Source organism: Callionymus lyra, chromosome 9, assembly GCF_982586985.1.
Source record: "Callionymus lyra chromosome 9, fCalLyr1.hap1.1, whole genome shotgun sequence".
NCBI lineage: Eukaryota > Metazoa > Chordata > Actinopteri > Syngnathiformes > Callionymidae > Callionymus > Callionymus lyra.
In genome coordinates, this window is record NC_141826.1 from 11316495 (window position 1) to 11604852 (window position 288358).

The window sequence follows — 288358 nt, forward strand, 5'->3', positions numbered from 1 at the left end:
AGGCTAGTGTTATCGCTAGGGTAAGCATTAGGGCTAGGGCTACTGTCAGGGCTATCACTGGGTTAAGGTCAGGGCTAGTGATAGGGTTTTGGTATGATTTAGGGCTACGGTTCTAGTCACAGTCCTGGCTAGGGTTACGCTAGTTTTATTGCTAGGGTTAGCATTAGGGCTGGATCTACTGTCAGGGTTATGGTTTGATTTTGGGTCCAGGCAAAGTCTCTGGCTTTGGTTGGGTTTAAGGCTAGGTTCAGAGTCCGGGTTAGGGTTACGCTAGTGTTATCGCTAGGTTTAGGTTAGGGTTTACGATGGAGTCCGGGCTGGGGTTACACAAGTGCTATTGTAAGGGTTAGCGTTAGGGCTACGTTAAGGGTCAGGTCTATGGCTATGGAATTATTAGCATTGCAACATAAAATAATTTACATTTAAATCTGGATATTGTCAGAGATAATTAGTTCACGTTTTAATAAGCGACGCAAAAATAAACCGAGTTCATAAAAAACAAAAAAAAGAATGAACTAACCTTTAAAAAAATGGGCGTCATTAATATCTGTCAACTAGGTCCTGGGAGAAAAACAACACAGCAGCTGCACTTTAAATCATATTTGTGCACAGCATCAACTCATATAATTAGCTGACTCATGAGGCCAGCAAAAGGAACATTTTGGGGCCTCATGCGAGGAACAATGCTGTCAGAACATAGCTACTTGCTGCAGGGATGCTTTGAATCACTCCATATTAAATATGTAAGGAAGTTGTAACCTGTGGGGGACAACACATAAATACTGCAAAAAGAAAGAGTCCTGGCCCATGAATTTAACAATATATAATTTATTTACAACAATTTCAGGTTGAATTACTATACATACCTTTCTGAAATGTCATAGATATATATTTATATATATATACATAAGGCCAAGTAAATACTTGAAAGCACTTAGAAACGAATTTCCAAAATTCTACCCACAAATCCATATCATTGTCCAAAAAGAGTACAGAAAATCTCCCTCAGCAGAAGTTTCTCCATCGCCACGAAAGGTCTTGACAACAATTTACATCGACGATAAGGAACACAGGAGGTAAGAAAAACAGACAGAAAGTAAAGAAAACAGGATTATACAATTGCATAAGCGCTGTGGCATGTAATAAATACAGCATTTTTGACTTGCAGAAAGGCAAGAAACATTGACTGAAGGAACTGAACCACACACACAAGTACAGAAGTCTCGAACAATAGGTCAATCGGTGACACTTGCACACACACACACACACACACACGCTCAACAACTAAACACAAAACACACGTCTGTGAAATGCCTACACATTTTTACAAAAGTTAATCTGAATCATTTGTTCATTCAAAAAATTCACGAGTATAATCATAATAAAAATATAAATGAAGGACTGAAAAAGACTGGTTTAAACTGGTTCGTTAATTTCTGTTAATGAATAATTATGGACTATATTAGAAACTCGATTGTGTTCTTGATCGACCACTTAATGTCTCGTGAAAAATTATGATTCATGTTTGATAGTCAAATGTCGCATGATTAAACCTTCGTGTTTCAAGGTCACTGACTACAGCGGGAAATTAAATGCATAATTGATGGATCTGAAACAAACAACAGCTCCTGCACTTGAATAACATTTAACCCCGATTTCAAACCACAGGCTCAACTTTCACTTGAGGGCTAGGTTTAGGGTAAAGGCTAGGTTTAGTTAAGGGTTCGGCTCAGAGTCCAGGCTAGGGTTACGCCAGTTTTATTGCAAGGTTAAGCATTAGGGCTGGAGCTACTGTCAGGGCTACAGCTAGGTATAGGGTCAGGGTTTGGGTTTTGGTAAGGTATAGGGGTTAGGGTAAGAGTACAGGCTAGGGTTACGGTAGTGTTATCACTAGGGTTAGCAATAGGGCTAGGGCTACTGTCTGGGCTATGGCTAGGATAAGGGTCAGGGCTAGGGCTAGGATTTTGGGGTTCGGGTCAGAGTCCAAGCTAGGGTTACGCTAGTGTTATCGCTAGGGTTAGCATTAGGGCTAGGGCTACTGTCAGGGCTATCACTGGGTTAAGGTCAGGGCTAGGGATAGGGTTTTGGTATGATTTAGGGCTAGGGTTCTAGTCACAGTCCTGGCTACGGTTACGCTAGTTTTATCGCTAGGGTTAGCATTAGGGCTGGAGCTACTGTCAGGGCTACAGCTAGGTTAAGGGTCAGGGTCAGGGTCAGGGTTATGGTTTTGGGAAGTTATAGGGGTAAGGGTAAGAGTAAAGGCTAGGGTTACGCTAGTGTTATCGCTAGGGTTAGCATTAGAGTTGGGTCTACTGTCAGGGTTATGGTTTGATTTTGGGTCCAGGCAAAGTCTCGGGCTTTGGTTAGGTTTAAGGCTAGGTTCAGGGTCCGGGTTAGGGTCACGCTAGTGTTATCGCTAGGTTTATGGACAAGGTTTTGGCTAGGGTTTACGTTGGAGTCCGGGCTGGGGTTACACAAGTGTTATTGTAAGGGTTAGCGTTAGGGCTACGTTAAGGGTCAGGTATATGGCTATGGTTTTGGTTACATTAAGGGGGTAAGGGTAAAATCCCAGCTTGGGTTAGGTCTAGACTAGAGCTACGGCTAGTTTAGGGTCAAGGCTAGCACTAGGTTCAGTGCTAGAGTTAGAGTTATGGCTTGAATCAGAATTAGGGTCTTTTCTTATTTACGTGTTTAATTAAAAAAATGATTAAAACATTTTTTTTAAATTGTATTATGGTCAGATTTTAGCTTTTTAGAGATAAAGAAATCAAATACTCAACTTTCAATTTTAATTTAAATTAATTTTAAACATAACAATTAAAATGATAAAAAAAATAATGTAAAAGATCTTATTGACTATGAAACGGTGTCTGTTGGTCCTTGTATTCAACTTTTCAAAGAAATAAAATGCCAAATGTTTTTTTTTTCCCCACGTTTGATCCGTCAAGTGAAGATGAATGAACAAATGATTCGTGGAAACAAAGCAGGTACGTGACAAAAATCATCAGCCCGGATGTGATCTCGGAGCGAAACTGCAGACACCGAGTCAGGGCTGATTATGATGGACAGTTCTGACGTTAAACATCCTGGCAGCTGGTGAGTTACCGAAATGCGCTCCGACACCACATCCAAGAACGCCGACAGGGTGTTAAAACCTCACACAGTCCGACTGTACAAGTGCCACGACTCATCCGAACACGCCGCGTCAACACCGGCCTGTCAGTGTCCGACATCTCACGCTACCCCTCCTTTTGTCTCTGTGCAGTGCTTTATAATGCATTAGTGACTGACGTTTCAATGCGTACGAATACAGTAAAAAAAACATGTGCAGGACAAATAAAATATGTATAGAAATATCCTATAAAACTGTCTCTAAACCCATAACACTGCAAAAAAGTCTTCACCGCTATCGCCAAAGAACAGTATATAGGCAAACACATCACCATTTAGACTTGACAAATGTTGCGCTAGTTAGGTGTCTTCTTTTTTTTTTTGGCTTCATATTAAAATATAATTTACATTTCTTTACAAAGTGAGACAACTGACGGCATGGAAATGCACCACGGACGGAAAAAAAAAAAAGCGAAAGTGACGACTCGCCAGAGAGACGACGAGGCCGCCGTGCCGACGGACGAGCGAGTGGCCTTGAAACCATATCCATAAAACTTTGGTTACCAATTTTTCGCAGATATACAATATGTAAAGTGTCAGCACATGGCTCGGGTAGAAAAAGTATTTACACTAGAAGATTTTTTAAGGTGACGTCACCGTTTAAGTTTTGAAAGGGGCGTTATCAGAAGGCTACTTCAAAAGTGGTTTGAAACCATCGAGAAGCATCTCTACGTAGAACGGCACAGATGCTTTTAAAAAAATTGTAAAAAAAAAAACAAAAGGAGTTTCACACCTCAAAAACAAAAGAGATTACATTCTAACTATCCGACAATCGTAAAAGGTCATATTCCAGTGAAAATAAAAGGGGGGTTGTTGACACACACAACTGAACATGCAACCCTGAGGAGGACAGAGAACTATGGCTAACTAGGGATCGGACCAGTGGACTTTTTAGGCGTATCGTGACGGTAATTATTCTAACTCTGCTCTGGACCATCCCCGCATCCCGAACAACACAAACAGCAGAAGTGTAATCATGAACAAAGCCACTGAACTGTAACAGAACAAACTAAAGTCCCACCAACATTAATTATACAAGGCAGCGGCACCACACTTGAACACGTCTTTAAATCCTACATTATTCATCTGTTTAATAACATTTTCAGCGCGTCTTTATGCATCTGCCGTCGGATCGATCAAACAGGAATTTAACTCGACAACAACCTTCGTCATCGACTGTGTGGTTTAAGGTTAGGCAACATCTCAGGATTTTCGAAATCGATTCCGGGCCTCCGTTTTTCAGTCGAGATGTTACTCCCTCTTGTCAAAAGTACAAAAAAGATTTCAAACCCACGTCGATTGATTTTTTTTTTAGAGCTGTGAAGAGTCTCGCTGGATCAGGATGTCAAGACGTTACATTCACAGTGTTGATGCCAGTTGGACCGACGAAAAGAGGATAAGAGGAGTATTCTTAGGAGGGCGAGGAGCTTTTTAAAGAAAAGATATGACAAATCTGAGATGGTGGACCTTTAGAGCTAAACCTGGTTTGGTGGTGGGTGTGACGGGGCGTTCACTGACTGTGTTTTTAAGGAATCCAACGTCGATTATTTATTCATCTTTAAGCTTCAGAAATGTCGTTTTGCTCTTCTAAATATTCCATTTTTTTCTCAAAAGAAGAGTAAATGAAGCTTCTGCTCTTGTCGATATCGTCTTCACCAGTCACTCCTCTTCCTCTCTGTTAGCACTCGCCGTCCGACACCAGGAAGATCATGGCTTCCTGTTTGCCGATGTCGGCCATGACCGTGGCCAGCTGGTTGATGTTGCCGCTGTGGAAATGTTGAGCCTCCCAAAGGTCCAGGATCACGGAGGTGGGGCTCGGCTTGGACGCAAAGAAACTCATGTGTCTGAGGAGGAAAGGAGAGAGAAAGAAGAAATGAGTGAGGTGCATACTTCATAGCACTTCAGTTTTCACAACCCAGAGGTGTTTCAGCATCTTACTTACATACTTACTACCTCCCTAATAAAACAAAATGAAATAAAAATATAATCAAGTTATTTGTATAAAACTTGTATAAAAATTACGAGGAAAGTAATAATATTTTGTGGTTCGACAAAGTACTTTCTCAGTTATTCTTCTTATATTATTTAATAAAATGTTTACTTTGAATTTTATCACTTTTTGTTGTTAATATTTTACTGTAAGATTTGATGTATTTAATTATAAATAGTTCACAAATGTTTTTTATCCTAAATATTAAGAATGAATAGTTTTTTCGTAGTAATGTCTTTGTCTAATGGTTACTTTTATACAGTAGTTGTATTGAAAATATATGTTTAATTTCACTTCAACTAATAAATTGTTTTTTAATGGTTATAACCCTGACTCTAACCCCACAATTTTCAGAATTCCCTTATTCCAAAAATAATAAAAGTAAAAACTCTCTAAAAAAAAATAAAAAAATAAAGTTAAATCACCCTTGCACCCCAAGTAGCTGGGATGACCTCCACCAATCATAAATCAGTTCAAAATATATTTTCCCCATTATTGAATCACTTTTTGCATTAGGTACATTAATTATTTGGCAGTTTACAAACATCTAACCCTCTAAAAGTAAGTCTTTCATTTATTTAATGATACATCCTACTTTAGTCATCGGATGTCTTGCATAATGAAACATAAAACCACTGTTATGAGAACATTATAACACAGTCATTCATCAGGAAACCTTCAGTGTGATCACTAGAAAACAGGCCGCGGTGAGTTCAGGTCGCTTCAGTTACGGGAGCGTGCACCACGATGGTTCATGGACTCGACCACTTAAACGCCCTGGCAGCTTCCTCGTCCACACAGTACAAGGTCGAACCGGGACGGTCTCTTGAGGCGCTTGATCCGTGACACGCCAACTAACCTCATTCCGAGTCAACCAACTGTGCCTTTGACTGCTGCACAATCATTACAGTTCGAACAATGTTCATGAACATGACATAAACCCGTTTTATACTTCTGTGCTACTGGCTACTTGTTTACACTTAATTATCTAAACACTGCTGCATTAGCTTGACAAAAGTGCTCTATGTTGCTAGAAAAGTTCATTTCCTTCTACTGCTCACCAGTCAACTCAGGCCCAGGGGCCAAATTTGGCCCGCCAAGTCATTTTATGTGGCCGGACAGAGAAACTATTTGTTGTGATGATGTTTGTGCTTAAAGTGCAAAACACTGTAATTGTACAGTAATTCATTTCACATTTGTGCGTATCAATTAGAGTCTAATCAAGCCTATAATAAAATAAATTAAGACATTCAATTTGAACTGGCCCAAGCCTTGGACTGAGATTAACATTTCAACCACTTCCTTGATCGAGTTTAACCCACCTGTTCTCCTGATATAATTCCTAAACATCTTCCTATTTAAAATAGATTTTCTTTTCAATTTATTGGAAAAATAGATCATATTTACTATGTATTTTTAAGAAGAGAACTTGATTCATTCAGAAGATAAATTTGAAATAATTTTATTCCAAAATGTTAAAAGAATGATTGTTACAAATATACATTTTTTATTTTTAAATGATACAAATAATTTGAATTGTATTTAAAGTGTCAAATCATAACGCATTCATCTCAAGACTCAAAGAAATAAACTGATACCAGAGAATCTCAATGATAGGCAGTGGCTTTTTAACAAAAACCTCGAGTAGAACCAGACTCATTGTGCTTCTAGATGCGCCGAAATAAACGGTACCTAGCTAGTTCTGATGTTCTTACTTAACATAATGTTGAATATTTTTGTAAACAACAGCATATTCAGTATTTGTTTATCAAACTAAATTTGGAAAAACTAATTAAAACAGTAAACAGTAACATAACATAACAGTCCAAAAATCGGGATGAACAATATTTTGCTTTAGATCCTGAATTAAAAGTGGGAAATGTACATTTAACTTTGATGTAAGGGGAAATGACCTTATTGTTGCAATCTGTGTGTGCGAGTCTATAATTAGTTTCTTGTAAACCATGTGTTTTTGTGTCATTGCCAATGGCAGTTTCAGCAAACACGTTAGTTCCTTTTACAGCTCATTTAGCTGCTCAACTCGGACAAGAACTGGCTATAGTCGTAGATGAAAAATGTAGAACTCACCAACATGACAAACTCAATCACACAATTTAAACAGGTTAAGCTGAACAAAATGTGATTTTTCCAAACTGTCTTAAAAAGAAAGTCTGATTTTGATATTGTGTTTTCAGTCCATGCATCGGTAGATTATCTTGATGTTTTTCCTCTTTTTACAAACATTACCATCTTTACTCTTATAGGACGTCTTTACACCGAGTTTCTTATTTATCTTAAACACTGACATCTCGATAAGTCACCAATTCAACATGAACATCTTCATGATCTACTTCTGGAAGGCGATTTATTTTGAAATATGATCGTATTTTCTCTGAAGTAAGGTTAACGTGTACAGTATGTTCAGAATACGACACAGGAACACATCAACACACACTAGTGGATCGTATAGAAAAGCCATTTGAACACAGTACAACCATAGAAAGCGCCACAACCACCAGGTTGCTACAAGATGACCTTCTCGCCGTTCGCCCGCGACAATAATCTCCTCCGCACAGCGCCGTCGTCCCCTTCAATCGGTTTTGATGATTAAAAAAAAACATCCGACCCTAAATCTTATCGACTACTTCACGCCGTAGGAAATGACCTTTAACCATTTTTAGGTGCGGAACCTTTGGCCATCAAACCCAATCAATGACAACAAAGCCCCGGCTTCACAGCCAGCTTGATATTTGATGTTGCGTGGGGACTTAAGTCCTCCTGGTATCCAAACATGCTTGTTTGATTTAATGGCCTTTTTCTGTTCTCCAAATGTCTGGGGTCCACACTGTCACGGCAACATGAAAAAAAAAAGCCTGAACCCACACTGGCAGACTGGAGAGTGCGAGTTTAACATGAAGCCCCGGAAGTCTATTTCACCTTGAGCGAGGTCAGACCGAGTGCTTTCTTGCATCTTGTCCACTGAAGCGTCGTGTTGTTGTCTATGAACGTGCCAGAGAAGCGGAGGCAACACTTTTTCCTTTTGAGGCTGAGAACTTGTCTGAATAAAGCGCTTTGTCATTATACAGATTAAAAAAAAAAAAAAAAGACAGACGGAGCTTAGTGTCCGAGGCGTCAGTCGCATTCATCCACCTCATTGTGTGGAAGCCTGGCTTATCTTGTAGCGCTCCGTCGCTGACGTTTTGCGGGAGAAAAAGATCAAATAAAAAGGTTCTTGGCATTTTAAGTTTTATTGATCGGCCCCTGTTCGGCTCAGTCTGAGCACTTCACACACCGAGAAACAAACACGGAGAGACACCGCGACAGAATGCCAAAGAGCAACCGAGGAGGAGGGGAAGCGGCTTTTTTTTTTCAGGAAAACATGTTGTTAAGGGCAAATCAAACACGGGGAGCAGGCGTCGCTTCTCGAGGCCCTAAATGAGAATTGATTATGTCGAGCAAAACAATGCTAATTGAAACGGCGGCGCATCAATTCTCTTTGTGATGAATTAGGGTAAATACAGTTGATTGGACAAATTAAGTGTACCTATTTGATTTCATTACGCTCCTGAAATTAAATTGAGGGATGTGGGATCAATGCCGAGCTCCTGGGATGAAGTACAGTAACCATGAGATTAAACACGTCTGATTCCAATCTCCATCGATCTTCCCGTTACCATGGAATTGGAAATTCACGACTCCAGGTTTATATATGAGAGTCCAACATAAACTCAGGCCTGTGGGCCAATTACAGCCCGCCAAGACATTTTTTGTGGCCCACGAGAGCGTTAAACAACTTTAATTCTAGTTAGTTAAACAGTCATTAAAGCTAGTTCAGCTAACCATGATATCCTGACTTGTGATGAAATGTTGCTTTCAAACAAGTGCTATCCATGTCCATTAGGGATTTTGGGTTCAAAATTACCGCCATGATTTTTTTTATACATTTCTTTGTATCATTCCAATAAAAGTTTTTGAGCTCTTTAGCTCAAATATTAAGCAAGTTACAGCGTTTTAAAAGTAACAAGTTATTCTAAATTTTGTCCTCCTTTCAGCCCGTATTAGCCTCCGCTCATTTTTGGAATGTCAGAAGACTCCATCAAGCGCAAAGAGAGAGGAAGATTGTTACAAAGCTTAGGAGGAACATAAATGTCCAGTACTCCCCCAATTGTTCACCAAAGTAACATTTTCTTCATTTAGCAATTTCTTAATACCTTACAATTATTGTTTCATCCATAAAAACTTGACTCAGCAGTCCTAGATAACAACGTCCAAGCCTAAACTAGAACTAAAGAGTTAAAAGAAGACTTGACAAACATGGTTTAAATGTTGCTGCTTTCAGGAAAACAATAAGAGCAGATCAAGAAGATGACAGGTGTGACTAAAGGAGGAAGAATTGAGATGAGAAGATGGAGAAGAAAAGGAGGAGGAGTGCAAAAAGTAGCAAAAACAAGAATAAAACAACAACAAGACTGTAGTGCAAGAAGAGAATGAGGTCAAGGGAATTAAAAAACAAAAAGAAGAACAAAATCAAAATGTTTTTGCATATTAGCATAATGAAGCTTGTGTAATCCACTCATGCTCATTAAAGTTAAATTTAAACGTGGCGCAGATGTGACCAGAACAGTCTCAGGTTTTCATGTTGGCCTCATGGGTGAATTAGTTGCCCACCGCTGACTCAGACCAAGTCCCTTTCTTTTATGAGTGCGGCCTCTTCGTTTTCCCAAAACAAGCCATTCCAGTCATGCACACATTCTAACGGCATTCTCGAGGGTTCTGAAAGGATGAGGTTCCGCGTCTTAAGAGGCTTTATGTAAGCCGCCTGCATCGTTGTGTTTCAATGATCAGTGATCAGACGAGGCTCTGCAGTCTGAGTTTACCTTTCAAGCTTAAGTCTTTGTGCCAGCATCCTCCAGTCGGCTCCGTTGGGACACGGGGCGTCCAGGCTGCTGCAGATCTTCTGCCGTATGAGGTATGGAATCTGAAAAGCGCTGGGCCCGGCTAGAGCTGTGGCGTTATTGTCCATGAGCAGAAACTCAGAGTCCACTGCACGGGTGTCCTGGAAGAGATGCGGAGATGTCATCTTTGGGAATAAAGTAACAACTATAAAGTAATATTTGTCAAGATATTTCTTCCTTTTTTTAACCAAATCTTTTTGTTCTGGTTTTCAGAAGTTTTTTCCCCCTTCAGTTTTTAATTTTTATGAATAAACAAGTTTGAAATTTTGTTTCAAATTAAAAAACTGTGTGATAAGACTCCATTTGAAGTCACATTCACCTTCCTTCAAGATATAAAAATACACCTTTTTGTTTCCATCCGAGAGGTTTTTAATAGAAGAAACCTCACGGGTGAGAGGTGAAACATCTTCCTCGAGCTCTACACAGTCCAGTTCACTCGCTTTCAAACCACTTGGATAACCATGACCTGGATGAATGAGAACCATCACAGACTTTCGTGACTAGTAGTTAGACAAAATTCTAAGGAAAATATTTCTTACCCAATTGGCAGATTAAAAAAAGCTAAAAAGAAGTAATTCAGTCTTGAAATAAGACCCTTCTCTGGGCTTGTCAGATGAATCTAGAAGGGGTTTTTATTGGCAAGAAACTGGTAACAAAATACGTATCATGATATAATATATAGTGATACTGTAGGAACGAAAATATATTTGTAATATTGCCCGAGTACTGAACTTGCAGAATTTACAGAGATCATTTACAGACTGCATGACTCTTGACAAAGTTAATTTATTTATTTTGAAACTATAAACATGTCCAAACATCAGCTTTAAAAGCTGCTGTATCCTCTCGTCCTCAGCAATCATTGAAGATGTTATGTCTGCTGCCATCTGGCACAAGGAAATTTTGAATGCAAAACAAAAAGGATGTGATTAATTGCGTGTTAATTGTAAATAAAAAATAAAAAAGCCAAATAAAAAAGCCAAACAGCGACAAAAACAAGGTACCAGGGCTTATCACCTTTTTTTGTATAACATGAAACCCATAAAAATAAGCTCATCTTTAAGTTCAAACAAAATATTCTTCAATAAAAAAAGAAAAAAAAGATTTCTTTCGATTCCAGTTTCGACAGTGCATAAAATACATCCGTTTCTTAAATCTTAGCAGGTGTATTTCCTACATTGTACAGCACCGAGAGGTCGACTCAAGTATCAGTTACCAGAGGGCGGAGTCAGAAAATCAAACAATGTTGATAAATTATACAGAATCAAAGAGGGAAACTGAACTGCAAAAACTAAAATCTAATAAGGTTTTATGTCTTATTTTGATTTAAAAAAAGCATTTTCTTGGAGTTAATGATTAGACACATTTCCATTTCAAGCCTTATTTTAAGATATTAAGACAACAGTTAAGTCTGAAAAATGGTTTATAGATAAAATACATCTGTCATCAAGAAACATTTTCGAGTCCCTAAAACAAGAATAATGTGGATTTTCTCACCCTATTGGCAGGTATTATTGACTCTTAACAAGGAATTCATGTTTCATTTTCCCCTTCAATATCTTAATAACTTGAAAGTACTTCAAATATTGATATACATACTGTATATATATATATTTTTTGAATATATTAGTTAATTCAATTTTATTTAAACTGTATCATTATCCCATATCACTTAGACACAGTATTCCCATTTTTTTTGCAGTGTAAACATCTTAAAATATCATTTAAAAAAAGGATTCCTCTAATGGAATGCCAGGATTCTCAGTTATTTCCTGGTTTCTGACAGCTTCCACCGTAAGTGGCGAGGTTGTTACCTTGGCGATGTTGAAGTCCAGGCTGATGCTCTGACCCTCCCCCTCCACCTGCCACACACACAGCTGGCAGGTGAGCCCACAGGTGCTGAGGCTGAGCCGCTCCAGAGTGAACGTGCAGTGAAGGTACCGCTGGGAGCCGTTCCAGATGTGGTAGAACGGGATCTCCTGCACAGACATGAGCGTCACAATTAGGACCGCGGAAGCTTGTGTGGTCGAACCCAAGAGCTTCACGCGTGTTTTTGTAGAGTCGTTCAATCAGGGCAGACTGGAGATGTTGTTGTTGCCAACAGGCACAAGAACCATAACTGCTCAAAAGATCCGAATTCTTAGCACAACATACTTTAAACAGATACCGAAAGCAGAAAAGCTATTTCACTGAGTTCACTGAGAGGGAGTGACACATTCATCATTTTGATGTTAGAGTTTGAAGAGCTATTTTTGTAGTTTGAAAATTAGTTGGAAAGTGACTCTATTTTCACGAGACGACTCTCTCATCAGTGTAAGTTGGAAAACCACAAAAAAAAACACAAGCTAAAAACACTCCAAAAAAAGGGAAGCATAAAAAACAAGGAGTGAAAGCGTGTTGTTGTAAGCATATATAAAATAATTCCAAATTTATGGCATTTTGATGGAATGGATTTGTGACGACAATATTGTGACTTTATAGATGAATATCATATATAAACAAGACAAAAAAATGGAAAGACAAGTTTACCGTAGATTTTGTTTCAAAATAATACTACTAATAATACTACACAAATAATACATTACATTCATAGTACTAGTAAAAAAACACAATTGTGAGTATGCACAGGTGGATTTTGTGGTATTTGAGTATTGCGTAACACATAAATAACATTAAAACAGTAAAATATATATATTTACTATACTATACTGTTTAGAAAGCAAATTCGAAAAGTTCTGCAGATTTGCACACCGCAGTTGTGGTTAAGATAAATATTTCATCTTGTTTATTCATGTCATTGTCAAGTTTTTAGGTTATTATTAAACTGATAAATTCACTTGTGTTTGCTGTCTTTTTAAAAAAATAAAAACTGTTAAATAATTTAAATTAAAAATGTTCAAGCACTGGCAAAAGCACTCACTCATTAACCCCTTTTTAACAACTCTAGAGACTAATTTAAAATGCTGGCCACCTGGAGGAGAGGAAATAAAGTGATCACAAAAATGATACCTGAGTGAACGATTTCTTCTTTCACCCAGATGAAAAACATCATGCAGCGGTGGAACTTATTTATAGCTGAAGATCAGCTCCATATTCATGCCTCTTCCTCATATCCCAGAAGAGCTGAGAAACAGCTCTGGAAGAATATAATAACAGGACACGCCAACTCTCCACAAGCTCACTGAGGAACATGAAGTACAGACTGGTGGCCAGAGAGGGGCACTGTTACCCAGTCGGACGGAAGAAGGAGGGGGGAGTGAGTAAAGTCCCATCATGGCCCCCGGGGAGACCCGAGGCCTTTTTGACCGTGTTGCTGAGAAGGGAATAACACTTCCAAATGAACAGGCACAGTCCAGATGAATAAGACTCTGTTCTGGATGCATTGTTGTTGCTGCCTGGCTCAGACTATGTCTTTTACTTCTGGGACCTGCAGCTTCGGTGCTCACATAGTTACAGCCAGGACCTTTTCCTTTGAACGCCTCTCGTGCTGGACCGCAGTGCAGCGACGGGAAAGATGCAGAGGTGCCGGAGAGGTGAAGCCATTCCAAGACGCAGGTTGTGAGCTTCCTGATAACTCCATGCTGTTCCACGTTTTCCTCTTAGTTGCGTTTTCAGTGAAGATAATCGATCGACTGAGGTTCAAAGTGAAACAGCTCCCATGACAAATAAATCCTGACACAAGCACACATGGGCTACAGCTTACTTCACTTAGTCACTTCATGCTAATACAGACCTGGGCAATGTGTGGCCCTCACGCAGTTCACCATTTATGTGGCGATCTTGAACCATGAACATTTTATTTGGTTCTCATTCCAATTGTTTGAATCTGTTTTTCTTTCCCTCCTGACTGAAACATTCATGTGGCATATTTTCACGATATTTTAGTAAATATATAATGGGGGTATATCAGTGCCATCAAAATATTGATATAGAATAATGTTGTAACAGTGTCGCCATGATTCGCTAAAAGTTTCAAAGTAGCTTGGTACTATTACTATTTTCTGGTGGCACTATTATAACAACATTTCAATATTTAATTAAAAAAGGCACAAATAAACCAAACATATATAATTAAGGAACATTATTTTTGAATCATTGGAATTTGAATCTCAAACTCTGTGAAAATAAACCTGGTTATTTTGAAAATATAAACCTTTTTTTATTTTAATTTTTTTTTCTTTTTTCTAAATTCAACCTTGCAATGTTGACCTTATTAAATTCAATGATTAAATAAAAAGTTATTTTAAATATAGAAATTATAGAATTCAATAATTGTAAAAGAATAATACAATGCTTCTAAAATAAAACCATTTCTAATAATTATTTGTTACAACAATTGAATGTTAAATTCAAACGTTCAACATGGCACTGATATACTTCTATAAATATTTCCTGTTTCTAGGTTTTCAAAATGTGTCACCAGTTTTTTTTTTTTTCATACACGAGTTTCTCCAAACAAAATATCTAAGGTCATTCCAAAATTAAGTATATCAGTACGTTTTCCAACCATATTTGACCTTTTTTTTTTCATTCCGTCTGTCATACACGTTTCCATTTTAAATTATCTTCAAGTTGTGACCGTGGACAATAGAAAAAACAATGGTAAGATGCTCCTAATTCAATGAGAATCTTAGTACCTGCTCTACACTTCTGATAGATTCACGAAGACACTTCTATTAAATCTCCACGCTCCGGCTGTGATCCGGAGTGACTCCCCACCCGTGCTGACCCTCGGGGTCCCCCCCCCGCCACCCCCCACACACACACCTGGTAGCCGGCTAGCAGCTTGCTCCTCCAGTGTGCCTGAGGCATGTCATGAATGGACAGGCGCAGGTTGTGGTAGCTGTCTTTGAAAAGGAGGACGTGAGGCTCATCGATCAGCCGCCCCCCGAGCTGCCTCTCCATCTGCATCACCTCCTGATGAGAGAAAGAGAGTGGACATCAGAGCAAGAACATAGCTGAGGAGAAGCACAGGTAAGGAAAATCTTCTTCTCACTCAAGAAAAAACAACATTTGGTTAAAGCCACACGGACTAGGAGAAGTTGTTCAAACTGTCCCACTTCTTTTCAGTGGCCTACTTCAGGGACTGTTCCAGGCTGGACACTGTTGGATAACTAGCCCATGACACACACACTCTCCTCCAATTGTCTTCACACACCCTTGAAACTTTTCTTCAAAACAACACAATTCACAACATTGCAAACAAACAAACATTCCTCAGGGTCTTAAAGAAATCGTGAAATAAACGAGACTGAAAACAGGAAGTGCGCTTCATGATACTAGAAAGTTCCCCTCCTGGGCAGCAGGGGGTGGTCTAGTGAGAATTGGTTGACTATACAAGTGACATATTTCTTGTTTTGGACACTTATTTGTTTTAACAAATGTTGTAACTCTGAGCCGCCCCTGTTTGAGTCCGAAAAAAGCTCCATGTTTATATCGTAGTATCATGATACAGTGTCATCATTTCGAAAGGCCACTAGATGTCACTCTTTGCTTTGTAATTTTGGACTGTAACCTAAAAATTCAATGAACCCTGGTATTGTTTTCAAACTTAGAGTGCCATCTAGTGGTTTTTTAAAATTGAGACACTGTATTATGATTCAGTGTCTTTACTACATAGTTGTTTCATGAAGCTTTATAAACCCATCTCTAGTAAAAGTCTGACGTGAGGGCTACATGTGGACCTTTAATTGCATCTCTGTGGCCCTCATGAATCAACCTACAGTATATGACAACATAACTATGTTTAGTTCTTTGTTTTTCAGGAATCATATATATTTTTTGTCCGTTAAAATAAGAAGAAAGAAAATCAATTTAGCATTTTTTCATAAATGGTTATACCAATATATTAATTTTCACCATTTGTTAATGCAAACACATTTTATTAACTAGTTTCATTATAACTTCAATGTTCATTTTTCATTCACATACCATTTTAAGGTGATGTCTCTTTTTTATTATTTTTTAATTATGCTGTTTTATTTTATTAATCTCTTTTATTTAATTTTATTTTTTTGTAATGCCACCACAACACTGGCAATACAATATTCTGTAATATCTGACTCTGATTTATCATTATCTTTGAACAATTTTAGCCAAAATACAGTCCATATTAAACAAATTAAATATTCTCTCTGGATTGTACCATCACCCCTATCATTATGATTCTAATCACCATCATCATTAATGACAAAAGAATCAATAATATCAATAAGTGTTTCACTGTAGAGGCAGGACATCTTTGACAAGCAAGTTAAAAAAAGAAAAAAGAAAAAAAAACAACTGACTGTAACACAACTCTGTCTGCGGTTTACATTTGAGCCGCTTCACTAATTAACTCCGGCACCTCTGCCTCAGTCCGTCACTCACGGTCCACCGCTGTGTCACAACAAACTACCGTCACACTGGAGCCAACTATTCTTGTATCACCCATCAAGCTGGTGATTGAAGAGAGCCGGACCGAACCCGAGTGCGCGCCATGGAGGGAGACTCTGGTGTAATCCAATAAAAAAAAAAAAAGCATCTTAGAATAATGAATATGTTGAGTTGTTTATTACAATCTCTAAATGTCATCAAAAGGTTGATCTCATCCTTCTTGTGTTTGTGTGTGTGTGTGTTTGTGTGTGTGTGCGTGTCTCCATTACGACTGGAGCGTCTACCTGGGCCGGGCCTGATGAAGTGAACGAGCCATTAGTCAACGGCTCACTCTTCCCGCATGGTGAATCTCCCTAATTTCATTTTTGTTTCTCTGCCAGGAGAAATTTGTAAACGCATGCCTAATATTTTAATCTCTGTGGAACTTGCTCGGCGGACCATTTGTCGCCATCCAAATGACCATCTGGAATGGCATGATAATATTCACAACATTCCCCGGCTCTGATCTGTCTATTCATTTGCAGATCCAATGTTTTATTTTTTCGTTTCTTTCTTTTCTTATTTATTTATTTTTATTTGCGCCGTGGGTTCTGAGGATTCCACTTCAAAAACACATTAAGATGGCGTTTTAGGAAGGAGTAAACAGACTTCAAAAACCTGTAGCGTGAAAAGACCTCAGAAATGAGAGGCGTTTGTTTAATCGGCCTCGCGATGGGACGGAAAATTCGGCGATAACAAAAGCAGCAAACGGAGAGATCCGTGTGTGGATAAGGAACATATGTTAGGTGCTGCGTGCCAGCGTGATCGCCTATTGTACAATTTTAGCAAAGACATCTAATTAAGGCGGGGAACGGGAGTCGTTTTTTTTATCTGCACAACATTGATTTAATTTTCTGCCCCCTTTCCTCTGGAATGGGATTCAGATTTTAATGAAAAGGAAGCTCTTAATTATGCTCTTCCTACCTGCAATTGCTATTAGTTTTGCTCTCGACTTCACTGAACGAGCACTTTTTTCCCTTTTTTACAGTGAGGATTTCTGTGTTTGCATTGTGATTTTCCTAAGTCAGCATTTGCTTTTGTGCTTTTCCAAGGATGTGGGCCTCGCTCTCTCTCTCCTTCATCTACCTTTACTCATCCAAACCAACATTTATTTTTTCTCATGCGACTTTTCTCCATTTGACACACCTTAATGGACGCCAGCTGCATTTTTATCCAGCACATTTTAGGATGTCTGGACAGGAAATCAATGATGAGGAAGTGGCCGGCGGAATCAAACCTACTCACTCTCGGATTAGGCCCTATTAGAGTAATCAAGTCGGTGTAAGTTCCAACTGAATCTGGTCATCATAAGGAGGTGAAGGTTTAAAACAAGGCAATTTCGAGCAATTAGAGCTCGAGTCAAACTCTAGTCGGATTGATTAAAACATCTCAGAACGTAAGAGAAGATGAACAAAAAAAAAGACACTGAAGCAAATGAGATACTGGCGCAGCATAATTCCAATGAATACTGAGGTTTTTTGAAAAAGATATTACATCATTTTTATATTATTTTTGATGTTATTTTAAGTCAATACAGTAATTAAGTCTCGATATCAGTTTAAATATAGTATTGTAGATATATAGTAGACTAAACAATGCTGGTACTTTAACAAACAGTAAAGGTACATGAATTCCAACATAATAGAAATAAATAAACAAACAGACAAAGACATTTTCCATGCTGCTTATTTCCACCAATAATGTTATTTATTTAATTTTTTTATCATTGAACCAAACTTCTTTCATTGTTGTAAATGCATAATATTATACACTAGTATTCATTCAATCTTGGATGGCTTCTCAGTGGGGTCTTAAACACCGTGGTGGGGTAGCTAAAAATCCTGGTATGGCTGGTTCAGTATTAGTGGAGTTTGTATGTTCTCCCTGTGCCGTGTGCATTTACTCCGGGCACTCCGGTTTCCTCCCACAGTCCAAAAATATACAGATGTTGATTGGGAACTTGTTGTAGAAATTGTTCATAAGTAAGAATATGTGTGAGAATGGTTGTATGTCTGTGTGACTCGCGACAGACTGGCGTCCATTTCAGGGTATCCCCCCTCACCTGAGGAGGCTAGGTTAGGCATCAGCCTCCTCTGTGACCCCCATAAGGTAAGTGGAAAATAATTAATGAATAAATACAATTATTGCACTATGAACATTAAAAAAAAGTGATATTTAAGACATATATTCTAAATATTGGTGTAGATATATTTACTCTGTGAGTAAAGACAAAAATGTCTATTTTAAACCTTGTGTTATCTCAGGATCAAGGTGACCAGAAGGTCCCAAAACAAATGTGTTAATACAGTCTCTTTATTGTGAAAGTCCACTTGATGGCACTCTCTGCTTTATAATTACTGCAGTCTACTGAAAAACATTTGTTTTTGGGTCACCTTGACCCAGCTCTGACACAAGAGTTAAGGGAAATAATGCATTTAAATATTTTAGAGAAATCACATTTCTGAGTCTTACAGCCAGAATAAAAGGCACCATTTGACATTCAACAAGTTAACACCCAGACAAAACAACCCACACATCAATCTGATGTCAAACAACTCTACATACATCATCGTGATATCAGATCAGTTTCTGAAAGGTACAAAATATATTGTCATAAACTGACAACTTCGTACACATTGAATGAACACAATAATGCCTTGGTTTTATTTCAAGAGGGTCTTGCTCTCTTCCTCTGGAATGGAAGTCACTCTGAAATAAACCGCGGTTGTCTAATGAGTTAATAACAGAGGCCAGCGTTTCCTTCTTTGCTATTAGTCTGTTAGTCAGACAAACCCCTTTCTAAGCCTCATTGAACACACTTATAGGATTAATTCTTGACTCGATTAGCAATGCAAATGCAAAGTGGACTTTGATCAGGTATTTGACCTATTGCTGGAAATCAATAGACCTGCTGCTGAGAGAAAGATTGCAGAATGCCAATTATCCCGTCGTCAAGATCTAGCTAGCAGATGAATGCTAACTGTGGCGTCCAGCAGTTTGTCAGGTTTCAGGCTGACGCGGCAGGATTAGAAACCAAAGGGGGTCTAGGACATGGCTGACAGGGACGGAGCTGATGGATGAGACTCAACATCTGGGTATTTAAAGTGTGGAAAAATGTCCTCCGTTTCAAATACACAACAATGCGGGTTCGTCGTCGGTGATACGCGTGTGTTGTCACCGCGTGTGCACGAGACTCGCTGGCATATGCTGCGAACGGAGAGAATAATGGCCCTCTTTACGGCCCATTATCCAGTTTACAAATGACAGTGTGACTGAACTAATGGATGACAAGTCAACTTTTCCAATATTATTTACTCTCTCTCTGTGAGCTGACATTCCATCATCTCGGATTTCAACATGAATCATTGACTTTTTGACCATAACAGGTGACAAAACTTGTGGCCACGGACACCCACATTTACACACAATTGCAAATTAAAACAAAAGATATTTGCAAGTGCAGAAGCACGTGTTACTGTTTTTTCAAGATCTACGGAGAAGTACGTGAGGGTGAGAAAGATCGGGACACTTAACCACTTCCTGCCTGCTAGGTTGAAGGACAGTCAGGCATTTGAAGTAAGAGAAAGATTATTTGTGGACCATGATGTTTACTGATGACATAGTGTTTAGTTCTGAGACAAATATTGGCGGGATTGGGCAGTTCAATTTCCTCAGGGCCCACATCATATACTGGGAATGTTACAATGATGGACGTGATGGAAGTACAAGAAAAAACTCATAGCGTCGACATATTAAAATGAATAAATAAAATACAACTATGCCAAAAAACTATTTATAAACCTTGAACAATACATTTTTCAATACCAATTGTATTAGATTAATTCTAACTAAAATAAAATGAACACATAGTACAAATCCTAAGTTTTACGTTTCAGTTTTGGCAAATTTCTAATGCAACCTTATTTTTTACGCAATAAATAATTAACCAAATATGTCCAGTGAAAAAAAGTTACAAATGAATCTGATGTTCACTGTCATTTATACGTTTTTCTCGAGATAAAACCACACATCATTTATCATTTATTCAATCAGACGTTGGGACTGAAACTTGGTGTTGAAAGATGAAGCATGTTTTGCTAATGGGTTCTACCAACACATATCAGTCCGCGCCACAAAAGTACTGAAGTTCGATACCAAAACCTACTTATTAGTCACTTATTTTGAGGAGCAAGAAATATTTACCAAAAGGAAAAAGAAACAGATGAAAATTCGGTGAAAAATATTTAAGCAAGTTGTATTTAGAGTTAATACAATTGTTATCTATCACTATTGGAAACATGATCTTTGTGGATCAGTTATACTTGAATACGGTCAAAGAACGTGTAGTTTAGCCAATGTTGGAAAGGAGATGTTTACTACTGTAGATGACGGTTAAATCCATGAACTTCCTTTAGGTATTGAAATCTTATATACATCTTATATTACTTAAATACATACAGTATATGGTTTTCTACTTCCTATCAAAGAGAGTTTTCCAACATAACATCCACAATATTGAAATATTGAATCCCAAACTGAATATACTTGAACAGGGTTACAGAGTTTAACGCTGGATTGAACAGAGCGTCATTGAAGGGTTCAGCCAACCGGCGTCCCGATTCTCTAAAATGTGAGGTTGATGAGCTGTAAAAACAGTCCAGCCCGGGGAGAACAGAGGAAAGATTAAGATGCATGAGACGGGAATCGGGTTCGGGTACCATGAGAGAGAAAAAGACCTTTTGTTCTGACGGAATTCGAGATAGCCTCCCGGTTGATGTGTGCGGGGACTGTGAATTTTGAGATCTGGTCGGAGCCGAGACCACCCCTGACATTCAATGAGGCCGGCCAAAGAGAGCGGGATTGAGTGAAAAGAGCAGGAGAGTAGCGAGACAGAGGGAGCTTAACATTGGTGTCTCCAGGTCACTGGAGTGGCCAGCTTTAGCAGGAGAGATAACAGGATTACTGCAATCATGGCCACAGTTTTATATGACTTCAACCCTCTTTTTTTTCCCACCATTGCTCGTCTCCCATACCTCTCCTCACCCCCTCCCTCCTCCGGGCTCGGAGCAGAGACGGTGATGGACTGGAGGCCGGGGCTCCGTTGGGGAAACGACAGACACTCAGACAGCTAATCTCTCTGGGCTGATGCTGACAGAAAGAGGTTAGTGGCTGCAGCAGATTCGCTCTGGAATCAAACACAGCCTGCCGCCGGACACAGGAACACACTCTAAACAAACAAGTGTTATCAGAGGCTTTTAGCTGAATATGTTTCGCAGCACATTTAAAAAAAAAAAGAAAAAGGTTCTATTCAGCGGCTTGCTTTCAGATGCTACCATCCTTGTAGCTTTTCTAATATACTGATGAACCTAACCAAGTCCGACACGGATTATAAGCACCGCCTGATTGGCTTATTAGTCGAGGTACACGGGATCCACACAGAACCATCAAGGCTTCCGTACTCTCGGCAAACATCCCCGACGACCCCCTCATCTCCCGCCGCCGACTCGTCATGTGCATTCAGAGCCACGATCCATTTCCAGGGGCTTCTCAAGCATTTGTTTATAGAGAGCAGCCGGCTATGTGGGCTTCATAAATCCATGTATTTGTCAGCAGGATGTGACAGCCTTTTCCTCTCCGACGGAAAGTCTATCAGTCTGTGCTCCAGTGGCCGTGCCCGCTACAGTCAACTCTGATTAATAACTACAAATAGAAGGGACTTGTCTGCGCAGTTATAAATGGCGGCCATGTTTACTTGGGAAAAGATGCATTTTCGGTCTGATAAATGACCCAGCCAGCCGGAAGAAAACAGCATACAGGAACACAGAAATATAATATGGAAACCATTTCTCAGCTGGGCGCAGTGATAAAGCTGACTGTCGTGGTTAACTTAATGCCAGCAATTACTGGGCCGTGCTTCTTCTTTTCTTTTCTTTTTTTTTTCGCCAAAGAAAGCCTCTAAAGTCGGTTTTGCTGGTGGAGGGTTCAGAAAGTTTGTGCAACAAATTTTTCAATGAAAAAAAAAGATGAGTTCTGTAAAATAATGTATACGCATTGATCTATCCCGACATTATAAAACAACAAGTGCTTAACCGTGACCTCAAGATGGCTGCCTCACACCTAAAGTAAATTGACGGTTGATAAGTGCATAAGTGCACTTATTTGACAAGCGAGATTACGAAGTGCCAGGTCCCTGTTATCACAGCCTGAACGTGAGAGCAGTCAGTTCAAGTGAAATCTTCACTTTTAAGCATTTTATAAAAGAGTAAAAAGATCAATATGTGAAGCTTCCTGCACGACATAGTCAGGTTGAAGAAAAGTAAAAACAAAGTATTGTAACTAACAAACAAGATCTTAATGATCGATCAGGTAATGAAATGACATATTAGGGAAATTCATGTTTAAGAAATTAAAGCTAGTTAAAATGATAGTAAATCCGACATAACATTATAACCACTGATTTACTGCTGCGGTCGTCTTCTAGAGTAAACTCATGTTTTATTTATTTATTCAAATCTCAACTTTTCAACGTCCCTTGCGCCAGGTAACAGTACATTTTAACCATTTATACAGACGAACACTTTGAATCATACACCATTTCTGTTTAGCATACACCATACACGCACAATTGTAGGATTTAAATCAAACTTTTGCTACTGTAATCAATAAATCATGAACTGTAATCCAACAACTTGCAACTGTTATCAAATGATTTTCAATTGTTATCGAACAATTTTCCACTATAATCAAATTATTTTCAACTGTAATCGAAAATTTTTCAACTGTAATCGAACAATTTTCAACTGTAATCAAACAAATGTTCAACTGTATTGACCAATGTTTAACTGTAATAAAACCATATTCAACTGTAATCAAACCATTTTAAATTGTAATCGTACATGTTTCAACTGTAATTGAACAATAATCAACTGTAATCGAACCATTTCTAATAATAATCCAATAATTCTGTCATTAAACAATTTGCAACTGTAATTCAACAACCTTAAACTGTATTCCTTCAATTTCCGACTGTAATCAAACAATTTTGATTCAACAAAGTTAACCTAACCTATAACCTAATAAAACTTTAATGACATTTAATTAGGAATAAAAACAACAACAAAAATACATGAACAAAACAAAATTCTTTATTGCTCTCATAACATCCAGATAGAGTTGTTGGCGTATTAAAAGCAAAGCCGCATAATTAAGTCGTGCCTCTTTGGTCTATTTCACACAATTGTGAAGTCATTTAATACATGGAAAAACGAAAGGGCATAGAGAAGTCTATTATTCCCTCCACATCAAGGCAAAGGCATCAAACACAACAAGAAAATATTTTGTGCCTGTCCCGGTTTTTCAAAAATGGATTAACATGAGTCGGATATACACCGAGCATTAGATCATTCCCACTTAAAAAGCTGGCAGATTCTAAATATCACAGCTAAATATAAAAAAAGTGCCGTCACCTTTTGTCGGCTGGCTGCCAGTTTAATTAGGAGTTTTGGCGTGTCGATGCGCCCAGACGGAAGCGAGCGCCGTTGCAGGTGTGTGCGTCGGTTGTTAGATGGCGGAACATCAGTGATGCTCCCTCACAGCTCTAGCTGGGATCAACCCCGGCGCACAGCGAGGCCACGGCAAACACCGATCATGTCCATCTCTGCTGCCGTGCCAGCGCTGACCAAGGCCAAAAAAAAATCGTGAGCGGGGGACGCACATTAAATATTAGCTTAATTGGTCCCGGCAGAACCCTGCTAACATACGGCGAGAATTAGATGGAAATGTCACCGCGTCCCAAGAGCCTCAGCACACTTAGGATCAAAGACAATAGCGTGGACACTAATCTGCTTTAATTGGGAGATGAAGGCTCGCGTTGTGCTTCATGAAGTGCTCACGTGAGTCGCTGTTGTGTCTACATGCACGTCTGACCCTCTTGGATGAGACGTGAAACTCATGGCCCATGGCCAAATCCGGCCCAGAATATGATTGGCTAGATACATTTTCAGGTTGATATTGTGACAGATGCCAGTTATTCAAGATAAAATAAGGGTTATAGGTCATCAATGTCAACAATTATACAGGGACTTCCAGGAAGGATTTCTCTCCTCTGGTCTGGAAGCTTGTTCTGGAACCATCAGTAGATTATGATCCACAGACCTAAGAATATACACCAGCTCGGGTTGGTGTATAAGGCTGGATCAGATCACTGATGTAAGGAGGAGCCTGACCATGAATATCTCTGAAAGTAAGAACCAGAATTTTAAAATTGATCCTGAAGGAAACTGGCAGCCAGTGAAGAGTTTTAAGGATCGGGGAAATGTGAGTTCTTCTACTAGGGCGGGTCAGAATTCTCGCTGCAGAGTTTTGTATTAACTGCAGGTGAGACAGCTCTTTCTAAGTTTAGAGATTTTTCTCAGTTAAAGGAAACTGTTTCTGGTCAGTTTTCTGCTGTGTTTTATGAACAATTTACAAAATAGCACCCAAAAAAGATTCAACCGACTATGAAATGTCAAGATTTGCAAAAAGTATTTCGAAGGGATGCAGCAATATTGAAATAGCTCAAATATTGGGGCGTGTTATCAGAAACATAAAGCGTTTTGTTGGAACTGTTGAATTTTAAAATTGATCCTGAAAGAAACTGGCAGCCAGTGAAGAGTTTTAAAGATTGGGGAAATGTGAGTTCTTCTACTAGAGCGATTCAGAATTCTCGCTGCAGAGTTTTGTATTAGTTGCAGTTGAGAGAGCTCCTTCTTGTTCAGACATGGAAAAAAAAGTACAATCATTTAAAACTTGGGCTCGGCAACGTTTTTTTGGACCACAGACCGGTTTTATGTCAGCGTTATATTCACGGAACGACCTCCAAATAAAAACAGCTAAAATAAATAGTATAGAGTCTATACTATAGACGTTGTGTTTCACTCATTTTAACTAGTTTACAGGTCGGGGACCACAGGTTAAAACAATTTTCTGAAAACTTGCTTTTGTGATTGTTTACGCAGGAGGTATTTAGTATTTTTTGATGAGGTCTCATGAAATCAGCTTTGTAGACTAGACACTGTATCCGGATAGAGAGACTTTCTGTATAACGATACAATGTCTTTCCCCTAATCTATTGTTTCAATGAAACGTTGGCTTGGTTTACAGAATTACGACTCCATATCCTGATACAGTATCTTCATAACACAACTGTCCTTCAGTAGTCTAGTCTTTAGCAATGTAACACGTGATAGCGTCAGTAATATCTTGCCTTGTTGACATTGATTGATAGAGTGTACGCCTGCGGAATGAATCAGCACTAAAACTTTGCTTGGGCTTTACCAGGGATGACGTAGAACTTTCCGCCCTCTCCCTTATAGCAACACACTCTCCAAGAGTGTGTGGGGGTGTTGTTGTTTCAGGGGATGGAACAAGACAGTTGAGCTGCGATTTTTGCGAAAGACAATATCATAATCAGACTCATACTTCCTGGTTAATGTATCTATTTTGGCTCACAAATTAGACGGCTAAAGGATTTTGGCCCCTGGCGTGATTGAGTTTGACAACTGAGCTCTACACTATCCAGTTCCCTCGGTTTGGAACCTTCAGACTAACCATGACCTGGATGGAGGAGAATCAACTTGGACATGATGACAGCTCAGACTGACAGCTCGTGATTGGAATGAAATGACTTGGATCTTCTAAGCTTATGCAGGGATTCTACAGCTTCAGGCATGTTAAATTCAAGACTTTTTTTTAGACAAAAATTAACAATAAAACAAACGTTTAAAATAGACAAAAATGTTTTTTTTAGATTTATTAATTTAACAACTATTAAGACTTTTTAAGGATCTGCCGAAACCCTGTTATGATAGAAATTAATGTGTTTCCATTGTTGTGAGAAATTCATTTTGCTTAATGTTTAAAAAATAGCCTTTCAAGAAAAAAAAACAACACTTCATTGAACCCCCAACCACGCATCCATCCCTGTTCTCCCACTGGCTGCCATAGTGAAGTTCTTTTATAAATGGTGATTTATTTTTTTCCTGCTTCTTAAAGATGGTTATTAGTGATTAGGTCGAACCTCTGCAGGGAGGTTTAATCTCCACTCAAAGTGGCTAACGCACTTGTTAAATGAGCTGCTTCTTCCTTAATAGCGACGAGAGCAGTGTGAAGTCAAGATTACCCAAAACAGTATGGGCCACACTTTAAATCACTCGCTAAAATACGACAACACCCCGGAGAGGCGCGGTGGCTCACCACAAGCACCAGGTTGTGTGAGAGTGGTGCGGCTAATGCACTCAAAGGCGTCATGGGAGCTGCAGCGCGAGCGAGTGCTGGAGTCAACAAGCTCAGATGTCCCCTCTTTCACTGCCTAAGAGAGGAGCAACGACGAGAGCACGCCCGGAAGGGGAGAGAAAGTTTTTCTTTTTTTTTTGTGCAGCAGCAGCCGCCGCCTTGTATCCATCACAGGACACGCAAGGTCATTCTAGCAGTCAGGCTGCAGCAGAAACACCGGTGGGTCACCCAACCGTCAGTAAACATTGAAACAGCCTTGACAGGAAGTAAACAAAGCTCCTTCAAATCCAGCGGGATAAATACAAGTTGACAATTATTTTTCCTTGTCCTGGCAGGGGGGGCGAGCAACTAATTTCCTCAGGTAAATAGATCATTTAACTTAATTTTCATTATCATCTTCACGATTTTAAATGTACTTTTATTTTCTTCATCGGTAAACAAAAGTAAGGAGTTCGTCTCACTGTGCAGAAGCCGATGGAATGCAAAATACTCAATGGTTGCTGATTAAATATTAAAATAGAGGATACAATTCTGCGAAGACGCCGAAGAGAAGCCATTTTCTTTGTGGCTAAGAGCCTTATCGAAGGGCTTCTGGGTGATGGATGGAGACATAATAGTGGTTTCCTGCTTTGTCGTGTGAATAGAAATGCTCCTAAATAACCACTTGATCCAGCTCTAAATATCAAAGTCACGCAAAAATATATTTTGTGTATCTTTCCAAACCAGATGGAAAAAAATATGTCTTATTATTCTCTCGACAATATCCGTCTAGAGCAAAACGGCTGGAACTGAAATATGCCGCTATTGAATAGCTTTGAAAAGAACAACGATTGGCTTCATGTGACTCCATTTCCCCAACAGTACCTGATGGATAAACCTTTTAGTCGAGAGAACATGTGGCGCGACATGATGGCGGTAAAACAAAAAGTATTCATCAACTTTGGCAGATGGGTGGCGGAGTACAATGCAAACAGAGGAAGATCATACACACTTGAAACATAAAAGGCTGTAGGTTGCCTTAAGCTGGAAGCGAACCCGCAACCCTCTTACTCCATCGGTCGCCTTGTTAGAAAACTTGACTTTAAAAAACAACTGGGAATTTAATTTTTTTTTTTTAGGTAATTCTTCATTGGCCCTTGGCAGAGGTGTGTACAATCTCAGTGCTTGTCTAGCCGTCTTTGTAGATAATAAAAAACAAAAATATTTATATACTTAAATATCACAACTGTTTTCCATGATCCATTCAACAACACTGTATCGAACTTGATTTTTCCGCTAGATGGCAGCAGTCATTATGCTCGCCGCAGCTAGAGGAACTATGAAATTTCGCAATACCCTGCCAATGACTGAGGACGAGAGGATACAGCCGACTCCAACAGCTTTTAATGTGGATGTTTTGACACATTTTGGTTTCAGAGAAGAAGAGTGATGCGATATATCACATTGTCGCCCCTGTTTGGTGATACCTATCGTATCACGAGATTCATGCCAATACACAACCCTAGTTCAGAGTATTCTCTAATAAATAATTGTTGTTGAATGTCTGCACCATAATTATATAAGAGGCTATGAAGACAGCTCCATCACAAACCAACACCTCTGCTCTGCAAAGTGAATAGTAAAGAGGAAGGAGTTGTATTTTCCAATGTTAAATGACTAATGTTTGAAAAGAAAAATGAATAAATCATGAAGAGTAGTATCAATTTTACATCCTCGGTCCTGGATTGTATAGTACTGCTTAAAACACAAGGGAAAAAAAAGAACAAAAAGTACAAAGATTGATTTTCACATCAGGATTCAGTGATTTTCTTCCGCCTTCGCATCGTTTCCCACCTCATCTGGTGGTTCCGGAGCACGAGAATGCGGCGACCATTTATGTCACACCTTGGCTTAAATGATGGTGCTGATGGTAAACCTCCGCGCGAAGAGGTCAGCCACAACAGCCAGTGAAAGTGGACTTGAGTGGGAAGTGGTACTTGTGGCTGCGGGTGGTGTCAGAACCAAGAGCATCAGCGTCGAGGAGGAATGAAAAAAAAAAGAAAAAGACAGGGAGGGGGCGCCGAGGTTGCTGGGAAAAGACTGGGACAGACTTTCCTTTTAATTTACTAATTAACCATGCAAATGAAATCTTAACAGGCTACTCAAAGGCTTCCCCCTGGGGGAGGAGGAAGGCATTAGTGCCTGATTATAGTCTGTCTGTGCAGGGAGCAAGAATGAGAAGCAAAATATGGTGTTGAACAAAGCGATGGGAAACTTCTTGGCCCCCCCCTCCACCCCCTAGCAGTCACGCAGAACGACCGCTGGCAAGAATGGAATGAAATGTCTTGGCTGGCTCGGACACAAACACACAAACAGTAATTGGAAGGATGCATTGTTTCCATAAACCTGGGGGAAGGAAAACAACCTCTCGCACCTCTGAACTACACATGGTGTAATCAGACTCCTGATATTGTTCAATTTACCCGCGACCATTCCCCGCTCACCTTCTGATGCGTCAAGACGCCGCAATCGGGCGCAAATAGCTCGGGCTTGCAGGAAAATGACTCTGGGACGAGAGAGCAGCATTTGTCACAATTTACCTTGAAGACGTCCTGGGTGTCGTCCATGCAGTACACTCGGATGTTGTACTCCAGCGTGGAGCAGTACGCGTCGGAGAAGAGCACCAGCCTGAGGCGCTTGGCGGCACCCATGTGCAGAGACTCGCCCACCAAGGCAAAGGTGCCCAGTTGTTCGGCGAACAGCTGGCACGTCTCAGCCTCGAGCTGGCAGTAATAGGGCTCTGACACCAGCTCCTCCCCCATCAGCAGGACATCCTTGGGAAGAAACAACAAGCATGAACAAAAGGTCAGACAACCAATTTATGTAGGAGGGAAAGGTAATGTGTTTGCCTGAATACCTGATGCATCCATGTGGGTGTTTGTTTTTATGAAAGGTTGTTAGGGAAAACAGTCTGGCTCAGTGTTTCCACGCTAGCTGTCCGATTCCACTCAGACCACAATAAAAAAGGAAATAGGCCTTGATTTCATTTTATCATTGTATCCGTTTTATAAACCGTTTCCCAATTTCAGAACGATCTGAACTGTTGATTAAATCAGGGGTTCCCTAAATTTCAGCCCCCCCATTCACCTTTAGCCTATGGCCAGAAACTCCATTGCAAAATACAGCAAAGGCTTCAAAATATATAAAGAAACCTCAAATTGTAGTTGTTTATTTAATTACTACCTTTTTATTTGTGCAGGCTTTTTTATAGTCTTCTGTGTTTGTCTTCTGTTGTCTTGGCCTTATAGAGTTTTTAAATTTGTAGGTATTTTTAAAATGTGTAAAAACTCCTCTCTCGTAACCTCTTGTTCGCCGAGATTTCAGACGGGGGAGAATTTTATAAAGTAATAACTTCAAACTGTAACTTGGAGAGGAAGACTCAACATTTGAAGGGAAAGTTAGGGTTGGAAATTGGTTGCCCCTGGAAATAATAAAGATGGACTTGAGATCTTAGCTCTTTTAGCATCAGAATCATCCCTGGCTGGGATGTTTGTCTGCGGTTTTGTTCTCTTTCCTGCCAGAAACCTTTCCATTCTCTGCTTACTAGTTCGCTACTTGGTAATGATGCAAACAGCTACGTTGACACAGAGGTCAGGTCCTATTGGAAACTTGAGAACAAAAAATACACATTATATAAAATTACATTTCCCCCCTAAAAAAACAAACAAACAAACGTTCCCTTTCACTTTATAATGGCAGAAACTCGGAGATTGTTAAAAAGGTGCAACTGCATTGTCCTGAAGACTCCAGCAATGTAGCAACAGTAGATATTAATTTAGAAAAGACAAAAATCCCTCTAATTGTGCTGATTTCCAGTTAAACAATCCTATTTTTATTTTGGCTAAAATGGAAATTAATGCAAACCCTGTCTCAAACCCACTGCCCTAAAAAAATTGGTGGTCACTTGGTTGACCAGGTGGGAAGATCACCATTAAAATAATAACTCGAGAATTATACAGTTCAAAACTTCTATTCAAAATGGGGAAAAATATATAATATATATACTGTGTATTGAAACTTCTTTGGATCTATTTTTATATGATTTATTTCTGCTATTGGATCTTCTCGTCTTATAACTCAAGGTAAAATGCACTAGTAAGCTTTCTTTCTTTCTTATTCCATGATGACGCTACACAAATGTGTATATGTAGTGGAATCAGAAAAGTAACATCCGACAGAAAAGCATCAATTTACTTAATAATGCATGAATGAGGTGCTCAATCGACATGAAAGGGGACTCGAATAGATTCCTGGCAGGGACAGACACTTAAAAAGAAAAGAGCGTGGAGGTGAAGCAAATATCGGATTATTGGAATTCACCGAGTTAAGCCCCTGGATATTTGTTAAGAATAGTGGAAACAAGCTGCCAATTAATCCATCCAATAATACAAATGCTGGCTGTTCGAAAGGCTTCAAGGCAGCAGGGAATTAAATGGCACGTACATTTGTCAACGAGATAAATGGTTTATCGAGAGTGAAGATGACAGCCTCGCAAAAATAACCCTCCTCTCACATAACGACCTCATTGTACGAGATAATTCCGCTGCTCCGTGGGCTAATTCGACGGGGACAAACTGGACCCAAGGTGACAACATTTTCTCTAAAATTCCATCATCCCACTTGACCGACTCTTCCCATTAGCCAATCAAGCGGAGAAGAGCATTACGCTCACCAAACGCCCCGGCGAGCGCCTTCGGAAATCGATGGAACCCGACACCATCGACATCAATGGAATTAGTATTGACATGACTCATCGGCTATAAAACCACACAATGCAGTCTCACTTTTGAACCGTCTTAATAATTCTCGGAGGTAAAGCAGCGAAGCTCCATTACAGAGTTCTCGCACAACGATTCATTCATTTCCTTTTGTCGCTCATTCGTTTGAATTCTCCTCGTTTTCCCTCAAACCATCGGTCTTGGAGTTTAAAAAGGGGACCAGGCTTTCGTTTCACTTTACAACAGCGACATTTCTTTTTTTGTCCACCTGGCACTTTTTTCCTCCGACCAAGGAGTCAGAGCCGCGGGGCTATATTTGGTCCGCTGGATGATTAAAAGCGTTGGTCTAACCTCTGCCTTAGACAAGCCAATCTATCCCACTGACACCCCGTCGCCGCCACACACGGGGACGCTGAATAATTTATGCACAATATTGAACATGAAAGAAGAGCCACTAACACTCCGAGTCCATCCAACCTTCCCAATTTCCCCCGGATCATTTCAGAGCAGACCACATTTATTGAACGTGTAACAAAAACGATGAAAGGAGAACGTGACAAGAAACATTTACTGAAATACTTAGAAGGAAACTCTCATGGTGAAAACACAAGTATAGAAATATTAACAAGAAGATCAAATAAGTGAATTTTATAAATACAGATGAGTGTGAATGTATAACTGTGGGAAAAAAAACAACAAGACTTATATGTATATCATATCATAAAAGCTTGCTTTACTAATCAAGTTTTTTACTCAGAAGGTAAATATTTTTACACGATAGAACGAATTGTTTCCTTTTACAGATACTATAAGTTCACAACACAAATAGAAAAAAAACAAAAAACTCAATAGCTTTTTAAGTATTAACATAATTGATTATGCTAATGTTATAGTGTTTAAATATCTGGTTTGTAAAATGTTTTACCTTACATTTAATGGGAAATATTTTAATTGTGTAGATGAGTAATTGGGGAGCAAAAAGAGTATTCTTATAAGTTAAGTATTTTATTCACCCTTAGTATTGAGTGAACGCAAGGTTACTTTTATCATAGTTTTAGTTTTAGTTTGAATAAATTACCCATTACCTTGGTTGTAATATAAAAAACATATGTTCAATTTACAGGTTGAGCCGATGGTTTAAATACTCACAGAACAATATTTGAAATGAATAATCAGTACTGTTGTATTTCAGCAGTTCTGCCCGTGAATATTTTATCCAGGGTTATTTTTAACATTTATATAAATAATAAATATGTTTGTAGCATTTTCCATCTTACAATATGAGATCCAAGGTGGCAATATTGTACTAATATATCCCTTTAAAACATTTTCCATGAAGTGAGTTTGGTTGTTCTTCTTGTAAAACAAATACTATTAATAATAATTGTGTATATATAGCACCTTCCAGACGTTCAATGATGCATTTGATGATGCCTTAAAAAAAACGGCACATTACGGTACAGTAAAACAAAAGGATAAAAGACAAGATACGTTTTGTTTAGGAATACAATATCACCTTAGAGTTAAAGGGCAGTAAAATTATTTACGGAAAGTTAAACCCATTAGTTAATCCTGGTGAGTTAAAGGGCGACATCAGATAAAAGCCGTGCACGGACCGTGCACTAGAAGTCCACTACAATTCTACCCTGTGTTATTTAGATACTCCCCAGTATCGGGTCGCTGAAGGAAAGCTCTCTTCTTACTGGCAAAATAGGTCTTTCTCAAAGAGTTCATTGAGAATTCCACAAATCCACTGGACGGACACTCGGTCTTTCTATTAAGGATTTACTCTGGAGTAACGGCGGCGTCTCACCTCCCAGGCGCCCTCGTAGCTCTGCTTCTTGAGGCGGATGGCCCAGTTATCGAGGCATGCGTCAGAGCATTGGTCCATGCTGAGGATAACTGGCCGGCTCAGGACCACCCCTGGAGGGCCGCAACTTACGACGGGGCTGAGCAGGGTCTGGCAGCCGGCCAGCGGTAACCTAAACCGGAGCGAGAAAAGAGAGGGAGAGAGAGATTCATAATAAAGTGCTTTTACTCGTGGAGGATATGAGCGGGGATTTACTGCTGTTTGATAAGAAGGATATGACACCACCACCTCTGAATTATTTAGCTGCTGTAACTGAAAATAATAAAGGTCTGTTGGGCAAGCGGAGGGAAAATACAATGGCTGACAAGTGGAGATTCGTTTGGAGGCGGCACGCAGATAAACAGAGACAATTTATTTAAGGGTGAAAACAGCTCCGTTATCTATTCACATCGCCCTACAAGTGCATCTAATGGAACATCAAGGCGTCTTCCAGGGAAGCCTATCAGTGTGTGCCGAGGAGACCTACCTTAAGTCTTCTTTTCGCTGAACAGTGAGATAAATTTCATAGATCTTTCCTCTGGGGATGGCCTCTGGAGGGATGAGCATGCTGATTCCTAATGAAAAGAATGGAAGAAAAAAAAACAGCAGTGAGAGAAAGGGAAAGACAAGCTAATTTGCTCCGTCACAAAAGTGACTCCATAAAAAAGGTAGAAAAAGAAATACGCGAAGGTCAAAATCATCTCGCATCAAGCCACGGTGGTTTGCGAAATCTGAGCGCCGGCAGACGTGGTGGCACACGTCCCAGTGGTCTACAATTAGCCCAGACAAAAGCGCACGCTGCATCACAGTTAAAATGTTCTCCGTCTGCCATAAAGTAGATAATTGAGAGCATGGAACCGGCGACGGAGCCGAGGCTTCCCCAGGAGAGCGCTAGAAGGCACCTTGGAGAATAGGCACAGCGAGCGTGGTAGTTAGAGTGTGGTGGCATTTGTGCTGCGATTCTGCTGCCAAAATCAACCACTTAAGAGTCTAATTGAAAAACACAGCACACTGAGACGTGATGACAGGATCGTCACTGTCTGTTTACGACAACAAAAGAAAGTCTCAACCACCTCGACGTTTTTGCTTTCCGCGACCCTGAAGTCAGAGCTGAGACGTTTGAGTCTGGCTGGTCTTTCATGTCAGCTCAACCCGTCCAAAATAGAAGGCCGTCCAACAAGTCCGAGGTCAAGAGAAACAGATCAATCACGGCGTTCCACACATGTGAACAAACCCCAAGACACACAAATGCTCCCACTCGAGATTAGGCCTTGATCTCGGCTACACACTTTTCCATCGGATTCCTGCTGAGCATCCCCGATGAAAGACAAGGCACTTCATTCCTAATTCCTGGCGCTCGATACATATATGTATATTTTAGCGAACATGTGGCTGAGCTGATGCTCCACTTGCTCCAGTGAAGAAATCAGTGTGAGGTCCGTATGGATTTGTGGTCTTTCATGCATAAAACGAGGGAGAGAAGTAAGGAAAGAAATAAAAGTATACTGCGATTCCTTTAGTACTGTAGTAGTTGGTTGATGATGATTAACAATGATTTGAAGGCCAGGATAGGATCTTTTAAAAATGCATTTTCAATTTTGTAAGGCCTTTGATACATTTAAGTACAGAGTTTTTGCTCTTTTTCTTGATGTTATATGATGAGCAGAAATATTTCAACACCTACAATGACTAGGGAGGTTTTCTAAAAGTCCATTTGTTTAAATAAACACCAAAAAGTTACAATTTCAATATAATTTTGCCAAAATGTTGATAATGGGTCATGGAAGACATGGGAATAATATCCAGATCCTGGAAGATTTGAAGTATTTTTTAGGCTGTTGAACATATATTTCTAAGATGCATTGAACTGATATTTTAAAGGAAATGTCTTTTGCTTTGTTTAGCTGTTTATTGTGATTGGTGGTGAAGCTTCATGAAGCAGTGTTATGATGTTTAGAGGTCAGTAGGTGGCGCCATCAGTTTAAAAATGGTGTGATGTTTATTAGAACAGTTGTTCAAAACCAAGGAAAATAGTGCAGATACCGCCATCAAGTGGACTCTGAAAATAATGACACTGCTTCATGAAGCTTCATTAGAACATCACAAGCTGTTTATGCTTAATATAGTCGACTGACTTATTCATTTTTTTTGTTTTAAAATTGTCCCACTCATTTTCTCATTGTTTGACGCTCTTCTAGGAAGTTTTTTAATTCTTAATTAATTTTTTTAAGATACTAAAGTGCTGATGAAGGATGCTGCAATTTAGTGGGCTCTTAACATGAGGTGTCAAGAAGCTTCATCTTCAAGACTAAGGATGGCTAGACAAGTATGAAAAGGCTTTAAATTTCACACTGAAGTCACTGGTGAAATAAAGTTTAGGACGCGCTTTAAGTTAGAATCCACACTCTGAGTACTTTCCTTTCTGGCATTAACCAACAAGTTTCAAGGATTTTTATTGTTATTCTATTCACTAAGAGCAGAGCAAAGTTAGTTACTGACGCCAAGTGAAACAGTTTAAGGGGAAAATACATACTGAAATGATCAATAATAATAATAATAATAAAAATAAGTAACGGTAAAGTAACATTAAATATTGGCATTACATGCATGAGGAACAATACATTAAAAAATATACTAAAAATATAATACAAATTGACTATTGAATCATTCAAATTGTTGTTGTTTCTTTTTAAATGTTATTTTGCTTTTGATAAAGTCAAACTGTCATTACGAGTGCTTTTCCGATTAGAAAAAATCGATAAAGAAAAATCAAAAACTGTAGAATCTTTACACATCGTTGTGGAAAAATATTTATCTGAAGGCATACAATATTTGATATCGTCATTCAAAATAAAAAATGTATAACAAGAAACAAAGTTCAAAATACATAGATTATTTTCAACTATATCTGATGATGAGTACGATAAATAAAATAAAGATATTAAGCGAAGAAGCGGCTTGACAAGCGACGTATCTTCAACATAAATTACAGCCTCGCTAAGATCCTTTAAAAGGCCAGAACTGGCCTCTGGTCTATTCTTGTAAATCACTGTAAGAGTTATATATGCATGGACATGATGTACAGCAGCCACTGCCCTGCTTTTCTTCCACCACAATAAAGGTGCATTTTACTTGTGCATTTTACTTGCTCGAACATTGAATCCTTTGAGATAAAATCACTTTCCTATTCCTCGGAGTGGCTTCTCGCACGAGCGTAAAAGAGTTCATAGTTGAATGAGTTAGTACATAAAGCTGACAAATTGACGCGTGTCGCTTCTGGGAGCTGTTGTGACTGTTGTAGTGGATGCTACAATGTTAGATTTCCTCTAACAAAACAGCATTTACACAGAGGCGAAGGATAAGGGGGAACATCGTGACTGCAGCGTTTGTCCGCTCAGTCTAAAAACGTCCCTTCTTTTCACAGCCTCGGAAGAAAGGAATTGTTTGTGACGTGTCAGGGAAGCATGTGACCGAGATATGATCCTGGCTATGACTGCGGATGTCAGCCTTACATGTGGCCGAGAAGAATACAAGAGCAGAAACCGTTTCTTTTTAAATCGGGAGACTTCACGGTGACTAACCAAGAGACAAACAAATGTAATGACTTCACACACACTGAGCTGCTCTTGTGTGATAATTTATTCATTTATGATAGAAAAGATGTTTTTCTTTCTCTATGGATGAATTGATTTTCTCTCTCGGCCTGTCTGAATGAATGCATGTGGACATGATGTCCCTGGTGCATTTGTTGTTGATGTGTAAGTGAATAATAAAACCTAAAATGTCAATGGAAAAAACAAGCTCTCAGTGTCGCCAGATCAAAGGGAAATGCTAACTGAAGTCAAGCTATAGAGGGCATGACGAATCAAAAATCTTTCATTTCTGTGTCGACACCACATATCGTGAGGATGTGTAGAAGCATGAAGACATTCTTGAAAGTGTTTGTTTCTTCCTGAGATTTGTCTTCATTGTAAAATGTAACAAGCACTTCATACAGCTCTTTTGTCTTGAAGTATCTTTAATTAGTCTGTCATTGTTTTGTGGAGGGGAACGCAAGATTAAATGTGTATGTTTTCCATTCAGAAGCAGATGTTACATTTGAAGCAGATGGGAGGCCCACACAATATTCAAATCACCTTATTTATATCTTTTGAATGCATTCGAGAGCATTTCCAAGTTAAGTCAAAATGTAAAATGCAATCTGGAAACTGTAAATTGACGATGTTAATGGGTTATAAATTGATCCTGGTGAGTTGAAAAAGAGTATTTGGTTCTCGGTTTTTGATGAGATAAAACCCCAAATGTTTTTTTTTTTCCCAAGCTGTGAAGTCACAGTTACTGATGTTACATGGATGAGGTGAAGGACGAAGTAATGGTTAAACAATATAGGATAACTTGTAGTGGTTAATGACTAAGAGGGAAGGAAATTAGATCAGTAAAATTACACTTGGGAACTGGACAAGCCGGCTGTCATTGAAGCAGACATTAGGCTTGAGTGTCTGCGGAGTAGTGATTGTAGGCTCGAGAAAAAGATGGATAGAAAATAATAATAATAACAATAATATTAAAAAGGTTAGTAAATAATCATGATCATTTAGTGAAATATCATCTTGGCAAAAAAAAAAAAATGTATATCTCTAAATATACTCACTAGATGTAATGCTTGAAAATGAATGCATACTGTATGTTAAATTATAGAAAACAAATACACAAAACCAAATAAAGGAGAAAAGAACAAAATAATTAAGTAAAACATTTTTTTGTATTTATTTGCTATTTTGAATTTGCATTTCTTACACTCCACTTTGTAGGTTAACTAAAAAAAGGGCTCTAATTTAACTTTTCTTTAACATTATTGTAATATAAATTGATTTTCAGTGCAACAATCGAAGGTAAACAATTCGATGTAATTCAAATGAGCTGGTAAAATACATTAATGCATTTGGCAAATTAATCTAACTAATTTTAACATTATTAACCTAATTTCGCAACTTACAAACATTTTTTGCAGTGCATTATGGGACTATAAATCAGCTTTTATAACATGCATTATGTAGTTTAAATGGGCCAAATCTAAATGATTATATATTGTTGTGACATTAATGTTGGTTTGACTTGTCAGCTGCGTTGGCGTTTGTGTATTTCTGTTCAGAATTCTGGTTCAATAGGCAGACGAAAATGATAAGAAACATAAATCCCAAATCAACACAACTAATCTGAGCAAATATCAAAACTTGCAAAAACTGCGGGAAAAAACTAATCTGAGGTGGTTAAAAAAAACATGTCGAACTCTTATGAACTCAGCTGCAAAATGTAAGCAAAGCAGTGGCGCGTTAACTTTGAATCATTAAAGAGTGATTGAAACTAATGGAATGTTTTTTAGGAGTAACTAATCCCCAGATAATAATTGCTGGAATACTGGAGAACATCACGTCTCTTCATGCCTCTCATCCTGTTTTAACCTGATTAATATTTATAACATGACACTGGCTAACAGCCGAACAAAATAAACAAAATAGGAAAATTTACTGGGAGGAATAAAAATACACGTTGAATTAGACAGTCAGTTAAAAATGTTTAATGTTTGCAAAGGAACTTCTTTGCCTTCAAACCAAGTCGCACAAAAACAGGGCGACTAAGAATAGATTATTTTAATTACTCCAATATATTGATTATCTACAACTGCCTTCTGAAGAAAAAACAACATCAATACAAGCTCTGAAGAATGTATCATTTTATCCTCTGTGGTTTCCTCTCGACTAGATTTTGTCTGGCAAACCTCCATCAAAAGAAAGTATGTTGGAAAATGATTGAACTCTCTTCTGTTGAAGAAAGTGATGGCATTTTTCCAGCTAAAGATCTACACTCAGTAGCTTTGCATCAAAACATGATTTTAAACGTTTGTATTTATTGAGTTACATATTGTAAAACCAGCTGCCTTGTTAAAAAAAAACAAAAAAACAGGACAAACAAATCTAAATCACACATAGTTCGGTTGAACTTGATTTCCGATGCCTGACTTTAGTCCAGAGCCTCTTAGAAGGAACATGAATAGTTACGCTTTAAATTGTGATCTCACCATTTGTAATAGTCATGTTTTAAGATAGCAGATTCAATATCTTTTTTAAATATTTATTTTATATGGTGAGGCTTCATGAAACAGCTGATGAGGTATCACGATACAGTGTCTTCCTTTTGAAAGGCCACTAGATGGCACTTTCTGCTTTATAAACGTTAGCACTAATCTACTAATTCAATGAAACCCGGTATCGATTTAAAATGTACAGTACCATCTAGTGACCTTTAGAAATGAAGGCACTGTATCATGTGGGGGTGTCAACTTCTACACATGTAAATGGTTACACCGATAACAAATCATAACTGTTCAAAAAAATCAATACGTTTTTCTCTCTTGCTCCTCCACGTTCATTTCTCAACAATAAAGACGTGCCTTTTCGTTTTGGTCATAGGATGTGAGACTATTGTAGATAAGTAAGTAAGTAATGGTTATTTCTAAAGCGCCTTCCTAGACCAGGGTCACAAAACGACAATAAAGTTTTGAGACTCACGAACAAATGTTCAAAGATACGACGAGTACATCATTTTTTTTTTATTTATTCAAGTGTTTTTTTTTTTACTGATACAGGGTTTAAACGTCTGTTTACTAACTAAATATAGTGCGGCTTCTTGGTATTACTCCTCAAGTCATGTTAATGTGGAGCCTCACAGATAAATACTATGGACCTTTGTGGAGTAATGCTGAGGTGACAGTTTACCAACATTCTTTACGGATCTTTGAGCACTATGTACTACATTAAATCAGTTTGAGAAGTAAAACATAAGTTAAAGGCCTTAATTAAGTATATATTTGGTCTATAAGAAAAATAATAAAGAATGTTTATCTGATAACGAGTGGAAGGGCTTTGTTGTAATGGGATTAATAGGTGTTTGAATGGAGACAGAACCCTCAAGTGGTTATATAGCACAACTGTGTGTAATTGGTTACACGAAGGTTACCAACCTTAACTGCAATCGTAAAATAATTGTAAACTTCGACAACCTTAGTGTCATCACTAGGCAGTGGCTGGAACTCACTTGCACAGTCACAGTACACAACAGTGGGAATAGTTTGAATTCAGATGATACATTCAAAAATCTTTGAAGCTAAAACTCGACGGGCAACGACGCATAACTTTCGGCGAGGAGTCAAACTTCTCACTGATGTTTTAGGCCATTTTTAAAATAATGTTAACAAAGGAAATGCATCTACCTGTGTTGGGTATGGTCAGTCTCCCGCCAAGGAAATTGAAAGTTCCGTAGGACGAGTTGGCAACATCGCGAGGAAGTGTTTTAAAGTAGCTTTGAGTGGACAGTCTGGTCATGAAGTCGGACGGGTCGGGGTTGAGCTTCCCGTTGTGAAGCGTGTGGGAGCCGTTGGGAAGTGGATCCAGCAAAGGCCCGTTGGTCAGCGTGAACTTCCCGGTGCCGTCGTGCCGCGAGCGCAGCGTGCCTTGGTAGCTGGTGGTGGTGGTGGTAAGATCTGGCTGGATGGTGAGCAAATGAGAATTCTCTGGTTGAATAAAAAGAAACAAAACAGAGAAAACAATGAGTGGCTGTTCAAATATGCATCATTCACGAAACCTCACACGTTTGAAAGCTGTCACAACACACAGGCGAGTGACGAAAACGCCGGAAAAAGACATATGGCGTCGAACACATTCTTGACAATACACAAACACATATTCAGCCCAAAGCCAGTCACTTCTCCTCCTCGCACTCGCTCTGTCTGTCTCTTTAGCAACCAAACAATCAGTCCCAAACAGAATGAGCTCAGCACTCAGAATATATAAAAGCCTTTTTTTTTTTTCCTCCGCGGTGAATCACAGGCACCACAACACAGTTCCATCTCATCCAACAGAGTTGAATTTTCATAACTGGCTGTCGGACCTCCAGACACTTTCTTTTGACACTATGGTGGCAGCGGCACTGTAGTGTGTGTCAGACAAGCTAATGAAAAGCCGCCCTGATACACACATAATTTCTTTACAACAAACCACCTCCTTAACCCCCCGAGAGTCGGCTGTACACACAGATGAGCGCTCATAGGGGCAGACGGACAGACCACACGGGAGGGTTTAACAAAGAACAGTGTCCTACTGCTGTGGGTGGGGGGCCTGCGTGGCCGCGGTGCCCACACACCTGGCTTGCTGGGCTTGATGCCCATGGGCTGGAAGCCAGTGGTGAGGATAGATGAGTCGGCCACGTCGGCGTCCAAGCCTTCTTTCTTGCGTCGGTAGACCAGCACCACGATGATGAGCAGCAGAGTGAGACACAGAGCGACGGCCACCATGCCCACGTAGAGCGCCACGTCTTCGGCGCCGCTCACCACTGAAACAGAAGTTTAGATCATTTAACACAAGTGGAACTTAAATCAATATCCTTAATGGTTTCTGAATGTATTTATAAGTAACAACCTTTTAATTCTCCAAATTCATTTGATTGATAATCAACAATGTCATTTAACTGATTTATTTTAGGTTAATTTGAATTTAATTGTATTTTAGTCTCGGAGTGATTTTAAAATAGAGGAAAAAATATAGATTTTTCAACGCAGGGGTGTCAAACTTAATCACACAAGGAATCAACATATTTGTGAAATTTAAAATGTACTTTATATTAACCTTAAACAGGAAGTTTGATTCAGATATAATCCTCAATTTCTTTCCTTCACCAACCATTTACATCAAATTAATTTCCTTTTTCCTGACCTTTATTGGATGTGATTGTATAATCTGTTTCTTAGATGATCTAAAACACTGTTAAATGTATTCTTTACCATATCAACATGAACATTAATGTCCCTTGATTTTGAGCCAACCATCCAGCAGGCCAGACATGGCCCCCAGGCCTTGAGTTTGGCAGATATTTTGTAATTTTTCCTTTTATTGACTCTAGAGACTGAATATGAGCCCATTTCTTCAAAGTCTATTTTTTATAAATCTTATATCAAAGGTCCAGACATGCAGTGAAACCTCCTAGTAGATCAACTCATGTACAAATTTGGGGAATCATTCAGGACATTTTGATAAAAAAGAGAACGTTAAGAGTTGGAAAAAATAACAATGCTTAATCTATATGAGTTCAAAACCCTTTAATGTTACCTTAACAAATACTTTTACATATTTAATTTCTAGCATCTGGGACCACTGATGACACAATAATACACACTGATGACACAATAATAAACACAATTTTTATGTTCAAGATATATTCTATAATCAGCATCTTCTCCAAAATAGTTTGTGAGTCAGTTTTAGTTAAAGGTTTTGTTTTTAAAGTACTGGATGTTAAAAATTATACAAAGAGCTCTTAAAAAGAGTTCAACTGGTGACACTGAGGAGAGTAATGATGATAATAAACACTTTAAACATGTATTTTATATCATCTTCACATCAAGAATCAATGTTTCTTTCTCCTTCTATTGTTTTGTTGTTGAAAAAACTAGTTGTTGTTAGTCCTCTGTCAACTCACAACAAGTACGACAAAAGACAACACAAGGACACACACATGTCTTATCGGGACTTGAGTTGTAGTCGGTGTTGAGAATTAGCAGAATAATTGCCGTAAATGATCCGATAAAAGATTGTCTTTGATTCAGCTGGACAAATTATTAAACAACCACAACCCTATCAATCATTCAAATCGTGAACACGGATGATTTAAGCAACAATTGCCCTCATCATTTATCATAGAGCTCTATACCTACAGAAAAAAGAAGAGATCTTTTCTGAAGATTTTTAACTTAAACTATGGCTCCTAACAAATGAAAGTGAATCACCTGAACGAGCATGAAATGGTCTGAATAAAACTTCTGGAACACTTAGTATTCAGTGCTCATTGTCATCAATCAACTCTATGTGTAGGTGGCACCAACTAATCTTCCTTTCAGATGAAATTAGTTTTCTAAGGTTATGAGAAAGAATACATCGTCAAGTACAATATGAAAGTGCAGCATCAGCAGTATCTGGCACTCCATTTTTACCATGCGATTCAAACTTTACAACAATGTTGGAAAAAAAAGGCACATTAGTTGTAGTTTTGATGCCTTTGAAGAAATCCCTATTCTTTCCTTTTACTTTAAACTCGATTCTATATCCTTCCTGCTGTCAGTTTCGCTCTCCCTAAGCTCCCAACAAACCCAGGAGAGACAGCGGCAAAATGAGGGATTTGCTTTAGAAATTCAAGCAGCTTTTATTCTCCGTGTTCCTTTCTCAACATGGCAGCATCTTCCTCCCCCCCTAAAAAAAAGTACAGTAGGCAGATGACAGCACAGGCAGGCAAACATCGTTGCACTCTTGAATGTGTGTGTGTGAGTCAGGAAGCGACTGGGCTTGGATGTCTCCCGGAGGCAGGAGGAATTTGGTGGCGGAGGTGGAGGACACTCCTGGGGCCTTTGTGGAGGGTATTGTCCTGGCGAGCCACGGGGGCGTAGTGCTGTCAAGTGAACGCAGCTAAGAGGAAGCGTGCCGCTTTGAAGGATGGAGAACAACAGTAAAGGTTAAAGTGCTGCAGGCTGCCGTGTGAAAAGTTGACACACACAGGAATGGGACGGAATTAAGGGGTGGAAAGGGGACAACAAATCAAACGATTCGGAGAGTGAAATACAGCTGAAAAAAAATGTTATGTTATTATAAAATTGACAAAAACAATTTGATAAAAAACAGTAAACTTGTTTACAGTAAGAGTCAGAAAAACACAAAACCTGAAGTGTATTTATTTGTGTTTCTGTTACTCAACTGTTGATTTTTTTATATATATATATATTTCTTAATGTCTTATTCAATGTCCTTTTGACTGTCTACTTAATGTTTTGCATCGTGGATCTTAGAGGACTACAATTTCATCTATCTTGTATGTCTTGATACATGTATATTTGACAATAATAGAACTTGAACATGAACTCAAGTTATAGCAGGACTTGATGGACAATGACACGCGTGTCAAACTCATTCAAAAAAAGGGAGTAAAATAGGACAGGACAAAGAATGTCTGATTGTGACATTGTCCCTTCATTCTATGAAGCCCAATCTATCTTATCTATGTTTGTCCATCAATTTCCCTCTAATTCAAAATCAGTTTTACCGTTACTGTGTTACTGTCAAGTCAAGTTTAAATTGTTGACATTAACTTTCTCTGTTCCTAATCTCTGTCATCTCTAAAGGTCACCATGTCAACATGAACAATAATCTACTTTAAATTTGATCCAAGCATCCGAGGGGCCACGTAAAAAATGACTTGTTGGACCTGATTTGGCTTATGTAAAAAAACAACAAAAAAAAAACGAAGATCAGACGACAAAACTGTCACTCTTGGCCTTCTATATTCCAGTTTTTATAACAACAGATAAGCAGAGTGTGCTATTGTTTTGAGCTACTTTGGTAGGACTTGAAAGCCAGAACTGAAACTAGGAGCTTTATTCATGATTTTAAGCGAGTTAAAGTCATCTAACTTAAATCAAACGGACACAGTTTCCAATTCAATGGATTAATTACCATCTAACTTGCGCAGAATCGATGTGCACTTTCTTTTGTCTCACTCCCTCTCAGTGAACGCTTCAGCTGTGCTGCAGCTCCGCAATCATTTCATTTTAATTCATAAGCAGCTCAACAGTTCAAATTTGATATGCTTTGAGGAACCATTTAAATTAAAAAATATTAACCTTATGAAGTATATATTGCATTACTGTTCTATTGTATTTATTAGAAATAATAATGCATTTATAAGGCTTTGTGAAATCATTATGACAGTCTATAATCACACATGCATTATAAGCATCATGAAGTATTATAGATGGTGCATGGTTAGAACTTTAAGTGAAGTAAGAAGACTCGACTCCTTTTCAGAATGTATTTGTAATTACATTGTAATTACAAGACTTCGTTAAGAAATCTTCAACCACTTATAATGATTAGTAAGATTTGTTCTAAGTTGCCATACTTTGGGGGGGATGGGGTAATAGAGGGAAGAGAGGGTTGTACTTACTTCAACATTGGTGAAAAAAAAGCCATTTATTAAAGTAAATTTACAAACATGTCATCTTTGACAAAGTCGTATGACCGAGAGGTTTAAAATATGATGATTTAATGAAATATTTCTCTAAAAGTCTATATAGAATTGTTATGACATTTGTGGAATATAGTCTTCATCTAGATGAGAACTGAATCAGTCATCGATTGGATCTTGCGATAGTTATTGATTAATAGCATCATCTTTGATTATGACATACAGTATTACGCAACATAGCTGTAATATTATTTTTTAACTTTCACTTTCTTTCAAATTCTACATTAAAAAGTTATGATATGTTGTGCGATAATAGTCAATATCATGTATAAGAGATATACAATAGTCATTGATTGTAACTTGGGATAGATATTGATTTATAGCATCAACAACCTTCCATCTTTGTATATTGGATAAACGCGACATAGGTAAATTATTGTGTTTTAATTGTAATCAGTTAGTAGTGATTCCTGGCAGTCAATGATTGTTTTTATCACATATTAAACTTGCCATTGTCTGCAACCTATTCGATTAAAATATACATCAGTCGAAATGGGACAAAACAATGATAATAACTAAACAAATTAGTGGATTTTAAACCTAAGTGAACCTTTAGTTTGTTGCATTATTATTGTGGTGGAAGTCAAAAGGGACTTAAACTATAGTTGTGACTTGGGCTGCACGATATAGCGAAAAAATATCGATATTGCGATATTGGCACGTGCGAAATGCATATCGAAAACATGTGCAATAATTTATAATAGTATAAATCGAGTATTTCTTAAATGCGCACTTTGACCAATCAGTGTCACGTTCTGTGAAGTTGTCAATTTGTACTTCTATGTCTCGTTGTTGTTTACGTCTCCGTCTGTCTGTGAACTGTGCGGCGCAGCTTGCTAAGCTCGGTTGCTATGGCGACGCAGCTTTCCGGCGCGCTGACTTAGCGCAGCTCAGTACATACACGGAAGTAAGACTAACCTATGAGCTCTACTCAAACACGAGTGATTCTAGCAGCCGCTCGTCTCTTTGCAAAAGCAACATATTGTAAGAAGTTTTCATCTCGACTCAGTTCTTTTCAGAGTTAATATTAGATCGCGGAACTTCCAAAAAAATGAAAAACTATCGGTCTTCGCCGTATGCTAATGAGCTAAGTTGCTAGCGTCAGGTAATTTATAAACTGTTATATGTGCGTGTACAAGGAGGTGGAATTTATTATTGATTTGGTGATATCGCGACACGCCGGCTCCTCTCTGATGAAACAACGGTTTCCCGAGCGTTATAATTGATATTTTTCTCCGATCATGTCAGCACCGAAAAATAAGCGAAAAATCGTTTTCCTTACCCCCGGACTTTCCTGACAGTACTCGCACCTGCGCGCCACAGCGTGCACGCGGCTACATTTTTAGTAAAAAAAAAAATCTGATTAATATTGATATCGTAAATAAAAGACCCAATATAGAATATCGCACATTTTTCCATTATCATGCAGCCCTAGTTGTGACTAAATAGACTAGAATGCATGTTTAGACAAAAGGATCAAATGTCTTTCGCTGTGAGGCGTCTGGAGACTTCCATACTGTATATTCTCTCTACAAGTTAAATGCCGTTTGAAGTCCATTTGCAGAAAATGTCTCGGTGATTTAAAGGGGGACTCAAGCAGAATCTGATACTTTAACTGGAGTGATTAGATGCAGGCACGGTCGGTCCCGGCCTGTCATCATTCAACGGCCGTCCTGACATGTAATCAATAGCCAATGGCCATCTAAAGATGAAAACCAGATCATTTGCTTCTCCTCGTGACATGATGCAGCCATCTGGACGGAGGTTACAAACACAATAGCTCATGCTGTACAAAAAGCATGTTGCTCACAAATTGATGAATACATCACGTTTTACGGACAGTTATAGAAATATAGGATTATTTAGAGTTAAGGGCTCACCAGATTCACAATTTAGCTCAGTTTAATTCAGGAAAAGGAGGCGAATAATGTCATAAAAATGACTTTATAAAGATATAAACCTACAACAAACAGAATTATACATCAGGACCATATTTTATCTTTATCTTTACAGATAGATTTTAAAGTGAATTTGGATAAAAAAGGAAAGTTTCAACGATCAAAACAATAAAACCTTATGTTTAATGACTCATCAGAAATTCGGGCCGACCTACCGAAGCCTTTGAGTGAAATGGCTGTGTGGTGTAATGGACGTATCTAAGTAGAATCTGATACTTTAAGTACCATGATTACAAAGAGGCACGGCCTTTCGTGTCCCATCATAATTCAGGAGCCGCCTTGACATGTAATCGATAGTCAGTGACCGACTGTAGATGAAAACAAGATTGCATGTGGCTCCTCCATCCTCTGATTAAATGTACACTACATTATATCAAAGCAAACTAGTGCCAATAATAGTTAGATAGGATATACACAGAACTGTTTTTACAAAATAAATAAACTGGTGTATAAAGTAAATGTAAAAGTGTATTTCCTGACAGATGGAGCGCGTAACCTGATAATTTGATGCTTGTAGGAGCTTAAAAATGGCTTAAAGACACGTGAGAGTGCCGTCTTTTTATTTACTGACCTTTTATGTCTACTAATGTCATTTGACAGGTAGCCATTGTTTTTTTGTTTATGCTATTGGGCTTTTTTAAGTGTCAAGTTGAGGAAATCACTTACGATTCACTGTAAAAAGGTCAAAATATGCTTGTTTAATTTTGACATGTCGGACACCGACTGATTCATCTACAAGGACAACCTGCAAAAAAACAACATTCAAACCTGTAACCACAGCAAAACACCTTTGTAATTAAAGCTCCTTCGACTGAACCAGCAATTCAAATGACAAATCGGACTCCAATTACACTTTAAAGGTTCAAGAGGGGTCTCCAGGGATGATGATGTTGGCTGATGATATAGATTTCTTTTTAAGAGAAGATTAAGTATTTTATGTATAGTAATTACATTGAAATGCAAGAGAAGCTAGAGAGATGTATTTATTATTTTAATGCTATGTCTTTCTGTGTTTTTTTGTCTTAACACTCATTTGAATCTCACACGGGTTTATACAAATGTTTGTGTTTGAGTTAAGGGTTTATTTGTTGGGCAGAAAAAAATGTGAACTCCCATAATGCCTTTCTACACATTGCTCCATTTGATCACAACTGATTGGTCGCTACAATACTGTATCAAAATTCTATGTCCATGTTGTTATGTCGAAATTAATCGACAGCTGTGATTGGCTGACTGGGCGGCAAAGCATCTCAGGAGCTGTTGAGGTCACCGTAACCGAATGGGATTGTCCCTAGTGTGCGATTTTGAGTATATAAGTTAAAAAAAAGTGTGGTTAATTTAAAGCAGTGACACATGTATTGGTCACTACTTTGCAGATTTTTATAATGCAGGGGTTTTCAGAATGTAACCAGGCCGATAAAAGCAATTAAATACACATTAAATTAGGAAAAAGGTCAATCATTTCTGCTTATTCTACAATTTTAAGGCCAATTGTTTGATGATTTTTGGCTTTGAAATACATTTTTTAAACCTGGGCAACGCCATTTTTTTCTCTCCAGCTAATAGAGTATACAGTACATTATATAATATCGTCCTCAAGGGAAGGACTAATGACACAATGGTCCTCCAGCTCTTGTGTTCTCTATTCAGCTGCCGGCGTGTCCTCTCATGACCTCTTGCTTAGTCATCTTTTCTACGTCCCTCAGGGATGTGTGGCGCTACGATCAGCCCAACACGAGCGTTATATCATTAAAAACCTCCCCAAACTCAATGGTCCAGGTGAGTCAAAGGCCAGAGCGAGCTGTGATATTTTGACTCCCCTCTCTTCAGTCTACAGAGAAAGACGCCCCGGCCACTGCCAAAAAAAACCATCCGTCAGCAAAGAGACGAGGAGAGTGCTGATTGGATAAACACACCTCGGAGTTCGGCCAATTGCTGTTTACTTTTGCGAGGGCAAAGCAAAGGCACCTCTCGCTCCTGCCAGACGCAGAGATCCAGTATCTGCTCTTCCGTCAGCTTACGTGCACAAAACACTCGAACGCCCCGGACAATAAAGTCAGTCAATCAGACGAGACTCTTTCTTCTGCCGCGTCTCTTCCATCAGTGATCTGTGGCGGCTTATCGGCGCATCGCTGACTGAAGTTTTATCTGACCCGCCAGATGTCACGGCTACAAACGTCCCCGAGCCACAATCCTGCAGGAAGTGCTCTCCTTGTTGCTCCGCTCATTGATTTCCAGCATGTCAGCCAATAATTGAGGGACATTCATTACACTCTAATTGACCCGGCTAATCAGGCTTTATAATTGGACGCCCCCCCAGCCCCCCCTTCAATTTCATCATCATGCTGAGCTGCTCATGCCTCTTTTCTCACATTATTGCTGGTTTAGAAAGTTTTTGATTCAGTTTGACCTCTCGCTTCATGATTGACAGCCATCTGGGATCTGATAATCTCGAACATTTGATTGACAGTTTTTTAAAGCCCAAAAGGCTGAATATGTTTCTCCTTGAGCCCAAAGGTCATCTTCAGACCTGCTCCCGGGCCTTCAGAATAAGAGAAAACATGAGGATTTTAGCGACGCTGTGAAGTCGGCTGAAAGCGTATGGAAGTGTATCAGTGCGACCTTGATTTTGAACGGCTGAATTGAACAGTTAAAATGTTTGAAATCTTTGTTGAAATGTATTTATTTATTTGAGCATTTATTTATTTACATTTTTTTTAAATAATTGAAATCGATAACTTCTATATCGAAAAGTTGAATTTGATTTATTAAATAATTTAATTCAATTATTTGTAGATGGAAATGTTGGATTGTGAAATGTATTTATGATATTTAATTTAAAAAAATTGAATATTTTTTTTTAACGTTTTTTACTTTACACAATTAAAATACTAATTACAATAATTAAAATAACATTTCTTTATTCATTTTTTTTAAAAATGCATAGCCTTTTAAATTCTGGACTGTGTTATGTGTTATTATACCACTATTTTTTACATTGAATTTAAAATACTACAAATAGGATTTCTTTATCGGAATAAATAAAGTCTAGATTTTGAGCTCACTCAGATTCACTCACTGAATTTGAATGAAAATATTGAAGATATTATATTATTGAAGATAAGCATAGCATGGCATGGCATGGCATAGCACAATATAATATACATGATACTGGTTCTTCAGTTTTACATTAGAAAGCCTGTAGCTAGCAATGCAATCTATATACTTGCAAGCAAAAAAGACTTGTTTGCTTGAGACCTTGGCTCCTGCAAAAGGGGTTTTAGTGGTATCATTTACCCTCACCTCACTTAAAGAAAGAGTATCTCAGTAATAGCCAAAACAGCATTAAAGATGTGATGCAAACTGAAAGATTCTGGTATTAAAATTCTACCTTTATTTCTCATAAGAATAAGGACTTGTTTTAATTAATAAATGAATGTATGACATAACTACTGTGTTAGGTAAAAATCCTACGGGGCATTGCGACCCTAATTTATATCTTTTCAAACACATCTTTACAGAGCTGCAAGAAGGACAGACGCACAATCACTTCTTTTCGCATTGATAATGTATCACACCACTCTGTATTCCACCACCAATCTTTCCCCGCATGTATCTGCTGCTGCTGAAGTCTCTCAAGCTCTGTGTCCTCTATGTGCTCTACTCTTCTCTCTACTGCATCGATAAGCGAAAGCCTCTGTAGCCCCCCCTGCACCCTTTTTTTTCCTCCTGGTATTTATCACAAGTCCTGGGAATATATTTCATCCCATGGCCGATCCCTGTGACTGGTCTGAAGATGAATAACTCAGGCGATCTTAAGGTCAGGGATAAATGGCTACTAAAACTCTCAAAGTGAACGTGACCATTACTATCTCCACAATACAGTCATACCATCGCTCCGCCTGCGCCGGTGAAATACGACCTCAAATAAATCTGCAGCCATTCTTCACGCAGCCTTTTGACCGCATATGAGGGAAAACAAAACCCTGACATCCGCAGCAAAAACAGAATTAAACATTCTCTGGACTTTTACTCACAAGTTCAAAAAGTTCTGAAGCCTTTTGTAAACACATAGACACACACACACACAAAAATAATAAAATATAATATATATATATATATATATATATATATATATATACATTTTTTGTATGTTATCCCGTATTTTTTACTTAAAAAAAAAATAAAGTAATTGTAAAAAAAGAAATTACTTATAAAACTATACACTCATTTTCTCAGGTATATGTTTTTTCATTTTATTTTTTAAATATTTCTAAATTAAATAACACAAACAAAAATAAAAAATAAAAAATTCTAATAGTTTTAATTAAACATGAATTAACAACTTGAACTTAACAAGATAGATTAACAAGACGCTTTTTTTTTTTAACCCAACAATATTTTTTATCAAATATAAAATATTTATAAAATATATGTTTAAAATGTAATAATGATGGTCTCATGGCTTTATCTCCAAATATTTTTGGGTTAAAAAAAACTTTTCTCAGGTTGACTTTTATTTATTTAATTACTTACCAAAAACATTAAAAATAAAAGAATTACAGACAACATTTCAAATAGTATTAATACATAAATTCAACTTTAAAAATTGATGTAAGACGATTATCTAGATTAATTAATTACTAGTTGGTGTATGTCTCTCACTATGTTACAATAGCACTTGTACACAATTGTTTTTATTAGGATTAGGATTACTTTTGTACATTTTAATAAAGCTAAAAAAAAAAAAGAAAATGTATAAATTAATAAATTAACTAAAAAAGTACACATGTGACCTTTGTCTAGATTGATCAATACTATTTTTTATTTTTAACCAACATTATAGGCCTACTTATACACGTTATATTTAATGATACTGAACCTTTAAATACAACTTTTGAACGAACAGGAAAATAAATGTTTTCATTATTTTCGGGCAACTCGACGATGGAGATTTTGATTCCGCTTCTCCTGCACAACATCACACTGTAGAGTTGCACCGGCAGAGGACATCCTTTGTCGCCGAGTGTCTACAGCTCACTTTGCACTTCTATTGTTCCAGCGCTCTGACGGAGAAGGATGCCTTGTCTTTCAGGAGGAAGTTTTCCATTTCAGCTAAAAGCCTGCAGCGTGGTCGTTGAGAGAGAGTTGCTGACGATCCCAAAACCCTCTCCTGCTGGTTTGCTTATCATCCCACTTCTGGTAGCAAGTGTCTATGGAAAACACATCTGCCGGGGAACAGATTGGGACACAAGATTCTTAAGAGGGTGGAAGGCGTCGACGCACCCCTCGGAAGTGACACGCACATGTGTGCGCGAACAATGACTGGCATCTTTGTGTATACATTCTCCGGGTGTCTCCGGAGAAGCTGCTGACCTTTTGACGACGAGGGGACTCTGGTTTACTGAACGAGCCAAAGTCGGCTATCGGCCGCAGCAGGCGAACACAGCGGATGGTAATCCACGGGAATATATTTTCCCTCCGGTTTTTCCGCACACTTTGTCTGATCTGATCACGATGTATATTCGACACAGGGTGTCATATTTGCTGACCCGTGTCGAGCATGTGTTTACCATCGCAGATTAAGCCATTGGAACACATTATTTATACCATGTTTGTTCTCGGAGACGGCACACTGAGACTCATCATTTCTGGATGGTGCGCCGCAATCTCTTCCTGTCTTTGATATCTGTAGGGAGCGACGGAGCGCTCCCTTCGTGTCCATCTGGTTGGCAGTGGACCCTGCGGTGCCACTTTGGACTCAGCTGTCAGGCCCGGCCAAAACCGGCTTTAGAAGGTTCCTAATCCTGACAGTATGTTCACCGCCTATTAATGATACGACGGGTGCAAAGATTTCTTTTTTTTTAACTCGGCTTTCACAGGTTTCTGCAGCTATCCAAACACACAACACGAGCACGGACGCATGTCGTGATCAAACAAAAAAACAAGGAGAATCTCACACTTTGCACACGTGTGTTTGAATTAATTTTTGATCAGGCTTAAGCTTGTCGCGATCAGAGACGATGTTTAATTCTTCTATTAATATCTCCGAAAAGGTGCGGGTGAAAGGATTGTGTGTTATCGTATTGTCGAGCCGGAGCTAATTACAGCACTTAATTTAATCTGTGGATCTGTTTGAGGCCAGTTAGTGGTGGCCCTACCATTTCCCTGAAGCTTTTTACTTATTACCTCATGGCTTTTACTGGAAAAACAGGGCACTTTAGACCTGAAATCCTTTTCGGGCACACATGCGTACGGTATACATAATTCAACCTCGATAAAGCCTACACAACTTCTGTCTATTATCCTTTGAATCTACATTCATCACATTCAGCCGTTTTTTTTTCTCGGCCAATCGGCATAAAGATCGTAACTTACATTAAGTATTAATGTGTATTTATTATATCAGTCATAAGCAGGAAGTTAGTACATTGTGGTTTGACATGAGACCAATTGACAATTGTTGTTGTTGTATTTCCCTGATGTCACATCCTCATGTGTGTGCTTACACACTTGAGACGGTTCAAGGGTTTTGTCACAGCTTGTTACACACTTGAACCTGGTAAGACCAATTAATTTAACAGGGAGGAAGAAAGGTGGGCTTTGGCTGAAGCTGTGAGCGAAAAATGTGATTTTCCTTAAGATTTTAAGAACTCTTTGAATTAACTCAAAATGGCGACTTAAGGTTTGAGCCTCGTTCCCCGTTTGCACCCTATTTTTTGCACATTTGTTGCAATTTTATTGAGTCCTAAAGTGAGTCAAAAAGTGACTGTACTTTTATTAAAAAAGGCCTGTTTGTTCTGCTAAACATTTGTTATAAAATTGACCCTTGACCTCTATTGTACTCATGTGTCTTAAAACTCTCTTTTAATTTAAATATTTACTTTAGAAAATGTGCTTAAGCCGCACTCATTGAAAACACTTTTTCAGGAGATAACATTTTAACCATAACTACGCCCACCCTGCTGGGATTGGTCAAGCATCAGGGTTTGTCACCACGGGTCATCAATCCCGGAAGTCATCCCCTCCAAGGGACTTGTTGTGTAAACAAAGTGAGCATGATTACAGTTGGCTGGAGGAGGAGTGAAGCCATTTTTGCTTGATAAAGGACTTCGCTCTCGTAACCTATTGTTCGCCAAGAATTTAGACGGGGGAGAACTTTATCAAGTACAAAGTTCATAATTCATGATGAGAGATTTACTGCATCTTGGAGAGGTAAGACTTCAACATTTGAAAGATGTGAGTAAGAGTTTGACCTTTAAGCTTCTAGTCACATTACACTCTCTACGTTTGTTATAGTAAATAAGTAAAATAGATTCATTTTTATCATCTCAGTTTTCCTATTTATGTCATTTCATGTTAAGTTGATCGCAATCACACTAGAGGCCAACATTTTCTAGTCGTCTACTTCGCAGCCCAAACATTTATCTACTTTTAATTGAGCCAAATAAATGGAGGGCCACACACTTGTGATTTAAACTCTTGGTGAAAAAGTACATGAATTTTGAAAAAACAGATACTTAAATGTATGTAAAACAATTATCAAGTAACTTTACTAAATTAAAATCAGCTATCATTTATTGATTATAGTACTTGAAGGTTTAGGGAGGTATCACTCCAGGACTGTGCGACCATAATGAGGAACCTCACTGATCCTCTTCGCTGTATAAATCATTATCTTAAGGTGAAATAGGGTACGACAAAGCAACGGTTCACTCACTCTGTGGACATTGTTCGCTGGTGCAGTTGAGCGACTGAAGGTCGAGTCCTTGGCAATCTTTGCCCCCGGTGCCAGGTGAAGGCTGAGTGCACTCCCGGCTCCTCCACATGGAACAGTCAGCGCCACACGGCGACCACTTACTCCATTCAGTCCAGCCTCCATCCACTGTGAGCACAAGAAAAATAAACAACATTACATTCTGAAGGTTTTTTCCTTGTTAATTATTCATAAAGGTTTTTTTCTCTGGGTCAACTGGGTTTAGATTTTGTTGTAGATGTTTGTTTTTTGGCAAAAAAGAAAAAACAGTAGCTTTAATCAGACCCTCCATGAAAACTCATGCGTGTGCACAAACCACAGCAACACTGGAGATTTATCCCTTTCAAATACATCTTTTCTATCTCCACGAAAACATTATTGATCTGGAAAACATGCTGAGCAACCGCAATGGAACAGGCCATAACTCACTTTTTACAGAGTAAAATATCACAGTGTAGTTGAGATGTCGTACATGCCGCAGCATTAGCGTGCCGAGTCACGCGCATCCGAAAGAAAACCCCGGTTTGTGAAAATCTACCCACTCTGTGATGTAAACGTGCTCTGGAGAAGAATTGCAAATAGATGCAAATCCATTTGTACACAGGCAAATCCACCAGATGTGTGCGTGAAAGTGTCAAGAAAAGTCTTTTTGTTTCCATTTTGCATGTTTTTGTTTATTTTTGGACATGGGAACAGATGTAACAAAGCGAAGCCGCGCTGCGTAGGTGAGGACCTGACGAAACGTAATCCGTGGCAGGCAGGCAAATGAGGCCCCCGTGGAAATTGACCTTCTAAATTTACTGTGTGACAAAACCAGCTCGGAATTTGTATGAGTGGAAACATTGTGGTCATAGATTGAATGGACTGTCATGATTGATTTCCAACACGGGCGTGCTTCTGCAGCGTAATATTAGTGGTTCAGACAAGCATATACAAACAATCCTTCGTATCAAATCCACCTGGTCGGCTTTTTGTTTCATCGCAACCTAGTTTGCAACAATCAATGCATCATTACACACATATGTGGTCCAATAAAACAAACTGTATTGTATGTAGGTGCTTGATGTGGCTTTGGTCAACTTCCAGTAAAGACAAAAATCAAAGTATTTTAGGAAGACTAAAGTAGGTTTAATTGTGCTGGATACTATTTAACCAACTATCAAACCTTAACGTCAAACATAATGTATGAGGGACAAAATCTGGTCCACCATTATTACTTTTTAGTTACTTATTTAATCAACGAAAAACTACATAGCCCACCATGAATAATGTGTCATGACCGGTGAAGATACAAAAGGCTCAAATAGCTGTTTACATTAGACAACCATCCATTCATTTTCCACTGTATATCAAAAGTTGTGTCACAGCGAAACAGAGTAAAGAGTCCCAGACCTCCCTCTTTAGAGAAACCACTTAGCCTACCAAGAGACAATGTGTGTCTCCTGCCAAAGAGAAACCTCGCGGCCTAAAGACCCTCAACAGGCTTCTCTTTTGAGTTATTTCGCTAATGATAAACCGATAGATAAACAACGTTGAGCACATTTCCTTGTGGCTGGAGGCAAATATCAAAGAGAAAAATTGATGCAATATCCGTGGTGAGGCGGACAAAAAGGTTTGTCAGGTGATAAATTTACTAAGACACTTAACATGGATGTGCGTTTGAAAAATTAAGCCTCCAGGAGAAAAAAAATATATAAAACCCCTCCCCATAGAAAATATAAAAAAGTGATGGCTTTGTATTAATCAGTAACAAAAAGTGCAATTGCAAGTGATCACTTAATCCTTATTGGTAAAAAAGTAATTCACCTTCTTATCATTTAAGGATGTAGAATCGTATTTTTCAGACTACAAGGCGCAACGGATTAAATGGTGCATTAAGCACAGTGTAAATTCGTAGCTTGCCAAAGTCATACTAAAACGTTTTAAACGGAATTTTGAGAGCCACATAAAATCGTTTTGAGGTCAGTTTGTGATCATTAATAATGATAATGAATTAATACAGTTCACCGTAGGAGGTGCACTCAGTTGCAAAGATATTTAAATGTCGACAGTGTAGATTAAACCAGTAAGACCTCGCGTCCTTGGAGTTTAAGAATGGTGCGCGCTAAGTTAACTTAACAAGCTAGTAACATAGGAAGAACGTATACCTCATGTATTTCAACTATCATGGTTGATTCTACCAGCAGCCCAAAGCGCCGTAAGAAAATCCTCACTGTTGATGATTATTTTCAATGATAATATTAATAAAATAACAAAATAAAAGATAAAAGGCCAAAGCCAAGGATGGTGGTGACCCAGTGCCCTCTATGGGTCAGCTGCCACTGAGGGCACTATTTTTCAGAAAATCATAGGATTTTTAGTGCGTCTTATAGTTCGAACAATATGGTAGTTGAGGCTGTGTTGTTGAACACTAGATGGCGTAACAAAGACTATTTGTTTTAGGATCCTCTTGATTAATTTAAAATAGAGACATGATGTGTTAGTGTTGCTGACGCCGGGAGGGAAGGTTCCAAGAACACAAACGGAAAAAGGCTGGTCATTGTTCTGAACTCTTTTAACAGCACCGAACATTTTCCACGAGAGACGCAGGTCATTCGATGCTGTGGAAGTGGGGGCGGTGGGCGGGTCGGAGTTGGGAATGAAACCCAGAGTGACACAGCACCAGACCTGGAGAAGGTTACTATGGGGCTAATGGGGGGAAAAAGGAGCAGTAATGAGCTCTCGAGGGGGTAACGCCAACTGTCTTGCTCTTTCGCTATCCCAAATGCAACAGTGAAAGCGACCAGGCCAGACTTGCCACACACACACACACAAACACACAAACAGCACCACCCCCCCCCCCCCCGACTGACCCGAGGGCGCCGAAACCTTAGTGCTCATTAATCCTAGAAACGAATAGTGCAAAAGGCCTGACCCCGAGAGAGCCGGACTGACCCGCAGCAGGTCAAAAGATTTAGTTAATAAAAGGTAAGTAGGGAGGTGGGATGTTATTGGGGGGTGGGATCGCCGTTATTGCACACTATTCCCTAGCGATAATGTTATACCATTATGAGGTCTGTACACAACGGTGCGATTGCTGTGAGCGGATCGCTCCGAGTCAGAGGTCGACGCTTTATACCTCTGTTTACACGACCCTTCATGTTTGTCAGTAGTTCCCAGAGGAGGGGAATGCTATCGGATGCTGACACGACTAGTGCAACCCATTTGGCAGACATAGCACAACTGATCGGCTTTGTTTGGCATGGCGTGGACCCATCTAGGGGGCCTGAGGGGTGATTAGCCAGACTTGGAAAGCGAGCGTTTGAATAGTGAAGCCCATCCTAATGAATTTTTAACATGACCCTTCATGGTATCTCCACCACTGTTCAGAGGGAGGTGGTCAGCATTTGACACAATTGAATTCTCTGTCACGAAGAAAGACTAATTGGTGGATCTTAAACATGGTGATTGGAGGAATAATCACCAAATTATAAATGAGGCAAAATAATTGTGACTAAGGAAAGCCAGAGAACAGTCACGATTTACACCAAACAGATCTTTCTTTCCCTGGAAACTCAATACATCTTCAAGACTTGATGCCTCTTCTTTTTGAAGTAGTCTTAGATTGCTCAAGTATATAAAGGTAGTTCATTAAAGCATTTATTTTTCAAGGAACATTTACTTACATAAGACATAAATCTATTGTAACCGAGGCGTCGGTTCCGGCAAATACATCTTTTCTTTATCTCTCCGTTTCAGGTCTACCGGGTCACCTTGACCCAAAAGGCAACAAAATGATTAAATTTAAATTGATATGAACAGGATATAGACTCTAACTTTTTAACAGAAGGAAACATTGCACTGTTTTATCTGTTATCAGTTAGGTAAGGTTAAATTCATTCATCCATGATGTCACTTAAAGAAACAGTGACTTTGTAATAGCCAAAACAGGTTTGGCAAAATTGCAGTCAGTCATAAATCAAGATTTTATATATAAAAATAATATTTTTACCTGTCCTTGTTCTTGGTAAATATATTGAAAACTAAATAATTTTCTGAATTATGTTTATCAAAACACAACAAATTATTAATGTTAAGTTATTTTAACATTCTGATAAAATGTGCACAAAGGTTTCAAAGATTAATTTCATGTACAATATAATGTTTTTGCTTCCTTTTTGAAAGCACAAATGTGAGCGACAAAAAGCAAGAAGCATGAAATAAAGCAGATCAGACCTTGTTCGGAACCCCTACAAAGTTAAAAATGAACTATATTATTTGCAGGCACAGTTTCTTATCAAATCCCCTGAAAATGAAGGTGTGAGCGCAGTTGCAAAAGGCTTAGCAGCATATTTTCAATCATGCTGCACCACAGGTTTGGGTCAGTCGGGTCTCTAGGGAAGGACAGTCGTACAATAGCGCAGTTGCAAGTCCCCGATTGGACACGTTGTTAAAGGGGGCCAAACAGGACCCCCGCCATTCTTTACAGGTCAGTAGGAGGGCTTTTTTTTTCTGTGGCTTTGTGGTTCGATTTGACAATGGTAGATAACAGACCCAGACATGGGACACCTATAGCTTCTGTGTCCTTGAGGAAATCATGAGGAGGTAAAAGGATGCTGCTGAGACCGACAGGCGGCCCCTAACAGACCATAGTGTGCACAGTTACTTCCTTTTATTTCATTATTAAAATGTTTAGGGAAGTCAAAAAACACTAGGCTTGTGTTGCACAGGCGCCTTTATCTCATCCACTAAAAGAGAATCCTTGAGTTAAACGACCTACTTTACAGTAGTGTCCAGTTCTACCGCACACATTCAGTTTAACGGCGCAGCCTTCCATCAGTCAGGTCAACAATATGGCACTAAAAATCAACGTTAAACTGTCTTTGAACGCTGTAAAATCTCCCAGAAATAGTAAATGATGTTTAAATTTTTTAGGGTCTGCAGTCACTCACAACAACCAGTAAGACGTGGAGTCCATTTTTGATAAGATGACGTGAAGAACATTTTCTTTAGCATCTGGAAAATGGACAGCCTTCAAAACAAGCCTGGATTGAACTAAATAATACTATGAAGGAACTTTAAAAATATGAAATTAAAATCGTACTTTAGTGAGACACATAAAGCTGAGTTTTATTGTATTTATCTTAAAAAAAACAACACACAAACCGCTTTAATTTTGCACACCTCTCTTCATTGGCATGAATGTTTTCCAAGTTTACCATCTAATCTCTCATTGTGAGACCACTTTAGAAGTCCCTCAAGTCATTTCACAAACATCGTTGAGATAATTGAATTTGAGAGCAACAATATCCTCGGTAAGACTGTGAATGTGAAACACCGTCTAAACCAGGGTTGTCTTTTAATGAAAGAACAACACATTTATTTATATATATTTATGTTTAACCGAATAATGGATAAAGGAAGTGACCTTTTGGATTTATGGTCTCAGAATTAGCTTCCTGTTGGTTTCAGAATTGTAAGATCAGTTAACAGGTTTATAAACCTTTTCATAATTATTCTTGTCTATGTCTCACAGAGAAAAATTCACATTTTTTACAGCATCCTTAAAATATACTTATCAAAAATACAAAAAATAGTCTCATGCAAATGTAAAAAAATAAAACAACAATTAGTTAGAATATATATATATATATATATATATATATATATATATATATATATATATGTTACAATGGAGTGTGAAGTGTTAACATCCGATTTGCTGTAACCATAATAAACCCTTGCAACCTCTAAAGTGTTCTTTAATGCTCACTGAGTGAGAACAAAAACATGCAGATAAGCTTATTTAAGCTTTAACAGTATAAGTAACTACCTTAGGACTTCATCAATACTCATTGGCTACATTAAATGAAAGGTAAGTTTTGTCCTTTGGGTTTTAAACTCGTTTTAAAATGATTTAAGGTCAATTTGATGAAGGTGCTTCCAATCCACACACCCTTTTATTATTAAATTTTAAATTTTTAAGATTTTAGTTTATCTAAATATTTTTTTACTCCATGTAACCCAACTGTTTATTACCAAATCTAAGTTTGCCCTGACCACATAATTCTGCGATCATTCTGCTTCACAGAGATGTTAAAATAAGTTGTTAATCGTCCAAAAAAAATATTGGATCTTGCCTTTTATAATCCTTTTTTTCTGTACTTTTAAATTAATTCTAAATTCTAAATTAAAATATGAATTCCTATATACATCATTCAAAAGTGTTGAATTGAGACGGTGACCTGGACGCTACAGTCCTTTAATCATCTGTACTTTTATTCATTTATGTTCTTTTTTCCCCCGTTTTTTTGTATGATCTGATTATAATGGATTTAATCAATATGGTGATTAACACAAAAGGCAGAAAAACGCCAGCGTCAAAATGAAAAAGCAAGAGTAAGCCAAAAGATTATTAAAACAGTACTGATGCAAGACTGTCACCAGCTGCTCGCCATCTTTTCTCATTCTACGATAGCTTTTCCTGTCCAATTTATCAAAATGAGTCTTTGTTTATATCTCGGCTGGATTAATGGCATCGTCGGAACAACCCCTGACAGACAGAAATATTGTAATGCAGATTTACACACTCGCCCGCAGAGCAGACATTAGACATATGGGTGCAAAGATGTGTGCTACACAACATGCACGTACACACAGGTCCCTGTACACAAGCACAAACACACCAGCCCCGAGTCTGTTTACTTTCCATCTAGCAGAATTCTCATGACTCCTCTGGCGAGCCTTGGGGATCAGTACAATATTTTAATAATTGACTCTGGTAAGAAATGTTTCATGTTGTTTTCCATTTACTTACACCGAGAGACGATTGCACTCATTTCCGTGAAGCAGGTGTCACCGAAGCTTTTTTAATAACCAACATCCACGATAACTCCAAAGCTGTTCGCTTAAATTTGCAGCTCTCTTAATATGTTTTAGGGATGGACTTCGGCGAAATTTAAAAATGATACAGGAGGTTTAAGGAAAATGTGAAGAGACAAAGGCAGAAAGAGGGGAAAAAGAGAGAAGGGAGAAACCGAGATAAGCTCTTACATGTTTTGGCCATTCTGCGTCTCAAGTGTTGATCTGCTGTGCTCAGAGCCTGAGGCTTTATCCTCCTCCTCCACTGCTTCCTGTGTTTCTCCCAGCATGGAACCCATCTGATCTGCCATGCAGGTTTCCGTCAACTCTCATTAAACACTTACAGATGAGCCCTCTCCGTCTTCACACCTCCCCAGTGACAGGTGGGCACTCAAATTTAGACAAACGACTCGCCGTGAACAGACATGCTTAGTTTCATCAGTGAACATATTGGTGTCGGCACCGCGAGTCAAAGCGTTCAACACGTTTCTGGGCTGCGGTGATGCGCCTGAACAACTTGTCCTCCTAAAATCTGGAACAACGAACGGTTGATGTTGATGGTTTCGGTGTTGAATGTCAAACACAAAATAGGATTAAGAGATTGAATTTGGATTTTCTGGGTGGTCAGAGAAGATGACTATAAAAAAAAAAAGATATATCGTTGCATATATGCAGTTGGCTGTTATTCACAATCGTCAAACATCTGTATAGTGAAGAAACTGTATCATAATACAATGTCTTCCCTACAATGTCCACTAGATGGCACTGCCTGCTTCATAATATTTGGCTCAATTAAAACTGGCATCACTTTCAAATACATCTAGTGCTAATGTTTTGTTCATCAAACACCAAATCATTAATTTCTTAGTTTATCCAGATGGCAAAGAAACATCTTTGTATTTTATTTATTTATTTAATATTATAAATGGACTTCAATGAGAGTAAAGATAAGTTAGAGGATATGAGAGGAATGAAGAGGTAGATGAGTAAAGGAGTATCAAAGAGAAGTAATGGGCTACCATGTTTACACAAAGCTGGGTATAAAAAATAAATAACAAAATCATTTTTCTTTTCCTTTTCAAAGATGCAACACATTTCTTTTGCCACACTGGGTATGCATGTTAACCATAATAACCATGTTTTGCGTTATTTTTTAACCCTTGTGCTGTCTCCGGGTCAAAGGACAAGGTGGATGTGCGACATGAAAGGTAAATGGAGTGAAAGAGAAGCTTCATATGACAGCAGTGAGACTGTGATGTTGAAAGGTTTCAGAGACAAAAGGACACACGTTGATCCAACTTGTGTTTTGGTTTAGAAAAAACGTGGCAAAGACAGACATGATGAATGATAAAATGTCAGAAAAAGGGCAGGTGAGAACCCGCTGTGACAAAAGAGACAAAGAAAATTTGATTTTAGAAAAAAAAAAAAACGAAATGAAAAATATAGATGATAGTTGCCCTTGAAATCTTTCTAAAAACAGATTTCCTCTTTGTAGAACTTTTGTTTTGTTGTTCGGCTCACTTGTTCTTCTAAAGAGGGGTCTTTGTAAGATCGACTGCATTATATCGATCCTTTTTTCCTTTTCTTCCTCCGGCCGTCGTGCACTCGCCACTCTCTTCTGCTTCCTTCTTCCAGCGTTCCCCACTGTTCTCAGAAAAAATATGTTCCTGTGTTCCTCGTGACTAACAGAGCAGGGCTCGGCTTTCATGTAGGACAGGGTTAAACCTTTCATCCGAGCCCGTCCTTTCAGCTCTGCATCAACCGATCGACTTACTGCTCCCTCACTGCATGTGTCATCCAGACACTCGACCGAGTCACTACAGTTTGCTGCCCCTGCTCCAAAATGGGCGATACGTCTACATGACTTTCAGCACAGACACGCTTTCTTCTGGATCTTTGCTAAGAAAATCTTTATTTAACCTAAAAGCTACTTCAAATTTAAAGAGATTTTTCAAGCTTTGGTATGTCAAAAATGTGTTTTGTCGATTAAATGATCTAGTTAAGAACAGCCAGAATTAGACAATCTTATTTATATTTATTAAACTGAAAAAAACACCACCAAATATCAAACCACTGAGGTTTAATCACCCTTCAAGTCTGAGATTTAAGGGCCGTCTTGACATCCAAATGTCATGGTGTCAAAAGCATTTGTATTACTTTTAGGAGCGGTTCTACTGGTCGTATTGTGCGAGCGTGCACGTGTGCGTTCAGGCGGAATGATTCATACAGGCTTTAATCATGACTCAACGTCAGGATTCTGTTCCGGGGTTGGCTTGCTGTTGGGCCCGCGTGTGTGCTCTCTGTGACAACTGAAGAGGTCAGTTCATCTTCTGGGACTTGAGAGGCATGTTTGTGAAGCCCACGTCGGAGACACCCGGACACTTGTGATTGAAAACAGAGCGGCCCATCAATCCCGGAGGGCAGGCATGGTGGACTTTTGGACCACAAGGAAAACCTTCCACTGATGCTTCCTCTGATGTTACTGACGACACAAATGGATTGTGGAGGTGGACGAAAAACATCTTAGAATCCAGATGTGGAAAATACTTGTATTCTGTGTATCTTCTAAACTGATGCATTTTATGTGTTCGTTTTGGTTGTACTCACTGACCTTCAAGTGCGTCAATGAGTACAAGTTTAAGGGTGTACAGTTTAAGTGGTACATGGTGCTAAAGTAATCTCAAAATGTTTCAGAACGACTTTAGCAATCACTTGCTCGTTCTATTTTGATGTGACATTTTTCAAATGTGAATCATTTTAAGACTTATTACAAAATAAATTACAATTATCTTCACTGTACAACGATGAAAATGGATCGTACCCTGAGCTGAATATTGTGTATTGTATTGTGAGGTAAATATCGTGTATCGTTTTGTGAATTAAATATTGTGTTTCGTATCATGAGCTTGATATACTGTATAGTATGGTATGAAGAATGTACTAGAAAGATAGCTAGATAAATAAAACTATGTTGAGTCCTGAGCTGAGCGTTGTTTGTGAGCTGAATATACTGTATTGTGAGATTGATATATGATATTGTATCGGAAGTTGAATATCGTATATCGTACAATGAGCCTTATAAACTGTATCGTATTGTGTGATGAATATCAGGTATTTTATCGTGAGCTGAATATTGCATATAGTATAATGAGCTGAATATCCTGTAATGTATGGTGAGATTAATATATTATATTTTATTGTGAGTTAAATATTGTTTATCGTACCACAAGCTGAATATACTGCATCGTATTCTGAGCTGAATATTGTGTATTGTATCGTGAGCTGAATATCGTATATAGTATTATGAGCTGAATATCCTGTATAGTATCGTGAAATCAATATACTATATTTTACCGTGAGCTGAATATCCTATATCGTACTATTAGTTGAATATTGTTAATTGCATCGTGAGCTGAATATCATGTATCGTATTGTGAGAAAGATATACTACATTGTATCATGAGCTGAATATCGTATAGCGTACCATTAGCTGGATATCCTGTATCGCATCATGAGCTGAATATCCTGTATCGCATCATGAGCTGAATATCGTGTATTGTATCGTACGGTAGTGTAGGTATATTGGTTTGCTAAAAAGTTACGTACAGACTTGAGCAGTTATACACTTCAACATAATATGGTGTTAGCATACCAGGCCCAAAATGGCTCCTGAGACATGATTCCAAACTCAAGACTTTCAATAAGGCGGTAGAACTTGGGAATATGAGCAGTAATTCCACAATAATGATTCAATAGTATGGAAATATGGCTTCTGTTTTAAAGCACAAAGTAAATTATATTTATATTTGAATGAAAGATGCAAACAATACGAATACAATCCAATCAAAAAAAAAAATGTAACTTAAAGCTACATTTAATTTGGTGAGTTCCCAATGTGTTAATAACTTGTTAACAGAATGCATAAGGGCCCAATCCTTAGATTTAGACGACGTAATTTAGAAAGTTTGTTCATACTTTTAATTTATTATGCATGAAAAGAGTGACAGGGGCCGGACCTGGGACACCTAGTCATCGTATTTGGCCCTGCAAGAGCCAGAAATTAGGGCTTTAAATGATATTATGTACACATTACAATGTTCTCTAGAAAGTGAAAGTAATTTATCCATAAATATCCCAAAAGGAAATACCTTTAATCATACAGCAGCCTTTAGAAACACAGTACAAAGGTGCTTTACATTAAAGACAAACACGATTCATTTCAAAATGGCCCAGCACATTAAAAACAGCACAAAAGTAATAACAATTTGATTAAAGACATAGATTGATAGATAGATAGAACTTTATTAAACACTTTATTAAACAAATTGTTTATATTACATGATAAAGGTATAAAAATAAATGCGAGGTGGCGTGAGTATGTTTTTTGGATACTTAATTAATTGAGCTGGATTATTAAAAAAAAGGAGGACAAATATTGCATGTTGTTTAGAATCGTATCCTTACAAATACAAATAATTGAAAGTCACCGAAACCTGTATATATTTGGACTGTGGGATGATCTATCAAGCACTGGGAGAACAATCAAACAGTCCCTAATGTTTCCTCCAATACGTCTCGGAATTGAACGTATTGGAGGAAACGTTCAATTGAACCAGGTTCAATTCCGGGACGTATTGGAGTAAACATTAGGGACTGTTTGTTTATACTTCGCTTACGCTATGCAACTTTGCCATATGTTCAACACCTGATAGCGTTAGATACTTTTCTTTTGCTGTAATCTTTAAATGAGTATTTGATGTCTCCAATAAGTCATTACTGCTTCTGAAAAGCCACACAATGGTCCAGATAACACTTCTTCTTCTTGGCTTGAAAGAACTGAGGCAGACTTCCGTCTAACAATAGCTCCACGTCGTCAAGTTTATCTCCTGGAGCTGCCAAAGGTCAGTCGCCTACTTTGCCGCGGGGAAATTTCAAAAAGTCCCAGGACTCCCTCTATTTCAATTACTAATTACAGCCGGACTATTAATGTGGAATGTCCTGACGGAGCATGGGTTTTTATGGCGCACTCCAGCCAGGGCCGTGTTGCTAACATGACATGAGGTGATGTCTTTACACGGACGGGCGTGTAACACGAAACCTTGATTCGTACGGCAAGATAACCTCTGTTTTTTTAAGAAGGGGGGGGGGAGCTGCCGGGTGCTACGGGGTGTCCGATTTCCCCCCTCACCGCTATTGACAAAGCGTGGGTCCGCTGTCTGATCCAGCAGAGGCATAACAGCCATCTATCCAACGTACACCATCTGGCTTACACCCTCTTTCCTCAGGATTTACTCTTGTCTTCCTCGCACTGTATCTGATTTCATCCGTCTCCATCCCGGGCTCCCACTCCATTTTTCCGACGGCGCACTCGCTCACTCTCCTCTACTATCTCTGGCTCTGTCAGGGGGCTAATGCAGGACTGCAAATGAAGCAGCTTCCATCTCAGGCTACTGGATCGATAAGTGTTGCTCAGTATCAGCCAGGATATTCTGCTTCTCTGCCGGGGACTGGGCGAGCAAATCAAACGCCCACAGCTCTAAGCACATAAACACGACACACCGGCCTGTAGTAATTCAACATTTTATAGCCCGTATTTACTACACAGCTTGAGCAACAAACAATAACAAATATACTGCTGGTCTCATATCATACCTGGGCTGAGACCACAGTTTTGAAACGCAGACAGGTATTTGAAATATGGTCGGCAGGCCACACACGAGATGAATGTATATGAGGACGATGATGAGTCGACTTTCTAGTATTGCTGTGAGCCCGCTGTGCTAGAAGAGTGATGGCAAACAAACAAAAAAGCAGTGACAAATAGCAAAAGGGACACAAATCATTTGCTCATTTTATTTTTAAGTGACGTTTTGAAGTCAAGGTTTTTTTTCCTATTAGTTTGAGACTTTATTAAATTATAATGATCTTAACAAATGATGCAAGTGTATCATATCATGAGCTGAATATCATTTATTTTATCAAGAGCTGAATATTGTGTACTGTGTTATGAGCTGAATATTGTGTATCATGAGCTGAATATTGTGTATTGTATCAAGAGCTGAATATTCTGTACTGTATTATGAGCTGAATATTGTGTATCATGAGCTGAATATTGTGTATTGTATCATGAGCTGAATTTTGTCTACTGTATTATGAGCTGAATATCGTGTATCATATCATGAGCTGAATATTGTTTATCGTATCATGAGCTAAATATTGTTTATCATATCATGAACTGAATATTGTGTATTGTATCATGAGCTGAATATTGTGTATCGTATCATGAGCTAAATATTGTGTATTGTATCATGAGCTGAATATTGTGTATCGTATCATGAGCTGAATATTGTGTATTGCATCATGAGCTGAATATTGTGTATCATATCATAAGCTGAATATTTTGTATCATGAGCTGAATATTGTGTATCATGAGCTGAATATCGTGTATTGCATCATGAGCTGAATATTATGTATCGTATCATGAGCTGAATATCATGTATTGTATCATGAGCTAAATATTGTGTATCGTATCATGAACTGAATATTGTGTATTGTATCATGAGCTGAATATTGTGTATCGTATCATGAGCTGAATATCGTGTATCGTATCATGAGCTGAATATTGTGTATCATGAGCTGAATATCGTGTATTGTATCATGAGCTGAATATTGTGTATCGTATCATGAGATGAATATTGTGTACTGCATCATGAGCTGAATATTGTGTATCGTATCATAAGCTGAATATTTTGTATCATGAGCTGAATATTGTGTATCATGAGCTGAATATCGTGTATTGCATCATGAGCTGAATATTATGTATCGTATCATGAGCTGAATATCATGTATTGTATCATGAGCTAAATATTGTGTATCGTATCATGAACTGAATATTGTGTATTGTATCATGAGATGAATATTGTTTATCGTATCATGAGCTAAATATTGTTTATCGTATAATGAGCTGAATATCATGTATCGTATCATGAGCTAAATATCGTGTATCGTATCATGAACTGAATATTGTGTATCGTATCATGAGCTCAATATTGTGTATCGTATCATGAGCTGAATATTGTGTATTGCATCATGAGCTGAATATTGTGTATCGTATCATAAGCTGAATATTTTGTATCATGAGCTGAATATTGTGTATCGTATCATGAGATGAATATCATGTATTGTATCATGAGCTAAATGTTGTGTATCATATCATGAGCTGAATATTTTGTATCATGAGCTGAATATTGTGTATCATGAGCTGAATATCGTGTATTATATCATGAGGTGAATATTGTGTATCATGAGCTGAATATCGTGTATCATATCATGAGCTGAATATGGTGTATTATATCATGAGCTTAATATCGTGTATCGTATCATGAGCTGAATATCGTGTAGTGTATCATGAGCTAAATATCGTGTATCGTATCATGAGCTGAATATCGTGTATTGTATCATGAGCTGAATATTGTGTATCGTATCATGAACTAAATATTGTGTATCATATCATGAGCTGAATATTGTGTATTGCATCATGAGCTGAATATTGTGTATCGTATCATGAGCTGAATATTTTGTATCATGAGCTGAATATTGTGTATCATGAGCTGAATATCATGTATTGTATCATGAGGTGAATATTGTGTATCATGAGCTGAATATCGTGTATCATATCATGAGCTGAATATGGTGTATTGTATCATGAGCTAAATATCTAGTATCGTATCATGAGCTGAATATCGTGTATTGTATCATGAGCTAAATATCGTGTATCGTATCATGAACTGAATATAGTTTATAATATCATGAGCTGAATATATTGTGTATTTTGGGCAAATAATTAAACAATTGTGTGTGGTCTATTTCCTTATTATTATGTTGGATATACTTATAACTCATTAAAATATTCAATGAAAACAGGTTTGAAAAATGTATGGATAATAATTAAAAAACATTGTAAGTATATATATAAAATACAAACCTTTAAATAAAATAAACAAAAATACCCAGATCACAGATCATGCTCAACATTTATTTGCCTCTGTAAGTATTACGTTTGTTAAATCTTGAAAAAATAAAAATAAACCCTAAGAAACTAAACTAAACTGAAATGTAAATTATTTCTTTATGAAATAACAGAAAATTACAAGCATATAATTAACATGTCTCAGGAATACTACAATATTTTCCATTGGATTTGTTGTTTTCTAGCGAACAATGACTATAAATAACAAAAAAAAGATGGGACAGCAGATGTTTGTTTGTACTTCAAGGAGAGTTTTTGTTTTTAGGAAAATTTGCTAGTAAAGGGGAAGATGTATGCTTTTTAAAAGTTAGATAGTAGATGGTATTTACACATATATTACTAATATATTATTAAAATTAAATGCCTGTAAACTTGTTGTAATTTTGTTTAGCCACAACTAGGAGTGTGATTAAAACTTAATGCCCTTCAATTTATCTTTTAGTTCACAACTGTGAGGATGAAATTATTATTCATCTGTTACCACAAGACCAGTTAAATCCAGAAGTCTGGAATACGGTGGAAGTTTTGAATCATGACAGCCATAAATGAAGCTCGAAGTTTGAAGAAAGTCAAACTATTTACACTGAAAGTTTCCTCGTGTTGAAAGTAGCAGCTGCAGCAATAAACAATGACTCTCTTCAATTGCAAGTTGCAGAATGAACAAATATTTATTTATGATCTCACGATGTAGAATCGAGCGGGGTAGAGGGAAGGGGTGGTGCAGAGGGGCAGAAAAAAAATGACTGATGACTTCTAAATGCAAAAACAAAATGCAAAAAAGGAAGCCACAGGAAGCGAAAAGGACAAATGTTGTTGCCTTTAAGTTACCTGGACAGGTGGCCACGCAGGCACTTTTCTGGACGTTCTGCCCATCGCACGATGTGCCTCCGTTCAGTGGCGTGGGGTTGGTGCAGCTCCGACTCCTCTTCTGCCAGCCCCGCCCACACACGGCACTGCATGACGACCAGGTGGTCCAAGTGGACCAGCCTCCGTTGACTGTCAGACCGGCAGAGAGGGTGATGAAGGGGGTGGGGTAGGAAAAGGGAGGTAAGGGGGAGGGAGGGATGAAGGGACAGAGCAGCCAGGATTACCCGACATGCACTCAGGAAAACAAGTGTTTTGCACTTGAATTTTCAAGACAGCGGCAACAGCATTGATTCTCGGAGGTGAATTATACTAGCACGAGGAAAGGGGTTGGGGGTCTCGGCTTCCTTTTTTCAAATTAAAACCAAAGAAGTATGTGGCCAAAAGAAAACGTCTCCCAAGGGAGGCAAAAATAAGAAGACAGCTTGTCATCCATGACCTTTTCCTCGAGGAGGAAATAATTGCAGCCGAGTAACTCGTCGTCATGTTCAAAAATACCTCCTTAAAATATCAGAATATTTTCAGTTTAAAAAGAACAAATAGATTCATGAGGATACCTTAAATAGGTAAATTGTAGACATGGATCAGAGTAATAGTTACCTGTTAATTTACATAAATTAAATATTCATAATTAAAGTTACTAAAAGGATAAACAAACGATTGAAGCAGATAAAAATGTGTAACAACTTAGTACTGACGCACAAAATAAAGTTAAATTATTTTTTCAAATATAGATTTTTTTTATTTACCGTTTCCTGGCTACAACACTAATAACAATTGATGTCATATATAGATGAATAAATATAATTACGAGAAAAAAAAATTCAAAATGGTTTTACAAAAATTAAGAAATATATATAAGTGTTTATATGTGTGTAAAAATAGTGAAACAATAAAAAGACAAAATGTTAATGATTCATTTGTAATTAATTTGAATGAAATATTATCCAAATGATTCAAAATAATCAAAACTTTAACCGGAAACTGGCCAACTTTAATCAGGTTAAAGCTCAAGTTTCTCCCATCATTTATTTGCTTCTGTAATTTTAAAAATTCTATAAGTATATTATGTTCAATCTTAGAAACAAAAAAACTAAGAAATTAGTATGTTTTTTTTATTAATTACCGGATAATTTAAAGCACGTAATTATCATGGCTAAACTACTACTACTACTATTGGATATTTTTAAAGTGGCTATAAGAAGAATAAAAAGAGAGTTTAAGCAGATAATACATCTGTAGCAATGTATTGCTGATGCACAGACTCAAGTTAAAAAAACAATTTTAAATAAATAAACATTTACTTACAGTTTCCCGGCTGCAACCCTTTTTTTCTCAGAATTACTACCCGAGAGAGATAGAGAGAGATGAAGGTAGGATTCATGAAACCAGCAGACACAGTCATGTCATTTAATTTCATGATTGACAGTGAACTTTGCAAAATGAACTCCCTCCAGTACTCTCTTCTCTTGCCCAACCCTAATTCATTTCTATGTAATTCATCTTTGTGTACCTTGTAAAACCAACCTAATTCTCACAAAAAAAAGTTGGTTTTAGCTGTACAGGGGACAGGAATATGGTTCAAATCCACAATCAGTTGTTGACCGGCAATTTACAGATTTATTGATTGACGTCGTTGGAGACGTGAGGCTTATATCAACTATTCCATTCTCATGGACGAGCAGCCTCCTCCTCCTCAGTCTCCTCAAACCGACCCGTGGTCTCTGCAGAGATGGTTAAGATCATAATTCTCATCCACAACCACAGCAAAGTTACATCGAGCAGCATTTAAAAAACTTTTTTCTGTTCATCTCAGTCATTGATTTTGATTTGGCCGCTTCAAATTCTCATTGTGTACAAAGAACTAATGAGTCAAACGCAAATAATTGGGACGTGAATTGAACAGTTTTCCCCACCGACTCCCGTCGGGCCATCAGAGCAAACTATTTTTTTTTCATTATCTTCAACACAATCTGCAAAGTGATGACGCCACAAGAGAGTGTGTTTATCATAGAAAAACATCTGGTTTAAGAGATGTCAAAATTACGTGTTTAACTTCATCCAACTGCAGTTTGAATAGAGCTTTTTCAGAATGGTGTACACACTGAACATAAAATATGTTTTATAAAGACAAAAAATAAGCTATGTTGAAATTTATGATACTATCAAGTAAAGTTTATCGGTGGGGAAACAACACCTTCTACCTTAAACAACGTTTAATTTTTTTTTTTTTTTTTAACTTTTGTGTATTTTCTTTAAAATCCCTTCACACCAGCATTATGTCCTCCCTCGCTTTTCTGCATCCATCCTTCTACCCGCCCCATCCATCACAGCTGGAGGCCGTCAACACCGAGTCTGGTTGTGCTCGAGGTTTCTGCCTTCTAAAAGGAAGTTGATTTTCGCCACTGTCACGCTGTGTCACTCAATGTTGATTCCCTTGGATCCGTTTTTTCGTTTAGACTATTGTAACAGTTTAATTTCGTGTCTAAACAAGAAGGAGCTGTCTTGCCTGCAGTTAATACAAAACTATGCAGCGAGAATTTTGACCTGCTCTAGTAGAAGAACTCACATTTCCCTGATCCTTAAAACTCTACACTGGCTGCCAGTATCTTTCAGGATCAAAAATCCTGGTTATATCTTTCAGAGCTATTCATGGTCAGACTCCTCCTTACATCAGTGATCTGATCCAGACTTACACTCAAGCTCGGGCTCTGAGGTCTGTGGATCAGAATCTACTTATGGTTCCTGAACACGCTTCCGGACCAGAGGAGAGAAATCCTTCCAGACTGTTGCTCCTAAGCTTTGGAACGATCTTCCTCTCCCTCTGTGTTTGATGGATCTACTGACTCCTTCAAGAAACATCTTAAGACATAAAGTCTCAAGATGGGTTGAACCAGAATCACCTAACCTACCTTTACTTAGAGGACACTAAGGATTTTCAAGAACATGTTATCTCCCCAAATAGTGCCGGATCGACCCCGGTACCTCTGCCCAATATCCAGGAAAACTTCTTCTTGGTAGCCGCAGAGACCTTCCTGTAAATCAATAGCTTTATCTTTCAATTCAAAACATGTATTCACAACTACATCTGACAATCTAAGGCTCCGTCCAAGTTGTTCTACGAAATCACATTTTTGCTTATTCCATCTGAACCAATCACCCTGACACGCCGTTGCCAGGTTATTATCGCACGTTTTAATGCATACACTATTGTGCCTTATGAGGAGCTCTGACAGCTCCAGTCGAGCAGGATTGTCATTCCCTGTACATAACCTGCCTCAGATTACCCCGCAACCCTTGTCTACTTTTGGTGACTGAGTCATTTCCTTGCCCTCACTATGCGATTGATTGCTCACCGCAGCGAGGTAAATTGCCAGGCAACAAGGCCCCTGATTACCTCTTAGCACAGAATGTAGTCACACCAGTCTGCCATTGTTAAAACACATCTCTGGCCTCCTGTTGAACCCGCTTTGAAAATAATGAAAACCCAGTCCGTTATGACTTGTAACGGCTGGCTAGATGAGCGAGCGCTCCCTTTGAAAAAGTGTTTTTGTTTGGTTTTCCTAGATCTACAGAAAAGAAAAAGAGCGAGACCTTTGGTGAACAATAATCGATGGATCAACACAATTAACAGCGGTTGTCTTTTATTTGTCTCAAGCACATGAGTTTGATAAAAGGACACGAGATTGTAAAGGTAACCACCAAAGTAATTGCTGCTTTTAATGAATCGAATGGATGGACGAACAATAATAGCGTAACCCCCAAACTCACACCACAAAAGGGCCCCTGAGTTGGGCTGGGAAAAGAGAACTAATCCACCAGAGGATGAAAATTCAACAAAACTGTTTGGGGCGCGCCATGTTTTTTAGCGCCGAAAAATAGAACTAATAGTAATCTACCAGTGGACTCGCACCAAAAGCGGTTGGGGACAACTTTATACTATTTTATCCACATAATTTTGTGGCACTAAGATCGTTTCGTCACGAAATGGGTAACAAAAGTACAGTACGTACGTAGATCTACAATATAGAACAGAATTTGTAGACGTTACAATCGCTTTTAATACATAACAAGACTCATTCCGTGATTAAGGTCTAACTTCACTTTTTCGCAAAATGTCCTTTTAATCCAGGTTTAAAAAACGCCAAATCAGCCGTTTTACCCATAAAAATCTTTAAGTGATCTTTTGGTGATAGGGTTGTCACAATACAAAAAAATTCAACTTGACTCAGGAATAAATATTTTACATTATGATACATTTCATAATAGCAAAAGGGTATAAAAAATATTTTCAAATTTTAAATTAAAACTTTTATTAAGAAAAAAGAAAGACCAACCTATGTTACAACATTTACCAACAACACTGAAAATATTTAGAAAGAAAAAACGTTTTGCAAAAAGAAACTGCAACTATGATAAGTAACTTAACCCCTATGTAATCTCAGGGTCAAGATGACCCTGAAAAACAAATGGGTTTGAGATATCCCTTAACACATTTGTTATTGGGCCTTGAGGTCACCTTGACCCCTGAGATAACACAAGGGTTTAGGATGCAGGGGAAGTTATCGATACTTACGATTAAGTATCATATCAGGATACAACATTTGAGTAAGTATGTAAGTAATAGTTATTTGTAAAGTGCCTATCTAGACCAGGGTCACAAAGCGCTTGAACAATCAAAGGCAATAAACATTTGAAAAAATACCTACATATTTAAAAACTCTAAAAGACCAAGACAACATAGAGACAAACACAGGGGTCCCAGAAGACTATAAAGAAAACCTGCATAAAAAAAAAGGTCTTAAGATGTTTCTTGAAGGAGTCAGTAGACTCCATCAAACGCAGCGGAAGTGGAAGATCGTATCAAAGCTTTTAAAGAATTTAAAAATTGATCCTGAAAGAAACTGACAGCCAATGCAGAGTTTTATGGATCGGAGGAATGCGAGTTCTCCTACTAGAGAAGGTCAGAATTCTCGCTGCAGATTTTTGTATTTACTGCAGTCGCGACAGCTCCTTCTTGTTTAGACATGAAAATAAACTATTATAAAAACTATTATAAATACCAATACTTTTTTGAGTTGCGATACTTTTGACAAACTTAATCCAAATCAGCTAGACCTCCACAAACAACGCTTCTGTGACCGTGTAGTGTCAATACATTTATAAATATAATCACATGAACCTAAAAATGCTATATATTTAACGAGAATAATGTGACTTAGTGAAGCCTCATTACTCTGCATACTTGGTGTGAGTCGCTGGAATGCAAGGCGCGAATCTGCCCGTTGGTGAGTCCGGGTCAGTGCTGTGAACACTAGAGGCTGCAGATGACAAATACAACCCCCCTCTCATCATGTCTTTATTATATGTCAAACAGAGTTTTCATTTATTTCCAAGCATCATGGCATTTAGAATAACTACTCAACACATGTGTTGGATAAAAGCATCCTCAGCCCGTTGATCTTCAGACGAAGGAAGGAGGGCTCGAAGGGTTTTCGATGTAAATCTTGTCTACCTCAGAGTTTCTCTCAGACGAGACAATCATTTTCTTTCCATCTCCGTATATGCGATGGATTTAATTCTGTCTGGACTTTTGCCCGACGGAATTTTAAGTGGGCCAGGTTTGACATAATAGGCTGCCAGTTCTAACCCTGACCTGTCGCACCAACATTTAAATCTCTCGGGACAGGAGTGTCAAACCGAATCACTTAAAGGAGCAAACTTTCAAATACAGTCCAAGTCGTGGGACGAACAAGCTTTTTTTAATTTACTGACGAGTCTGTGACTGTGACTCCTTTAACAGGCAAGTGGTTGAATGAGGCAGAATCTATGATGATGTTGTCCTCTTTCAACACTGACTCTTTATTTTAGTCACTCAAGTTTTCTTCCTCAAGTTTATATATTCATTTGCTTATTGCTCACTTGTCAAACTGAGATTAAAATACATTATTTTATCAACAAGCTAGCAATTATTTGGTGGACCAGATTTGGCCCTCAGACGTTTCTTTATGTTACTGGACTGATTAGATTTTATTTAAATATAAAAAACAGATTGAAGCTCACATTTTTAAAAATAATGAGTATCAAATTATAATCTTATAATTACGATAATTCATAATTGTTAATCCAAACCACAGTGTAAAACCGGTCCAGAAAAGGGCTGAGACAACGTTGACTGGTTGGAACAAAAACCTGCACCTTCTCAGCCATTTTCTGGACCAGTATGATACCTGTGATCCAAACCATTTAATATGCAGGACAAATAAAATGAAATAAAACAGAATATAACAAAAAGGCACAATCTCACGGGAAAACTGATTTATTTTTGTTGTGGTTATTATTATGCAGTTATTAATGACAGCAATAAATCCTTTATGTTTGTGCAATACGATGTGTCTTAAATTATAATCTTATAATAAAAATAATACACTATTTCTAATCTTAATAAGGTATAAGGTACAGAAAAAAAGGAATATAATAAAACGGCAAAAATATCAAGGGTAAAAAGATGAAATTATTAATGACATAACAGTAATAATGTTATGCTTGTACAATACGATGAGCATTCAATTATTACCTTAAGAGAATAAACTAGTTTTTATATTTACAATATGCGGGAAAATAAAAAAGCAAATTTAAAAGGCAAAATCTCAGGGGAAAGAAAAACAGATTGATTTTTGTTCTGTCATATAAGAAGCAGCTATTAATGACACAACAGGGATTATTTAACTTTGATATAATAATCTTGATTTTTTTTTTTTACTTTGTTTTATATCTGAGCAAAAGCTACTGTTTTACAGACTTATTGGGTATATATCATATTATAAATGTAAACAATAAGTCCTGTTTAACCCATATGGAGAGAACTCAACATAGTTTGCAGCTTTTTAATTTACTGTTAAAATATAAGCAGACAGTGAAGCACGAAGGTTACAGGTTCAATCCTGGCTCAAGGCAACTTCACTTTAGAATCCATTCTATGCGGAGTTTGCACATTTTTCTCCGGTTTCCTTTCGGCAACATCAGTTTCCAGCAACATACTAAGGTTAATTGTTGGACGACATTATCTAACATAATTCTATTCACGGTGATTACCTTTAGGCACATGGTCATGATCAATATTCAGACGGCGTTTTCCTCCACATTTGTTTGACCTGGTGAAGTTTTCCTCTAATTATCCTCCACTCTGATTTTGTTTGCTGACTTCATAATGAGTCCTGCCCTTGTCTGAATTGTGTCTGCACTGCAATCATGTTGTTCAGCAGGTCCTCGAAAAGAAACCTGCAAGTCTCAAGAGGATATGGAAAAAAAAAGAAAAACATCTCATCATTGTTGCGTAATCTTGAGATAGTCGAGAAACTCAATTTACAGAGAGATGAAGGAAGGTTACATATTCCTGCTGCCTGGGTCTATTGTTTGTTTTATTTAACACTCAGTGCTTAATACTTAATATTTTAAGCCTTGAGTTATATCTGAGTCTTTTATAATCGGGCCAACGGGTCACCTTGACCCAGAGTTGACGTGAACAAGCGGAACAATTTAAGGAAGTGAATGTTATAGAAACAGCTTTTAGGAAAATCATTTTAAATAGTAAATATAGCCCAATAAAAAAAGAATTGAAAATTATAATTTGTCTTTTACTTTAACACTTTTTCATGGTAATGCTTTGTTTATATATCCAGCTAATCCTGGACAACTTCCCATTAACCCTTGGGAAATACGATACTTTGAAAGTAGCAACAAAATTATTATTAGCAAATGTACAATATTCCTACTCATAAATTATTAATACATTTTGGAAAAATTCCTCTTGTCGAGGCTCCAGTACAAGACGTTACAGACGAGCCCCACGGAGGTATTTGGATGCGTTTCTCTTTGGACGAAGATGAAGACGACTGAGCTGCAGTCGATACATTAGCATGGTATTACATTTTTGTCTATAACTCTAAAAAGGAAAATATTACTCTGAAGGTTGAATTTCGGCTGAATTTTTGCTCTTAATAATGTGTTAGTGGAAAGAAAATAACACAATTTTAACACACACAATGGTGAACATATATAACTATAGAATTACTTACTTACTAACTTAACTATTAAAAATTATAAAGTACTGACTCACCTTATTCATCATGACAGTCATCCTCTGAACACTGTCATCAGTGAGAAGCAGATGGAGTGAACAAATGCTCCTCCCATGATGCAACACTAATAGACCCAGGGACTAATTTATTCTTTGTGCTATAAGTGTGTTTAATTCTGAGTTTGGGGTCAGGAGTGGAATGAAAAGATGATTTTATATCATGTTAATCTTTGTATCCCTTTTTCTTTGTCTTTAGATTTAGATTGTGTCATTTTGCACTTTCTTTTTATTGCACTTTGTTTCGATCTATCTATCCTATCTACCTATCTATCTATCCATCTATCCATCTATCCATTGTGACTATGTTGTATCTTTAATAGCATGATAATTAGAAATAAACTCTAAACAGCATTGCAATTAATATTAATAATTAACTTTAAGGAAATAAAGAAGTAATTAATGATTAACTTTGGTGAAAAGTACAATGAGAGAAGAAAAGTACCCTTAAAAATACTTTCTCTTTTTTATAAGAAAAAAAAAGAAAATATATATATATACATTTATTAATAACATCCTAATAACTATTAAAAAAAAAGAAAAGTATTTGTAATTGTGAATTTGTACACTAGTCCAAAGTGGTAGCATATTTATACTTAATAATTTAAACTAGTATACTTAAGTGTTTTCCGTGTAAAAGAGAAAGTATTATTATTATTATTGAATTACTTCTCTAATTGTACCAACACCTAATACAAGGTGAATAGAGAGATGCTAGTTTTCACCAAAGTTAATCTTTAATTCATTCTTTATTTCCTAATTTAAATAATCAGTAGCTAAGGTTTTAGTGTGAACTGCTAGTTATTGCTAAAAAAGGTAGAATATAGTCACGTCAGGTTATTAGTTACAAATAGTAGGCAAATTAGATGTTAAAACACATAAATAACTTAACAATAGTTGATATGTGTTCTCCATTCTAAAGTGTCTCTCTTTAACTCGTAATATCAGATTAAGCTACAAAGATACAACAAAATAATCGACTAACAAGTTACAATATATGTCAAGTATTGCACTTTTGCCTTCATGTTGGATTTTCACGTCACTTTAATTCAGAGAATATTCAACTATGTCGTCGTATATTGGCTCAATTACGATTGCCAGGATCCCTGCTTGATACAAAATGTGTTTGTTTTTCCCACATTTGAATAAAGGTCAGTTTGCTTGGCGAGCCAAGTCATTATTTACAGTTTACCGTTAATTCAATTTCTCTTTCATATGGGCTCCACAACAGAGGAGGAGGAGGATGGCAGGCGTGACACAGCAGACTGCCAGTTCTGGTAAAACGGTGCCAGTAACATTTGAAATTGCACTAATTGATGTGCACTTTACTGAAGTTATGCTTGTGCTGCTATTTTCCAGCACAAATGTTTTGCCACAAAAAAAAAAAAAAAAGATTGTGTAAACAGTGCCGAGAAATGGTTAACGAAAACAGCGGCACATATTATTAGTGAATATCACTGTGAAAGACTATTTTTAATGCATTTTTAGCTTTTCATTTTTAAAAGGCAGACGCTTATTAGTATGTATGACTTTGGTTAGATATATTGTTCAGGTCCAGAATCACCTGTTGTTTTTGGACCATAGTCTCAAAAACTAAAGATCTAACAACGTGTATCAAAACTGCATTTGGCATCATTTATTGTTTTGGAAAAAAGTAATGTTTTGTTATTAAAACAGCATTTATTAAACTGACTGACTTAGATATAGAAAATATGATTTTATAAAGACTTTTTATAAAGACTTTGTATTATTATTAATTTATAAAGACTCTGATGCTATTGTTGCGCTCGGTGTGTATGATAACAATAATATTATTATAATTATAATAACCATCACAAGGTTATTTCACACTATGGCCCAAGAAGACGCTGACTCATCAGTAAACGGTTATAACATTGTGTTGTGTTTTGGTGTGTGTTTTGTCGGGTTGCTGTTACAAATAATTTACTGGTGGAGGGTAGTTTCTGCTGGTTACATCATTTCCTGCATCTTGTCCTAGTTTGCCTCGGGCAAAATATCACCTGCGTCTGCTTTAGTAGACCCTGACAGGATCCACTTCTTCAAGTGGACTCAGGTCTTCAGCCAAATCCTGGTCCATCCTAGTGTTACAATCTCAGACTTTTTGAGCAAAGCCGACATCGACCCATGGAAGAGTTTTTGTAGTGTGAACGCCCCAAAGGTTTATTGAAAACTAAATTACTGCCACCTGCTGGTATGGGGTGAAATTTCCAAAAAGTTTTTCCTTAATAATTTTATACATCTGTAAACTTAAAAGACTGTGGAACTAGACCCGCTTATTTTCTTCTCAATTGCATTGTTGTTTCTTATATTCTCTTGTAAAGACACTGTTTTTATCTCTATTTAAACACCTTTGGAAATTATCTACCTCTGCTTTCTGCTGAGAATTCAGCAACATTTTTCTACCCGAGGGTCACATTTAGTGCCTCAACAGTCGTATTACATTACGATGTGGATAACCCTTGTGTTGCCTCTGTGTCAAGGTGGCCCGAAAACACCCAGAAGGAACACAAGGGATACCACAAACACATTTGTTTTCGGGCCATCTTGACCCCAAGTTTGCACAAGGGTTAGAGTCTGCAAATATTTATGGACCTACAATAAAGTAAATGGGCAAATTTCCGGGTAAACCTATGAAAACCTGTTCCCAAACAACGTATACATCATCACTTACCGTAGACTAGAACTGTTGCCGAGTTGCTTTTGCGACGAGCCACGATGTTCTTGGCGACGCATGTGTAGTTGCCCGTGTCCGCCAGCCGGGCCTTCTTGATGACTAGATTGTGGTCGCCAGTCAGAAAGAAATTGGGGTCACTCGCCGGGTCGATCAAGTCCTCGTTTCTTTGCCATTCCACCTGAGGAAAAAAAATAAATAAAAAGAAGATAGGCAGCAGGAGGTGAGTTGCCTGACAGCAATCACACACGCTGTGATCTTAACGCACAACAACAAGACTCCCACGGCTGGAACCATCGGAAAAACAAAAAGGACGGACAGCTTTAATTTGCGGCGACGCTGTTATTTCATTTACCCTCCATACCGATTTTAATACAAAACTCTTTTTGTGCTGGGGACAGCCTTCATTACGGAGCCGCTGGAGATCCCTGCACCTGCTGATGCTGCTGTGGAATACCAACAGTGAGTTTTCTGTAGCTACGATGCCCTCTCGTTGCAAAAGCTAATGTAGTTCCATTATTTTGGACGCTTCCCTAGATTGCCTTTGCTTGTGTTGCTGCTCTGACTTCACCTTGAATCACCTGAAGAGTAACTACTGTAGCAGTGGACAGTGTTGTTGGTACAACAGCCGGTCGCAACGCTGCCTTTAATTAGGCTGTTCTCCTCTGGCGTGTCGCTGTTTTCCTCTCTGCTGACTTCTGATCTGTTGTTCTTCTGTGCTCAACTGCAGTTGGCACCTCCTTTTCCATTTCTCTGTAAACTGTCCCTAAAGTGTCCCTGTCTGTTTATAGTCTCGGTTCTGTCTGGGCTCCTGCTGTTTAGTTAATTTGCGGCACCAGGAGAAAAGAAGCCGACAGAAGAAAAACTCTGAATCTGATGCAGTATTTATAGATTCATTGTGCAGAGAAGAGCAGAAATTGGTCCTGACACTGAGCAGATGCACAGAAAATAAAACTGCAGTCAAGATATCTTAACAGTGTATGGCAGTTATTTATGTTACTTTTCAGTTTTGTTTGTTATCTTTCAATAAATGTGGTAGAGAAATATATATTTCAGTCATTAAAGTAAAAATAAAAGGCCAAAATTCAATTTTCTACTCCCCCAGTATCCTGTTTACTCTGGGAATGTTTCCGGTCTTTGTTGTTAGCATGTTAGCCTTTAAGCTTCTGCTACAAACTTGAGCTTGAAGTACAGACTTGTTACATTTTTCCAGAACAATTCCTGTTGTCGAGGCTTCAATACAAGATGGACGTTACAGACGAGCAGTATGGAGGTATTTGGATGTTTTTAAGTGTTTTTTATTTTGAACATTCGTGACGGTCAAATGAAGTCATGAGTCATACTTTTATGCCTAAAGCTTTAAAAGGAGATTTAATAAAAGGTGTGTGAACTATCCCTTTAAGTTGATTAAAATGTTTTAAGTTAATTTTTTAGGGTCAGGTAATTGATCGAACTCATTTTATATCACAACCCCGTTATTCATAATTATGCCGCATTATCGACAAGCATCACTACTTTTATTGTTATTTTTAACACTGTTAAATCAAAGCTGGTCAGTCTAAGTACACAGTACAAGTTTTCCGGCCCATTTAATGAGCTTTAATACTTTTGTTATCTTGCCGGTGGGTCACTTTGACCCAGAGACAAAACAGAGGTTAACATTTGTATATTAAAGTTCAAATCTTTTAATAGAATGGCTGTAAATAAGGTTATCAAAATACAGTTTCTTTATAAGTTTTGCCAATGATCCTGTATTTTATTGAATAATGACTTATATAGATATGTATTTACGTCCTTTCTGAAGTTGTAAATTTGTCCTTATAGCAATTTACAAGGACATTGTCTCTTCTAAAGGACATGTATTTATGAGCATTAAACAATACTCAAAACCCTTGATGGAGCCAGGGCCAGCAGTCTTATTTCTAGGTTGTATTGCCCAACTTTGGGACCATTGGAACCAATATCAAAAGGCTGTTTGACGAATTTGACGAAACTCAATTGATATTTTAACTAGTTGATAATATACAGAATAATACACAAATTACTATTGGTATTTTCAGCCCGCAATTTACCGTATTTGAAGAATTGTCATCAACATTGTTATCATAATTGTTTGCAAATCTGGGTTTTAAAGATTAATGTTCAAACGATGGGCACTGACAAAATTAGCACTTAAACCATTAAAACAATTCTAAACAATGGTTCTATTCTGAAGGATTTTCCCCTTTTGAGGAGGTGAAGGAGCCAAACCCAGAAGTGAGTCCATAGACTGAGATTTTCACTTAAACAAAGAAGAAGTAGACGAGACATACAGAGCATTAAGAGACAGCAGAGAGAATGAAATGGTGAGAGAGTGAGGGAAATAGATCCATTAATTATAAATAGGCCTTTGGAGATGCCAAATGGGGAGTGAAGCCTCCAAGCCTCGGGTGAGTGATGTGATGAGATGATGTGATATATAGCATCTTGGAGATGTAAGAGCGATAATAAATCAATAAAGGTGAATAATTAGAGGTGTAATTCATCTCCGAGGCTGTCTGTTTCACGGTAAAGAATAGAGAGATGATTCTTCGCCGCTCTCTGCTCACGGAGAGGAAAGTGAAAATGGATGCCAGATGTGCTTTTATGCTTATTAGAGTGTCCTGGATCTATATCTCACCTCAGCTTGTGGGATGCCCTCGGGGGGATGGCAGCGAAGCAGCACTTCCTGGTCTATTGCCACCTCTCTGCCTTGTGGCTCCTCCTCAAAGTTCTTTCTCAGGTCTACAGACAAAAGGACAATGGAACAGATCATTTTCAATTATATGGTCCTTTTTTCTATTTGCACCAAATTCGACTGTTACTTTCCAACACAATTTCCTGAAACAAAGTTCAACAACAACACACACTCATACACACTCACTATCCAAAGTGCTTTGTGACCCTGGTCTGGAAAAGGGCTCTATACATATAAATTACTTACTTAAAGTAGATTATTTTCACGGTTTTCTGTGGCTATAGCCCCAAATCAAATTTTCAAATATTATCTTTACTTATTACTTAAACACATTCACAGCTCTTAAATAATGTAAACTCACTTATTTGTTAAAAAAAGGATAAGAGGGATGACACAAAGGACAAGTTATTAAATAAACCCATAAATATTCAAATACATCCAATTTAATTTTAATTTAAACCATATAAATTGGAAAATATTCCCAGACATACAGATCCTTTTTTGATAATTTTAAGAGGGCAGACAAGTGGGCAGAAAATGCGCCAGGACTTGAAAATGTGTCTACTTTTAATTCAATGTAAAGCAGGATTACTATTGCGACAAGAAATAAAGAGTAGGGCAAAACTAACCTTTCTCACATCGGTCTAAACTTAGCTCATGTTCTCTATTAGTTAGTTAACAATCCAATCCAAATCTGCTTTAATATTCATTACATTCCTGGAGACATTTCCAAAAAATCTGCTGCTTTTTTTAGTTGTTAGGTGGCCAATAATAGGCCTTATGCCAATGAAATGTGTACAATGTTCTGTATTACCATCTGGACCCACAAGATTTTCAAGGATTTGTTCATTTAGAGAGAGCTTTTAATTTTATTTTTTCTATTATTTCCAACACACTTTCAGTGGAAACGAGAATATTTCATATAATAAATAAGAATTATTTCCATTATTTCAGCCTCTTTTTTTCATTTAATAAATATATTTTTATAACCAGATATTTCAGCCAGTGCCGTAAATAATTGTAGTTTTGAAAATGGTTCGGTCAAATACAAATCTTCTTGCAATATCCCATCGGTGTGACTCACAACTCTGCCAGACATGAGATCAGCGCACGCTTCGACTCTTCTGTCCTGAAAACTCGGCGGATCTTTCCGTGGTCTCACGGAGCATGTCGCACCACAGTTGGCCCTTAAGCCACAAAGGCATTGGTAGCACCAACAATGTTGCTTATTACAGGCTGGCTGGCCGCTGCAGAGATGCTTGTCTGCTGCCAGAGGGGCCCAGCATCAAGCAAAAGCAATTGCATTACCCCTCACTTGTCATCCCTCCGCCACTATCCACCCTCCTTTTTTCTCCAGCCTCCGCCAGCCTCCAGTTTCCATCTGTACGGGGGGCTTGGAGCTGCCACATGAAAAACAAAGCCCCGAGGCTCCTGGACAAGAGCTCTTGGAAAAAGGCTGACTGACTGCACGTGGGGTTCACATCGCGTCCCGTTGAATGCTCTAACTGTTGCACAAAGCATAGCGACGTATTAATCTGGAAGTCGATGCAAAACGTCCAGGTGAGACACACCTTCCACTCGTCTTATGAGTCAACGACTCTTTGCGGGAGACGTTGGTGACCATTGATAGCCGGCTGGAGCAGAGACGTGTTAGTGTTGTGATTCTCGCTATGAGCCTCCGGTATATTTCTTCCAAAGCCCGTCCTATGCAATCACCCCGAAAGGAACATTAAGGCGAAAGGAATGTACCGCAATACTCCATTTAAACAAAGTAGACACATTGAGACGGGAGAACAATACAAAAAAAACACATCTGTAATGTAATATAGACACATGCACACGGTTCTAAGAAGGCGTCTGGCCTTATTTAACATCAATCCGCCTGTGAGCTTCGAAATAAGGTTGAATAATGAGTGGGAAAAGTTGTAGGAACAACGCTGCTGTAAGCTCTAAAATGTATGCATATTTATACAGGAATTAATAGGCAGAATACTTGAAAACACTCCAACGTAAAACTGCTTCTTCTAATAAAGCTTTTAAGGTTGCAGCGAGGGATGTGCGGCGCGTTCCCCCGACAGATTTATGAATGCAACGCAGCAATAAATCTCAGATCTGTTTTCATTCTAGTTACTTTCATTGGGATCATTGCCTATATATGGCATCCAGCACGAAACACACTCATGAATACTTAAATTTAGTGTTCCAGTTTTTTTTCTTTTTTAAAGGACGTCTCATGAGGATGCATTATTCTCCCGCGGCCTGAGCCAAGACTGTATATTTTCCTGCTCGTGAGTGAGTTTCAGGAAGATGATCTCACTAAATTGTAATCACACTAACACACTGCAGGGCTGCGAGTCAAAGCATCCTCCGTGTGAAGCTGTTTACAACACAAAAACATCAATTAATATGCTTTTGTGTAGTCAAGGTGGAAGAAACTCTTGTAAAGCAGTATTAGCATTAATATTCATGTTCATCTCGAGCCACCGAGTTAGTTTAATGAGAATATATTGTTTGTCACGGTCGGATATTCCGCATATTCCAAGCTCCTATTGGTTCCTATTGGAGTTCTTTATTTACTATTTCTCGCTACCATAATCTATATAAAGGCTGAACACTGGTACAGATCTGCCTTCAAGTTGTGAATGTACCGACAAGCCAGCAGCAACACATTATTGTTGTAAAATCTGGCTTTTTTGGTACCTTTTATTCCATTATTGACACTATAAAGTCTCTTGAGTCACTTAAAAATGTAATGTTAATTTGTCAATTAACATGGCTGTTGTCAAGTTTTCTAAACAGGTAGACGGTTGTTTGATCAGGTTATGAAGTAAAGTATAAGTTAAAACGCAATTTCAAGTCTACAAATATTGTTTTATTCTGTCAATTCAACATACTCACTTTACTTTACAACGGATTTTCCGCCCCAACGATCCCCATCTGTGCCACGACTTGACGATAATAAAGCAGACGTCAATCCTTCTTTTCATGCGCCACAAAATAACTCTTTGGGTGCGAGTCTGGTGTCAGGTAAGCCATTGTACTTTAACAATGCTCAGCTATGTGTGTGTAGCAAGTATCGCCCAAGAATCTTGACACCATCGCAACCATGAGCAGGGGTGTCAAACTCAATGAAACAAAGGGGTAAAATCTTTTAGCAGACTGGGCAGGCCTGGGCTGAAGAATTAGTTTTGCGTTCATCCTCTATCAAACGCATCGAATTCCTCGCATCAGCTTTACACTTATCTGTGAATTTGTTTAAATTAATAATTTCTTTACCTTCACTTATCTTATTAATTATTTACTTTGCTTTGAGCCAACCTTTCTGCAAACGACACGTACGGCCTGGAATGTTGGGACACGGCCGGATGGATCCTTAATTTTGGTGTAGTTTATGTCATACACTGACCTTACTTTCTGAATATCAAGAATATAAGATCTGCTCATTTCTCTACATTGATAAATCCTTCAAAAGTTTGTAGATCCAGATGGTAATCTAGAAAACGAGTAAAATCCTGTTTTAAAACATGAAATGTATCCATATTCTACCAGTGTTCAGATAAATGCTTAATATCTAATAACCTCAATAAAAAAAACATTGCTTATTGCAGTCAACTCTCTAAAACAATCCCCCCAATAGACATCCGTGACTATCTGAAATATTTGGAAATGTACTTACAGGCTATTCGGATGTACGATTTTTGGCTTTTCTGGGTTCCGGTGGTGCTCCAGGCTACACACTGACACCAGTACTCATCCAAGCCGAAGACCTTCTCCACCTGCTGTCTGGTGATCTCGATGGTCACCTGCATGACTGGCAGAGCTGCGACACAAACCAAGAAATACATAACATTATTAGTCGTTTCCAACATCAGAACTGACTTGACATTTCTAAAAAAAAGGAAGAGCACTTTATTGTGTAATATAATGGGAAGTAAATCAATGAAATCAGCAGAATTCTGACGCATCAAGGTGATTTTTTTTATTTCAAATATGTCCTAAACCAATTTAGATCATTTACAAATGTGACTAGAATTAAGTACTTGTTACCGTTAGGATTTTTTTTATCAAAACAGTATTGCAGTTTTTGCATCATTTTGGAAGATTGAGAAAAGGACAACAGAGGAAAAATACAACAGTTAACGGACGTGAGTGACCATTTAATTACAGATGTCTAACAGACATGTATAAGAAAATGAAGATTATAAAAGTCAACAAGTAACTTAGAGGATGTATGAGGCTTTGTGATGTAAGATAATAATGATTGTGTTTATTCCATACTGTAGTGCAACAGTACAAGCTTTAAAGCCAAATTTGAATTTCTGTTAAAATAAGAAAAAATTAAAACCTCAGTTTTTTTACGCAAATGAAGTTAAAAGGATCAACATTTAATTAAGTTAAGAAATAATTGAAACCTTAACAGCCGCACAACCTCTCCAGTGTCGCTAATGGCTACACATTCATAATGAATGAGCTCGGCACTCGAAGCGCTGCATCAAACACCCAAATTTGCTCGATCAGACAGAGACATTCCCTCAGGTGTGTCGGAAGACAACCTGCAGCCAACAGATAATGAAATTAGAGGATGAATCTGCAACTTATTATTGTATCAGACACTGACAGCGTGTCAGAAATAACCTCCCACTGTAGATATTTGAAGCAGATGCTCCTAAAATACATCCAAGTAAAAACGCATTTTCATTGACTCTTTCTCGCCGTTTTATTGTCAAAACTAACAGTATTTTCTTCTCCGCGAAGCAGCGACGACTTCAATCTTTTTCCACGTGTCCTACTTTCTCTGGGTTCAAAGATTACCGCGTTTCCCCTCATTCTCCTGTTTGCAGCGTCTGATCTTTCCTCCTCGGGGGTGCTCTTGTGGGGAGAGCAGTGGCACCTTTCATTTGAGAAATGGAGCATTTAAAAAAGTCACAGAGGACGCACCTCGGCGACTGACAACGTGACACGTACAGCTGCCATATATTTAAGTCTCGCTGGAGTGGCGCTATTTAACTCCCATTTACATAAAAGCACTTTGGAAAAACGCTCTTACTCTTCACTCACACACTTGATCTGTCTGCAGTGATCATTCGCCGAGGCAAAGGCAGAGTAAGTGGCGCCCCCGATCCGCTCGTTAAAGCCGTCCCGCAATTACGTAAATCACTTACACTAATTCGCCAAATCATGACAACAAAAATGGAAACCCTCCATAAATATTTACAGCCCAGAGTGCGGCCTGACCCGCGACAACGAGAGTCGTCGTCCGTGAGGAAATCAGAAACGGCAGAATAGCTGGCAGCGTCGTTGGCGAGAAAGTAGCTGTGAGGGTCAGCGGCCTGACCTCCCCTGACGTGTATTATTATCTAGCAGCCACAGAGTTTGGCCACTCGTGATTACAATACATTGGAATATTGGAAACTGAAGCAGGCCCTGAAGCAACAGACAAGGTGTCAACAGATCCAAGCGAGAGGCGGTCATGATCTGAATAAAGCGCATTAAAAATCGGACTTCACTTGTAATAATAATCATACAAGGAAGAGAGAAAAAAAAAGACAAATCTTATGAACACACACATGAAAATATATCATATTTTCCATTAAATCTCTACAAATTAAATCAAATACTTAAAAAATATATATAAATTGTATATAATGCTTGTAAATAAGTAAGTAAGCACCTTTCTAGACCAGGGTCACAAAGCACTTTAACAATTGAAAACAATACACAGTTAAAATATATACTTTAAAAGGAGCAGTCTGGAAGGATTTCTGTCCTCTGGTCAGGAAGCGTGTTCAGGAACCAACAGTCGATTCTGATGCACAGACCTAGGTGCCCGATGGGATGTAAGGCTGGATCAGATCACTGAGGTAAGATTGAGTCTGACTAGAATATTAGAGTTGATCCTGAAAGAAACTGGCAGCCAGTGAAGAGTTTTAAGGATCAGGGAAATGCGAGTTCTTCTACTAGAGCAGCTCAGAATTCTCGCTGCAGAGTTTTGTATTAACGGCAGGCGAGACAGCTCCTTCTTGTTTAGACACCCAAATATACTTTCACAATAGTCTAAACGAGGAAACACAAACACATGGATTATAAGCTCCAGGTTGTGTTGTGACACCATTTTCCTTAGTTTAGAGATTTTTCAGAGTTGAAGGTAAATATATTATTAATATTAGAGAAAGAATAAATTTGCATTTCAAGCATTTATAAAATATGTAACTATCTTTTTATACAAACAAAACACAGTTAAAAAAAGGGGTAGGACATTTTTTATTCCCTATCCCACCTAAAAAAGTTATTTAGTTTTTAACAATATTGCTACAGAGACATCCTAACATATTCATATATTCACTTCATAAATATTTATATAAAAATATAATCATTATTTTTTTTACTATGTACATATCATTGTATTAATAAATATAATATAACACAAACATAACATTACAAAATATAACATTAATTAGCATATTATATATGGATATACTAAATATATAAATAAATATATATAAAGACCCGTTATAGATGCATAACATGAATTCAACAGACAAATACCATAAACAAATGTTTATAGAAAATACAATACAACACACAATTTCATAATTAAGTATTATATGAAAAAGAAAAATATATATATAAATATAATAAACACATGTTTATAAAATTATAATACAATGCAAAAGTATAATATATATGCATATACTACGCAGAAACCTTTTATTTAATTTGCTTTTTTCCACTATTGAATTGAAAAAAAAAATGACCTAAGAAAATCACTACTTTACGAAAATAAAAGTTGCTTTTTACAGGAAATCCATCCCGCACCACTATGGATTTATTTTTTTTCCATCACCTTGAGCTGGTGAAACAAACCATTCTCTGTTTGTTTCACCAGCTAAGAGCACCTAAGAGCAGAAAATAAGGCTGAAGCAACAAAAGAAGCACTTTGGCGACGCATGGAGCGACACACACCCGGAGCGACACACCCGGGAGCGACACAACATTTTCCCACAAGAAATACACGTCCGCCCTCCGAGAGCCGCCCCACAGAGCAAATAAACAAGAGGAAATTGGAATTTAAATTTGTGGAAATGCATAAATTACAACCTCTGCAGTCAGTTGTTGTTTTTTTTTATTTACAGGAAAAAGGAAATCAATGTGTTTAACTCAAAGCTTCCTCTGTTCTCCCGACAGGAGGAAGTGAGCAGAGATCAGAAGAGAGATGCAAAGCATGAACAATGGCCACCTGAGGTGAGAAATCCTACTAAGAGCAATTTAAAGCTCTGCTTGCCGAGGTAATTGCATTCTGTTTCCTTATCGCTTCCTGTCGCAATAATTACCTGCTCTCTGTGTCTGACACCTTCCTGCAACACCGCGGCGACTCACTGTCCAATTTCACTCCAATTAATAGCACGAAACAATCATATCTTGGGACGTCGAATGACTCTGTTTATTTGTCGAGTAATGACGATTGGAAAAAGGCATTAACGACATTAGTGTTGGGGGCGGCGTCTTCATTAGAGGTCATGATATACTTTTTGGAAAATGTAAATAGGAAGTAACCAGGAGGGAAAAGCTTGCTGGGCGAAAATTTGCAACATGAAGCTAGGCGTTGATAATTTATCTTATATTTTTCTAACGTCTGCTCAACAATCAATTTAAACCCCGTAATATTCAAATTCAAAGAAGAGCTCATGTTTTAAGGGCCCTCACGACATTCATTTTTTTTTGTATTTAAGAATTAAAACTCAAAAGAAAATCTTGGAAAACAACATGAAAAGCGCCGAGCGAATGCAGACCCCTGCCAAGCAACTCATTTGCAACATTTTAATTGTGTCTTTATATATTATTGTCCTTTTTTTTAATTGTGTCTCCTGTATAATAAGATATCTTTTTTTGCATTTTGTAAATATAATTGATGAGCTCAATGTAACGTTTTCAGAACTCGCTCGCACAAGACACCCACTAGGCGACTTGGAGAGAGTCGAATTTGCAAATGATTTTTGGCTTTTGAATAAACTGAACTGAACCGAGCCTCTTCTCATTATTCATCTTTTGTTTTTGGCACTTTTCACGCCCGCATCGTTGATACAAACAAAAAATACATCAAAACATGCGGCCCGATCGGACTGTACTGTAACTAATAAAAGACTGCGATAAATTTCCCATAAATTAATGGGACGAGGTAAAATAAAAGTCGCAATAAACTTTTTTCCAACATCTCCTGCTCTGGCATACGTTCACTTAGAAACACCATTTAAACTTTAAAATGTAGATAAAAGTCCAAATTATTAATGTTGGATTTGACTCTTTTGTAGCTTTTATCGTTTTTTTGTCACAGGGCAAACATACAAATAAACAATGACAATTGTACAACCGCCTTGGCAGAGGTTATATCACATGTATATTTTCGATCACAGACCCTGCCACGCAACTCATTTACAACATTTTTTTTTATATCATTGTCCTTTTTTAAAAACAAAATGTATCTACTGTATAACACACTAACTTTAACTTTGCCAAATTCAACAATTTATACATCAAATACCATCTAATATGGCCCCGGAGTCGAGTAAAATGATCCATTTAATGTCTTTATTGCGAAGGTAAATGAGAAACATTTGAATGATGATGTAGTTTCAAGACAAATTCAGCCACTTTATGGTTTAATTAAAACAGATCTTGCACTTTCGCTCTTCGCCTCATCATGTCGCGAGGCTTACACACGGAACAAATGTGTATTAAGTGCTAATCAGACGGGACCTCAGGTTAAGAACCCAGAGATAAAACCAGCTAATCACCCATTAGTGTTTAACAGTAGGTGGACTCTGTTTACATAGACTGAAGCAAACAGCTGAACCAGCCGTGATCCTCACGGTAAACAAGATGAAGGGAAAAAAAACAGACTCGGGAGTTACCAGGATATGAATGAAAACAATGAAAAGAGCTTGTAAAAGCGGTGAAAAATAGTCAGTGTAATGAATGACCTTACAGCGTAAAGCAGCCTGTTGTTCAGCCCTCAGGCAAAAATGAGCAATTCAGAGATCAGCTGGTACATGAACAGATAAATGACTTCCCTCAGCTTCAACTAATGGCTGGCAAAGGGAAAGAAAAGGTCTATAGAAAACATTGCACTCGGAAGAGTCAATGTTGTACAACAATATCTAAAATGCAACTTCTTTTATTGAGCGCCTCTGGCCGTGATGCAAAGAGAACAAAAGTTGGAGGAACGAGAAACTACTGTACTGTTAGAGGCTATAGATTATTTCTGTTGGCCTCAATCTCCAGAGGGAAGCGGCCAGAACAACCATCGGATCAAGTCTGAGACCAAAGTTCTTAGTCGAAGCTGTACATTATTGTCTCTCCTAACTGGGCTGATTGAAGCTAAAAAGTCAATAAGAAAAAAAAAATGGTACGAGATTGAACCACTGGCAAGAATCAATGCATGGCTGTGTTTGACAGGTTTTGACTAAAATTATAATTTTACCGACTTTAGAAAGCTCATTGCAAAAAACATTTTAGAAAATAAGAATAAATTAAAGGAAGCACTTTATGAATAACAACAATTCAGCCTTTTTCTAAATCTTTCTTTTGTTATGAAGGAGAAGAATGTCGTTTTAATGTATTAGCACTAAAAAAGTTTTAATACAGTTTTAAATTATAAGTTTAGTTTTGTGCCATTGAAAGCACTTTTTGTTCTTTCTTTTTAAGTATCAATCAATCAAACCAGATGTGGCTCTGTCGGCTGAATACAAGTTTACTGTCCTGCTTGTACTGCGCTTAGCTGGATTTATACACAGAGCAGATGCATTTGTTTAAGATAAGTGGGGGGAAAAAAGAGCTGAGCAAAGAGGCAAAATCCCTTGACCTTGATTTTGATCAACTTTCTTTCCACATTGTGTAGAAACTGATGTAAAACCAACCAAGAGCTCTTATTTTAACTAAAAATGTATTTTATTAGAATAAATATGAGCTGGATTCAACCGAGAACTCTAGAAAAGGGACATATTTTAAGACAAAAAAGAACCCTATTTTTTTTGTATAAATTTCAAATTAATAGAATAGTTTAAATACATTTATTATAAATCATTTTTTGGCATTTTTGGTAAGACATTGTTTGGAAGAACAAGCATGTTTTTCTCTCCCTATTGCCAGTTGTTACTTTAAGGTTTACATTAACTTCAAGTGTTTTTGTCTTCCAATATTTAAAATATAGAAATATAAAAATAAATGTTAGGTTCTTCTCAGTTGAATCCGTCTCTAAAAAGTCTAGTAAGATAGACTTAAAAAATTCCTTAGATTTCAGTTTTTCAAGATTGGTTTTCTAGAAAGTCTGGAAAGAAGAGAGAAGTTCTTGAGTCTAGACTTGGAAAATCATTGCGCACGAGTCCTGCGCCGAACCAGCATTGGCTGCTGGGTAATATTTGTCAAATGAACAAGATAGCCAAGAGCTAGCTTAGCAATTAAAAGTGACGCTATGTTCACATCAGACACGAAGACCTTTAGAAGGCTGACATTCGGAAAAACAATATATTAACACGAAAACAAGAATCGCTGCCATCTTTTCAGGAACAACTGGCAATTGATGGTGTGTGTGTGCGCAGCACGAATCCCTTCTTGTGCCAACGGGGTCAAACACACACTCTCTCACACAGACACACAGAGTAAATATCCTTGGATTGAGTCCCGGGCGAGTCGATATTGGGCTCATATGAGCGCGGGACTTTATTTTTCTCTGCCTCCCTCTTGTTTTCGCAGGCTGTGACCTCAATTCCATAGGGGTCATTTGCTTATCAAAGGCAAGGACTGGAACTTGCGGGCCCAGAGTGTGTGTTCATTGTGACCACGGAAATTCAATTAGGTGGCATCCCCACTGTGTGTGTGGCTGGGATTCATCAGAGGGTGGAGAAGGATTAGGGTTGGGTGACTCTACATCTGAGGGGTGAAGCATCATTTCAAGGCGGAAAGTTCACAATGGTCGAAGGGCGAAATCACAGATGAGTGCTTCTAAGATTACACCGTCTGCGACGTGATTGCCACCGAGTGAAAAGCCGGTTCTAAGTGCTTAATTTCCTCCTGTGCCTTTGTGTCTACGTCGTGGCATCGGTGTCAGTGTTTCTTTTCCCAAGAAGCGATGGAACTAGTCTGAGATGACAGTTGACTTCTCTATAAACTTTAAGCCTGAAAAACTTTGATTTTTGTGCAACAAACACAAGTCGGAAGAAGTTCAAGGCGAAAGCACAAATACCAAAAAAATGTGTCCCACTTTTTTACTGCGGTAATTACCTTATATTATACTGACTTTTATTCCTGTCTGTATTTTATCATTGTGACTTTGGATCGGATCCACCAGAATATCCGAAAAATTAACCCATAAAAACATAAAAATGGATTCAAGTAAAACTGTCTGAGTCACATTTAACTAGGGTTGTCACAAGAAGCGATACTTATTCGGTGCAAGCATGCAAGAAATACAACTTGTGTATTCTGTACCGTACGTATCGAATACATAAGTTCTTGGTAGAACCGATTTGTGTATTTTCGCATCTATATGGAAAAACTTGTTAACAATAACCACTCTTTGAATTTGACACGATTGATTGTTTGTTTTCTTTATTTAATAAAGTTGTGTACTTTAAAGTATGGCCTCTTTCCTTTTTTTTACCTTGGAATTGACAAATATCGAAGCATAAAAAAAACTCAACTCATTTTGGTATTGTGACAACCCTAAATACAACTGACAAGTCCACGGAAAAAAAGTCCTATTTCAAGTTGTTAAAAGACAAAAAACGAGACATGAATTCCGTGTAAACACTAAAATAAATCTGTCAAAAGTTTGAGAAAAACCTCCTTGTATCTTCTGCTTAATTAAGACATTTGTTTTAGAAACTTTGTTGGCAGAATCTTTTAACTATTAACAAGAAAATCCAGGCTTTATTTTTGTTCTTAATTTCTTGAAATAAAACCCTGTGGACTTGTCAAGTGAATCAAGCTCATCAAGGCAAATATACCAAATCTTTTAAAACGAGACAACACGGGTTGACTATTCATTTTGTACATAGTGTCACCTCTTCTATCACTTTGAATACACCGGTACAGAAACAATGTCCTTGTTGCGTTCCATTTTGACATCGTCATGCAGTTTTTCTTGACCTTATTGATTACTTTCTTTTAGAAATAAAAAGTCATCGTGTTATATTGAATAAAGTCCCCTGACAAGGACTGAGTATCGGACTTCCGTTCTTTTGGAGGCACCGACCAAAAATCTTCGGTAGTTTTGAAACATACCTCGTCTTTCACGTTATCAAAACGTGATCATTTGTGGGTTAGTTCTGAAGAAAAACAACTGATAACTGACAAAGACAGTGAACATCAGATTGATTTACTACTTAAGGTGAGGTGAAGACAATTGATACACAATCAATACATACGTATAATTATTAATATCTTTCAATGCATTGTTTTTCTTCAATATAACACGTGTAAGATATTCATTTAAACAACTACAATGAGTCCTCATCCACCCCCTTTGTTTAACGCAGTACTTTTTCTTTTTTTTTAAAGATCATCCTCATTTTATTAGATCCTTTGTTGAGTCATTTAAAGAAATGTGAGATCGGGTTCCGCGGCTCCTTGTAAAAATTAATTGTCCTTCCTGCGGCTTTGTTCACGACTCAGCACATTTTCAACAACTATGGATATATATATATATTATTAGAGAGCCGCTATGTAAATGAGGGCGATGATGAGAGGGACCTGGGCGAGGAGTTTGCATCGTGCGACATGGATAGCGTGGCCTTCCGAATGAACCATGGCTCTATTAAAACAGCCACCGACACAACGGTGAAGGGGGTGGGAAAAAAAAAAAAAAGGAGCCCGGGGTTCACAGACCACCCATTCAGCCCTGTTGGTGAGGTTGACTTGAGTCAGTGGGGCAGTGTTCTGGGTCAAGGCTCTGCCTCCGGTTATGAACAGCTTTTTTTTTTTTTTTTCAAGAGCTCCTTTTGATTGAGCTGTCCATTTCCCACAATGAATGCGGCGCTGCAAGGCCCCCGCTGATGCTCGGGACGTCGTTACAGATTATTCATGGGTGACAAACGGCACACGTCGCGCTCCAATCAATCCGGCGACGGGGTTCTGGCCCAATGTCGCTCCAAGGAGACACAGGTGAGCCCGGGAAACAAGGACTTACGGACCTCTGACGGCTCAGCATTTGGTATTAAAAACAATGCCTCCAGGCGGAAGAGCGGAAAAAAACGGACGGAAGTTCTTTGAGTGCGAAGCCTTTCAAAAGGATAAAAATAGCATTTTGTAATGCATGTTTCAGCGTAGTTGCAATATAAAACTTCTGTTTTTTTTTTTTTTTACAGAGATAGTAGACATTTGACACATTTGTGGAAAGACTGTCCAAACACAATTAAATGTAAAATTAAAAGTATGTTTTTTTCACCTGATAACACTAACATGTATTAGCTACTTTTAATGACATCAATGAGACACTTTTGGGAGTCATGTTTTCACAAATTTGATATAATTTATTAAATCAAATGATATATTTTTCTAACCGTGAAGGGAATTCTAAATGGAACTGTGTACTTAGCTAGCTTAGCTAGTAAATAACAATGCTAACTGCAGTCATAATGAGGAACATTTTACGACACTAAAAGTTTTTCTATCCATGTTTATTTGGAATTTTGATTCAAATAATTCTTACTAAATAAATCTTTTTTCAACCATGATGGGAATTCTTAACTGAACAGTGTATTTGGGTTAGCTTTTAAATAACAGTGCTAACTGCAGTAATTGTGGTAAAATGTATTATTCTTATATTCTTTTAATGTATATTTTGAAATTTGATCCAAGTTATTCACATTAAATGCATTTTTTTCAACTATGAAGGGGATTCTAAATTGAACCGTGCCCTTGCTAACTTAGCTAGTAAATAACAATGCTAACTGGAGTCATTACAAGGTAAAATTAAACGACCCCAAAACAGTTTGTATATTTGTGTATTTTGAATTTTGATTAACATTATTCTTGTTAAATATATATATTTGATCAATGACGTGATTTTTTTAACTGAACTGTGTACTTGCTAGCTTAGCTAGTCTAATTGCAGTCACCACGAGGGCAAATGTAACACCCCAAATATACATATTTTTGATTTTAAATTTGGTATACACATCAAATTATACAGCAAACCTAAAATGTCTAATTACAAAATCAGGACACCCTATAAAACATCATCCTGTTAAACACAGTTTTAATTTCTCAAATGGATTGCATCGTGTCCATTATGAGGCAGTAAATGTTAATTTATTTATTTTAAGTGCTATATTCGAGGCCAAAATCTGGCCCACCAAGTCTTTTAATGTATCCCATGGAATGGTTGGCTCAATGTCAAAGTAGATTCATTTTCATTTGGATCTCTTGCCTGATAAGGATAAAGATTCTAGAGTTTAAGTTAAGATAAGGAACAGAGATCAAAAATGTCAATAATTATACAGAGACTTCCAATAAGAGTAAAAATTATGTTGAAAGAGTTTGACTGGAGTGTCAAATACAGCTAATTAAGATATAAAAGCACTGAGAATTAAAACAAAATATCACAATTCCTTTTTAATATACATTTTGCTTCTGCCCTCGACCTTCACTCCTAAAAGATTTTGTCTCCTTGTGTAATTGGGTTAAAATGTAAAATATTTGGAACCAAACCAGATTTGACGGCAAAAAAAAACATGTTTTCAAGGTAATAGTTCTTATGAAATTACCCAAAGTTAATCAAACGAGTGGATGAGATGGAGACGTTTAAACTGATCTCAGACAAATCTCTAACTTCGTCAGGAGCTCAACTGCTCCGTTATATAATAAGTCTCTACAAGCAGACACAGAGGAGCTGGATATTAAATACAATCTCGGCAGCGAAAGAAAAGGGATTATAAAAGACATCCTAGAATGGCCTCGGGAGAGTAGAATTGTCACTCTGCGAGAAGTTTCACCTCCACTTACGCATGGCTGAGAACACGCAGGATAGCGGTTTACATGCATGTGTTTGTGGCCACACAGGTGTTCACGGCTTTTGTGAAGTGATAATGAGTCGAGGCAGAAAACTTCAAAATAGCTCGACTGTAGACTCACAAACTCGGGGGTTGAACGTAGTCAACAGGCGGCGTCGAAAAGTGGACTTAGATGTAATGAAACGGACATGAATATAAAGCCAAGCCGACCTCTCGTGATTAGTTTGTCTAACCTTTCGCGGAATGAGGCGGCTTTGATTAGCGCCCGAGCGGCTAGCTTGTAATTACTCTCCGTCCAATATCCTGACCCGGGTGATTGACACCGGCAGAATGTTCTAGAGTCCAAGGCGTTTTTTTTTTTTTTTTTCCCAGTCTAGGCCTGAGCAAGACACGCTCCTTTATCTGCCTCTCGCACCTTGTCTCGACTGAGACGGGAAGACGTCAGGGGTGAAGGTCTTTCTGCCTCTGTTCCCATTATGTTCGGCAAGTAGGTGGATCAGATGAAAGCGTACATGCGGGAAATGATTTGTGGAGGCTAACATGGTCTCACCTCCCTGTTCCGAGACCGCCTCGGGTATCGAGGTGAATAAACAAAGCGGCTCCAGGTAAGTCGGACTAACTCCCGTCTGATTGCCGAACGCCCCTCAATACAAATCACATCGCCGCGCTCGACTCCCTCCTCACGATCGCTTCATCCCTCCCGGGTTCTTTGGCTCACGGGGATTCTTGGTGATCCAATAAACGTGTTTGAGTGTTTGGAAGAAGCAAAAAAAAAGTTTCTGGTAAACAGCCCGAGGCCACAAAGAGGCAATTACTTTCTGACAAAAATAGTTTTTTTTTTCACTCATAATTTTGAAATGCATTCCTCTAAAAAAAACTAGATCGCTGCTATTTTTCCCTCTCAGGACAAGAAAAGCGTGAATAAATTACCACGGCAAAAAACTGCAAAATCCAATTAACACATCACCAACCTCGTCCTCAATCATCAGCATTGTTAGGAAAATCCATTTTAGTCAATTGAAACTAATCACACACGTACTTTGTAGTGTGAAAGTGGAATTGATTAAAGTGATAAAACGGTTTCACCTCTTGATCACTCACTGGAAAAGAAAGTGAGATAATACGAAGATTCATGACAATTGTCCACAAAAGACCACATGAATGCTTCTCCATGCTTAGACGGCGGCATTAAGACGACAAACTTTTTACAAAAATGAAATATGAACTTATTTTCATTGAGATGTTACAGAGAACTAGCAAAGCACTGAGGGAGTGAATACCTACACAAAGAACTTTTCACATTAAATTACATTGAAGTTAATAAAATATTTTTCACGATTTTCGATTGTATTGTATCACAAGAAGTATTTTATATCGGGCATCTTAGAGGTCACCTGTTTATTTGGATAGGGGTCCTCTAAAGGCAGTTTGGTGAGTGATAGAAAATGTGTGCTACAATAAAGATGTGTGTTCATTTTTTTTAATCTGAAGACATGGGGTCAGAAGTGGGATTCATTTAATCAGTACTGAATGAACAAAACTATAGTTTGTCACTACAGAAGATTATTTCATTCAATTCTTTGTTGTGTTTCATGGTTTGCTATTTCTATACTATTTCTATACAGCTATACAACGGAAACCTTCAAAATCTTCTTTAATACAGGGGAAACTACACAAAAATACCACATCTAATCCGTCCATGGTTTGCCCATTTCTATCCATCCAACTTTGAAATTTCCTGAAACTGATTCCCAACCGTTTTAAGTTAATCTGATGAAAAATAAAAATGAAAATGATCCATTCATCCTTCCTGACAAGGCATATTAGACCTTACCCTGACATAATTTCTTCATCTAATCACATTCTCTTATAAGTTATAGTTATATACTGTATGTGAATATACAGTATTCCTATAAATACATTAACAGTGGTATTGACTCTACACGGTCACAGAAGAAATGCCGTAAAGGTCCAGCTGATGGACCAGCCCTAAAATAGTTAGAACAATGAACCAATTTGCCTCTTCATGATATGGTTCGCCCATTCAGTCAGATTGAAACAAATATTCAATTGGATCTGCCTGTTTTTAATTGAAAAATCTGATTTGGTGTTTTGTATATATTTGGATTAAACTAATGAACTGATGAGGCAAGACTTTCATCGTAGAGGGATGTGTTGGTGCACGGGCAATACTAATGAAGTAATTTTGATTAATTTCAATAGATTTTGAGTCCATAAATACTGTTTTTTAAGTACATTTAGAGATTAAAAATCTTAGCGACATTGCGTAAACCCTGTGAGTGCAACATCATTTATTAATGTCAGTTATTGAACCTGTGTAGGTGAAGTTCACTCCAACTATGTCTTTTCAGCTAGTGGAAGTACAACTTCCAAGATATCGGTTAAGAATAAATCATCTGAGCCTAAAAAATAATACATAAATGTAGTTACTGAATGTTCCACATCTTTCCAGATGGGTAATCAAATCCAGGTATTATTGAAAATAACACTTTGAGGCCATTAAATGGGTCAGAACGTAAAGTTAATGACACACCTAAGACATATCAAGGAGGGTTAATTGATGTGTTAAATTCTCACTGGAAGGTGATGAAGATGTGATATATTTATTGAATAGAAAACACATCACGGTGTTGGGATGGTGGTGTATCGAGCTATGATGCATGAATAATATTTTCTTTTTTATTAAAAGCTGTTCATCTATTGCATCAACTCTCCGAGATTCCTTCGAGTAAATAACAATTCTGGTCAAGGTAGCATGTTGTGTTTCCATCTCGTCGATGTGGATCAGCAAACACCAATAATGATGTGGTATTTGAAGAGAGTCTCTGCGAAAAAGGTTTACACTGCGGCTCTTCATGAATCTGGTTTTAATGCTGTAGCGACCTGAAAACAACTCTTCTGCGACACTCAAGGGGTTCTGGTGCGGTAGACCGAGCACAGATTGAGGCTTTAAATATTAATTTCTTTGTTCTAATGCAACAGTATGTATTATTAATGCAGTATGTGCAAGACAGGATTGTGTGTTTTAAAAATAACCAGCTGCTGAAAAGTGTGGAAAATGGTTGGAAAAGTAAAGCGGAGCTACCCCAGAGCGTACTCTTAGATCAGTGGCAGCAGATGTTGGAGGTGGTTGTGGATTAGTATTCCTTTAGTTCTCAGATGGAGAAAGTGTGTCGGCTGTGATTTTCCAGAGCTCGAGGTGACAGCAAAAAATGATGCTTCCGGTTCCCAGATAGGAACTGGTTTCAAGTTTGGGTGAACTTCAAACAGTGTACAACTTAGATGAGGACGATGTGAACATTTATTGGAGGAAGCCACGACTCAGAAGCCACTTAGTTTAAATCCTCAGAGTATATTTAAAAATATATTTTTCCTCTCGGCTTAATTTCTAATCAGCATTTTATTTGAAATATATTCCAACATTTCCCTGGATTTCAAACTACATTTCCCTTTTGTTCTTATGATACTTTCGGGTTCCAAAAAAATACTTTGACAAGAAGTTGATTGAGAAAAGTTTTGAAAGGGGTTAAAAGATTGTTTAAAAGCTTGTCTGGGTCTGTTCCAATCTGTTCAAAGGAAGTGCTGCTGACCTTGTAAAAGCCGGATGAAGCCCTAGAATTAGTGAGTCTTCACTAGTTGTTCCAAAGTTTTAGCTCAGATTTGATCATAGCCTTTTCCCTGAACGCTGCCCGACTTTGAGACAACCTTAAAGAGGAAACCAGGCTTGTCATTTTATAGATGACTCAATACCGGTTTGGATTAATTGACCAATTGATGTGAGGTGGCGTAAAAATAATCGGGAGGCATTTTAGTTAATGCCAGGTGTGTTATAGCACAAGGTCAGTTTAAAGTTTGGTGTGAGTTGTATTTTCAAAAGTACAGTACATAGTGTTGTCCTGAAACACGCCTTCCAATCAAAACTTTGACTTCCTGTGCAGGAAGGAAGGGGTGGGGCAGGACAATTGGCGGCCGAGTTTTACTGACATATTGCTTTCCAATCCTTTTGAACAGCCCTGAAATGTTTTTAGACAACTGTACATTCCACAGTTTTAACTTGATTTAAACCTGTTGAATGAACATTTCTATGACCAAGACTATAAAGGGCAACTAATATAAAACCCAAACTCTCCTGACTCACATGTTTCAAATGTTGAAATCCTTCTCTCCAAGATGCTGTAAGTCTCTCATCAAGACCATGTTTTCAACTTATTACTTCATAAATCCATCATCAGAATGTTCCCCTCCTACTTTTCCACATATTTCAAATGGAAACAGTCGATCGAAGGCTCAGGTCCCTGGACTTCATCTCTTTTGCCATCCCCTCAGTCCATATTGAACTTGGCAAAAAAGCGTCTGAAACCTGGAATATGCTTCAGCAGAGGCTAAAGCTGTCCAGTTTTATTCCTTTGAGGGACTTCAAACTATCTGTAGGAAAGCTGATGAGGCAGTTTGTGGGGGTCTGCACATGCACTTAGTACTCAATTCCACTTTAATGTTTGTGTTCTGTATTGTTGTATTTTGTGTCTCCTACATGTGTTTTGTGTATGTGACTTTCCGTTTTTTGCCGCTGCCCCTCTTGAAAATGAGACCCTGGGTCTCATTGGGAATTTAACTTGTATAAATAAAGGTTAGTAAAAAAAAAAAAAAAAAAAAATTATGAAGTTGTCCACCCTCTGAAATTTTGGCGAACGAGAGGTTACGAGAGCAGATTCCTTTACAACATTATAATTGGTTTGTTGGTGACAAACCTCGATGTTTGACCAATCACAGCAGAGTGGGCGTGGTTATGGTAAACAAGATTTTTGAAGTGGGCGGGGCTTAAGCACATTTTCTAACGTAAATATTTGAATGAAAAGAGAGTTTTGTACAAATAGACACATACTGATGATAGAATAGAGGTCCAAAATATATTTAAGAGACACTCAAACAATGGCAGGAGATGTGTGAATGGATTAACCCCGCCCACTTTTTCATTGACATTTTGTTTCCTGTGCAAAGTGGACATTAACATTAATCCTGTGTTAGAACTAATCCAATATGAACGGCTACAAGTCATTTTTTAAAGACCAACATCTTGATAAATAGATATATTTGTTTGTTGTTTGCAGAGATGAGACACGGCTCAACATGATATGTTGACCAGAACAATGTAGGGATTATGAGAAAAACATTGACACATGTTCAGATGCACAAGAAAACATTTCAGGCAATACATCATATTGTCTATTATTAACTTCAGCGAAAAAATGTACAGAGCGTTTTTCAAACAATGACATTCCTGTTCAAAGCTGACCAAAACCTCTTTAAAATATTCCATCAACACCGTCAACATGTCGAGACGAGTTATGCAAAAAGGTCTTCCTCATTAACTACCAACAACACATTTTCATAAAAATGTATATGAATTCAATTGAAGTCAAACCTCCAACTGCCCTTAGACTGACTCGGAAGACATGTTTATTTAAACTGCGGGATAACAGAAGACCTTACAAAAACAAACTCAGGGCCAAAAACGATGTGAAGTGATGAATTATTAATTAAGATCGCATAAAAATCCTCAAGATTGCTTCCTGATGGCTCCCAGACGTGGACGGATGCTCTTGTTGTCGAGCACGCCTCATTGAACACTTGTTTGGATGAAAAGGTTTTGCATCACCACGCGCTGCTTTTACTCAGAGTATGTGTGTTGATCAGAATGAGAAACAGCTTTATTAGCCAAGTATAGATGACAGTAAACACAGGATTTTTCTTTGGGTGTAAATGGCTCCTTGATAGATTTTTGAATTGATGGTTTTTCCATTAAAGCAAACTAAAACATAATTATGTTTAGTATGTATTATTCCGTGAGGAACTACTATATAACTCCGCGAGGTGCCAGGTAGTATTATTTCATGAGGTGCCGTTATATTACTATGTGAACTGCTGTAGTATTATTAAATCATACACCATTGTATTACTCTGTGAGGCGCGATTGTACTACTCCACGAGGTGCTGTAGTATTATTTCATGAGGTGCTGTTGTACTACTCCGTGAAGCGCTGTAGTATTATTTCTTCATACACCACTGTATTACTCTGTGAGGCGTCATTGTACTACTCTGCGAGGCGTCATTTTATTACACCACGAGGCGCTGAAGTATTATTTCATAAGGTGCCATTGTATTACTACGTGAGGTAATGTAGTATTATTATATCATACACAATTGTATTACTCTGTGAGGCGCCATTGTATTCCTCCGTGAGCTGCCATTGTATTACTGTGCTAGGTGCTGTAGTATTATTTCATGAGGTGCCGTTATATTACTCCGTGAAGCGCTGTAGTATTATTTGGTCATACACCACTGTATTACTCTGTAAGGTGCAATTTTATTTCTCTGCGAGGTGCTATAGTATTATTTAATGAGGCGCCGTCGTATTACTCCATGAAGCGCTGTAGTATTATTTCGTCATACACCACTGTATTACTCTGTGAGGTGCCACTGTATTACTCCACTAGGAGCTGTAGTAATATTTAATGAGGCGCTGTTGTATTACTATATGAAGCGCTGTAGTATTATATCATCATACAGGACTGTATTACTCTGTGAAGCGCCAATGTATTACTCCACAAGGTGCTATAGTATTATTTCATGAGGTTCTGTTGTATAACTCTATGAAGAGATGTAGTATTAATCCATGCAGGGTCGCAATTTTTTCCGTTACATGTTGCTTTGGCAGAAGGAATGGGTCTAACTGGAAAATTGTCTTTTCATTCTCCCATCAAATTCCTTTCCTTGACCTCGGGTCGAACCATTATTGGGAGTGGAATTGTTAACATCGAAAATCACTGTCCGTTAATCACAGACACACTCACATGTCACCATATCAACATGAACATTAACCTACTTTGATCATGAGCCATCCTCACAGCGGGGCCACATGAAATAAAACAGTGAGCCAAATTTGGCCCCAGGGCCAGTGCTTAATAGTCTTCAAATGTATATAGTTTTCAATCATACTGGTAAAACTCTTCCATCCATTTCTAGTATCTGGTATCCGAAAAAAAAATATGAATAGAATAATACCGAACAGTCCTGCTATATTATGTGGCCCCTTTGAAAAATTAATTGCGGACCGCTGCAGCCGAACGAGGCAAAGATAAAAACAAAACGGCTCCATCATATCATTTTCTTTCAGTCTAAGGGTCTGCACCATTGGTGGCTTCTATTGAACACACACAGGAGTATGCCCTCATTAGTGCTCTCACATTTTGTGATCTTTTCTGTCACGGCGTGAGGCTGAGAGAATAATGGAGACGAGAAAGTGGCGGATCATTCTAAACGAGGGGGAAAGAACAGGAGATTGGATTTGAATCCGCATGGTAGGAAATGTTTAGTTTGAACATACAGGGAGTTTTTTTTTTCCAAAGGCGAGTGACACATGGTGATGCATGTTCATCGATATAATGATTTTGAATGACTTCAATATTGTGACATGCTATGACAGGAAACAAGCTAATAAGCCTCGTTCAAGCCATGATGTTGATCCGAATGCCAGTGAAGAACTCACGATGTCTTCCCTCGCATGTGGGCGGGATAAACACCCAACATGTTTATTTAAAACTAGAACTAATCATTATACATCTCTTTATCTAAAAAAAAAAATATGTAGGGTTTTAGAAAAAAAATTGGCCTGATTACAAAGTTTTTTGTTTATAGTTTGAGTATTCATTTTGGCCATTTCTTCCCACCTGGGAACTTGAACACATACAAAATTAATTATTTTTGAAATGATTGGTCACACAAACCTATTAAATAACAATTTAAAAAAACTGAACAGTATTAAAACTGTTCAAACAAATAAATAACTTGAAAAGAAAAGTATTAAAGTGCTGATAGCAGTGACTTACTGTTTACTTTTCTGAATTAGCACTGATGCTAACATTAGCTCTTTAGCCAACAAGTGGCTCACATTTATAAGAATAAAACAAGAGTCAGTGCAACAAACTAAAACAAACTAACAAAAATAAACATTTAAGCTTGTTTCCTCTTTAAAATCTACTATGATTGAGCATTAATATAATTCATATTTACAAATATTTCATTCTTCTAGTTGCCCATATCATTTTAAGCTTAACAAATCCATAAAGTCATTGGTTCCATTCCACTTCACTCAATTCTGAACCAGGACTTACTTTTCTTTTTGCAGAAAAGTAAAATAGAACTAATGTAAATCCATCAGAGGACTCGCACGAAAAAGCAGTGGCCCTGTTTTTCCCTCAAAAAAGGAAATCATTTATTGATACATCTAAAGTGCGTCTGAATATGAATGTTTATTGAAACGTATCAAATAAATAATACATCTAATGAAAAGAATAAAATTCAATATGAAGTGGGTATTTAAAATTAAAGAATTAATTAATTAAAAAATTACTTGAGGAAAAAAAATGAGGGAAAAAATGATCAGGACACCAGATAATAAAATGAGTTCTTTAACTTTTCTGGTCCGAATTTATCTCAGTCTCCTGCCTGAGGGGAGCGTTTTGAGCAGTGGGTGAATAAAAGAGAGTTTGCAGGAGGTAAATCACTTTTAATTCACCAACACATCCTTCATTACCATTAAATGATTCCAAGTGCCGGTGTAAATTTGGATGCCGAGATGAAACAAATACAGATAAAAATACATTAGGCGACGTCATTCTTTGAAGATTAAACAGATCGCCAATGTTTTGAGTTTAAACCCGACGATTTTTTACAAAATTAACCTAAATACACACAAAAGTTACCATATACCACATAAACCTTTTATATATCAACAAGAAAAACTGAACAACGGTATTAAAACTGTTTATTTAAAATAAATAACTTGAAAATGAAGCTAAGCAAGTGCAGAAAACTACTTAAACCCACAATGTAAACCTCACAAATAGGGTTATTTATGTGTTATCACGTGACAGTGTATACATTTTCTAGATATGTTTTCTGTGTGATTTTGTTTTTCTAATTAAAGTACCTCATCCAAGTACTCATAGTTACTTCATTTAAAGGAGCAATATAAAGTTCTAACTATATATCATCATGTATAAATATCAAGTTTTGAATCTCATTCCTACAATAATATTCGTTTCAACTTGATACTGGGCAGAGAAGAGCAGGATGATGTTTGTGAAGAGGAGTGTGAAATACCTACAGCCAGCGTCTCCTAAGGCGGCAACACACTAAACATTACCTGTCAGCCACCAAATTTGCTATAAGAAATCTCCACAGACTTTTAAGCTGTCAGTTCTCCAGCTAAACCGGCCACAGCTCCACTGTTTTTTGAATTAATTCCGGCTGAGCAGGTGTTGATTGACACCACGGTCTCCTGCACGGTCTGTCGGCGTAGCGCTCCTGTGATGTTCAGGCCGGTGGAAAAAATATACCAGTAAAATATTAAGCATGAAATAAACCCCGGTTGTAATCAATAGAACACTGCATGAGGGAGTTTTTTTTCTTCTTTTCTTTTGTGAGCTCGCTCAAATCCTCGGAGATTCAACACCCATGTGGGATCTAAGAATATCTAGAACTTCGTGTACATGAAGTGTGGAGTGGTGGGCTGTACGTGTAATGTTGGAAATGTGGACACCATACGAACTGTGAATATGGGAAAGTGCTGGTGATATGATTCTCTGTAGGATTGTTGGTGAGAAATAGGAGTAAAAAAAGAAAAGCATTTGTTGTGTTATCAATCCATTTCTCACATTCATTAGAAACGATAACACATGTTGCCTTAGGAATATTACCAATACTGTACAAGCATTTATTTTAAACTGATAATGATATACAATCTTTTGTAAATTGAGTTAAGCAGAGATTGACAATTCACATTCAAATTGGATACATTTGTTCCATTTTGTTTCATATAGATTCATACAAACCACCATAGAATACATAAACATAACATCATACATACATACAAAGTTTGTTTTTATTAAACCAGCAGCCAACAATTTTAATATTATATATATTAATATAATAATATGTTTTCTTTTCTCCTCTCTTTTCCCCCTTTCTTTTTTTCCTGATTTGAAGAAATGATTAGAAAAAAAAACAATCCTATCAGCAAATTTAAATTTTAAATATATAAAAGAAAAAAGTGGATTTAGGTTTTACATTGTCATGGCATAATGACATACAGTATATTTATTAGATACAGATCTTCCTTTCTATTGGTTTGACGGCCCCTTACAACAGTCCCAGAATATATATAATGTGGCCCCGTCCTAACAGGAATTGTATTGAATTGAATTTTTTATTCCCTGAATCCCAAATTATTGTAATTAGCTCATTCATCAGTTTCACTACCAAGCAAATTCATTTACTTCAACATCAGTATGACTCTTAAAGTACACATCCTTCATATCTCTCCCTTATATAACCTTAAAAACTTTATTGTTAAATCCTTTATTTTGAGGTAATTATCACATGAAAAATCAAACTAGTCAGTAATTGACAAAACAATTAACCATGAATTGAACTTTTCCTGCTCTATTTCAAGTTAGTGCAATGCTATGTTTTTAGCCAAAAATAATAATCAAATCCAAACAATTCTAATTGAGAAAAAAAAGAATATTTCTAGATTGTGATTCAATCTATATAACTGAATTCATTGTACATATTAGGGGGGAAAGGAATAGTCAAATAATTGATTCATCAATAACAAATTATTTACACTATTTTTTATTAATTCTGTCTCGATTATAATCAGAATCAATTCTATTGACAGTGATGTAAACAAAACACAGGGATTTGTTATGGTAGCATTACAGAATATAAATTAGATATACTTGGTATATTTTTGACCACATTGCTGGGAATCTGATGCAATAATCGTGTTTAACTATGTAATAATACGTCATATTAAACAATTAGTTGTGCAATTGTCAGTACAATTCCTCGTCAGTAAAATATTACAAAGCTGTATCCCTGAAAATAATTTGTCAACAGCAATGAGTGCACTAGGAATGCTGGTGGCCATATTGTTAATTAACTTGTAGGAACAACAAACAAAATTATAGCAAAGAAGTTATTACTGCAGCTCTCATTACACCCTTCAAACTCATGACCTGGGGGCTGATAAAGGCCTGCCAAAGCATTTTATAAGTCCCGTCGGATGGTTGGCTCAAAATTGAAGTAGATTATTGTTCATACTGATATTTTGACCTACTCGGATGCTAGTGTCTAAGAAAACAATAGGAACAAAGATAATGGATTTCAATAATTAAAAAAAAACTGAGGTTAAATGAAAATAAATTGATGGGACATTTGATGCTTTGGGTTAAAGACACATTTACAATTTGTTCGGCCCTTTGACCAAGGGTGCTAGAACCACATAGGAATGAAAATTTCCGTCTTCCGTTTTTGAGTTATTTTGCAATCAATATGATAAATGGACCTTAGTTACGATAATACACTTAAATAAAAAAAAAAAAAGTTATGTTTAGTTGACAGTAAGTATTTGCAATTACTTGTTTTGGTTTATTGGAGTTTAAAAATAATAATTAATAAAATAGCTTAAGTTGTATTATACTGAACTAACCTAATTCAATTATTTGCAAATAAATATCTGTAATAAATCATGTAAAAAAGATTAAGTTAGAAATGATACCTTTGGTCATTTTACAACACTAAACTACACTGATAAAATAATTTGCAACACCTTTATTATATATAAATAGAGCTTTTTGCTATATAAAAACAGTTTTTTCAGTGAAATAACATCAATGAATGTTAAGGTTTTATATGAAGTAACCTTGTGGAATATGAATCCTACTCTTTTTATAAATAGACACATTCTTTTTAATTCAATACTATATTCAATAAGAATTCTCTTTCATCCGTCCATATATATACGTGACCTCCTTCCATCCACACAAAGATCTGGTTCAAACTCTCGAGCCCACCGACCCCCACGAACCCCTGAAAAGTAGAACTTTAGTGATCTTTCAATAACATTTCTGTCTTCACAAGAGCAACAAAAATAAATCGCTTCTCCTGTGAAATAGAGTTCCACCAAGAGTCTTGAGTGCCTTCCAACTTCAAGTGAGGGCACTGTTTTTTTTTGTTAAACTGACACACACAAAATTGCTTCAGCTGCAGCCAAGCGAGGGGCTTCAGTCTGGGGGTGGGGGGGGGGAGGCGGTGGCAGAGGCTTCCTGCGTGGGAGAGCGAAATCGCCCATGTTGTTGTTTGACAAATTGCAATTATCATTTATCACCGGGTTCCAGTAATTGCTCCTGTTTTTTTTTTTCCTTTTTTTTTTTTATTCATTACACCTGCACATCAGAAGCCGACCCACTAGCACGCCCAGGCCCTACTTAACAAAGTCAGAGTGAGATCAATGAGAGCAGCCGGATCGCCTGCCAAACTCGCTTTTCCTCCAGCGCTCCTGAGAACACGAGGCCAGACTCACCGGTTAAACCCACTCCTCCGCTATCTTCTTCGCTCTCAGGTGTGTTCCGTCTGATTTTCAGGAGTCGCTGCCGGTGGAGATTTATTTTTTTGTGCACACAAACGTTGACCTGCCAGAGGAGCCCGAGCGCTGGCAGATGTGTCGCGGGAGCGATTCACCTCGCCATCTGTTTCATTGTGCTTGATGATCGAATCTACAAGCCCCCTGTCTCGCCTTCAAGGACGGAGAAAATGAAACTTCAATTAAGCGGGAGCTGATAATTATGTTTCATCAATTACTCCCTCAGCCTCAGATCAATAGAGCACTTTCTTCCTGCTAATAATTGCCCCCTTTTTTTTTTTTTTTCTTCCCCTGCAGATTCTCCTGCTGATCTCTGGAAAAACCAACATCGGTCGGTGCTTTGACTATAAACTACATTGTTAATTAATTATTAACGTCACACCCGCGCTGGTTTGGTTATGCATGGTGGGTTCACAGGAGGAACTCTTATTGTAAAGTCAATAGAACATCATCACAGATGGAGAAGTGGGTCTTAAATCCTTCAAGGTTATCCAGGCTAGGCTTCTCATACATACATTTTAAGTCAGTATCTTCACTGAGATATATTTTAAGCGCAGACCACTGCCAAGCATCTCACCCATACTAGGTTCCTTTAAGGGCAACTTGTTGTTCTAAGTGTCTCCTAAATTAATCGTGGACCTCTATTGTATCAGTATGTTTCTGTCTGTACAAAACTCTTTGAATTTAAATATTTACATTAGAAAATGTGCGTAAGCCCCGCCCACTGAAAGCATGTTGTTTTTCTGGAGATTGAATCTTGTTTACCACAACAACACCCGATCTGCCGTGATTGGTGAAGCATTGAGGTTTGTCACTGCCCATAAATCCAGGACGTATCCACCTCCGAGGGACTTGTTCTATAAACAAAGCAGGGCGTGACTACTGCTGGCTGGAGGAGGAGTGATCTAGTAACCTCTCGTTCGCTGAGATTTAAGAAGGAGAAGAACACTGTAAAGTAATAACTTCAAAACATCTAGATGAGAGACTCGCATTATTTGTACTTACATAGTTCACTTTTACTTTTTTAACATTTGAAACATCATTAATGATTCAATGATGATTCATCCAAATGTTCGGAAACTTGCTCACAACATACACTACAAACTAAGAAGAAAGATTCCGCCTACAGGTCTCAAAAAAGAGTAAAGAATCCTGCTGATTAAAGTGATAGTTCTCCAAAATTTCACTCATTTTCTACTCAGTCTCAAGTTGACTAAGAGGTGGGAATAATCTGATTAATCCGTTTCTTTTTGGAGTTACAAGCGAAAATGTATATCCGTATGACAGTTGCGAACTCTTGTCATTTTTCTTTGTTCAAAACGAAACACTTTAAAACTGCTAAATCCCTCTATACGATGAAATTAATTCCAACCCTTCGTCAACAAGAGGGTGAGTAGAAAATGAGTGAAATTTGCTGCTTACCCTTATTTTCTATGTTACTTAGCTAGTGGACAGATCAATCACCTAACCTTTAAAAATATGTAGCAACCATAACCTTAACATAAATTTAAGTGTCCACATGGATAGAAGAAGGGAGGCGGAAAAACATACCCATCCTTGTGAGCAAGAAAGGTGGCAGCTTGTTTGCATCGTTGGTGTCTGTTTCAAAAATCAATAAAAACGCTTTTCTGCTTATTTACTAGTTGAATAAATGTGCAGGCAGAGAGATCGTTTTTCTTTGTAGCTCCTCGCTCATGTCGTCGGCAAATGGACGAAATCAATGGGAACATTTTAGGTTACAAGTAAAACAAATTACAATAGAAGTTTGGGTTGATGAAATCTAAAAAGTATTGATGCTAAAACGTTGTATCCGGATACGATACTCGTTTTAATTTCATGGCTGTAACCCCTGAAATAAAAAATTGAAAATATTGCTTTGATTGTTATTGTTAATTATATATTTTTTTGTATTAACTTAGACTGAAACTTTTTTTTTAAATAAATATATTTTTCATGTCTGGATCTGTTGTAACAAAGGTTGTTTTTTTAATAAAAAATATATAATTTTAAATTTCGAATCAAAAAATTATAAATTATAAAAAAAATACATAAAATAACTATACAATCAGAATCAGAAAACTTTTTCTTTTTTTTAATTTAATCAACAAATGTGTTAGGAAAATATTTTATACTGATACAATTTTCGATGAGTATTGGTATTGATTTGAACAATTAAGTTTTGTGACAACCCTAATAGAAATACATTTGGTTATCCTTGTGTGTTCTCAGGGTCAAGGATACCCGAAGGTCAGAAAATAAACGTGTTTGAGGTATCCCTTGTGTTGTCTCTGGGTCAAGGTGAACGACCTCCACCACTGTATATGTATTTCTGGCAACCAGGAAGGTCGCAACACAAGGGATACCACAAATAATATTTTATATAATTTGTTTTCCTGGCCTCCGGGTCACCTTGACCCCGAGATAACACAAGGGTTAAAAACAAAACAAAAAGCTTAAAAAACGTCTTTGTGGACAAACAGGAAAAAACATATTCAGTATTTAGGAATTTTCATCAACACTTTGAGGTGTTTTCATTTGACTTGTCGTCAAAAGCACGTGTGTTAAAAAAGGTTTACATTTTAGCATTTTCTCTTATCAAATAATAAAGTTTATAATTGAGAATGCAGGTGGGATAAAATGTCCAGGGGGGCTTTTCTTTGGAGAGTCAACCAAATTCTTTTTAATTTTCATGAAAAGAGAAGAAGGTGTGCGGAGAATTAATTTTTGCCCAAAACTGTACAGTTATAAAGTACTTTAGTGACTGTGATGTTAACGCCGTCCGCCATAAAATATGTCTTGTAACCGCATTTATCAGTATCCATCATGACCTATGGAAAGGGCAGGAAAGATAATTACCACGGGGTAAAAGTATGACAGGCGAGCGGGTGTGAAGTTGGTCCGCGACAGAAGACAGGTCGTCACAAAGCCACAGACGAGTCGTGAGGTATTAAGATAAAAGGTTACAGATCATTTTCACTAAGCCTAGCTCATCCCTGCTCTTAGATTAAAACTTAAATATGTCATCAAAGTACAATCCACGATCGAGACAATCATGAAATATGGTTTAATATCAGCTGCCGTCGACTCAAAGGCATTATTAGTTCTATAGGTGGATTTAAAAGATTTACCGGCCTGGCGGTATTCAGAGTTCAAAGGAATGATGGAGTTCAGGGGCAGATGCTCATAAACCTCCAGGTTATTGCAGCTATATATGTTGCTCTTTAGAACCATCAGTGACGGAAGAAATTACATGTAGGGAAAGACGGCTGAAAATGAAATACTATTTCACTTATTCTGCGTTTATTGTAAAAGCTTGTGACAACGTCGTTCAAAGAAATATAATCTCCTCGTATCTGCGGGAAGGGATACGATGAGCTTTATTGAAATGAAAAGTGAAAAAAAAACACGCATTTTCCACCTGAGTGCTTTCGCTGGAAGGGTGACAAGGCGACGCCTGGATCAAAAAAATGGCTTCCATCAGCGCTGGCAGATGAAATGCAAACACAATCAAATCAATCAGGCCCATACAACAATCCTGCTCAAATGCCAATCTCCCCGGCTCCTCATCGCGCCTCTGATGAGAAATCATAGAGCGGGAGAATCTCCTAATCTATGCAAACACACTGTCAGCATTGATTTGCTCAGGTTGGATATGTCTTTATTAGGAATCGCCACAGACCTCAGACTCGTCTCGCCCACAAAGGATGCCATTAAAAAAAAAACATATATATATACCCAACTGCTGCGGAGAGATTTCCAACGTCACAATTAGTCACGAGGATATTGAAGTCATGATTTCTGCCCAAATTTCGAGCGTGATCTCTTGCCGAGTGTCGTGGGGGCGCCGGGGCCGGCGGGCACTCAGCACCGTGTCAGTTACTGTTACCTTCCGAGACGGGAGTCAGCTGGAGCTGCTTTTTTTTTTGTCTTTCCCGCAGTGGATCGGTTGATGTAAACAGACCTGTCTGATGAGGTCAGAGGTCGCGTCTGCTGTAGGTGGTTACCACCTGTCATGTTTTCTCCCGGGGACCTTGATCGTCTGACTGAAACATGTCATGCCCTTTAGAACTCGGAGGGTTATTATTTTCATCACGGAGGCTCCTTTGACGTCGAGCCTGTCTTTAGGTCTACTTTTTTTTTTTAACTTGGACCACAGTGGCCGCTAGCTAAGCTAAAGATGAGCCACAAATATAGTCTTTTGACTGAACCTTTAAAGGTAAAAATGGGTGGATTTTAAATTCAATTCCAGCAAAAAAGATACAATTAAATATTCCATCGCATTTTTAGTTATTTTAAAGCAGCAATATGTCACTTTTTGACTATATTTTCTGTGATTATTTGCTTGATACTTGCATTAGAACTCTTTAAATATAATTTCAACAGACCTTTGTATGGGTGACCCAACCGGACGGGGCAATACCCGGGATTTATACCAAAAGCGGTTGCGGTAAGGAATTATTTTTGCCGCTTGGACATTTTAAAAAATGTATCAAAGAATGCAGGACCACAGATTTTTACCCAGCTCTGCACTATAACTTTAATAAGATCAACTTCTGTGTTAAGTAAAAATAGTTCAGGCAAGAAATGAGTGATAAAAGTAAAGTGTCACATGAATTTTTAAAATAAAAACAATATTTGCACATGTAAAATTTTACATTTAACACATAACATTGCTTCATAGCTTATGTAAAAGTAAATATCTTCCTCCTTTACTTGACGCCATGGTTGAAGAAAGATTCATTTTGGATGTCTAGAAATGTTTTTCAACACTGGACTGGTAATCACGAGAACCCAGTAAAGTTTGATTGGCTGTCGCATACATGTTTCTATAATACGAAAAACGTTCAAATCTGTTAGAACGCCGACATAATCGGCCGGACCTTGTGACAGAGAAAGCTGTCCATTGGTTAATTTTCAAATATTTGGCTGGACCAATCAGCTGGGCCTTTAAAAACATTGCTTTTGAGACTGTGTAGTGTCAATAAAGTTGTTAATATTATTATACGATCAGGAACAAATCAAAGCCAGACAAGATAAGAGTTGATTCAGGACGGTTGGTGACTGATTGCACGTGCAGTAGCTTCTCCAGTTAAGGTACTGGAGACACTTCCGTTTTCACAATCATACGTCACTGTAATCACATGATAGTTTCTGCCTGTGTCCTCGGTCAACCCTACCCAATAAATCTCTCCATCTGTCGGGTCTTGACGAAGAGCTAAAGTTATGAGAAGAAGCAGGTGTTTGTACAAATGTAGCAGGTAAAGTTTGTTTTTTGTTTGAGGTCAATATTAAATAACTCCCAGGGTTTTTCCTTCAGCTTCAGTTGCTGTCCGTCCTTGCATGAGCATGGATCAAGTTTGCCAACTCGGACATCGATTCATCTATGTCCAAACTAGAACCGGAGGGAGCAAAACTTCAAGTAAGTGCATCAGACCAGGATGAGGACATGACTTTTAAGCGCACCTTGAGTGCTTCTGAGACCTGCCATCATCAGAGCCACCAAGTTTAGTGGACATATTTCGGAGGAAGTAAAAGACATTTAGACAGACACACATCCACTTGCAAAGCATCATAATAAAACAAGCGGCGTCAAATTACACCCCGACATGGGCCGAGCTTTATAAATATTGCCTTAAAAAAAATCATTCTTTATCTCAAGTTGTGCTACTTGACGATGAAAGCATCATTGACTGAATCCTGGCTTTCCCTTTGATCCATTTATTTTTCCATTTCATATACTTGAGCAATAAAAAACATGCACTTGAGTCATCACACAAAATCTCAGGACACTTTTGGGGGGGTAAAAAAAACTAGACCTCCGAATGAAAATGTTTCTTTTTCAAGCTCACAGATGAGTCAACCTTAAAGAAAGATTCTCGTCTTTGAATTGATTTTGGTTTGGGTTGTTTTTATAACATGATGGAATCTCAATACCTTTAAATAAGGCATTACACATTGATTCAACTGGTGTCTTATAGATGTTGCTACCTGTTTATGTCTTGAAGTGTTTTGGATTAATGAGGAATGTTTTCACTGGCAGATTATGTTGGACACATGACCAAGAATCACACCATTGACCCTCAAGGTTTTATAAGGATGGACCATGAATGCCCAGATCACATTTTATAGAAAGGACAGCTGACATGTAGACATCTAGAAAACAGAAGAAGACCGACCAGTAGAGATGATAGAAAGCCATGAAAGGACAAAGTTAATGAAGTCATCTCTGCAGCTGATCATTCTTATCTTATGATTATTAGTCTTAACTGTGTACGTAGATCATCAGTTGCAAAGTTACACTGATAAATAATCAAAGAGTGTGGCCTCAGTCCAGCCTGGCACACCTCTGATGGAAGAAGTAATATTCTATCCCACAAAAATCAAAGCTAAGCTAAAAAGAGAAGTTTGCACCAGTCGACAATGTCAAGATTGAAGGTTGGACTGTTTTCGTGCCCCCGCTGGACTCTTTCGATACTGCATGCCTTGTGCTCTGCCTGTCCGTTTGTGTTTTTGCCATATTTCTGCAACATGATCAATCACACGACCTTTTATATGTCTGCTCATTACCTCGATTATATTCACCCATCTCTTTTGACAGGTCAGGCCTCTCCTTGTTCATTGCTTTGTACATTTGTTCTTTGAAAGCTGTTTTTACAGTCTACAACTTTCTGTTTTTTTTATTTCTTGATTTTTGTTGAACTCTTTAAGGAATACTAAACTTTTTTATTTTTTGTCTGATTTTGGGTCAGAAGTGTAAACCTTTCCAACAGAAAACATGCAACTGTAGAGATAAGTGTTAACTGTAACGGCTATAATGTCACTAAATGTGGAGTTAGGATTGATTTTTGGAATTGAGATGTTGAAATTGTGTCTTGCTCAATACACTAAAAGCATGGCTGTGTATTACCTCCAGGAGTTTACCGATGCAATCTTAGGTTTTGGATATAATCCGGATGTAACAACTTCATGCACATTCTCTTTGTTTAAGTCAAATATATTTAAAATAAAAGATAAATCATCCCAAAACTAAAGAAATACATCAGTACCAAGAAAAGAAGGTGAACGAAGGAGGTCTAAGATTTCTTAAAGAGGAGTGTAAATGAGGTAAAAAGCATGTACTGTAAAATCACAACATTTCCATAAAATATAAATATTTTACTTGCCAACTTATATAAAGCAATTTATATGTTAATATTTTCTCAGTGGGTATCACCCTTGCCAAAACAGCTGCCGAATGAAAGGTGCGAAAAAAAATTCAGCTCGTGGTGATATATTCGAATATTCAAAAGAACTCGATTGATCATATATTATTGTCATTTAGGTGCGAAACAGTCCTGCGGTGACTTTCACGGCATAATTATTTAATGTCGATAACGTTGTTCCATTTGAGAAAATAAGTGAAAACATGTTTGGTGCTTCCCTGCTAAATGTGTGGTTTCAAATAAAAGCTCTAAAGTACTTTCACTGTAACCGAAAAAAAATCCTGTTATAGAACCTGATCTTTTTCAAGAAGGTGATTTGTCACCGTTCCACTGGATACAAATTGTCAATCAATTGTTGTCAACCCAGGTAAGTGTTTACACTTCTCATTTTCTCGTCCTGAAGGCAGTGTTGGGCAGCTCCTCGTGTGACAAAACTCTCGGTTGCTTGGAAACAGGTAGTTGTCCATGGTGCCGATGGTGAAGCAGAAAAAAATCTAGCGTTAATGAGGAACTGTGTTTAATATTTATGTAATTATTTTTTATCCGCGGCAAGGACAGTAGAAACATGACAAAAACCAATTCAATTTTCTCTCAAGTGTCGTTTCTGTTTTGTTTCTTGGTCTCTTGGCTGTGTGTCAATGAATTTAACAAATGTATCGTAACATGTCTTGACAAAATATAAGATAAATGTGTTTCATTCTAAGTCTAATAAACCCATTTAAACCATTTATTCTTGTTAAATTATTCATTGTTAATCATTTCCATGGTATACCAAATTGACATTTTTACATCTGACATGGAGGTTATGTATCGTAACATCAATATCAGAGACCCAGGAGCAGGAGTATATCCCAGTTACCCAGGGCGAGAGTTGTGGATATAGATTGACCTTTACAGATTAAGATAGACTTCGATGGTGTTTTTAAGGATTCATCACTGACCTGTGTAGCATCTACTAATGAAGGTCACACCAACCTACTCAGATCAGAACTACTATTACACTGAAAATTATTATATTAAACAAAAGCATAAGAAATATTCAGGAAAATAAATTAGCATCAATGTTACTGTGAAGCCAAAATGTCTTGTTACTCTAACATTATTTCCGAGCTGAAAACTCTTGGTCTAACCTAGCTTGCAGCTTAAGAACAATCACACAAGGAACCAAAATCTTTTAACACTTTTGTTATCTCAGGGTCAAGGTGACCCGAAGGACCGAAAACAAATGTGTTTGTGGTATCCCTTTTGTTGTCTTTCGGTCGTATTTTCTATCATATCTTAAACACTGTCATCTTTATGGGTCACAGTATCAACATTAAACTACTTAAATTTAAGGCTAACCATCCAGCGGGCCAATAAAATGACTTGGCAGGCCAGATTTGCCCCGCAGGCCTGGAGCTTGACATATTTCAACTTAGAAAAAATATGTCACAACGCGATCTGGAGTTTATAATCCATGCGTTTGTGTCTTCTCGTTTAAACTATTGTAACAGTTTATTTTCGTGTCTAAACAAGAAGGAGCTGTCTCGCCTGCAGTTGATACAAAACTCCCCGGTCCTTAAAACTCTTCACTGGTTGCCAGTTTTTTCAGGATCCATTTTAAAATTCGGGTTCTTACTTTCAGATCTATTCATGGTCAGGCTCCTCCTTACATCAGTGATCTGATCCAGACTTACACCCCAGCTCGGGCTCTTAGGTCTGTGGATCAGAATCTACTGATGATTCCTGAAAACACTTCTAGACCAGAGGAGAGAAATCCTTCCAGACTGTTGCTCCTAAAATATGGAACAATCTTCCTCTAGGAAGGCGCTTTACAAATAACATTTACTTACTTACTTACATGTGGTTAATTGGGTTGACATTTGGTGCCTTTAAAGACGTAGTCATATTAAATAATTTAATTTGGGGGGGAGGTATGCGTCTGTGGAGTACTCTCCAAGTCATGAAATGTTGAGTTTAATCCAGAATCAAGCACTTATTTCCGCTGTGACAATAATCCTGTGACACACCTCTATAAACACATACATATGCAGATGCAGACAAATGTCAACAGGGTGTTGGATTTATTCTTCTGAGGGCGTGGAGGCAGGCTTGAACTCCTCGGGGGCAGGGCTGACATTTAACACCAGCAGGGAAGAGATCGATGCAGTCAAATGTGTCCTTCGTAAGTTTGGAGGTCCCACATATGACATATACATCATCAGACAGTGGCACCGGCGAGTGATGCGGGAGTGCTGGGAGGGACCTTGGACCTTCACTGGGGTCATTAAAGATGGAGGCTCTGAGACAAAAGCGAGCAGGAAGTATCCTGCAGGATGAATAGTTCATCTATGATAGGAACTCTGGAAATATAACGCTGTCAGTGTTGCACTGCTGAACTTCAACACACAACTTGACAAACTGATAATTATAGATCGTTAAAAAAAACGAGAGGAAGAAATATATAATATAGAAAACATCTGCCTGTAGCTGTTCTGAAGCATTTGCAGACATTTTTATAAATCATTTTGACCTACAACAACACAAATGCAGACACGAAAAAACTCCTCATTATGAAACCAGATTGAGACTGTTAAACTGAAATGTATTCGTTTCTCTCCAGGGCAGATTCATGAAGTGTACGTGAGTGCACGCCGCGAAATTATATTTAACCAGTCACACCCACAAAAAAGAAGCAAAAAGAGCTAATTAGCGGCACCGTCGCTGACACTCTTGCCTCGTGCATTGTTTTCTTGAACGGCGCCGGAGTGAGCCTTTCAGAGTAAAAAAAAAAAAAAATCTAAAAATGGCTCCATCTGCACAAAGGTGTGCCAGCGACACAAGGTAATTTAAACAAACCACTGTAGGGTGACACCAAACTGTTGACAGGGTTTATGAAGCGCAGACGCCAGATCGCTTTCGCTCTGAAGCCGAGGCAGTCACAATGAGCGCCTCGTACAAAAAAATCCCCAAAATAATTTGAGTCCCCTTTGACAGGAAAAAAGTTCCGCTCATGCTGTTAGAGGCTTATTTCCACTTTTTCTGTCAAGATGCCAACGTTGGTATAGAGTAGCGACGTGAGGTCATACCTGTGGATCGCTGTAGATTAGTGTCAACTCACCTGATCAGTTAACAATCAGACACAAATACACCTCCTGCTGTGCCACTAAGAATGTTGAATATATGCCTACTGTGGTGTGTGACAAATGATTCTAATACTTAATAACGAGAAAATGTGCCTTGAATAATCCGGGACTTCATCTTAAAGCGACAGTTCACCCAGAATTCAAACTTGACTCACTTTCTACTCACCATCGTGTCAAAAATGGGTTGGGATTATTTTCAGAATAATCGGCTCCTTTTTGGAGTTAGAGACAACAATGTAAGTCAATTTTAACGTAGCGACTGATGCTTAGCTTCATCTTCGTCGAAAAAAGATACTCCATAATGCTTGTCTATAATGTCCCACTCCTTGACAAGAGGATTTTATTCCCGAAAAAATTAACAAGTCTGTATTTTAAGATCGTTTTTAGCGGGCGCTGCTAAGATATCTGCCTAAATCTGTTTCAAAAATGTGTTTCACTGAGGAAAGACATCAGGCAGGAACAAATAACTTCTGCAACAATCAAAAAAATTATATATACAGACATCTTCAAGTTTTATGGAACAATTTTAACTTAATAAGTCGACAAGATCAGCTCTTTTGATTTTTATATGTCTGAGCATGCCTCTCAAAACCCTCAGAATAAGCTTATATAAGTTTTAGTTGGACATTACATGATGGATGTTACAGACGAGAATTATTGACCTATTTTGGATCATTTTGGACGAAGAAGAACCTGAGTATCAGTCACTACGTTAGAATAGACCAACATTTTTAGCTTTAACTCTAAAAAGGAACGGATTACTCTGAATTTTTGATGAAGTATCTCTTTAAATAACTTACAAAGTTAGCTTGTTTAATTGTAGGGTAGATCTTAAAATGTAAGAGCCTTAAGCGTAAATCCTAAAACACTATTTTAAAATAGGTAATAATGCTATGACATAAGAATAAAATTATAATAAAACATAGAAAGGGTTACGGCATAAGGTTTGTAATAATTCATTCCCAATGCTAATCAATTCTTTACAGCAACAGCTATCAATTTTATGAGTTGTTTTTTTTTCTATTTGTATTGTGAACTAATACTAGAAACCAGTTAGCCATTTGCCATATTCATTAATTATCTAAAAAAAAAATGATTTCAACTAAGAATACCTGCTATTCATTTTTATAAATATAAAATATAAATATAATATAAAAAGAAAATCGGATTACATTTCTTAGTACAATACTCGACCACAAAAATGTTAGACAGCTAAAGCCCTATATTAATCTCAAAATGACGGCGAATGATGTTGCCAACCAAGATACGTAAGACCTTGTCGCTGTCATGACCCAAGAAGACGTAAACGTTTTGTCATTTAATAGGCTCCTTCCCAGCTAAAAAGAATCTACAAATCTCACATCCAAAACAAGAAGAATGTGCGGACGGAGGAGAGTAGATGAAAGATGGGAGAGAGCAGACATACATTCCCTTTGAAGGACAATTCATGTGTTTTGACACTGAGCAGAGACGCTTTGGACCAAAATTAGCCTCCAAAAGTTCAAACAGAGAATAACATTGACTCATATTTCTTCCTAATGCCAGTTTTAGACTCTGCAACGGATATAAATTTGCCCCCAGTTGCCAGTTGTGTTATTGAGTTAGACAGCCCTGGTCTAACGTTAAAACAAGTAGCTTTTTTTTCTCCTCAATCCAGAATCTGAACACATTTATTGCCAGTAAACAGAGCACAGGATTTTTTTTTTGTTGTGTGGTGCTGACAGTACAGATTAAAATGAATTCAATAAATAATAATAAAAATCTAATTAGATGAACAAAATAAATGAAAGTGGGCATATATAAATTAAATGTAAACATTAGTTAAATGAAAGAAATACATTAAATTAAACTAATATAACAAGACGTTGAAATAACTGGTGGTCAGAGTCGCTGCTACATTTTTAAACCACATTATCCAATAATATGTTCTAAAAGTCGATCAGTTCAACACTAGTAACAGATGCACATTCATGGTTTATGTGTAACTGTTATGGTTTAATCACAGTTAGACACTTGTACTGTGTAACTCTACTTCCTGCCAATAATTGAATGTTTTGAGTTGCTGGATCTAAATAAGGAAACTTGTGCTTATTTTTTATTTTTTTACATATTCTCAAGGTCCTTATGCTCGGCTACATTTTCCAAAAAATTTGTGAACAAGCTCTTGTGTGAAACAGACAGCTTGACGCCCAGATGGCTGGACTACAAGCTCAGTTACCTTATTTTATCGAGAACGAAACAGTAATGTGACGCCTCCCTTTTGTTTTTTTTTTCCTATTCTGCGTTAAACTCTGTCAAATGAAAACACAACGTTTCTTCTTTCCTTGGTCTGTTTTTCTGCCTTTCCCGGACACCTGCTATTTTCACACCAACTCTCCTGTCAGCTGTCAGCCTGTGAGTGGGGAGTTTAAATTTGCAGATTGCTGCTGATTCACACCACATCAGTGTCATACTTGTTTATGACACTGATGGCAGAGGACTCAAAATTGCACCACAGCACCAATTAAAACAAACATGTCTCTGAAGCGATTGTGTGTATTTTTCAAACTGCAGCTCGAACAAATGAACGCGGGTCTCGCTGTTGGTGAAAATGAGTTAATGGAGAGCGGCTGTTAGGAGCACCTAAATATATCTGCCGTCTAAATGTTTGATTAAAATCTCAGCCACAGAGAGACAGAGAGAGAGAGATAATGGTCAGACAGACAGCCAAGTACAAATGGAGGACAGGAATGAATGTACAGATGGGAAATCAAACAGTTTCTATGACAGTGTGACAGGCAGACACAAGAATGGACAGACAAAAAGACAGAAACGAGGCTGGACAGAGTGAGAGACAGAAACAAGAATGGACGAACAGACAGAAAGAAGGTTGGACAGAGTGAGAGACAGGAACAAGAATTGACACAGAGACATAGAGACATGAAGAAGAACAGATGGACAGAAATAAACAAGAACAGATGGACAGACACTAAAATGGACGGTCAGAAAGACAGACAAAAACATGGACAGACAGACACAAAAATTGACAAACAGAAAGAAAGACAAACATGGACAGACAGACAAACAGACACAAACATAGATAAACGGACAGAAAGAAAGACACAAACATGGACTGACAGACAAACAGACACAAACATGGATAAACGGACAAAAAGACAGACACAAACATGGACAGATAAACAGACACAAACATGTACAAACAGACAGAAAGACAAGACACAAAAATGGACAGACAGATGGACAGACAAAAACAATAGACGGAAAGACAAAAGTAAAAGTGGAAAGACTGTGGCGCTCTCGGATGACTTTTCTGTAGGACAGTGAGTTGGTCCACCTGTCATAAAACATTAGGACCAGGTATCTGTAGGTCCTGACAAGCTCTGCGTCAGATCAAAGATGTATGAAGGTTTGCTCATAGACATGTGTGAATCTTACTGTGCCTGTGGACCAAAGCCAGCCTCCCATGTAGCCTATAAATAAAACATGGATTCTTTTTTTTTTTAATAGTAATGTTATTTTTAAATGTGCTCTTCAGGTTTGCCTTGTAGTCTGTGTAAGATATCTATAACTAAAGTAAATATTGAGAAATATTATCAGATAAACTACCTTTTCCAAGCACTGGGGGCCATCGAGGTTGTATTTGAGTTTTCTACACGAATCACTAAAGGCCCGTGGGCCAAATCTGTGAAGCTAAGTCATATCATGTGGCCCGTCGGATGGATGTTTTAAAAATCAAAGTAGATTAATGTCTATATCGTAACGTATATGATTAGTTAGAGATTCATAAATTCAGGATGTCAACAATTACACCGAGACACACGATAGGAGTAAAACTAGAGAAGAAAAATAATTTTGATGAATGTGTAAAAACATGGAGATTAGGTAAAAAAACCTTGAAAAAGTGAAAAGACAATATCACGATGAGACTCACTTCCTGTTACAGTATTTTGAAGCAATAGTTCAGCCAGACTTTTCTACTCCCCCTCATGTCAACAAAGGGTTATATTTTAATATTTAATATCAGCTCTAGTTCCAAGTGTCCCTTCGTTGCCAGTTAGCAATACAAGTAAGAATTGACACTGCTATCCTGGATCTTTTGCTTAAAACAAGCTTCAAATATCGTATAACATTTTTTAATGGCTTCAATTCAAGATGAACGTTACAGACGAGCACCATGGGGGTGTTTGGATGTTTTTTAGTGTGTCCTATGAGACGAAGTTGAAGATGTCCACATGCTAGCGTTGGTTGCTACATTAGCATGGACTCCAAAAAGGAACAGATTACTCATAATAAAATAACCACAACCCTTAGACGAAGTGATGGTGAGTCGCAAAAGTAGGGCTGAATCCTGGTAGGTGACTTGTTTACAAAAACTTTCATGACTCTGCGCCGACTGAGCCGACACGGTGGGATTTACGACGCACGTCACATCATGGCGGACGTCTATGGAGTGAGATTGCTGCCACCGGTTTGAGCAAGTGTGTCTTGGTTGTTGTACATACAAAATCCCTCTGCTGTGTGTTCAACCAGTCATACCCACGCGCTCTAGCTTTCATACCGGCGCACAGCTTTATCTAGTGGATGTATAACGCAACTGCAGTCAAACGTTCGACTGTATCTTTTATTCTATGTGCCGTATAATCCAGTGCGCCCTATTTATGAAAACAGTTCTAAATTAGGCCATTCATTGAAGGTGCGCCTTATAGTCCAGTGCGCCTAATAGTGCGGAAAATACTTTTTTTTGGTGGTAACCTAGTCCGCTTAAAGATTTCGGCCCTGATTGAGTTTGACACGCCTGGTCTAAGTAAAATAAACCTTTAAGGAGTTGGAGTAATTTAATTTGATCGTTCTGCTGACAAACTGGATCCTCTGTTAAGTTTTTTCTTCATCTGAGCCTCCACATTTGAGCTTGTTTCGCACAAAACTGCCGAGTCATCAACTTCCCCCACACTGATCTGGCTCCTACCTGTGGCCGGATCCACGGTCCTCTCAATCAGATGGTCGTCTTGGTGAACCCACTCGCCGTTGCACTTGAAGTAGATCTGCGTGGCCGGGGTGGATCGGCAGGTCAGCATCACCGGCTTGTTCTTCACGATGAACTCGTCCTCCGGCTCGACCAGAAAGTGCGGCAACAGGTCGGAGAAGGCGGCGGGGAGCGACGCGGTCGCGGCGTGCTCCGATCCTTGGTAAAAGGGGACACAAAAAGATGCTTTCAGCAAAAGTTTTAAAGAAAAAAAAAAAGGCTTTCATGTTTTTAAGTTGTCACGCGTGTCAGAGCCGTCTCGCACCACCGATATGACTCCGAAATAACTAATGTATAAAGTCAGCGGGTCCTCGCTGAATTCCACTTTATTCATATGCATATGTGAAGAGACAGTGATGGACAGGACGAACAAGGGACGGCGAGTTGGCAGTGATGCACTTGTGCACTCTCCACCGAGGGCCAGTCAAGTCGTCCATGTCTATCTCCCTGCTCTTCATCACCGCCTTTTTTTTTTTTAGCATCAGCCGATGCACTGGCAGCGATAAATGGCATTCCCGTAACCACGCTTCCTCACGCGCCGTTATTTCGGCTCTTCAACTGTGCCCACATAAGGTGGGACGAGGCACGAAGGTTAGAACGTGAGCGACGGATAGACAGCCAGTTAAAGCTAAAATGACAGGGTTGAATGTAAAATATGAGACACACAAGGCGGAGGGTAAAATCCATATGGCCGGTGGCGGAGACACACACACACACACTCCCGTCCTTCAGGAGAACAATGCTGCAATTTACAACGGTGAAAAATGCTCGACACAAATAGCGAGCGACACGAGAGGGCCTTCAGCGGAGACGACGCCCGCCTCTCGCTCTCAAAACATATTTGCTAGCGAGTGAAAAGTGGAAAGAAGGACATTTTCTACTTATACCACCAGCACTCCAGAGAGATTAGTAAATCCCAAAATAAAACTCATTTAAAGCGCCGCGATAGTCATTTACGGACTTGAATCAAACACGGCTGACGGGCCAGAAATTACCAAGCGTTCTCCGTCGCCGAGGTGGTGGAGGGAGGGGCTCGCATATAACAAGAGGGAAAAAAAGCACGTGATGACCTCCGTCTGCCCTCCTGTTCCTTGTGCATACAAATGTCAGGCAGATGCTCGTGTCGGTATCTGGTGTGCAGTTTGGTGCTTTGGTAACACAATTGCCGGCACAGATGCATAATGTTGTGACCACACAGCTGCTCACCCTAGTCGGTTTCATTCAACCCCATTTACAAGTATCAAGTCCAAGTATTGACCTGGGAAATGTGTGGCCTGGGGGCCAAAAATAGAAACAAATGTTGACAAGTTTGTGATAAGTATTTTATAAGATACTTTTATCGGTCATTCATTAATTTTTCAGCTCTAAATATGAAGCTCAAGTTCTTCATCTATGAGTCAAATACCTCTAAATGTTTCAATTTTTTACAACTTGTACAATATTATCAGATTTAGAAACTCTCGTTGCTAGTAAGGATTTTTTTTGGGGTTGCAGTACAGAATAAAATACTACAACAAGATAACAAACAAAAAAAGCAATAGAAAAACAATACCAAAGCATATTATGTTTAATCAATCCTAAAAGTAAAGTTACATTGTGTTTATTTAAATATATATTTATAAATAAAAATAAGAAAACAGACAATACCTATTTCTCTTTAAGGTACTAATTTAGCCATTAGGGGTGTGTACAGGCAAGAATCTTGCAATACAGATGCAACAATAATATATATTGCGATACTTTAGGAACATGGATATATTTGTAGTGTTTCACGATTACTCGCCTTTGGTGTTGCAAAATTTACAGACAGACATGACTTGCCGTTTTCATATGTTTTGAGAATAAAATATGTTCACACAACAGCTTTAATAGCTGCTGGAGTTGACTGTATCCTCTTGTCCTCAGTTATCACCAGTATCTCGTGGCATTAGCTATTAGAGGACATAATGACTGCTGCCAAAAATGGGTTTGAATCATACAAATCTGTTGAATATTGATACTGTAATGTTAAAATAAATATTGTAATATGTAAGTGTTTCGATGTTTTCTTAAACTCCTAGTAGCGTAGTAGTCTTTAACCTGGTACTCTATCGTCCATACAGTGCTGATCTATCTAGTTCTCCCAATACAAACTTGAAAATACATAATGTTTCCATTCTTTCTTCTGCTTCCTATATACATCTTGAAAGATCTCAAGATCTCCTATAAAAACAATCCTACTGACACAGATCAGCCCTGATGTTATTATTTACCCATACCACCCTGCCTGCACTCTCTTCTTCACCTCTATTCATCTCTGTCTATTGCCCTGGAATCCCAAAACCAAAAGATTTGTAGATAAATAGTAATACATCCCAACTTTTTAACATTTAATGATGCCTGTTTTATATTCATTAGTTAAGCTAAGTTTGGGAAAACAAGAATAAATGTATTAATATAGAAAAAGACATGTGTCTTAAACGTTTTTGAGAAATAGCTAAAACCTTTGGCAGGTTAAAGTTAAGAAATATTGGCATAAATTGAAGATATAAACAACAAAATATAAATAATAATCCTCTCTGTTCAATAGTTGCATAACCCAGGCTATTTCGAAGCTATTTATTTCCCCCCACGCGGTATATTAAGACTTCCTTTCTCTTGTTTTCGGTTTCTTGTCTGCTAATTTATCAGGATAAAAGACGGTGAAGCACACCGCCGCCACTGAACCCCATTAATGTTTCATGTACATATTTAACTCTTAATGAAAACTAAATGTTCTGTGTCCAATGAACGACATGCATCACTTTCTGACACTTTTACTGGGCCCGATCTCTTTTAGAAACGCATTTAAGAATAATTAATATGACAGCTTCCTATTCAGGGATGATATTGTTTACCGTGTTTATCATCTCTCGGTGTCAAGGACGCGACTGCAGTTCAACATGAATGGTGGGCATAATTGCTCGCTAAAACTTCCCTAATAAACACTGCGAGCGCAGCAGGTCACACTGATTGAATGTGAGGTGGTCGTAATGATGGCGGATTGTTCTAATGGGCCGGATTCCAGCTTTGTGACCACGGCCATTAGCCGGCGGGGCTGACCCGCTGTACTCCCCGCAGGCTGAAGACGACAGCTTGCTAAAATAGTGGGCGAGAATCGCCTCGCACATCCGACAGGTTAATGATTTCATAGAGGACAGATGATGTTCGCGGCCGACAGTGAAGCCGACGCCACCGGAGAGACACACCGACGAGTCGTGAGAACGGCTTGATGAACCTCCCTTTTCATCAACCCCCGCCGCCGGCCGGAGCGACGCATCGAACTCTCACGAACTTCTGATGATGTTTCCCATTTGTGTTTGTTCTTGAGCAATGAAGGTACAGATTTAGTGGCTTCACTTTGTGTTAATGAGGTTAAACACGGCGTTTCTTCGAAAAGGGGTAAAATTGGCGTTTTATTGCCGGTTATTCTAGTCACGCACTGCTTTATATTGGCCTTACAGTATAATGAAGGGCTGATGTGAAGTAAATTGACTTAGATTGTGGCCACAATGTAGTTCAGAGTCGATGCACAGCACACACAGACTCGCACGCAGAGGCCAAACTAACCGACTCCTTGCGGGTCAGTGCACAAATCAAATAGACATACAGCAGCAAGAGAAGAGTGGGTCTAGATCAGGAGTCCATGAAGCAACTACTATTTACCAAATGAATGAAGTTTATTATTAAAATGTTAAACTGGTAAACTTGAATTATTATTGTTACTTATCAGCCGCCACAGAGATTATCTAAAGGGAAACAAATGTGAAAACTCTCCTGACTTACTAACATGTTCTAGTCCTCCTCTCTAAGATGCAGTAAGTCCCTCATCATGAAAATGTTTTGAAGTTATAATTTTTTTAAGTTCTCCCCCGACTAAAATCTCGACGAAGGAGAGGTTACGTGAGTGAAGCGCATTATAACGTAACAATGGTCCCCACTCCTCTTCAAGCCAGCTGTAATCCCGTAATTCAAGCCAACAACAAGTCCTTTGGAGATGGAGACTACCAGGATTGATGACGTAAGGTGACAAGCCTCAACGTTAGACCAATCACAACAGGGTGGGCGTGGTTATGCTAAACACATTTTTAGCTCGAGAAAAACTAAGTGTTTTCAGTGGGCGGGGCTTAAGATCATCTTCTTATGTAAATATTTCAATGAAAAGAGAGTTTTGTACAAACAGGCGCATACTGATGAGTACAATAGGGGTCCAAGATCAATTTAAGACAAATTAAAATCTACACATTAGCTGACCTACAAAAGAGAGAATCTAGCCTTCGTACGACTGAACGTTCCGAGACAAGACTGTGATGTTTGCCAGGCTATGATAAATCAATTATGTCTCTACAGCATGTGTCAAAGTCTCAGCTAGGGTCCGAATTCAGACACCATTTTTTTATTATGTGGCACATAAGATGAACATACGAAAATAGGGATTTTAATTAGCGATATGATTCCTGTTACGATTTGCATTTGATGATAAAAATGTTAAGTCATTGTTGATCCACTACCATAATTAAGAGACTCGCCATGTTTTACATTTTTAAACCTTGTCTAAAGAAGAGCTTTTTCGGACAACACAGTTCTTCACCACAACTTTTAAAGCCCGGGGAAAGCTATAATAGCCACTTGCATCCTTGATTTTGGGTTTGTGTTAATAGCCATTTGTGAGGGCGGGAAGAAAATTGATCAGAACATAAAGATCAATGGCTTTCGACTAAGCCCCTTTTGGCACAATGCAGTGAATTGAACTCTCCCCGATCAATCCCACTGCCCGTTGAAACGCACAGATCGACGACTTATAAACTAAACCCCCCAAAAAAAGACTTTGATTAAGCGTCGCATGAAGATCGTTGCTCTGATTGACAGTGTTTTAAGCTGCTTCGCAGGTTTTAGCTTCCATTCGAGCTTGAGGCAACCCTTAGAGTGAACCTGTGTTCTTTTGATGCTTGCCCAAGTGTAGTCGAGGCACAATGCGAAACTATACGATTGTTTTAATACTGTAAGGACAAGAATATATCTGTAGTATTGTCGAGTACTTGACTCTGGTGTTGCAGAATTTACAGACCACATGAGTCGTAACGGCTTTCATTTGTTTTTAAACCAAAATATGTCCAAACATCAGCTTCAAAAAAAAAAACGGCTGGAGTGGACTGTATCCTCTCATCCTCAGTTATCGCCTGTTTCTCGCGGGATAACATTAATTTAGCTGCCGAAAGTTTGGTTACAAGAAAACAATGGAGACGCAGTTAATATACATACAATATAATACAGTATAAACCATAAATGCCTTGACACCTTTGCTCATTAGAAGTAGCAAATAAATGAGTTTATAGAACTACATTTCTCCATCATACAAAAAGCATACTAATTACAGTGTAGTGAGTCCTGGCAATACGTTAACGTATTTCAAACTCTGATCAAGGGAAAGCTTACTTACATTTTGTAATCAAAATGACAACTGAAAACTGTATTTTTAATTCATCCTCAGTGTCCTCCTCCTCTTGCCCTATTTAGCTTGGACATTAAGAAATTAAGTTAAAGATGGTAAACAAATGGTTAACTTGTAAGTGATGACAATTATAACCTAGTATTGCAAAAATGTAATTCATACATACCAAGTTATAGTGTTTTGAAGTGCTAAAAAAGCCAAATATGGAATGATGTTGGACTAATAAGTTACTACCTAGTGTTCCACAGATGCATTTGTCTCATGAGATGTTTCAGCTGACCAAAAACATTTGCTTGCATGTAAAAAAAAACAGAAGAAAAAGTCCTAATTTGTGTGCACCAGCTGTGCCAGTTAGCTCCTCCATGATGTCCAGTGCAGATTTTTCTGCTGCACGTAGACAACACGTCTCATCTGTCCAGCTGACCCAGTCAAGCCCCAAGTGAGCGACGGATGGCGTCCAGAGGAGGGAACACACAATGAAGCAGCAGTGTTGCAGGGAAAGCGCAGATGCTTGTCGTGGGATTGCTGCGATTTATCAGAACCGAAAAGGACGAAAAAAGAAGATTAAAAGAAAGACGCAGACCGAGATCTGATGACCACAGAAGTGACGCTTATTTTGCAGCTAAAGGGAGGAACAACCCCGTATGAGAGCCAACACCACAGCTCTCCCCTCGTGTCGCCAACACATCGCGTTTAAGTCAATTAAATCGTCTTTGAATACGTTAAACCTCAGAAGGGAAGCTTCATTGAGCAATCACTGGGCGTAATTTACATTGAAGTAATGAACATCGTCTTGAAACACGTGTTCTGTAAAAAATAATCAGCGTTGGCAGGCGATTAAGAAGAACTATTAGAATAATCTATTATTCTGTCTGGACACTGTTCCAGCAGAGCAGTGGCTTGTTTGTTGTCGCTTTGAAAGCCCGGGAGATTTTCATCGTCGCATTTGTTTTGGCTGAACGAGATGGACGTTTTTTTATGGAAAAATCACACTATTATCCGGAATCTTTTTTAATGATGCATCAGTATATTTTACAACAAAGTGGATTTGTAACACAGTGTTTTGGTTTCAATGTTGCTACACAATAAAAAGTCCCAACGTCAGCTTGTTCAAGGGTCATTTTTCTTTTATGTTGCCTTCACATCATCAAATCTGCCTGGACAGAGAGAGAAACATTAAAATATAGTCTTTTAGAAAGTGAGGAAAATCTGTCCATTTAAAAAGCTAAAATATTTTATTTAAAAAATGTCCTTGGATGGCGTTTCAACTACAAAATCTATTGGCTTAAGAATAAAATATTTAACCATAAATAGAATTTAACCAGAATACATCATTTTAGGGTGAAAACCAAGAATTAAGTAAGTAAGTCATTTATATTTATAGAGCGCTTTTCTAGACCAGGGTCACAAAGCGATTAAACAATAAAAAAAAATATTCGAAAAATATATACTAAAAAGATCAAATGAATTAACATTAAGTGAAGATAAGGTTGTTATTGTGAAGCAGAAACTTATCTTCATTGTTTCTGGCATTTAAACCAACGTTATCTTCTTTCATTAGTATTAAATATTCATATAACCACTTAAATATAAGACTGGAATTATATTATTGAAACACATTTAGTGGTAACAGTAAATAAAGCGTTTTATTTAAATGGTATCCATCGATCAGCGAGACGATGCTATCAAGCTAACTGTAGCGTTAAACTTTACCTTGAATTGCCTTGATTCCATATTCATCTATACATATATTTTCTAAGAACGTATCGCCAGAGAATCCCATGCAAAGCGCTTCTCATTACAGGTCGGTCATTAAGTGAAAGGCTAACGTGAGGATTCTGATTAATGCACAGAAAGAAGTGATAATTGCTAATAGCATGTTCCTCACCAGTTGCAAATGATTCCGGTGTCATATTGCCAAATGCTAATTGGAAAAGCTAATTAGGCGTGGACAACAGTAATCCCTCCAGTACTCCAGGGGCTACGTTCCAGACCTGCAGGTACGAGTCCACGTTCCAAGTTTCATTCAGGAATTTTAAACCCTCTTACAAGGAGTTTACACGTCCAGACACACAGACATTTCTATCGGGAAGTGTTTTTTTTTTCCTTGTATTAGTATAAGAAGCTAGTTTTCTGTTGTGATGTTGTGTATGGCTTCTACCATTTACTTACTTTTACTTCATTTATTTCTATAATACTTAAATGCTTTAACTTTGAATAGTTAAGATATGTATGCAAGTAAGTTAATAATAGTTATTTGTAATGTGCCTTTCTAGACCAGGGTCACAAAGCACTTAAACAATCAACAACATTACACAGTTAAAATATATACTTTAAAAGGCCAAGACACATAAGACAAACACAGGAGTCCTAGAATATCAGGGAAAAGCCTGCACAAATATACTGTATATATAAATATACACAATCCACAATCTGGTGATGGATTACTATACAGTAAACTGTGAAACTATATTTAATTTAAGATTATTTTTTAAGAAAATCCCAATAAAGCTAAAGGATAATGGAAATAAGAACATTATACTCACTGTCCATTTTTGAAATTTGTCTTAAAACCTATTTTGTTTTGTATTTTACTTGTTTTATTTCCTTTTATTAGTAATCTTAATGTGTTTATTTTGTGTTCTTGTCCAGCACTTTGTGTCAACTGCTGTTGTTTTAAACTGCTCCATAAAAAAAAGAAAATCAACTATTTAAATTAAATCAAAATTCACTTCTATACTACAATACTTAGTATTGCCAATGTCAGAAAGTGTTCATCATTATAGATTAGAATGCTAATATATTTATTCTAGAAATATGGTAAAGTCGTGCATTCATGTAAAAAAAACAAAACATGAGTTATTCTTTAAAATATGTTTATATAAAGTTTGTGAGGGCGACACTTGAATATATCAAAAAGGTGTTCGGAGAAAGGCGAGTTCGTAGGTTCTTACTCTCATATGAATAACTCGGGCTGCAGCTGACTGATGCTCTTGTCCCCCGGATGACAAATATTTACTCCTCCACATGTTCGACACTCACAATTCATTTTTCTACGAGGCCAAACCTTCCTTCCTTCCACAAGCTCTCCTTCATCCACAAACCACACATCGAGCCCGGGCGGACGCACAAAGAGCTGCTAAATAAACGTGTAGAATCAAGAGATAATCGTCAGCAGAAATATCTGGAAAAACAACATCCTTCTCGTGGAATTAATCACCTGGAAGTTCATGTGCGGAGCAGAAGAGCATTAAACAAACATACCAGGAGAAGCCGCGCCCCAATCGTAGGCTGAAGTAAATCTCATTTCATATCCTTGGTGAGAAGGAGGTGGAAAGATCATGGAATTAATATTTAAATACAAATAAGGAAGTGAAGGACAGACGGCGAGGAGGGAATTGGGGGGATGTATATGTAAATTCATCTCACACGTGTCATGTTATTTTGCAATCTCGGCCCCGCTTTAAATGAATGGAAAATTGGCTGCTAAGCATGTACATTTAATGCGGGGCCGCGCATCTCTGAGCTAACATTAATTCAAGACCGCTAATAACACGGCGCCCAGCCGTGTTCCATGATGAGGATTTTCCCCATCATGCATGAGGCTCGGGGTCACATGGTCTGCTTTGAGATTTGCCATCAAATGCTGGTAACATCAATAAACCTCGATTTGAGCAAACAGTGCGGAAGATTAAAACATGCATCTAAGTGACATCAACAAAAGGATTTGACCTGTGAACGTGCACGGCAACACTTCCAATGACTCTCTTTTTTAATTCCTGACTCCGTTTTAATCATTTATTTGGGCGCTGATCCTCAAGATGAAATTCCAAGCCTCTGCCTTCTCTCTTTTAAAAAAAGACCCCCCCCCCCAAAAAACAAATTCAGTTCATGCCAATTAAATAAAAATTATATTTAATAAGTGAGGCAGAGTGTGATCCAGCGCAAGTGTTTTCAGTGTGTGTGTGTGTGTGGCACGTAAACAAAGGGCTACAGTAAATGTGTTCAGAGAGATAAACTGCTTGGGTGCGTGGAACACACAATTATCTCCTCACTCGAAATGTTCGACACAAAAATAAAGAGAATCCAATGTTTTACTGCTGATTTATATTTGTGGAATTATTTTCTAACATATTTGTTCTTCAGTTGTAAACCCACTTTCACAGTCTCGAACATTGTCGCGTTCGAAGAACGACAGACCTGTACCAGATGGAAGGAGTTAAAATGAAAAAAAATATTATTCATAAGAATATCTTTTTAAATTCTGAATCTATTTTAAACCCACGTAAATACTTGTTAATGGAATTGATAATGAGAAAGGCTGAATTGTGCTCTGAATATCTAACAACTTATTGATTTATTTTTTAGCACACCGTTTTTACACTTATTCTTTTAATTGGAACATTTATTCAGAGTCGGGGTATTTTCCTCAATGATGTAGTCAGTGATTCAGGGATCAGTGAAGACAAAATGTTTGTTTACAGAACTGTCTTTAACAGGAAGTATGAGGCTGATAGATAGAGGCTTAATATTTATATTTTATATATTTATAATACCATGAAATGTATTTTCTCTTATGTTTTGTGACTCGTTGTATCAACAAAGCGGGGCGTGATTACGGCTGGAGGGAGGAGGAGTTAACCCATCATTATGTCATGATGGACTCGGCTATTGCAACCCCTCGTTCGCTGAGATTTTTGATGGGAGAGAACTTTAAGTATTTACTTAAAAAATGGTCATGATGAGGGAGTTACCACTTCAACATTTGAAACATACGAGTAAGTCAGGAGACTTAGACCGCAAACATCAACATTGCCAACCCAAATTTGAGAGCCTGGACCAGTACCCATTACCAGGATCGGACCGATGCCATCCCTGCTTTAAACTCAGTCTTCAAGTTGCAGGAAACTAAAATCCCGCTTCGCCAAATGTGGCGTCGAAGCCCTGAAAGACTTAAAGCTTAGATGTTGCTGAGAAAAAAATCCCACATAGATACATTCCCAACCATATGCTTCCCCTACACATCCATGTTTCTATTCTCAGCAGCACCATTAACAGGCGGTGAAATCTTTCCATTGAAAAGAAATAAAGTGTGTATTCAACTCTCAAGAGCCACAGCTGATACTTGGGCCCCTCTCAATCGCGGATGTTTCCACAGATCAGCTCTGCAGCTGAATCAGCCTCTCCAACAATCAGCTCGCTTAATTACTGCCTGCGACTCGCCAAATAACTCTGCACCGAGCGACTCTCTGACACTCTTTTGCATATCAATTGTTATATTTAATGACAATCCTAACTGCAATCAAAACGCCATTTCAGAGTTTGGCTTTTCTTTTTTTTTTCCCCCCATCAATACCTCATTATCTTAAAACTATTAACAAAATTCAATCTGAATAACAACATCATTCTTCAGCTTTAAAAGATCCGTTATTATCCGCATGCGTTTGTGTCCAAATATTTCTGGTGTTGAATTTGGCTCATCCAGCAGTGGGAAAAAGAAACTGACTGTTAAATCAGTTACATCCAAACCAGCTGTTTAATTGCTCATTGAAATGGTAATATCATGTGAAAATCACAATAGAGCGCATAGTGATATTATTCATCACCAGGATTATAAATACGACTTTTATTGTGAGAATCTAAATATGTGTTTTTTTTGATAAATGACAAAAAAAATGAGTTTACTCTACACGGACAAGGAGACATCATGGCTGCCCTTCAAAGAGCTGCGTGACTTTGTAATGACCGCCTCATACTTTGACGGCTAGTTAATTTTTCAAAGGGGCCACATTACACAGTTGGATAGTCGTCAAGGAAGGTTCTATAAAAATGCCGTTTTCAAATGAAAAATGTTTATTGCATATTCATGAAACGACAGTAAGCTATAATAAAAAATACAATATTGTTAATACAAAAAGGAACCTTTAGTTAAAGCCACACGTATCAAACCTAAGGGCCAAATTCAGCCTGCATAGTCATTTAAGTCAGTGCAATGGTTGGATCAAAATGGTTCGTCCAGTTTCCTCCCACAGTCCAAAAACATACAGAGGTCGATTAGAAATCGGGAAATTGTCCGTAGGTAGGAGTGTGTGTGATTGGTTGTCTGTCTTTGTGTGCCCTGCGACACACTGGGCCTACGGACCTACGAATCTTACGTTTCCAGATTCCCTTTTCTGTTTTTGGACTATTATTTATGAATGAGATTTTTGACTTTAGTTGTGTTTTGAGATATGGACTCTTGTGGTTTTTTGGATTTGGACTTTCTCTCACTTGCACTCGAGTTCCATACAGTTTGTGACAAAAAAGTTAGCTATACATTAATAACTAACTAGTCACAGCACTAGTCAGTATTTTGCAATAATTTACCAGAATGATTACTTTAAGAGAAAAAAAGCTATTGAATGTTAGCATGTAGCAGCTAAATGCTAAGCTAGCAAACACAAGACAGATAAGTAACCTCATGTTTTTACATTATGAAAGAGAGTGTTTTCCAAATGTCTTTAATTTTATAATCTCTTTAATAATTAAGGTATATCATATTTAAAACAAATAAATGAAACCAAGAACAAACATATATTAAACCAATATTTATCAAAGTATTACCAGTAAAATGATCTTTAGATTTACTTAACCTCCAAATAAACATAAAGTACAGAAGTATACAAAAAAAAAGTAGTGTTGTAATGGTAAAATGTGTAATTACCCAACATTGACTTTCAATTCTTTATTGAACAGTAACCGAGACTTCAGGCAGATCCAATCAAAGTTGTTTTTTTAACCAAGAGGCTCAGATGGTCACCAGTGAAACGTAAATATAAAAGAAGATTGAGAGTGTAAAAATCACATTAAAATGTAGCTTCATGAAAGAAATAATTAAATTTTAGTTGCTGCGGTGACGGTATCCAGATGTTAAGGTCTGCTCAAGATTTATTTGAAAAGGTTGAAAATGAAGTTGGATTCAATAAAGTGGAATAAGTGACATCAGTAAGAGATTAAACCTTGAAGAAAAAGTGAAGCCTCCTATTCCATGACCGCGCCACCTATTTTGGCTTCACCTGCACTTCTTTTTTTCAGAGGATCCGCAGCGATTTTAACACATTTTGACTTAATAACATTGTGGAATCCTCTGAGGGACCGAGACTGTCAAGAGGGGCAGAAGCAGTTTCAGTCTTTGCCATCCGAGGCACGCTCATGGATTTGTCGTCTCTTGCACTTAGCCTGAAGCAAGGTTATCCAGAAGGAAGTTGATTACAGAACCGGGTGCTGGGATGGAGGTGAACCCACCGAGTCAAATAAGGAATTCTTCATTCAATCTGTGAATGGAATCGACGGATGGAAAATAAAAGACAATTTGGATTACAAACATAATCCTTTAATAACCGGACAGGCCTCGCAGCTGAAACGAAGGGCTTCATATGGTGTAGCGTGGGACTATTTCCTTCATGGAAACTGGTGGGATTCCTTTTTTGTTTGTGAAGACAAGCACAACTAAATTCTGTCTCCCGGATGATTCAACTATAGAAGAAATGATCCTTCACAGAACATTGAAAGTGAGAGGTATTCATAAAGTGAAGCCTGCAGATGACAAGACAGGTACTTGGTGACTCACACGACTACATAACACCCAGATTTAAAACCTAGGGGTTATGGAAGCAGGAACCTCAGCAAAGGTTGAGGAGTCATTTAAGTATTTTCGATGCAGCAACTTACTCCAATAATTACCAAAAATGTATCTCCGTTTGTGGCTGTTTTCGGTCCCTCGTGATATGAGGCCGTAATGTATGTAATGTATGTAATGCATCTATGTAATGTATGTATGTTATGTATGTTTTTAATGTATGTAATGTATGGAGCCTTTGCTCAAAAAAACAGACTTAGACCCGACAGACCTCAGTAATTACAGGCCTATTTCTAAGCTCCCTTTCTTGTCCAAGATGTTGTTTTCATGTCTAAACAAGAAGGATCTGTCTCGCCTGCAATTGATACAGAGCAGCGAGAATTCTGACCTGCTCTATTAGAATAACTCACATTTCCCGCTCCTTATATCTGCAATTAATCAAGAGCACAACACCCTCAGATTGAAACAAGTGTAACATCGACATTTTGTTTAAAATTATGTTTTTTTTAGTATTATTGTTTTTAGTAAAATCTGATCCGAGGCCTCCACTCCAAAAGCTATTGTGTTTAGCCTTTTGGCTCAGCTCTTTGTTCCCTTTTATTTCCAAACTGGATCTTGTAACCTTCTCCCTCTGAGAACCATGGTCTCGGACAAAAAGGAGAAGATCAAATTCCTCATATTTCATATCAAATACAGTCACTAGAAGACATATTGTGCTGCATTCACTGACAGGCGAATTAACTGCGAAAGAGACAGGCATGTGTGAGTATTGAAGGTTTTATGGTATCATTTGAATCATGATTTTTTTTCTTTGAATAACTCTTAACTTGTCAAAGTCTAACTTACCATCAATATTTTGTAACAGATAAGAGTTAAATATCCACCTATACATTTGAGAATGTGTTTCTTATAAATAAATGTAACATTAGTAGAAGAATAAAATACTTCGCTGGAACAAAGCAACTGATTTTTTTCTCCCAACACAATTCCGGCAAGAACAGCTGGTTCAACAGCTTAGCCTCGTCACTTAGATGAATATTATCCTCTTTGAGAATGAGTCATGCCACTTGGCCTCGACAACGCATCGGAAATAATTTCTTTAATTCGCACATGACTCCTCACCAGGCTGTGTGCATTAGGGGTAATTGAAATATACGGTCACCACGGTAACGCACACGTGGGTTGAGGAGTGAAGATAAAACAATAGCAGATCGATGTGCAGCCGCCATGGAAGGCGATAAAGGAAGATTGTGGATTTATTTTTGAAAGAATAGAATACTGCAGAGTAGACGAAATCAAATGCTAAACATGTAACTGACAAGGTTGACTTTAAACGGGCGTACTTATGAATAATCCCATATGTGTGAATAATAGAAATTAATTTTTAATAAATATAATATGATGTAATAGCTTTTTATTTGTTCTCCACAGGTTTCCTCTTAAGCAGGAGTGTCAAACTCAATCACACAAGGGATAAAAACCTTTTATTATTCAAATTGTGGATCAAAATAAATATTTATATATATATACTAACAGGAAGTAGGAGTTCAATTATGATTTTGTCTTTTCAATCTTTCAATTTATCTTTATTATCCATTTGTTTGTATCTCCTTTAACAAATTAAATTCTAGTTTTATTCATATTGTAGGCTTCCATCATTTCTGTGCCTTATCTTATATTAATCACTGGCTTCTTTATAGGTCACGATACCAACTTTAATAGACAGTGATTTTAAGACAAACAACGTACAGGCCCTATTAAATGATTTTATTTTCATCATAAGGTTCTTATGGTTTATATTTCAATTAAATAAAATGTAAAAAAAATGAACAGCATTCACATGTGTGTGACTATCAAACCTCCGGCTGCTAGATCTGTCCTTCATAGCTAAAGGAACCCAGCGATGACTGAGGACAAGAGGATACAGTTGTCAAAAGATAACGTTTAAAGCTGATGTTTGAACATATTGTTTCAAAAGCAAATATTTAGCTGTTCCTACAATCGCGATAAATCACACCGTTTCCCCCGGTATTGTGATAGGTATCTTATTACCAGATTCTTGCCAATCCACACCCCCTAGTGGAGTGTTTCGTGTGTTGCACCCTATCTAGCTGGGGCAAGAAGAAACGGACAAATAATGACTGAAGTAAAGTATGTTATGATAAATATTATTGCAGTAAGTGTAGCTGGAATGGGCTTAATGGCTCTATAACCCTGTAAACTAAATAATAATAAAAAAGACAATGAATAAATTGAATTTAATATTCGGTACCATTACAATAAAGTGAAATCCCACCATGCCAGTAGGTCTGTAAGAAACCAACCAGTATATTATGGGTAATATATCACAGAAAGTTATTAAACTTGGATTTTAATGGGCTCATACCCCAGTGTAATTTAAAAGGTTTAAAGTCATCATGACTCATAATCACTCTGTAACACCAGCAAGTATTTTTCTGTTTTAATTGTAGAAACAAAGCTCAGATGGATCTAGATGAATGTAGAAGACTTTCATAAATGTTTTTTAGGCTTTCTGAGGAGAAAATATTTATTGGAACATCATATGGAAACTGGCAGCGAAGTCTCAAATGATGAGATTTACGAGGCTCCCGCCTCGAAGAACTTCAATTGCAAACAGGAACTGCAATGGAAGCCAAGCTGTTGTTCTGTGAAAACACATTTGTAAACACACTTTTTAGGAGCCGTCGATGCTTGGCTCGAAAAAAAATCCATGTTTTTTTTTTACATTACAGGAAATAAACACGAGTCCGATGTGGTCGCAACCAGCAGTTTGTCCTTTCGAAAGCAGGGCAACAGCTCGGAAGGTTCTATACGTTAAAAACCATTTGGTGCGTAATAAGGCCAACCAATTTCACAATTAACATTAGTCTCCTGTCAAAATGTGATTCCACCGTATAATCCTGGAAAACCTGCTGGCCTATATTAAACACCTGAAATACTCCATTATTTCAATCCAGGCCACGGAACACATTTCCCTGTCAAAGTAAGAATAGATGTAGTCTCCTGTGGAAAATCCATCCCATATTCCACACACGGTGAATATTTACTAATGACACTGTCAGCCTCTTGAAATCCCCTCAGCTGCCAGACTCGGGGAAAGGAAATCGGTGGGAAAGTCGGTGCGGGATATTTAGCGGCAACACTTTATTAGGGCCCCTCGCTTGAGACTTTTCATGACAGTAAACTTTGCTTCTGACAGGAATGTATTATACCGTCTCAAAACCCCGCAGTTATTGTGCCGAGCCGTGTGTCAATCAATGGAGGGAAGAATTATTGAGGCGGCAGGTGGAATCAAATCAAGGTCAAACATTTAGTGAAAGAGATATTTGTCTGCATTTTCGAACAAAAAACGATTTTTGTCTCATTAATTGATTTTGTCGACTGACTTGAATTTTTCGAAAATGGAGAATTAAAAGTACATTTTAAAAATGTTTCAAAGCAAATGATAGTAGAGACAATATGGCCGCCATGTTACTTATAATAATACTACAATATATAAGGGTTTTAGAAAACCCTTATATATTGTATCGATATTCGACATCACTAATTGTTTTCATTTTTTGGGATTCAAATCATTTATCATTTTTCACCCTAGTTCTTGTGTGATTTATAGTTCAATTTAGTTTGTATAAAATGAAATATATATATTAAATAATTATAATTATAATTACATACAAATATTTTCAAGTGTTCATTTTTGTTTTGCAATCGTTGCAAAAGTTCTTGGCAACTAAATAAGCGATTAAATTCCCTGCGGTGACTGAGGACGAGAGGATACAGTCAATCCACAGTGATGTTTGGGCATTTTTGGTTCCAAATCAATAAAAATCTGTTACTTCGTCAAGAGTATTGGGGTCTGTTATTTCTGCATCAGAGTAAGGTACTCAAGAAATACTTTATAAATATAGTTGCTCCAAGAATATCGCAGTATATTGTATCGTGACACCGATCTTATCGCCAGTTTCTTCCCAATACACACTCCTACCAAACATGTTATCATATAGAGTGACGGCCCCTTTTTCATCATTAAGATCCATTCTAATCTTTAAATACGTTCAATCTCCTTCTTTCCCATCTGCCTCGCTGAAAAGATTAACAGCGCACGGGTTTATCAATTAATTCTCGGTACCCTTTGTAAAACTAATGAATGTGAGATAGTTGGTCTCAAGGGTTTTTATTCTAATTAAATGACAAACACTGCTTTCAGATCAGGGTCCTCATCCCAGATGCAATAGAGAACCCGAGCTCAAGTGGTCTCACCAGACACAGAGGGAAATTGAATTCTTTTATCACAACGGTCAGCCGCTCCGAGCGCAGCAACCGAGTTACTGTTTGCGAAACACACGAAAATAAAAGAATTAAAAAAATGTCAAGACGTCCTCGAGGACGTTCAGACGCTCATCTGCATTAGGAAAATGAAATGAATCAACTGATGTAGATGAACTCAGATGTCCTTTCTAAAGTACAAAGTTAGGTTAGGTTAGGTAGAACTTTATTGATCCCTCAGGGTTGTTTTTTTCCAAATGATCCACAGCAAATACAGCAATTTCTCATAAAAAAAAGTAATCAAAATAAAATAAGAACAAGAACAAAGAGAAATAAAGAGAAAGAACAAGATGATACAATCAAAGAAAAATAACAAAGACAAAGGATACAAAGATACGTTTACTCCACTCCTGAAAAATGAAAAAATGAAAGTGTACAATATGGACCAGTTTGTGTTGAAATACTCTGATTAAAAATATCTAGGATTAAAAAAGAGGGATGCACACAGCAGCGTTAAAAACATGTGCAGGTTCACTGAAATATTAATTATCACCGGACACGGCGAAAGGCTTTACGGGCGCATCTGTCCCCGGATTGACTAAACCAACCAATATACATGCATATCATAGCGACGAGAACATATGGTCATAACTGTTGCCATGGCAACCACCTGGCTGGTGGAGATCTCGGGAGTCTCAGAGGTGCTGCTGGTTGAGTGTTGGTTAGTGTGTACGACAGCCTGTGTTGTGCCCGGTTGTGAAGGATCAGTGCGCTGATGTCCGTTGGCACACCAACTGCCCCCCCACCCCACACCACCTCATACTACACAACCCCACCGTCTTCAAAGACGAATTGCCTGGTTTTTTCCCCGTCACCTGTGAAGGGCCGAGCCCGGGGGGCATCTGCTGCAACAGGGCGGCGTGGTTTGAGCTAACGTATGGATGTGGAGATTGGCTTTGACGAGGCTGGATGGATGCTAACAAATGGACGTTAAGTCCAGCTGTTGTACCTCATCTGTCTCTTTCATTGTAGGTTATGTTCACAGAACATAAAGCTGGAGACGCTGTAATAGAATATTTGACTATTTATCGTATTCTGATTTATCCAACAAAATTATGTCAATATGACAATGACAATATTTTGTTATTTATATTTTATTTTTTAAGAATTGAAATGTGTTATTATACCTTTATATTCTGATAAAAGAAAATTAAATAGAGTGTAAACTTATGAAATATTAAATTACAGTGATTCAAGTTTTTATTTATGTATAAAGAACTAAAAAACAAAATTTAAAAAACACTGTCACACTGTCAGAGTAATCTTTTCCTTTGCAAAATTTTAGGCAAAAATGAATGTTAATTTTAATGTCAAATTAAAGTAGAATTACATGACAGAACCACTATTTTGATACATTAATACTTGTTTGGTTAACGTCAAACCTGACAAAATATATTTTAGCTTGATTTGAAATACAAGAGAAAGATGACAAAATAAACATGTTTACAAGAAAACTAGATAGAAAATAACAACAAAAAAATGAGTCAGTCTTTTTGCTGTAATTTACCAGAATGATTAAGATTCAAGATGGGGGTAAAAAAAAGCTATTGGATGTTAGCATGTAGCAGCTAAATGCTAAGATAGTAAACACAAGACTGAGTAATCTCATGTTTTTCTTTAAGAGAAACAGAGTTACACATTTTTAAGCATTTCAATTTTGTTAAAACCCTTTGTATTACCAGAAATGTACATGAATGTAAACTAATGAAATACATTTACTTGAGAGTGATTCAAGTGTTTAAAAAAAAAGAAATTAAAAATCTGTATGAATTGTTTTTCATTCTAAGAATTGTATTAAATTAAAATAAAAGCCACATGACTAAGCCACTATTTTGAATGCAAAATCAAAACATCAATATTTATATACATTTAGTTCCGCCCATGACCTTGACGGGCTAAAAGATTTTTTGGCCCCTTGTGTGTTTATGTATTTGTGTCGCATCCTTCCATCTTCACATTAATTAGCAGTGTCTAGCATTGTGTCTAATGACAGCAACGACGCCAACAAAAGCCTTCCACGAAAAATCTGCTAAAGAGATCTTTAAGCTCGAGAAGATTCATCCGACGGTGAAGAGGAAAGATGAGGGAGACGCCCTTTTCAAAGTTTGAACCCTTGAAAGGTCTGTTCATACCCCTGCTGGCATGAATAATAACCCCCAGCTCCCCTGTAATGTGCTTCGGATGATATATTGGAGCACATTTATTACTGCTCAGCTTCCACCTGGCTCGAAGAGGCAGGTCTTGCATTATAAAGAAGGGAGGAAAAAAAAAAAACAGAGCGGCAACAATTTTGCACATCTGAATACTAACGGGCTCAGATCCACTGTTAAAAACGGCATGTTCTAATTGGTCGAATTAAAGTCCCGGGCAGTGCTTGCAGCGCGAGACTGATTTCATCCGACTCTGAGCAAGTGTGGGAATTTTTTTTTATTTCCAAAAGTGAAAGTCCCTTTTAACCGCTAATCCTGGTCTACGTGCAAACCTCTCGGGTCACATTTGTAAGATTCCTGTCATCTCAGCAGGAGGACGGACCACGAACCCAACACATATCAAGGCTTCAGCTCGCCGACACATACACGTTCCTGCAGGTGCAAGATTAGTCCTGAAGGATACGACTTTAAAAGCTATTATGTGGGATTAATAACGTGAGGATACCACAGGCTTTTCCCAGGGAATTTTTTGCAGGATGTCGTGGCACATTTTCATCATGATTTTTAACAATAACCCTTAATAGTTAAACAATTATTTTCTTCTTAAATAAAGAAATATGTTCGTTGACTCAACATAAATCCACGTTTCCTGACTGCGTGTCAGCCAATAAAGGAATGCTTTCAGAAATAACTGAATGGACCAATACCATGGACGTCTAAAGACCGTTGAAGACTTGTGAAAATGGGACTTTTAAGGCGGCTGATGTAACCGGATGCAACAACACTAAAAAGCTATTACAGTTGCTTCTGCAATCATTATTCAGATAGCATGCTGGGAAATGAATTCATTTGCTGCCCTTTATTTTTTCCACTGATAAAAAAAAAAAGAAGACATGTTTGTTGTAGGGGAAGCAACCAAGGGAACTTTCGCTGCAGTTTTGCCACAGGATTTCAGTGACGGTGATGATGAATATGGACCAGGACCAGGTGACGAAAACACGCAGCAATACGTTTTGTATTTTAACAACTCTCCGTGGGCACTCAGGTCACAATTATGTTGTTATTGTGCAATAGCTCCTGGTTCCTGCTATTGACGATAACAATCCGTTTTTATAAAAATCGTAGGTGTGTGTATTTTTAATGTCTTAAAGACTCCTAGTTCAATAAAACTGCTTGAAAATAAGAATGTAGACCAAATGCTCTCAGTCAAGGTTTAAGGGGAGTTGGCAACACAGTCAGGTCAAGGGTCACCCCATGAAAGTTTGATAAAATCCAAATCATATGTATTACATACTATGTAAGGAAGATTGAATGAATTTCAGCTCATCTTGTTAATTGTAAGGGGGCACGAAATGGGGGCTTTAAACCCCATGAAAATATTAATACTTCAATATTAGTATAATTAACAAATCTTATATCTATTACATAAAAATAATTTCCACAAGTTAAGGCAATTGCAAGGCCCTGACTCCACATCAACTTAATTTAATTTCTTTTTTGGGTGCATATTTGTTTTTTTTAACTATTTTTATTTGTGGGCAGAGCTGTTTATTTCAACTTATTTTGACCAATATACTTGAAAATGGAGACTTTTTTAAAAAAAATAGATACTTTTTTTGGAATAAAAGAACCAACATGTGTAAAAATGTTGTTTTATTTTATTGATTATATTTATTTATTTAACCTTGCACAAATAATTTCTCTCTCTCATGTTAAAATAACATTACTTAAGGACTATTGAACACATTAAAACAATTTGGACGATAACTAGTTTTTTTTTATTTTCAGTTTGATCGTTTATTCAAGACTGAAATGTAGATCAATAATAACTTATGCAACATTTACAGTCTGATGATGAAATAATAAAGCAGCTCTAGTGTATTCTTTAAAATGTTTAATATCATATTTTCACGTTTTTAACTTGGAGCAAAATGTGAATAAAACATGTTGAAAATGCATTATACATCCATTAGCGTCTATAGACTCACAAGATTTTTGTGTGTGGCTTCTGAAAGCTGCAATTTCTTTCTGTATTTTTTTTTTTTTCGCCTTCAGACTTCTACTTCTGAAGCCTCACGCTGAATTTGCTAAAGGTCAGCATTATTAACTGGCTGTATGTGAATAAGAAAAGCTCAGTATTACACCGCTCGCCTGCTGCAAAGGTTCACAGCATCACTGGTCTGACGTGAGTCAAGTACAAAGAGGCGGCGTTTTGCTGCTGGTCGCACCCGCAGAAGAAGAAACGTGTGCGAGTTAAATAAAAAAATAAAAAACCTGTGTGTGTTTAGATGTTGCAACATGAATCAATTTGATTCCACCTTCAGCGAAGAAATGACTTATTTGTCCAATTTATTACAGAGTGTTCCATTCTATTGTGCGATGCCGGAGAATTTGCACGCCTTGATTGAAATCATTGCCACTGGGAGAACCTCGCCAGCGCCCTCGGAGGAGCCGCTATTCCGAAAGTGAGTGAATCATTGATTTTCGGCAGGAAATCATCAAGGCGAATCTGCAGTAAATGAGAGTGGAGATGGCAAATGATGGAGTTCAGCAGGATATTCAGTTATCACTGTATTCTTTTATAGACAGGCACCGGTGTCCAGCTATTTTCATGCTTGTGGTTAAGTGAGGACCAGCCACTCTCAGGGGGAGTTTGCTCCTGCACTCTGTTAAAGTGCAAATGGAAATTGTCCCTGGAGTGAACAAAATAGTTGGAAGAAAGAATATGAGGGAAGAAAAACGGATATGAAAGCAAAAACAAGAACATATAGTTTGACTATGATAAATGACGAGCTCATGAAATAATGGTAGAGTGACTCATATATGACTCGACTCATGATATATTGTTGGACTCTTCATCACAACCTCAAACAAAACGACCCCTTTTTTCGACTGGGACGACTGATTTCCCTGGTTTGGACACAACATGAAAATGTCAGGCCGCCTGCTGCTCGTCTATCCGGCCTTTGATTTCGGGATTTAAAATTAAGCCGTGTAACATGAATTCTGTTCTTTGTTGGCATTGTTGCGTCCCTGCTGGCTTTTAATATCTGTACGTCGAGCAACAGCTTCTCTCTCCGTGAGGAAAATTGGAAGAAAAGGAAAAAAAAAAGGGATTTGTCCCTGAGGAGGACAAGAACAGACTTGTAGTGGATGTTCAGAACCAGCCAATGTGTTTAACTGGGGAATATGTTGGGAACTTGCCAACGGGAAATATAGAAATACAAATGTCTCTCAAGCTCCTAAGAAGGATAAGGCTATAAAAAACAACATACTGACGTGTGTGTGTGTGTGTGTGTGTGTGTGTGTGTGTGTGTGTGTGTGTGTGTGTGTGTGTGTGTGTCTGTGTGTGTCCCCTAAGTCAGGGACCCCAACTTTCTTTGACATTCGGTTGAATGTCAGGATTATGTTCTTGGAAAGAGGTGCAGATATTTAAAAAGTAAAAATACAATAGCATGACCTCTAAGAAAAAGTGCATAAAAAAGCATCACACCATAACACTGAAACAGCAAGAGCTCTGGACTGGTTTGTGTATTTGTGTATATTTGATTGTATGCTGATTATGGTGTGATATGAGTGTGCCTCCTCCTGTCAAGTGTTGCATGTTAATGTTATTTTAGAGGAAATCGGTTTTCTTTTTCTAAATGAAACAACTTTAAGTAGTGATAAATAGAAAATGATTTTTCTTTTCTTTTTGTGGGGGCCAGGTTTTTGTGGGCAGTGGTACGCAACCACCTAGGCCAAACTTTAAGAGCCATTGTCATTTTTAAACCTAAATGAAAGTATATAATTGTATTTATATTAAAAAGTATTTTAGACATCTCAACAAAATGACTTGAAATAGCAATGCAAACTACTGATTAATTGAATTGTTTTGCTACTTTTGCTAATTATAACGGGGCAGAATGAGACAAATCAAATAGTTCCAATTTCAATATACATTTTAACACGTTAAATAAGGATGATATACACAGTTTCAGATCCTTTTTCAATTGTAGAATCCACCTGAATGTTCACTCCTCCATCTCTCTCTTTTAATCCACACTGTTTTTTTAATTGGTTTTCAAATTCATTTTTTAGTTGTGTTAATATTTCAGTCATTTTTCTAACATTGGATTTTTTATTTTTTATTCCAAAAGCTTTTACAAAATATTCATGAATCAAAAATCATATGATAGACTTATTAAAAATAATTTGATCACTTAATTTATAAATTATAATAACAGTATTTGAACCCAATGTAAAATGCTTCATTTTTATTCATATTTGTATTCATTTTTCTTATTAATTATAAAACACAACATTTTTAATTGTCCTCTTGTGTGATAACTCCTCACAACACTCTCAGATTATCATTTTATCCCTAAAAATATAGTTTCTCTGCCCTGCGTTGAGAAAACTGTGGTCACGTCGAAACATGAATAAGAAAGTATATATAGCCGTGGAATGATTCCTTCGCTTTGAGCTTCTTTTACTGGCCCAAAAAAAAAAAAAAAAAAGAATACTAGGGTCAAAAGAAAAAAAAAAGAACAACTTGGTATGACTTGTGACTCACCCGAAACATTCATGCTGCTGTGTCAGCCTTTAACATTTCCAGATTATACAACTGATTGACTTGGCTCGCCCGGGGCATCGAGCCAGGGATCTGAGATGAATCCATGCCAGGATCTGACAGGACGAAGCAAACATTCAGCTCCGATGCGAAGTGAGTCTGATGTCTGAAGGTAAGCGTATTTATGTGAGCAGTCATCAAGACGTTGAGCCTTCCCGGCTCTGGGGTTCTTGCCAAGTCTACAACATATGTTGTAGGGGGGGGGTGCATGTGGGACGCCCAAAAATTTCACCTGGAATTCAATTATCTTGTAACAGCAGGAGGTGAGTGATATTTTATTACCCTTTATTGATAAGTACTGCATCCAGGTGAGGTCTACACTGCCTTGTGACTGCAGCAACCAATCAACTTCTGGACCCCGATATCGCCGAAACCCGGGCGGCATAATTTAACCGGAAATCTAAGTGACGCTAAAGACCATTACGCGCTCAGGTTTTTTTAAAGCCCTTGTCACACTCCAGAAGCATCCGTCTGCGACGCGCTACCTTCAATCAATAGATAAGTAATCGGCTGCTGCGAGAGCCGGCATGTGTTATTAGTCAAAGACAATATCCTGGAACTGATCTGAAGCCCAGGATGCGGAGACACACGTCCTCATTGAGGATTCTCTCCTGGGCAGATTATAATGACCTCCATGAGTTTAACACAGAAATATAAGATTTTTTTTAATGTTTGCCTTATTTTTTTGTGGGATTAAAATCTCTGTTGTGTCGCTTTACTTTCCTGTCTATGCTGGGATTAAGTGGCGCACTAGAGCAAGTGCAACAATTTACAAAAAAAAACATGGATGCTTCTGTGCTCACGGGCCTAAGAAAACAATTACTCGTAGATAATGATCTGACGTCCTAGGGCGTAATCCAGATGACGAGAGTTGTGCTTCAGTGGGAGCTAACTAGGTGTGCGAAGATACACTTTTGCTCCCTCTTAAAACGACTTACTGTTATCGTAGCATCAAATATACAGTATATTGCTTCATCGCTTTTGTTTGCACATCATCGGAGGCTTTGCTGTATCACTGAAACGGAATGTTTTGGGATTCACTTTATTCCTTAGAAATCCCAGATTACAACCAAATAAAACACTCTTGTGTGAAGAAAATACAAATATATAATTAAAAAAAAAAAGACAATTACTTAAGATTTAACTACAGACTTGGCCAAAACACTACTAATAAAAGTCTTAACGTAGAGCCAAAAAGGATTTTAATTTAATTAGCGAATTTTTTTAATTTATATTAAAACTTTGGCTCATAATTGTTGGCAGGTTTTCCAGTATAAATTATTCCTTTGTTTATAATACAGCACTTTGTGAACGTATGCTTTTGTTAAAACTGAGGACGCTTTTTGTTTGGCCAACTTGGCTCGAAGCTCTTTTTCGCTTCTTACTTCGAAATTTAAACAAAGGGTTTTAATCTAAGATAAACATGATGAAATATAAATAAGATATCTTTTTGTCTTCAGGAGGAAAACTTACCTACCAACAATGCTTTTGACTGTAACAATAATCATCGTTCAATAATTATTACAGTTGTGTTGTTCCAGTATCTCTTCGGACGTGTCAAAATAAATGAATCTAAAATGATAAACTAGCCACTGCATTCATTACCCTAAGGCGGGGGTGTCGAACTTAATCTCATGATGAGGGGCCGAAATTTAAAACACATTCTATATTGTGCTCCAGAAACCATAAACATTCAATGAACCATCTATGACTGACTCAAAATATCAAACTGGAAGGAAGGCAATTATCTAAATGAATAAACTACAGATTAGAAATGAAGTGCATTGTAGGTCAATTAAGCTATGAAAATGAAGGACCCAAATTTGGCCCTCATATCTCAAGGTCGGCGCGTAACCTAATATGACAGCGGGCAATTAAATAAATGTGCAAAAGTGTCTTTTAACAGTACCTTATACACACAAGACGGTGACTCATGCGTGGATGTCGGACAGTTATTTCTTGCCTTAGAAAATCACAGCGAGCCTACTTTTCAAATAAGAACTAGCAGGGTTCCTTTACCCGCCCTCATCAATATTTCAACTGGCTTCAAATCTACGTCTGCCTTAAAAGGCTTGAAATAAAAAGAGATTACAGTCTTTTTAGATTTATGCTCCAAGTAGACAAATGAAATGACTTTCATCTCTTCAGAAACATATAAAACAATTTCCAACCGCGCAGAAACGAGTCTCAGACAAGTTCAAATGCGATGGTATTTTGGTTTTATCTTCAACCGCTGTTGTTTATTCATCATCGACTTCACGACAAAGTCGAAAAGTTTGTTGTGGTAATAGCATTAAGAAGCAGCGAGTTGCTACAATAACTCTGTAGTGCCAGACGATGATTAGCTCCTCCTGAGTTCAAACAGACAGACTCCTCCGTTTTACTTTGACACAACATGAAAACTGCACATCATTAAATTCAAGTCTCACAACTTTGATCCTGTTTCTTTTTTTTTATCTAGCTACCAGCCTGAACCTTTTATATGAAAGGAAGATTTATATAACAAGGTTACATATTTGTCTTCACTCTTATAATAATACGACTATAGCAAGAAGTGAACAAGAAGTTTGACTTTTTATGCAGAACAAAGTTTCTCATCAGACGCATTGTGATCTAAATGAGCGGCCAACATGTACTTGAAGTTTATAAAAACCTGTTAAGATATGTCTCTTTGTAGACAGGAAGCCTTGGAATTCAAATCATATTAATTAGAGTTTACTAGCTTTAGTCTTGGATGAAAATTGAGTTAAAGTGATAGTTCACCCAAAATCACTCATGTTCTACTCACCCACATGTTGACTATAGGGTTGGGATTATTTTCAGAATCTGTTCCTTTTTAGAGTTAAACGCAAAAATGTATATTCATTTTAATGTAGGTTAGTGCTTTTCATCTCTATCTTCATCCAAAAAAGCCACTTAAAAACACCAAAATAGCTCCATACTACTCGTCTGCAAAGTCCATCTTGTACTGAAGCCTCGACAGAGAAAGAGAAATTGTAACGGAAAAACTTAAATAGGTCTGTATTTTAAGCTCATTTGTACCAGAAGTTTAAAGAATAACAAGTTCATACAGTCTGTTGTCTACACTTGAAGTGCTTGCGATATTTACCCAGAGTACTTCCTGTCTGTATTGCTTGTTATTCTTTAATCTTTTTCTACAAACAAGCATAAAATATAGACTTGCTTTAGTTTTTACCAGAACAATTCCTCTCGTTGAGGCTTCAATACAAGATGGACAATAAAGACGAGCCAAAGAGGTATTTGGATGTTTTTAAGTGTATTTTTGGATGAAGATAAAGACGAAGACCAACGAGTGTCATTTGCTCCATTAAAATGAACATGCGTTTTTGCCGAAAACTCTAAAAAGGTACTGATAACTCTGAATTTTTCATGAACTATCCCTTTAGGAGTCATTTATTGTCTGCAAGAGCTACATACAGTATGGATACCATTGGAGTAAAAGTCATCTGAAACCATGACTAAAAATGATATACGTAAATAAAAGAATCAGAAACTGAGAAAAAGAGGAACGGAAAAAAAAACAAGTTTACTGAGGGGAATGTGACGTGACTAATTAATCACAGAGGGAACGGGAATTAAAACAAATGACACACGACAATTCAGGAAGGACAGAAAACAACCATCAGATCAGGGTTTGTTGACTAATATGGCTCACTGCAAGCTGTCTTGACACGTAGACAACGACAATCCCTACAGACTGAATGACAGGAAAACACAGGTTTACAAGCGTCTTGTGTGATAACAGTAGTTCCCTGTACCTTCAAAAAGAAAAAGTACTTAACGAGCGTAACTCCTGTTTAAAATGCACAGCAGTCTTCAATGTTCGTGGGTTGAGGAAAATGTGGTTTCTCAAACTATACAATTAGTATCTGCAAAACCATGAATCAAATTAGTGGCTTGATGTGGATGGGGGTCTCCTGCTGTGATGCCTCTGAGCAGACGTGGACAACGACTCAATGGGGAGCCGTTATACACACCAGTTTCAATTTATCTTAAGCAAAGTATGCAGGAGATTCTCGCCATGAAAATGTCTATTGAAATCCACACTTCTCTAAAAAAAACCTTGAGAACAGCTTCAAATAAAACTGAAGCAGAAGTCATTACAGGCGTGAAAATGTATTTACCGGATGTTTATATGTATATATGTAATTGTGTTTTTTGAAGCACGAAGCATGCATTTAAATCATAAACACACCCTGTTGTTCATCCCCTTGAGATCATCAATTGGTCAACGTTGACCACAAATTACTTCTTCAGTGGCTTCTAGGATGAAGGGATGGGCTCAATTTACCTATTGAATTGATGGATCGACCGTTTCATGCCACATCTGTTGTTGAAAATTATTGATTATCTATCGGCAAACAAAGAGTGAAAGATGCGAGACGTATAGACCGGTTTAAATCCCGATGACACACCAAAATGTAATCATCTGTTCATTGTCTAGTTTTCCTAAAGATTTAAATGAAAAGGGAACACACATACACACATGCTTCCATCACATTATATTTGTAAAATCTGGCTATTACAGTGTGTCTGTTTTGCTTTGACTTTGGTATTTGATTGTTAAAAAACGTGTACTGTATTGAGACTACATGGTCCGGAAAAAACAATATCTATGAACGGATTGAACCAGCACTCTACCAGTTAGAAAATGAATAAATGGGCAGAGTTTACTTATTTCATTGTATCAGCCAATTAAAACGGCTAAATATCCAAGATTTAACCTATCCTTCTTCGCAAATTTTTGACGACTCTTTTTGCTACCCTTACCTAATTTTCAGTTCAGTCCAGTGTTAGACTGTTGTACTCTCTTCATCAGCTTCATTCACACATTATTTATGAAATAATCTTATTAATATAAACCAATTTAAAGCCTATAAATAAAGTTTTATTTTTTCTCATTCACTGGATACCAAAACAATGTGACGCAGATAAAAAATAAGTCAATTCTATTTTACCAGTGCCACTTTAACTGTGAGTCGTAATAATTATTTTTTATGCAGAAAAAAAAAAGATTAATAAATACATGGTTTTGGTCTTTGGGACACTTATAGCTTTATTGAGTTCAAGGTAGCAAGAGGCTAGAGATGATTCTTGAAACATGACTTCATTATGCACTGTAGTGGATGTTTAAAGTAGTATTTATGAGCAAATTCATGTCATAATTGAAGAGTTCAATCATTTCCAGATCAGCACAGTGTTTCTCTTTTACTCATCATCAACAAATACATTGTTTAGGAGGGTAATTCTGACTGGCCGACACTGATCATATTGACCAGTCCTCCCTAATGGAGCGGTTATCAGCCCCGCTCTATTTGGCATATGCAGTCAAGGCATCTCATTCTCCTGGTGACAGTGAGTATCGATTCCGACGCTGGTGTGCTCTAAATATCAGCACCATACAATAGAGACGACACAAAAGCTATTCTGAGAAGATCGGAGCGTTGCGGTCAATAAGCTCTTGAAACACCACTCAAGACATTTGGATGCCACTTAAGGTGTTATTATAGAAGCAGAATAACAAATCCATTGTTAATACTCCGGCAACATAGCTTTTACACTGGACACGGGAAGTGAGTTACGACCTGGTTTTTGCTGAAGGCATTACAGTTGAAAAACCAGTAATCTCCCCTCAAAGAACCTGAGGCTTTTTATGTCATTATCACAGCTAATCATTCCTACCTTCAGCCTGCCTTTCTATAGGTCATAGGTATTTGATAACGTGCCATTTTACAGCTCATTAATGGAGACGTATGCTGCATGGGTAATGAGTGTGCGAGGCTTGAAACACGAGGAAGTCCCTCGCTGCACTGAGTGCTTTTAAGATGATTGCTCTTTGACTAGTTTCAGTCGTGTGGTTGGCAGAAGCTACGTTAAAAGTGGTGGACAAAAGCGGGAACTTAATTAGAAAAGGATTTTGGCAGATTGCTTGTTCAAAGCAGGGGGCAGAGTTACACACATTTTTTTTTTAATTTTCGTACTGTTCCATGATTAGTGAGCAGCCCTTACGGCAATTTAATATTCAGTAACGTTAACAACTATTATAAAATAATTAAAATAAAGACAGACGTCCATTCTAACTTGCATGATTGATGTTTAAAACAATTATAGTCTGGAGTTAAATCTTTGCGTTTAAATCAATCTAGTAATGAAAAAGGTCAATCAATATGGCCCTTCTATAATCGCACCAACTGCCTCTGCGGTAAATTTGAGGCCCTGGGGCCAACTCCTGCCTCCCAAGTCCTTTTATATGACCGAATGTCATTATATGGTCCCCTTGTATGATAGCCTTGGTCCTCCTCTGGACACTTGTCTTCTACTTTTGCCAGACAAATGAATCAATTCAGCTCAGTGCAGCTCAAGCTGCTCAGGAAAACATACACAGATATTAAATCCAAGTCCTACCTTTAGGATCATTAGTAATTAAAGATACGAGGGAACTTCACTCATTTTCTTCTTAACCTCATGTCGACTAAGGGTTGGGATTATTTTCAGAGTAAGCATTTCCTAATTAGAGTTAAAGGCAAACATCAAAGTCCATTTTAACGTAGCGAATACAGCTCAGTCGTCTACAAAGTAAATGTTACAGTCTGTCATTTTTGGACGGAGATGAAGCTTGCCTAGCTGCTACTTTTTTAGGAATAACTGAAGCTTCAATACAAGATGGACATTACAGACAAGAACGGCCGAGGTATTTGGAAGTTTTTTGTGCGTCATTTTTGGAGGAAGATGAACCTGGGCATCAGCTGCTACGTTAAAATGGACTTGCATTTTTGTCTATAACTCGGAATTTTCTAAAAATGAATTCCTTCCCTCAGTCAACATGAGGGTACCTCTGATAAGTAGTGTGACCAACACACTGATGAACCAGTAGTATATATTCTAGTGTGTAGTAATAATCACCATATACAAGCTTTATGTTAATTCGAGAATGAGTAATTAGAAGAAGCATTAGACCTTGTGAAAGAACCATGCAGTAATATACTCCACTAAAGTGCTGTGTTCATTGTACATTAACTTGAAAGTTTAATTCCACAAATGGACTCTGGAGCTGTGTTTACACGTGGCTGGACAGCCTTGTGATAGCTGAATCAGTCCTGGATAATAAATAGACTAATGCTGCATAATCAAGTTGCATGTACATGGTCGTGTACTCGAGAGCCCCTAAGCAGCCTTCGTCAATCCTGAAGAGTATTAAAAATAAATCTTCTTCTTTCTCCTGTCGGTATTCGTACCACACATGGATGTCATACGGAAAAACATGTGAGGATCAGTGCTGATTACTTTTTCATCAGCTTGAAGTACTGGTTCAGGAATGGGGGAATAGATGACAAGCGTCACACTTAAACTATTCATTTCAATCTCCACGTGCACAGTCAGGAGTAATCAATTCCATTTTTTCCAGTAGTTGCATATTGAAATGATAAAGAGTTCCCTTAATGTATCACTTAAGTAAGGGCTGCCAATCTCGATCACACAATGGGCCAAAATCTTTTAGCAGTCAAGGTCGTGGTCCGAAAAGAATTGAGATTTTACAGGAAGTCCGATGTCATCTTTTTTTTTTTTCCTGGTAGACCTTTTATATCTTAACTCTGGTTTTAACATTCATATCAAATACCTTAAACATCAGTTTTATTCTTACTGGAGGTCTAGTCATATGGTTTTTCAGATTGATAATCTCAGCTCCCAAGTGAAGAGTTGTCGAGACCTAATGAAACAGCTGTGTATCATGATAGTGTCTTCATTTTGAAAGGCAACTAGATGGCACTCTAGGTTTTTGTATTTTTTCCATATTTTGAGATCTGAGCCAAATATTATAAAGCAGAGAGTGCCATCTAGTGGCCTTTCCAAATGAAGACACTGTATTATGATACCCCATCAGGTGTTTCATGAAGCCTCACTAACCCATCAAGACTTTTACCCATCTCATCTTAAACACTGGCATCGTTACCTGTCACAATATCAACATGAACAATAATCCACTTGGATTTTGCCTCAGGTGGGCTGGAATTGGCTCACAGGATTGAGTCAGACATATGTGAGTTCTGTTTTGATATATTAAATTCAGTGACAGTATGCCTTAGGTAGCGCATGGTTGTAAATCAGGTTCAAGCAGCAAGAAATACCGTTAAGAAAAACTGTTCATGACATTAGTTTTCACGTCACCTAGATCACCTTGCTTTGTCAGAGTATTGTCACCTGACCTGTTGACACACACAAACACACAAACAGACTCAATTTCAATAAAACAACCTGCTGTAAGACTTGCTGTGGGCCAAGCAAAAAATCAAGTGAGTTTTCTTTAAGCTATAAAACAATTCGATTTTCAATACATTCTGGTTGGAAACCAACTCATTACCTCAACAACATTATACACTTAAAACCAAGTAGAAAAGCTCCAGAAGGGTTAACAGAAAACAAAACAAAAAAACACTAGTCATGTGACCATGTAGCCAGTTCAGTATCAACTGCCATGAAGATCTTTAAAGGACTGTTTTTGTAGTCATTAACAAGGACATTTCATTAGCAAGGTCAAATGCTTTGGTTGGTTTACATTAAAATACTCGCCACACAGCAAGTATGAAGCTCTTCAGTGTCATTTAAATATGCACTTGTATGTGTGTGGTAGCAGTTGCTCTGATGATGCCAGCCTGACGAGCTGAAGAGGTGTTGGCATCCCACGCCGGAAAAGTGAGTAAATTTCGCAGTGTGCAGAGAATCAGCGACTCCCTACTGTGCCAAAACGGACGGAAGCATTAAGGGGGGGAAAAAAACGAAAGGGGGAGGGGAGACCACGTTGAAGAAAATGACCTCCGAGTCGGGAGGACCGATCCACAGGGGTGGGAGTGGATGGGTGGGGGTAGGTGGTCCTCCTGGGAGCGGCACAGTGAGAGATTCAAAAGCCAGGTCACCTTCTCCAGAGAGAGCAGCTGTGAATACCCTGCCCCTGGGAAGGGGGTCACAGTCGGAGAGAGCTGTGGGTCTTATTCACGGAAGCCCAGATTCTCTGTCGCAGGCCTCAACCCTGCACAGGTTTGCAATAACAAAGCCAATTAAGAAACCCTGGAGAGGCGCTAGAACGGTCTTTGCAGTCACCGCTCGCTGACTTGGCAACCGGAATCACAGCTCTGGAGAGAACCTTTTCAACGCGGAATATAGAGAATAATGGCAATTACCTGCGAGTACTTTCATTTCACCAACTGATACGGTGACTCTTGAAGCCAGATTTAAAGCACCCCAAATGCCAGCTTACCTGCCATGCTGAAATAATGGAGCCCGGAGTCATACCTATAGGTATAAAAAAAAAAAGCTAGAAAGCGCAGCAGTGGGAGATCTACTTAAACGGAATGGGATGATTGCTCTTATACATATTTACTGTAGGTGGCATTTCAGGTGACATTTGTTTCATCTCGGTGTGACATTAACTCGAAGTTCAGCTGAGTAGAATCCATAGCAGGGTATACAGGTAGACAAGCGACTGACATGCCAATCACGCCTGCTCGTCCACTGTCTGGGAGAGAGTAGAAGAAAAGTACTTTTATCTAAAACTGAGGGTGAGCAAGCTTCTACATATCTTCTGGGCTCTCGAAGCGGTTGGGGGGGGTCACACGGTTGGTCACCAGCCCGCTCTTTATTACTCTGTTAGAGCTCCGGGATTGTCTTCGGCATAATATCTGTCATCCACGTGAGGAGTGACTGAGCTGTAAAAGCTGGCTTAGATCCCCTTGCATGGGTGGTCAGGCTTCTCCTAGGTGCTCTTCTGTAAATGTCATCTGGTGGGTTTGAAATCCTCCCGGATCGATTGTACTAAAAGCTCTAATCTGATTGTTAAAAGAGCTGATTTGACAAAGCTGTTATCAAACTGATTTAAGCACCAATCAATACTGCATTATGTGTGGGTGTCCGTCTCCCTCGCTCTCGCAGGGTTGGGGCAACTTTATTCAAGGACACACACCGGGGGTTGTCTTGCTCTTTGAAAAACCACATTAACCCACACCTGTATTGGACACATGGGAAAGCCTTAAGATACTTTTCCCAACCTTTTTTTTTTAACCAAGGCACATGATTTACAAGAAAAAAATACACAATACAACCATGTCCAAAACAAAAAAATTAATAAAGAATGCGTAGTCCTAATTTACTAATTCATTCAGGGTAGATTAATCACAAAAGAATATATACCGTATTCTCCGCACTATTAGGTGCACCAGAATACAATGCGCACCGTCAATGAATGGCCTATTTTAGAACTGTTTTCATAAATGGGGCGCAACGGATTATAAGGCGCATAGAATAAAAGATACAGTCAAACGTTTGACTGGGGTTGCGTTATGCATCCACTAGATAAAGCTGTGCTAAAGGGAATGTCAACAAAACAGTCAGATAAAGTCAAACTTTATTAAGCGTTCTGACAACTACGATCACTCCCATGGTAACTATGTTCAACAAAGACACACTCACTCAAAACGGTGACAGTAATCTTACTCCATAGTCGTCCACCATGATGTGACGTGCGTCGTTGATCCCACCTTGTGTCGGCTCAGTCGGCGCAGAGTCATGCAAGCTTGTCACCCACCAGGTAATGTTCTTTTTTTTTTAAGTGCGCCTTATAGTGCGGGAAATACGGTAATGCAAAGCTGAACATATGCATTCTCCGTTCTCAACCATCCCTCCTCTCTGTTTGCGCTCTCCCATTTCTGTCCATAAAATGCAGGTTTGCAGATATATTATACTAATAAATAATACTATACACGGTTTTGGGCTTTATTAAGTAAATCAAAACAATGTCAAAGCTGAGGCCACAATTGTTGTTGTCCGTTGTAGTGGACATCCTTGTTGATGCTGACGCGCCAGTAAATAAATACAATTTTATGCAACACAGGCACCAAAACTTTGCCACTTTGAAAGCCGTAACTTTTGATACCAGCTTCCAGTATGTGCCTACATCTGTGTCACACGAAAAGAGATTTCATTCAGTCGGAATCGGCGCCATCCAAATAGCCTTTTCGAGTTCCCATCAGGTAAAATATATCAATTTTCTAGCACACAGGTGACGATTTCTCACAACACACTTATGTGCCACCGAACAGTGGTCGGGAATCACTGCATTAAAACACAACCTGCACATGCACTGATTAAAAAAACAGCGCTGGGCAATTTCCAATGATTTAAAAACCACGGCTAACATCACCGAGATGAACCAGTGTGGCACTAAAAGACACAACTACTCTCTCCCTGGTTTTATCAACAGGCTTGACAATGGCCTACTCTCTCAAGTGTAGAGCCGTATAGAAGGAAAAAAAAATCATCCAATTTTCTTTGTTATTGTCCTACTGTCAATATGAACAGTGTGCCAATTGAAACTCGCTCTCATCAGTCCTCTGTGTTCATGTGTGATTGTATTTTTCAGAGTGGTGTAATGGCCCATGAAGAGTTGTGTGGTTTCCATTCAGGGGACCGTTTCTCACGAGGTGGAAATGCACATACACAGCAATTTCAACTTCCTCTCCCTCCTCCATCTTTCCTCACACTATTTACTTCACATGCACTCAACGCTAGAGGGCAAATACAGGTTGTTGGGTTTTTTTGGGGCCAGCAACTGAAGACACTTATCTCTGAGCAAGTCCACTTTGCACTAAGACCCCCTAATCCCCAAAACTGGGATGCACTTTATGACAGCTAGCATCTACACAACAAGGTGCATCAACACAACGCATTTGATACACCGAAGCAGATGCAAACACACACTGAGATGAAGGGCAACTCGCTGATCAAGACCTCCAGCTAAACTGTGTTCATTATGGTCAGGCGATTTACAATGAGCGGAGCTGCTTGCTTATTCCGTCAGCATCTTTTTTTTGTTAAAGGAACCAGGAACACGTCGAGCTGTGGCCTCATGCATGCCGTGGTGCTGATGGCCAATTAAACTGCTCTCTGATGAGCCATGCAAAGGCCCTGCAAGCAATTAGTGTGGGCCAGACATCGCTCCTCATTACTGCCGAACATTATCAAACAATGTCTTTAGCAACATGTGGCCTTGCAGTTTTCCTTGAAATGCGGATTCCATATTTATTCAAACTAGATGAAATAATATATAGAGTGACGATATGAGCTCTGATAAAACCTGCCTCGACGTTGACTTAGAGACGGGGAATAGGAACTTCATTGAGACGTGATTATTAACATTACACACACACACACACACACCCCAATCCATGTTAATAGTCCCTTGTTTATAGACAGCACGGTGTGGTATTGATTCAGCTGGAGGTTCTCTATACGAATGAGGTGCGAAGAGGTCACCATTAATCAGTCATTCAAGCCGCCAGTAATATTGATGTTAATAAAACATTCGGAATACGTTTTCTGAATTTCATTACATTGACAAAACATAGTTGAGTAGTATGGACCAGAAATGACTCGCTAATAAATGCAGATGGCTCAATAATGTTTAACAAATTATATTAAGACATAATATAACATACAGTAGGGCTGTGTATTGGCAAGAATGTGGCGAAATAATACAAACTGCAATACAGAGGCAATGATACAATACATTGTGACACTGTAGGAACACTAACATTTGTAGTATTGTCTGAGTACTTCCCTCAGGTGTTGCAGAATTACAGACCGCATGACCCTTGACAAAGTCCTTTTGAAACCAAAATATATCCAAACATCAGTTTTAGTCAACTGTATCCTCTCATCCTCAGTCATCCCTAAGATTACGCAGAATTATCTAGTACATAATGACTGAAGCGATCTATCGGCTGTAAGTGTAATTGCAACGGAAAACTTAACAAACAACGTGAATATTTACATGTTAATTGTAGAAAATCATATTTCTTTTTACACGGACATTATTGAACTATAAACCATAACAACTATGGTGACAAATAAAATATGATTCGCAAGCCAAAAATGAAAAAAGTAATAAATAATAATTAAAAATTACAAATAGATATATTATTTATATAGATATATAGATATTTATTTCTAAATCATAATGGATACAGTGCTGAAGAATATGGATATGGTATCGCGGAAAAGAATATAGCGATATATCACAAAATAAATATTTTCTAGTAAAGGTTTCTTGAATCAATTAACACAAGATCAATTGTGTATAATAAAGAAAGTAAAGCAATAATTAATCACTGCAAACTTTGGATTCAAGGAAGAATTACTGGGTAAATTGTCATGGCAAACGCCTGTTCTCACTGCAATCTGATGTACTAAAAAGGCGAGTTATTGTCGGTACCAGATGGCACAGCAGAAGCAATATCGCTCTGCTCGAGAGATGAGAGGTGAGAACGTGTGTGATCCTGTTTGTGCCCCTTGTTTCCATCAGTTCAAGAAGTCCAACATGTGTTACATTTCAATGGGGCAAAGATTGATTGAATAAAAGCAGACGGTGCAGGAATAACTGAGGTGCACAGTTGAATTACACAAAGGCCAATAGAATAACTCTGTGCTAATGTCGGCGCGGACCGTGCTGCAAGTGCATTTAGCCAGTTTGGAAGCTTTTCCCGAAGCCTTTCTTCCTCCATCTCCGTCAAAGTGCACCAAAGGCAGGTGGCTTTAAGTACCCACCATATGGCAACAGCTCTAAAAAAAAGAAAAAAAAGGAGAGGGTGATGGTTTCAAATCTGCAGAAAACTCCACAAGATGAAGATCAATGATGGACATTTATCACCTGAACATGTGCACCGCATGGGCGTGTTTGTGATCTTTATGGACACCAGTTTACAACAGAGCGGGGAATAATCCAAATGAGTTTTCTTTCTTGAGAAATATGAGGGAAAGCTTTCATCAATACCAGAAGATCAAACAAGAAAGGTGAGGCTTAGGGTGTGAGAGAGTGAGAATGCATTTATATGGAAGCAGGGAGTTACTGTATTCCACTATAGAATCGTACGTGAAAAGGAACCTAGTGTTCACTAATGTTCAACCTGTTGTGAAGTTCACATGTGTGATTACACACTAAACCCGTCACACAAGAAGTCAAAATGAATGATCAGTCGAAGGCCAATAAAAAATACTTTCAAAACTGTGACAGGAAATGTGGGCCTTATGTGTAATTGTCAATTTTGATCCAACCTAATTATGTTGAGGTTTTTATTATGTAAAATGATTTTCCTTTGACGTCAGTTTTACTTCTTTGTCTTTGTATATAAAGTATACTGGTTACGAGAGTGGAGTCCATTATGACATAAAAAGGGGCCTCACTCTTCCTCCAGCCAGCTGTATTCACACACACATTGTTTGTACAACGAGTCCCTTGGAGGTGGAGACTTCCAGGATTGACGACACGCAGTGACAAACCATGATGCTTGACCACTCACAGCAAAGTGGGCGTGGTTATGCTAAACAGGATTTAATCTCAAGAAAAACAGAGGGCGGGGCTTAAGATCATTTTCTAATGTTCTATGAAAAGAGAGTTTCGTACAAACAGACACATACTGATGAGAACAATAGATGTCCAAGATCTATTTAAGACAACACATTAGTCTACCTTTAACTAAAAAAGAATGATTGGTGAATAAATCCCAACATCCACATTGTATCATGGGAAAAAGACTAGGAATGTCAATGGACTTGGTCAAATGTAATATTTGCTTTATAAATGTAAAAGACACTGACAAAAAACTTTTCATTCAAATGTAAAATAAATAAACAATTATATAAGCTGTTGAAAACAATTCATACTATTCAAAAGAGTAGAATAATCCAATATGTAATTGTGTAGTACCCAAAAAATGAACACGGTAGCAGTTAAATATACCATAATAATAATAATATTAATAATAAACGTAGATGTGCAAGATCACAACAGGGTAATAAATTGTAAGGTAATGTATTTTTCATGTATTATTTTAATTTGCTACACAAAACTTGAGCTCCAACTATTTTCAACTTTAGTGCTCATCACTGACACAATGTCACTTTGTGCACTTCCGTAAGCGGTAAAAAAAAAAAGTGGAGAGAGGGAAATAATTTTAATTAATACTGGCTTGATAATTATGAGCTGGAAATGGCCTTGAGTGATGGTTTATTGGGTTAGAGGGTTAGATTAGTAATTACAACGTAATAAAAAGCAGTCAGAGAATGTTCTGGTGAGAAGAAGGTCAGCGTCCATGAGTGTCAGGTGATCCACTTTCAGTCTCAGGGCGTAAATATGAGACTCGCCACATAAAAACCGACAAGACTGTAGCGCCGTTCCCAACCGTCTTCTCCAAGTCCTGACGGCTGCTGAATGACAAACGACTGAATAGAATTTCCGTCCAGCAAATAACCCGAGTGCAGTCATGAACATATGGACATTAGCATAAACTGTCACAAGCCTGCTGGCTCTAAAGGCTGTGCGATGGGACTGTCCTACATAAAGTCCCGCCTGATTCTGCTTGGACAACAGGTAAAGTAGCCTGGCAGGGGCCCAAGCAACCGGACAGCTTGGATCCTGGCAGTCGGCCATTGGTCATTTGTGGAGACTTCAGTTAAAAAGCAAGTGGGAAGTGACGGCACTCTTGATGAGGACAGCTTTTAGGATGAACGAATTCTTCCTTTGAGCGAGTTGTGTTGCACGTAACAATAAATCAAGGGTTGCTTAAAGCTGGCGATGGAAGTGGTTGAGAACGTTGGAAGACAATAAAAAATGTGTTGTTTCTGAAGTTTAATATTCACTTTGTGTTAAGGGGGTTCGCGCTTCAATGCTAACATTGTGGTGAAGCACAACAATACCTTGATTAAGATGCATTACATCAGGCGAATATATTATAAAGTTGTCACAACTTTCATTAACAGCTCAACCCATTAAATAGTGAATTACTAGACAACTTGATTGATCACATGCCTGTCACTAAGACTTTCCACAAGTAAACACAGCTGGTAGAATGAAAACACAAATGGTTATACTTTAGATCATGTCTTGTATCGTGGTTATACTTTCGTGTCCGTTTTTTTGTTTTTTGATCAGAACCGCTAGCGCCAGTTGCTAAGCCACGGCAGCTATGGATCCTCAACTAATTAACTCAACATCTGCAGAGCTTAAAGCCGCCTCTTCCTAAGCAACAGGCGCCAGATTGTAACCTTTTCTTTATGGTACGTCTCGCCTGAATTATTTTCCTGTTCCATTTTTGGACTACCGTCTTGTCGTTTTTAGTGGCTGTACCTGCGTTTCTTGGTGTGATTCTGATTCGTGTGGGTTTTCTGACCATTGCTAGATTTGTTTTTAAGATGGTTTGTTCTCCACCAGGTTTGTTGTGTGTTTTTTGTTTGAGTTTAACCCTTTGAATGGCTATATGGACACTACTTACTTGGACATTACTTTGATTATTTTTAGGTGAGAAAACATGAATATATGGCATAGAAAAAAAAAAGTATAATTATATATCATTATTTATTAGTCAAGTAGATTATTCTGCCAAAAGTAATCAAAACACAAATAAAGAAATTCCAAAAGAAAATGTGAATTTATAGCAAAGATAAAAAAAAAAAAAAGGAAATATTATATATCAATATACATTATATCCCGGATTTGTTTCTGATCAAAATCCCCTTTTGTTGAAGTGCGATATCGGAGCAGAATCATCTACGTGGCATTATTTTCTTGTGGTCACTGTGTCAGCAGCTTCCAAACTTTTAATACTTTTGGATATAAGAGTGATGTGCAGACCACGCTAGAGCGGCTGACGCAGCTCACTAAATCACATGAACAACTCCTGAACGCCGCCGAAAAACTACAACAAAGGTTTTTCCATGCTGCGGCAGTAAGACATGCTACGATTCTTTCTTGCACAGATGTTTGCCACATCTGTACACAAACAACAATACAGGAGTTTAAAATGTGAATCGCTGAGAACACTCTTTCTTTCTAGGTAGTTTAAATAGAGGAGAAAACAAAAAAAACGCATACGAGTAGCTTATTAGCAAATTAGCTCTGTAAAAAATTCAGTAACATTGACTTTGTTGTTGTTGTTTTACTTTGTTATTTGCACACGCTTCAATTTTCTCTCTAAACCATGGTCTAATGTGTGTATTATCATAATTCATTCGTTTCAAGTAAATCATGAATAGTTTTAGGAGGCATTTCATGAAAAAAGTAAATATTAGTAGAGTTGCCAAGAAAAACAAACTCTAAGAAAAACACATTTTGCTTAAAATTTATTGACTCGAATATACCTGTTTGGGTCCCACTGCTTCCAACCGTCTATGGTATCTTGCAGCAAATGAGAAAAATGTCTCTCCATTCCTGCACAGTGTTCCGTCAAAACTATGGATTTCCAATACACAGAATGATCCACTTGCAGAAAACGGGGCAACCTGAGTCAGCTCGGCGGGTGAAAGTACAAAACGAGCCGGGCTTTCTTGTGACAGAATTTTTCCTACCATGAAAAACATCTTGAGCAGCCGCACATCTTAGCGATGCAGATTTCTTGTCTTGAGCGTAATATTTATCTTGTAAATGTCTGGCAGGCTCGGGCTTACAATGGTTGATGGGGCGCTGAGCTCTGCGGTGCCACGGATTCAGCACCTCAGCTGCAGACCTTTCAGAGACCATATTTCTACATCAGAAAGGCATGCAGCATCCACCACAGCAGGGTAAACAGATACAAGCCTGGAGTGTTAAAGTGGGCCGGATTTTTCAGACACATAAAGGATGGAGTTGGCAAAGGCTTCCTCCGGGAGCCTGATCCACATGGAGCTGGCCGAGTGCCACCCTCAGAGCACTTGAAGGCAGCATGCCAAACGGAAGATAATTACTTCTCACCTAAAAGTACCAGAACAAAGCCCGTTCTTTTGGGAGGTAAAGTTTGTTTCCCCGATGAGACCCCGAGAGCAAACATTACCGCTCCTTACTTGATCCCTCTACTCCCCCTCTCCTTTAGTGATTTTTGGGGTGTATGCAGCTGCAAGACTAAATAGAGGATGTAATCTCCCCAAGCACTCCCTTTTTTGGGGGATTCACGTTCCATTAGATGACTTGATTGAATCCACCTGCGATTCTCCGGACATCAGCGGAAGGACAAAAGTGGGAAATTGAGACAGATGAGGAGCAAATAGGGGTACTGATCTGATATTCCCATTTCTCCTCGTGCTTTTGTCTTCCTCCAGTCATGTGTTAATATCAGACAGAGCTTCGAAAAAAGTTCTTGTCTCGTCAAATTTTTTAACCTAGTCCATCCGATTTCAGCCAAATTGATACATCTAAATTTGTCCGATGTCACCGGCCCCCAAAGCCTGCTTTCGAGACCCTTATCGGACCATGAGACAATTTGTTACAGGCTGCACAATATGAAAAAAAAGCATATTATTTATGTTATATTGATTATTACTGTCTGGAGGGTATTTTGTTTTGAAAGAAGATGGTGTTTATTCTGTAGCAACATTAGCCTGTGACTCTTGAGACAACAAGTTTATTCAACAAATATACTATTGAAATTAAGTGAAACAGGTACTCTATTTTAATTGACTTCAAATATAGACTACGATCTTAATAAAATACAAGGAGATTCAATTTGGTACTTTTCACTTGTTTTAACATGGTAAAAGTGGCATTAAAATTGGTGAAAGCCACTACCCTAAAAGATACCTGAAGCTTAGATTAACTTCAACGCTATCATGTTCTCGTCTTTCCTTTTTTTTTTCCCTTTGAAATATTGTATAAAGAAAGCCGCTCTCACATCTGCAGACAATGTAGCATCATCGAGTAACCTCTGCTGGGATTCAGACGGTGTAGAGAAAACCAGAGTCTCCATAATAAGAAGAACATAAACAAACCCAACGAGGATTTGCCCCAAAACCACACCATTCATTTTCATTCCAAGACAAAAATTCAAACAGCGTCACACTCTGAAACCTAAAATACTCCAAGTAAAATTCACAAATGTACTTATTCAAGACGTCGCCTTGCCTCTCTCCTGCATTTATCGGCCTTAATACAAGTGTCATTTCGTTGCATATGGAGGCAGAGGCTGCTATCAGATGCTGTAAATCCTGAAGTGGATTCCACAAACAGGATACTCTGACTTCTGGAGGCAACATCCCTCAGGCGAGAGTGCAGCAATGAGAAGATTATGATGCACGGCATTTACCCGAGCCATGGAATGTAAGATCTATGGAGGCAGCTGTGATTTATGATATTTTCTTTTACGTGGATGACCTATGAGCGTCACGACACTTTAGAAAAACATCCCTCGGTGCAACAGAAATATTCTGGGTGGGTGTGTTGGTTCTCTCCATCCATAACAGATGTAAATGAATCACGGCTGCAGCTCTCGAAGGCTTCCTCGATGCTTGGAATGAACAAAATCACAGCACAGAAGAAACTATAGGGTAAAAAAAAAAAAGATGCTCGGTTTTGTAGTTCAACAACATTTCTTCTCAACTCTAACTCAAGTAAGTAAGTAATAAAGGTTATTTGTAAAGCTACGTTCTAGACCAGGGTCACAAAGCACTTTAACAATCAAAAAGAATACCAAAAACGGTTTCCTTCAACTCAGAAAAATCTTAGCAAAATTACAGTATGTGACAACAAAATCTGGAGTTTATAATCCATTTATTGGTGTCGTCTCGTTCGGACTATTGTAGCACTATTGGTGTCTAAACAAGAAGGAGCTGTCTCTTCCGCAGTTAATACAAAACTCTGCAGAGAGAATTTTGAGCAGCTCCAGTAGAAGAACTCACATTTCCCCTATATCCTTAAAACTCTTCACTGGCAAGTACAGACATTGTAGTCTTGCAAAAATAAATAAGACTCTCTGAGGTAAGCTGTAAATCTGGTTATTATAAATTCTAGTTTGAGCTTTACAGCCAAGAATATTATTTATATTAACGGAATCCTATAAACAAATGCTTATTAACCAACTATTGTAAGATAGTCAAGCTTTAATTCCCCCCACAAACAAAGCGAATAAGGGGGGCTGGATATCTGTACATAATTACTTGTGGTTTAAAATTATAAATAAGAAGAGATTTAAAGGAGAAGAAGAGAGTGCAGGCAAGGAAAGGAAGTGGAAGACTGAATGAGGAGGAACAGGATACACCCAAAAAATGTAAAGTTGATTATAATTTAAATTAACTTTCTAATTGCATTAAATGTATTTATTTTAAATTTAAGAAACAAAAAAGTCTTTCCATCATATCCTTTTGATGACTCAGGGTTCAAGGTGACCCGGCGGCCCGAAAACCACGACCGCCCTGGCTTCCAGAAATACATGCAGAAGCGAAGGTCCCTCACCTTGACCCAGAGACAAAACAAGGGATACCACAAACACATTTGTTTTTGGGCCTCTGGGTCACCTTGAGATAACACGAGGGAGAAATCAAATAGAAAGAAAACAGAAACAAAACCTTATCATGATTAATAATCCTTTCCACGTCGAGGTTGGATCTTTGCCTGAGTGTAGCCGCTTATTTATATAATTATAATTAAATCAGTAAATTAATACAATTTCTATTGATAAATAAGGCAATATCCGTTTACTATGCAAATTGTTTTTAGCATTTGGGCTCATGATGCACTGGGTTCAGTGAAGAATTCTGATTTGCTTTCATGAAAGTATGTTTCATTCACATATAGATTCAAAGACGACTCATTATATGTGTTTTCCTTTTGCTTCTACATCCCATGACGGACCAGAAATGCAAAGCAGATCCTTGTAGGCGCGGCGATCTTCCAGGAAGGACATGTATAAATTCGGGGGATAATTCCCATTCCTATTAAAAGCGCAGCAGGATGAGAGGACGGTCTCTGATTATTGAGCTGATTCAGATATGCTGCTGCTCATTAGAGTTTGTTCATGCATAACATGAATCACAGTCGGAAAGACAACTCACCTTTGAAAGAGAAAACTACCTCGTGGGCACCTGATAACGACTGCAGGAGGGAAAGTGCCTCGATTTAATATCACTTTTACTTTATAGATGTGTGGAAAAAAAAAGTATTGAAGGGAGACAAGGCTCACACCGCAGCACACAAGGAATGATAATCTAATAGAAAACCTAGTCATAGATGTTACAAAATCATTTCGTTGTTTGAACATGATTTAATATATGCGTATCCATCTACTCATTCTTAATCTAGAGATCTAAATGTCTCACAATTTCATTTTACAATAAAACAGATCAATCTTCTCAATATGTAATAGAATATCTCATTTGCAAGTCAGAATGTGAACCTTTCACCTCCATATGGTAGCTTTGAGTTGCAACTATTTCTTTGACATATCGGCAGCTGATCATGCGATTTTAAGATGATAGAATAAGATCGGATTTAGTCACCTGACCGTATTGATGAAGGGTGTTACTGTTCCTTTAGTAGGCTGAGCCTGGGACAGGCGAACTGATTCGGACAAAAAAACAAAACATAGTACTGTATAATAGTGTCAGTTCACGATCTGGAAAATCCTCAGCAACACATTTGTATGCATGTGTGTTGCGTTGAATTTTTTTATTTATATAGCTAAGAATGTATCATCTCATTGAGTCTCAAAACATCAACCTTATGAAAGATAAATAGGAAAACAAATAAGGTAAGGTAAGGTAAGGTAAAACTTTATTGATCCCTCAGGAGGTCTCCTTTGGGAAATTGTTTTTTACCAATAGCCAGCAATTTTTCATAAACAATAAAAAATAATACATAAAAAATAAAATAAGAAGAACATAAAGAGGAAGAACAAGATGACACAATCTAAGTCTAAAGACAAAGACAAAGAACATAGGTCAAGGAAAGAAAAACAACAAAGACAAAGATACAAAGACTTATCATACAAAGAAATAATGGAGTCTGTGTACATTTACTCTAAAACATCAGGATGTTTTCTGCGAGTGTAAAATCAGTTAAAACATGACTCAATTAATAAGCCTGTGATAAAAGACAACGTTTTTTTTTACTGCGATCATCGACACAAATGAACAACTGTGGAGCTCACGTCATGTTTTCCTCTAAACTTAAACAATCGTGCTGGCCAACAAAAACCTTCCCTGGAACGTCTTAATAGTCATCTTGATTTTAACAAGAAGAATAGACATAATTAATTATTTTACTCTCATCTTTCATTAAATTTATGTTTTGAGACTCGAAGAGATGCTATGCCACCGGCTATATAAATAAAGCGTGTGAAACGCTGGAGCAATGAAACTAGAGTAATAGTTGTTGTTCTTATGCTATTTTTCGACGTACTTATGGCATATTGTAACTAGTTAACCTTTTATTTAACACTTATAATTAACCATTGGTGAAGCAAAAATTCTTTCAAACACGTAAACGCTATTATGAACGCATTTTTGGGGTCCCTCATACAGGTGAAAACTGTTTTAAGAATGCGACGAGAAGCCGTTTTTATGTGGACAACCTTTAATGCATCATTAATTTTTTAAAGGTTAAGACAGCCTCTCACTTCTCAGCAATACTTATTTTAAAAACTTATTATGCATTATTTTACAACCATATTCCATGGGATTATTATCATGAAAGGTGACAAATCTGGGGCGAGATTTTCCAAATCATTATTATTGTATGTTGGTTCGACTTTCAACGAAAATTCTTTCTTCGCTCTAACCCTCACTGAAGTTCATGACCTTTGGGTTGTGTCAAAGCAAGCTAGAAATGAGCTCTCTCCACATGGTGCCTGGAATCTTCCACCGTGATGAGCCTGGTATTCAAGGAAAGGCTTAAACCCGGGGAAGAGGTCTTGAGGGAAAGACCCAGAATACGCTGGAGAGGGAAAAAAAAAACTTGGGATTATTCTTAAAGAACTGTAGGAGGTTTCTGGGGAATGAGGAGCCTCATTTTTTTGGATAAGTGGGGAATGCACCGGGATAGCGCAGCCCTCTGCCATTAAGATCATTATTCTATGACTTTATAAAAACCACAGCGTGAAATCAATTCAGTAAAACTATTTCCATGACTCAAGAATTCCTCTAAGTCACACCACTGCGACACCAGTGGTGTTAGCTCCGCATCCTTCCTGATTCCTTGAAACAATTTTCAGCAACCATTGAGAAAAATTTCAACCACTAACATTCTTTTTGCTTTTTTAAAATGGTATGCTGTTTTTCAGAGGTCACCAACAGGAACCAATACAATGCAATAGCCATCTTACTTTTCTGATTATGCGTTTCCTTTTTTGTTGCCTTAATGGTTATTATTGAAGTATCAATAATTTGATCAGTGTATTAGAGAAAGACCAACAATCAAACATAATAATACTGTATATATTAAGTTATTTCGAGTGTGTACCAAACGGATGATAGCTCTTCAGGTCATATGGTTTCTCTTGAGTAGCTTAAAAACAGCAACAAAAAAAAGAGTGACTCTTGGTCTATTGTGTAAGTAAATGTTTCTGTTTTTTTTCTTTTCCAGTACTGAAAGAGCTGTGGTAGTAGTAGCAGCAGAAGCCATACAAGTGAATCAAGAAAACAACGTTTCTTATTAGACATGGAACCACTAAAATCACTTCAAAGTTAGTCCACTTTTCACAATTTATTAGACTTGAAGAGAGATATAACATTGTATTTTGTTAAAAATCGGAATATTCATAGACTTTTATAATGTTGTTTAAGGGGGATTTTTGCTGATAATTTGTCGTGAAATGCTTCAGAAAAAAACGACTTTATTCTGCGGGATGACTGGTGAACTGGAGATCTCCTTCGGGAAATTGTAGCAACACAGACGATAGATTCCTAAACCAAGTGCAATAAAAGAACAAAAAGACAAAAGAGAAATCTAAAGATAAAGAACATAGATCAAAGAAAAATAACAAAGAAAAAGGATACAAAGATCAACATAGAATAGAATCATCTTTTTGCTCCACTCCTGCCCCCAAACTGTCTCTATTACTGTTGCATCCTGGGAGTAGCATTAGTACAATACGATGCAATATCTCTCCTCTAGTCTAACAAATCGTAGAAATACTAAGGTAGTACATTCTCATGTACACCACCCACAACCTAGATACTGTCATTTTTACGTGATTGTTTTTATAATCATGTGAAGTCGCAATTTATAAATTTCTACATTAGCCACAATTATTTTGCGGCCACAAATATTATTTTTTTTACCATGTCATGTCTGGGGCTCCATAACGTTTAACTAACAAAGAAAGTATATATGTTTTTGTTGTTATAAAGTTTACAAAATAAAAAAACAAAATAGTAGTTGCAAACGGATAAACAATGAACCAAATTTTAAATTTTAAAGAAACAATGTGTTGTTTTTCTTCAAAATGCCACTTCTTACCGCTTCATTGTTGATTATAAAAAGGAAGGGGTGCAGATTCTTGGTGGCTGGTTAAAGCGGTTGAAGGAAAGGTATGCTAAACGTGCGCCGACTGACAATGTGACATCTTCTCAAGGCTCCGCGGGAGATCAGCTTAACTCCTCATAAATTTTATATTAATGCCAGAGGTAACCAAGGTTGTTTTTCTGTTCTTAACATTTCTAAAGGTCCATTAACCGTTTGATAGACTACATTTTCACTTCCTTAAAAAACGAATCAGCTGAATTTTGCGACACTTTTACACGAGAGGCTGTTTATACCTGACGCTATTTCAGCTTTTTTATCTCCTCAACCAGTCAAGCCTAACAGTAATACCTTTCTCTGCACCTGTAGGTACTGCAACCTTGCCATTTCAGGAGATAATAAGATGAGCTGTCTAAGTGGGGAGGGTGGGGAAGCGATCTCCCTCAGATCTTGCTTACCGCTCCGTTGTATTTATCCCGCAGGAGGAGGAATTTCAACTTGATAACGAGTCGCTAAAAACCTCTAGTCCCGAGAAATGAAGATGAGAGCTGTCTATCAGCATTTCTGCGGCGGCGGAAGAGACAGAAATAGTCGTCTTGGCTTCCTCCAGAGTCTGTGCGGCAGATACCTGCCCGTGTCGAGAGTTTCTCTTCATAAATCCTAAAATAACACAGTACGTCGCAATACAGCAGACTGCAGCCACCGTCATTAAATATAGCAGCTACCATGGAAACTAAAAAAGTGGCAAAAAAAAAACACAAAAGAAACGCAGTGTATTCCCTGCACTTATAAGACAAGTCTACATTAATTACTGGATATTTTTCCTTCGCTCCATGTTTAGGAGGTTACCAGGAGACCTTTGCTCAGGATTTCATTCAAAAGCAATTTTCACTGAAGGATCAGGCAGAATCCTATTCGTCTATATAAAAACTGATGTAACAAGTCCGGTCAACTTTTACATCATCGCATGACTGACTAAACATAATCTGTTCATTTTTATTGTTGAAATCCAGGTTGGAGCTGTCAAGTATTTTTTTACACTTAAACATAAGTGTTAAAGTCTTGTTTCAAGTAAAAATTGTCTGATTTGACTTAATTTAATTAAGAAAATGGTTTACTACAAGATATTGAAAGAAAAAACATGAACTGAATTGCTTGTCAACAGTTAAAAAAACGGTTTCTTACCCTATTGACATTTATTTTAAGTAATCCAGGCTTGATTTTTGCATTTCAATATTTGGCGTTGAGGGGATATTTAGTTGATATAGTAAGATGTTCATCCATGAAAAATAATGTCTTCTGCTAATTGGCAGACGTTTCTTGTCTTTTTTGTCTTAATATTCTATAACAAGATAATTATCCGGACTTTCCAGGCAAATCCAACTCATCTTTAGGTCGAATAAGATACATTTTAATTTAATACAAGACAAAAGTAGTGTTTTTGGAAGCATGATAGATTATTGTGTTTCTAAATATCTAAAAGGGACATTTTTCGGGTCATCTATCTAATCCTTGAGTAAAATAAAATACATTTTCCCATAATATAAGAGACATATATATATAACATAAATAGAGGATTTTGCAGCATGATAGTGTTATTTCACACAAAAAAAAACAAAAAAATACAAACAAATACCTCAAAAAGACAAACATCCCCTTCATGTTTTAATGATCCGTCATAGCATTTAAGATACTTAGCGTAAAGGACAATTTAAGAAATATGGTAAAAGGTTTTCCATGAAGAATAATGATGTATGCCAACTAGAAGAACTTTCTTATTATAAACAAATAATTCAGACGTAATCTTTGTCTTAATATCTTAAAATATAATTGTCTGGACTTCAAATAGGATACATTTTTACTTAATATAGGCTCTAGACAGATGTTTTATAAAGCATAAGAGACTAATTTACTGGAAGTTAATTCTAATTTCACAAAAAAAACAAAAAACTCTAAAAAGGTTTTTATTTTTGTGTCATGGCTTTTAAATACTTAATCTGAAGGTGCCTTTTTAGCAAGTATTTCAGGATAAATATTGTTCAACCCTTTCTTTAATGAGCTCACCTTGACTACCCTGATTTAAATCAAAGTTAATGATAACCTGAGGCAGGAAAAAATAATCTATTATTTTGTTGTTATCTATATCGTCATTTGTTTCACCTCTTCTTGAAATTCAAGCAAAACTGAATAGTTTCAAAGAGTTTTCTTCCAGATACGGATTCTTTTTAAGGGCAAAAACAACCGTTATGAATCTATCGAGTTGCTTTAAATCTGTTGGTATTTCGGATCGACCTCGTTCTTTATAGTCGTCGTCAGCGTCACCTGCAATACAAACATCGAAAGGACCTGCAACGTTACCTAAAAACCTTCCCAATATTCGGCTCACTTTGACTTGAAACACGCATTTCGACAGACGAGAGTCTTCTTCGTCTAAATGGTGTCTCACTTCTCACACTCACCGGCGAGGAGTGAACGCGTCTGCCAGCTCGATGCGAGAACACAAGTGGTTTGATCTCTGCTTGAGCTCCATTTTCCAATTGCAAGTCACCGAGATGTGAGCGTGCATGTCTGGCATTTAAAAGCCATGAAAAGTAGTCAAGGAAAGGTGACACTTTCTTCCAAGTCGCTCTTGTCAGAAACATGCTAGATGGACGGAAGATGCTAATAAAAGCACACCCGTAACTGAAGCGTAAGTGAATTAAAAAAAAAAAAAAAAGGGAAATGGTTGTTTATCTGCACAGCGGCATGGAGAATTGAAATCCACAGCCACAGATCAGACATCAATCTTCCTCAGTGGGCTGCGTAAATAAATCTGATTAGGACAGAATCATTTCCCCCTTTCCAATTGTTTTATCAGGCCGTCCAAAGGCTTCGGCAGCAGATAACTTACAGAGACATCTGGCACGAGGTGGGTTCTACGCTTGTACACGTCTGCTGCTAACCAGGACTAAAGTGCACAACACAGTAATTAAGCCATTTGGGCAAATATAGTAACATCAGATCGTTGCAATTAAACCTCCAGCCACTAAATGGCAGCAGTCATGACGTCCGCCGCAGCTGAAGTAACAATGAAAATCCCATGAGATCCAGGGGATGACTGAGGACCAGAGGATACAGACGACTCCAGCGGAAGCTGATTATCGATCATATTATGAAAGCAGTTAAGACTTAAGCAAGAGTCACGTGGTCTGTAAATTCTGCGACACCAGATTCAAGTACTCTACAATACTACAAATATTTCCTTGTTACGACAGTGCCACGATATGTCGTATTGTTGCCCCTATATCGTGATACATATTGTTTCACCAGATTATTTCCAATTGAAAAATTAACAACAAGTAGAGTTAAAGGTAATGTAGCACACAGCTATGTCATGTAGAAAAATGAATCTAGGAACTTGTTTAACTTCAATTCCAGCTTGATTTTAATGTCTGGTACAACTAAATGTTTTATGTTTTGAAAGATATAAAGATGGGAAGTATAGTCGCTCAAAATAGTTTAATTTAAGAGTTGATTCCTAGACGTATTCCTTGGTTGTCTCGGTATTAATCACTTTGGTTCTTACATCAATAGCTATGACATTGTAATTACAAAAACATGTGCCACATGATACACACAGGAGGTTACTATTTGATTGAACAGTCCCTTTTCTACGGCCTGCCATGTTAATATGTTGATGTGGTGAACTATAAATGTCAGTGTTTAAGATAAGATAAGGAACAGATATTATGCACATCAACAATTATACAGAGATTTGGGACAAAGGTAAAGGGAATAATGAAGGGAAGGAAATTTGACAGGAGTGTTTGGAAAAGGAGGACAATTAACGATAGATTAGGCCTTTAAGATTAGGCCTTTAACGGTGAACCAAAAAGACTACCAATTCTTGTCACAAACACTTAAAAAAAACTTTAAAAAAAAGATTTTGTTAGGGCCATGAGCAAAGCACCTTGGCCCCTTGTGTGAGTTTTTACTTCCAGGTATTGTCTTTATTATATTTTAAATATCAACAATTTCACATAAAAAACCCAAACTAGGACATTTTTAAACAATTAATCAAAACAGTAGTCAAAAAAGTACATACTTTAAAGATCAAGATAATACTGAGAACACAACAGGAGTTCGAGAAATTCAAGGAAAAGCCTGAACAAATAGAAACGTCTTAAGATGTTTCTTAAAGGAGTCAGTAGACTCCATCAAGCGCAAAGAGAGAGGAAGATCGTTCCAAAGCTTAGGAGCAACAGCCTGAAAAGATTTCTCTCCTCTGGTCCTGAACCGTGTGCGTGGAACCATAAGTAGATTCTGATCCACAGACCTCAGAGCCTGAGCTGGGGTGTAAGGCTGGATCAGGATTTTTTAAATTGTTATTTAACTCACTGGACAAAATTTGTTTTAAAACTCTTACATTTAATTGAATCCAATGAGATTTAGTGACATTATAAATAATTTAGTTAAAAAACTAAAAAAAAAAAAGAAAAAACTCTGGAGAAAACCACGACAATAAGACGTACGCTGCCATAACAAACTATGATTATGTGCATAATTGCTGTGAAATTCCCTGTTCATTCATCTAAAAGAATTTAAATTATATTTACTGTAAGTCACTCCTACTCAACATCAGCGTGTGGATCCGCTGCGTCTCCCGCTCGTGAATATTTCATGGAGACAAAGACAAATCCAACTCCTGGGTGATTTCGGATAAACGAGATAATGTAATGCTGGAGTATTCCCTGCTTCTCCACTAAACCAAGTGTGTGTTTTCACTTTGTTATGTCATGATCCATTTTAAAATGGCTTTGTTTTTTTTTGTTTTTTTAACACTACAGACGTGGATAAAACATTCACACCGAGCTAGTTTAGGAGTGTGTACACGATTGGCATTGACAGGCACTAAAGCAAATTTGGCCAAATCAGGCCGGCCAACAGCCGAGCACATCCCCAGCGTGTAAACCAGCAGTTCGCTGACAAGCATCGAGGAAAACATTTCCTTAAAACACACAAGATAAAAGACTAATTTCAGCCAATTTCGCTGGAGGGATGGTTATCTTCCAACTCAAATAAGGTCAAAGAGAGAAAAGTCACAGATCTGGTGATAAGATCTCGGATGGAAAGCCGACTAAACCCTGTAACCTTTCACGAAATTAGTTTGATCCAGATCTTTGTCAACGTGGTTCTTTGTCTTCGAAAGATATTTAATCTCTACAACGAAAGAGTTCCTATTCATCTGATTTAGAGGAAGCATTTCAAAGTAAATATAATGAATAAAAAAAACTAAATTATATAACTCATTTATTTCAATCTACTATTTATTGATTTACAGTATGTTTGTACATTTCATACAATATAACACTAGCAATGATACAAAATGGTTGTTTTGTAAACATCAGAATTCAAGAATGTCTGAATGTAATCTAACAATTATGACTAAATGAAAATATTTTAACAATATTTGATCAACTGTAATTAATCACTTTTCAACTCGAGTCTAAAATATGAAATCTGAAATTAAACTATTGTCAACTGTATTCAAACCATTTTCAATTGTATTCAAACCATTTTCAACCATAATTAAACCATTTTCAACTAAAATCCAACAATTTTCAACTGTAATCCAAGAATTCTCAACTGTAATCCAAGAATTTTCAACTGTAATCCATTCATTTTCAACTGTTATCCAAGAATTTTCAACCATATTTAAACCATTTTCAATTGTAATCCAAGAATTTTCAACTGTAATCAAACAATTTTCAACTAAAATCCAACAGTTTTAAACATAATTAAACCATTTTCAACTGTAATCCAACAATGTTCAAACGTAATCAAACCATTTTCAACTAAAATTCAGATAGGAGCAGAAAATAATAGTTATTTTTGTTGTTATTATTGATGTTACAAAATACTGAATAATATCATGTGATAATTTGACTAGTTAGTTGGAATGTTTTGAGGGTTTTAAAGTTATGTTATTTCCACATGTGACTTTTTTATCTTATGTTAGATCATTAAATTAGTCGTTTGCAATCAGGTTTTGACGAACAAGTTAATTGTAAAAACTACTGCAGAAAAACAATTCATGTCATGCATTTATCATTTTATAACTTGTCCATATGCAAACCTGGATCATCCTACAATATATATATATTTTTTATTTTCTAATATATCTTCACTATGTTAGTCGGGGAAACTGCTATGTGATGCGAAACAGACGCTGCATTCTGAGGAAGCGACTTTAAAGAATTCATTGTCTACCTGTCCTCAGGTGATGCAGGAATGAAAGATTACTGCAGCTGAACTGTCCATCACTTCCCAACTACAAGCAGAATTCTACTCTGAATACTATAAAAGAGTTCACTTTCCACGGAGAGATCCTCGTTTCCGATCATTCGCTGCAGTTCAGAGGCAGGATATGATCGATGGAGTACCAAGGACTTCTTTTTTTTTGGCAGGACACAGTAGAAAAATCAATCCTCACAATTAATCCAGGTGTTTCGCTGCAGGGAACTTTTTAGTTGATTATCTGAATCTTGATCATCTTTCAATCCCATTAATCTCGGCAACATTAGCAGGCCTCGCATGTTTCCGATGGATCGTTCCAAAACCACCCGTCAGCGTTGAACTGAGCAGCCACTTCAGTGTGACTTTTTAAAACCACCATTATCACCGCTCTGAATAATGATGATCCGCCGCCATGTTTAGAATGTATGATGCAAGTCTGAAGCTGTATTTAGCTCACAGGCTTCAATGGCAAAATGACAAGGAGTATAGAATAAAACGTATTCTTGGAACAACCTTTTGGAAATAACAATTCATTTTGGTGTCAAAATGAATGGCATTCTTTCACAAACAATATACACTTTTTTTTTTTCATTAAGCGCCAAAATGGGTTTAATCCCCCTCTTTCATTAAATGGCATTCCTCCCGGTGCAATATTTTTCATTATATTCTTTAGTATTTTCATAAAAATCTCCAATCTAAAAAACTAACAGTTGAAAAAGAATCTACATGTGGCAATTTACGAAACCTACTTTTTGTAAAACTTGTATTTTGGTCAATTTTATCTTAGAATTAGCGGACTATAAGGTGAAGTAACACAGGATTCTTTCCGGGGTTTAAGATATTTTTATCTGTTGGATAAAGGGTGTCGAACTGGGTCAAAAAAAGGGACCAAAAGTATGATTGTATTTCCAGTTTTTCATTCCTCTTTTTCTTGACGACTCAATCTACATTAATTTTCTCTGTGTTCGTCCACCTTCATTAAACACTACTATCAAAAACAGTCAACATTCATTCATTCTTTGAAGAAGTCTACTCAACTCTTTATCACTAACGATCAAAATTATCTTAAATTATTTTGAGCTATGCATCAAGCTGGCCATAAAATGACTTGGTGGGACAGACATTTTTAGACATTTACGGCGTTTGTTCATTTTTGTGTTGCAGCTAAATGGAAAATGAAATCCCACCAGATCCTGGCGATGACTGGGGACGAGAGGATACAGTCGACTAGCTGATGTTTGGACCTATTTTGGTTTCAAAACTAATTAAAGCAAGAGTTGTGTGGTCTGTGTATTCTGCAACGCCAGAGAAGTACTCGGACAAAACTACAACTAAACTTTTTACTACAGTATCACTTTACATTACAATACATATTGAATCTCGTCATGTCTCATGATATGTATTGTATCTCAGATTCATGCCAATAAACACTCCCACAAAACAAACAAATTGCAACAATCAGTTAACACAACATGTTGCATGGCAGTGGATGGGCATTTATTTTACAAAAATACATTAATAAATAAAAAATTAGAAAAAAGAAAGTACTCATGGTGAGATTATGGACTTAAGTCCACTGGTCAATCCAGCTACTAACAACTTCAGTTCGGTCTCCACGCACAAGATATTATTAATGGAAAAAATGTAAATATAATTTAAGATTCGATTTTTGTAGCCGGTAATTGAGACATATTCACTCTGAACACAGGATTATCTGATCTCAAAGGTGAGATAGTCAGACATCTTTGGTCCGATATAGACTACATATTATGTGTCAAGTTATCAAAGGCAACATTTAAAGACAGGACGAGCTGGATTTTCTAAGATTCTTTCAGGAACTTAAAAATCAATCCCTGGAATATTATTCCGACGCTGATGAATTCTTAATGCACACCAGGGGCACCTGTTGGGCTGCAGCCACACGTCTCACGGTTGTCAGGGGCGTAATGAGCAGTAGGCATGTGAGTAATCCTGATTTGTTTTGCCCTTTTGTGTTGCGTTATCTCGCTGACCTGTCACCCATGTATCGCACACAGCGTTCCTGGGTTTACAGAACTGGCTGGTACAGGTTCCACCTACAACCCCTGCTCCCCTGCTGAGCTCGCCGGGGGTTCAGATATACACTTTTTTTTTTGGTGATTAAGTCCTTCATTATGTGTTGATTTGGAATGTGTCTGCTTTAAGAGATAATCAACATGCTTATGCAAATATGACGAGGCTGAAATCATCAATGGGACTCATTAAAAGGGAATATGAAAGGAGACGATTAAGGTTCAGTATCTATAGAGAATACTCTAAAGATAAACTTAAATGTTAAAAGTTTCTCTTGCTGGTAGCTACTGCGACAGTGTTGCTCAATATACTAGAAGAGTTCATTGTAGTCAAAATACTCACCGTCTTCATGGACCTTGACCTCAAGAATAAAACTTGTGATGGGGAAATTGTACAATTCATGATCCATTCTTAGACAGTTTATTGCATTTCAATGGCAACGATGAAGCGACTGCAATACAAACTTGACCCTGTTTTAAAATAGCCCGTCTTACAAATGGTCTGTTGAAATACATTTTGAATTCATATAGTTCCATTTGTGTTTTTATGTGTTGTATCTTCTCAATACTCTTTCAGGTCAAAATCACTCAGTTTTTGAATAATTGAGTCATCATGTACGCTGCTTAAAATGTAATTGATCATTGAAGTAGTCGGAGAGTACAGATTTTTTTTAGATGGTGAAAGAGAAATTATAAATACATGAAGGAAAAAAACATTTTGCTTCATAATAAATGGTGTACAACTTCCCTTCCCATAACTATTTTTGTTCAGAGCCATTGACGACAGAAATAAATACATTTAATTTAATTTAAAATGACAATATTATATTTCTAAATCATAAAAATTTAAACAATTGGTGTACAGAGTATTTTAGGGAATTAAAAACTATCGGACTGGCAAACTGTCATCTTATTTTTTGATGTGTTCCTCATTATTAAAAAAAAAAAAAGTATCTTAATAAGACTATGACTTGAGCGGAGTCGAAATGCTCACAAACAAACCAGGACTGGAGTAAATACTTATCGTTTAAGTAAAGACTTGAACCTGAGCGAAGCCATCATTACGAGCCGTTGAATGTCTCTGACCTTGAGTAAGCTGCTTAACCCTCTCAAAGTGAAACTAGAGTAGAACCGAAAAAAAAATAAAACCATCAGCTCTCAAGAGGCTCACACGTTGCCTTGCTCTCCATAGAGAACTGCCTGAAATCCTGAATGACACAAAAGAAAGTTGTTGACCAGAGATCTTGCAGAGAGATTAAAAAACTGATCCAAGGGCACAAAAAAAACTCACCGTGGCATTCATATACTATTAAGGTCTAGGATTGGATATCTAACTTTGTTTCTTTTGTGACTACTTGGTAGTACTGAGTATCAAAATATCCTTCATAATTTCAGTGCCAAGTTTTAGTATCGAACTGTGATCAAAACTTGCCATTTATTATTTCTGTAAGAAAACATCTTGGAGTGGAAATTGACCAAAGGGGAAACATGTAACTCAATTTATGCACAATATGTAATTTCATTACTCTTTAGTTTGACTTAATCTTATAGAATTGGTATCGAAATGAAGGTATCAGTATCAGTACCGGTTTCAAACACATCTGATTGATACACAGCCCCATTAAGGTCTTAACACAAAATAAATATATAGAGATGTTACCGTATTCGACTGCGTTGTTCAATAGAAACCTTTCAAGAACCAAGAGGACTTTTCTTTAGACCTTACAATAACATTTGAGACACTCAATTCTTCATAAATCTCTGGACTTAATCACACAACAGGCCAAAATCTTCTAGCAGTCTTCTGCCTGATCCACTTAATTTTCGCTGTCTTTGTCCTTTTTCAAACGCTCGCATCAAATTCCTTCACTTTTCCTCTAATTGGAAATCTCTCTACAATTGTTGATATTAAAATCTATGTTCCTTATCTTATCTTCAACAGTGGTATCCTTGCAGGTCACCATAGACCTTCATCGTCTTTCATATTGAATCAAACATCTGGCGAGCCAAATAAAATGACTTGGCAAGAGTGTATTACTTAAGAGCCAGGGATGTTCCAAACACTTTAAGGACCTTTTGAAAAACACTTGTTCATGAATGTCCCTAATACATGTATGCAACTAAATTTCCCAAATATAAATAGTGAGGTTCAAAGAAGCTTCTTCAGTTCTAAAGAAGACCTGGATGAATGAGAACCTTCACGGACAAAATACATTACATTATATTTGGATATGTTTACTTTAAAGTCTACATCAGAAAATCAACTATTTCAGGACAAAGTTTTTGTGGTCAGTCATTACTTGACATACTTGGTTGTTTGACCAATTACAGAAGCACCAACTAAGACTTCCTTGAAGTTTAGTCTCATTAAAACATGACCAGATACGCTGACTGGAAACTCTTCAGCATCTCTTACGACTGAAATACTTAGGATTAACAGTAGCATGTAAACTACTGACCTTTTAAATAGGTCCAATTGTGATTAAATTTAAACCATAAATATAACATGATACAAAAAAAATTAATCCGGAATTTCACCACTCTTGGTTAATTGTAAGTGGGTGCAAAGGGAGGCAGAATACCCTCCATATTTAACACATATTAAATATGGATGATTGCCATAGTTTCAGCTTCTTCCAACAACTGTAAGGCCCATAATCCACCTGAGTTTACTCTCTTCTCTCCCTTGATTCTATTGGGTCATTTGGTTTTCAAACGTGTATTTTCTATTGGATTTTTCAGCCAGTAATTAAAAGAAACAAAGATTATTTCGATTGAAATAAAGGCTCTTTAGGCGCTCAGACACACGCAAGGTCAGAACCCGTTTGTTCTCCGTCGCAGCGGCTCTAAAGAAGGATGCCACCTTTCCTTATCTTGATCATTCTCCAGGCATGTGAGAGACGCTCCGATCGACTGAACGGAAGTGTCCTTGACCGACATGTAGATAGATGCCGAGATCGCCACCAGCTGATAACCATAAAGCAGCGAGAAAGAAAAAGGTTATTTTTCTACGAATTCTTGTAAAATGTCTGGTTATGTAAAAGTGCCAGGATATATTAAGATAATAGTCTTGAGAAATGATCAGCATACATTATCGGGTCAAATCAAGGGTCATTAGACAGAAGACAGACCTTCCTTACTGGAACACAGACATTTATTTTTGAGGGCACTGATAGAGTTGTCGAGCCAACATGCATGAAGTGACAAGAGACAGACGGAGGGAGGATAACCATCGTTCCCCACATGCAGCCTCTTCCTGCATTTCTAAATTAAAGATGGGACGATAGTAAAGCTACTTCCTCCGCCACTGAACTCAATTCTTGGCTAAAGTAAAGAGACTTGCAGAAGGAACTATATCAAGTCGACCTCTCGGAGGTCAAGTTCTTGTTTAACCAAGTCACATAGTTGATGTCTGCTCCTTTCATACGCCGTCTGAAAAGCGTCTGCCAAGGTCGGATCAAGGGTTCACGTTCTCTCACTTGCAGATTTATAATGCTGGCCATGAACAGGTCACATCTACATGTATGTACAGTGATTGAACATTCGTCACTGACACGGCACTGGTCGCGAGAAAAGAATAATAAATCAAAACAAGAGTAAACAAAGTGTCAGTTTTGACCAGATCTATAATTGAAGTCAAGATGATTCCCAGCTCGGGCGCTACTGTCCGACGCCTCTATGCCACTGAAAATAGCTACAGAGGAGCCGTTTGAGATGATGAAATACACACCCGACACTTCCAAACACATTTCCGAGCCGGTGTCAGCCATAGTCACACACAGTGCAATAAAGCCATCAGTGGGAATGAAAGAATAAGCCCGAATTGAGGATGAACTGACACAGGAGCTTTGATGGCAATAACCCAACATGGCGAGGAATTAACTCGGGTATTACCGCTAAAGCTGCGGGACTCTGCGGCTTCTGCAGCGAAACTTAGACGCACGAACCAGCATGCATGCTGCGACCCAGGCGTGAGGTTTTCGGAGGGGGGGCGATAAGTTAATACCGCTCTGAAGAATCAAAAACGTTTTTTTTTCTTTAAAGTCAAGAAAATGTTTCTTAACTTCAAACTTTCTCAACCATCTTTCATTCCCGGCAAATCGAAAGGTGATGGAGGAGAAAAACGTTGAGACACAACGAGAATGAGTAATGTCCTGCAATCAAACATAAAGAAGTAATTATTTGACAAAAACAATTTCTACCATCTTTTGTTGTGCAAGCTACTGGTTCATAACTCGTTTCCTACTCACACTCATGCCGAGTAAGGGTTGGGATTAATTTCAGAGTAATCTGTTCCTTTAAGTTATAGGCAAAAATATACTGTATGTTCCGCACTATAAGGTGCACTTAAAAGCCTATAATTTTCTCAAAATATCCTTATAATCCCGATTGCGATATATAGGAACATTACCTAGTGGGTGGCCTGTTTACAAACACTTTCATGACTCTGAGCCGACTTAGCCGACACACTGTGGGCGGGATAATGTCATTGCGTCAACACGGGGTGGGCTTTTCGACGTACGTCACATCATGGCGGACGGCAATGGAGTGATATTACTGCCACCGGTTTGAGAGAGTATCATACACGTGTGCTCTATGACATGACACTGCTTCATGAAGCTTCATCAGACCTTCACTAGCAGCAAGTGTTGCCCTGGGTCTTCGTTTTAATCTTTGCCCAAAAAGACACACTTAAAAACATCCAAATACCTCCATACTGCTCGTCTGTAACAACCATCTTGTGTTAAAGCCTCAACGAGAGGAATTGTTCCGGAAAAACTTAAACAAGTTTATATTTTAGCAGAAGCTTAAATTCTAATATGCAATATTAGTAAATATTGTAAGTGCCAGTCACATCTCTCCGGTCCTTAAAACTCTTCACTGGCTTCCAGTTTCTTTCAGGATCAACTTTAAAATTCTGGTTCTTACTTTCAGAGCTATTCATGGTCAGGCTCCTCCTTACATCACTGATCTGATCCAGCCTTACACCCCAGCTCGGGCTCTGAGGTCTGTGGATCAGAATCTACTTATGGTTCCACGCACACGGCTCAGGACCAGAGGAGAGAAATCTTTTCAGGCTGTTGCTCCTAAGCTTTGGAACGATCTTCCTCTCTCTTTGCGCTTGATGGAGTCTACTGACTCCTTTAAGAAACATCTTAAGACGTTTCTATTTGTTCAGGCTTTTCCTTGAATTTCTGGAACTCCTGTGTTGTTCTCAGTATTATCTTGATCTTTAAAGTATGTACTTTTTTGAGTATTGTTTTGATTGTTTAAGCGCTTTGTGACCCTGGTCTCGAAAAGCGCTATATAAATAAATATTACTTACTTACTTACTTACCAGTGTAGACAGTAGAATAATAATCTCAACCACTTGTCAACATGAGGGGGGAGTAGAAAATGAGTGAAGTTTGAATTTAAGGTGAACTATCACTTTAAGTCCTTGATATATGACAGAAATTCCTTAACTTTCTCTCACAACACAACAGTAGAAGTGAAGCTAATCTCTCTACACAAAGAAGTGTATCCATCAAATGATGATGACTGGACTCAATCATATTTCAAATGTCTTTGAAATACGTCTTTAACAATTTCCTGGAAATGTCATTTATTACGTTTGGCTTGAAGTAGGTTTGCAGGTACTTCAAAGGCACAACAAATACTGCCATTTCTCTTTAGTTTAAAATCAAATTTGTGGAACCCATTCCATCACCAAACATGGCTAAAATTGTAAAATTCCTTTATACCCCAATTACAAAAACCTGGTATTTTCCAAATTGAATTTCCCTCCGCGCAATGGAAACAACATACTTATGTGGCATGACTAATATTCTCCTCCTGGCAGAAAGACTTTTGCTTTTTGATTGATTAATGGCAGCAGGATTGAAATTAGCATATAAACAAAATTCATTCAGAACAAGGTGATTATCGCGAAGAATATTCAGTGCAGGCAAGTCAATTTGTTTTTGTATCCACAGGAAAACTACAAATTAGTCTTCATAACATTTCATTTAATTGTAATTCTGCATATGGTTTGTTTTGCCGACGCTATAACCTTTTGAGTTTAACCTCATGAATAAAACAGCAGAGAAAAGAGAAGCATAACATCAAGACATTTAACTTGGGCTTTTTTTTTCTCTATTGGAGGTTAGATTTCACGCTTTAGTCGAACATTAAAGAAAACAACAAAAGCCTGCGAGCTTCTCTGTGTATAAATAGGAACGATGACAGCCAACTCTCACACTGGTAAAAATGTTTTGGCATTTAAACCGAACGGCTTTGAAAAACCTGTGTCATGTTATGTAAAAATGTGTGTCTTTCTCCACGACTGTTATTTTTATCGTCTCTATATTTGTACCGTGTTTCTGGTTCAACTCTGTGTCGCTGTTAAAAGCTCTTTTTGTAAATATTTTGTGTATTTTGTTGCCTAAGATCAAAATGACATAATGTCCATTAAACTAGCAAGTGTTCAACCTTTCTTTTCTGCCTATCGCTCGGTTAGTGTTTTCATCTTTAACAAACGTTTAATTTCATAAAATAGGAGAGAAAACATATGAAGGAAGTGCAACAAGATCAGCAAAACCCACCAAAAAACTTTCTCTGCCTGTCATCTACTATTTTTATATGTCTTAAAATACCCAAATCATAGTTTATCTCATTAGTAATTGTGTTATTTTAGTGATATATTCTATGGTTTTATATTATTCTTAGTTATGTTTGGGTTTTTTTGGTCATTGTCATGTTGAGGCAACGTACTTGTTAAAATAAACACATTTTAACTGCTTTAAATATAACATAATAAAGCTGTTCAATGTGATATTATATCTATAGGTGTTTTAAAAGGGTGTTAAGAAAATTGTATGACACAAGAAAACACTTTTGTCTCCAATGACAACTTCTTAACATCCTTTGATTATCCTCCCTGGCGACACCTTTCCTCTTCATGTCTTCCGTTCTTCATCCAACATGTCGACTGTCTCTCCTCCACACGTGTCCCTTAACTGGCCCAGTTCTGACCTCGTTCCTCCAGATGAAATATCAGCTTCCTGTCAGATCCACTGTCCCTCATCACTGCGACACTTCCCTTTCACTCCAGCTCCGACTTTACCGTCACTCAACCACTCACTCTTCCACATCCCTTCCACCCTGCCCGCACTCGCCTCTTCACCAAAATGCTACAATTATTTCTGGTAATTAGAGACAAATATCATGCTTATTATCGTTGAGGAATTATTTTTTTTCTATTGTTTTTCTTTAGACTTGTTCACTTGTGTTGAAGCATTAACAAGTACATTTGGTTTAAGGTGAAAATGAGTGAATCATTAGCGTATTATATTCTTGTGTGACACATCCTCATCTATGAATATACATATAAACATACATATGTATACATATTATGTATATATAATATTTACATATCCATATACATATACGAAGAAAAGTGGGCACTATGGGAGGTTTGTTGTAAAGGAAGAGTAGGGTGGCAGGAAAATTAAAACCTAACTCTCCCGATTTACTCAGATGTTTCAAATGTTAAAGTCTCCCTTCAAGTTCCTCGTCATGACAGTGCTTTGACGTTATTATATAAATTTTCGCCCCCGTCTGAAATCTCGGCGAATGAGAGGTTACGAGAGCAGAGTCTATTAAGACGCAATAATGGCTTTAAAACTCCAGTCAGCTGTGATCACGCCCCGCTTTGTTTATTCAACGAGTCCCTTGGAGGTGATGACTTTTCGGATTGATGGCGCGCGGTGACAAACCTTGATGATTCACCAATCACAGCTGAGTGGGTGTGGTTATGGTAAACGAGATTTCATCTCCAAAAGAACAAGCGTTTTCAGTGGGCGGGGCTTAAGCACATTTTCTAATATAAACTTTTCAATGAGTTTTGAACAAACAGACGCATGCTGATGACACAATAGAGGTCCAAGATAATATTTATATAATAATATGTTACGCAAGGTAAGGAATAATCCACTTGAACTTATTCTCTTCTTAGATATTTGGTGTTCATGTTTATTTTTTGATTCCCGGGAAACCCTGGCTATTTCGGCTCGTCCAGAATGAAATGTTTGTTTTATATTTCTGCTTAAAAAGCTGTAAACATTGTCATACAATAAGAAAAATTGGTAATGTGTGTGTGTGTGTGTCTGTGGCATTATAATTTTTTTGTTGCAATACCCTGCCTGTCAGATGAGATAGCCGTTTTATTTGTTCGTTTGTTTTTTGGGGGGGATAGTTGGGGGGTTTGTTTCTGTCACAAACAGCGGCACAGCTTCCTCCCTCATGTTTTGTGAAGTTTAGCTTCAAGCGCAGTAGCTCATAATTGTTCTTTGGTTCGTATCTGTCAGGGCACATTTATAGGTCTGCAGCCACTGTCACCGACCAAAGTCTGCATCCCTAATGGGGTCACGCCACTTTCCCCTTATATCTCTTACCAGCAGCCTTTGTTCCTCATAGCACAATCTGGAGATGCCATTAGTCTGGGGAGAGACGCTGATGTCTAGTGACGGCCAACGACTCCTCTGGTCATGAAAGTGCCCCGAAGCCATCGGACTGTCGCGCACACACACAAACACCATCCACTCTGCACGGTTGCACGCTTGTGTGCTTTGGAGCTCACCTTTGTTCTAGAGACGTGGAAAGCAACAAGCTTAATTGTGTGACGGAGGTCGAGTGGGCAGCACTTCTATAGACGGAACTGGCTGGTTTAGTTAAGCTGCCGACACTTAGTGTCAAATAAACTGTGGAAGACATAATAATGGTGGCGACATTGGGGGGGTGGGGGGGGTTCGGCGCTCTTTATGCTGCTGGTGGCAGATTTTTGTCTTTGTGTTCCATTAATAGCTATTGTCAACACATTTAGGGCTGAGCTTTAAAAAATAGAAAGAAAACATGCAGGATTTCTTCTTTTTTTTTCGCCCTGCAAGAGGCTGCGCATGACGATAAGCGTGAAGCTACATGGCCTGTGTGTTGCTGATAAGTCAGCATAAATAACACCTTCAGGCAATTCAAATAATTTGTGCCGTGACGTCACATTAGAGAGGACGGAGGAATTCGGGAGAGGGAATATCACACCTCCATGCCTTAAATTAAAATACTGCAGACTTTCCATATTTAAATGCTTCATTTGCAAAACCGACTTTCTTGACTTTCATGTCAGCATCTCTTGTGTATTTAATACGTTTGGTCTCCGTCTCTTATTAGAGGAGCACGCCAGGGTGTGAAGCAGTGCTTCCCAACTACTAGCTAAATAAAAACCAAGGCTTGTTTTTGTTGTTTTATTATGCGCCTACCTACTTGAGCTCTCCAAGAAGGTCTGGTTTAAAGTTGGCAACATTTTAGGCTTTAATAAAAAGTAAATGGTTCGGCTTTGTTGTCAGAAAGTTAATGAAAGCTACATGAAATATTTGGTTGTTATTTATTTCTTTGATAGTTTTATTTATTCCTGACCTTTTTTCTTCCATGAAGAAACTGTTGATTGTCACACTTTTTCTGCTGCAAACAGAACCCCCATCGGAGAATGGTTCTTCCTTACCGTTATGTGGCCCTTACAGTTAAATGTTGGGGGCCTCTGGTGAAAAGTACACACATGGACCTAAATAATTGACTTGGGGATTCATTTGGAGATAAATCAAGTTACAATCAAGTTGTATTCATAAAATGTATTGTCATAATAGATGATAAAATGTATTTTTATTTAATCTAAATCCTATACTTTAAGCCATTCTTACTTTTTATTTAAAAACATCATTTTTAAAATTTCACAATGTCATTGAATTATACCAATAATACTATAACATTCCTTATTGTTTTGGGGTTTTTAAGTCTTTTTATGATAAAAAAAAAAAAAAAAAGTATTTGTACCTGTAGGTGAAAAAATAAACTAGGAAAACTTAAATCCATTCTTTAGATTTACACCGACATAAAAAAGAAGGAAAACTTATCTAAATCCTTGTGTTATCTCAGGGTCTAGTTGACTCGAAGGCCCTTGTGTTGCTTCTAGGTCAAAGTTAATGAGCTCCATGTCTGTATGTGTATTTCCGGAAGCCGGCCAACACAAGGGATACCACAAACACCTTTGTTTTCGGGCCTTTGGGTCACTTTGACCCCTAGATTACACATAGGTTAAATAAGGGGTTATAAAAGGAAATAGACGCTGAAAAACTACTGTGGAAAAGAAAAAGAAAAAATCCCTAATGTTCTTAAAACACATTTTGAGAAGGTTAATTTGTTTTGAATTCAGTTTCAGTGCAGCGAGACTCTTTAAGATGCAGGTTTGAGTGAATTAACAGCACTCGATACTGACTTTTACCATTTGTGGCAGGGCTCGACTTTTAGAGAATATTGAAAATATATATATGGATAGTCTGACTCAGCCGGAAGAATCAGTTATTACCTGTGGTAGAGAAAAATGCAGGTCACAGAGTCAGGAAATCAAGATTTATGAATATATGACAAATTTGGAAAACGCTTTGAGTGCCCCTTCTACAGCCTTTCTGAAATAATTGATTTCCTTTTTAAAATAAAAATGACATTATTATCAATTGAATGTAACTAAAAACAAACAAATCGCACTGTATTTAACAAGATGTGCCGTAACAGTTCGACAGCTGTGTAACGTTGATTCCAACCGCCCGTAATGAGAAAGCAACAACCAATTCTTCACACTGTTAGGAAGGCATGAATTACCGTCTATAATAAGCTCATAAAAGAACAATGCGACGGGTCTCTATTATGTAAGCTTTATCTTAAATTGCAAGCAGTTAATGGGCAATTGTTTCATGTATCAACTCTCTGTCAACACTGTCCTTTTTATTCAGGGAGAAAAGGAGAGACAATGAAGAAACTTCCTCATCTCAATGATTCCAGCCATACTACAGTGAGTTCGCTTTGCATTTGCTTGGCATTAGCCTAGATCTAGTATTGCCTAGCATAGCCAGAACTAGATAAGAATGAGCAGCTTTCTAAGTGGGGATTAACAGAAGAATCACTCCGTCAGCATCATCTAAACATCTCATTAAAATGTATTTAAAGTCTGCCTTGACGTCAGAAAAATGAAATGGATCTTCTGTCTCAAGTGTTAATAAAGTAACTATAAGATTGTTGTTATTTAAAAACAAGCTTAATAACACATTAGCTATTTCCTACATCTTTTTTTCCGTTTAGTTGTGACGCTCACTTTCACATTTTTAAGGCTTCAGGATGAATGTTTGACTTTGTTTTCCACTTGAATCGGAAACCTTCATTGTGAATTAATGTGCCTTTAAGAAGTTGACAAGACTGATATAGATTTAATGGACCCAGACCTCCCTTCACTCTCCTGCTGCGCTACATCAATCTGGTCCAGTGGACCCAGGATGAGTCCAAGAAGACCGAGGGCTAAAACTTCAATGAAATTCCCACCAGTGAACACACAAATATAATAATGGACGTACACACATTTACATTGAGAGGCACGACTACATTGAAAAACCATGCTTTGAGACCCTTTAATTCTCTAAACAACAACTGAACAACAGTAAAATGAGACAAGTGAATCTTGAAAAAATTGAACAAAACTTGAATTATTTTATATTTTTTAATTTATCCCTTTGTCTTAACTTAAGGAGGAGCCGTGAAAACTTTAAAATCTTAACATCAAATTTTAAATGTAACATTAACTATCCAACCAAACACTGCTTCATTTAAAGAAAATTTGTAGAAACAATTTACTTGTATTCCTACTGTAACCATTGTTTTAACTCAGGGGTAACTCACTGGTGAGAAACAGACCACAGATGCCCACTACAGCAATGGTCACAATGGTCTACAATCTGTCTGGATTTTTTTTAATATAAAATGTAAAATATTATACTCTATTATTTGCACTAACAATACCTGCCAACACCAACACCTTGACTTTCAAATGCTGAGACTGATACACATAAATAAATGTCGTTTTTGGTAGTATTAGTCACAGTACTAATACTTAAAATATTCATAATGAGTACTTATCAGTTCCTCCATTCAATCAATCCATCCTACGTTAAAAACATTTAATTTGTCTGTTTAAAAAGTTCGAAGAATAGTCAGAGATACTCGGTAACCTTTCACACCCGATGTATTATTTATATAATAAGAATAATTGAGATGAATCAGCATCTTTTACACTTTAAGCACCTGGGGGCTTGGACAATCGGACCAGGAAATATTGATGTGTTGATGAAGCTTCACGAAGCAGTGTCATGTTGTTTAGAGGTCAGTAGGTGGCGCGATCAGTTTAAAAATGTTTCATTAGATGGGTTGTTCAAAACAAAGGAAAATAGTGCAGAGACCGCCATCTAGTGGACTCTGAAAATAATGACAGTGCTTCATGAAGCTTCATCAGACCCTCACTACTAGGAAGGTTTTTGGCCCAGATGTAAAAAGGTGGTTGAAATAATTACAGTAGCTGTTGATATTACTACAGGTACCAAGATGAAAAGAAGGATTCAATGATTAAAAGAACGAGAGATTTGCTGTCATTTGCTCGACGCAAGAATCATTCTCTTCATTTGTGACCACACTTGAACTCACCAGATAAAGAATCATGAAGGCAGAATCTATTTGGATTGTTGTTTTTTTCTTTGAAACCTTCTATTACTCATGTTTTTTTCATTTTATTTTACGAATAATTGCCTAAAAGAAAACATATTTCAGGTCTCCCTGAACTTGATACAACCTCACAGGGAGGGAAAAAAAGAAAATTGATCTGGAAAAGCAACTTTTAACTTGAGCTTAGATAACTTTTGTGCAGCGAAGGGAATTGCGTAGAAACCGAAACTTAGGTTCAAGATGCTCAATACTGGGATTAGGCATTTTATTGGTTTCCTGCCAAGAACAAATGACTCAAGACTCCAGAGTAGTTTCTTTCTCATCTCCGCCAGTTTCACATTTTGATGCAAACAAATGAAGGCGACCATTGCTCCAACCTACAAATGTCCGCAGAAAACAAATACCAGAAACAAGATGCAACCGAGTACAATTTAATGGAACAAGTATTGAATTGACCTCGTGTGGCCCTTGTCAAGTCAGAAGAGCCGCTCCGTCCGGACTTTATTCTACACTACACGGAGTTCAATATCATTTAAAAGAGGGGAAACAAATTCTATTTTATGGGGTCACCCTTGCATATCCAATGAGTAAACACAATGTGTTTTTTGCACATATCCAGACCAACCTTGGTTTCAATTGAAGGCAAGTTATGTGGAAAGTTTTCATGAGAATTGTGGGAGAAAAAAAAAAAACATGTTGATATTAATCGAAAGTTCAGGGAGTATGGGAAGAGACAGCAAACATAAAGTAAACGTAATGCGAACCAGACAACTTGACAGGAACAGTGAAAAAGAACGAGAGATCACAGGTCCATATTAAAGTCAGGGTGCATGTCATCGCTGCAGACTGAAAGCCAGAGTTAATACTCGAAAAAAAGAAGAAAGCGTTTCTCAAAGGGAAACTTTAATGTGGTCTGAGTGTGGGAGCAAGGCGCTGCACGCTTTTGACCCATTACTGCTTGTCAGAATTAGGAAAAGGAGAAACGTCCCAATATAAACCAGGACTTAGGCGAGAAGAGACGCCGGCTGCTGACAACAGTGACAGCACTGGGGCTTAAAGCCAAGAAAATGTGGTTGTAAATGTTATGAATGTGAATTAATGTGGCCGCGGCACTCATAATTTAGAAAATTGCTCGACTTTTGGTGTGCGAGGGCTTCAGAGAAGGTTTTTTTTTGCATCACCAAGTATAATTGGAAGAGAGCTTTGACTTTCACCCGACTTTGATTTACTTTTCTTTAGAGTTTCAGCTGCGACGACAAAACAATGTCTTATAGAAGTACGTCAGCTATGATGTAAAGATTTTTTTTGGCGTCATCAAGATGAGACACATTTTCTAAGATGATAGAAGGATGAAACGTTATTAACCCATTTAAAATAAATAAACATCAGATTCATGGATGAGGTAGACCTCATCATTCACATTGACATTGCTGTAATTCATTTAAAAGCAAGGGTATTTTAACTAAACAGTAATTACTTCCCTTAAAAAACTAACACAGAGAAAACACATTGGCTTTCTACAAATGGCAATTTGCTACAACTGAAAGAAAAACAAACTGTTATTTTAGCGATAGGTGAAATTTATATGGTGCGTTTGATTAGTTCACTTTTGTCTGCACTTGTTTTAGTGCAGTTTGTGTAAGTTTATTTCACACTTTGTGTTTAGTATTGTTAGCCATTTATTTTCTTTTAAAGGCTGTTCTGTTTTGTTATAGTGCTCTTCAGTTTTATTGTTGTTTTTTTAATACGTTTTTCTGATCAATAATAGTAAAATATTGACTTTTGTGTGTGCTTAAGTTAAAGAGAAAAAAAGTTTAAAAAAAAGGTATTAGCCACAAAAAGTATGATCAGTAAACTTTGTTAAATTCATAACCAGTGTGTTTGCACCAACACATCTCTGTCCCTTCACTTCCTCATAACATTTCAATAGTGTAATCCAGGGATCATCCAAAACTGCTCTTGGTGTGAGTCTCTGAAATGCAAGGCTAGGTGCACGTCCTCGACAAACCGCATCCACTCCAGGTATAAGTTCGGGGTCATACTTAGTAGTTTCAATAGCAATTTAAAAGAGGGAACAATATTTTGAATAAAGTGGCCAAGCTACTTCATTGAAGATGTGGAAATCACTACATAAAATAAGCATTAAAACTGTTTTTTTTTTTATTCAGGGAGAAATTCATGGTTTTAAATGTGGTATAATAAATTAATGTTTCTAACATCAACATTCTGATGATCTTTTCACAATGTGCAACAAAAATACCGCAATAGTACCAGTGGAACAGATCAAATGCAGATGTGACTTGTCAGCAACTCATTCCTAAAGAGAGGGATTATTTATCACTGTTTTTGCTTTAGTGCCGCTGCTTGGTGCGTCACTGTAAGTACAGAATGTGAAATGTGTTCCCGCTGCTGCCTGCACTGATGACATCACACCATGTGCTTTGGCCCTGGGGTTTCTTTTGTTTTTTCTCTTTCTCATTGTGAAATTCAACTTTTTTTAATGTCGTTTTGTAGGACAGAGGAAATACTTCTAACAAGAACTGGTGAATGGAGCACTTGTTTATCAGAAATTCACAGATTATTACTTTTATCTAGGAATTGTCGTTTTTACTCCATAAAAGGTTGTCGTTTTTATTTGACAAAAAAGTAGATTTCTTCATTTCTATTTTGTCAATTTGTCAACCTTTTCATGAACAAACACACATTTCTGAGTAAAGATAAAACTAATTCAAACACTCTAGATTGTTGATTTCAGTTAGAACTTCAATTGAATCCCAATAATGAACATCATCAATAAAATAAAACGCACAACAGCTACACTTATTCCTAACACAGGCTTTTAAACGTGTCCCAATGAGAGGTTTTCCTGGAAGCACAACAAAACTTATATACAAGGTTGTTTGACTAGCTACCGTGTTGTCTTTGTGCAGATTTACACAACACTTCTAAGCTAACGGAAGAGATTTCACAAGCACTGGTGACAGCAGGGTAGTAGAAAAAATCCAAAAAGGTTAAAGTAAACACCTTATTATTACCTTTTGGATCCTGAATTATTAAGCACGCTGCTAAACCCAGCGCGTTCTAACCTTGCATCAAACAACATGCTGCGTCGCTTGAATCCGCTCTGCAAGTCAGCGCTCTGTTGACTCAGTTGAATTGCTTGCCTAAGGCGCCGGGGCCCCGACACATACACATAATTAGGAAAGGTCACAGAGCCTCCTGTCTCGTCAACAAAATCACTTCGGGATGACAAATTCTGGCCGAGGCGGATCCAGACCTCCCTTCGGATACGGTTGCCAATCAAGCGCCAGCAGGGCAGTCGGAGTAGCCTTGGGTGATTTCTAATGGTCTCCTAAATACGCGACGCGAGGATGGGCATAACAATGAGCCGTGGACTTGATCGGTGGGTGAAGTCTCGATAGGCGAGATTGTAGATCGTAACACACATTGAAAGGTGCGTTACAATCACCTGAATTTAAGGAGAATAAAAATGTCAAACCAACACTGAGATAAGTAGAACATGGTGACTTGTATTTTAATTTGGATTTACAAAGATATTCAACATTCTTTAAATGCACTGAGTGGTAAATGTAGGCACTACAGACAACTATTGTAGAGCCAACAGTTACAGGCGGTTATTAACCCAACATGACTGATTTTCATATTGTCTTTACATTCTTTGGGGCTCAATCTATCTTAATAATTCATTCTTAATTGACTAATTCACCCCCAAATTGACTTCTTTCAACATTAGTGGTACTCATTGTTGACGTCCTTAACTTATCCTAAACACTGGCGCTAATTATCTATGTGCATGTTTTGCCAACCCACAGTCCATAACTAATAGAAATAGTAAATCACAAGTTTTCTTTTATTTGATTGCATTGTGTTTTTTATAAAAACATTCAAAATGGGGTCCTTGGCAGGGGTGTGGCCCCTTTCAGTGTTGTTGTTTTGTTTACTTGAAAATTAAAGCTACTGTATCCCAATATAAACTCTTGTTTAGTAGTTGTGAGGCAACAGTTGCTCAGTTTTCACAACCAGTGTCAGGCAAGTTAAATGAATAATGTATTTAGAGTTACTTATTTCAAAAGTTACTTTGTTACTTTAGGTTATTCATTAGTACCTAATTAAAAAGTACAATAGGGAAAAATTCAAAGTGGCCAGTGAAAGGATTGATGTTGTGATTAAACAATTCAGAAAAAAAGTAAGAAGAAAAAATGTAAATAAACAAATACAAGATAAATAAATAATTAGTGTTTTCAATTTTTCCCAACAGGCAGATACTGATTTTTTCCTACATGGAACATAAAAACACAAAACTTGCTTTTCTTTCTTTAATACTGATCACAAAAATCTATTAAATAACAACAATAAAGTTGTTTATTCAGTTGTTATTTAACATCAAATTGTTTACTTAGAAAATAACTTTTACTACTAAAATAAGTCAGAGCAAAAAACTGTGAACTAATTGAACCCACAATGTAAACTTTTCTGCCAAACCTCTTTGTTTTAACTATAATTTGTTCAGGAATGCATCATAGCAATCCCACAGTCATTTAATGCATCACGTGCATGTGACAAATGGGTGCAGTGGAAGTTGGTGTCTATGTTTGGGATTGTGTTTATGTTAAGTCTAATATGCCTCATCCGAGTATCTAGTTTTAAAGTAGTAAAAACGTGACAAAAACTAACGTAGTAACTTAACGTGTTACTTAATAACTGGTTGTAAAGCTTTGAAGCAGAACATCCTCATGACTCCAGTCATTGAGTCAAACAATAACCGGCTTCATTTATTAGGTAAATAGTCTCTCAGGTACATCCCGAAAAAAAAAAAAAAAAATAACAACATAAAAACAAATCGGACGAATATCACTCTGTGACCTTCACATTAACTTGTACCCGATTCCCGACTGCGTTCCGATACTTTATGTCCAGCCATCTCTATGATGAAGTGGAAGTGGATTTCACATCGCTCCCTTGTGGCCTTACTAAGAAACTATTAATCTATGGCTCTCCATATTGCATTCAGATCCACTTTCCCCAGCCACCACCTCGCCTGAAATAAAGGCCAGGAGAGGACCCAGAGGAGCGGACACACTCTTATTATGAGCGGCTGCTGGACACCTCTGGGTTTCTAAGCACTTCCTCTGACAGTGACTGATGGCCAATTAACTGTTTGGAGAAGACTATTGATCACTTGGTGAACAGGAAGGGCCAGAGAACATCGCCTAACACACCCCTGTGCTCACTGTACAAGGTGAGCAACCAGACAGCAACACTGTGTAGTTAAAAACACAACGCCGAGAGGTGGAAGGAGAAGAGAGAGGCATGAATCATGCTTTTAAAGGGGCAGTGTTAAAGGGGTCAATGGAGGATGATTTCTTCTCTCTTAGGAAAATGAATATTTATGTTTATTTTTGACTTCCAAAGGGAAACGTCTTCCCATTGATTTTCATTCAACGTTGGCCAACCACAGATCAAAAGACATTATGAAAAAAAAAAATCGTAAGGCTATTTTGACTCTGAATTGCTTTAATAAAGCAATTGACATTGTGCGCGACTGAAAATCAGAGGAAAAATCGTCATGGTTACGCACACAATCAACCAAATTATGTGAAGTTACAAATTGCAGCTCTTATTATTTAAATCTGTGTGTGCGTGTGCACCAGCCTCATGTAACGTCTCAACTCAATTTTTATTTTTTTCCTTCACTGACCTCCGTAAGTGTTCAGTCGTCTGTAATTTTTTGAGACACCGCAAGACGTCAACCTTCAGACGTCGTCTCCTCTGTGCTGACTTGAAGTCTTTCAACATGAGTGAACACACCTCCATACTTGGTTCAAGGAGATTGCCTTGTATGTTTTTATGTGACAGGAGATGGCGACGGGGAGGGACGAGGGCGACACAAGAGCACTTTTGTCTTTAAATACTTGAAACTCCGCAAAACAACACATCAACGTTGATTCATCAACAGATCAACGAGACAACGAAATGATAAATAAACCAACATAACTTTCATTTTATTATGAAATCTGGGATCTTGTATTGATTATATTGATGCTATTAGTTAGATAGATAGATACAACTTTATTGCTCCCTCTGCAGGTCTCCTTTTGGAAATTGTTTTTCCAGCCAGCACACACCAATACAGAAGAAGAACAAAGTTTCTATAAAAATAAAAAGTGCAAGATGACACAATCTAAGTCTAACGTTAATGAACAAGATAAAAGAAATGATAACAAAGACAAAGGATACAAAATAGTTGTCAAAAACTATCAAAAATAAATGAGGAATCGAATGGCTGAAAAACCTTTGGATGTGAGGATATCTATCCATCCATCCATCTAAACAAGTTGCACTTTTTTAAATACAACATAAATTTGAAAAATAAAGTAGTCATGTTTTTTTCAAAACAATTCTTCATTTACTTCAAAATGTAGTTTGAGCATAAAATAATCAATAAAAAAGAGGCATATCTAAAAAAGAAAAGGCATGTAATGGTGTCGTTATGTGTTGAAATAAATACTGAAAATAAATACAAATTACAAATTTCAGCAATAAAATAGATTTTAATGATCATACTTTGACCTCATGAAGGTCGCATTTGGCCCCCATGCCGCACTTTTTTTTTAGATTTTTAGATCTTAAATATCATAGATTATTAATTAATTGAGATTAATCACAACCCATGATTAAGATGAACGTGTTTTTTAAGATGTACGACAGCACAAGTTTTTAGATTACATTGCTATTTGTGTTACCAATAACTCCTAAATAAATAAAAATAGGGTTGAAAAAAAATATTCCTGGGATAAACCCATAGAATGAACTGCTGCTGGTGCCCCTGCTTTTTGGGAGGTTGCAACCTCTAAACGCTCGCATGCGTACCTGAATCCCAGAAATGGGGGTAATTGAAACAAAAGGCCAGAGTTTGACAGAGATTCAGTACCTTTGTGAGTCCTTTGCACGGGGCTGCGGAGAACACAACCCTCCCCTCCGTGACTAAACCCTCCACGTGTCCTCGCCGTTGTCCTTATTCCCTTCCCAAGATTGCCATTTTGCAAATGATGAGCGTAGGGACATTACCCTCTGAAAAGATAAGGTACCTGGGAATTTGTCACCAAATGGAGCGTTGCTCCTCCATTGTTTTACGCTGACCTGTGTTGACATGCACTGTTTACCTTTTATTCATTATGCTGAACTATTATCTCAGAGGTAATTAATCACCGTTACTCCGAACTGAAGAAATTGCACTTTCCCGGGTCTCCGACAGGAACATGATTTATACATCAGCATTCTTGCTTTAAAGACCAATTAAAGCGGAGACAAGAGGATGGAGACTTACAACATTTTTCCTGCATTGTCAGCGCCTCAATCAAATGTGGAAAATTGGAATTATTGCTGGCGGTTTTTCTTCTTTTTTTTCCTAGTTGAAAGGAGGTGGAGGCAGAAGGAAAGTAGAAAGAATATATTTTGCGTCTTCAAGTAATCGACTATCTACACTGATGTTAACCTTTCTGTCCGTCCAGTGTGGCTTGTTTGGTTTCTATCTCAGTGCCAATTGCAAAAAAGAAAACACAGCGATTAAATACATAACATTAAAAGCCGTGGCTCTGATTCCAACAGGTGCTGTTGTTGTTAACCCTTTTTCTAAAGTTGCTTAAAAACATTTTTTTCCTCAGTCCGGAAAGATACCGAGGTTGATTTGGAACTTAGATTTGGAGATAGACCGGCGTCCTGTCCAGGGTGTCCCCACCTATTGCCCGTAGTATCTGGGATAGGCTCCAGCCCCCCCTTGCGACGCCTACAAGGGATTAGCGGAAAGTAATTTATTATTATAGGACAGCTATAGTTTTAAACCCCTCTAAGGGTGAACGTGAGCTGCTTGGCAGAGGTCTGCACTCAAAGTTCCCCTTTAGTTATTTTTGTAAACACAAAAATGTCTCCTTAGATTTGTAGGTTGGAGCCATCGATCGTGCCTGGAGCTGCAAAAACATTCATTTGGCTGAAAAATCATATTTTTGATTGAACAAAGTTTTTAGCACATTTTGATCCAAATGGCATCGGGAAAATATGTTTTTAACATATTGGTCGAAAATATTTGTCGCAGCAAGAAGGATTTTTTAAGTCTTCAAATACAGATGCTTTATTTTTCCATGTTTTTTCATTTATTGGCTCAACATTCTCATTTCAAATGGCGGCGAATAGAACGTATCGCTTTTTCCCTCGTGTACAAGCCTTTCAGCGCTTTTCATTGAAATTCATCTCATGTAACTAATGCAAGTCAAAGCTCTTAACTCTTAGTTGATTATCAATTTCCTGGACCAAAAAAAAAAGAATATATTTTCAAATACATGCCCATCATTTGCTATGCATAAGCTCCGAGACAGAAAAAAAGCTGATTTAGATTCATTTAACCAGAAGGCAATTTCCCCCAATAAATTATGCTAATGTCAGCTTTCGCCTTCATTATAGTGTACTTTAGCGAGTCAATGGGGGAAGACACAATTGGGCTGCGAGAAAAAGAAAAGTAGTTTCTGGCAAATGAAATGCGTATTTACATTACTCGTTGCAAGGTACTAACAACGGTGGAGAAATATTACGCAATAAATGTCAGCTTATTGGCCGGTTGCTTGCATCATCGCCGCGTTTACGTCCTCGGCTAATGGCTCTGAGGTGACTTCCCACGAGCAGGAAGGGGAACGCTACCAACTCCCCTGTTCCCCTGACTCGCAACAATTGCCTGGCAACATTCACACCGCCCAGGGTAAACAAAGAAGGTACATGACATGCATTGTTAGACGTGGGGGGGCGAGGTTTGGGGTGATCACATCTTGTACCAAAAAGTGGTCCAGGTTTTTGAGAAATGAGATTCAACCCGATTTGTTTTACTTTGCAAGACGCACAACAGATACTCAGGCGGTGCAATCCCCGCGGAAATACGGCATCTGTCAACGCACACTTCCACAAAACAAGTGTTTGATGAACCACAGGCAACGCAGCGTTTATCCTCGCGTCTCCGCCTGGCAACCCACCCCCCCTACGAAAATCAGCCCCGTCAGAAAACTCTCAAAAAGTGCCCAGCCAGCAAACCGAAAAGATGATTGACAGCAGGTCTACCTTTCTTACTGACACAGTTATGCTTGCAAAAGAGGAGAAGCTTTTGATACAGATAATTGCAGAGTCAGCAAGTTTCCCTAAAGCACAAGCCAATCATGTTAAGATACTTGGAAGTGTGGTTATCCAATTACCTGATGGTGCACTTTTGGGGCCGACGGGCGCTTCACAAAAGGTAATCTACGAGTCGGCGGGGTAAATAAACATGACCTGATTAAGTGAGCGGCATTGAGATAAAGACAGAGCTCATGGAAACATAAATCAAGGCTTTAAAGCTGAGGAAGGAACGTCTTGTAGGAAACCTTTAGGATGGAGCCGTTGTTCAAGCTAGCTTTAATATTTTTGGTGAATCTTTTTAATACAACAACGAGAAGATAGAGGTGGTGATTACTCAGCGTGTTGGCTGACAAGTACCTTTTATTTTTTACACATCCAATCATTTAACTTAATGTTTTACTTGTTACCTAAACCTACATATATCATTCCAAGGCGTGAGCATGATAGAAGACCTGATTTTTCTCCAAGGTCTTATAACTTACCTGATGTACCTTAGTATACACCAGTGGGGGAAAAAAAAGGACACACTGTCCGCCATTTTCACTTCACATACTTCATGATAGTTAAACAAGCATTTTCACTGTAAGAACGACAACTTTACAACTCGGCACAAAACACAATCACTCATGGATCACAATATTTCGTGCCAAAATGTGTCGATTTTTCACTTAATATAATTTTAGGGTTGTTCGACCCCGACCAGGCATGGTCAAGGTACTTTGGGCCAATAAAAGCTAGACATCAATGACAATCCAAGTTAGGAATCTTGAATCATGGAAGTCATTTCGTGTTGTGTTAGTTAGTGAAAGGAGTTCCTTGGCAGAGGTATGCATTGTTTAGTTAATCAACCAAGGTATTTCTATTGAGCCTACGCTAAGGCAAACATCTAATCACTGTATTTGAGGTCTGATAATCAAACACAGCTTTGACGTATAATTTCAAGAGAAAATAGGACATAATTTGTGGATTATATATTGTCTTCACATTCCTCAACTGTGTACAACCACACAACAGCCTTGTTAGATCTTCATCTCTGCATAATTATTTAATCAATACGTCTCTGTTCAAGAAGCCATCTCAACATACACACTGGCAATTAAATCACATTTTCCTAACAAGAAATGGTGCTTAGACCTCCATGAACTAGCTAGCAAGGTTACCTAATGTATTGACTAGAAGATGCATTTTCAGATGATGGAAACAAAATGTGGCAAATAAAAGATTAGATAATTGGACAAAATGCTTGAAAGTAAATAGAGAATTTTAAGCCTGAGTCACAGCCTCAGTCCGTTCATTACAATACACAACAGCCTGAACCACTTGTACTCGGACTTGAGGACCATTTTGTTCCGTCTATTAACCAGCATGTGTTTTTTGGGCTCCAACAAAACAGCAAAAACTACAACATATAATCACTGACTGTGCTAGAATGTTCCACTTTGAAGCGCAAAGAATAAATATATTAAACTGTCAAAGTAATTATAATTAATAACTAGGTGGATGGCTGTGTATTTTTAAAGATTTGCTATTTTAGAAAATACATTTTATGAAAGATTTTTCATCACATTTGTTTCTTTAGTAGAAAAAACAAAGAAATATTTATAGAATTTAAAAACTTTTTTTATTATGCTACATTTAATAGGCTCACAAAAGCAGCAACAACATATAATCGCTAAAGGTTTGATAATGTTCAACTTTTAACCATAAATATAAAATGTAATAAACTGACAAATTTACTATAATTCATTACTAGGTGGATTGCTATGTTTTTAATGATTTGCTATTTGAGAAAATCTATTTTTTGAAAGCTTTTCCATCAGATACCTTTCAATTCTACACAAAAGATCATCAGAACGTTGATGTTAGAAACATTTATTTATTATGCCACATTTTTCTTGGCTCACAAAAGCAGCAACAACATATAATCGCAGACTGTGCTCCACGTTTAAGGGTAAAGATTTAATATAATAGACTGAATAAATCATTTGAATTCATGACTAAATGGATTGCTATGGTTTTTTTAAAGATTTGCCCTTTTGGAAAATATATTTAACGATCAGATATGTTTTTATTTATACAGGAAATATTATCAGAATGTTGATGTTGGAAACATTTACTTATTACTCTACGTTTTTCTGGGCTCACAAAAACAACAATAACATAAACACAAAGAGACTGTGCTACGATAAGCATAAAGATTAAACACATTACATTCAATCATGTAATAATTAAATAATAAGTGTATTATATTTGTACATGGACGATTTTCAAAAGTGATATTAGTAACTTTTTGTTTCAATAAAATGCTTCATTTCCTGGGAACACTAGGGCGTTTTAAACTAATGTAACAAAGCGCTTCCATGTCAGCTTGACCTTGAAGTATACTTTTTTCCGACTGGTAACCAAATGTTTATTCAAAGAGAGAGCGAGAAGATTCAAATAATCTCTCATTAGATGAGGTCATGTAACTGAACCGGCGCCATCCCTTCACTCATACTCTACACTAAACATCTGTGAGTAAATGATCTACTCTCACACATATGTGATGTACCGGTAGTATACAAACGATCGCTACAAAGCTACAGCTGACAATACATCACAACAACTGACTTGGATTTTTCTTGTAAATATCACTGCACTCTGACTTCCACAGTTTGATAGATGAGACTCCCTGGAGCACGCCTGTTTACTTAATCCTAATATATTCATAATTATAGAGTAATTAATGCAGGGAAAAAAAAAAAAAAAAAAGCCCTCTTAATTCTTCCTCTTAGTGTCCTGAAGCAAGAGACACAATTACACAACTTGATCATGTTTGCCTTCAGTCCGGAGCCAAGGTTAACAATTCGGAAACAAAGCTGAAGGCAAAAACGATGACTAAATGGACTTTATGATGCTGGGCTGTGTGTTGCAGTTGTGTGTAGAAGTGAAGTATTTATGGGATCATTCAGTCATTCTTTTTAGAAGGACTCGGGAGGCAGAAACAACAAGATGGGATTATTGGCATAAAGATGCAGGGATGAGAGCGGTACAGGCGATGGAGTGCGTAACTCAAACACGTTTAAAATGAATATTGAGAAAACAGGTGAATCTCTGGAGAGGATCTTGTCAAGCCGGTGGAAAGAACTGAATGATCTGCAGGATTTCACCATCACAAAAGAAACATTTGATCATCCACAGAAGAAAAAAAACGTGGTGGTGCGTAAAGGAGAACCCACAGCGCAGCCATGAAGCGTTTTTTTTTCCCAACAACTATGGGGGATTCGAGAGAAAATGCTGCGTTCACGGACAACAAGGAGGCGGTCGTGGGGGGACCACCAGGGAGGGCGTCAGGTTAGAATGCTTGTGTTCGAAAGGATTCTACAGTCACCTTGAAGGCGTTCATTGATGAGAAAACAGAACAATAAAAAAAAGAAGACAACGTGCTCCGTTACGCACGCCGCTGCGTAAAACCAAAAGTCCACGTGTCAACCGTAAAATAAATCAAATAAATAATGAGCATATTTACTAGTAAGAGATGGATTTTTAAATAAAAGGGGATTTTTCAACTCACCGGTACACGTGAAGCCCGAAAAGAGGAGCCAAAGCGCAAGAAGCGTGGCGCGGACAAAGGGCCCCAGAAGTGAGGGCATCTTCGCGTCTTCTTTAATTTAATCACCAAGTTTTGAAGAGGAAAGACTCGACGATGAAAACGCACTTTTTCTTTTTTCTTTGTTTTTCTCAAGCACAAGTCTCTTCTTCAACACATATCCGCCAGTCGCTCCGTTGCCATCAGCAGCCCGGCGGCGCGTCTCCGTCGTTCAGAACATCACAGGTGACTGAGAGCCCCGGTTCTGGTTCTGGAGTATCAGTCTTCCCCTTCTTTTTTTTTAGGGTTTTTTTTTGTTTCCTTCAGTCGTCCGCGCCCAGGAGCGGCACACTTTCCGCTCACTTTTCGCAGTGTGTGGAGGAGAAAAGGTTCGGCTGGATCAGGAGGGAGATGCTGGAGAGAGGCGCAGGGAGAACATCTGCTGGCACAGCGATGCTGAAGGTGCTCGATGATGTCTGAGAGGGGAGCCGCGGCTCCGCTGCAAAACCCGGAGCGGAGTTCGAGTGCGCGCTGGACACGGAGCCACGGGAGCGCGCCTACGCCTCGTGTGCGACTGATCTGGAAAAAAAAACACGTAATGTTTCTTAAAACATGAGATTATATTGAAAATAAATTTAAAAAAAAAAAGAGAATTATGATAATTGAAAAAAAAAACTTACATTCGGTTAATTAAAAACAAAAAGAAAAAAAGACTCCTGTTGTGTTATCAGTTTTATCTTAATCTTTTAAGTATATACCTTATTGAACATTGTTTTGATTATTTAAGCGCTTTGTGACCCTGGTCTGGAAAAGCGCTATACAAATAAAAATTACTTACTTACGTTTGCAAATACATCTCGAAAGACGAGTATTTATGCGGCCCTCGTAATGTCAAAGTATGATCATGTATAAATGGTTCTAATGTATTAACAAATGTTTTTTTATTCATTTACATTTTAACGTAACATTTTTTTGCTTTTTGTGTTTAATTTTTCGAGTGTATATTAATCCCTCAAAATATTTTTTATAAATTGGTTGAAGAAATGTTTTGAAAAAAAATTGCATCTTATTTAGCTTAATAAATGTCACAGCCTAATGACTAATGTCCTCTTTTTAGGGATTTTTTCTTCTTTCTTTTTTGCTTGACGGCCCCTAACAACTTTCACAGAATTTTATGTGGCCCTTGAAGATTTTTAGTTTCCCACCCCTGCTTTAGAGACATGTTTGATCTGATGTTGTTTTCCAATGTGGCTTTGTCTTACTGTCACTTTAAGAGCAGTTTTTAAATGTTGCTTTTGTTTGTTTGGTTTGGTTTGAAAATCCAAAATGATTCATCACAATTTTAATTGTTGGTCCAATTATTAAATTACTGTTGTACTTGAACAACTGTTTTGTTGTGATTTGCGATTATTCCGTCTGAAGCCAAAAACGACCTGTATTTTATCTAAGTTTGTGTTTTTTTATCTTGAAATATACATAAATACTAATAATTTCTTACTGGATATTTAACCAAAAGATAAACTGACCGTGACCAGTTAGAAGTCCCGTAACAACCGTGAAATGTTCCACGTGCAACTTTTTATCAGGTAACTAATAATTTGAAGAAATAAATAGCATTCATGGAAATTATACAAAACTGAATTATAACAATTAAACACACATTTCATGAAACCATACATATCAATTTTGTTAAACCTTTCTCTTATTGTGAAGGTGTTATTTCCTGTTTCCTGCGGGGGCAGCACCGTTCTGCTGACAATGATGTTTTTTTTTTCCTGCTTCCATCCTTGCGGCCTTGAATCTCATGTTTTTCTCGCCCCAGTCATATTTGTTTACAATGTTTTTTTTATCCATCTGCCGTGTTAATTTTCTTATTTATTTACCGCTTGTTTGCCTAACACCCTTCCCACTTTTTTTGTATCTACTTATTTCGTTTTTCTGCACGACAGATTTGCAAGTGTTGTACTAAAACCATTAAGCTTCTCATTTAATAGTTTTTTACTTTTTTTCTTTTTTTTTCTGCTTTGCAGATTTATTCTAAACCTCTGTGTCTACCTTGGATCCATTTTCTTTCTTAAATTAAGATTTATTCTCCACATAAATTTTACCAAACATACTTTATCGAGCAACATGAGTCAGACTCGAATTCCTGACTTTAACCTGATTTCATTCTCTCCACTTTCTCTGCATTCTTTTTTTCCACTTTCCATGGCTGCCGTTTTTAAATGTTTTATTGTGTTATAATGTTTTAATGTGTTATAATGATTTTAAATGTATTCTGCACCTTGAGTTTCACGAAAAGGCACATTTAGATAACATGTATTAATCTGATTTATTTTGGATAGTTTAAAGTGTATTGTTTTTATAAATGAGTCATAATAATATAGTTTAACCATTTTTATAATTAAACTCCTTATAATTAGACCTTATTTTAGGTAACTGTTTTCGTTTTTTGTTTCTCAAGCTCCCTGTATTAACATCGACTATTCAAAATCTGCAAGCTGTCCAATCAGAGACAAAACTGCCAGTTTACCTGTGAAATGTAAGCTCCTCCTTTAAAACCTGGCATGGATTCTATGGATTCAAAAGCATTATTTTTTTTATTTTTGTTTACTACCCTTTGTGTTTAGTGATTCTAGAATAGCATTTGTCTCTGACTTTCTACAATAAAAAGGCAAAAACAGTAAGAAAAAAATCTATATATTATGTCGCGACTGATGTAGGTTAGTATTTTGATTTTAATCTACTTTTTTCAGCTATGAATATAAAAAGATGTGGTTGAATGCTTTCATCTTTGTCGTTCAAAGTCTGCACAACACGTCCGGTCCTTTCAGTAAATCCGCTTACGACCCACCATTTCAAATGCTCCGGAGAGGGCCGGCGAATAAAGCCGCACATTATTGTTTGTTATCAAGAGATTACTTGTCTCTGATGACTGAAGCCTGGTCTGTAATTGCACTGTGACCGCGGCGAGAACCAGACGACTGTGGCTGAATGATGTTGTGATGGCTAATTAAGTTGCATAATTGAGAATTGAATAAAGCTTTAACTGTAAATGGAAATTTGGATATTTGATAGTCAGTTTGGAGATCAGTGATACCACCACTTGACTGCTGCTCCTGTTTTTCCAATTAGGAGGAGTTATGAAGGCAAATACATTGATTAAAATATGAGTCATGATATAGACCAGGGAACTTATTTGGGCAACGTATTGATCACGAAATGTGAAAGCAATTCTGGCTGATGAAAGTGAACTGTTGTCTATCTATGTATCTATCTATGTATCCATCCATCCATCTATCTATTTATGCATTTATCTATCCATCTATGTATCTATCCATCTATGAATCTATCTATGTATCCATCTATCTATATATCTATGTATTCATCTATCCATCTATGAATCTATCTATCCATCTATCTATCCATGTATCTATCTACGAATCTATCTATCTATCAATCTACAGTATATATCTATCTATGTATCTATCTATGTATCTATCTATCTACAGTATGTATCTATCCATGTATCTATATCCATCCATCTGTGTATATATCTATCTATGTACATATCTATCTATGTATATATCTATCCATCCATCCATCCATCCATCTATGTTTGTATCCATCTATGTATCTATCTATCTATGTATCTATCTATCTATCCATCTATGTATGTATCTATGTATTTATCTATCCATCTATGTATGTATGCATCTATCCATCTATGTATGTATGCATCTATGTATGTATCTAACTATGTATCTGTGTATTTATCTATCTATCCATCTATGTATGTATCTATGTATTTATCTATGTATCTATGTATTTATCTATCCATCTATGTATTTATCTATCCATCTTTGTATTTACCTATCCATCTATGTATTTATCTATCCATCCATGCATCCATCTATGAATCCATCCATCCATCCATCCGTCCATCTATGCAACCGTCTACTCAAGTATCTGTCTATCTACGCATGTATATATCTATCCATCCATCCATCCATCCATGTCTCAATCTACATATTTATCTATCTATATCAATATCTATATCTACCATAATTAATTAAACTTTAAGCAGCTGCTCATTTTCCCACACCTTTTAATAGATCATTTATTGACCAACGGCCACCAGGGGCACTTTCTAGCAGTAAATGCAAAAGTGTGACTGGCGTGGGAAAAGATTACGCGCTGAATAAGACATTAGCTTTCAAGCGAAGAGTAACTTTTGCTCTAGTCTGCGAGTGGATCCTGACAGAGTGGAGCAGGGTAAAAAGGTCCACCATCACCACAGGGTTTGGGAAGGCTGGACTGCTGTGCAAAGAAAAGGACAGTGTCATGGTAAATGTGCCTCAAGATGTGTTTAAATTTTGTTTCTGTTAAATTGGAAACAACAACGAATACTTGTGCGTCATCCTCTTGTCTAAATGTTTCTATGTTAGGACCATTGTAGGCTTGATAGGATTCTCTAAACAGGCTTCTGCGGTGACGCACAACATGTCCAAGAAGCTCCGTCTGTGGTTAAATGTCTTTATTATAGTAAATCTGCTCTGCCTATTGTTATTATTTATTTATTATGATCTTATCCAGAAATAGACACATTCTTGAGAAATCCTACGAGCCATGGGCCGTACTGAGCATGAGCACAGCAGTAACAGGCACTTCATTCATAAAGTTATTGCATCCATAAACAAAGTCCTTTGATGAGAGAACAAATGAAAGCCTGTGGCTTATAGTCAGGTGCGCTTAATAGTATGGAAATTACGGTATGTATCCATCTATCTACGTATCCATCTATCCAAGTAACTACGTACCTATGTATCCATCTATCTATATATCTATTTTCGTTTCTACATATCTATCTACGTCTCTATGTACCTAAGTATCTTTATACCTACATATTTATATACGCATCTACGTATCTATTTTTGAATCTATCTATGTTTGATCGACATATCCATCCATCTATGTATCTACGTATCCAAGTATCTACGTATCTATGTATCCAAGTATCTATGTATCCAAGTATCTACGTTTTTCCATCTCCTGTGTTTGTTTCCATGTCATCTTGACCTTTTAAGCATGTATTTGAACTGTGTATTGTTTTTGATTGTTAAAGTACTTTGTGACCCTGGTCTGAGAAATGCGCTTTACAAATAATTACTTACATACATATTGTAGTGGAGTATTTGACATCATTTGACTAAGAAAGAGTTAAGTGAAGGCTATCTTCATAGCTACATATCCACGAATCCAAGTATCTACGCATCTACTTATCAAAGTATCTTCATATCTACGTATCCAAATATCCAAGTATCTACTTACCTATTTATCCATCTATTTACCTACTTATCTAGCAACTACATATCGATACAACCACGTATTGATGCCCCCACGTATCGATGCAACCACTCTAGAATTTAGATTCCAAATACATATTGTTAGTGTGTGGAAAGGGGGGCAAAAGACCCCCTGTGAAAATTCAAATACATTTCATTTTGAAGAAAACCAAATGACTTGAAAATTACCATGTTGACTACCGAGTTCTTCAGTGATGGTTTTAGTGGAGAGGGCAACTGGATCAGAGATCGGAATGGGGTCAAAAGTAGGGGTAGAAGACCCCCCCTTTAAACATGCAATTTCAATGAAAGCCATATTTAATATATATTAAATGAGGAATAAATTATGATTTCCATGATTTTAGCCGATTTTGGCCACTGAAAGTCCCATTTTTTGTTCAGTAATTTAGTTTTCTTTGTTTTAATTTACCCAAGTATTTCAGCAAGTGTGTTGTAAAAGCAGAAAGTGCAGTTAATGAGCCAACTTAAATACAAGCAAGCGATACATTACAGATAAAATGAACTTTCTTAATGACCTTCGCTCTTGACATTTTCACTCACAGGCAACCCTTATAATTACACAGCAAACAATGCAAATGAGTCCATCTGTCTCTGAGCAAATATATTTTTCATATTTCTGCCTGACATGAAAATGATCCATATGACATCGAGTCCTGCAGAGACGGGTATCAATCAGACGCGTGCTCGGCATACAAATCTGAGGGAGAGGAACATCTGCATATCATTACGTTTCAGCTAAATGAGTCTCTGCTGTGAGTTCAGGTTCCGTGAGTTTGCTGCAGTGTGTTGTTGACAGACGCACACAGAGGTAAGAGAGAGCGCCCCCGTGGGATTGAACTTGAACTTCTGAAACCAACGTTTGACTGAATTAATGCTCACTTTGAGATACGTATTTTTATCAGATCTGGTCCACAAAGTCATTTTAGGCGGCACACATAAGATTGTAATACATTCTGTATAATTTACCGGAAATGAAATTCAAATTTAAAGTAAACCAAAACTAGTTAATTTTTTTTAATCCATGTCTATTCTATGACATGAATCTGTTTTCATTAGGTATACATTTAATTACTCTTCTGTAAAACACATAAAAACGAAAGATCGATGTGAAAGAAAAAGAATATAATTAAGGTTTTGACTAAGTTTTAAGAGAACACATTTATTTTTTTCTTAGTGTCGAGGTGAAAATAATGGCCTCCATTTTAATACATATTGTTTTCCCCTAATAGAATTCTAACTTAAAGAAAACCAAAACTAGTTCCTTTCTAAAGCATGTACATCACATGACACAAGTTTTTGTACATGGTATACATTTTTATTATTGATCATTGGGGGGCCCCCCAAAAATCAAAAGATTGTAAGAGAACTCAATTAAATAATCGCTAGTGATGCTAAATTAGGCTTTATTCCAAAATGTAAGATTACGATAAATCATTTTTAGATTATGGGATTTAGACTATCTTTTTAATATTTGCCACCTCGTGATTTTGAGTTTGACAATATATATCTATATATATATATAGATATATATCTATATATTTATACAGTTGCGTTAACAGTTCAAAATAAACAATTTTTGCCTGTCAATGAATGATATGTGAATAAATCTTGATAGATTTCATAAATTTGATTATTAAATTATATTGTCCAAAAATGAAGCTCAAGGTGAAAGTTCACCGAACTTTCTCTGCTCACCCTCATGCGAACTAAGGGTTGGTATTATTTTCTGAGTAATGTGTTCCTTTTAACAGTTATAGGCAAAAATTTGAGTCAATTTTAACGTAGTGACTGGACCTCAGTTGTCATTGTTAACACAAGGGATACCTCATATACATTTGTTTCTGGCCACTGGGTCACCTTGATCGAAAGATTAGAGAGGGTTATCGTTGTCATTTTGGATGAAGATGAAGATAATGACAACCAAGTTGCAATATTTAAATGGAAAAACATCCAAATGCCTCTATGGTGTTCGTCCTTGTTCTGTTGAAGCCTCAACAAAAGGGATTGTTTATGAATTTTTAAAAAAAGTATTTAATTTTAAGCTTGTTTGTTGCAGAAGCTTAAGGGTTAACATAGTACGCAGACAAGACGTAGCCCAGTGCTGTGTCTCAAATCGCATACTTCTCTTAGTGCACTGGCGGTTAGTATGCATCAGAATAGTGTACTTTCTAACTAGTACACAAATTCTCAACAGATAGTATGTCTCAAATCAAACACTGTCGGTACGCACTAACCGGAAGTGATGCGACCGCTTCTTCTTCTACTATTATTTAACGATGATTGCAACCAGCTTTAGGAACACTATCGCCGACACGTTTTGCAAGTTTGGATCAAGAAATATGAGAAAACAAATATGAGAAAACAAATATTCGCGAGATATTTACGCCGGTATCAGCTTTGAAGACGTGTCATCCTCCTACTGCTGGCTGAAAATGTACCTGTAAGTATATGCATATGTATATATATATAAGTAAGTAAGTCATTCATTAGTATTTATAGAGCGCTTTGTAACTTCCATTTACAACTTCAATGTCACTAAGATGGCGGGCGTTTAGGGTAGAAAGTGTCCATCGATCCATACTCAGTTTTGTAGGCGTTTTAGTACGCCAATTTAGTGTGCATTGAGCACTACATCTGGCATACTAAGAATTGAGATGCACTTATGCACTAAAAATACTAAGTTTAAGTACGTAAGTAAGTATGCGATTTGATACACAGCTCAGGTAAATATCGCGAGAGCTTCCAGTGTAAACAATAGACCGGAGGCTCCTGCAATATTTACCTGGAGTACGTCTTGTCTGTGTAGTATATTGGCCTTTAAGAACCACAGAGGTATTTTGAAGGTTTTAAACACTTTATTTTGGATGAAGACAACTAAGCTCCAGTTGCTGCGATAAATTGAACTTACAGTTTTGCCTATAGCTCCAAAAGGAAACAGATTACTCTGAAAATAATCTTAGTCGACATTAGGGTGAGTAGAATATGAGTCAAGACAGAATTTTGGCTGAACTAGAAGCAAAGTTATCATCATTCTTTTTTCATAGGAGCTTTAAAATGTAATTTTGATTTTGAATCCATGCTTGTAATGCATGCGTTTGTGTCTTCTCTTTTAGACTATTATAACAGTTTATTTTTCTGTCTAAACAAGAAAGGAGCTGTCACGCCTGCAGCTAATACAAAACTCTGCAGTAAAAAATTCTTTCCCCACTCTAGTAGAAGAACTCACATTTCCCTGATCCTTAAAATTCTTCACTGGCTGCCAGTTTCTTTCAGGATCAACTTTAAAATTCTGGTTCTTACTTTCAGATCTATTCATGGTCAGGCTCCTCCTTACATCACTGATCTAATCCAGCCTTAAACCCCAGCTCGGGCTCAGAATCTACTGATGGTTCCTGAACACGCTTCCGGACCAGAGGAGAAAATTCCTTCCAGGCTGTTTGATCCTTAGCTTTGGACTACTTCAAGAAACATCTTAAGACATTCTTATTTGTGCAGAGTTCTCCTTGATATATTTTAACTGTGTATTGTTTTTGATTGTTCAAGCCGTTTGTGACCCTGGTCTCGAAAAACGCTTTAACAAATAACCTTTACTTACTCACCTTAGCATTTCTACCAATGCTAATCGAAGGTTATGGAGGTTCCCGGCGAGCATGTGACTCAAGGTTGCAGATTTCAACAGGAAAATAAAAGAAAAATCAATAGAAAGTATTTTGAAACAACCAATAAAACTGAGACAATAAAAAAAAAAAGATTTAGCTGAATATTTATTGCAGCTTAAGGCTTAAACTATTGCACTATTGCTTCGGATTGTATTGTATGTTTGTCTATATGTAGTAGAACGTACATTTCTAATGATGATTCGAGCTCTTGAGGGAGCGTTACCGTGTGCATCTGTTGTCCGTCCATTTCTCCACATTAGTCGGCGATGTAATAAGTGGGAGAAGAAAAAAAAAAAAAAAAGGAAAAGGAAAAGGAGTGGACGACTTTCTTAGCAGCTAATTATGGGGCTCATGTAGATGGATGATTCCTCAGATGGAGCCGAAGCTTAAACTCATTAAGCCTTCTCTCTATCCAGCGTCTCCCCGAAAAGGTCAGAGCAACTGGCTGGGAGAGACGATACAAGAACGCGACACACACACACACACACACCACACACACACACACCAGGGAAAAAGAATGAATGCTGGGAAACTCCTGCTTTAAATTGTTCTGTAAGAATTCAAGAATTCAAAGGTTGTCAAATTTACAGTTTGAGATTTTTTTTTGTTGTTTTTGTTTTATTTAAACATACTTTTCAAGAGAAACCTTTTTTAAAAACAATTTTTGAATCAAAAATCTACTGCACGGTTAGTGTAAAAATTTAACTCAAGTAAATGTTTGAATATTTAGCAAAGAGTCTTTAACCCCTGTGTTATCGAAGACAAATGTGTTTAAGGTATCCCTTGTATTGTCTCCGAGTCAAAGTGAAAGACTTCCACCACTGCACATTTATTTATGGAAGTCCGGGAGGTCGTTCACTTTGACCTAGGGACAATACAAGGGATACTACAAACACATTTGTTTTTGGGCCATCGGGTAACTAAGTAAGTAAGTAAGTAATTTTTATTTATATAGCGCTTTTCTAGACCAGGGTCACAAAGCGCTTAAACAATCAAAACAATATTCAATAAAGTATATACTTTAAAGGTCAAGATAAAACTGAAAACACAACAGGAGTTCCAGAAAATCAAGGAACCTTAACACTGAGATAACAAGGGATACCTCAAACACATTTTCACCTGAGCCTGCGGGTCATCTTTATGCAATTCTGATCATCCTGCTCCGGAGTCGCTTCTCTTTCTGGGAATCATTCGGAATTCTTTTTTTTTTATTATGCTTCCCTCGTGTGTGTGTGTGTGTGTGTGTGAAGGGGATGGCAGCCTTTCCCACGGAGAGTGGGGCGACCCTTCCGACCCCCCCCATCGCTTCCTCGACCAGACCACAGCGAACAATCACAAGGGGCTCTTCGGGGACTCGACACATTCGGTCGTCCATCGATCCGCGGCGTTGTTGTAATTAATTTCATCGCGCTCGTCAACCGGGGGTTTCGGATGGAGTTTCAATATCCTCGCACTTTCGGGAGACGCTCGCTTCGCTCCTCCACTCGCTCGCTCACGTAGACTCCGGGGTTTGACTTAAATTATTTAGAGCGGCGCTGATCCGAGGAGACCCGACATCAGAGGGCGATAATAATTAGTCAAACATTGCTCTCATTTGTAGGTTACAAATGATTAAAGTGTTTCGTCATAAACCAATTACACTGTAACACACACACACGTTAAAAGACGACACTCCCCATGAATATTGATGGAATATCCGGCGTCATATTTGTTTATTGTTTTCGTAACAACAAGGAGGTCCCGGGAGGGGCGTGCGTTCCCGGCTCACAGGACGGATTACGGCCGTAGTATCGCCTTCCGTCACGAACCACAGCTACACCGTCTCTTGTTTGCCTTAAGATCAAATTAAACAGCGACGCTTCTCCAGAGACGCGTAATTGACCACAGTCTCCGATTAAATGACTGCACGGTGTCTTAATAAGCCATCAGCGGATTGCAATATTATGTTGCACAGCACTTATGAGGAAGCCGTCCTGGTGAGGGTTGAGGTTCGGATTCGCACGCCGCAGCACTTTGCTCGTTAATTACGACACAAAACACAAATCATTGTTTTGGATCAAGTTTAATGAAATGTTATTGATGTTGACTTGAGGAAAATTAATGAATGGAAGAAACATATTTTTCGTGCTGATGATTACTTGATTCATTATTTGAATTAAAAAGAAAAATATTTTCAAGTCAAATGGTCGAATACATTTTCTAAGGGGTGACTTTAAATGCCGTTGTTAGGGGAGGTTGAGACAAAACGAAAGAACGGAGGAAGATAAAGAGGATAAAGATGATGAAGGGAAACTTTAAATCTATATAAATGTCTAAAAGAAAAATGTGTTTGGTCACCACAGTTTTTAATCACAGATGAAAATTGTTTTATTGAAGTTGAAAATAGTTTGTTTACAGTTGAAAATTGTTTGATTACAATTGAAAATACTTTTATTACAACAAAAAAAATACTTTGATTATAGTTGAAAATACTTTGATTATAGTTGAAAATAATTTGATTGCAGTTGAAAATACTTTGATTGCAGTTGAAATACTTTGACTACAGTTGAAAATAATTTGATTACAGTTGAAAATACTTTGATTACAGTTGAAAATAATTTGATTACAGTTGAAAATACTTTGATTACAGTTGAAAATACTTTGATTACAGTTGAAAATTGTTTGATTATAGTTGAAAATACTTTGATTACATTTGAAAATTGTTAAATTACAGTTGAAAATTGTTCGATTATAGTTGAAAATACTTTGATTGCAGTTGAAAATACTTTGATTACAGTTGAAAATACTTTGATTACAGTTGAAAATAATTTGATTACAGTTGAAAATACTTTGATTACAGTTGAAAATACTTTGATTACAGTTGAAAATTGTTTGATTATAGTTGAAAATACTTTGATTACATTTGAAAATTGCTCAATTAAAGTTGAAAATACTTTGATTACAGTTGAAAATAATTTGATTACAGTTGAAAATAATTTGATTGCAGTTGAAAATAATTTGATTGTAGTTGAAAATAATTTGATTACATTTGAAAATTGCTCAATTAAAGTTGAAAATACTTTGATTACAATTGAAAATTGTTAAATTACAATTGAAAATTGTTAAATTACAGTTGAAAATTGTTTCAATAAAGTTGAAAATTGTTTGATTTTAGATGACTGTTTAATTCAGTTGAAAATTGTTTCATTTAAGTTGAAAATTGTTTGATTTTAGATGACAATTTTTTTTTAAATACGATTGAAAATTGTTCGTGGCACTCACTAGTGACGCGCCGGTGCATGTGTTGAGCTCATACAGCAAAACCTGTGTCGGTGCGTGTAGCGCTTTAAGAAAGTCACGTGACCCATAGATGGATCTTTAAGGTCCAACAGTATTCAGTGACACAGTATCAATACAGTGTTGCTATGTGTTGAAACACTTCATGACGCCCCGTCGACCCATCACTAGCACTCACACAATAATAGCACTATCTGTCTTTCTGTTGCTTGGTTTATCTTTTTACAAATTCCTTTCACCATTTATTGTTCAAAACAACCATTGACTTACTCACCACAGATCAAACACCACGCCCTGGTTTGGGAAGAGAACCAGAGGGACTGAACCACCAAGCTAAAAATAAGGGTGTTTGGGGCGTGGCGGGTGGCATGTTCCATTTGGAAGGGGGTGTTTTATTTTTATTTAGTTCTCCACTGGAGGTGTTTTGTTTGGATTTTATATTGTAGCGTATGACTTGTTGTTTATATGTTTATTTATATTTATCATCATTGATAAAAAAAAGATATTTGGTCAATTAATTTATTTTATGAAATGGTTTGCCCTTGTGTGGGGCTACAGTCTGGGCCATTTAAGTGTAAACTTCTTTTTTTCATTTCATTTTTCTCATTTTTCTTACAATAGAAAACAAAAATAAATAAACTGTTGTTTTTTTTTAACTGTCTTCAGACTCACCTGGCTGACTGTCCTGTCACATTTGATTTCAGTTGAAAATTGTTTCATTATAATTGAAAAATTGTTTTATTACAGTTAAAAATCGTTTTATTTCAGTTGAAAATTGTTTGATTATGAATGCAAATTGTTTGAAAACAGTTGAAAATTGTTTCATTAAATTTGAAATGTGTTTGATTACAGTTGAAAGTGTTTGATTAAAGTTAAAAATTGTTTGATTGTAGTTGACAATTGTTTGATTAAAGGAGAAAATTGTTTAATTAAAATTGAAAATTGTGAGATTGTAGTTGAAAAGTGTTTGATAAAGGTTGAAATTGTTTGATTATAGTTGGAAATTATTTGATTAAAGTTTAAATGTGTTTGATTACGGTATACATTGTTTTATTATAATTTAAAATAGTTTTATTAAAGTTGAAAATAGTTGGTTTCAGTTAAAATTGTTTGATTAAAGTTAAAAGTTTACTGTTTTGCCTTTAGTTACAATAGTTGAATTGAAATTATTTAATTACAGATTTTAATGGTTCAATTAAAGCTTAATATCAATGATTGATTTTTATTCGGTGTCAATTATTTTATAACAGTGGATAATTGTTTGAACGAAAATTCTATGATTGTGTGTTCTTACGAAAGAAATGGGTTTAATCCAAAGTGTACAACTGAAATTGAAATAAACAACAAACACATTTTATTCTGAATTTTGATACTGTATTAGTAAATAATAATATCAATTATAATATATAATATATATATATATAATATAATATAAAATCCAGTATTATAACTAATACTGGATTTTATATTGTAGCGTATGAGTTGTTGTTTATATGTTTATTTATATGTGTCTTCTGTGATAAAAAAAGATGATCTTTGGTTAGTTAATTTATTATATGAAATGGGCTACAGTCTGGGCCAGTTAACAAGTGTCAACTTCTTTTAGCCTGATAGACACCTGGTTCTTTGTTGATGTTTTTGTATGATCGATTGAAGAAAATTGTTTGGAATTTTATACAAATAATAAATAATAAAAATAAACTGTTTTTTTATTTTACTGTTTTCGGCCTCACCTGTCGACCACCGCTGATGTTCTGTCACATTTGGTTACAGTTGAACATTTTTAGATTACAGTTGAAAATTGATTGAAGTTGAAAATTGTTTAAAGTTGAAAATGGTTTGAAAACAGTTGAAATGGTTTGATTGAAGTTAAAAGTTGTTTGATTATGAATTCAAATGAGTTGTAAACAGTTGAAAATTGTTTGATTATGAATGAAAATTGTTTGAAAACAGTTCAAAAAGTTTTAATTAAAGTTGAAATTGGTTTGATTGTAGTTAAAAATGATTTAATAAAGTTAAAATTGTTTTAATTAAAGTTAGAAATTATTTGATTAATGTTGAACTTTGTTTGATTGAAGTTAAATCATTTGATTAAAGATGAAATTTGTTTGATTACAGTATTAATTGTTTCATTATAATTGAAAATAGATTGATTACAGTTGAAAATTGTTGGTTTCAGTTAAAATTGTTTGATTAGAGTTAAAACTATACTGTTTTGACTTAAGTTAATATAGTTGAAAATGATTTAATTACAGATTTAAATGGTTTAAAAATATGATTGATTTTTATTAGGTGTCAATTATTTGATTTGATTCTATGATTGTGTGTTTGTACTAAATAAATGTGTTTCATTAAAAGTCTACAATTGAAATTGAAATAAACAACAAACAAAAAGGGAATTTTGAAACATTTTTCTTTCCTTTTATATTTATTGTATATACATATATTCAAAATAAAATACAGATAAGGACAAACCATATCCATTTGCCATTGGAAAAAAACATTTTTCTTTCCTTTTATATTTATTGTATATACATATATTCAAAATAAAATACAGATAAGGACAAACCATATCCATTTGCCATTGGAAAAAAACATTTTTCTTTCCTTTTATATTTATTGTATATACATATATTCAAAATAAAATACAGATAAGGACAAACCATATCCATTTGTCATTGGAAAAAAACATTTTTATTTCGACAAAAAAAATCATGAAAATAATGAATTCTAAAAGAAAGTTTATTAAATAAAACCCACTGAGGTCGAACACGTGACCTACTTTTGTTCATGGTCACCTCATAACATGCAGATTTCCACTAAAAGACGTTCTTATGCAACACTCAAGGTCGTCATTTAACATCAAATACATACAATTATGTTTCATATCAAAGTGGAACGATAAAATAATCTTCACCTGTCAGAGTGAAACATGTAATTACAGGACCAACGTATCCCAGATGTCACTCGCACGTGTAAATATACGTCTCGTCACTGTTTTTATCATTTTCAAACGTGTGTGTCGGGTTTTCATTTAACACACTCGACTCCTGAGAGAGATTTTCCATCGATGACCTCGGAATTCATGCTCGGACGGAGTCAGACCGAAGCAATCGCTTCGAGACGAGCGTCTTTCTGGAGCAAAGGTTCAATGAAGGAGATCGATGAGAGATTCCTCTCTTCTTTAAATCACTTTGTGACTGATGGATGTAGATTTGATCAATACCGTCCATTCCTCTCTCAGCGGGTGATTTAGAAACCTTTAAAATGAAGGCCTGTGTTTTACAAGTAAAGATTTTATCGATGGGGGGAAAAAAAAAACACCTTGTTTACGACACGGTTGGTAGGTTTAGATACTGTAGAGATAATCTCCGTCTTGTTGGTCTGGAATCTCACCAGGTGACCTTTGACCTCAGCTGTCATTCAATCGGTTTTAAATGGTGTCAGAAGTGGGATGTTTAACCTGGACCTTCTGTCTCTGTCTGTATTTGTCTATCTCCAACCTCCTCTCTCTCATTTTCTTTTTGTCTCTCGCCATCTTTGTCTCTCTGCATGTCTCTTTCCCTCTTTGTTTCTCTCCTTCTCTCTGTCCTTCTCTATCTGCCTTGGTCTTGATCTGTTCATCTTCCTCTCACTTTCTGTCTCTCTCCATTTTTGTCTCTCTCAGAGTCTCTGTCCTTCTCTCTGTCTGTCTCTCTCGGAATTTGTCTCTCTGTCCTTCTCTCTCCTTTTTTGTCTCTGTCCGTCTATCTTTCTCTATCTATCCATCGCTTCCCCTCTTTGTCTCTCTCATTTTCTCTGTCTCTCTTTTGGACAGTATTTATCCCTATTTGTCTCTCTCATTTTCTCTGTCTCTCTTTTGGACCGCTCTTTGTCTCTCCCTGTCTGTCTCTTTTCCTCTTTGTTTCCCTTCTCTTTGTCCAACCTTTGTCCATCTTTATCCCTCTTTGTCCCTCTCTTTTTCTCTCTCCTTCTCCGTCTCTCTTTCAGACTGTATTTATCCCTATTTGTCTCTCTCTGTCCATCTCATACCCTCTTTATCTCTCCCCCTTTATTTGTCCTTCTCTCTCTCTCTTTTTTCTTTTTGTCCTCTCTCCCTCTTTGTCTCTCCATCAGTCTCTATGCCTCTTCTCACGCTCAGTCCATCTTCCTCTATCTCCGTCCCTCTGTCAGTCTCTCTCTTTCCATTTTGGTCTCTCTCTGTCTCTGTCCATCTCTCTCAGTATTTGTCTCTCTGTCCTTCTCTCTCCTTTTTTGTCTCTGTCCATCTATCGTTCTCTATCTATCCATCTCTTCCCCTCTTTGTCTCTCTCATTTTCTCTGTCTCTCTTTTAGACCACTCTTTGTCTCTCCCTGTCTATCTCTTTTCCTCTTTGTTTCTATCCTTCTTTTCGTCCATCCTTTGTCCATCTTTATCCCTCTTTGTCGCTCTCTCTCTGTCTCTTCACCTCTTTGTCCCTCTCCTTTTCTCTGTCCTTCTCTCTCTCTCTTTCAGACTGTCTTTATCGCTCTTTCCCTCTTTGTTTCTCTCCTTCTCATTGTCCATCTTTATCCCTCTTTTTCTCTCTCCGCCTGTGTCCTTCCCTCTTTGTCTCTCTCCGTCCATCTCTTCACCTCTTTATCTCTCCCCTTTCTCTGTCCTTCTCTGTCTCTCTTTAAGACTGTCATTATCGCTCTTTTCCTCTTTGTCTCTGTCCTTCTCTTTGTCCATCTTTATCCCTCTTTTTCTCTCTCTGTCTGTGTCTTTCCCTCTTTGTCTTTCACTGTCCATCTCTTTACCCCTTTATCTCTCCCCCTCTCTCTGTCCTTCTCTGTCTCTCTTTAAGACAGTCTTTATCGATCCTTTCTCTCTCTATCCATCTCTTTTACTCTTTGTTTCTCTTTACTATGACATCATTTTAATACATTTATAATAATAAAAAATATGAAACACACACAAAATACACTTTTTCTAAGTTTAATGAACAATGTGACCTTATTGAAGTTTTTATTTTTCCAAACTTTGAAGTCTCCTTGAAGGAAGGGAACACTGAGATCGGGGGAGGACGAGGACGCCCAACAGAAGGTCTCTCGTTTCAGCTGCACAGACTGCTGATGAAGCCGAACTTCCAATATCCCTCCACTTCAGCTCTGATGATTTCTCAATTTTACAGATATGGACCCGCAGCGTGATCCCATGCAAATGCTAACTTGGATAACCAGCCAATCGCAGACGAAGACGAGATTCTCCAGGCTACGTCTAAACGTCAAAAAAAAAAAAAAAATGAGAGCTAATTCCATGTTTTGGATCGGAAGTGTGACACTCCGGGAGAAAGAGTGATTTGGTTTCCCTGCATAACGATTATCTTTCAGGCTGATTTCTTCTTCTCATCTTTTGTTCAAGTTCAACAGTCTAATGTTCCCAGTTCCAAGAGTTGTTACAAATCATCTATTCACGGAATATATTTCCATCTCCCACTATACGCCGCTAATCTACAACACTGCACCGAGCGTGTGGAAATGTATGATGATTTCATTTTCTGCCAGTCGCAAGGTCATAAATAAATTTGCATTCTGTCAGCAGAATGAACTAACTGGCTTGTAAATTCATCAAACTCTCTGCTTAATGCTGAAACAGTTCAGCGCGTGGCAGCATGATTTCTCCCCGACGCGCAGATTTCACTTTTTAATAGCTGCAGATGAGGAGATAAATCTGCTAAGCACTTTTATTTGGCCAAAATGCAGTGTGACGTCATGGAATAAAAGACCCTGAACAGACGAATAGTTGCGTCGTTTATTAGCCTCACATGAGTTAAAGAAGGAATTCTAGGGGGAGAAAGGGGTTGAATGCATAAAAGGAAAAGACAGGAAAACCAGCAGTTGATACAGGAGGAAGTGTGGATACAAAGAGGTGTTGGTAAAGGAGTGACAGGAGTCACCAGGTTGAATGGTGAGAAGAGAGAAACTGCAGTAGAGGAGGAAGTCCCGGGCCGGACCGAGGACCTTGAAAAACTGCATGTAGAAATAGAAACATGAGAGTTTGACTGAAAAACATTCAATAAACATGATATTAAAGTATTTATCACAGACTTATCTTCAACCAAAAATATATAAACAACGGATTTTCTTTAGATTTAAAGTTTATTTTAATTCCTATATTATTGCACCACCTTATTTGTCTGACTTTGCTCAAGTAGAAGAACTCACATTTCTCCGATCCTTAAAACTCTTCACTGGCTTCCAGTTTATTTCAGGATCAACTTTAAAATTCTGGTTCTTACTTTCAGATCTATTCATGGTCAGGCTCCTCCTTACATCACTGATCTGATCCAGCCTTACACCCCAGCTCGGGCTCTGAGGTCTGTGTATCAGAATCTATTGATGGTTCCTCGCACACGGTTCAGGACCAGAGGAAAGAAATCCTTCCAGGCTGTTGCTCCTTAGCTTTGGAACAATCTTCCTCTCTCTTTGTGCTTGATGATCTACTGACTCCTTTAAAAAACTTCTTAAGACGTTTTTATTTGTTAAGGCTTTTCCTTGATTTTCTGGAACTCCTGTTGTGTTATCAGTTTTATTTTGACCTTTAAAATATATACTTTATTGAATATTGTTTTGAATGTTAAGCCCTTTGTGACCCTGGTCTAGAAAAGCACTATACAAATAAAAATTACTTACTTACTTATTTTTCTGATTTATTATGGACATTTTGCTACCCAAAGTCTGGTTAATAATGTGTGGTGGTGAGAGGCTTTAACTTTTTGCATTAAAAAACAGAAACGCATTTCAGGAAATCTGTTTTTGTTTTCCGTCATTTTAAAATAGAGACTGCATTTTGAGTTTTTTGGATCGAGCCTCATTAAGCCAAAATTAACACAACGGAAAAGACAATTCAATTCAATTTTATTTCAACTGTTTTGTCATAACCAAGTTATCTCAAGACACTTTTCAGTCTAATTAAGACTATATTGGAGAAAAGACAAACAGATATTTAAAACTGGCTTATTGTACTGTTTTATTGTTTCAATGTGTTGTATTTCCCTTTGAAAAAACATTAACTTTTAAAATGTGTTGTCTTTTTTACTCTTGTTTTAAATCTTTGTGTATCGAGTCCTTGTGTATTTTGAAAGGCGCCTTAATAAATAAAGTGAATTATATTTTTTATTATTACTACTATTATTATGCCTTGACTAGTGTCTTGCTCTAGTTACTATATGTATTTAAACTATAAGTATTTATTAAAGGTATTCATCTCAATAATTTAGATACACAACATAAATTGTTACAAATGTCCTACATTTACAATTCCGAGGAGTAATGGAAGGAAAATATTTATACATTTTATATTTAAATACAAATATTTCATATATTTTTTTTATTTTTTGCATTTCCTACTTTGAATACAATTTCAAAATATTCAACATTTAAAACAGATTATCGAGACTTAATAGATGCATACGATAATAATTGTGTTTCTATGTACAAAAAAATGCTCATGGCTCGGGGGCCAAATCTGGCCTGCTGAGTAATTTGTTGGGTCCGATGGCTAGTGTTCTCTAAATAAAAGACGATTCATGTTCATGTTGAAAATGTCGACTATAAACACTGAATTAACGGTGTTTAAGATAAGATACAGAGATCATCAATGTCGACAAAAATGGTAAAACGAGGTTTAAAGGAAAGACATTTGTTGGAATTGTGTCGTAAAGGAGGCAGTTTTTTAATCATTCTTTAAAAAAAAGGTTGTGTTTGACCATATTTAAGTTCACTTTGGACATAGAAAATAACTTATACTAGAATGAGAATTCCCTGTTAGTAGTTTACCAGTTTTTAAAGAGTCCTGCATATGTGTGTGTCTGTGTGTGTGAACGTGTGTGTGACAGGATCCAAGCAGAATATTGAAACTGACTGGGGAATAAGTCATACTGTGTCGGTTTGATCGGCGGCCTCACTAGACAATAAGTGACAGTAAAATGTGTCAAAAAGCAACAAAAAAAAAAAAAACAAGCCAGAAAAAAAAACCTCTCAGTATTCTTTTGTCCCTTTAGCTTCCACTGAAAATTTCATCATTTAAGAAACGTCCCTGAAACACTATTTCCTCCTTGTTGTTCTGAATGTCACATTGTCTAAGCGTGCACGGGACTTGAAGACTTTGAATGATGTTGAATGTTTTATGACTCTGTGCTTTTGTGTCAGCCTCGCCCGGTGTCGCGCTGTGACTCTCACCGGAGACGCTCCGACACAGGAGTTCCGCTCACACACACACACACGCGCACACACACACACACACACACACACACACACACACACACCCCCACACACACACACACCCCCAACCCCCACACACACACACAAACACACACACACACTTATATCTTCACTCGTTCAACGCCAGGGAAAAAATAATGAATGCTGGGAAACTCCTGCTTTAAATTGTTCTGTCAGAATACAAGAATTCAAAGGTTGTCAAATTTACAGTTTGAGAATTTTTTTGTTGTTTTTGTTTTATTTAAACATATTTTTCAAGCGAGACCTTCTTTAAAAACATTTTTCAATTGGAAATCTACTGCATGGTTAGTGTAAAATTGAAATTAACAGAATGTTTGAATATTTAGCAAAAATGTTCTTTAACCATTGTGTTTTCTCAGGGTCAAGGTGACCCACAGGCCTGTAAACGAACGTGTTTGAGTTATCCCTTGTGATGCCTCTGAGTCAAAGTGAACAACTTCCACCACTGCACATTTATTTATGGAAGTCCGGGAGGTCGTTCACTTTGACCCAGGGACAATACAAGGGATACCACAAACACATTTGTTTTCGGGCCATCGGGTAACCTTAACCCTGAGATAACACAAGGGATACCTCAAAAACATTTGCACCTGGGCCTGCGGGCCACCTTGAGCCTATGGTAACACAAGGGATACCTCAAACACATTTGAATCCGGGACTCCCGGTCACCTTGACCCTGACATAACTCAAGGGATACCTCAAACACATTTGAATCGAGGACTCTGGGTCACCTTGACCCTGAGATAACGCAAGGCATAACTTAAACACATTTGAATCGAGGACTCTGGATCACCTTGTCCCTGAGTTAACACAAGGGATACCTCAAACACATTTGAATCCGGGACTCCGGGTCACCTTGAACCTGAGATAACTCAAGGGATACCTCAAACACATTTCAATCCTGTACTCTGGGTCACCTTGACCCTGAGATAACACAAGGGATACCTCAAACACATTTGAATCCTGGACTCTGGGTTACCTTGACCCCGAGATAACACTATTTCCAAATATATTCATTTTCATGCTATTACACTTAAATAAATAAACCAAGAATGAAGAAGAGATGACATCATGTTTGAGACATGCAGAGCTGTGGAAAAGTATCCTTGTCATGATTAAAGATCCATCATTTCCGTCTGTGGTCTGCAGAATTCAAGAATGAATCAATTTGGAAAGATACACCGACACCACAGACCCTTCACCTTTGGAAACTGAATTCTTTCACTGAAATCCAAATCCTTGCTTTCAGAAAAAAAACGAGTAGAAACGCTGACAAAGTAGTGATCAGATGTTTTGTATCTTTTTATCAACATCCATCACTGTCGCTCCTCAGGTGCAAAAGTCAAATTCCCGACTCTGTCAACGTTTTTACCTCCACGTGTTCTGAGGAAACATCTGGCTCTTGTGCATCACACGCAGTTGACTGATCACAGAACAGCAGCAGACAGATGTTTACATCAACATCGTTTAGCCCGCCCCGAGAAAACAAACCCCAGATCAGTGCTGGACGTGAACATCTCCAACTGTTCCTTCAATACTGACCCAGACCAACATCAGACTTAATGAATAAATCACATTCTTGACTTTTCATATTCTATATTTTTCTGTTATATTATTTTATTTAGTAGTTCCTTCCTTCCTTCCTTCCTTCCTTCCTTCCTTCCTTCCTTCCTTCCTTCCTTCCTTCCTTCCTTCCTTCCTTCCTCCCTTCCTTCCTTCCTTCCTTCCTTCCTTCCTTCCTTCCTCCCTCCCTCCCTCCCTCCCTTCCCCCCACGTTTGCCACCTCTCTCCCATCCATCCATCCATCCATCCATCCATCCATCCATCCATCCATCCATCCATCCATCCATCCATCCATCCATCCATCCATCCATCCATCCATCCATCCATCCATCCATCCATCCATCCATCCATCCATCCTTCCTTCCATCTCCCCACGCTTGCCCCCTCACTCCCTTCCTTCCGTCCGTCCGTCCTCCCTCCCTCCCTCCCTCCCTTCCTTCCTTCCTTCCTTTTCTGTTATATTATTTTATTTAGTAGATTCTGAAGATAAAATAAATGCTTTAAATGTAGATTTAAACTTTCAGAAAGTGTTACACTTACATTACATTACGTACATTTACGTGTATGTTTTAGTTCAAATGTAAAACATATACATGTTTTTTTTGTCTTTTTTTAAATCTGCATAAACAGTTCCGTCCTTCCTTCCTTCCCTTCCCTCCCTCCATTCTTCCATCCTTCCTTCCCTCCCTCCATTCTTCCTTCCTTCCTTCCTTCCTTCCTTCCTTCCTTCCTTCCTTCCTTCCTTCCTTCCTTCCTTCCTTCCTTCCTTCCTTCCTTCCTTCCTTCCTTCCTTCCTTCCTTCCTTCCTTCCTTCCTTCCTTCCTTCCTCCCTCCCTCCCTCCCTCCCTCCCTCCCTCCCTCCCTCCCTCCCTCCCTTCCTTCCTTCCTTCCTTCCTTCCTTCCTTCCTTCCTTTTCCCTTTCCTCCAGTGCATCCATCCATCCATCCATCCATCCATCCATCCATCCATCCATCCATCCATCCATCCATCCATCCATCCATCCATCCATCCTTCCCTCCCTGTAGTGTTTGAAATTAAAAAAACTAATTTAAAAAAATGTTAAAACATAAATGCCTATGACAGACAGGCAGGCAGGCAGGCAGGCAGCTTAAACGTTTTCCATCCATCACATCAGTAAATAAACAAGATCACAGAGATGCATGTTTGTCTTGAATTCTTAATTTTTTCCTCCGACATCCGACTCAAGTCCATACTTTCATCGAGGCTCACCCCCCTGTTCCCCGGTTATAGACAAGGATATAGACAAAGACCAATCGGAAGGCAAGTGTACGTATTGTTCGCTCCGCACATATCCAGCTCATTCAATTTCAGCAAATTGCTCCGCCTGAAAAAAGGTTGTCATTATTTTGTCACTCAGCGTCCCAGGTGACATTTACGGCAAATAACCTCGTCTCGACAGAGAAAATATAAGCATGTTTCCTGAGGTGAATGAATGGAGTCATAAAGGAAAGAAAAAAAACACATCCTTAACTATCAAGCTGGAAAAAACACATGCTGTTTCTCATTCTCTGTGTTTTGGTGATTAAACTGAATGTGGGATCAAAAGGGAAAATGACGACAAGAGTTTCAGACGCATACAAAGATTCTAAAGATGCTACCTTAATGGATGAAGTCTTTTCAAATCCCTTCCAGTATTTGAGCGCCGCACTCTACATGCCAGGATGACAGATGGCTACTTCGCAGATCAAACTAACTCAGAGACACAACGTGAACATGAGGAGAGGTGAAAGTGAAGGGAAGGTGACGCTGTTAGAGCTGCGACACCTCGCTCGACACACTTTTTTACTCTCCTTTAAAAGTAGGTTACAAAACAACTTCAATAACAAGTTAAAAAACCATTTATTTCAATGATTATTATTATTATTATTAAAAACAACATCCTTCACTTCACTATTAGTATTGTCAATACTGTTGACACGTAATATAAACCAATCTTTAAACACAAATCAATCTTATCTCAAGGTCAACGTGACCCGGAGGCCCAGAAACAAATATGTTTAAGGTATCCCTTGTGTTGTTCTCTGGGTCAAGGTGAACGACTTCCACCACTGCTTTTGTATTTATGGAAGCCAGGGTGGTCGTTCACCGTGACCCAGAAACAACACAAGGGATACAACAAACACATTTGATAATAACATTCAATCTTATTTTGCTATATAAATATATATATATATATATATTTGTTTTTGGGGCCTTCGGGTCAATTTGACCCTGAGATAAGAATTAAATAATGCCGCATGGAGCTCATGCAATGCTACTATGGAATGCCAGTATAACCAAAATGAGGTGCTAAAAAATAGATTTGAATTACAGACATGGACAGAAATTTAAAATAAATATTGCTTTAAGTGGTGTTTCAAAACCATAATTTATCAGAAAATTCAATTATCTAGATTTTTTTCCATATTCCTCTGAATGTTACAAAATTTCTCCACATGGTAAATTATCACGAGATATTTATCCGCAACTTCAAAATTCCTAATCAAGACACTTCCTTACGCAACATAACAACGCAAAGATAAACTTTAACAACCGGATATATGTTGTATAAATACACCTTTATTTTAATTACCTCCAGTGATACAATATAGACTTCCTTAAGATTATGAGAATTTTGTCTTATTTCTAAATACTTTTGAAAAGTGAAAAAGTAAAAATATAAAGTATAAAGTATATAATATATATATATATATATAAAAAAAGGATTCATGCATAACAAATTTATCGTACTCAGGGAGCCAAATCTGGCCTGTTAAGTCATTTGTTGAGGCCCTCGGAATTTGCCTAAAATCAAAGCCGATCAATTCAAATTCAAATTAGTTTATTTAAAAGGGTTTTTCATAAAACAGATATTTACACAAAAGCCACAATTACCCAAAATGCCAGTTTTCATGTGTAGTCTCCTAGCCATGATCTAAAAAAGGCAATTTAAAAAATTACATTTTAAAAACACAATACAATACAATACAAAATGAATATGCTAACAATAACTATACGATTAGGAAGATAAATAAATAATAACATTTATAACATTGTATCAGAACCTCACTACATGCTTTCTATTAATGTTGATATTTTGTCAGCGTTTAAGATAATATAAGCAACAAAGATGATCAACGTCAACAATTAAAGAGAGACTTTCAATTACATTAGAATAGATGTTGAATGAATGTGTTGCAAGTGTTAATTTAGATCATTCGAGTCTCCAGCAGTGAAAAGATAACATCAGACTCTTGATTCCTGGTAAAAAATCTGTTTGGTAAATAAACATTTTGTTCGGGCACGACCTTGACTTCTAAAACATGGATTCATAATGGGATAGACACAAACATTTGAATGAAGATTAAGAAATATTAGAGCTATAGAAAAGAAAAGTCTGTTGCTCACATCATTGCCAAACTAAATATAGTTGGACAGGTAACTCAGCAGCCACACGTGTTGACAGGTGAATAAGACTATCATCTAGTTGTCATGGCACCTGTCAGTATCAGAGCTATATTAGGCAGCGGGTGAACATCTCGTCCTCAGAATTGATGGTAGACGCCGGTAAAGAGACAAGCGTGAAGGCTCAACGCCGCAGTCGGCAAACTGTGTTGCCACTGGGTCGGAGCCTGCCAAGCAGCAGAGGAGTCTGGAATGATTGTTACTTTCCTGGTGGGTGGAAATGCAGGTAAACTAGTGGTGAGTCATGAGATGTCTCGGGGGTTTGAATCCTGGGGGCCAATCGACTGTCCGTCATTTTCTCTTCGTGAAGATGATGACTGTAAGTGCTCCTGCTTCTACTGAACTGGAAAAAAAAGATCCATGTTAGTTTTGTTGACTTAAAATAATTGAGAAAATAAAAGTTTTTAACATTCTGACAAATACATCAAAAGAAGTAAATTATCAGCACTATTTAAAAAACAATCTAAATTGTCCGACGATGTGTGTTTGAGAAATAAATATGATCTAAGATCATGTTCAGAATCAGAATCAGAAATCCCTCGCGGGACAAATAAAGGATTTCGGTTTAAACAACAGCAAGAGCAATATACCACAAATAAAACACCCACCCAAATCTAAATAGAATAGAGTAGAAATCTGCACTATATTATATATACACAACATATTTCCAAAAATAACAAGAAGAAAGGTGCTTTATCTTGCTGTGTTCTTGTTGTGGAGTCTGATGGCAGCAGGGAGGAAGGACCTGCGGTACCTCTTCCTCACACACCTGGGATGGAGCATCCTATCCTGTTATGGAAACAAATAGAATATATATTTTTTAGCATATGGCAGCAATGTTTCTTTTTAAGGAAACTTTATGATGAAACAAATTGTAAGGAAATCAGGAGAAAATCATAGTTAATATAATGAATAAAAAGAATGGAAACAGGAAAGTTGGGAAAATACAGTATTTAAAATATACTTATTAATTGGCTAAAATATTTAGGTTAGGTTAGGTTAGGTAGAACTTTATTGATCCCTCAGGAGGTTTCCTTGTGGAAATTGTTTTTTTCCAATTAGCCACAGCAATTTTTCATAAAAAAATAAATCAAAATAAAATAAGAACAAGACAATCATTTAGTTTATCTCGTGGGCTGAACAAACTAAAAAATATTTAAGAATGGACGTCAAATAATGGAGCACCACCTCAGAGTCCAAAGGGAACTTTTACATTTATGTGGTTAAAAATTAATTAATCGGCCTTATTAATTAACTATAAACCACTAGTTTTTAATCATTCCCTGAAGTCACTGCTTGTTTTGTAGTGATTAAATATTATTTTCAATTGATTATAATAAAATCCAAAATGTTGCAAAAGCACCTGAAGTAATTATTCAAAGTATTAATTGAAAGATACAAAGGGAAAAAAAGAAGATCAGTGGAAAGAAAATGTGATCAAATGTATTTTTGGTATAATTGTTAACAGACACAATCTCTTATCTCATCTTACTCTTTATACTTTACAATATCAACATGAACATTAATCTACTTGGAATTTAAGCCAAACATCCTGAGGCGTTTAGGTCTGATGTGAGGATATGTTTCTTTTCTTCCAAGTACCTTAATGATAACCAAAATAAATTTTAAATGTAAAAATTCATAGACATCTCCTTTAGCTCCTCTTCATCATTTTACACAGACATCTAAAAGACATCAAGGCCTTCGCCTTTTTTTTTCGTTAGCTGGTGCGAAAGAGGTTGTCTTTAAGACTCTGGACCTCCCAGCAGTCATGGAAAATAAGGCGGTAAAAATAGTTCAAAGAACCATAACAGGGCTTCTCTGAAAAAAAATCCCTTTCATCATTTTATCTGCTGAATCTCTCCATCAGCAGAAAGTGCCTCTCTGGTACTGTACCATCATCACAAACAAAGGCAGATTTAGCCTCAGAAATCGTCAGCGGGGGAAACATTCATTGGATGTAAGAAAAGCAGTGGCAGCTCCGCAGAGCTCACCTGCCACAGATGTTGATTAAAAGCTGTCAACGATTGTGTCCCGCTTTAAGAATTCCATATCGCGAAAAGCCTCGGATTAGCGAGGGGGCCCTTAAGAGTGGGCTGTGTGAGGATGGCGCTCTGACATATTGTTAACCGTCTGCCAGATATTGAGCTTGTGTGGTATCATCTGTAGCTCACAAACGGGCTTGAAATTGATGGATGACGCTGCTTGAAAAGGACTTGTTTAGAGTTCAGCGAGACAAGCTGTTCCGAATAGATTCAGTAGATCACATGTCAGCAGGATACGGAGATATTCTTACTGGACCAAGGTTGTGTGTGTGTCAGAGAAATTTTATCCAGCTTCCTGATGGGGGTTCATCCCTTTTTTTTGTTTTTTTTCCCCTCCTCCCCTGGGCGATGGATGACGAGATGAGAAGTCAAGACAAAAGTTCTTGATGGTAACCAACTTTGTGTTTTGGTTTGTACAAAAACAAACAAAAAGTGCATTAAAAAAAAACAAGAAAAAAGTATTGTTAGGATGTAAGAAAAATACAAAAAGTTAAAAAGTGAATGAATTTGTTTACTTAACAAGGTTACCCAGATGCGGAAGACAATAAAATTACAACTCATCGTCGGCACCGTTGGTTCTCGCAGAGCCCCGCCCTCACTAACTGTCGAGAGAGAGAGAGAGACAAGGCAGGAGCTGGAAACCATGATACAAAATAAAAGCCCCTGGAAGAGGGATGTGACAGTTTAATCCAAAAAAAATAGTAGTTATTATTTTTTAGAGCAGGGACAGCGCACAATAAAACATTAACCCTGAATGAACAAGGAGAGATGCACTGCACAAGGTTCTAGCAAATTGCTATTTTCCACCCGTAGTCCCTGGGCAGGTAGATGGTACATACAATGAATTAGAAACAATTACAAAATGCATGTCATTATAAGGTTAAGAGGTTAAGAACACCCCCATTCCCACATCATTACATTAAACACACAGACACCTACACACACACGCACACACACACATGATTTTAAACAGTATGCATACATTTGTATGCATTATTAGATTCTTAAGATTAAAAATACTCCATTTGGTGAGTATATGACAGTGGTGATACTGACGTGTATTCTTGTCATGAATCGTACATAACCTAAATAAACAAAATGAACAAATCAATGCAAACAATAAAGTAGTATCTAAAAAGTAGGTAAAACTAAACTATCGGATCCTACCCCCTTTTTTACTTATATCATTTTGATTTACTTTAATTTCATATATATGAATAAATGTGATTATTTTGACCCTAAAAAATAAACAAATACAAACAATGAAGCAGTTTCGAAAAAGGAGTAGGTAAAACTAAACCCTAGGATCCTACCTGCTTATCTAAGGTAAGGTAGGGTATGGTAAAACTTTATTGATAATTTTAATTTCATTTACAATTAATATATGACAATAATTGTATAATAATTAGGTACAAAATAAGTATAAAATAAGCAAAAATGTACCAAGTATATATATATCATATATTGATATGTATAATATATTATTGAGTCAAACACATACAATTAAAAAATAAATATTAGATATATTGTATATTGTAACTTGTAAACCTGCAAAAATGAATAACGACAGACATTTAAAAACCGACGTAAAAACATTTAAAAGCAAATAATTAAATAAAGATTTCAAGTCAATTTACAACAGTGTGTTATATTACTCTACTAATGAGAAAAGTTTCATTTAAAAATGAAAACAACATGAATGTTCCGTGTTGAAATATCACTTTGTCGCCGTTACATCTTCAGTCATAAACAACAAGTCGCCAGAGCAGCAACGCGTCATATAAACTTTATTAGCGTCTGACTCCTCGTAGCGTTCAAAAACAGGAAGGTTGTGGGTTTTACTCTTCCTCTGTTGCCACCGTAAAAAAAACGAAATAAAAATGTAATTCACCTCCATAATGTTCTTTTCAAGCAAAGCAACACCTGAGACCCCAGCACAGTTAAAGACTCTAAATCAGAAGATTCAACTGTTAGAGACAGTTTTCAGGCGATTAAATCTAAAATATACCACTTAGTGTCGAAGTTACAGCCCATCTGTGCGGGATTCTCAGCGTCTACGTTAACCGAGAATCGCATAAATCACAATCTACAAAGTATGAGCATCCACGGCGAGGCCGACAACGATCAAAGTGTTTCTCTGCATATGTGAAGCGGGTTTTACACACAAGTCACACATGTGTACGACAAGAGGTAAACGGAGATGTCTTTGGACTTGGCTGCATGAATAGATCGCTATAGTGATGGGAGATGGATAGATAGTAGCGTTACATCTCTTATATCATTTTTATTGTGTTTTATCAATAAACAATCAGATGAATTAGTTTCAATGAATGCAAAAATAATTAATTTTTAGTTTGGACATCTAATACTGAGCCCCGGAGGTGACATGGATGAATATTTTTTTATTTCGAGATAATTGGAACTCTTGATACTCGTATCTTGTGATACTCTTATCTAATGCAATTCATGTTATTTTGACGCACTAGTTCACGATAGTAGTTCTATTACATGACTTGCCACTAGATGGCAACGGTCATTATTTGGGCGTGTCGTTGGGGCCAGCTTTCGGATCTGGTTAGCTTTTGTTTTGGAATATGTATGCTAGGAACGACATGAGTAAGTTGCAGGTAGATAGTAAAAGCAGCGAAGGAACAAATATTATCACTTTGTCCGTTTGAGTGTTTACACATATGTATATTTATTTGTTTATTATTAAGTTAATTGATGACTGAGTGATCGATTAAGAGACCAGAAGTTGAAATAATTATTAAACGATAAACAAGAATGACTTGAAGAAATGCTTCTGTAGGATACTCACAGGATCAAGCTGTGAAACTAACCTTTTCAACACCTAGTGGCTAAACTTAATAACTATAGTCATGAACATTTAATAGTATTACCTCCACCTCTGGCGCTCCGTAATTTAATAAAGTTTCTGTACTTACAAATATAACTTTTTTTTTTAAATACACTGTTTAAATTGAAATTGTGACAACTTAGTTTCAAAATAAAGGGGGAAAAAAAGCAAGCGATTCTATAGTATGTGAGTCAGTGCTTTGTTGTTTTTTCTTTGATTTTTGTAAAACTGACTTAAATTTCGTCTCTTCTCTGCTGTCCTTGTAAGTTGCCATGAAGACCGACATGATGGAGACAAAGGTCGTATTCTTTGTAGCACTGAAACATGCGAAACACACAACTAGCCATTTTACTTTTCTTGTAACACTTCATTTTTTATAGTTTTTGACAAAGACATATTGGGACAATGAGGGCAAAGCACCAGGGTGTGTTAAACTGTGATAAATACTGAGGGCAAAACTCAAAGGAGCTCATATAGACTAGCTGCACTTGCTTGGCCTACTTGCCAAGCCTCCATATAAACAGTGTGGCTGCGTACCACAGTTGCGAATGCGCCACCTAGTGGACACAGCCAGAGTAAGTAAGTAAGTAAGTAAGTAAGTAAGTAAGTAATATTTATTTATATAGCGCTTTTCGAGACCAGGGTCACAAAGCGCTTAAACAATCAAAACAATACTCAAAAAAGTAAATACTTTAAAGATCAAAATAATGCTGAGAACAACACAGAAGATGCAGAAAATGCAGGAAAAGCCTGAACAAATAGAAACATCTTAAGATGTTTCTTAAAGGAGTCAGTAGACTCCATCAAGCGCAAAGAGAGAGGAAGATCGTTCCAAAGCTTAGGAGCAACAGCCTGAAAAGATTTCTCTCCTCTGGTCCTGAGTGTTTTGTTTATTAATGGGAAAATTTGAGCTCATTTTTATACTTTGCTAATTGCTACCCCCAAAAAAGTTGTGTTTACAACACTTACAACAAAATATTCAGATTTTTATTATTACAAAAATTAAAAGCTTAAGACACATATTTTCGGACATCTTAACATTTTTAACATTCATTTGAATATGTCCAATTTTTCCATATTTTTGCTGTATTTGCTGTATTTTCCTTAACAATTTCTTTTTTAACTGTTGTTTGTGACTTTGTGATGTCGTGATGAGAAAAGTCATGTATCGATAAAATTTACTTTCTTAGTAACTTCCTTTTTAATAAGCGTTTGTCGCTGGTTGTTAATAATGATACTTTAAATACACATTAAGTTACAAACAGCGTCAATGCAAATATCTGTTCCTCATATCTCTGTCGACATATCACCATCGTTTCATTGAAATCAAAACGATCAACACAACCTCCGTGATCTGACCCACTTTTGGGTCGAACCCGACTGAACATGTGAAGTTATTTTAAAACGTTTCAAACTGTATCTAATGTCGCTAATAACTCAAGAAAAAAAAACGTGTTTGACTTGAATTATCCTTCTATATCTGCACATATCACACCACCCCTCTTACTGAAGAAGCTCTTACATTCCCTCCGTCTCGCTCTCCAATCCATCCTCCTCCCTGAGATAACAGAACTTCCACACTTTCATCCTCTCCACTTCATCGCTCGCCACGTTGAATGCAATATTGACTTCACTCGTACTACAAAGAACGTTTTTTAATTAGCGAGGGTTATCGCGTTTCATCCCAAAAAAAAGTCAGTTGAGCTTCGTTCCAACAACAAAACAAAACTTTAAAAGATTCCAATTATACCATTAAAGGCTTTGGACAGGATCACCGACTATCCAGGGAGGGAGCTTTGACAGAAATAGAAGTGCGCTTGGAAGACTGCTCCGGCCCAAATTTACTCCTAACAGTTTGACCTACTTCATACTCACTCGTTTTTTTTTTGTTTTTTTTTTCGTATTTGCTGATGAGGCCCGAAGAAGAAAGTCACAGTAAGTGAAGGGAATGAGGCTCCTTTTTTGAAAAACAAATAAGCCAGAACGTGAATAGAATAATTTGAGTTCCTAGAGATTGAATTCATTAGGTCATATGATTGGGTTTAAAGTTGATATGTGTTAACGCTGCTCTGTGTCCGGGTCGGTCCAGGATCTCTAACAAGGGTTGGTGTTTTAGACAAACATCACCTGAAATAAGCGGCAAAGAACAGCACGTCTGAGAGATGCTCTGGAGATAATCTTTTTTTCATGGAATAGAAGCCGACTGGGATTTAATTTATATTACTGCAGGCGCCCTGTTATAGTGTTGGATCTTTGAAAAACTAATATAAACACAAATCAGCACGCAGACACACACACGCACACACACACACACACTAGCAAGTAAACAATGTTTAGCCAAAACAAACACCACCAAAAGGCCCGAAGAGGAAATAGAGGCTCAAAACTGAATTCTTGGATGTGGCGATGCTTTTCCCTAGCAGCGGTCCAATCTGCCGGAACCCATCCCTTTGGAGTATTCCTCGTGAGCCTGGTGATCTCGCAGATATGTGTGCTCTTCCAACACCGCCGCGCACATTCCATTACTGGATGTGTAGTCATCAGACCGTGATGCCATTAGGGCAAACTCAGGGTTTGCTTTTTTTTTCACACCATCAGTAACGGCAGACATCCATCAATTGGTTGTTATATACACCTGGTCGGACCTCGCCGTGAGGTAAACAGCTTAGTGGAATTCACATTGTGGCAAGTTTGTTTTTACCCGTCGCTGCTGCTGAGGCACATTATACATTTATGTTACCCAGATGGGAAGGGATGGCTGAACACATCTGTGAGTATTTCTCAGCAGATACAAAAAAAATGTGTTTTCTAGCAATAGCCTGAGACGCAAGGTTAAGAATGCACAAAAAATAGATATAACCCTTTGACACAGAAAAATATATAGTGGCTGACCATATTTATATTTTACAGCATGTTTATTTGGATCAAGGGTTGGACCAGATAGCCTGCAGACACAATAGAGTAAACCTTTAGCCTGTTCATAAAAATAACCATCTTATTATGTTTGATTTTTTGCTTCTTCCATTGGTACTTATTGAAAAATCAATAATGTGATTAGTGTAATGGAGGAATATATATTATCATCCGTCATAATATATATTAGAACAAATTGATGGTGGCAAGACTTTCCTCTGTGTCAGTTCTTAAGAGTTAACCCCTATGTGTCGTCTCAGGGTCAAGGTGACCCAGAGGTCTGAAAACAAACCTTGACCCGTTTGTTTTGTTTGACCCAGAGACAACACAGGGGTTCAGTGTTGACATAAAAGTACTGTGTTGAAAAAAACGGGTTTATCACCAAAAAGCAAACTCATGGGAAAAAAAACAATAGCTGATAATATTAAAGAACATTAATGGAAACACATTGTAAAACTAAAATAGGGCGTCATAGCCCAGATGGTAGAGTGGTTGGCTTGTGGCCTGAAAGGTTGCGGGTTCAATCCCAGCTCCGGACGCAATTGTGGCGTTGTGAGCAAGACAAATGATTGCTCCTGATGGTTGAGTTGGCGTGCTGCGTCGCAGCCTACTCCCATCAGTGTGGGAATGGGTGAATCGCTTTGGGTGCTCGATCAGCATAGAATAGTGCTATACAAGCAAGAGCCAATTACCATTTACCAAAAGCTTGAATAAATGTGAAAATACATTGAAATGCATTTTCTTCTAAAAGAAAATCTAAAGTAATAACTGGAGCTCCCGCTTGTTGCTTGTGAGCAGGTGTGTCTCCAACAACTTAGTGCCATTGATTAAGTAGACTATATATTTTGGGACAATTACAGAAACTAGAGAAAAAAAAGAACTTAACAAAACGGAGGTCCAAGAGTGGGACTTCAACCATTGGCGTTTTCGACGTTTCAAATCGGTTGTCTCTGTTTTTAATGAAGCCCTTGAGGTTAATGCAGGACAGAGCTTGCAATGGTAAAGGTTTACGATCAATAAATGTTCCTAATCCCACCTAAAGTAAATGTGGGTACAAGGTAGCTGGACTCTCACCCGGAGGCTCAGCCAGTCAAGGTGGTTACCCTTTTTTGGATGCCTACTTGATGTCTCCCTGGTGAGGGCATGTTAAATTTAGTGCCCAGGGGAGGACCCCCCCCATATTTCCCCCAGGAGGGATGGAATCTAGTTCTGAAAGATGTTTGAAAAATGAGAGACTAATTGTTCCAATAACTATTGCCTCGGTATCATAAAAGCAACACATGCACTCCATGACAATTTAGAGGTACCTCGTGTGACTTTTTTTATTTCGACTACAAACAATGGCAATTTCCTAAGTCATGCAATAAAGAGAGCAGATGGGTAATTATAGTCTGGACAATGTAGACTGTCAAAACACTCATTAGGCTATTACGTGGTGCACAGTAGCAATTTCAACACTGCAATATTAGCTGGTGGCATTCTTAAGACGTGAAAAGATAATGTCTAATGAGGGATAAGATGGTGGGCTGAGGAGGACTAGATTCCACTCTTAAAAGGGTGAGGACAACTAAATACAATTCTTAAAGGGGAAGGAGGAATAGATATAATTATTAAAGGGGGAGGAGGACTTAATTCGATTCTTATTAAATTCTGTAAATCTAAAAGGGACGCAAAGAGGTCCAGATCTCTTGAAGGGGGGGTGAGTTGGACCAGCTACAAATGTTTATTAAAGCCAGGACGTACAGATACAACTGTTAAAGTGGACAAGGAGGACCATATGCAACTGTTTAAGGGGGCTAGGAAGACCAGATACAACTCATATATGTAGGCAAGGATGAACAGATACAACCCTTAAAGGGAACAAAGAGGACCAGATACAACTGTCAAAGGTAGCAAGGAAATACAGATACAAATCTTAAAGGCGACCAAGGACGACCAGATACAACTCTTAAATTGGGGCACTAAGGACCAGATACAACTGTTATAGGGGGCCAGGAGAGGCAGATACAACTCATATATGGAGGCAAGGAGGACCAGATACAACTCATATATGGAGGCAAGGAGGACCAGATACAACTCATATATGGAGGCAAGGAGGACCAGATACAACTCATATATGGAGTCAAGGAGGACCAGATACAACTCATATATGGAGGCAAGGAGGACCAGATACAACTCATATATGGAGTCAAGGAGGACCAGATACAACTCATATATGGAGTCAAGGAGGACCAGATACAATTCATATATGGAGGCAAGGAGGACCAGATACAACTCTTATATGGCGTCAAGGAGGACCAGATACAATTCATATATGGAGTCAAGGAGGACCAGATACAATTCATATATGGAGTCAAGGAGGACCAGATACAATTCATATATGGAGTCAAGGAGGACCAGATAGAACTCATATATGGAGTCAAGGAGGACCAGATACAATTCATATATGGAGTCAAGGAGGACCAGATACAATTCATATATGGAGTCAAGGAGGACCAGATACAATTCATATATTGAGTCAAGGAGGACCAGGTACAACTCATATATGGAGTCAAGGAGGACCAGATACAACTCATATATGGGGTCAAGGACGACCAGATACAACTCATACATGGGGTCAAGGACGACCAGATACAACTCATATATGGGGTCAAGGAGGACCAGATAAAACTCATATATGGAGTCAAGGAGGACCAGATACAACTCATACATGGGGTCAAGGAGGACCAGATACAACTCATATATGGGGTCAAGGAGGACCAGATACAATTAATATATGGAGTCAAGGAGGACCAGATACAATTCATATATGGAGTCAAGGAGGACCAGATACAACCTTAAAGGGGAGCAAGGAGGACCAGATACAACTCCTAAAGGGGAGGAACACAAACAGGTCAAGTTAGGTGAAACAGGATCCAACTGTGACAAAAAGCAGTATTTAGTTGTAATAGGTCGAGAAAGCAAAACATGACGACCTGAAAGCTTGACGATGCAGAGTCGAAATGTAAATTCAAGACAAGCATCGGAGATAAGAACAGCCAGGATCATCACAATGGGCCAGGTAAGACAGGGGAAGTTATTAAGGTATGCTAATGATTCAGGTCGAGACTGACATTTCTGAACGATATCAGCACCTTCAGTGACAGCTGTTTCCGTCTGGAAAGAGAAAGAATCAGATTCATCTTATTATTATTATTCACTCTAACAAACCTTCAGCTGTAGAAATGACTTAATATTGTCAAGTACATTGTTCTTTAAAATCTTTAAATATAAAGTTTGCCTGAGCAAGACTAAATTCACTCCATTTGCAGGCTGTCATGCTTTTCAAATGTAATGTATTGATTAAACTGGATGTACAATTTGAAAGTTAAATGAACTATATTCTAATTAATTTTGAAAAGTTTGCCATTAGAAATTCAATCGATTGGATCAAAATAGATTTTTTTTGTTCCTCTCTCTCTCTCGGTTGTCTGTTGCCATGATGACATTTCTCAACTGGGAGTTTTATCTATTTTTCTTGTCTTGATTATGTCTCCATTGATCTGGATCTCTCTTTGTTTCTCTCGTCTTTTCTGGCCTCATCCAACCTCCCAGTTAACGAGAAATATATATTCAATAATATCAAATGTTTCACCGTTACACATCATATTCTTTACATTACAGAGTTAAAGATTTGCTACGCGTGACTCTGGTGGAAATAATTTGCCTGATCTTTCAAACATAAAGCAGCTGGACGACTTGTGTTTCATGACATTCCTTTCGGGAAAGGACAGACCAGAATTACAGGCAGAGATTCCCGCCGCAGCTGGTGAATGATGATCGTGTTTTCCTCAGTCAGATCTCGGCTCCCTCGATGTAAAAGCTTCAATAGTCAAACAACGCATTAAGACCAAGAGCTGTTCTCCCACAACACCATTACACTAACACTATTAACAATACAACGGCTCCACAGCAGAGCCGCATACATAATTCCACACTTTGATTATCAATTTAATTAAATTGCAGGCAGCTGGCCAGCTCCGATATGAAGTCATCTCAAAAGGGGGGTGGGGGGTATCTTGAGGAGGGCTCAGTCACGGTGATCGTGATCGGTTTCTCAGGTGTGATATTGAGCAGCTCCACTAAGAAATATATATATATATATACAGTATATACAATGGTCCTTCGGTTGTTGTAGGTGTTACGTCCGATAAAAAGTGGAAATGCTTTACTATTCAAATACAAACCCAAACTATCTCCACATTCTCACACAGTTTATACTCTCCTGCATTATTTTTAAAACATGAAAACATGTTATGTGTAGTTTAAAGTTCAAGATTCAACACAGGTCAGTGAAGGGGTCTTGAGACTGACTTGGCGTAGTTTTAGGAAGTGTGTGTTGGTTTCCTGGGTTAAAGGGAAAAGAGCGAGTTTTTTTGGTTGTTAAATAGCCCAGGGCTGCTAAAGTAAGTGATAGAGTGAGATTTGGGTGTTGGAATGCGGGGGGATGTCAATCTAAATCCTAATTTGTTATAAACATCATATAATCAATAGATACATGAATAAACTTGAAATTTAAACAGTACAAATACGACGTTGCACTAATGCGTTGCTCTTAATTTAAAGGCAGAAAGTTTATTTCCTCCATCTAAATAATGTTTGGGGAATTTACCTTAAAGTTTAGCAAAAATTATCCAGATTAAAGTTCGGCTCATGAGTGGATAAACAGGAGCGTACTACAGTTTGACAGAAGTGCGATGTCGGCGCTAACATGTCGTGTTAAAATATTGTTTTGTTACAATGACGATCTGTTGTCTCAATCGGTGAGTCTAGTGATGCTGTTGCGAAATATTGACCCATCTTTTGTTGCTTCTGATTGGTTAATATTGTGTGTTGCCAATCTGAGACTGGCTGGATTTACGCAAAAAAAGGACCAAAGATTATTATCAAAAATAAATATAGAGTAATGAATGAGTGTGAGAAATGCCAACTGTGGCGTGAGAATGGCTCAAATTCTGTGACTTTCACACTCAAAGCGTGACACTTGTCAGCCCTGTAGCCTGAGATGAGAACAGAGTGGCTGTAGTCTGCATCAGCCTGTCCAGTCTGGAACACTACGATATATTAAAGCTCATCTGATCGTCTTTGTCTGTTACGTTGTTTTTGGAGGAAATTATTTTCCTACTTTTTTATATACCGGAGTCTCTCTTTGACGATCAAGACACAAAATACATTCAGTACACACAGTGGACTGATTCATACAGTGGGATTTAAAGGCCAAAATAATGACCTGAGTATGCATAATTCACTTAAAGTGGTCTTAAAAGGGGGGCCTTACTTATAAAATAACATTTTCTCTCTTTTTGTCATCTTTGAGAAGCATACTAAAGAGATCAGCTCCTATGACGCATAAGTTACGTGATGCAAAGTCTTCCATTTAATTGTAGCACTTAACATTTTTCTGAGAAAAGAGATGCAGTAATTATAATAACAGTAATTGCTCATATAAGTATTACTTTATAAATAACCTTTCAGATACACTTGAGGTGCAAAGTGCTTTAGATAAGAACAGTTACATGATGCAGTTGAACCTAACACACAAGGAGTAAAAAAAACAGACATTATTATAGATAAAGATTATTATGATAAAAGTCAGTGCTTTATTAATACTTTCAATTTCGTAATTCACGGTAAAAGCCGTGAATCCAATGGTAATTAAACTTTGCATTAAAAGTTATATTCTTGTGGTTTTAGTGCATCTCTCATATAAAGACATATATAATGTCACAGCCAAAGAGAAAGTTTGGCTTTAATTTATCTGCTGCATTCAGCTTGAAAATAGAAACGGCTGATCAGTTGGTTTCTGTAATTGCTTACTTGACTTTAGTCAGAAGTCGGTTCTATGTATTTCATACTGAATAATTAAGAAATATCTCACAGCAGGCTTTTGAATGCACTTATTATAGCACGGTTGAGTCACAGTATTCCGACTTCTTACCACCATTTATATAAGAATGTAAACTCACTGAAAAGCTGCCTGAATAAATTGTTTTTTTTTTTTATCATTATCACACATCTTGTATAATAAGTTTTCTTTAAAAAAGGAGCAAAGTGTGGAGGAGAAAAGTGTTAAAATAAATATTGTATTTGTTTCTGGTTAGGAGCAGATTGTGTTAAAAGAGAAAGGAAACTGTACTTGAGTCATGAATAAATATCTATATTATAAGGAGCCTTCAGACGCTCTATAACACTTTCAATGATTCACTTTGCAGTATATTTTTTGGGGTTGTGGCATCACTGTAATAACTTGACAAGAATATATAGACATAAATTATCTGTCTTCTAGATAATATTTCTTCACTAGGAACACAAGAGACGGACACCTCAGCACTCCAAACTCTATCAGTACTGGTTAGCCATGAGGCTTAGGTCAAGAATAAATAACTTTTTTTGAAAATAATAGCTCATGAAATACACAAAGCACAACTCATACAATACTTAAATACAACATAAAAGATAAAGACCTAATTTCTTTGCGAGAGTTTTATTAACAAGGGCTGCCCTTTATAATCGATTCTGTTCCTTACTTTTATGGCCGCAATTTCGAGACATAGCCAGAGCATTGAGGGGCTCTGGTTTGGTGGGTTTAGGATTGAGTCCCTGCGTTTTGCAGATGATGTGGACCTCTTGGCCTCATCAGAACCGTGACCTCCAGCTCCAGCTGAAATGGTTGTCAACAGCGTGTAGAGCGACAGGGACGAAAATCAGCACCTCCAAAATTGACTCCATGGTTCTCGGTCGGAACAAGTTGGGAAGCCTTCTCCGTTTTCGGAATGAGATTCTGCACCAAGTGGTGAAGTTTAAATATCTTGGGGTCTTGTTCATGAGCGAGGGAAGAAAGAGCGTGAGATGTACAGGCGGATCGTGGCAGCGTCACCAGTTATGTGGACGCTGCACTGAGGGTGGTAAAGCAAGAGCTAAGCCAAAAGGCAAGAGGTTCAAAAGTGAGTCAAATGCACTATGTAGAGTTCCCCGAAGAAGCTCGGATGAGAAGTTAAACGTCTTCCTAGAACTCTACACAGTCCAGTTGATTTGCTTTTGAACCTCTTGGATAACCATGACCTGGATGAATGAAAACCTTCAAGGACCAAAAGGCAAAGCTCTCTGTATACGTATAGTCACGAACAGTGGGTAGTGACCAAAAGAAGTAGATCGCTGTTACAAGAGGCCGAAATTTGTTTTCTCTGTAGAGTGGCTGGAGTCTCTTTAATGACTCAGATAGTGATGGTAAATATATTTAATTGCATTTTCTCTTCTCTGGACGTGCTGCACATGACAGACCTCAAGTATTAGCTGTTTATGGCTTGATATTTTGGTGGTGAAACGTATATATTTTTTCAAACCCCAACATGAACTGACTCTGGGTCAAAAGACCACAATAAAAAAAACACAATTCTCGGTTAAATCTTCGAAAGATGAATAGTTTCATTGGATTTTCTCTCAGGATTCTGATCCATGCAGCTCTCAGCTGTGGGATAACCCAAAGCCTTCGCTCTGAAAAGCTCAGAGTTAACCTTGTGTGAAAATGAAGGTGAGGCGGGATCAGACCTTGTGTATTCCTATTTTTACCTTTTTAATTATACGACGGTTCTGTTTCACCAGCTGGACCCACTCGGTTGTGGCAAAGAAACAGAGAATTCTTATTGATTCAAGATTTTGTCCTTAGAATATTTAAAAAAAGAAAGATCTGAGAAAGGGGTTATCATCCAAACGTTTCTGTTTTTTTCATCCCTGCAGTAATAACACCATTTCTGGCTGTCCTGGAAGGCGAGAACCAAATAAAGAGAGACTCAAACTGTAACACAAAAAGAAGTTTTACTGGGCAAACACAAAAACGGACAAATAAATAAATCACAATTTATTTTTGCTTGCATCAAGTGAAAAAGTTGTTCAATACAAAACACAATTAACAATAACACAATACTAGAAACTTGAAACAAGCATTATAATACAAGACTCAGATATTAGGAATCCGACTTAAAGCTTTTACTTACTTAAACAAAAACAGAACAGATTTGATAAACATACTTTAACTCAGGACTCGCATTAATAGTACTTGGATTGATTATTGGGGTGTTTGGAGGTCCAACAGAACAGACTTTCCATGATTTTTTTAGTTGGATATAGATTTCTTAAAAAAACTGTAGAGTAGCTTAGGTTGAAACATTTTTATTTTTGTATGTTACTAGTTATTTCGTCAGCTTAAAGTTCAGGAGGTCAGCTCCCCAGCCCCGAATACTCACTTCTATGTTGCTGATCAACAAAAATGTAGTTTTAATATCTATAAAATTCTGGATTACATCTAACATATTGTATTGATTCACTGTGATGTGTGTCTCCACTACCACGTTGATCTTAGAGCTTTTCACTGTTGACCAATGTCAACAATCACAGCATATGTATAAAAATAAACACGTATAAATATTGCAATTTAATAAAGCAATGTTGTTAGGGAACCTGTTTCTTTCACACTAGGAGGAAAAATAAACAACTATTGATTCTACTATCTAAGATGTAAAATTAAAATATTTTGCCTTTTATTCTTCCAAACTATTGATAACAAAAAATGATACCTGCCAAATTGCCTTTCTAAAATAACAAGTTTATTTTGTTTTCTACTGAAGGAAAAATATAGCGAAATATTAAGCAAAAGCAGCTGGAGATAATGAGTCAATTACCAAGAGAAGCTCTTTTGATGGAAAAGTGAAAAGATAAAAATCAAAAAGAAGAGCAATCATGTATTTAGAGATCCTTTTTGATGGGCATCCCATGACACCCATACCACATACGGTACTTTAAAAAAAATGGCTTCTGAAGGAATGTTGTACAACATGATCATCACCAGTTTCTTTCCTATTCAAACTGAGCGGAAGAAGAACCCTCCTCGTGGCGAAGTTGATGTCAGCTGAAAGCTAAAACGAGGTTACATTTTCGACCTTGGTACCTTGGCTCCTTTCCTTCAGCACATAAAAATACTTTATACAGTATTTTACCACTCCATGCAAATGTCTTATCCGTCTGTGCCAAGAGATCCTTTTTGATACGACTTGCACTTTTCAGAACAGTCTGATAAAACTGAACCGCAGGGCAAACTCTGTGCACCTGGGAATTCTCGCCTTAAAAGATAAAGTTTTGTATTTTTCTTTCTTACTCAGTTGGATGTGGGCCGGGACCGGCCAGGATGGGTGTTATCAATGTTTTCTTTGGAGTTTGGATGAAGGGTTTAAGGAATATTTTATTATGGTCATCGGAAGAAAGTTAAATGCCAAAATATATATATAATAAAATGACAATAGCACCCACTCACAATGATAAAGACATAAAATCATTTTTTTACAGATTTTTTAATTTTTTATTAGTAGATACTTACTAGTTCAAGGTGTTTTATCACAAAGATTTACAGGTAACATATATATTTTAAATGTTCTATGAATGGCTGTAACATTGTTTTTGTCCATTTTTTCCAAGACTATATAGAATTGTTTATATCTGAAACAGTTTTTATTTAAAAAGGCATAAAAGGAAATAAATTAATACAAATGGATCAGGATTTACTTTTGAATTTTAGAACATGATAGTAACTATACGTAAGAATACTATATAAGAATATATATATATATATATATATATATATATATACACAAGGATTGTCAAGAAAGGGAAAAATGATATAATACAAAGTCAATCTGATATATTTTTGTCCTTTTCAATGACCATTTTGTGTGAAAGATTTCCTTTTTTAAATTTCAAGTTATCATGCCTTTGTCCGCATAAAGTGTGGTTCGCTCAAGCCGTCTGCTTCATGGCTATAATGTCTGTATATTGTACATTTTGTATATTATTGCATCTCACACTGTAAAAAAAAACAGCCTGGTGTTTGTTTTTCATTATTCTGGAAAGACTCAGGCTTCCACTTTATATTGTGCTTTAGTCGCTGCCTGGCAGATAGAGAGTATTCCCAACAACCTTCGGAAGATAATGGTTGTGTAAACACTGGCCAAACTCTCAATTGAAGCAAGATAAACACAAAAACCTTGAGATATTGTGATGTTAACAAGTATCCTAACAAAAAGCATATCGAGAAAAGTATTATAAAAGTTTGCCGAACAGACTATGAAGAAGCTGAAGCCGAGGGGAGACGCTCTCCCCCACTGACATCATGGCCGCAGAAACCTAACACACCCCCCACGAACCAGGGGGTAGTTCTGGTCCGTGTCTCATCATCCGACGTCTAGACAATTCACTCCAGGCTGCTCTGGAATTATGTAAGTGTCTGCTTATTTGAAAGTATAACAAAGCCCGATGAGAATGTGAATATTCTCCTGCTTGATTTACATTTTCACAATTTCTTTACCACATCAGACCAAAACCAATTTCAATTTGGTCCCCTAATTATCTATTATAATGACATATATTCATGTTTTCAATTCAATATTTTATATTTCAAATCATGTTTTCCTTACTTAATGACAGAGAACTTCAAAAATAACGTTTACATTTATACAATGGGTAGCACTTATATTTGCCCATCCATCCATTTTCTACCACTTATTTCCTTATAGGAGAGTCACTGGGGGGGCTTGAGCCTATCCTAGTTTCTTTGGGAGAGAGGCAGGGAACAACTTGGACAGGACGCCAGTCTGTCGCAGGGCAAACAAAGACATACAACCATTAACACACACACTCAAACCAACAGATAATTTCCTTAAATTGGACTGTGGGAGGAAACCAGAGTGTCCGGAGTAAACCACCCACAAAAAAGCATGTGGAGAACATAAAAACTCCACACAGAAAGGTCACAAGTTGGCTCTTTCCTGACCTGGAATCGAACCAGCAACCTTCTTGCTTGTGCTTACCACTGCACTACCTATTGCCCCAGTAATCACATTTGTAGCATTTTAAAATAAATAACTCAAGTCCATAAAGAGTGAAAATCACTTCTCTAATTGCATTACAATGAACTTTTATGTTGTTTTTTGTGCTATGTTTTGACACGTGAGGGGACCTTGATTTCTCCACCACAGCAGCAGACTGTGTTCGATTAATCGCGATAATGTGCCGTCGTTTCTACAGCTGTGAACACTTTTAAATCAGGATTTATTTTCGAAATATCTCTAAAAAACACAGGAATTTGGACTATGACGCAACATGAGTACCTGCTTCGATTGCGTTGGATTTGTGCCTAAAGCCAAATATTATTTGTATAGATACTGCCACCTAGAGGGCTCTTAAAGAGAGGAAACACTGCATCGCAAACAACCAGCTCGTTCGAAATGTTTCCCTTATATTGACAATTTCTTATATTGAAATATGCTTTCTTTCTAAAGTGATACTTTATAGAAAGCAACATTTTTTTCCAACAAAATGAAAAAAAATCAATGATTTCTGCTCCATGATGTCAGTCACAGCCAAGGCGCTCGCACAGACCCAGACAAAGTATTTCTGCCTCGCCTGTCTCGCTGTGTACCACCTGTTTGTGTGTTTACTTGCCAGACTCTTCATGGATGGAGTAATCTTCAGAAGCAAGAGAGCCTGTGCTGTACCAGTCGTGATAATCTCGCCAGCGTCTGCTAGAGTCAGTCTACAGCAAGATATTTGCACCGGTTTATCAGTGAAAACAAACAAATACTCATTTGCATAATCAAACACACAAGAGTGCTCCAATTTAAGCAAGTAGACAAATAAAAATGGCTGCTTGTCATTAGTTCAGTTACAGCTTAACATCCACGTTTATTTGATTCGATAAAAAAAAAAACACGATTCATTTGAGGCTAAATAAAGCATAATAGTGTTTGAGTTTATTAAATTTACACTTCATCGAATCCTGTTCTGCTGTACATCTCCTCTTTTTTTTCTTTAAAAAAAATGAACTGGGACTCAGTGACAGGCTGGTGCTTGTTACTTTGGCTTTTTCTGCATAGTGTGAGGCTTTCTCAAATCCTCAGCTGTCTCGCTTATGTGACACTTAGTGCCGAGGGGATGGGTGGTGTTCGTCTGGCAGGCTGCTATCAGAACATCCTAAATAATGATTGCATCCCAGAAAGAGAAGCCCGGGTCTATTTGTTTACCTCGGGAACTCAAAACTGTGTGTTAACAGAATTCGGTGTGTGTCACGTTTACTAAGACGTCTCGACTTCCACGACAAATCTAATGACGAGATTATAAACCATATCAACCAGGACTGAACGATATGGACAACATTGATATTTGCATATATATGATATGACTTTAATTAATATGTTTCAGAAGAAAATGAAAAAATGACGATACATGAGGATGTTGTCCTCTATTTTTTTTATAGTTAATTGTTAGTAATAATCATCACCATGTGAAATGATACACGATTTTTTCCCATTGTTTAAATCTTAAATTCAGTATAATTATTAGGGGGGTCAGAAAAGATATAAAGAAACTAGTAAGTTGGGTGAACAAATAAATGAAGTCGACATCAATAGTTTAAGGCAGGTTAAATAAAGAACATGTGATGTGTATATACAACAGCTAGTGCAACATTTTATAGTCTTCAATAATGCAATGTTATAATGTGATAGCGTCCATCATGTCCTTGTGTCTGGTGGACGTCGACTCATGGTGCAACGCTGTTGAATGCATAAGCAATTTAACTTTTTGAATAGTGTTCTCGTTCTCCGGACAAATAAATAGTCCAACACTTTTTGGTCTAGAAGGGACTGTCACATTTTTTGAAAGAGTACCAGCCAGAGTCTCATCCTTTCTTCTTACAAATCTGATCTAACATTTAAAAGACAGACAGTCAAAGAGGGCATATTTTGCTGTGGTTACTTAAGGTTTCAGTTAAACCATGGTATTAAAGAACATTTTCTTCTATAGTCGCCGACACTTGAACCTGATGGAGAATAAAAAAGTTCTAGAATGAAAGTATAATCACCACTTTCCTCCCCTACAGTTAACAAGATCTTTGGTCGAGTCTGACAAGCAGATGTCTGACTGAGGAAATTACTAACGGGAACATCGATGTATGTAGAGACACAGCGATCACTCAAGTTCCATTCTTTGAACTTGTGGGCAGCAATCAGAAATCACAGTTTGAAAAATTAACACATATTGAAGTGTGTCAAAAACTACTTTCCTGCACAGGGAGGGACTTTTGTCTAGCATGTAGGCCACTTATAAAATCAAGTTGGAAGCAAGTAAAAAAAATGATCTACCTTCTACAAAAAAACATATATATGTTTATTAATACTATGAGAATTATTCATAACTACAGTGGAAGTTGCATGAGCCAATAAAGCACAACACAATTAACTAGATGCTTTTGTCATTAACTGAGGTAACTCTGATGATTGAATGAAAAACTTTGCGTCATTTGTGTCGTTGCTATCAGAATATTACTTTGAAGGGCAACTAATGTGAAAACCCAGCTTTCCTGACTTATTTACATGTGTTAAAAGTCTTCCTCTCCAAGATGTAGTAAGTCCTTCATCATGACCATGATTTGAAGTTATTACTTGATAAAGCTCTCCCCTCCGTCTGAAAGCCCAGCGAACAAGAGGTTACGAAAGCGAAGTGCATTATGATGTAATAATGGCTTCACTCCTCCTGCAACAGATAAGAACGCATACTGCTTCTTTCTTTTTACAACAAGTCCCTTGGAAATGGAGACGTCCTGGATTCATGATGCTTCGTAACAAGCATGAATGTTTGACCAATCACAGCAGAGTGGGCGTGGTTATGGTAAACACGATTTAATCTCCAGAAAAACTTCTGAGTTTTCAGTAGGCTGGGCTTAAATCCATTTTCTAATGTAAATATTTAAATAAAAAAAGTTTTTTGTACAAAAAAGACACATACTGATATGAAGTGTATCACAGAAGACCCAGGATTTGAACCAAACTATCTGAATCTGTACACACTACAAAATATGTATAAGATATTTAGGGCTAATTTTGATGTTACTTGTTAATATGTGTAAAATGAAAACATATGTTGGATGTGGTGTGATAAAATGTACTTTTCTTTTTCACCTGTTACCCGTTACCCGATTCTTCAACAGACATATGAAAAGTAACATCTTATTAGAAGAAAGTAGAGGCTGCAGGTAGGAAGGGACTGACAAGTTTACACAAAAACGTTTTATTCATTCTTTCGGGAAATTTAGGAATTCTAGAAAACGTCATTTGTTGAGACCCAGGTATTTCACCATAAGTCGGGTTAGTCTATTGAATTCCTACTGCCTCTCCTCCAAACCGGGACACATTACTGGCAACAAGCTCCTCTTCGGACAACCTTTCAAGGTTGCATTCTGGGTGTAAATCTGTTTCAACTCATGCACAAATGCATGTGGCTCTACCAGAACTTCTTATCATTATCTGGAACTATAAAAGACAACAACAAACAATTCAAACATCATTCAAACAATCATTTTGATTCAGTTCAACAATAACTTTTTTGTTACATTCAACTTGTTTTTTTAATTGCATGAGGTTACCTAAAGTTGGTTCTTCCTTCACGACCTTGAAAGTTCCATGGCCTTTCTTGTACTTGAGAAAAGACACCTGCTGTTTTTGTACAACATTCTCATTGTGATGCAAACCAGTTATGGACGGTGGCAGGTTCCAGTTGGTTTCGAGCATGTTCTAGTTAAGTATTGTCCTCGGAGATCCCGACGTTCATAGCTTTTATTACCAGAGATGTGTACAAAGTTGAATGGAAATATATCTTAATACCTTTTCTAGCTGGATGTATGATGCACCAGTAAAATAAACTGCTGCCGACGTCAGGATGTTGCCCACGGGCGTCTCTGCCACTTCCTGAAGTGCTGACATTCTTGGAAAAGTTGTTTGAACTCCACAAATGTCCCTCTTCGAAGTTGGTTAACTTCAGTCTGGCTGACACACAGGACAGGTCTGAGAGAAAAAGGTGAAAGAGTTCTCTCAAACACTCCTCAGAAACAAGGTATTTGCTGTCGTATTGTGTTCGTGAGTCTCCCTGTCGCTGCCATAAAAGAAAAAATATCAAATACTGAATATATATAGTATACTACAGACCAGATTCATGGCACTTGAAATGTCTTACCTAAGTTGGGATGGCTCTGTCAATGTGATCTCTTTGCTGATCTGAACACTGGTCCGTCCGAATTGCCACTCATCGGTGTTGGACGAAGCAAAACCTCTGTGTCCAGCTCGCTGTCTGTACCAACATTTAACTGAAGCCTGTGTGGAATAACAACAAAGTTAATTAATACCTAGACACCTGATGAACTAACACTCAAAACACACACCTTTTTTTGCAGCACATTTTCACCAACACACACCTGATTTAATCATAACTGCTAATTGTGTCAACGTGTCAACACAAGTTGTATTCAGAACTATACATAATGTAGGAATATTGTTGAAGTCGAACATCTTGTTATGTTAGCGGCTAACTGTTAGCAGCGAGGCGGAGGCGCAAAAATAATACATGGGCGTGTTTAGAGCTGGTGAAGGAGGATCAGAGCCCATTATTACATCATAATGGGTTCAATTCTCGCAACTTATCGTTCTGCGAGACATTAGACGGGGAGAACTTTATTAACTAATAACTTCAAAACGGAGCAATGTCAGAATGAATGACTTACTGTATGTTGGCGAGGAAGACCTCAACATTTCTAAGTCAGGAGAGATGAGTTGCCCTTTAACTGAGCGAACTCCAAAATGCCAAATCATCGGTTTTAATTGACAGCTGTCTGATCCAATAAAAACCTTCGTGCTCTGACCTAAAGGGCGGAGCTCATGACATAGGAAGACAGCTCATTTTGTTCATTTTCAAGCTATGTACTGGACCCCACAAACAGTAACTTCCGTCCCCTTAAACTAAAACCAACTGACACAAGAACAGTTTCTCTCCTACTGACGTTTGATTCACAAACCGATAAATTCTCCCATTTTACTTGCCACTATCTACACTTTCAATTATGTTGCACCGACTGTTTTGCACTGGCTCTTTCTTTCTGTGTATTTCTATATGTATTTCTATTTCACCTCCTGTGTGCACAAAAAAAGTATATACCTGAAGATGACACAAAAAGCAGGTGAACAAATACATGTATATTTTTGACATGTACTTGGCAAATACATTTGTTTTCCTATTCTGATCATTTCTGTGAAAGAGTAGTGTAAATAAAGTTGTAGATTTTCTTATTCGCTCACAATAAAATGTAGAATCATCTATCTATCTATCTATCTATCTATCTATCTATCTATCTATCTATCTATCTATCTATCTATCTATCCACTGTATCTATCTACTGTATCTATCTACTGAATCTATCTACTGAATCTATCTATCATGTTGAGATTATTTCCAGAGTAATCCATTCCACTTCGACATTTATAGGCAAAAACGTGTGTTTATTTTAATGTAGCGACTGGAGCTCATTTGTCTTCATCTTCGTCCAAAAAGACACTTAAAAACATCTACATTTTTGCTCGTCTGTAACATTCTTTCCTCATTGAAACGCACTGCAAGTGTTTTATTGAGATTTAGGCTGATAGCCTATCAGCGTCTGCTAAGAAAAAACTTAAAATACAGACTTTTTTATTTTTTCCCCCATGTCAAGGCTTCAATACAAGATGGACATTACAGACAATTAGTATGGAGGTATTTGGATGTTTTTAAGGCACATGAAGATGAGATCCTTTTTTTTTTATAACTCTAAAAAGGAACAGATCATTCTGGCATTAATCCCAACCCTTAGATATACCCGACATGAGGGTAGAGTAGAAAATGAGTCAACCAAACCTTTGTTGTCCAACTCAGTTATATTGGAATGTCTGGTCATTTAACAATGTCTATTAGAAATGAAAAAAAAAAAAAACACTTCCTTTAAAGGTTAAAGCGTTCAAAGCAATTATCGTAATAAGGACTAAAGGTGGAAGCTACTAATGTTTCAGAGTGCATTTATTTTCGCCGGTTTCTGTACAAAAGATACGTTTTCACTTTAGATCCACCGCAGCTCTTAGCCCAGACAAACTCCTGAGATTGCTCGGGTATGATTACGGACAAAGCTCTTCATTTGCTGATCGTTTCCTGGAACTCTCACTCAGGGTTGACCAAGATCATAAGTGGCCAAAGTGAAATTCATTTGTAAGAAAAGGTTCACAAGGTGATAATTGCAAGCAGGACCGAGCAGATCTTCTGTGAGGAGAAAAGGTTCGGCTGGAGTAGAAGATCCTGATTTAAAGGTGAATACAAACAGTAAAGGCAGCAAAACTAATATTAATCCCGACACATGCTGACAGCCAAGATGACTTTTTACATTATTTGAGTGCGGTGAAACGACATTGATACGATTTCTAGAAGGCCCAGGGAGATTGTTTTGTACATCTATGACTTATATTTGGACCGGGGCGATCAATAGGAAGAGAATTATGAGGCAGTGAAGCGGGGGATTTTAATCTGGGACTAAATATCCAGTAGTGGATTAGTTTCAGACAATTTCATACCTTCGAAGCACTTCATGAAATATGGATAAGGTTGGAGAGGGCGGATTATAAAAAAAAAAAAAAGAAGGCTTTTTTTTCCAAACCCCTCTCGATCTGGGATCTGATGAAAAGTCTTGAAGATGGGCAGCTGGAGGATTTGTAAGCACTTTGCATGGCAGATGCACAGGGTCGTCTACAGCTTTGATTTTGGCCCCCGGTTTAATCAAGAACCCCCCTCCTGGCGCGGCACCTTTTTTTCACAATGACACTGGAGTAACAAACATGCCCAGATTTCCCATCACAACAGGAACTCTCACGGTCGTTGCCTCTGATGAGGGTGTGTACACAAACAAAGAGATGAGCTGCCTGCATGTTAAAGAGGGCATTTACATAGAAGGATCATTAACACGAATGCATCCTGTTCTATAGTCGCCCCCCATGAAAAATGATGACTCTGATCTGGTGCACAGCAGAAGCAAATAACGGTTAAACACTGCAGTATCATTTGATCCAAGTTTTATTTTTTGAATTTTAAAAAGGGGATGGGAGAGAAGTGAAGATTCACATTTAGGACATTTTAGAAATATAAAGTAAACTCCAGTATTAATTGAATCTATGTCAAGTATTTAAAATCATTGCAGCTGCCAACACAGAAGAGGCAAGAGGCTATTTATGTATATTTTATTTACCCTCTTGGTCCGTTCCCTCCGGCTATTTCCTCGCCTGCAGTTGGAATCTTGTTTCGGCGTTAACCGTGGGCGGCGCTTCCACCAATTTAACGGCGAATTGTTGGTAGCTTAGAAATGTAATCAACTGTTTCCTTTCACCGTTTAATTGCAACGAGGCTGCTCAGTTGTTGATACCCAGATTGACTTCTTGACGGAATTTCAACACACGTTACCTCCCAACAAAATTGATTATGGTAGACTTTACAAACCACATCTGTCATTTATTTTCTTAGTAATTAGTCCGTTAAAAAAAAAGAAGAAGTGATTTAAATCAAGCTTTCTGAGCCGTGAGAGAAAATTAAATGAGGTGCTTAGAAAAATAAATAAAGCTAAAAAAACTCTCATCGGTGTATGGCAGATTTTTCAAGCAGCAAATGTAAAATAATATCACATATTCTTTATTGGAAAGCCTTTTAAGTTCATGAATTATTATAAAAATGTTTTAAGGGGGGAGTTTGTATGTTCTCCCCTTGCTGTATTGGTTCCATCTGGGCACTCTGGTTTCCTCCCAAAGTCCAAAAACACAAAGATTAATTGGGAAATCAGAAAATGAATGAATGAAAGCTTCAGGCAAAAATATTTATTTAGTTTCACTCATCTATCATTTAGTTTTTTTAATCAGAGTGGTCGTATGCTGTTATTGTGCTGGCCACTAGTTTTTAGATCTTAACAATATAAAAATAAAATAAATAAGAAAAACCCTTTATAGAACATATACCTCTAACAAGCTGATCTACCACAGTTTTTCACCCAATATTATGATGACCTTAAATGTATTATGTGATCTAAAATTGGAGATCACAAACTGACAGCTGATGCCCCTATTCAAAGAAAATGATCTGCATCTTTATCAGTCAACTTTATCAATAGCCTTCAAAAGACTTGTGGATCCAGATGGTATTTCAGTACATCATCAAATGTAGTGCTTTATTATTTAAATTTTCCTGAACATGTATGTACAGCCACTTTTATTACACCCACCAAGGAGGTATTTGATCCGGGCTTCTGGTTTGTTAGCAAAATAACTCAAATATAATAAGATAAAATAACCTGGAAATGTTTACAATTGGAAAAGAAAACATATCTAGCAACTCTTGTGGTGCATTTTATATTTTCTATCTTGACAGCAAATGCAGCAGAAGAGAATTATAACTATAATTTGTTGCCCTTTTGTTTTAGAAGTATACAATAAATAACATTATACCATTAAAATATCTAGTTCCTTTAACATCAGCAATGTCGATCTAATGATGCCTGCGTGTTTAATACTATATAAGAGAATAGCTAAACAATAACACTGACAAAAACATCAAACAAAAATCAATCTCTGAAACACTATCTTTCACTTGTAAAAACCTACTGTATTTATTTTTATTTAACCGTTAAATGCGACTTCTGCCCGAGTCACTGAGTCACTGCTGACTTTGTGAACAAAAGCTTTGGCCTCTAAAAGTGCTCAAGTAGAAAAAATGTTGTTGAAACCATGAGATGAAATATTTACTTCACGTGTCGACTCCAGTCAGTGAAGCTGCTTTTTCTAGTGTGTGAATGCCCCGAACAGCACAGTGCCTCATGTGTGGACGGCGTTTTCTGCTTCTCACCTCGTCTTTCCTCCTCTGAGCGCCGCACACGCCTGACTGCAAATGAACTACTGCACACAGAGAAGCCAGCGACTCCCGCTGTGCTCCCCCTGGGCACCGAAGACAAAATTAAAAATCAGGAGCGAACGGCAGGATTACTAAAGATAGAGATATTCGTGGCTGATTTCAAAGTTGTCTAGAAGTGAAAATCTCCCCGAAATTCTTTTAGTTTTGCTCCTCGAAGCGTGAGATTAGTCCATAATGTGATCCTTGATTGTGAACAGGAAATAAGTCACTCTGATCCGTAACCCCATTAGAAGAAAAACAACAAACTTCTGGGGTTAAAGTGCTAAACTGGCAAACAAATACCAACAAAGATAATTAAATAAAAGCAAGTGTTTCAAATTTGAAAATCAAATCTGGCCCGCCAAGTCATTTTAAATGGTCATGTTGTTATTGTGACCTATAAAGATGCCAGTGTTTAAGATAAGATAAGGATCAGATATTATTGCTGTCAACAATCATACAGAAACATCCAATAAGATTAAATAATGATAGAAAGAAAAGGTCTTTGATGGTTGGGATTGTAGAAGGGAAACCAATACAGAGATAAATAAGATTAAGCTTTCAAGCATGAAAAGATAGTATCAAATTTGGACTTTTAAAGTATTCACTGGTCCTGATATCCAGGAAATAGCGACTGTTTCAAAATATACCTGTTCAGAAAACAACGTGATGCTGTTTTATGCTTTTTCATTATGTATTCTGAATTGTCACCACAAAAAAACCCAAGTGTTCTAACCACAATTGCAACAAAAGATTCTGAATCTGATACCTATTCAAATACATGTGGAGGCCTCATAATCCCTCATTGAGCTCTTCATAAACCTTTCCCGTAATCTCTGGTTACTCAATCCAATAAAATATATTACAGCTCCTCTGATCCCGCTGCCTCCCCATTCTCGTCTCTAACGTTGTTTTCCTCTTTCTTTATACAGCGAACCTTGATTTATGAACTTAGTAGTAGGGGTGTCGTTCCGGGTCTAATGTAGGTCAGTAAAGGTGTCGTGAGAAAGACACTGATAATTGGTTGGATAAAGTGTGCGTTGGTTTACTGGGTTAATAGAAATGAGAGGGCAATTGTTATTGTTGAAAAGAAGTGGTGTTGGAAAATATTGATACAGCGACATACCACCATCTTTTTTCCAGAATACTGGGTCGATATTCGTCAGCACTGTATCAATGCATTGAAAAATCTATCTAAAAATTATTATTATTGTAATTTTATTGTATTTTATTTTTAACCATGGTTCTTTTATGGTTTACAGTTCAATAAAGTGTGTTTAAAATAATAGAAATAATAGTTTTTTATTTACAATTCATAAGAAATTATATTTATTAATTTTTTTCTGTTGCAATTAAACCACAAAATCCCTGTGATCCCGACTGATCATGACAGTATCATATTTTCCTCAGTCATCTCCAGCAGCTTTTAAAACTGGGACATATTTTGGTTTTATAAACTTAAGGCAGGTAAGAGTCAAGTACTCCGGCAGTACTACCAATATTTCCTTGTTTTGACAGTTATATATCGTATTGTTGTACGAGTATCGTGATACATATCGTTTTGCCAGATTCTTGCTAATACACACTCCTATTGAACAGTGCGAGATGAGAAAAGCATGTCGGTATTTTGGGACTAGCTGTAGCATACATAGGTTCAAATACCGCTTTATAAAAACTATACTGTTGTTAAAGCTTGATAGTCAGGAACACAAAAAAATAGTACTGTAACGGAAAAAAAATCAGCGATATGTCATATGTCATATGGCCAATGACCACTGCATACATTTTGACAACCTGAACTCCTTAAAAAAAATTGGCCCCTTATGTGATTGAGCTTGAAGCCTCTGGTTGAGTTTTTTTCCTCAAACAAAATCCACTTAAATAATCTAGGACCTTCACTGGACAGTTGGACATACAATATTTGTGTTAGTGTTGAAGTAGACTTTTGTTTACCTCCCTATGATAGTTTCTCATAATTTTAAGATGACATACAATGTTTAGTCTTTCCTTGAAAATATTAATCAAACCTGTTAAACCTGTTTGTATTCAATTACATTAAGCAAACAAATTAAATCGTCTCCAGGTGTGCTCACACTTTGCTTTTCAATAAGCCTCTGCTGCCTTGCTAAATCCTATCGGCTAATGGTACCTTTTTTGGCTCCGTCGAGGAAGAATCCTTGACACAGTATGAGCAAAATTAAGGTAGTGTCCTTAAAACCCTCAGAAGGATCCTTGATTTTATTACCGAATCTAACCAATCTCACATTTACTTTAGTGAGAATGTCTGACTTTATTCTTCACGAAGGACCAATAAAACTGAATCACAGAATAACAGAAGGAGAAATCCTCCCCAACTTTCATCTGCTGGAATTCAATACTATCCCTCTGTCACGACCGAACTAATGTAAACCGATAAATAACGGCAGAATGTATTGCAGTAATTTCAGCTCTCATTTTTGTAAATGATCATTGCAAACTCAATGGTGATGCAGAGATGAGAGCCAACTTCCGAAATGATTCTGCAGCCGTTCCCAAGGTCTTAAAGTGTCATCCATCTGTTATTATGGCAATAAGGAAAATAAATGCGCTGTTTGCATGTACGCATTCTAACTGACCTCTTAATCACGTTTGAAGAGACACAATGTTGTACTAATTACAGATCTGGTCTATATCTGAGAGCATCTCATCGGTCGTTTGAGGACAAAGATTTTACGTTTAAACATTTATGCATTAAACTTACACCACTGTGAAAGTACCACAGATTAACGGTGCCAGTTTCATTGCTAGTTTGTTCTACTCACTTTTTATTTCTTTCTAGCAAATGTTCTGTGAAAACCTTTGAGACAACACAAGGGTTTACTGTATTCAAAGAATGTATAAGGGTAATAAAACGATTTTTAACTGTAAACAAACAATTTTTTAACTGTAATCAAACAATTTTTAAGGCCTACCTTCAATGAATGGCCTGTTTTAGAAATGTTCTCATAAATAGGGCGCACCGGATTATAATGCACATAGAATAAAAGATACAGTCAAACGTTTGACTGGGGTTGCGTTATGCATCCACTAAATAAAGCTGTGCTAAAGGGAATGTCAACAAAACAGTCAGATAAAGTCAAACTTTATTAAGCGTTCCGACAACTCCGTTCCCTCCCATGGTAACGATGTTCAAATGATGTTTAAATGGCTTCAAGCAGCAGCGCGTGAGACTGGTGTTGTTAGCAGACAAAGGTTGAGCGAGCAGCAGTGAAGGTAAGGTAAGGTAAGGTAAAACTTTATTGATCCCTCAGGAGGTCTCCTTCGGGAAATTGTTTTTTTCCAATAGCCAATACATACAGCAATTTTTTTCATAAAAAATAAATAAAAAATTAAATAAGAACAAGAACATAAAGGAAAAGAACAAGATGACACAATCTAAGTCTAAAGATAAAGACAAAGAACATAGATCAAAGAAAAACAACAAAGACAAAGGATACAAAGACTAACATAGAACAGAACATCCAGATATTTTCACCCCACTCCTGCCCCCGAACTCAGAATTGTACAATTTAATATCCCGAGGAATGAATGAGTCCTTGAGTCTATTTGTTTTGCACCTGGGAAGGAGTATTCGTGCACTCATTCTGCTGTTTGTTCAATGATCTCCTCTCAGCAACTGTCACCAGTCAGTCCAGCTTCATTCCAACCACAGAGCCAGCCCTCCTGATCAACCTGTCCAACCTGTTCACACTCCTCTTGGACACATTTCCACCCCAACACACCACAGCATAGAACATGACACTGGCCACCACAGACTGGTAGACCATGCAGAGGAGCCTCTTGCAGATGTTAAATGATCGAAGCCTCCTCAGAAAGTACAGTCTACTCTGAACTTTCTCATACACATGGTCTGTGTTGCAGGACCAGTCCAGTTTACTGTCCAGCCACACACCGAGGTAATTATAGTTGTCAACTATCTCCACCTCGTCGGCTCTGATGGACACTGGACGTGGCTTTGTCCTGGACCTCCCGAAGTCCAAGACCAGCTCCTTGGTCTTTGAGGTTTTCAGCTGCAAGTGGTTCCTCTCACTCCAGTCCAGTGAGTGCATGTATGACAGCTAGAGCGTGCGTGTATGACATGTTGAACACAGGTGTATGACTGGTTGAGTGGCAGCAGAGTGATTTCGAGTGTACAACAACTAAGACACACCCCCATTAAACCGGTGGCAGTAATATCACGCCATGAGAAAATGAAAGGCTTTTAAGTGCACCTTATAGTGCGGAAAATACGGGAAGCGCAAACCCGACCCTGTTAATCTGTCTCCAACCTTGTATAAACTGTTAAGGGTAAAAAACTTTGTATAACCCATTTAGTCAAGAATTCAAAGATTTAGTATGTCGATGACTTTTGATAAATCGGCAAAATTGATTCACATCCCTATGAGGTGAACATCAATATACTGATTACGAAACGTCTCCTTTTTTCTTAATGATCTTTTCACAAGAGTTAATTTGGATTATTATGTCTTTCTGAGACTTGGCAGAGAGAGGAAGAGTTTATTCATCTGAACGAACTCTGTCCAGTAGGGAGCGCTGTCCTGGGGAAGCCTCGCCTCTCTGGTCGTGGGGGAGGTCTTGCTACTGTTTTTAGGGAGAGTTGTTCTTGCAAAGTGATTCAAACACAGGAATTCACTTCTTCTGAGTCTCAGATGATCTTGGTTGGTTCTACAAGACCTTTCTATTGTGTGTCAATCTACCGTCCGCCTGGTCCTGCGGCGATGTTCTTGAAAGACTTTAGTGACTTCTTATCTTCCATTATTCAAATGGTATCTGTCCTTATTCTTGGAGACTTTAATCTTCATGTTGATGACGTCACATCTTGTTCTGCTAAAGAACTTTTAACTTTAACAGAAGCCTTTAATTTTTAGCAACATGTTTCTGAACCCACTCATCAAAAAGGCCACATTTTAGACTTATTTTTTACTCTTGGCCTGGACATTTCTAATGTATCTGTACATGATGTTCATCTGACTGATCATTCTCTTGTCTTGTTTAACCTGGACTTCATCCCTGAACCTAAGCCTTTGAAAGTTAGGTCTCAGAGGCGTGTCATCTCAGCCGATACTGCAGACAGTTTTTCTGCAATGACCCTCTTTCCTTTGATAACTGCCCAGACGTGGACAGTTTGATTCACTGTTTCACTGGTCATTGTGTTGAAATACTGGATCAAGTGGCACCTGTTAAATCGAACTTGAAAATTCAGAAAAAACGGTGCCCTTGGACAAATGAAGATCTCCTGAGTCTGAAGAGACTTTGTCGAAAGACTAAGCGTCTCTGGAAGTCCACTAAACTTGAGGTTCTCTCCCCCTTTGTTTGGAACCCCTACTGTCTCTGAGCCCCTCTCCTCCTCTTGGTCCTCCTTCACTGCTGTATCTTTGGGTGATATTTCGGCACTAGTGAACAAGATGAAACCCTCCTCTTGCTCAGATGACGTCCTTCCTTGTAGGCTTTTTATCAAAGTATTTGATGTAATTGGCCCCTGGGTTACCAATATGGTGAACCTGTCCCTTTCCACAGGGGTTTTCCCCAATGCATTTAAACATGCCATTGTGGAGCCTCTGCTCAAAAAACCAGGCTTAGACCCAACTGACCTCAGTAATTTCAGGCCTATTTCTAAGCTCCCTTTCTTGTCCAAGATCTTGGAGAAGGTGGTGTCTGAGCAGCTGTCTTTGTTCCTGGATCAGAGCGACATCCATGAGAAGTTTCAGTCTGGCTTCCGTAAACATCACTCTACAGAGACAGCTTTATTGAAAGTGTCCAGTGACATCATGATGTCGGCTGACTCTGGTAAATTCACTGTTCTGGTTCTCTTGGATCTGTCTTCAGCCTTTGACACAGTTGATCACCAGATCCTGCTGAGAAGACTGAGGGATGAAGTGGGACTGTCTGGGTCTGTGTTAGAATGGTTCTCATCTTACCTTTCTGGGCGCAGTTTTAGTGTATCTGCCAATCAAATGAGGTCTGAATCGGCAGATCTGTTGTGTGGAGTCCCTCAAGGTTCTGTTCTGGGTCCTTTATTGTTTTTGCTGTACTTGATTCCCCTCGGTAAAATCATTTAGAGATTTCCAGATGTTTCTTATCACATTTTTGCTGATGACATCCAGCTCTACTGCTCTTTTGATCCAACTGAGCCCCAGAGGCTGAACAGCTTAGTCAATTGTTTGCTAGAAATCAAACAATGGCTGAGTGAAAACATTTTACAGCTAAATGTGGACAAAACTGAAACACTGGTGATTGCTCCTGATGATAAGATTTCAGGGTTGAATCAGTACTTGGGTGTCTTAGGTCAGTCTGTCAAACTGAGCCTGAGAAACCTGGGTGTTGTATTTGATAAAGACAAGTCTCTTGTTCGACATTGCAGAAAACTGACCAGAAACTGTTTCCTTCAACTGAGAAAAATCTCTAAACTTAGGTAAATGTTGTCGGAACATGATCTGGAGCTTGTAATCCATGTGTTTGTTTCGTCTCGTCTGGACTATTGTTACAGTTTGTTTTCATGTCTTAACAAAAAGGAACTGTCTCGTCTGCAGTTGATTCAGAACTCTGCAGCGAGAATTCTGACCCGCTCTAGTAGAAGAACTCACATTTCTCCGGTCCTTAAAACTCTTCACTGGCTTCCAGTTCCTTTCAGGATCAACTTTAAAATTCTGGTTCTTACTTTCAGAGCTATTCATGGTCAGGCTCCTCCTTACATCACTGATCTGATCCAGCCTTACACCCCAGCTCGGGCTCTGAGGTCTGTGGATCAGAATCTACTTATGGTTCCACGCACACGGCTCAGGACCAGAGGAGAGAAATCTTTTCAGGCTGTTGCTCCTAATCTTTCGAACGATCTTCCTCTCTCTTTGCGCTTGATGGAGTCTACTGACTCCTTTAAGAAACATCTTAAGACGTTTCTATTTGTTCAGGCTTTCCCTTGAATTTCTCGAACTCCTGTGTTGTTCTCAGTATTATCTCGATCTTTAAAGTATGTACTTTTTTGAGTATTGTTTTGATTGTTTAAGCGCTTTGTGACCCTGGTCTCTAAAAGCGCTATATAAATAAATATTACTTACTTACTTACTTACATTTGTTGATGATTTAATTAACAATCTGGGAGAAATTGTGCTAATGCTTTATATGCTGAAGAGAAAAATCTGCATCATAGATGGTTCAAGATCCTTCCCTTCCCCGGTGTAACCTGCCTCGGCCTCCCTCCAGCAGAGCTGCATAATAAATAACCTTGATAGAAACATACACAACCCCGAAGACTGGCAGTGATGAGTAATCCCCTGACCTTAATTAGCCGCATACCATGAACCCATTACGGGGACTTTAAAGCATATCCATTTCATTCCTCACCATTTGTCTACAGCACTGCACCGGCTAATGAGAACCGGAGAGGGGCCTGGAAGACCGTCGCTGACCACAGAGGTGAGCGAGCGGAATAATCTGGGATTAATAATTGGCTTCACTGACTCTGCAAACCACCCGAACAATACGGCGAAATAGTCGGCAGGATAAAAAAAAAAAACGGACTGAGATTTATCTTTTTTTTTTGTTTGTTTTTAAAGAAATGGCATTGACTATGTGTCATCCAAGGACTTCAAAGGCTTCCATCTTGAATACACATTAGATCTCCTGCATGCATAATAACACGCCACGCAAAGCTGTGCTTATCTGTCAGCGAGCGGCGTGTCGCTGCACACGCTCCTCTGCATTTGGTTGTCTGTGAAGCGAAAAAAAAAAAAAAAAGGTAGGAGCTCTTCAAGCATCCCAATATCAAAGCAGGTGATGCTTCAGTTGGAGATTTCTCCCCCCCCGGGGGGGCGGAGTGTGCGGAGTTGACCCCGGAGTGGCCATCCAGCGAATTCCTTTGAGATCACTCCATCAATAATAACACTTCAGCGGCTCTTTCATCTATCGAGCAACAAGCTGAGGGCCCCGTCTCACTTGGTTCGTACCCGACCACCAACGCTTCATAGAAACCCCGCACTTAAGATTCAAATGGAAAGAAAAGGTTGGACTCTGATCTGCGTCTTACTCGACAGAAGTCAAACGTAGGAAGATCCTTCCTACTCTTACGGGAAAATGCTTCAATATTTTTGCATTAATTCAGGCTTCATTCATAGATCCGGAGCTCTGCTTGAACAAAACAGCTTGTGTTTAATCACAGAATTAACTTAAATTAAAATACTTTTAAAACTGGGAACACGCTTGAATGCAGACCTCAGCCAAGAATTTTCCACCAGTCTTTTCATTCATGTAATCAGATACTTGTCGTTTTTTAAATTAGAAAATACATTTGGAAGACCTCTATAAGACAGAAGATGGCAGTAGCATCCCTGAACCTACTTGCACAACCCAATTGAAAGAAAGCAAAATTGATGCGCTGACTCTAAAGGTTTCAGATGGTAAACCAGAAAACGAAGGTGTTTTCTTTTTTACAAAAGAACAAATAAACCTCAACAACAAGATTATGTTGTATGGCAGACCTGAGCCAGAAGAAATTTATGTCGCCCTTATGAGGATAGAGTGAAACAATGAATCTAATAATACACACTTTTTTTTCACCTGTACTTTTCCTTAGCACATCTATTTTATTACTAATGAATAGTTCAACTCAAAACATTTATTTAATTTTTAAATGTTTTTGTTAAGACTATTTAATATTTTCTTTGGTAGTATTTTGACAAAAACAAAACACAAAATATTATTACATTATTATGCATATTTCCCCCTTTAATTACATTTTAGTTCATTTAATCAAATGTATATACAATTCCTTATACAAGAGCTTTGTGAAAGATATCCCATCAATATTTATTGATTTATTTAATAAAATGTATGTAAAATGAAAAAGATAAAATAAAGAACAAAGTACAAAATTGTACTCTATTTTTTTAATGCCATAGAATAATTACAATTTGTAATAGCTGTTCTTAAAGCATTTTATCTATTTTCTATCATTGTTTATTTTTGTTTCCCAGGGCTGTTTTACTTTGTCCCTTCTGTCATGTAACTCAACAGCCCATCACAACAGTCACAGTATAGATTCAAGTCCCTAGGAACTTCGAGTTATTATGGTACTGAAAATAAGTGACACTTACTTTTACCTTAAATTAAAGAGGATCAAAATACATTTTAAATAAATAAATATAATATCAGTATTTGTCTTCTGTCATGAGTAATGAGGATGACAAAAAACACAATCTTCAGGGAATAAACAAGTAAATAAATAACTACAATTTAAATTATAGTTATTTATTTACACCAAAAGCATCTCATTGGTTTCCTTATCACACCAGAGATGATAAAAGGTTCGTCTGATGAAATACGAGGCTGCAAAGTCATTTTCCCATTAATATTTCTCTGCACTATTCAACTACATTTTTCATCCTGCATTACCGGTTGCACTGAAATTACCTTTGCTACAAACATAAATAGAAATTCATATAAAACTGGTCTCATATGAACACAACTTTCTTAATCCAAGAGATGCTAAACTAATTGGATTTAACTGAAACAATACCTATTATTGGAGCTCAGTCAATTGAACTTTTAATACCAACTTATGTTTAAAAGCTTTAAGGGATTTCTGTATGTCTCTGTGTGGTCAGCATTTCCTAGAGTGAGACTTGTTTGATCTGTGACATTTTTTGTTAAATTCCTGTCCTCCATCTATCCCCGTCAAATCCTCCGTCTGACATCTGAAGCAAACTCTCTCTAATCCTCATCCCTCTCTTGTCACACAAAACACATCTGAGAGTTGGCTTGCTATCATCTGTCTCAATGGGCCGTGGAAAAATAAAGAAGGCGAAAGCTCGTATTATATTTGGCTACTTTTGAAAAGGGTAATTTAAGTTCGTTGTGACATTTCCTTGGTCTTCCAAAAAATAAATAAAAGGAAACACTTCAATGTAGATTGCGGAAAAGTGGATTTCTCTGCATCGCATCAAAAAAAATTGGGTGTTTTGTACTCGTTTAGATGTGAATACGGACAAGACGAAAACTACAAAATAGAAAGGAATTGACCTTTTGAAGCCTTGCTTTTTGGTGTATGAGAGTTGATCTGTAAATGAACAATCCGTACGTAATTCATTGTATGTACTATTAAAAGTTAAGGGCCATTAACTGTGTGTTTTCGCCATCATCAATTGTGTCTTTCCTGTGTATCACTAAAACAGAGAGTGAGTTAAATCAAATGTATTATGTACAGTATATATGTATATATTACGTTTTTGCAAATAATTGTAGTAGGTTAGTTAAGTTTTAATCGTTAATTATATAAATAATATCAAAAATTTCTCTGAGTCATATTTTCATTAATTGTATTACACTCAACTAACCTAATACAACGATTTGAAAAAACTTGATGCAGAACATTTACTTTAAACAATGACTGTTTTGTTTAATTTTTAACCCTTGTGTTATCTCTGGGCTAAGTTGAAGCCCAATAACAAATGTGTTTCTAGTATTGACTTCATCCAGAGACAACACAAGGGTTAAAGGAAAAACTGGCCTAGATATAAAAAGTCTTCTTGCATGGTACTTCTGTAGCGATGTACCAATCCCAAGATATGATCCGATAAGATATAGTTCAATAGATTTTAGGAACGATTTTAGGTAGCACTCAATTTGAGAGAAATCTTGTAATTGTTCAACTTTTTTTTGGTTGAATCAATAGAAATCCAATGCTTAAAGACCAGCTTTGAAAGCTGATGGAGTCGACAGTATCCTCTTGTCCTCAGTAATTGCCAGGAATTCACAGGACTTCATCGTTCCTTTAGCTGTGGAGGACATAATGACTGCTGCCATCTAGCGGCCTGAAGTTTAATTGCAACACAAAAAACTAACGCTGACTTAGTGACTTGGATATTATCGACATTATTGTGAATAAAATATTTATATATATACATCAATGTACAGTATGTTTTTTTCCCAACACCTCTATTGTAAGCTGCAATTACTCAATTGTGTTATGGTAGTTTGTAGCATTCTGTCTCTATAAAATGCTTTATTCAAACTAAAAATCCTTCAAACAACGCTTCGTATCACAGTTCCCTCGGAATTCGTATGTATAGGGTTCGTTTGTTGCGTTTGCAGCGACAAGAAAAGTCAGTTTCAAAGTCAAAGAACGTTCGCCGACTCAAATGCCTCCATCTTCGCGTGGACAACAAAGAGCTAGCTTGTAAGCAAAAGAAGCGCAAATTTAACAATGTCTAATGAATGCCATCCCTTTTAATGCTGAACATAAGGATATTTGTGAAAACGTTCAACTGCCAATGTGTCGTTTAATGGTTTTATTCCGACCGAAAAAATAGATTCAACAAAAAAGACAGACGAATGAAACAGGAAATCGAAGCTCCCGGTCACAAATTGAAGAAGACATAAAACACAGTGATTTTTGTGGGTAAACCAGGACAAAAAAAGTGGACAAAACCGAAAAAAACGGTGGCCATTTGGTCCGGTAATTCTGTCATCTGACAAACTTTGTGTAGACGCAGTGCTGCTGTGATGATAACAGTGGGGTGTTATGATTGTCACCGTCTACAGACTCATTGTGCTCAACCTGCTGTCAGTTTCAATTACCGCTGTCTGAGGCTTAAAATCTTCACACCAGCCGCAACCCCCCCATAGCGCTATTATTACCACTAAAAGAAAATCTATACACATCAGCCTCTCTTTGTGTCTTTGCTTTCTAAACAGAACATGACAGAAAGAAGAGGCTAAATTCATGTTGCGCCTCGTGGGTCACCAGGTTTCCCCGCGTGCCGATCGACTCTCCTCTTCACGCTTTTTTTTTTCAAGAAAGACACTCGCGACTCTCGGGTCAGATCTGGTCTAATTCAGGCGTCAAGTTCAAGCATCTCGGCGCTGAAGTGAAGCTCCGGCTCCGGATAAGTAGCCCCGGCTGGAGTGGCAGGTGCACGCAGGTGAGCTAACTAACCTCTCCAAAGATATCAGACCTGCCAGCTGTAATTGGTCTGTGTTCCTTTTTCTTTTATCTATTTGTCTGCGAGTCTTCACAACCACAGACAAATTATTGATCTGTGCAAAAAAGGGATCTGAAGTTTTAAAGCGAGAATTGTCTCGGACGAAATAAGGGAAAGTCAAGAAGAAAGTCACACACCATGCTTTTAAACAAACTAAATGCGAGTCACATAATGTGTTGCCATAGAAAGAAAATGACAGAAGGCAGCAAGCAGGGACTGCAATGTTTTACAAGTGTATCTGGATTTGTGTTGAAATACACCTTTTTTGGGCAGAATTTCTAGATGTAGCCAGTGCGGTTGATGGTTATAGGATTGTGTCACTACTTTTGCAGATGACACACTCCTGTTCAAGGAAGAGGCCATTAACTAACGCTCTAGCTGAGCAAGTGAAGCAAGAATAAACATCTCCAAACAGGAGTCCAAGTTTGTGAGCCGGCACAAAGTGGGGTTCCCTCTCGGGGTTGGGAGATCTTGTGATCTTGTTCGCGAGTGATGGAAGAATGAGTCAAGAAAACAACAGGCAGATCGGGGCAGCGTCACGGTTATGAACTAATGTTTAGTAACGTAGTATCTGACACAAGATGTTGCATTACCTTGGTGCTGTATTCAAATGGCTATAAATTAGTGTTTTAAGTTCTGGTCAAGTCGTCACAGAATGAAAGTTGGTAAATCCAAATGGTTTCTTACAGACAAATTAGTGTTTTTCCAATATTTTTTTCTTACCAATACGCACGATATTGCCCTCGAAAAACCTACGCTGGCGAAAGTGCATTCACTTTCAGTTGTCTCCGAACAGAAGCAAATCATTTTATAATCAGGAGTTGCCACCTTAACTCGATTATACCCATGAGTTAATCCCATCTTCTTCATGCCCTCATCGACGTCCTCCATCATCATTTTCCTCTTCTCCTTTTTTATCCCACGGCTGGTAGAGATGGAGTTGATATAAGGGACGTGTAAATAAGTAAATGGTCGAATTTTCTTTAAGACAGAAAATCCATTTATATATATAAAAATGCACCTTACCCAGCCATAATGTTTCAAATTAAACATTTGTGGTCTTAGATTGTTATTAAGACATATATTTATCCCGGCACTGACTTAGACTTAAACTCAATATTTTGATTTGAACCACTTCAAATGATTCTGGCCAATCAGTTTTGTACCTGGTACTTAGATGATCAATCCGTGGGTCTCAGAAATACCAGCAGACAAGTATAAAAGAAACATCTTGTGAACTGAACAATTCCAATTGCACTTGAAAACGTGAGTATAATAAGTTATATCTGATGCTGGTCGGACTTCATAGTGGGGGAAATTGGTGCAGAGGAGATGGAGGAGTGTGGATAAATGATGAGGAGAAGAAGGAGGAGAGGGAGGAGAGGGCAGATAAGGTGGGATTGACACCGTCTGAGTGTCACTTATAAGGAAGGTGGAAACTCTCCTGCAGTAAATCAGTGAGACTTTAACTCTGCAGGTGAAGACATTTTCAGAATTGAAGGTTTCCTGTTCAAAATGTTGATTCTCAATTACATTTTCTTCTCCACACTTCTACAGTTTTAATGTGTAAGTTTAGCATTCCAATATAAAGGATTTTTGGTGGTATCTTTGCAAAAGTTAAATACAATTATTTCTTAAATAAATAAAATATTAAGTAGGAAAAGATTGTTTCAAATGTTGAAGTCTTCCTCTCCAATATGCAGTAAGTCTCTCATCATGGCCATGTTTTGAACTTATTACTTTATAAACTGAATCTGAATCTGAATCTAAACCTGTCTGAAATCTCTGCGAATGAGAGGTTACGAGAGCAGAGTCCATTATGACGTATTAATGGGCTTCACTCCTATTCCAGCAGCCAAGAACGCCCTGGTCCAAGACCATTGGAAGTGGAGACTTCTGGGATTGACGAAAGCCTCTATGCTTGACCAATCACAGCACAGTGGGTGTGGCTTGTAGGCAGGCGGGGCTTAAGCACATTTTTTAATATAAATATTTCAATGAAAATAGAGACAGAATCTGATGAGTACAATAGACGTCCAAGGTGTCCAACTAAAATCTGACCCACTAAGTAATTTTTATGAGGCCTGATGGTTTACTCAAAATAAGTAGGTTAATGTTCATGTTAGTATTGTGACAAATAAAGATTCAAGTGTTAAAGATAAAGAAAGAAAGAAAGAGTCTTAAAGAGAAGAACAATACTAAAAATGTCAAAAACTATACAGACTTCCAATTACAAGTCATCAGAAAGACAATCATTGTAATATTAAGAAGCATCAAAGAACAGTTAGACAACCTCGCAAATGGACTTCCTGATTCAAGTTTGGTTTGATAAAAAAAAAAACATTTGGTTTTTTCCCACCACATCCTCAACTGCTCAAAGATTTTAGCCCCTTGTGTGATTGAGCTCGACACCCGTGGGCAGAGTTCTAGAAAAGAAAATGGATTTTGACTGCTTGTACAAATGATCTTTTGGCACTTAACACCACCTTTTACGGCTGTAGATTTAGTTTATTTATGAGAATAAAAGTCATTATTTACAATGGTTATTTATTCATGCTTGGATAGCAGAACTAAATATCAAAAACTTTCTGAAATAAATTCAATTTCCCTTCGATTATTCTGATCTTGAGTTTAAGTTGGAATAAACAAACGTACATGGAACGTTTGGCCTTCTCTGGCTGCCAGGATATCAACTCGAGGCGCCTGAATAATTTGTTTTTTAGCTTTCAAATCAGGACACGCCAAAATCAAATAAATGTGTTTGGTTCCCCCAAGCAGCTCTTAACATGCTGTTATTTCCTCATCCATTCACAGTTGGATGCCCTCAGCCTTCCTGAGAGGACTGCAATTATCAGGAGGTGCGTTCTTTTATATTCACTTTGGAAAGGAGAATTACCAGAAGTGAGTAGCTGAAATGTTTCTGCAACAACAGTCGCGATGCTGTTCTCCTCTGTGATCCGTCCGGTCAATGATTCAAATTGCACAATGTCATTTTGATTCAATTGGTTGCTTTGAAGCACATCGTTTGATTCGATTTGTGCCTCAGTGTCCTTAAAGTCAGATCAAGTTTCTAAAATAATGAGGGTTATAATTAAACAATGACCACATCAAATCCATAATAGTCGCCCATCCATTGACGCAATTCCTGTCTAAACAGTTTCTGAAACTTTCTTTTACTTTTTATTTTTATTTGTGTTACTTTGTAAATATATTTTTGTCCGTTTTAAAACATGCTGCTGAGGTGAACTTTTACATGGATCAAGTGAAAGACTTTCTTTTCGTATAATAAAACAGGAAAAATGATGATATACAATTTGGGAATTTACTGAATAATTAAGTCGAAAAAAATCACAATTCTTGAATATAAAATTCAAGATGAAACATTTGAATAGAAGAACAAAAGTAAACATGTACGGAAAAATAGACAAAATTAAGTATAAATTCATAAAAACTACAAACACCTACTTTTGTCTACAATAAAGCAAAAATGTGTTTTTAAATGTAAGATTATTTATATGTTTTTTTGTGTAAGAATAATGACTTGTAGCCTCAGTTCTCAACAGGAAGTGACGCAACGGCAGCGACGATGACGTCCATCCGTTGGAAACATATGTTTGTGTGCATGTTTATGCTAGGACTGTTTGCATGTGTGTGCGTGTTTGCATGATCCTTGAAGTATGTACTGTTTTGAGTATTGTTTTGATTGTTAAAGCGCTTTGTGACCCTGGTCTCGAAAAGCGCTATATAAATATATATTACTTACTTACTTACTTACATCCTTATAGTATGAAGGGTGATGCATGACATGATTATAACTATAAATAAAGGTATAAATACATCACTAAATTATTAATGTATGTTTGAATAAATATCAAAATGTCAAATAAATGACTATTTTAAATGAAAATTCTGCTGTTTCTGTGTACATGTAGATGTATTTATATCAACTTTAATTATTTGCACATTTAATTATTTATGCATTTAGTTATTTCAACATCTATTTATTCATGTATTTATTTTTTCGTTTGGTTTTGTCTTTATACATTTACTTATGTCATGCATTGTCCTTCATATTAAAGACTATTTTTATTATTAATATTATTGCAAAAAAATCATTTTTTTCCATTATCATCTTGATCTTAAGGTGAAAGTTCACCCAAAATTTTAACTTCACTAATTTTCTACTCACCCTCATGTCGACAAAGGGTTGGGATTATTTTCAGAGTTATAGAAAAAAAGTATGTTCATGCTCGTGTTATCTTCGTCTTCCTTTTTGTCCAAAAAGTCCCTTGAAAACATCCAAATACCTCCATATCTCATCCATCTTGTATTGAACTCTATATTTCAGGCTTGTTTTCAAGAGACACTTCTAAAATAGAGACTAGTTTAGGTTATTCCGAACAATTTCTCATGTCGAAGCTTCAATACAAGAGGGACCTTAGAGACGAGCACCACGGAGTTATTCGGATGTTTTAAAGCGTCTCTTTGGAAGATGAAGATGAAGACAACGGAGCTCCGGTTTTTCCACATTTAAATGGACTCACATTTTTGCCTACAGCTCAAAAAAGTATTTGAAAATAATCCCAACCCTAAATCGACGTGAGGATCAGTAGAAAAAAAGTGAAGTTGGAATTTGAATTTAAATTTGGAATCAATTTAACCCAGGACCGAGATCATGTACCCTAAATGTGTCTTTTTCCTCTGGCCATAATAATTTTGACTGTTACATCATGGTGACGCCATGCCTGAAGTACGATGACCTTATTTTCTGGCTGAAAGTTTGAGGGAAAGTTGTTGATGAGAGGAGCAACAGTAAAAAGGGAATTATAAGTTCAGGTCCCCTGGCAGGTCTCCTTGGTCCTGTTAGCCAGGAACATGCTCCACTCTACTGCCCATCTACTCCACAGATATGGGTTGCTCAGCTTTTACTGAATGTTTACTCCTCGGGGGAATCGGTTCCATCCTGTTAAAGTTTAGGTCACTTCCCCTGCTCAGCCGCGGCGGCTTCTGAATACTCCTCCACTTTCAGTCACCTTCCTTCTCCACACTGGGATAACATCAGGCGTACCCTTCAGGTCCGCTCAGGAAAGGGATTGCCGATCAAAGTCGGTGCATCTGAAGTCTGTGTTTGCAGATATCAAGGCGGTGTTGTCAACAACAGGAGGGGAAAAAAACAGGTGCAAAACACAACCCACGTGTCTTATTTTAACATTTAACTGGAAAAGCCTGTTTTACAGAGCTCATCTATCAAAATTAAAGGTTACATTTGAATAACGTTGACTCTTCGTAACAGAGTGGATCTTTATACAGATGTAGTAGTAAAACTGACACTCATATCCAAGGTTAAATTACACCATTTATACATATCTTCTAGAGAGACAGATCTCAACAGGTAAATAAAAGTATGTTTTGTAAAACCTCATGTATACACAAGAGTTAACTACCCTTGAATCTAAGTGCCTTGGTCTCGAAAAGCGCTATATAAATAAATATTACTTACTTACTTTCTTACTTACCTTACATAGTCTTCCCATTGGAGAGGGAGCGTAGGTTTTGTTACAATGTTTTTTTGTTACCTTTTGACAAGAAGCAAATGTAATGGTCTTCAGTTATTTTTTAACATTCCTGGCATATACTGTATTTGTGATTGGACGAGGACCACAAACCTACATTTTCCCTATTGTTGTGGATTACCATCAGAATCCTTAAATGTTTAGAAGGATTTGTCACTTTTGGTTGTGGGGAGTTCGCAAACCCTTTTCAAATGCTAAAAAAAAAGTATTAGATCATACACATTGAAAAATATTGGGTGTGAGTGTTGACTAGCTTCAATTATTTGGTCTTTAAAAAGCTAAAAGGCAAAACATGATTTTTGGTCATTTTGTCAACTGTCTTCCAAAATAAAAGGAAAAAATAACGAGATTTTTAAATTACAGCATCACTTAAGAGGTTGAGACTGGACTTGTGTTACATCTTCAGGATTATCTGAAAGTGATTCGATTTTGTTTTATAGTTTTATATTAGGGAAGGAAATATGGTTTTAAAAGTTTAGATTTTCCCTTTTATGGCTATTTTTTCTGCTGCTTCCATTTCATGTGCCTAGCTCTATGAAAATAATAGTAAAACCACAAAACAAACTAACTTCACCAATATATTAACACAATAGAGTCATAAACATCAATCAACTTTCATGTCAGCGGGGTTACAAGTTGTGTTGTCATTGCTCGTTCAACAAGATATTTTCATTTGTACTTTACCTGGTGTTAAAATGGTCAAGATGAAAAGGGGCCAGAAATGAACATGAATTTGATTGTTATATTTTACTTTACTGAAGCATAAATATATCTTAATAATCTCTGTGTTTGTCTCTGTATAATTGTCGACACCAATAATCTCCTTGTTGTTTTTTTACAAACTGACCGTATCAATTTTAATCTAGTTAATCTAGACCACATTAAGGGCCTTGGTGAGGCAGATTTGGCCCCTGTGTCTTGTGATTGACGCATGTAGTACGAGGCATAAAAATGCCATTAGTTTCGATTCGTGCTCGTTTTCTAGTGAGAAATTAATTTCTGGAGGGTAGTTTAGGTATGAGTGTGTGTGTGTGTGTGTGTGTGTGTTATCACCATGTTGCTGAAACACAAAAGCCTCTGGCATTGCTTCCATCCCATCTTGGATGAGCAACACAGACGACCTGCACAATCTGCCCGGTCACTGTCCGTTTCATCTGCTGACTTGGATCATGCGAACACTTGTCCAATACCAGAGTTTATCAGAGGGTCAAACCAAAACCCTTCTGGTCTTGCTTTAAACAATTTTATATATAAAAAAACAAATATTTTTCTTTAGAGAACAGCACCATGACAGATTGGCGAGGTCATTGGGATCGCTGAAGTGTGAGCGGTTGGCACCATCAACAAAACAGGCTGTTATAAAATCCTAATTTGATGCATCTGGCCCTTTAAGACGCCGGCCTTACACTTGACACGGCTCATCGCCGTGAACATATATTCGTGATGAATCCTCAGCTCTCCCTCGTGACCTCGGCTGTGTGCTCATGTCACATACAGGCTTTTCACACAGTCTGCTGTACAGAACAGTCAGGCACAGGGCAAATCTGCTTAGTTACTTTATCATGCCAAGAAGTGTTACTCGTGGGACGGCAACACTTGTCACAGTAGATACGGCGAGAAGAAACTCGCTGGGGGCCCATGTGTCCCCCCCATTCCCCAGAATCTGCTTCATTTTAGGTAAGACTACGTAAACAACCAGAATACAAAATATAAACCAACAATCGATTTATTCTACGGTATCAAGAGGTATTTGTGTCCCACTTCCCAATACTGAGATTTATTTCTTGATGGTTGAATCTACTTTACCGTTTAACTATTCCATCAGTCAATCCATTAGCAAATCTGTTTTGTTAAAGTAGAAATAAAAGCAAAAAAACAAACAAATTTCATCAAGCAATTTTGGAGAATACAAACCATAAAACTGTAGCACTTTTACGGGGCATCCTTTCAATTCCTGGAATGTATTTAACAAAGAAGAAGACAAGGACTACACACCTAAAATTGTTGGGATCTTTTAGAATACCATCCGGATCCAAAAATAATCTGAAGGATTTGTCAATCCTGGTTCGAGTTCTTAAACCCTCCCTCTGTGCTACCGATGGTTCTTCAAATTAGTATTGCTTGTATTGGATAATATATATCGATTTAAAAAATATCTGTCAAAAATATTGGGTTAAAATTTTCACGGGAAGTTTTATAAATAACTTGATAATCAACATATCAATTGGAAAGTAATCAATGTCCAGACAACCGTCCTCCTGAAAACTTGGGTGGAATACAAAGGCGAACCATGCAACTGTAGCATGAAAGGGGGCATCCTTGAAATTCAGAGAATGTATTTAAACAAGTGATGTCATTTAAGGTAAGAGGTACCCTTATGTAAGGTACTTTTTTCCCTTTCTTACTCATTTACGGAGCATGAGTTAACAACCTCTAGGCTTTGAATTAAAGTGCGTAATGTAATCCTACGATTAAAGACGGAGGATAATGCAGTTTTTGTTTCAATTGTTTAAGCTACTTCCATTTTCTTTAAGGTAAGGTAAGGTAAAACTTTTCTTAACCTAACTTTGTCTGCTATAAAGAGTTCACAGTATGTCCTTCATATTTTTTTAATGACCAGAAACTATATTTGGTCTGATAAGGACCACATACCTAAAATAGTTGTGATCTTCTAGTATACCATCCGGATCCAGAAAAAATCTGAAGGATTACGACTACCCACAGTTGGATGGAACACAAGGAAGGGTGCAATCCTAACGTTGTTGGATTCTCTTAACGTGGAAAAGAAGCAGTTTTTCCTCAGCTCTTGGATCATCTACACAAACTATTTAGCTCTTTCGGTCACTACGATGTGATGCTAAAGTTAGTAGTAAAATGGGCAGACCTCATGACTGCAGGTGATTCAACAAGATCTCAATCTCTAAACGCCTCCAATACGAGTTTGTATGCAGCTAAAACAACATCTATCAATCCATTTATCTTTTTCTGGAGAAGATCACTTGAGGCCACCTGCGGCCGTTCTAACCATGCTTGCTAGGGTTTACTCCGAGTACTCCGGTTTCCTCCCACAGGCCACAGACACACAGAGTCAAATTAGAAAAATTCTAAATGGTCTGTAGCTTGGAGTGTGTGTACCAATGGTCGTCTGTGTCTACGTGCCCTGCGACTGGTTGGCGACTTGTTCAGGATGTACCCTGCCACTCGCCCAAGTTAGCTGGGACAAGCTCCAACCCTCCCCACGATCCCAGAGAGGGAATCAACTGTAGTAAATTTCTTATGTAAATTTGTCTCTTATGTCACACAGATGTAACCTGATGAAAACATTTATTAAAGGTCCAAGTCATAATCTTTCAGTTCACTATTCGCTAGTAGGAGTATGAAACATAAGCTAAATTGGCAAAAAAAACAAACCTTATATTGTGTCAGTTTCAACATAATTTGATTAATACGGTGATTACAAAAGAAACAGGACTTGTTCATTAACACACATCTATATTTAAGGCATGTTTTCGATGATTCATTGAACTTAAATTCGACGCGGTAACCCGAGGTGTACGACCTGCTGTTATTTTACCGTTAATTCATTAGCAGACGTGGTGAGTTCATCCGGGAGCCTGGAGTCAGGGCTGCGAACGGATCACTGTTATTCATTTCTTTGTCGGGCAAGTTGGACTTGCAGCTCGAAGGTATAAATCATGCCATCGCCAGCTCCTTTACCTGAGACTTTTGCTCGAAATCCAGGTCGGGGAGGACAAGCGACACAACTTTATCGACAATTCATTACGAACGAACCAAATTAGGATAATAGGACTAACTTGTGGTTTGACTTTAGAGCCCAATCAAAGCCGCGGGCGAAAGCCAAAAAATCTGTGTTCAACGGAGCTAAAAATGACCTTCCCAGGACACAATGGCTCCCTCTTTCTACAGCACTCTGCCGTTATAACAGCAGCCGCACACAATGACAACACAGTGAGGGCAGTGCGACTGCAATCACGGCTTGAAAAGAAACCCATTCTGCTGTCCAGCTCGCCATTTAAGTGTGATACAGTCAAAGAGCTTTGTTGCTATCGCAGCGGGAGCCGGTGATGGCAGCCATTACTGCCGGTCTGTAGGGGAGATTGCAGGTGGCTCTAACAGCAGGAATTATATTCTGCAGAAAAATACGATTAATGATATCAGCACAATCTAAGTATCCGTCAATGGAAGACAGTGGAAACCGGTCAATACTGGGTGATGCTCACGTGAAAGGATTTGGGAATGAGAAAAATGTTGCTCTCACGGCACAGCAAAAAAAACAAAAAAAACCCTAAAGAATGGTTTGATAAAGAAAAATTAAAAAACTAAATTAGAGTTGGATATAATTGACCATCTTTAAGTAATAGTTCACCCTAAATTCAAATTTCACTCATGTTCTACTCACCTTCATGTTGATTCATGTCTATAGGAGGAATTGTTCCGGAAAAAGGTAAAGAAGTCCGTATTTTAAGCTTGTTTTTAAGTTATACATGCTGGGCCATCCGTCTACACTGACAAGAAGTACACTGGGTTAATATCTAAAGCACTTCCAGTCTACTACCGTCTACACAGGAATCCTTGCGATATTTACAAGAAATACCTCCTTTCTGTGTGGTATGTTGGCCTAGCAGCTAGACTAGCAATGTCCACCAAAAACAAGCTTAAAATATAGACTTGTTTTACCAGAACAATTTCTCTTCTTGAGACTTTGATACAAGGTGGGCGTTACAGACAGTATGGAGGTATTTGGATCATTTTAAGTGTATTTTTAGACAAAAATGAAAACCACTCGCTACATTAAAAATTGACGTACATTTTGTATCCATAACTCTAAAAAATAGCAAACTGACCTGCCAACATACTCATTATGTATTATTTTAAAATCATAAAAGAGAAGAGAGTAAAAGAAAATGTAGTTTAAACTGTAAAACAGATTTCATGTTTAAAAGTTTTCTGGCTCATGGTTATTTAAAAAGGGAATCAAACCCGTAACCCTTTGTCAGCAGATTATTTTATTAAGACGATTGATTATTCATGAAAAACTCCAACAAAAGACACACGCTTATTTTATCTCATTCTTCTATTCTGCAAAATTAATTTGGAATTAATTCTTCTTTTTCCTTGTCCAGTTTGTGAATTAAAAAATCCCTAAAAATCTATTGAAAAGTTTTGCAGTAAGGAAGACAAACTTGATGATTACATTTCCTTCTTTAGGGGTAGAATTCTTGATAATATTGGGCAACAGAACACAGTATATCCGAAAAACATTTCTTCAACCATTGTGTTATTTCAGGGCCTAAGAAAAAATGTGTTTAAGGTATCCCTTGTATTGTCTCTGGATCAAGGTGAAGAGATAACGCAAGTGTTAGGGCATTGATTCAAATAGAAAGACATTTTAATAAAGGTAGGACGTCGACAAGATTGGTCAAGATATTAGAAGGAAAAAGATGACATAACAGTCAATCAAGATTGTCAAGGAGAGTTGAAGTCAAGTTGAATTACCAAGACTTTTGAAAAGTTCATGCTACACACCCATGAAGGACAAATTGAAATGTGAAATAACGCAGGGACAGAGAGAAGACTCAGATGTGTGACATTATTGAAAATTATTCCTGCAACTGCCAAAAGAGAAAAAATAAGATTTATGTTAATATTTTTTTTTAATGTTTACAAAGTGTCACGCTGAATTTAAAAATTGAATTATTTGGAATGAAGATGTGTTTGTTCCACCCCTTCCCAAAGTTTAATAGAAAAAAAAGTCCCACATGGAGGTTTTTATCATCTTTACTTTTCTATTTGCAGGTAAATTGTGCAACTTGCAACGCAGGCTTTATCTGGACGCCTGCAGGCATCCTGAATTTAACATTTTCTGTTTGTATCGCTGCGTTTTGTTGGGCTATGTCAGGGTTATGTTAATTGACTTCCAGCAGGTGGTTTGTGCCATTTTCAGATCGCAAATAAACAGACTTTGAGCTCTCTGTTCAGTCGGCTTCTCAGATTTTTTTTATGCCACCTCAGAAGAGCTTTGAGATAGTTCCTGCTGAGGGTAGAAGCCAGAGAACATCATTAATTCATACCACTTTGTGTTTGATTTGAATTTAAGCTGCATTCGTGTGGACTAATCATCAGAAGAAAAACCTTGTCAATTGTAATTATACTGTGTAAAACCTGGGTTAAACTAATCTTAACCCCACAAATGAGATGTTTCTTTTGCAGGTCATTTAATTAAAATGGGTTGTTGTTTCGGAGGCAGCGCAGGAGATGATTAATGTGGAAACAGATAACATGCAGATGTGATCCATGAACAATATTAGAAGCCAATAAGTGAGTGGAATGCCAAAGGGAGTCGCCCTGCAACACGTGTAGGGATCCAACTAGCACCATGAAGCGAATACTTGGTTTGGCACTAGGAAGTAAATAAAAAAAACAAAAAAAAACAGGAATTAACAATAAAATATAAAGGAGCACTAATGTGTTGATTAAAGTGTTTCTTAAATAGATATTGTACTCATCAGTATGTGTATGTCTGTACAAAACCCTTTTTTATTTAAATATTTACATTAGAAAATGTACTAAGCCCCGCCCACTGAAAACACTGTTTTTCTGGAGATGACATCTTGTTTACCGAAACCACACCCACATTGATTGGTCAAACATCCAGGCGTGTCAGCGCGCGTCGTCAATCCCGTAAGTCTCCACATCCAAGAGACTTGTGTATAAAGATAACTTTGTAAAGTCATGATGAGAGACTTACTGCATCGTGGAGATTGAAGCATTATAAGTTGACCTTTAATTAACACAAATATGATAAGTTCTTCAGCTGCTGCAGTACATTATGGGGACCAGGGGTCGATAAAAATAGATATGAAGTATGAATTTCAGTTTTTTATTTATTTTTCACAAGCATTTTTTTTTACCTTTATTATATACAAAAAGAACAAAAAAAAGACAATTTCAGGTATTGTGTACCAACAACTTCTCATCACTAGCAACTCATAGTTTTTAAATTGTTGTTGTGGTACATACAATATTGGACCTGATAGAATACACTGTAAGTATTTAAGATCTTTTTTTTTACAAAAATTTAGCCTGAGAAGTCATGACTTATTATTAAAATTGTTAGTTTAAACTTGCTCTATATTAACAGTACCGCTCTAGAACCACGTCAAGAGCAGGTGAACGCAACTGTGGCGAGAAGAAACTGCCTTTAGGAGGCAGAAAGGTCAAAGCTCTGGCGAATTTCTGTTTGAATTAGAACAATGTACTTTTGCAGTACTCATTAGTGAAGTGCCACCACCTCTTGAAGACAACTCTATTGAAGAGAATGTACTTCATTCTTTTTTTTTTTATTTCAGGCCTAAATTAGGGGAAATAATTCTGCTCAAGGGGAACCCTGGAGAGGTCCATTACATAACTCTCAGCTGACAGCTCTTTCTCCAACAAAAGTCACCTGTGGTGTTCTGCAAATGATTTCCTATTAATATACCTTCTCTCAGTCAGATCCTAATGCTTCACCATCTATCTCTACAATGATATGGTAATGACAGCCCGGTATACCTTCAACTCTGACACAGCGAGGCAGAGAGAACATGGTCATCTTCTAGACGGAGCTCCATAATTTATTGTAACTGTCTTGCCCCATTTCAATCAAATCTGAAGTCAGAAGTATTGATGTCTTATTAAACACGTTCGTCAAAAGCAGTTAAGTCATGTCTTTATTGTGTCAAAAGTGACATTCATATTACGACCAAGTCTCACCTTGAAAAAGTCGAATTGGAAAAGTATTATCCAACTTGTCAAAAACCTCGGTCTGGGTAGAAAACATTGCAATATATATTGCAATATATATAAAAGTCTTGTCTTAATTTTTTTTTTAATGTAGATTATTCTCTCTCTTATTCTTTTGGACTACAACCTTCTTGATGTGAGGCTTAAGCACTAATGTCCGACTATTGTACATGTTTCCTCAAAGACTAGTACTACCTTCTTCTGTC

General features: G+C 37.6%; 1 protein-coding gene across 3 annotated transcripts; it reads right to left on the bottom strand.

Moving 5' to 3' along the window:
* Nucleotides 1-812: 812 nt before the first annotated feature.
* On the bottom strand, nucleotides 813-209958 carry unc5a (unc-5 netrin receptor A). 3 transcript variants are annotated; one of them, XM_087799791.1, is made up of 16 exons: nucleotides 209482-209958; nucleotides 127333-127548; nucleotides 88200-88343; nucleotides 84467-84570; nucleotides 81808-81988; nucleotides 70943-71110; nucleotides 55210-55374; nucleotides 41608-41796; nucleotides 40679-40978; nucleotides 33896-33983; nucleotides 33373-33541; nucleotides 29382-29615; nucleotides 14884-15033; nucleotides 11931-12095; nucleotides 10039-10217; nucleotides 813-5015 (listed from the first exon to the last, which is right to left on the bottom strand). In XM_087799791.1, the coding sequence occupies exons 1-16, from the start codon at nucleotides 209558-209560 to the stop codon at nucleotides 4850-4852; spliced, it is 2697 nt and encodes an 898-aa protein (XP_087655917.1). In that variant the 5' UTR covers nucleotides 209561-209958; the 3' UTR covers nucleotides 813-4849. The 3 variants fall into 3 exon arrangements, with proteins under 3 accessions (XP_087655917.1, XP_087655916.1, XP_087655918.1); XM_087799790.1 differs by having other exon boundaries at nucleotides 41566-41796; nucleotides 209482-209957; XM_087799792.1 differs by lacking the exon at nucleotides 70943-71110 and having other exon boundaries at nucleotides 41566-41796; nucleotides 209482-209957.
* Nucleotides 209959-288358: the final 78400 nt, after the last annotated feature.

Coding starts and splice junctions, on each gene's coding strand:
- unc5a (XM_087799790.1), bottom strand. CDS start 209,560: ATGCCCTCACTTCTGGGGCCCTTTGTCCGCGCCACGCTTCTTGCGCTT. Junction 81,989..84,466: donor AGGGCATCCCACAAGCTGAG/GTGAGATATAGA, acceptor TTTTTTCCTCAG/GTGGAATGGCAAAGAAACGA. Junction 33,542..33,895: donor CAGCGAAAAGAAGACTTAAG/GTAGGTCTCCTC, acceptor GCTCCGGTTTAG/GTTACCGCTGGCCGGCTGCC.